This window comes from Pelmatolapia mariae, linkage group LG22, assembly GCF_036321145.2.
Source record: "Pelmatolapia mariae isolate MD_Pm_ZW linkage group LG22, Pm_UMD_F_2, whole genome shotgun sequence".
In the NCBI taxonomy this organism is placed as follows: Eukaryota; Metazoa; Chordata; class Actinopteri; order Cichliformes; family Cichlidae; genus Pelmatolapia; species Pelmatolapia mariae.
The window spans coordinates 30439662-30728019 of record NC_086245.2 but is presented as its reverse complement, the minus strand read 5'-3'; the positions used below and the strand labels follow the sequence as shown (position 1 = coordinate 30728019).

Genomic DNA, 288358 nt, shown 5'->3' with positions numbered 1-288358 from the left:
TGGTTAATATAAAGAAACTACCAAGATTCCAAGTAACAACATTAAACACAATATTTACAATGTTACCTTCAAACAAAGAAAAATGCTGGGGGTATATAGTAGGATTAATTCCGGCATTATAATATGGTAATAGCATCCTTATATGTTAAAGTAACAACTAATATTACCTTATTATTATGAGGTTACCTCCAGAAGTCTGTTTATAAAAATTCTAATGCACAGATTTTCTTCTTCTTCTTTCAGCTGCTTCCTTTATTGGTCACCACAGTGGATTATCTGCCTCCATCTCACTCTATCCCTAGCATCCTCTTCTGTCACACCCTCTGAATGTCACTAGCTTTATGGATGTTCACTACATCTGTAAAGCTCCTTTGAGGTATTTTTCCTTTTTTCCTCCTCACTGGCACCTCCATATTTCTTTGTCCAAGATAACCACTATCTCTCATCTGCACATATCCAAACCATCTTAATCTTGACTCTTTAAATTTATCTCCAAACCGCTATATGTATTTTTAACCCTGTCCATTCTGGTCACTGAAAATCTTAACATCTTCATAACATCCTGTTCTTTCAGCCGGTCCCGTCATCTCCAAATCACACATCATTGCAGGGCTCACAGGCATCTTAAACCTTCCCTTCCGTTCTTGCTGCGTACTTTCAATCACACAGTATCCCTTAGTCTCATCATCACAATCTCTAACTCTTGCACTTCACCTTCCCAGTCAGGTTCTTCTCATTACCGTATATGTATTGTTTCTACTGACTTTCATTACTCTTCTCTTCTGATCATACCTCCACCATCTCAAAGCTCTCTTCTACCTGTTCATTGCTTTCACTGTAAATCATAGTCCATGGAAACATCTGACTGACTTCATCTGATAGCCTGTCCATCACTATTACAAAGAAGAAGGGGCTCAGAGATTCCCTGATGTAATTCAAGACCACCTTGAAACCATCAGTCTTTCAAACCCTACACCTCGCTGCTGTCATATACAAGTCCAGCAACATCCTCACATAAATCTCTGCCACTCCCGACTTCCTCACTTTATCTCTTGGCACTCTATTATATGCCACAAAGACACAGCACAAGTCTTTCTGATATTTTTTATACTTCTCCATTAACACTCTTTCAACAACTTGTCCCCTTATCCTAATGGTACGACTCATCAACTCATCAGTTGCTACAGCTATGTATGTGATTAATTCTATTATTTTTAATGAAGAGCTATTCAAGTAACTACTTCTGCTATTGCAACTTGCTAATCTGCCACAAACCATAAAGCATTTAAAGAAAATATTTGATATTAACCATTAAAATATATAAACTTAATTTTAGCATTAAGCCTAAATCAAACATTCCATAAACATACCACATATAGGAGAGTAGTCTGCAGAACATGCACATTGACACAGGCAGAGCATAAACAAAATGACAGCTTAGTAGAAATGGTGATGAAAGCTCTAATATAAACAGAAGCAGAGAAAATCTCTTAAGATGTGGGCTTAGGTGGGATGAGGACTGTTGGAAATGAGAGCAGACATTACAAAACCATGAGCTGATGGAGATGAAAATGTATTGATTGTTTTGCCTGCAGACCAGATTAAATCTAGTGCTTGTGTATCGAAATTATTAAAAGAGTCTGTACTTATTTCACATGAGCATAAAATCAATAACCATTTCAGGCAAGCTCTGTTAACATATCCTTTCTTTTGAAGCCAGAATTTCCCTGGAGAATTTCTTTAATGCCATAATGTTGGCGCTCTTTCAAGTAAAGCATTTTGAGGGTCTGGATGCATCAAAACATAAAACTCTGTAGTGCTGATAATATCAGAGGTGTTTTCTATAGAGCTATCTCTCTTCTTGAATTTCAGTCTGTGTGAAAAATTATGAATTAACAAGTTGGTTTGAATTTAATAAAACCATGAAGGATTTATAATGCACCTCTCATTACATGCAATAGGAACATTACAAAGATAGCAAAGATAATATAAGAAAGAAGATTGTCTGTCAATGAAAGATTACAGGCTTACAGCTCTCTTTGAAGTGGCTGCTTCTGCTACTCTTTACAAAAAGATGGACAGGCAGACAGACACAAAGACAAAAGTCCTGTAGACAGTGGATGTGTTTATATTATTAAGGCAGGTCTAGTAGTAGTCGGCTGCATTATAGACTTTTGCCTTACTGCATCTTCAATTCAAGCTGGGGGGATTGGAAATGTTCTATTCATACACACTAGTGTGATAATGTCACTCATCTCCCACAGCACACTGAAGCAGCGAACATCGTGTCCTTTAAAAATCTGTATCTGTAAAGTCACTGTCCTCTTGGAATCATTTTTAAATGTGGGAACTTCATCCTGTTAGAAACATTCCTTTACAAAAGGTAGACAGTGTCAAGGAAGGGATCCTTTCAGTTGGATACAATGTTAAGCCCGATTTAACTGTCAGCGGTGTATATTTGGCACTATGGGTCTTAATTGGATAACAAAATAGATTCACACTGCCACCAGCAACCTAGCTAATTGTGCAAGCAAAGTGAATAAGTTGAATTTTAAGGGAGAAAAAAGATTCTTGTATAACCTTTCTAAATTGTAAGACCCATGCATTTTATATTTTCCAAGGGTTTGCATGTTCTACCCATGCCTCTGTGTTTTTCCTCCTGGCATTTTAGGTCTTATGTCGGTCACAGGTGCTCAGGGTGAACCTGCTCTCCCCTGTGAAAAAACACAGAGTAAAAATGGTGAACCTGCCATTCACGGTGCCAGACAGACCACCCTCATGAAGTCTGCTACAGATTGTTTGGTCAAACATATGCACACCAGTAGCCTGCTTTGTAGGCTACTGGAAGTGCTCATTCTGTTTCTACTTGCACAAAGGAGCATATCCCTACTGATGGGTTAAGGGCCTTCCACCACCTTGTCCAGCTCTTCTAAAGTAATGGCCTGTCTCCTAGAATCTCCTCCATGATGACTATGCTAGAGACACAATAAACTTTCAGTGGCAATGGCAGATATTGATCCACCATCTTGAAGAAGTTGGAATACCCGTACAACCTCTGTTGTAGTCAGTTGTTCGTAGTTCCCATTGACGCCCCTCTAGTGCACCCGTTGTTAATTTCATGGCAGCACAAGAACAAGCTCCAACCAGGTGAAAAAATGTCACTGAGACAATCCAGCACAGAACAGCTTGGTGCAAGATGCCAGCAGGCATGGCATACATGGATCAAGATAACCAAGTGGCTGGCATAGTGAACATCTGTGCCAAGAGAGGATGAAGGGGTGTAGAGACAGATACCAAGTGATAGCAATATCAGGAAAAATGAACACAGGAACTTCAAGAAATAACAAGAGAAGCGAGAAGAGGGAGCGAAGATGCAGAAGGTGAAGGCAGCAGTGGTCCACGTGGTAATCTGAACACTCGGGGTACTGATGACTGACTGGGCGAGTGGCTCCAGCAAATTATCAGGGCTGTCCTTTGTTACAGATTCTGTTCATAGTTTTCATGGACAGAATTTTTAGCCATAGGCTAAAAAATCTCACCTCTGCTTTTGCAGATGATATTGTTCTGTTGGTTTCATCAGGTTTCATCAGTTTTTTTCACATTAGTTTTAGATGAGACCCAAATGACAGAAAATAGGTTCAGTCTACCAAGCTGGTATTTTTCACACGGCATCATTTAAATCGTTACATTTTGTGACTGTTGTTGTGATTTGGTGCTGTATAAATAAAATTGAATTGAATTGAATAGATTAGCTAGCCAAGTCAGTTAACCTAACTTAAAAAAAAACACTGAATAATGTGAATGCACTGAGAAACAAGTTTTCACACACATGTTTGACAAGTTAGATAATTGTTCCTGAAAGGAGAAAATGAGCCCCCAAAATAATCAAAATCTCAGGACTCTGATGCTCTTCACTGACTGCCCCAAGTCTTTCCCTGAGAACAGGGACCAGATCAGATCTGAAGTTTTTTTTGTTGTTGTTTCCATTGTTGTTACTCAACTGCTTGTAGTTAACATCACTTAAAAACAACACGTAAACTATTATTTTTATCATGCAGTCAACAGTAAGTTAATAAAAGCTAGTAAAAGAATCTAATCTAACGTTTGCAATTAATGTTAACTAGTTAGCCTAGCTGCTAACTACAGATGCTTAATGTGTTTATCACAGTCCCTGGAAGCATTTCTCTTTTTTGTAATTACCATCTAACATAATATTCAAGTCCCTAAAAACACTATGAAAAAATACATTTTACGTGTATCAATGTTTAACCAAAGGAACTGGTTAAACATTGTACCTGTCTGTAAGCTTTATGCTTTATTTTTATATGACTCACCATCTGAAGTAGTACACATGTCCCTAGGGTAATGCATATGTTGAGAGCTTAACAAGTGATCCAGAACAAAGGCAAGACTTCTTCGTCACAAGAGACAAACGTGGTGTTTTACTTGCAGAGCTGTCTGCTTATGCGGACAGAGGAATACTTAGCACTAAGGATCCACTAATGCACTGTCAGTCCCCCAGGAGCTTCTATCAGACGGTCGCTGCCTGCTCAGCGCGCGCTGTTGTCATTGGCTCATCACATCCCATCACAGCCCATTTGCCTCTCAGTTAATCCAGTGCTCCAAACCCTTCTAAGTCTTTACATTCTCAGCATGGGAAAATAGATGCATTGGCTAAACATGCCAGCACAGTCTTCTGTAACAGAGGTAATCATCCAGAACATTAAACAGCACTGCAGAAAAATACATTAGTATTTATTGTCTTCTACCTCAAAAAAGCTTTGAATGCTCATAAAAAAGTCACCGTGCAGTAGCAAAAAAATTGCTGGAAATGGAAAGAGTTTCAAGACACAAGCCTGAGGAAGGAGGTGCATGCTGGGAATGTAAATGTATTACAGTCCGTACATCTTAGAAGCTTCTTGGGTTACATTTCAGGGAAACTTTAGCGAAATACTGTCTGAATTTGTTGCCTCAGTCAGATTTTAATTTCTATACCATAGATCCCACTTTACATGGTTAGTGAGTTTCCTGAACTTAAAGATTTAAATCCCCATACTGTCATCATTTTAACAACCTTGGCTCACCTGACTTTCCAATTGATTCCTACTGGTGCAGTTTAAAACAGATTGGCAAGTGAAATTGCAAGGCAAACATGAGAAATGTACTCTGTTCAAGCTGCCTGGCTGTCATCCATTCCACTCCGCCTATAAAAATCACCTCAGCATAAACAAATTTGCCCAAATATCCTCTGGCCACTACTTTCATACATCTAGACAATCTAATTATCAGTGCCATTACCTCCACTTTATTGTAATGGAGCTAATGTTGTGACAAGTTGTTTAAAATGCCAGTTTTCATGTACCCGGCAAGAGCTGTGTCTCATCAGTCTGTTTGTTGTCTCCATCAACTGTTTTCCTTCTGTCCACACCTAAAGTGGGCCCACTGCTTTTGTTTCAGCTCATTAGCTACTATAGTTTCCATATATTTCACAGTGGAATGTATACCTTAAGTGCATACTTCAGCACAGAATTGCCAGTGTGAAGGCACTAACTTTTGCTGTTTCTGCTGATGAGTCACAAGTCATGGCTCCTATTGCCCATTATGGCAGTTGTGAATGTGAGCAGTGGGGATCATAAAAAGATAAAAGATAATGTGAAAAAGCTGAAATGAGTGTTGTGCCTCAAACTTGTTTAAACAATAATGCATACTGTGTTGTTGTTGTGCCACATAAATGAGTCAAACGCTTTTAAAATTTTCTGTAAGCACCTACTAATTTGTAATTATATATAATTTAGTCGCTTATGAGTCCCTATTTCTTTTAGTAGAAATTGAATAGTCTTTTTTATTCTTTTTCCCTTATGTGATGTAATACAGCTGTGTATTGCAACACAGAGGTGTTGCCTTGAACTGTGATTCACATTTACTAAAGTAGTGTTACACTACTGATGCGTGTGGCCACGTCCATCAGGGTATCTTAATAAAGGTATGTGTCAAGAGTGGGAGTAGAGGATATATCGTGCTTTTGGAAGCTATCCAATCCCTATTCATATTTTTCAGATGCGTAAAAAAGTCATCTTGGCAGGCAAAACTCTATCAAGATGACCCATGATGGACAGTCAGTATTACTGCAGGACAGAAGCATTTTTTTTTATCCATCTCATGCCAAGACTACTTGGATCATCTAGTAAGGCTAGCCCGAGCTATTTGCAAGGGGCTCAGAGTAGAGCCTCTACTCCATATTCAAAAGGAGCCAGGTGAGATGGTTCAGACATCAGACCATGATGGCTCCAAGGCACCTTCTAGATGAGGTGTTCCAGGCATATCCAACCAGGAGAAGGCCCAGGGGACGACCCAGTATAACCTGGAAACTATAATTCTAACCTGGCTTCGGAATGCCTTGCTGTCCCCCCAGGAGCATGCACGTTTAGAGGGAACAATCTGGGGAAAAAAACCTGATTGTTAATAGTAGGGCTATATTGAGGATAATGATTATATTAAGGTTTTGATGACGAAGAAGAATTCATATCTTAGTTCTATTAGTTCTGCTAAGGTATGATTTTGTGTGTCAAACGAGTATTGCTTTGAACATCCGATATTTTGCTTTCATCAGGAGATATTTATTTGTACCAGACCTAAGTGAAGCTACTGTTTCACTCATCTTATTCCTTTGCTGATACAGCGCTCTGCGCTGCTGCCATTTCATAACCAACCCGTAGCCCCACCTATAGAATACGTGCATACTTTCTGCAACTCCCAAAGAGGAATTATCAATATGTGTATCCAGCCTTTACATTACTGCCATCTTACGACAGCAATCGACTATTGTCGCTAAAAGCTGCGCTTATTTCAATCTCTTAGAAAAGTGTAGTCTCTGTCTCTGAAAGGGTGTCCATCTCTTGTTAACAATGACTGAAAATGGGCAAGCTGGGAGGCCAGCAGCTTTCTTCTGGTTGTTGATGCTTGTGCATTTTGGATAAAACTCTGGTCTTTGACTGTAAACTGAGACTGCAAAGTAAGCTGTCGCTGGTCTGTTTTCACTACTCTGAGATCAGTAACTAGCCACACTTCATGTGGAAACACATTAGCAAGTAAACTAGGGCTGCCACAAACGATTATTTTGATAGTCGACTAGTCACCAATTATTTTTGCGATTAGTCGACTAATCAGATCATGCATCCAGTGGACGTAAAATGTACAGCTTCTTGCACCAGCATGCATCTGCTCTTATATAACTATCATTAGCTTACAGCTTTAAGTGTTTAAGGTATGTGCTAACTAAAAATAAAGACAAGATGATAATTTATTAAATTTGAATGAAATTTGCAGATTGTTTTGGTGGAGTTTAATAAACTCAGCCATCTGCTCCTTGCTATCTAAAATATAACAGGACAACGGAGTATATTCTCGAGCATCTCACACTTCTGAAAATCAGTTGTTTGCTTGACGTTTATTCTGCTGTGTAAAAACTAACTTTAATCTCAGCCAAACCGATTTACTCAGGAACAAATAAAATACTAAAACAAGCCAAACAATAACATTTTTAAGTTATCTAAGTGACTTATATATCATGTTTAACCTGAGTAGCGAAAGACGGCGGTGGGTTTGAAAACGATTTGCCGGGAGTCCGGTGTTCTCACCGGCTCTAGTGAGCCTTGAACCCCGGCTAGCTATCGAGCTGGTGGGTAACAGACGTCTCCGAAAACCTCGGAGCGCTTTTGAAAATATGTGGTGTCTTGATAAACTGAGCAGATATTTGAGGTTTACACAGCTACATTCTCGCCTGAAAATATGCTAAACGTTTATTTTGTGACACAGAAAGAATAATAAGTGTCACGGTCCGCCAGGCAGACCGTGGGGATGTGGGGAAAGGAGGACCCAAAACGCATGGTTCTGCGATGCAAACAGTGCACTTTATTTACAGTGAAGGCTGTAAACACAATAACTCCCCATCGCTCCCTTGACTCCCGTGTGTGTGCTCCCCTCCGACGTCTGTGCTCGTGCTCCCCGCTGTCGTGTTTCCGCACACCCCGTGCGTGCTGCCTTTCCGGTCCACTTTTCCTCCTGCAGGAAAACCACAGAAACAGCCGTCAACACTGACCCCCGCGGCACACACGAACAGACTTACACTCACACACACTAACTTGGGATGACAACGCAATGATCCCACGCCGGTGGGAGCTCCAACACTCTCCTAAGTAGCTCCCCCGACGAGCCCTGATCACCAACAGGTGTGTGGCAGGAACTTCAGGTGTGGCCAGTCCTCCTGCAGGGCCACACCCATCAGGCCTGCATGTGGCTGTTCTCCATCCTCCAGCCACACGTGTACACACCCACACCCTGCCTCTACATATGAGTGGAACACCGAACGACACAGCATAGTGCAGAAAAACACACATCCCCAAATAACAACAACACCAATAATAATAATAATAATAATAGTAATAATAATAATAATAATAATCCATCCTGCTCACGGACCCCCGAGTCCTCCAGAGCAGGGTCCGTGACAGTAATCCATCCTGCTCACGGACCCCCGAGTCCTCCAGAGCAGGGTCCGTGACAATAAGAGTAATTTTAAAACTAATTAGCTGCCGCCATTGTTGGAAACTGAGCAGGGCCGCGCTATGAATTCTGGGACACAGTTTCTTCTTCTTCGGGATTTAACGGCAGCTGGCATTCTTGTACAGGCAGTGCTGCCATCTTCTGTTTCAGTCCATTATTACACTCTTAAATCCTACTACTTATTCCTGCGTCTTTTGGGATCTTATAAAGCTTCAAACGACGCGTCGACTATTAAATTAGTCGTCGACGATTTTGATAGTCGACTAATCGTGGCAGCCCTAAAGTAAACAAGCGTCTGGAATTTAGCATCGTAACAGATGAGTTTCCTTTTGCTAAGAACCTTAGCCAACATGTGTGATGTATAGGAGATGGAAATTGAGAAAGTTGTTAAAAACTGCTTTAGAACATTAGCAAGGAATGTGCTGACAATGATAAAGTGATGACGGGAGCTCTTACCAGCTCCAGTCTAATAAAACAGACAAGTTGAGCAGGTCCAAGCTCAGCAGCACTTTCGAATTTGCATCTATAGGAACCTCTGAATGCTGTTTTCTCTCTGTAGAGTTTAACCATTAACCATGTCTGTTCAATCCTTTTAATTCAGCTACTTTTCGTTTTGTTTTAAATTATCAGTATATTTCAAAATACATATTACACATACATACATAATATATTTTTTATCATCAACATACAGAACAACTGATTTTGTAATAGATATTTCCTCCTCACAAGACTCCCACTACAAAATTGGTGATTTTTCATGCTGGTGCCTACTTTATTTGTTACTCTGCCGCATTTTATGTAAAAACATGTTTGTATTTATGCCTGATTCTAGTTTCAATATATTTGCCAATGGTGTGCTTATGCTAGATTCATAAATCTTGAAGATCCTAAAACCTTCTCCATGCTCTTGAGGCTGGAAGACACAGCAAACCGTCTGGCAAGTTTTCATGTGCCATCTTACAGGCGTTAGACAAACTGTGCAACTGCTGTAGGGTTCAGATATCAGCTCATGCTACCAGTAGTAACACTGAACCCAGACAAATGCAAATAGTGAAAAAACAGTCAGGAAAAGATGAGGATGGAACAATTGTTAGTGTCCTCCACCTGTAAAACCGTTCCCTGTTTTGAGGGTTGTCTTGTCGTTGCCCCGTAGTACACCTGTGGTTAATTTCATTAATACCAAAGCAGCTGAAACTGATTAAAACCTCCGTTTGCTACTTAACTGACCAGATCAATATCCTGAAAGTTTAACTGACTTTATGCTGTGCTCTGATAAGAAAGTGTCCCTTGTTTTTTTTTCTTTTCAGCACTGCAGTAATATCAATAATAGAACAACACAGAAAGACAGTCATATGAAGGTCTTCTGTAAAACTGGCATGAGCGACAGTGTATGAATTCTAATCATTAGTGTCATCTTCATCCCTACTAACCCTTGTAATTATCTTTTCACAGACAGTGTAGCTAACTGTACAGCTCAAAATGGATTCATCGGGAAATATAATTTCACACATGGGCCCAAAGGTATAAAGTCTCTTTAAATGTTATTTCTAATGTATATCTATTTAAAGATCTGGGAGCCTCTAAGGATATCTGATGTAAAACATTTCTGCTGAATATTCAGTCTATTTGTCTAGAACTGAGATGACCTGCGGCACCAATAGTTAAGACTTAAGTATTGAGGTACTGAGCAATTCAGTGTAAAATAGGGAGAGAAGCAGGTGTAGTTAACTACATTTAACTATGTGGAAAACTCACAGATGGAAAGCTTCTACTGAGCATATCAGGAATCCTTGTGGCATTCAGCAGAAATAAAATGACCGGAGACAGCCTATCAGCCGATCATTTCAGGAAAGTAAAGTAAGCACATGAGAGGCCGCGGTATTAAAAGTACCAATAGATTGATTCTCACAAAGCGTTAATGTTCTGAACATACCTTATATTTTACTTCAAATTGTCTTAGTCAAAGCAGGAAATGGGTTATTCAAAGTACATCAGAGGCAGAATGGGGGATGATATCACTGTGAGTGGGGAAACATATGGCAATGCTGAATATCATTTCTTGTTATCTCAGACGCTCTGTCATTCCTTATCATTTAAAGGGCTGCTCTAATCATGTGACACCCTGGTGGAGAAGCTTTTTCAGTCACCTGTCTGTTTTTCCATCATCATCCACCATACGCTGTACTATCTCAGCTTCTCACAATGCATTCAAAACAAATGCTAGTATGTATTTGTAGCTCAGGTGGTCCACGTCCACTACTAATCGGCAGGTTGGTGGTTTGATCCCTGGCTGCGCCAGCCTACATGTCAAGTTATCTTGGGGAAGATACTAACCCCTAGTTGCTTTTTGATGCATCCATCGGAGCATGAATGTGTGGCAATGTTAAATAGAAAGCACTTAAGCACAGAAAAAGGTGCCTGTGTGAATGGGTGAATGAGGCATGTTGTATAAAGCGCTTTGAGTGATCTGAGAAAGTAGAAAAGGGCTGTAGAGGAATCAGGTGATTTACCATTTGCATCTCCAAAGATTTTAATATTCTGAAAAATGTTTCATAACCTAATTTAAAAAGGCAAATTTTCAGATATTACATATTAATTACAATTTTTTTTTATTTTCAGAGGGAGAAACAATTTGTCACTTATCAAAGTGACTTCTTCAGTCTCAGCTAATTGCAGGTTTCCCCTAACCTTATAAACACTGGATTTTCATAATGACTGAAACTGGCACCACTGACTAAAAATGGGCCGTGAGGTCAGTTTGACGATCAGTGCAAATGCAAATTGTCATGACCATCAATCAATGGCTCTGTGTTTTTTCAAAAATACTCTTTTACTCAAGGAAAACTTTATCACAACTTTTTTTATTTAGTATCGTGTTTTGAGGAGAATATCAACTGTAAGTGAAAAATAGTTTCCAAAAACTAACTGTGTGGGAGCATCTGAGAACTTTTAGGCCTTTACTTCAGGCTGTACATCTCAATATAAGAGAAGTGGCAATATATAGAACAGTAGAATATGATTCACAGTGGTGGTTAGGGTTAGGCCTCTTGCCTCATAGCAAAAGCCCTAGCTTCAAATCCAGCCTCGGGCCTTTCTGTGTGTTGTTCTGTAGTGTTTTCTCTAAGTATTCCAGCTTCCTCCAACAGTCCAAAGTCATGCATGGGGTTAGCTTCATTTGTTACTGTAAATGAAGAATTAAGAGCCTGCAGCCACCAAACCAGTCACCTTCAACCACTTGACTGTGCCTAGAAATTCTGTTCATTAAAAGTCAGCATCAGTGAGTCTGATTCATTGCCAGTAATGCAGACTTAGCTCTCACAATGGTACAGGAACCAGATAGCTTGTAACAACAGGCCCGATATCCTATACTAACCCGGGGGTTGCAGGAGGAACCAGGTCCAAATATCGCAAACTGTAAACTGGCAAACTCCCATGTACCCTGAAATATCCTCAACAGGATAAAGAGCTGATCCTGGAACACCACAACTAGGGTGAAAACACCATAGTTCATCCAGAAGCTAAAGTTTGAATGACAGATGAACTCCTCTCCAGCACTCTGGAATAGACCTTTTGAGAGAGGCTGAGAAGAGTGATTCCACTGAAGTTGGAACACCTTTAAAGAAGGACAATTTTTAAAGAAGGGAAACAACACCATCCCAGTCTGACAGTTCAGAGGCAAAGGCCCCAATTTTGCAGAGGCAAGTGAACCATGACAACCCTAAAACATCTAGAACCTTGGGAATCTCATCCACCCCAGGAACCTTTCCTCTAAGGAGCCAGCTTGATGACCACCCCCAGTGATGCGTAAATCATTCCCTTCACCCCCAGACTCTGCTTCCACTACAGAAGCTGTGTCATTGAATGAGGAAATCTGCAAAGTTGGCATCAACAATTATTAAATGGCAAAAATATAGTATTTAATAATAATAACATGTATTTAAGTGTGCAATAGTTGTATCCATTGCAATAAAGTCTAAATTTAATTGAAACTCTAATATTCTAAAGTGTTTTCCCACATTCTTCACAACTAATATTTTTTAGGCAATACTTTTTTTCCACTTGATATCAAATCAAATCATTGATATTGACCAGTAATACATGAAAAATAGGTAAAACTATTCAATAACACTTCATTTAAACTATCATTAAATTGGAAGTAGGGTATACAGAAGAGTGCCTCACTATTGGTGGTGGTAAAACCTAATTTTAAAAAATAATTATTTGCTAGATTCATTTGAATAGGCATCAAACACAGAGCCATGCCAGTCTCTCATAAACAAGTCCAGATGACAGACTTTTCAGTATTTTGTTGACTGTCAGCTCCTCTTTCTCTGTTCTTGTGCACTTGTTTGTTTTGAGGTCTGACACGCGCCCTGGCTTTTACAGTGTGTTATGGAATGTAATTCTGTTTAATTAGAGATAGAGAACAAATACCGGGCTGTGTGCCCTCGTGCGGAGAGAAGTGATTAACCACTGTCTTTGTTTAAATATAATCCTGTCAATCACCACATCCATTGTCTGGGCGCTAATAAGTATTTCATTGTTCAGCAAACACGATTTCCCCAAAAAGTAAGATGAAGGATTAAAAATAATGAACTGTTTGCCTGTTCGTCTGCATCTTGTGTTACGTTGAAGTGAATGGCTTAAGGAAAAACACAGATCAGTGCTTTGTGTCTATTAAGATGTCTTGAGTAGGACAGTGTGCGTGTAGGACAGATTTAATAAAAAATTGAGTGAAGGATCACCACATTTGTTCCAAAACTGTTTCCATGTATAAATGCATCTTTATGCGTCTGTGCATTCAATAATTTTCTGTACCAGTCAAATCCATCCATATTCCCCGTAGTTATTATATAGTTACGTTTATATCCTTTTACATCTATTGATTGATCCATTTTCTCAGCATCTATCAATTAAGTGTCTGTTAAATTCAGCAATTTTCCAAAACATTTCTATTCCATACATCCATTTCTCTATAAATCTTTTAGCCTTGTTATACTTACATGTAAATGGTAAGGGGGCTGTTTCTTATATAACACATTTCTACTCAAGCTGAGTAAGTGCTTTCAACTTTAAGTTGCATTCACCCAATCACACACATTCACTGTCTTCCTCACAGATACGATGATATGCAGTCTGGAGGAGTCAGGAATGGATCCATCAACCTTCTGTTTGGTAGACAAATGACTGAGCCACAGCAGCCTCGCAGTATTTACACAGTTTATGCTTTATTTCCCTTATCTGATCCATCCATTCAACATTTTCCATTAATCTATATCTCCCTTCAACAATATTCTATAACAATATACTAATGTTATGCACATCTTAAGAGATGGGACATAACGCATAATCCGATTACTTTTTTGAAGTACGAGTAAAGGGTAAAGTAAGGTATTACAATTGCAAAAAAGTAATTAGATTACTTTTACTTTCCTGTAAGCATGCTGCGTTACTACCAGTGATGGGAATAACGGCGTTACAAGTAACGCCTTACTAACTGCTTTACTTTTTTCAGTAACGAATAATCTAACTAATTACTATTTCTATCGTTACAACGCCGTTACAGTTACTAACAAGGAAACGCGGTCCGTTACTATTTTTCAACAAACAGACGGTTGAAGCTGTGTTCAGCTTATCGCATCTTATATCAGTTGCATGGAAGTATGGGCTCAAAATGTGGTCATAAATATTTTGTACTTGTAAATCAGTTTTGTACTTGTAAATCAGGATTTGTATGTGTAAAAAGAATTTGTGTGTGTGTAAAAAAGATTTGTATGTGTAAAAAAGATTTGTGTGTGTGTAAAAAAGATTTGTATGTGTAAAAAAGATTTGTGTGTGCGTAAAAAAGATTTGTATGTGTAAAAAAGATTTGTGTGTGCGTAAAAAAGATTTGTGTGTGGACTTAGCCAAAAAACCCCTGCAAGTTACACGTACGAATTTTGACCCTATTTTTCTTCCTTTCATCTGATTGGTCAATGTCATGTCAATCACAAATGTAATAATCCAATCAGAGAACAGATGGGTTTGGCTGTCGGAGGGGCACTTTTTTTGAACTGCAGGTCTTTGAAGGGAATAAATGCCTTTTACATGCCAACCCAGCGTTTTCCTTCATCACCATGAAGGAAAACAGTCTGTGGTCTGAGTTTGGTGATTTTTGTGTCACAGGTTTACGTGCTTAATACAGGGACTTCCACAGCCTTTTCAACAGCGCTGCGGGCCGCGGGGGCGGGCAGTGTTTTGGAAATGACAGTCTTCATTACAAAGCTTTCTTCGTTATAAATTAGCATACATGTTTTTATTGAACATTTGAAGAACTAGCAAAAAAAACCCGAAACTCTTGTAGAGGACATAAAGTCAGAGATAGAAACGACAAGGAGCAGGTGCATCTAGTACAGGTAGAGCTGCTGCAAAAACCCACAGAGCCCAGCAGCCAGCACAACAAATTCTGGATCCTTTGCTTTTAGTTAGCAGTTAGCATTAGCAGCACATCCTGTGTCCGATGTGAAAGGACTTTTATGCTGCGCACTGTGACTCACAGCAGTGGTCCCGGGTCAGCCCTGACTTTGTGTTAAACTAATCCTAAAGTAATGATGGTATTTCTAACCACTGACATACCACAACTTTATCCTTTCAACAGCTGCTGAAAGTTAGCGGACCTAGCTGCTATCGGATATTTATATAGAGATCCTCTAGCTTCAAACTGTATTACCCTTCAAAGACCTGCAGTTCAAAAAAGTGCCCCTCCGACAGCCAAACCCATCTGTCCTCTGATTGGATTATTACATTTGTGATTGACATGACATTGACCAATCAGATGAAAGGAAGAAAAATAGGGTCAAAATTCGTAGGTGTAACTTGCAGGGTTTTTTTGTCTAAGTCCACACACAAATCTTTTTTACGCACACACAAATCTTTTTTACACATACAAATCTTTTTTACGCACACACAAATCTTTTTTACACATACAAATCTTTTTTACGCACACACAAATCTTTTTTACACATACAAATCTTTTTTACACACACACAAATTCTTTTTACACATACAAAACTGATTTACAAGTACAAAATATTTATGACCACATTTTGAGCCCATATGGAAGTAGCTGTAAGTAATCTGAGCGCTACAGCTTCAAGCGGCTGCGCGTGTTCCCGCGGGCGGCAATCACTTTCTGGCAGACGATCATTTTTTGGCACAACACCTGTAGCTAGGTGGCAAAAAATGATCGTCTGCCAGAAAGTGATGACCAACAATAAAAAAAACAAAACAAAAAAACAGCACTTTCGTGTTGGTGGAAAAATGCACCATGTCGACGAATCAAAAATGATATGGCAACACGACATTTAGTTGTTTAGGGAAGAGGGGAAGTTTTAGGAGTGACGGCGAGAGAGAGAGAGAGAGAAAGAGAGAGAGAAAGAGAAAGAAAGACAGCAGAAAAAGAGAGAGAGCGAGTTTTGAGATGTGAGAGATTTGTGACGTTTAGCGTGTTTGGAGTGTGTAGTTAATGTGTTGTCTTTTGTAGTTAGTGTGTAGTGTTGTGGATAGTTTGGTGTTGTGTGTCAGAACAATGAGGTGACTGCTGTCTCCAGGTAGAAACAGGAGTGATACCTCCTGCTGTCAGACCTGCAGGTATCAGGCTGTGATGTTCTCCTTTATAGTGGACAGACATTATGTTTTTGGAGTGGCACAAATAATTTGTGTGGCATCTTATTGAATGCAGAACACCTGATTGTTATGTAAACAGTTTGAAATGGTTCTTTAAAAAAGAGGTAAAAGGTAAATGCTGCAAATAACTTTGTTTGCAAAACTTGTGCATATGATTTTAAATCTGACAATTTTTATTTGCATTAACATGTTTGTGGTTGTTACAGTAAAAAATATAACTTTTTCTACTCGGATTTTGTAATTTTTGTCTGATTTTAGATCAATTGTGTTAGTACAGTATGTCAAAATGAAAACTTAACTGTAAATTCAGACACACGAGGTTGTGCTGAAAAGGATGATACCAAACAAGGCAAAGTAAATAGTTTATAAAGGTGAAATGTGAGGTAAAATCAAAAGTAGTAAAAAATGGCCAATTATACCCTGGACCCCAGAGGGTTAATTTTTTTTTTTAAAGTAATGCAAGAGTTAATTACCTTTAGAATCTTGCAACTCAGTTACTAACTCAGTTACTTTTTAGAAGAACTAGTAACTCTAATTAATTACTTTTCAAAGTAACTTGCCCAACACTGGTTACTTATGGCGTTATTTTTGTGCCACTATTCTGAGTGCACGTAAAAAAAAATTTGCAGGTGCAAGTGTTGCATTTTGAGGAGAAATTTATTTTGAGCGAAGAAAAGCTAAATTTGGGTGAACAAAATTCATATACACTGAAATGCAAAAAATGTATTTCAGTGTTTGCTATTATCCATACACACACATAATAGCAGCCCCTCTCGCTCAGTTTCTGCATTTGCGCTTGCTCGCAATGTGTTGCTTGCACTCTCAACATTTCTGCACGTGCGCGTTCAAGTCTTTCTGTACACCGTTATATTTGTGCCACAAAACCAGCCAATCACAGACTTGGATGCAAAAAAATCTGATTGGCTGTTTTGGTCTTCAATCAGCTCGAAATGACGAAATCCCAGAATCCATTTCGTCCAAAACTCAAACGAGGCAGTGGCGGAGGAACGCAGAATGGCGGAGTTTAAAATATTACTCTTTCTGGGTCACAAAATAAACTTTTAGGATATTTTCATGCGAGAATGGTGCTGTGTAAACTTCAAATATCTGCTTGATTTATCAAGATATCACATATTTGCATAAGTGCTCTAATGTTTTTGGAGATGCCTGTTACCCACCAGCTGGCCGCATAGCTGGATTGGCCATTGGGCCGATGGTGATTTTTCATTTTTATGTTTGTTTGTTTTAAATAAACAATGAAAGGTGGTGGATTAGCCAATTGGTCATGATCAACTCTGGGCTGGACCAATTACAATACATCCGTATTGAGAGGAAAAGGAATGCGATTCGTCCCGTACTTCAGCTAGAATGAAAAAAAGACACAAAGCTGGAGTTATTCTGTGTTTTTGCTGCACAACTGCCTGTTCTTCTCTCATTCTCTCCCCTCCCTCTCCTGTTGCTACTGCAATCATGAAACTGATCAGCTGATCGGCTTTTCTGCCACAAGTCCCGTTGTTCTGGGAATCCATCCTACCTCAAAAAACATCCTACCCAATGTTTCTGCGCAGACGCGGCGCATGCGCACAACACCACACCCAAATTAACTTCTTTTTCTCTCACCCATCCGGAATACTTCTTAAGGTCAAATTATAATACGGGTAGGACGATTTGTCAAAGTAGGATGGTTTCTCAGAACACCGTCTCTCTTGTTTATTTATCACCCACTTTGCGCCAGAAAGAGGAAACCAGCGGATGTTGCGCTAAACAATAGCAGCACATTCAAGCTTGATCAGCTGTTGTTAGAATTTGTTTAATATTACTTTATCAGCTGATGTTTGCTGGAAAAGCTGCTGGTCATGATATCGGTTTGGATATGTGGTGAGAGGGAAACATGAAGGTGATACAAATCATACATATATACCAACAAGACAGTGTACATCACGGTCACAACAGCGTTTGCTTTAGTTGAAAGGCTTTATGGTTTTTCCTATAATACCTGGTGGTTTTTTGTCAGTTCAGCCTTATATATTATGTTTAACCCAAGTAACCACCCGGTCAGCTGGTGGGTAACAGGCATCTCCGAAAACATTAGAGCACTTATGCAAATATGTGATGTCTTGATAAATCAGGCAGATATTTGAAGTTTACACAGCACCATTCTCACATGAAAATATCCTAAAAGTTCATTTTATGACCCAGAAAGAGTAATATTTCAAACTCCGCCACTGGATTCTGGGATATTGCATTTCGTCATTTCGAGCTGATTGAAGACCAAAACAGCCAATCAGATTTTTTTGCATCCAAGTCTGTGATTGGCTGGTTTTGGGGCACAAATATAACGGTGTACAGAAAGAGTTGAACGTGCACGTGCAGAAATGTTGAGAGTGCAAGCAACACATTGCGAGCAAGCGCAAATGCAGAAACTGAGCGAGAGGGGCTGCTATTGTGTGTGTGTATGGATAATAGCAAACACTGAAATACATTTTTTGCATGCAGCAATGAATTTTGTTCACCCAAGTTTAGCTTTTCTTCGCTCAAAATAAATTTCTCCTCAAAATGCAACACTTGCACCTGCAAATTTTTTTTACGTGCACTCAAATTTTTTTTACATGCGCTCAGAATAGTGGCACAAAAATAACGGCATAGTTACTACGTTACTAAACCGTGATTTTGTTTGTGAGAGCATCTCAGACAGTGACGTATGAGCGTGGGACCTCCGTGGCAGCAACAGCTGTGTGCAGATCAACAATGGATAATATGGAGTGCGGGAGAGAGTACGACCATGCAGCATTTAAAGTACTGACATTACTTTGAGTTTGATTCCGTAAAAAGTAACAAAAACATTAGCATCCACTGTACACTCTGCGTGGGAAGAAAACTTCTTTCTACAATGTAAAAATTCAACCACAGGAATGTGAAATTCACAGAGAAACCCCAGGATCCCCCCACTGACATGACCGCTGCGGCACCGGGCAAACCTCCACGAGCCCCACTCCAGCTGAACAGGTGACAATAGATTTAAGAGCGACAGCACTTAGTGCTGCTGAATCTTTGATATTTTTTTCTTGCTGTGTTTTACTTGCATCTATTTAAAAGAGCAAGTGTAACAACAAAAAAAATATTTTATATGCTGGAATATGCAGAATGTTTAAATGTTAAACAAATTTCTTCAAGTCAAAGGCAGTTGCATATAATTACATTTTTGCTTGATGCAATGTTCATAAAGTTAAAAGATTCAAACTAATAAAACAAGTTTTAAATAGAGACTTTTTCATTTGATTACATTTTATTTGATGGATTATGCATAAAAAATAGAATTGGGCTGAAACGTCTATTGCTTTATTACCTATTCAGGTTGTGTATTATGTTTTTAAAAAGTAACTAAGTAAGAAAGTAACTAATTATTTTTGAAAATAAGTCAAGTAATAGGATTACTTTCTTGGAGAAGTAATAAGTAATTAGTAAGTAATTACTATTTTCAAGTAACTTGACCAACACTGCTGTCGAGTCATCCATCCATCTGTTTGTCTATAACAAACCGTATACCTAGCCTTGTATTTATGCATACATTTATAAACGAAATCTTACAATTCCATTAAAGATTGTGTCACAAAACGATAACAAGAGAGAGTGTGTGTCAGTATACACACATTTTTTTTTTTTGTAATTTGTGTAACATGCAGATTGAACTAATTTGAACTGGTAAATGTTCAAATTTGCGGTATGTCTTTATTGAAGGCTTTGTTAAGATTGTGTCTGTAAATGTTGCTTCCTTAAGCACCACCTTGTAAGAGTAGTGCTCAAAGAACAAACTCCTCTCTGAGCCTGATCCATCTCCTAATCAGTCTAATCAATGCAGTATAATTAGTTTACGATTGCATTGGGGGTTTTTTTCATGTGAAATTACAAAAATGCATGTGAAGAAATATGGCGTAATAAGCACACATAGTGATATTGCTACTGTAGTGGTAGTGGTATCAATCAGGTGTTCTGAATCAATACACAGGATTTGCTCACTTCTGTCAGCTTCACTTTATAACATAAATTCCAGGAAGGCATTCTGACAATTTAAGGATTTTTAGTAGGAGTTAAAAAATTTTTTGGCTTTGGTCTTTTTCATTTTGTTCTTTGTGTTGTTTCTGAATACATTTTGCAGTGTGGTTGGACGCACTGTCCTGCTTCAAGAGGCTCTGCAGTTAGAGAATGCCAGGGTACTTAGTTTGAATAAGTTTCACCTGTGAGGAATTTTGATGTTGTGGCTACTAAGTTCATTGTGAATGTAAAAGCAAAAGGTGGATTTAGAGTGCCTTGCTTGACGTTTAATTGCAAATTAAGTATTCATGTTACGTATTTTCAAAGATTACAAGGTACTGCAAAAGGTTTCTGGTGAAAGGCATAAACAATATTACAAGGACATGACATGTTAGTACGTTGTATTTGTTCTTGTTATTTCCACACTGTTTGTGAAGCACCACAGTTTATTCAGAAGTCAGACAGTGATTTTTGCTTGTAATTTCTTCCTCTTTATAAGTGGAGAAGCCCACCGCAGGCTACAGTTATTTGACCTCTGCTATGATCTCTTAAAAATCGAACATCTTAGCTTTTAAAATCTGTCTGTGCGCCTTCTTCGACCTCATGATGACTTTGTCTTGTGCGTACAAAGTGTTGTTAGATTTTCAAAGTCACCCAAGGGAATAGCTCAAATAACTCCTTTTACTACCTATAATTGATGGCTTGTTGCACCTCTTGCTGACCTAAAACATTAGCTGGCCTTTAAAAACTAGCTTCAGGACCTACCATTTCAGATCAAAAAATGTACTTTCAAGCCTCTCAGAGATATGGAAAAACTTTTCTGCTGTATCCTGGAAAACCCAAGTCACGTTTGAAACACCTTAACTGAGGCAGGTTTATCTGTATGTTTAGGCTGACCAATTTTTACCATAAGCAGCTGTGAAGGAAGACGACAAAACCACAGACATGCTTTATTTATTTATTTACCTTTGAGAGCTGAATACCTGCATTAATGAGAAATGTTCATAGCAAACGGTCTTGATCTGAGGATACACATGTGAGCTCCGGTCCTATTGAGCCTTCATCTCGATGCCAAAGCGGGCATCACTGGAGCTGACACCTGCTTTCAAAGCTCAGTTTTTCAAAGGCTGCCTGTATCACTGCAAAATCCATGAAATGCTGTACCAAGGAATTGATGTCTTTGTAGGTGAAATTCATCTATAGTAACAATCTCAGAGAAATGGCAGCAATGCTCCCCTGACCAATGTCTGAGAGATGACATTTTGTTGAACAGTATTTCATTTCTCATTATCTTCTCATGTTCAATCTATCATCTTTCCCTTTTCTGTCAGTGATGCACGCCTTTGCTCTTCTCTCACCTCCCTGCTTAAAATGTATTTCGTGCACCCTCTCTCTCTTTTTCTTGTATTGTTCCACATGTGATTTCATTCCATGTGATTAGATATGACTAAGTCAAACATGCTATGAAAAAAGCTTTTCTAACGAAAAAAATCCAGCGTAATCTCAAAGATAAATCAGCACCATTGTGACTCACAGTATAATGGGTTTTTGATAGGTTGGTTTATTTTTCAAATGACATATTAATTTCCAAATTTGGGGGGAAAGAAAAATCAGTAATGAAGGTGAATGAATGTAAGCAGGTAAATGTCAGCTGTGTGTGGTCAAGATCTCATCAAAGGTCTGGAATGCAGGCTCAAGATGAAAGAAAATGCCAATAAATGGCATACTCCTGGCATCCTAATGCTCAAAAAGGGTGGATTCTTGATGATAAAGTTGGTTTATATCATAGCTGGAAGGCAGAGAAATGTTATTGTATTTGGAGGCTAAGGTGAGATCAGAGTTTTAAAAGTATTAGTTGGAGTAAATAAACCAATACTAAATCTCTTAACAAGTAATATTTATTCGGTGTACACTGAAGCCACACCTATATTTACATCATTACTTCACTTAATATCTTTTTTTATTTAACTTGTCATCTGTTCATAATTAACATCTTTCATTCATTAAAAGGATATGATATCAGATAGTTTTTTTTGTGTAGTTTTTACTAAAAAGACTGGTTGATTTAAAAAAGATGTCACAATAGATGAAGTATCAAAAAGTATCAAACACTAATATGAAATTGATTGAACTCATATTCTTATCTAAAATCTTTTAAAGAAAAAAAGAACAACAAACCAGAAAGCAGTGATCTAATGATATCCTTCTACTAAATACTGTAATGTGTCACTTTTACAATCAGCTAATAGTGTCACATAGTGCTGTGTGGCTGGCAAGTTTCGGACCCAGTTTGCCTGACTGGAGCCAGGAATACTTGACTAAATACACTGTGAGAATGAATACAACATTACACAACGAAGAAACTTCATAATAGGGCTTGAAAGTCCAAAGAACTCAAAACACTGGGTGACAGACCCAGAATTTAATTAAGCCAAAACAAAAAAGAAAGGAACTAAGGAACTTTGTGATGAGTCACAAATACATGATTATTAATAAAGTTTCACCAGTTTACCTAAAAGCATTTTATCTTGTTGAGGGAAGCTAGTTAATGAGTCCATACAAGAATAAATGGTACCATGAGCAACCTGAAGCAATCCTACTAATATGAAGCATTAAATTATCAATGGCCTAACTATCTAGCCTCTAATAGACTTAAAAACACATATACTGGCCTACATGTGCCAGTGTTTCTTACACATGAGTTAACTCACTCTTGGTACAACACTAGTGTTAATATGTGCCATACTTGGGTGTTAATATGGCTATGATAATTACAAAATTATCAAGGCTTTTTACGAAACCGTTTTAAACAGTGTCACTTCAGGAACACAACTCTACTACTCAAAACGTGCATGAGCTCAGTGAAAGCTCATCAGCATATCAAAACTGTAGAGCAGATAACAAGATTTTAAACACATGGAGTGTCAGCAGAGATCCCAGTCACTCTTTGTACTGTGAACCTGATCCATAAGCAGAGGATGTTGAGGAAATGATTGCTCTGCGGTATTGTTTTCACCTTCTCCTTTCTCTCTCTTATGCTTCTGTTCTCCGCGGCACTTGCATGTTTCTCTCCTTCCTCCTTCAGTCACATCAAAAGCAGCCTTTTCTGCTTAATGGCCCATTAGCTCTGCTCTGAGTCTCTGTCAAAAATCTCCCCAGGCTTCTCATCTTGCCATTTCACTCATATGTTTTAAGGGCAACAAAATAAAAAGAAGATAGAGTCGTGCTTCTTTTTCAGATAAAAAAAAAAAAAGCATGTTCATCCATTAGTGCAACATAGCATATAGGAGTCAATTAAAGTAGGCGCTACAGTACTGTACAACTAAAGACTGTTATCTCTGTTGTGGCCTTATTACTCCTAACAGATATTTCAGCTGAACCCTTGTAAATTTGATTAACATTTTTCCCTTGTAGTTATCTATTCCATTTCCTTGAATTTGAATTTGTCAGTTTTTACCTGCATGTACCACAGCAGCATATGTTTCAAAATCTTGTCTTGTCTTCCAATATATGTATAAATGTATATACATAAAAATGTTATTCACAGTGTCATAGCATTGTGTTTATTATTGAAGCAGTCTTTAAATAATCTCACAAGTGTAATTTTAGCAATCCTCTATGTTAAAGAAAAAACAATCATGCAGCACATACTCTTTTTTGGAGAGGACCTACTTCCACTTAAAGCTAAATAGTTTAGAAGAGCACCTAATATGGAATATCTTCTGTGCAATGTGCAGGGACACAGTGCAGAAGTTAGACTGAAATGAAGGCCCATTTGCATCCCTATAGGTACAATTTACATAGATGAACCGCGCCATCCACACCTACCAACCCCCTAGGGCTGTCTGTGGGCCAAAAACACATTTCACCACTTCTCCTGGATTATAATGACCAATATGCAGGATGATTTGTGTTGATCATACACAAAATTTATTTTGAACTATTTCCTTTGAATGAAATGAAATGGGGCAGCACAGTGGCACAGTGGTTAGCACTGTTGCCTCATAGCAAGAAGGTCCTGAGTTCAATTCCACCGTCAGGCAGGTGTCTGGGGCTGGGGTCATCTTCTCCCCGGGTCCTCTGGCCTTCTGCGTCCTCCCACAGTCCAAAGACCCTGAAAAAGGATAAGCGGAAGCAAATGGATGGATGAAATGAAATTTAATTCACTGAAATGAACTGTATCTATCTGTCTTGAGTTTGAACCTGCTGGTTCAGATTAATAACACTTCAAGTGGTCATAAAGATTACAAAAGACAGATAGATACAGTGCATTAGTGAATGATAAAAGAATAGATACTCTGTACCTTTATATATTACATAAAGAAAGATTTGGGACTGAATCTTGTGTATATGTGTGTGTTTTTCTAGGTAGACAGATATTTACCTTATCCTTGTGATGCACTGTAATGCATGCATCCAGCAACTCTTCCTAGTGTTGTTGCCACACTAAGATGATCTAGAGACCTCTGCACTCCCCCCATTGTGAGCACTGAAAATCAAAAATGACGTGGACATTGAACTCTTATGTGACTACATAATCAACTAGGTACACACTGTCAATGTCAGATATAAACCTTTAATGCATGGATGAGTGGTCCATTTCATGCATGGATACACAGGAGGGATTATTTTCTGAACTGATGACTGGCTGAGATGCCCCCTATTTGATTCGAAGTGACACAGCTTTGTCCGCTCAGATATCAAGTTGTTGGAGTGAAGTTGTGTCTCTAGCACAACCTTTATTTTCAAGGTTCTACCTTGAAAATAAAACAAACAACAGTATGAAAGGTCTTTATTTTAAACATGTATTTTAGCTCCCATTTAAATTTTCTCAAAATTATAATCCATCTCATGTGGTCATATGAAATTGTGTGTCTATAAACTTGCCTGTGAAAGATGTATCAGTATAAACGTTCTGTTGAACAGAATGACTGGCTGTGAACAGATGACTGGTTTAACCAGAGCTTGTAAACAGCAAGCAGCTCTGATTATTACACTTCTTTTCTCACTTATCATAACACCATTTATCTTTGACCTGCTGTACTGTAGAAGCATTAAAAAGTAGGGAAGAGTTGGCCAAATGGACACATCGATGTCAAACACAACAAAATCCAGTTCAGTTAACATTTAACGCTGTGATTTTTGTGATCTCTGATGACAAGTCAAATCTGATGAGTTGAAAACAGGGTGTAAGTTTTACTGTGTATAAAAGGAAATGTTAGCAGACCTTTGCTGTCCAAGCCTCATACCTGCTTGAGGCTACATTAGCTGCTAACAATGTAACACATCTAATGATTTTCTGATCTCTGATCTGAAGGAAAAATATATGAATCAAAAAGAAAATATTTCTGGTACTTAAGTGTTTTGGGGGTTTTTCAACCCTAAACACCTAAACAGAGAGCACTTTTTACTTAATCATTGTAATTAATAATATTTAATGATAATGGAAGCACAAATGCCTCTCTGTTAAATCCACAATATGATTCAAAATCCTTCTCCGCACATACAAGGTCTCGAATATTTATCTTATCTCATAGTACCGCATCATCTGAATAAGGAAAACTTCACTTTTGGACTCCAGGCTGTGGTGGGGCGTGGTTTGCGGTGCCGTGCGGACGCACCTGCACGGAATCCGCAGTCACACCCGCCGTGTTAAAACACGGGGACTCGGGGGTTGTTGTGGTGTGGTATGATGCAAGTCAATAAAAAATGGCTCAAAACTGTGACCCGTGGACTCGCCGTGCCTTATTCACACCACACAGGCTTACTTGTTGCTTCTAAAGTTTTTAAAAGTGAGAGGCAGGGTGTTTCATGGGCTTTCAAGCCCCTCTTCTGTGGAACCAGCTCCCAGTTGAGATTTGGGACAACAGACACCCCGTCTGCATTTAACTTTTAAGTTTATCGTTAGGGCTGCATCAAGAGACCCTGAATCCTCCCTTAGTTACGCTAAGAAAGGTTTAAACTTTGCATTTAATCACTGGTTATTATTAAGCTTTATCCTCCTCTCCCCCAGGTGGTTGCAGCAGATGGCTCCACCTCCTTGCCAGAGGTTTCTTCCAGTAATAAGTAAGTTTTTCCTTCCCACTGTTGCCAAGTACTTGCTTGTAGAGGTTGTCTGATTGTTGGGGTTTTAAATGGTTAATGAATAACCATCAATGTGAAAATACATATAAATTGTTAGATATATTCTTGAGGTATTGTTCTGATTTGGCACTATGGAAATAAAACTGAATACAACTTAATTGTGTTGTGCATCTACAAACATTATGTGGATCCCCTATTTAAAAGTTAAACCTGACAACTAAAGCTTTTTTTACTTGCACTCAGGTTTTGTTTTCACCTTTTCGTTCATTTTTTTCATTTGTGTTGAGTGTTTGGACATGAGGAGAAACTGTTATTCACAGAAATATAGCCAGTGTGTTCTCATTGTGTATGCAGGTGGATTCAAAGAGGAGTTGTACAAACACATAAACCAGCAGTCATTACAATTTTCTTTCAATGCACTCTGGCCATTTATTACCACAACCTTATAGGACTATAAACTGTTTGTGTATGCATTTGATAAACATTATATCCCGATGCTCTTTAAGTGGAAATTTTAGGGAAGCTGCTAAATAATAAATAGAGTGAGAAAGTTATCTGTGTAAAATGGCTTGACTGTTTTCAAGACATTTTTTGTTTTTGCATTATTATATACAATACATTTAATTAGGTAAGTCCTTTCAAAAGGCACATTACATTAGTGATTACTCCTCTGCAAATATAAACAACAGACTGTTGCTCTAAATGTTACAGAGGACCCAATTAAAATGTTGACCTTAAACAATTGATGTGAAAGGCTTCTACAGAGGTTTACTATCAGCAGACATTAGTTTGCCCTCCATACAAGTAAAGGTTGAACCACTAAACTGTTAAAATGGTGGGTCATCAATTCTTACACGTAGACTGCACAGTCTAGAAAATGAGCCTTGGGTAGTAACCGAAAGAACAAGTCTACATTTTGAACAAAAACAACAAAACGAATATATAAAAAATACAATACTATTCCCTGAAAAAGTAAATACTGCCCAGAGTGTGAGCTGCGTTGGCAGAGGTTTGCACTCGTTCTTTTGAGATATGTTATCAGTACGTGAGCCATTTAAATATATTTCCTCACCATTTTGAAATATGTCGTGACTTTTGTAGCTATTTATAACTTATTTATAATAACATAGAATTTCATTAAAGCAGTGAAAAAATACATAATTCTGACTTTTTCCCTGTTTTAGATTTAAAAGTATCGGAGAATTGCCACATTATAGCACAAAGATAATAATGCAGGTAATGTTTTGTGATATCACTGTGTTGTCAGCTCTTCTTGCATTTCCACCACTGTAAACAAGCTGGGTGATGAACAAATTCTCATAAAGACTGTCTTGCAGTTCAGATTATGAGGAAGAATATTGTTTTGTTTTACACAAAATTCCTGACATAATCAGATCAAAGTATGAAGCTCGAGACAGTGGCCCTGCCATTCATCTTATGGGAGACAGCTGGGTACATGACGCTTGAATTCTCAGTCTGTATTAAACCCACATTTTTCACATTTTGAGATCAATGTTATGGCTGCCAAATGAACCTTCAGTAATAAAGATGCTTACTTTACACATAAATATGGTTTTCTGCTGAGCTGACCACACATTATGTTTCAGGTCCGTTTAAAATTTGTTTTCATCAAGCACAGAATTAAAATCCTTGTAACTTTGCTCTGTCATGCAATTACTATTTCCCTGGTCAAACCTCAATAAGCGTTTTGATAAAGTAATTGGGTTCAGAGGTGAATGTGCTCCCTGAGACAGCGACACTGAAAACAGCTTTGCTCCAGCCTCGCATCCTTTTAGTTTGCTTCTGATTAAGTTGTGTAAGACCAAGGAATGCAAATAAATCCATTCACTGTGCCAAAAAGGAGCCTTTGAATAAAATGTCTTCTCTAATAAAGTCGGAATGCAGAAAGAGCATAACCAAAACACACATCTTTGTTATTAAAAGGGAGATGAGAGCTGAATTTTAATTTGTTCTAAATCCACTCATCAATCAATAAAAAGACTCAGAGGTCAATGAAATAGTTTTGCTTGCTTAAACTTATGGCATTCCTCTGAGGGATATAATTGTACAGTGTTTTTATCATTTAGCCAACTTTCACTTTGGTTGTTTAATTACTCAAAACATCCCCTTTGCTGTACTTGGTAATGCAGGGCATTGCCACTATGGAAAATCGAAATTAAATATTTCTCATCTCATGATGCCTAAAGCTTTATGGCTTCAGCAACAAAAAGCTGTAGGCAGTTTGCATCTATTAACACATTTTATTGCAGACTTATTCATATGTATTCTGGAATAGGATTGGATTTGAGTCTGGCGCACACAGATGACTGCTGCACATTTTCTGGCATCATTTATGTAGAATGGCAAGGGCTTATAAATGATTCATGACTCTTGATCAAGCCTTTGAAGTTATAATATGATTTGTGTATCTCTAAAGGTCATTCTCACAACTGTTGATAAAGTGTAGATTTGTGTTGCCTTATTTGTGACTTTAGAGAAATGGTTAGCATATTGTGTGCTTTTACCAACGAGGTCTTATAGTGCCACAGCTGATGGACGCACAGGTTGTACACTGTTGCAATTAAAGAGAAATATGTTCTTCATTGGGGTATGCTTTTATGCATGAAGACCAAGAATAGTGGAAAACACCATGTGATTTTTTTTCATAGTTCTCTTGCAAAAACCTTTGTTAAGCTCTTTGGAAGCTTTTAACTTCGAGAGGGGAATCAGATCAAACACATTACAGTCACCAATAAATGATAAATTAGTGCATTTCACAGAAGGAAAAGGGGAACAACAGCTCTTTGCCAAACACACTATAGACTCTGTTATGAAACATCAAACTGATTTACAGCATGGAGCAGCTCTGGTAAATGGGTGACTGGCTCTCTGGATTTAAATAATGTTTTTCTGAAGTTTAGCATCCAAATGGGTCTCCTAAAGCATGAGATCGATCCATTTCTGATTCAGTAAATACTCCAACATGAGATTCTCTTAATTACCTCTTTCATCCTTTTGATGTAAAGCTGTACATAGCCGTTGTGGAAATGATTAATACTCAGTTTCTTTCCCATTAGCTACCACTCCAATGGTCTTTGTTCTTTTGCTTCATGGCTACAAGCAGCAAGTTTTTTATTGTCTGTTAATCACACTCTTTTTATTAATCAGGGCAGGTTGATGCCACAATCACAAAAACGCACAGATGGGAGTTTAAAGTTTCGCAGGGGAGCAGTTCAGTTTACTAATCAGATCATTTCAGTAATGACCGATGCAATCGACAAAGTGCAACACAAATTAGTGAGTAAAATAATACAGGCTAAATACAGGTTTTACACGTTTCATTCTGGAAACAGAATGATAATTCAGATCAATGAGAGGCAGCTGCAGAAGAATGAACATTTTTGACTTATGGGTAAACTCTTCTGTTAAAAATAAATAGGGACTGTGTGTGGACTTTTGGGATGAGGCAGCTATTCTCTCAGTAAATCTGACAACTTGGGTGGAGTGCAGACTCCAGGATGGCTTTATCTCAGACTACAATCTACAAATCTGAAATTTGTGCATTACAGCTGACCTGTAGAATGTGCACAAGACACACAAAATTATTATTTACATCAGATACTGGCCAATCTATGTTTTAATGTTACTGTTACAGTTCCTTGTCCATAGGTGCAATCACTGGGACTTTATTTGGAGGCTGTTCAAAGCTGAGGGAATTTTTTTGAGCCATGTAACAACAGGGTTCAAAAGCTGCAGCTTAAACTCACACAAGAGTTTGTAGAGATTTTGGTCCCTATTGACATAAGATCATTACATAGTGCTCCACATCCATGATGCAAATCTCCCATTCCACCACATCCCAAAGGTGCTCTATTGGAATTATATTGTTGGAGTCATTTAAGTAGAGTGAACAGTTTGAGATGTGTGAGCTTTGTGACAAGCTGGATTGGAAGCAGCAATGAGAAAGTAGTCATACTGTGATCTTAAGGAATGGACATGGGAAGCAGGAATACTCAGGTTGGGTGTGACATTTGACATTTAATAGGGTATCCATTAGACAACCATCACCAGTGTTGGGGAGTAACGGAATACATGTACCGCCGTTACGTATTTAAAATACAAAATATGAGTAACTGTATTCCGTTACAGTTACCGTTTAAAAAGGTGGTATTTAGAACACAGTTACTTTGTTGAAATAAATGGATTACACTGCGGTACTTACCTGTTTCATATTGTGGCGGGTCAGGATTGTTTGGTTTTGTTTGACAGCTACGTTCTGTTGTTCCAGGCGGCAGCGTTACGGTTGCCATGGTTACAGTCGACGCTCTCTCTCTCTCTCTCTCTCTCTCTGTGACTGTGTGTTTCCTGGGTGAGAGAGCGCCTTTTTGTTGTTGTTGTTGTGCTAAGCTAATAGGCAGAATGCTACAGGCATAGCTCTAAAGAATGTAGCCTGCAGGGAGAATGGACTGCCATACACGTTATGTGTCTGTGAGCGCGAGGAGGGAGAAAAAGGAGAGTGGAAAAGTACGAGTTGTCATCGAGCAAAAACGGGAGCTGGAAGCATGTAAATATAATAATAACCACTGCAGCCAAGAAGAGTGCCTGACGAGCCCATTTGTAAGTAAGCTATTAAGACTCGACTGTACACTGTGTTCATGTTTTCCTCTGAAAACAATAAGTTCCGTTGGAGCAGCCTTTCAGTGCCTCTCTCTTTCTCTCGCAAGCAAAGTTGACCCAGACAACAAAGTAAAGCTATTTTTCGGCTACGAGCCCGACACGAACCCGACGTATTAGTCAGAGGTCCCTTTACTACGGTTCGGAGCCGCGGACTTTCAGTAATAGTAATAAATCACACAGCAATAGTACATTCACGTAGTTGTAAAAAGCATGATAATATATTAAGTAATCTAAAGTATTCAGAATACGTTACTCTCATTGAGTAATGTAACGGAATACGTTACAGAATACATTTTGGGGCATGTATTCTGTAATCTGTAGTGGAATACATTTTAAAAGTAACCTTCCCAACACTGACCATCACTAGCATACACCATTGATACAAGGCAGTATGAATCTGTGCTTTCGTGTTATTTCAGTCAAATTCTTGGACCTAGGCAACGCTTTTTCATTCTTCTAGCCAATTCCAATTTTGATGAGCCTGTGCAAATGCTCCATATCTCATTTTTAGGTGATATTAGTGTCATCCACTGTGGTCTTCTGCTGCTCTGAGGTTTGGCAGTTGGTTCGACAGATTACTCTGGAAACATCACATGCATTCCTGAACCTATCTTTAGGAATGCAGAAGATATTTTATTCTGAAATCCTTGGTTATAAAATGTTTTGGTTTTTTTTAGTTACCGTTGCCTTCCATCAAGTGCAGTTCATCTTGCTATTTTCCTCTGACCTCTAGCATCAACTCTAAATTTTCACCCAGACATTTCCTGCTCACTGGATATTTTCTCTGTTCTCTGTAATTCAAGGAGATGATTGTGTGTGAAAATCCCAGCAGATCACCAGCCTGTCTGGGAGTAACAACAAACCCACATTCAAAGTGTTGGGATTTATTTTTATCTTTAAGGATAATATCTCATAATTAGCATCACATATTTGTGTTTTGTCCTTTGTTGCGCACAGTGTATTGTAGAAAAGTTTTGGAAGTAGAGCGTTACTCTGATACTAACAGACATAAACAGGGAGAAACCTTCTTCTCAAAGGAATGCGGCCTCGATCGTAAATCTGTTCTACCGGCCTGACTGGAGGACAAGAGGTGGTTGCCATGGTAATGGGGGTGTTGCTGGCAGAAGGGTGAAGTGGCGTCTGCAAATAAGGAGATGCCCAGAAAGTTGCCTAAGAAGAAACGTGAGCCGAAGTGCTGGATCTCAGCCAAATAAGGACAACTATGGCTGTCCTCTAACTTTTGACCAATCACTTTGTGTCCCATTCCTGTTCTAACATGGCTGTACACCAGCGTGCAAAGGAAGATCCAAGACATGGATGAGCGAGTCTGGTGTGGAAGAACTTGACTAGCTTACACAGAGTCCTGGCCAGTGTTGGGCAAGTTACTTTGAAAAAGTAATTAATTATAGTTACTAGTTACTTCTTCTAAAAAGTAACTGAGTTAGTAACTGAGTTACAAGACTCTAAAAGTAATTGATTACTTGAAAACAAACTATTGCGTTACTTAAAAAAAAAAAAAATGTTGAACCCTCTGGGGTCCAGGGTATAATTGGCCATTTTTTACTACTTTTGATTTTCCCTCTACATTTCACCTTTATAAACTATTTACTTTGCCTTATTTGGTATCATTCTTTTCAGCACAACCTCACGTGTCTGAATTTTGACATACTGTATTAACACAATTTATCTAAAATCAGACAAAAAACATAAAATCCGAGTAGAAGAAGTTATATTTTTTACTGTAACAACCACAAACATGTTTATTGAATCATATTTCATAACTTTAAATGCAAATATAAATTGTCAATTTTAAAATCATATGCACAAGTTTTGCAAACAACAAAGTTATTTGCAGCCATTTACCTTTTACCTTTTTTAAAATAACCATTTCAAACTATTTACATAACCCTCAGGTGTTCTGCATTCAATAAGATGCCAAACAAATTATTTGTGCCACTCCAAAAACATAATGTCTGTCCACTATAAAGGAGAACATCACAGCCTGATACCTGCAGGTCTGACAGCAGGAGGTATCACTCCTGTTTTCTACCTGGAGACAGCAGTCACTTCATTGTTCTGACACACAACACAAAATTATCCACAACACTACACACTAACTACACAAGACAACACAGTAACTACACACTTCAAACACGCTAAACATCACAAATCTCTCACATCTCAAAACTCGCTCTCTCTCTTTTTCTGCTGTCTTTCTTTCTCTCTCTCTATGTCACGCCTAAAACATCCCCTCTTCCTAAACAACCAAATGTCATGTTGTCATATCATTTTTTTGATTGATCGACATGGTGTATTTTTCCACCAACACGAAAGTGCTGTTTTTTGTTTTGTTTTTGTTTTTGGTCATAAGCAGAGAGTGCTTGCTAGTGATGTCCTTAGACAGTAAACGTGATGAAACTACAATTTCAACACAATTTAAAAACTGGTATATATCACCTTGTTGCTTTGTCATCTTAAAGTAATCATGCGATTGGCTTACCACGACTACTTTATTCTTCCTCAGCCAAACAGCAGCACTCATGCGATTGTTTTGCCCCCCTGAGCTCCAGGTGTTGTGCCAAAAAGTGATCGTTTGTCCGCGGGAGCGCGCGCAGCTGCTTAAAGCTGTAGCGCCCAAATTACTTACAGCTACTTCCGTACAACTGATATAAGATGCGGTAAGCTGAACACAGCTTCAACCGTCTGTTTGTTGAAAAATAGTAACGCAGCCACACCGCATTTTCTTGTTAGTAACGGTAATGGCGTTGTAACGATAGGAATAGTAATTAGTTAGATTATTCGTTACGGAAAAAGTAACGCTGTTAGTAAGGCGTTACTTGTAACGCCGTTATTCCCATCACTGGTCCTGGCCTCAACTAGACAGAACCCCTTTGGGGTGAATTAGAGCAAAGAGTGTGAGCCAGGCCTTCTCACCCAACATCAGTGTCTGACCACACAAAGTTTGTAATGAATAGTCAAAAATTCCTATAAATACTTTGTGGAATGCCTTCACAGAAGGTCTGAAGCTGTTATAGCTGCAAAAGTGGGCTCATCATCATATTGACCCTATGGATTAAGAATGGGATGTCACTCAAGTTCATATGCATGTGAAGTCTTGTCTACTACAGCTTCCTATGTTTGCACAACTGTCTCACACTGTGCATCCATAACATGAAGCTGATAACACAAAATCTGTCTCTCGCTCTCGCTCTCTCTCCCTCCCTGTCTTTCACTCACACAGACGAACACAACGCCACCAGTTTACAATCTGTTACATATTTACACCTGAAGCAGACAGAGGACAACCTGAGCATTCACCTACAGTCATGTTTATGGCTCAATTGCTACAAGTTCAACAACTATTTTTCTTTTATCTTTTTCAGCAAGTCCACCAACTTTACGAGACTGACTTTGCTCTTTAGCTGCCAAATATGTCACTTTTTAAAAATACTGATAACTGTCAAAATACTGATAACTGTATCTTTAAGTTTCTTTTATACTTTAATGTTTGATATCAAAGACCCAGTAAAAAGTAACAAAATTAAAATGAAAAGTGCCTCCACAGCACCACACATGGTTGTTGAACTACAGATGAAAACTTCTGTGGTTCATCCACTCGCTGTCCACATACACTTCCATAACCTTTTTCATAAACAAGTTAAAATTGATGCTACTTCAAATGATGCAGATAGCGCTTTTTGAAACCAGTGACAACATATATTGCATCCTAATATAGTATGCCATTTATGGCTTTTAAAAGTTTGAATTGATGTTTCTGGGCCAGAAGACCTGTCTGCTCCTTTATATCCCACTCTAGGCCCCTCACATCTATCCAGACTTTTGTATCGAAAGTGGCCAGTGCAAAGTACAGCATGCCAACCCTTTTTTGCTATGTTTACTTAGCATAGACCTGGAAATATTATAGAAAATAATTCAAGGATTTTTTTAAAATCATTTTGGTTTCTCAGAACACCACTTATACTTTTAGTTAATGGAATATGACACTGCAATTTTTTAATGTTTAAAGTGTGATGGTATTTCACAAGTGATCATTCATTTTCCATTGCATTAGCCTAACGACAGTTTTAACTGTTACTGGACAGTGTGGTCTTTTTAACTATGACACTGTACAACTATACTGTTGTACAAAAGTTTATGCAAATGTTAACATGAAGATAACCAGAGTACATGCAAAATGTAGTTTTTAAATGATGTTTTAATGTACATGCCCGACGGCATGTCATTCACCTTTTTTTTTTTAAATAAGACGAAAATTAGAAGGTTGGCGGATCAATCCCTGACTCATCCACTCCATGTCCTAAAGTATTCCTGGGCAGGATACCAAACACAATTTCTCCCCCCTTAGTCTACAATATCTCTTCTGTAGTGAGCATAAAGCTGACAGAAATGCTTAAAACCAGCGTAAAGACACTTCAAAGCGATCGCCACTGTAATTCTGTGGTACAGGTAGCATAATTTTCTTGCATTTGTGCTACTCACACTTTAACCTCACATTCGTGTCCTTTCATGCAATAAAAATAAAAGTAATATGCATATTACTCTTCCCAAACATTGTAGAATGTCAGTATTTTACTCCTCCTTGCAAACAAACTAAAATCAGCTGTTTGAGAGAAACAAAAAAGCATTTTTAATGTACTTTTTCTTTCTAACAGCTTCTTGTGCAGATAAAAGCACATTCACAATGGAATTCACAGCATAATTGTAATTGCAATATAATTATTTATTACTTAAATGCATTATGTAAAAGTGTTACCAAAAAATGTGCTAACAATACAACATTACATTCAACTCTTGTATGTGGATAGAAATGTTGACTGCTATTAGCATTTCTGTTTAAATCAGAAAGAATAATGTATTAATATGCATAATATTAATGCCTGTTGTCATGGCATTAATTTTGCTGCACTGACCAAAGGAAATATGGATGCAGAAATTAGAATTTATTACAATCTTCTGAAGACCTTTTAGATATATATATTACTTGACTTGGGTGCACTGCTATTCTGTATTCTAAAATGCACTCACACCTCATTCAAAATGACATGCTGTTGTTTGGATTTTATATTTTTCCCTGAACCAACAAACCTCATTTCTGTTTTGTTTTGTTTCTGACACTCGTGACACAGCATGGCAAGTTATCACTGCTGGACCGAGGAAACATTTATAACTTTTCACTTGTTATGGATGAACAAGATCAGAGAAAACAAATGAGGAAGCCACGGTTTGTCGAACGCCACTAAGCTTGCAAGACAAATTCAGGAGATAGGAGAGATATGAGAGGGCTTCTCACAGTGGCAGCTGGACTTTGGCTCCAGCTGTGGATTTACAACAGCAGCTGCTGAGAGAAAACCTCATATAGAAACTGGGAAGAAAGGCCTCCAGATTTACATGCACCGTCTTGAAAGAGCTTTATTGGATTTTGCCCTTCCTTTACTGTGTTTTATGGCTTTTTTTATGCTAATATGATCTGCAAAATCACAAAACCCACAGCACCTGAACTTACTGACGTACTTTGCTGGCAATTCAGCCTTATCTTCAGTGGCTTTTCTATGCCATCATGTAACACATTTTCATATTGCCCACCTAGGAAGGATCAGCTGTCGAACATTTTTTATTTGTTCACAAGAACTTCTACTTCAAGGCCCAAGGTTACACTTAATTTAACATCTGTCGATCATTTGAGGAGCATATGCATATATATCTTTTTAGTAGCTACATTTGGAAAACACATTTTGCATGGGACTGTGTGAGTCAAAGGAAAAGCAGACAGTATCATTTTGGGATGGATCCATTATAACTTTATCAGATTTTGCAGTGGTGTGCTGTTAAATTTTTTTAATGATTTTACTGATTATTTTGTAAGCATAAAATGCAGCATTTGCATTGAGTAGGAGGCAAATTTAAAATATCTGTTTCCTCTTTGAGGGAATAAAGAATTTCTAATGGTCTGTGGTTGGCTGGCAGCGTGAACACAACAGTCTCCATTTATCTAAATTAGACATTTAGCAGATCACTGAGCATTTTTCTTTTTTTCCCTTAACTGTGATTTTTAACCTCATGTTTTTGCTTAAAATGTGTTGATGCTTTGTCAGATATTCCAGATAAGGCATACTATGTTGAAATTACCCTTCCATTCTCTATTAAACACCTTTACAACATGCAAATCTCTCTTGTTTGCTTATGTAGTCATTCCCTAAAAGGACAAAAAAAAAACAAACCCTTGAATGTGCATTATAAAAAATGTTTTTTGAACATTAAAGCATGTATGGATAGTCCACCCACAAAATAAAATACCACACCTGTAAAAGAGCCTAAAATGGGTTCTTAAACTGATTACAGATTGATGATTCTCTGGTTGCTGTTGAGTTATTTTCATTTAAGAAAACATTTAAGTTATCTACAGTATTTGTCAGTATTCTTAGTGACACTGGCTCTTATTTTGGTGCTATACTTTTGCCACGTTCTTTGACTGCAAGTGCATTTATCCTTGAAATCCTGTTCAGACGGTCTTTTTGTCTTTTGCAGCTGGACCTATAAAAAGATTCTTTTGATCCTTATCACAGAAAACATTTGTTCCCACAAGTAGTCTCTGCACGGGAAGAGCTGTGGCATCATGCAGGGGGATGAAAGAAGAAGGCTCTCGCTCTGAAATGTAATTCATTCAGCTCTTCCTGTCAGTACTCTTGCAGACTCTTCACATCAACTGCAAATGAATGTGTAAAATATTTAGAAATTGAATTCCTCAACCTTGAGGGGAGAGTTGGGATGGTGTGCACATTTGCCACAGGCTGACAAAATGGAAGCTGAGTAAAGTTTTTGACATTGCATTTGGCATTCCTGGAAACTGCTTTCACATTCAAAGCTTTCACGGCATCATGCATAATCATGTTGTGTATTGCATCTATGTGCAGTAAATTGGGAAACATAAAAGCCTGTCGCATAACAGATTTTCTCTCACATGGTAAGTTCTTCTTTGCTTTATAGAATCTGCTTAGACTGCAAACCTGTGAACATGGCACATCATCAAATTCAGAAAGGTCTAATAGCAAATGAGACACACTGGGCAGTGTTTAAAGTATTTAATCTCCCACCGCTTTTGAAATTGTCTGTCTTGAGCAGAGATTTTCTTTTTTATTCATTCTGAGATAGCTCAGATTTGCTGAACCCTTGGATAATAATTCAAACACAACTGAGTCCACAGGCCTGGAGATTGCCACGTAGTGCATAACTTGGTAACACTTTATAACACAACCACACAACCAGAACCAGTTTGCTGTACTTTCTGGGGTGCGGGTCGTTTTATGGAGTGACTAAAGTACCCCGCACTTACGTGTAATTTGCAGGCAACAAGTCAGGTTTTTGCAGGAAACAATGAAAGAAGCACACTGTAAGTTGCCTGTACTTGCCTGTAATTTGCGGGCAACAAGGCACAAGTATCCTGTACTTATGTGCAATTTGCTGGCAACCAGTCAAGTTTTTGCATGAAACAATGAAACAGGTACACTGTAAGTTCCCTGTACTTTCTGGGGTGCAGGTCGTGTTATGGAGCGACTAAGGTGCAAGTACCCTGAACTTGCATGCAATTTCCAGGGAAGTACAGGGTACATAGGATGTAAGATGGGGAAATATTGGTTTGTTTGTTTTTTCAGAAATTTACCATGAAATAACCCAGTACTTAAAATTACTTAGTTTAATTATATGTTATTATTTTATTGTTTCCTCTACAAAACTTGTTACATGAAATTATACGTAATTACAGACTACTTGTGCCTTAGTTGTGGGTGCTACAGTGGATTTTTTTCATTGTTTCACTGGTCTTGCAGGTGACTCCATAATATAGCTTGCATTCCAGAAAGTACATGGTACTTACTGTGTACTTGTTTCATTGTTTCCTGCAAAAACCTGACTAGTTCTCGCAAAATGCATGTAAGCACAGAGTACTTGTGCCCCATTTTTGGGTCGTGTTATAAAGTGTTACCCATAACTTTAGTTTCACAGTATAGAGCAAACTGCAGTTCAGTTAGTTTTTTGTTTTGGTTGTTTTCAGTTTTTCTGGTGTTTTCATGGTGGTTAGCACTGTTCCCTCAAAACAAGAATATCCTGGGTTCAAATTCACCAGCTGGCCGGGGCATTTCTGTGTGGAGTGTGCATGTTCTCCCAGTGTCTGCGTGGGTACTCTGGTTTCCTCCCACAGTCCAAAAACAAGCAGTTAGTAGAGTTATGTTAATTGGTGACTCTAAATTTTCCATAACCGTGAATTTGAGTGAGAATGTTTGTCTGTCTCTCTGTGTTAGACCAGTGACAGGCTGGTGATTTGTTCAGGGGTGTACATATTCCCACTGGGACATGCTTCAGGATCCCAGTGGGGTACATATCTCACTCATACAGGCATTACCCTGAATTGGATAAGCAGAAGAGAATGGGTGGATGGAGGATGCAACTCAACCTTTTTCTTGTTTTGGTGATTGTTGCTCAGATTTCTATGTTCCTGCAGCAATACAATGTGTAGTTTGAACTCTTGATTGAACACAGGAATGTTTTTGTTGTGTTTTGTTTGTTATCCATGATCAGTAAAGTCTTATTTTAAACTGAGAGATTTGTTCAAGAGATGAGAGAGTGAGACTGTTTTAGTTGTTTTGTGAGTTTTTGGTTATTGATATAAGATGTACCATCTACTTTGTAGAAAAATGGAAAATTGTTGATGACTTTGATCCTTCAGATTTGCACAATGAATCCAAAGTACTTAATTCCTCTTTGGGAATATCTGGAAATATCAGTGACCCCCTGGTAACCACCAGTTGCTAGGTGAAATTGTGTATGGTTAGGAGTTGTGGTGAGGGTTTGAGGTAGGTTGCTTGTGCTGGTAGATTACTGATGAAATTGGTCACAAAGAGGTACTGCACCAAAAATCTCCTTGTAGTTGCTTTCGTCAGTGCTTTGGGGTTATGCAGGGTTCCTTCAACCTGCACACAAACTTAACAGTTTAATACCTATTTGTAGTTTTTCTGCCATCACTAATTCCTTATCTGGAATTGCTCCCTAAATTGCAGTTAAAACAAAGACATTGTCATACTCTTGAATCTCCGGTAACTCAGAAATCTTTACAGCATGTCCACCACCTGGAGCATTCTGAAGTCATTTCAGGTTGAAAGGAATATATGGTGTTAGGCACAGCATTCGTCAAAGGTGTGTAGGCTGCCTTTATGAAATCAAAATAACTAACTAATGTAACACTTAAAGTTCTCCCACAGTGGTGGAATTTTGGCAGGGATTCATACTTGATTAATAAAAGTGAAATTATATTTTGGGGGGTATGTTCTTGTTTACATGTCAAATAGAAAGAAAATGGCCGCATTTGTATATTGTAGCGGGGGTCCTGCCAAGCCCGAGGTCGGCGTGCGGTCCAGGCCAGCCTCACTTCCACCAGAGGTCCTGCGCCCCACCACGTCACCTGCGCCGCTGGATACGCAGGGGGCCACCTGAACCGACACTTCCCTGTCACGGGGCCAGGGGGTGGGGGTGCCGATGGTCAGGGCGGATTCCCTCTCCCGCTCTCGGGAGGGAGTAGGTAGGTTCGGCTGGATGGCTGCCCTGCCTCAGTTGGGCGATGGGGGTATGTGGCGGGGCGTGGTCTGCGGTGCTGCTGCAGGGGAGGCGGACGCACCTGAGCGGCATCCGCAACATCACTCCTCGCCGCTTAAAATGGGAACTGGGTCCTGTTGTTATGTTGTTGTTGTTGTTGTTGGTGGTGTGTATGTTCGCGGGCGACCGGAAAGTCATGGCCGCGTGTTGTGAACAGCAACCGAGTGTGAATAAACGATGCTGAAAAGCATGAACATCTCACCCTAAGACAGCTGGGATAGGCTCCAGCCCCCCTGCAACGCTGAAAAGGATAAGCTGTAGAGAATGGATGAATGGATGTCATCGGGTCTGTCGTGGGTCTATTACATATATATACAGTCATAGGATTCCCATATTTGCTGAAAGAAAAGAATAAAACAAAAAAAACCATTTTGTTTGCTTTATGGCTCAGTGTCATCTCAGTAGCACAGCACTGAACAGACTTTCATTTGTCATTGTTGCGATCTTTCAGACCAATCTGCCGTTTTTTCCCGCACAAATTTTCATAATATAATAAGTGTGAAATAAATACATATTGGACATTCTGTATGGATGCAAAGGCTGTGCTTGGAATTAAATACGGTCTTAAACCCAGTATGGTCTGATGGGGTGACTAAAGTGTTTTTCTCTTCTTGTCTTTTCTGAAACAGGTTGCAATATGCACCACAGTCATCACCTACAAGTTACTAGGCTCTAATACTAAAGTAGGGGGTGCAGGGCCAAGTCAAGGTTCTTTTACTTCCAAACATGAACTAATTTTAATGTAGGGCAGCTTCATCATTGTTGAGACCTAGATGATTATTAAAGGTCATCCCAAAAGAGATATTTGTGATATTCTTTTCAAGACACAGAGAGTTTGGGTTAATGCAGAAATCTTGCATTAACACTTCTCAGCTCCTGAAGTCCAGGAAATGCGAAATTATTGAAAATAAATGAATTTATCATTAGCGTGTCACCAACATTATTATAGAAAAGTCTCAAACAAAAAACACGAAATCAAGTGTCTGATGGCCCAGATTTTACCTGATTCATCCTGTTTTGGACACAATGTTAATTTTGTCAACAAAAACTATGAGATATTTTTGGGGGCACTTATATTTTACTACTAGATGATGCAAACTAAACTAAAAATATCCTATAACAAAAACTATGAGTAAATATTTAACATTACATCATGGATTATATTACAAAAGATGGACAAATATCTAAATCTAAGGTTCACTGCATCTGTGGAATCACAGTAATCTCTGCCATAATATATATATTCAGTTCAGTTCAATTCAATTTTGTTTATATGGTGCCAAAGAACAACGAGTGCTAACGGCCAATGTATTTGTTGTGTGGCCATTTAAGTTGAAGCACTTTTCCTTTGGAAAAAGATGTCTGAAGTGAGTCATCTTATATACGAGTTACTAATGGTAATGCTAGTGCTTACTGTAGGAGCAAAAAGAGAGAGCTTCACTGCAGAGCAAAGGCACATGGATGCTATGCCGTTTCCATGACGCTATGGATAGACAAAAATAACTCTTATAAACATACATAAGATATACAGTACTGTGGAAAATGTCCATTTTTCTATAATACCACAACCAGCTTTGATCAGGTGGATGATGTCTGGGTTACTGGGAAATGTCTTATAAATAAAGAGCATATAGTGCTACAGGAAAATGTCTTGAGCCATGTCTATTTCTATTTATTGGCTTAATTCACTGCCTTCTTTTACATATTGGAAGATGGAATAGACAGTTCCAGTAACGCTGTTGTCCAGGCTCCGGGAGGCCAATCCATGATTGATAAGCATCCTATTGTGTGTTTTTCTATCGAGGTAAATGGTAAATGGACTGATTCTTGAATAGCACTTTTCTACTCTCCCAGAGTACTCAAAGCACTTAATACAATATACCACAGTCACCCATTCACACCCATTCACACAAGCACTTTCTTCTATGATTTTAAGCTCTTACTAACTAATATAAACACACATTCATACTCCAATGGATGCATCAGAGAGCAACTTCAGGTTAATATCTTGGCCAAGGATATTTGGCATGCAGACTAGGGGGAGTCAGAGAACCAGGTATGATTTCATTGCATTGGTCTGTTTGGTATAATGCAGTAACACTGAACCTTTGCCAATCTGACACTTTCTCAATGGCATTGCATGGTGGATCAAAATCTAACAGTACTTTTCTGTATCCATAATTTCTTCAATTTTGACACATTCTCCCACACCACGACACAAACCTGCAGACACTCACTGCTATACCTCTCTCCTGACCTCCTCTACACATAATGACCGTTTGAACCAAAAATTTCTATTTGGATTCATCAGTCCGTAAGACCTGTTGCAACTTATTTTTGTGTCTTTTGGCAAAGCTCAGCTGTTTATCCTTAAGAGTTGCTTCTTGGCAGCAAGCAATATCAACCTTAGGAAATAAGACATGCTTTTTTTCATTAAATATCAGGACAATTTGCAGTGAACTGTGTGTTGCAGACTTTAGTTAATCAAAAAGAAGCTCCCAAAAATACACATGCATCAAGTCCAGTAAAAATATCTGAGTTCCTGCCTCTTACACAAAATCTTGTCACTGCACTCTTTGTAAATACAGGCATTATTTTTTGTATCCCAAAACGCATTAGAAAAGCTGGCCCTGAGATATGTTTGGATGATGCTTTCTACAAACTAAGTAGTTAAAGCTTCTATAGGTGGCTTTAACCAGGTAACTTTAACCTTCTGGTGGAAATAAATTACCCCTTCTCTACTTTCAGAACCTCTTCACAAAGTGTAGTGAAATACCATTTGCTCTGGAGCAAATACAATACACAGTGTAGGTAGACAATAATGTAGTCTGAGCACACTCTGCAGTAATTGCAGAGGAGGGAAACACTGCGAGAGACCCTTTAGCTATTAATTGGAGTTTTTTTCTCTCTCTTTATTTTCTCCTGCAGCTGTTCGGGCATGTCAGTGCATCAGAGGGATGGATAAAGGAGAGCAAATATCTTCCTTTCAAAAGGCACTTCAAAGCCATGCAAGGACCGTGATGCTGATATTTATGAATAATTTTTTTGACAGTGCCTGAGTTTGGTTGGGTTTTTTTATTTTCCCTGCCCCCTCCCCCTCTTACTAGATAAGCCAACTGAATATTGCATCGAAAAAATGTTTTATACCATGCCCGGGGGTTCTGTGAACAGAGATGACACATCTCAATGATTGATGTGCCTTCATTGTGAGCGTCTTCGATTGGAAAAATAAATGAGTGAGGAGGAAGGCTGAGTTGGTAACGGATGAATTTTGCCTGCAGTGTTGACTAGCCTGTTCCAGTTTGTGGAGGCAAAGGTTGAACAATGACAAAAAGTTCATTATTTAAAACACGTTACTTTATAAATATGAAACCTTTATCGCAGTTTCATTAAAGCCCGCTCTCTCTATTATTGTTACCACTTAACTTTGTGCTAGTTGAACAGTAAAAGACAGATTTGAGTTTTTGAAATGATGATGTCAAAGTGAGTACATTATATTTTTGTAACCACACACACATACACACTAAAAACCCTTTAAATTATGTGTGAAAAATTCTTTCAGCCGAACTAACAGCTCTTTTAAATTCACTGACACACCAGATAAACATGCTGGAAGGTCACTGTAGACCTCCCTCTTTGCACAGTTTACTGTATGCCCTGTTACCTTAAGGGTCCTATTAATAGCGGTGCAAACAGCAGTCTATACATGGCTGCACCATTATATGCCCAAAAGGAACCAACTATTATGTCTGTGCCACAATGCTTAAGGAACACAGCTTTTTTTTATTGTTTAATTTGTTGATTTTATTTTATTATACCAACAAACTCATTTGTTGACTATCTAACTACAATTTAAACTTCAAAAGAACTCTAAGAGCTTAGGCCAATTTTCTATCTAGATCAATGGTTCCTGAGCCACACCAAAATTTAATGAGATCATCCTTTGGCCTTGCTCTTTGCCAAGTTTCAGTAACTCTACAACAAACAGAAAATCCTGGCTTTTGCATTAGCTGATGAATGAAAGAGCATTCAGGCTGCTATTAATGGTGTTTTGCACAGCAGTCACACTTAGTACTGCAACATCCAGGTTCATCACATTATGCGCACTTTCTGTACATTTTCTGAACATGACAAACACCACGTCAGCCATAACATTACACACCCTTAGAGTTTCTGTGTCCATGCCTCAGTGAGTGGTAATAAACCTTTTTCAGGCCAGATGCTAATGTTGTGGTTGATCAGCGTACGTTTAGAATTATGCCACTCTTATTGTATTTATTACTACTGCTAATGTGGCAATTAAGAACTTTAATTAAGTCCAGAGCTTAAAAATATAATCACCGAATTTTACAAAAAATATATTTTTTAAATGAAATTCACTCTCGTTTTTTCCTCTTTAGGTGCTTATAATCAAATGCAACAATACAAGTTTTGTTTTTTTTGTTTGTTTTTTTGACATTTTAACCTCGTGTAGCCTATCTACAAATTCCTGCACAAGGGAGGAACATGCGAAAATGTAATGTGTTATAACATTGTGAACTGCAGGTACTAGCTGTGAACAATACAGTGAATGACGGTCAGATTAGTGTTGACGTTTTCACACAGGAGTACAGCTGATCCTCTCCACTGGCCGATCACTTGCAAAACCAACAAACCCTGCTCGTAACATTTCTTTAGAGATACCCTTCATAGCAAGGCTTTCAAACTGCAGGGTGTCAGAGACAGCAGCACGGATGTATAACAGCAATTCAGTAAGTTGAAATAAGAAACTTGATAACTCTTGATGTAGACATGGTTAATATTCAGTAGAGGTATTTCTAGGATTTTTTGTGGCAACCTGTATTGTTTGTAGACTGTTTTAAGACCTAGCACTAAAAATCCGGCCTACATATACGTCGGGCAGAACTTAATGGGATGATAACAATTTCTCTGCTCTAATATCCCAACTGGCTGTATTAGTTTTACATATCCTGGATAAGCCAAAATGCTTCACAGTATGGGGTTAGGATGTTAGCTTTAGGGGCACAATCACAAGCTTAGTCAAATCCAATGTAATTCAATACAATTTTATTTATATAGCGTCAAATCACAACAACAGTCCCCTCATGGCTCTTTAATAGACATGTGATAAGAGAGAGAATAACTCTCATGGCATTCATTTAAAACTTGATTTCTTTTCACATGGTATTGCAAGTATCTGAGCATGTTCAGATGTAACCACATTAACATATTGGTCATATATCTACAAAACAATTTATTTGCAGAAAACCTAAAAGATTACATTTTAGGGTTCAAAAGCAACTCTACAAATTATTAAGCATTGAATGTGTTAAAAGAATTTATGTCACAGTTTCTAAACATATATTTATAGTACACTTCTGTCTAAAGTAGTTTCTGTTTGCATGGTAAGCATCACTTATGACATTTTGTGTTGTCATAACCACCACAGTATGTGGAAAGAAATATACTAAATTAAAATCCCTCATCCTCGGTGGTCAGGGCTGTTCTTCCTCAGACATCGAGCTACTGCTTTTTTTTGACTGGGTTTTAAATTAGTGTAATATGTTAGAGTCCAAACAAGCTGGGGGCACAAGCTGCTTATTTTGCAGTTAAAGAGCAACAGAGTGGGCTTTAGATCTCAATGTCTTGCAGTTTGTCATTTTTGTTTTTGTGCACAGATTGCAGCATTTGCATATTTTATCATACATATTTCCTTGCTCATTGGTCTTTTGCTGCTTTGTTCTGCTGCTGTTGCTGTAGCTCATATGTTTTCAGAGTTTTCTGCTCCTAGTTCTGTGTTCTTGACTAATTAAAACTTTCGATAGCACTGATAACCTTCATATGTATAAATAAACTTAAAATACCTACTTTCAGCACTCTGTGTTGTCACATATAGATCGTGCATACAGTGGCATGTTAGGCTCATTGCTGAGGCCAGTCTGTGTGTGTGTGTGTGTGTGTGTGTGTGTGTGTGTGTGTGTGTGTGTGTGTGTGTGTGTGTGTGTGTGTGTGATAATCTGTAGTTTTCTGTCTTTTCATGTTTGCAATGTATCCTGACCTTTCTTCCCATCACCTGGGAGGCCCCCAAGACCCCAAAAAGTATACAGTGTTGTGAAAATGGATGGTGATCACTGATTACATACTGTACAGTACCTATTACTATTTTTTATTACAGTGTATCTATGAGGACATATTTTATATGTTTTATATTTTGTATGTTATGTCATCTATCTATCCATCCATTTATCTCCTTCCGCTTATCCGGGGTGCTTAAACAGAGAAACCCAAACCTCCCTCTCCCCGGTCACCTCCTCCAACTTGTCCAGGGGAACACCAAGGCATTCCCATAATCTCTCCAGGATGTCCTGGGTCTGTCCATGGGCCTGCTCTTGGTGGGACATTTCCAGAATACCTCACCTCACCCAGGAGGCATCCTTGTCAGATGCCCGAACCACCTCAACTGGCTCCTTTCAATGTGGAGGAGCAGCAGCTCTACTCTGAGCCCCTCTTGGATGGTCGAACTCTTCACCCTATCTCTACGGAAGAGGCCAGCCAGCCTTCATATAAAGCTCATTTCCGCAGCTTGTATCCGCAATCTTCTTCTTTGGTCACTAACCAAAGCTCGTCATTTACATCACTCAATTTATCTTGTTTATTTAATTTAATAAAATTTAATAAAGTAATAAAATAATTTAATAAAATAAATTATTCATTAACCAATAGGTGAATTTAGTGTAAAGATGTTCTTTAAAATGCACTAATAAACTCTGGTCACCTAATTTTCTGATCATCTTTAGCTGCACTGGCCAGTGCCATCTCCACAGCCTTATAAACAAACCTTTGCCATGATGCAACCAAAAAGCAGTCTCAGGGATTGAGCACATTAAGCACAATGAATACCTGTGCCTTCCACTGGGATGACTGTGAATTTGTGATTTGCTGTAGACAGTTGCTGAGAGCGAAGAGACAGCTTGTTAAATGAGGGTAAGCCTGGTCGAGCAGGTAGTCCCACACAGCTCTGAACTGACATTATGTGAACAGATGGCATGAGAGGTCCACACTCATAGAACAGGACACCGCAAGTGCTAAATAAACCAGAATACCAAGAAATAATACTGCAGCTGCCCTGCTCTGTATTTTTCTGCGAGGGATGGAATAATCCTGCAGCGCTGGGATGAAAATAAAAGGCTTTGCTGTGCTGGAGGCTGATTAAGATTAAATTGTGTGCTCAAAGACATTTTAGGACCAATTCAAGAACACAGGTGGTCGGTGTAGCCAAAAACAATACTCACAGTCAGGTCCATAAGAAATTGGGCAGTGACACAATTTTAATAGCTTTGCCTCTATATTCCACTATAATGGGTTTTCAATGAGGCAATCACGATGTGGCTAAAGTGCATACTTTCAGCTTTAATTTGAGACATTTAATGAACATATTGCATTAATTGTTAGGAATTAAAGCAATTGTTTTTAGTCTGTCAATTTTTATAAGCTCAAAAATAATGGACTGATGTCAGACCAACATGTTGGCAACCCTGCTAGCTTTAAAAGTCAGAGGAGGGTGCGGCAGAGGAGCACGGCTTTGTGAAAACAGAGAGACACGGCTGGCTTAGGATCAGCAGACCAAATCAAGCATAAAACTGGTGTATTAAATTGAGCAAAAGTTTTGACCTACCTCCCTAAATGACATGAAAGTATGCTGCATTAAAATCTGTCAAAAAATTAAGTAAATGTAACCCCATGCTAGCAAGAACAAAGGTGTCCAATTATATAAATGTTAAACTATAAATATAATAATAATAATAATAATAATAATAATAATAATAATAATAATAATAATAATGGATTGCATTTATATAGCGCTTTTCGGGGGCCTCAAAGCGCTTTACAATTCCACTATTCATTCACTCTCACATTCACACACTGGTGGAGGCAAGCTACAGTTGTAGCCACAGCTGCCCTGGGGCAGACTGACAGAAGCGAGGCTGCCCCTCTGGCCATCACCAGTAGGCGGCAGGTGAAGTGTCTTGCCCAAGGACAAGCCGGGGCTCGAACCGGCAACCTTCGAGCTATATACATGTATAAACTAAAATGTCCAATTTATGGCTTTTTGGTTTAAAATAAGCTCGCTCAACCAGAATCCACCTGCTATCAGTTGTGTGAGGCCACATTTTCTGCAAACAAATCAGCAACTTTGCTCCACTGCTTGGGTGTTTTTTTTTCCCCCTTTTTTTCATAATAGCACATGAGTAAAGACAAGAGCAAAAATAGGCCCCCAAGGGCCAATAAAAACAAGCTCTTGCCTGTAACTGAATTACCTCCCACCTCCCCTAAGCCATGTCCCTCAGCCCTGGTGGCTGAGCTTCTAATGCATTTTCCACTGGTGATGAGGAAAAGGCACACTGACAGGAGAATCAGCTTTCTCAGAGATGGTAATGGGGGGGAAAGAGGAGCCTCCAGCCCAGTTCCAAATCCTAATGTGTAGAGCAGGGCTGCCAGAAAGGAGGGAGTCGTGGTGAGAGGCTGTGGGATTGGTGGGATTATAATGGCTTTTGGAGCGGATGAGAGGTGCAGATGGGCTGTGGGAGGAAGCTGGGTCCAAAACCCAGTCCCGATCGCAGACGTCACTCATGTAGATGGCACCGTTTCGCTCAGCAGCGCATCATAAATCCAATTAGACACTCAAATCCATATTAACACATGCATAAACATGCAGGCAGGCACACACAGACAGTCAGGACCATACTGCAAGTACAAAATATTTGTTTTGAGAGGAAATTCATCACACAAATTGGCATCTGCATTTCTACAGCATTAAAAATCCAACTGCCAGCAAATGTTTTCTTCTGTCTTCGTGCCCTTCCTCAAAGAAGGTCAGAGCTGTTGCTCTTCATAAAGTCAAAACAATCTCCACTTCTAAATCACAAAGACAAGCAGAGAGCAGCCTTCAGACTGACTCATAAAAGGTTTTTTTCTTCCCCTCTGGCATGAGGCCTAAACAGTCTAACCTCAACAGTTTCATATTATCTGAGATCATAAAACCTCACAAAATCGATTCTTGACATTTTTCCATCATTGACCCAACCGCTGCAATTTCATACATTAGGTGCCAAGAATCAATCTTTAGTGAAACTCAGTCAGTGACTTGTGGCAGCTGAAGGAGCTGTTCTTAACCTTTAAAGATATAAACATTTGTGGCGTGTGTTGTGTCGGGTGTCCGTGCTCTCCTCCATACTAAAACTGTGTACTCATGAAATAAAAGCTATTCACTGTGAGTTCTGTGAACACAGTTTTGTTTTTAGAGCTCATAATTTTCTCTTGACTGTGCAAGTTGATATATGAAATTGGATGTAGCAAGGTGGATCTATATATATAGACACTGCTGGTGGCTATAGACACTAGTTAGCAGGTATGTTTGTGTTGCACCTGCACAGTTTATGGATTCAGCTTGCTAACTAAACCGTTAAAATTAGCCGATAACTTAGCGCTTCTAAATAATTTCAATAATTTGGATGCAAAAAGACAGTTTAAGCGCTAAAGTTGAGGTTTCAAAATGTTTACAGATCAATCTGTGACACCATGGTGGCTACCGTTAAACTGGTGAGTTCAATGAAAATGTGCTTCTACTTCATTGTTAGAAATTGCGTAGGGATCAGATCCATTTTTTGCACCACGTTGTAATCGTGTTTATTCCTACTGTAAAGTTTTTGTTTGTTTGTTTGTTTGTTTGTTTGCTTGCTTGTTTGTATTTCCACACTTCCTTCATATTTTTTTTTTTTTTTTACTGTGAAGAAGAATGATTAGTTGGATCCACTGCTGACTTAGATCTAGTCTATTGTATCAGTTATAGTCTGTGTTGGGAAGGTTACTTTTAAACAGTATTCCACTACAGATTACATGCCCCAAAATGTAGTTTGTAACGTATTCCGTTAAGTTACTCAATGTGAGTAACGTATTCTGAATACTTAATATATTGTCTTGCTTTTTACAACTACATGAATGTAGCAATCACATCCTGCAAATTCTTGTTTGCTTTTCTCAACCAATTGGCTGTTAAGCCCAAATCTCCCTGAACAGACAACATATTTACTGTTAATTATGTTAACATAAGTTTCTTTGGGTTGGATGGAGGTGAAGTCTCCGGAGGTGCAGAGGAGTACACACCCCCATCACCATCAACGGCGCTGCTGTGGAGAGAGTGAGCAGCTTCCGCTTCCTTGGTGTACATCTGGCTGAGGATCTTACGTGGTCAGTACACATAAACAAAACAGTGAAGAAGGCGCAGCAGCGCCTCTTCTTTCTCAGGAGACTGAAGAGATTCGGCATGAGCCCCCGCATCCTCAGGACCTTCTATCGCTGTGCCATTGAGAGCATCCTCACTGGATGCTTCACCACCTGGTACGGCAACAGCACCGCTCACAACCGCAAAGCTCTCCAGAGAGTAGTGCGGTGTGCTGAACGGATAATTGGAGGTGAGCTTCCCTCCCTCCAAGACATCTACAGGAAGCGGTGCCTGAGGAAAGCGGAGAGGATCATCAAGGACTCCAGTCACCCCAGCCATAAACTGTTCAGACTACTTCCATCAGGAAGGAGGTTCTGCAGCATCCGGTCCCGTACCAGCAGACTGAGAGACAGCTTTTTCCATCAGGCCATCAGACTGCTGAACACGTCATAGACACCTCACCCTCACTACTGGAACTTCAACATTATGCACTCCATACTGTATATAAATACCACTGTTTTGCACATACCAACCTCTGTATATTTTATATATCTTATTTTATTGTTTACTTTATTTCATTTGTAAAACATGTATATACATACTATATACACACTCAAACACACACACGTAGAAAAACATATTTAGTACACACATTCAGTAATGTATATACCTTTACATATTGTACATATATTTATTACTTTTTAGATTAGCCATTTTTATATTTTGCTTGTTTTACGTTATTGTATTTTGCACAACTCTGTTGCTTGTGAAGCTCGCACACAAGAATTTCACTCACATGTACTGTACCAGTGTACCTGCACATGTGATGTGACAATAAAAGTGATTTGATTTGATTTGATTTGAAGTCTTTTGATGCTGAGAGCAGCTTAGTTGCTGGCAAAGTGTGCATCGCATGGTCAGATTTCGCCTACCCCATTCTTCTTTAAATGTGCTGTTGTTCCAAGTAAGAAATGCATTCCTGCCTGTCCACTGCTGGCTCTGGTGTGCTGGCTTTAGGTCCATTGTGTGTCTGACGCCACCAACATTAACAGGACGCTTACATTAGAGCCTTTTATTGCGTGTTTGTTTGGGTTTCCGGCAAAGCGTTTAATTACCAGCATTAGAGAGGGGATAGCCTAACATATGAAACAGGAAAAGATCACCGTGTAATCCATTTATTTCAACAAAGTAACTGTATTCTAATTATCGCCTTTTTAAACGGTAACTGTAACGAAATGCAGTTACTCATATTTTGTATTTTAAATGTGTAACACGTATTCTGTTACTCCCCAACTGGTTGTATTAGAGAGTGCTAACATTAAAGAAACACAAATATAATGCAAAAATGGTGTGTGTCAGGGTTTTATGTACATGTTTGCCCACATTCCCTCTCCTGAGCTGTTTGCTGTTTTTCCTAGCTATTAAAAATGTTTTTTTACTCTCATATACCATTTCATCTTGTCACATATGCATGCTTACTTCCATATCTTACTTACTGGTCCTTTGTGCCAAATGTTACCAGCACGCCAGTGTTCAGGCATCTTTGTTTAAGTCTGGTGTATTTTACTAGTAGCAGCCTCAAGCCATGAGCCAGAGAGGTGTGTTATAGAGGTCTCGCTTCCGTCTGACATCATAGACTTTTTTTTTTTCTTTTAGTCTTCAACTCCAAACGATGCTGACATTTGAGGCCATTTATCAAACTTCACACAGCTTTCACTGGAACCACAAAAAAGTCATTACATACAACCTTTCCACATATAGAGCAAGCTCAGAATATAGACCCACGTTGTTCTGTGTAAAATTGGTTTCCATTTATTAACAGTGTTATTCCTCAGATGAAAAACATTGAATAACCTTGCTAAGTGATTTAAACAAAGAAGTGATTTGTAAATGTGTGATTTCAAAAACATCACAAAGCCCTGAAAGCATATAAATGTCACGTAAACATATGTAAATGCAGAAGAAATTGCATTAAACTAGATGACAAGTTTCTTCACATATTTATTCACATATTTTGTTCGTTTTCACATTACGTACAACATTACAGTGAATAAAACACCAAATTTCACATTAAACACTCGTTATTTGTCTTGCATAAGAGTGCATTGATGTCAAACCTCAGTTTCTAAAAAGAGCATCTAAAAAGATGACTGAAAACTCCGCCTCGTCTTCTCTCAGGCTCTGAAATAACAATAGCAATAATGTCTTGTGCGTGTGAACATGTAAAAAAAAAAAAAACCCAGAAAAACATAAGAAATGTAGCATCTCATTTTCACATTAATTCTCCCGAGTCGTGTGCTGCTCTTTCCTGCACTGATGGTAATTGGTTTGATAAGTGATGACAAATGGTGTGGTATTTGTTGAGAACAACTGAACATTCTGCTAAATTGTGGGGAGGAAAAGCATCACCGGTCTTTATAGCCAGCATCCAGCTATTCTCCCATGTCTCACATGTCTGTCAGATTCACTCAATGGGATGTTTGTGTGCCAGGAAAAAATGCTCAACGTTATTGCCTTTTCAACATCGATTTAATGTCTCTCTCTTCTTCTAAAAAAATGGCAGGGATTGGGGGTGAAAAATCTCTGCAATATAAAATGCAAAATACATTCATGGTTAATCCTCCTGTCTCCTGAGTGCTGTGTACAGTCCTGTTTTACATTTTTAAACAGAAAAAGGGAAAAAACAAAACGGCACTTTATCTGTGATACAGTGTTGCTAGATTGATTGCACGTACAGCAATAATGCATTGTTAGGTAAACAACAGCACTCTATGATGTTTTGCCAGCACTGCAATTTAATCACAAGAGCAAATATATGAATTCCTGGCCCTGAACACTCATTAAGGATGCTCACCATACGGCTCCTTCCTGGAATGAGGCATTTGCAGCTTCGGTGGTGAGAGTAATGACCATCATTCATACTGCCAGCTTGCATTGCCTGGTGGTGTGTTTAGCTACACATACTTGAGATTTGAAGGAAGGAAAAGCAATAGTATTTAATCATCCCCAGGGGGAGATTTGGCTTGAAACCTGTGCAGAAATGATCAATGGCTCATGCAGACAAGCAAAACACTCCATCCAGGCACCACTTACTTTACATCTCTGTCCAGTCCTTCTGACACCTGCTTTCATGCGTGCATATTGCAAGTATGAGATAACTGTGCAACATAACGTTATTTCAGAACACCACCAATCTCCCATGTGAAAAAACAGCATTTGCAGTTGAGAAAAACAGGAAATGTAATTAAAGAAGACTTAGACTCATTTATAGTGATTGCATATCAACGTAATACAGCTGCATCTACCGTGACTCAGCAATTAGTGTCCAAAATTACACCGTGTTCTCTCTTGTACACAAGTGTGACGTATGGCCTTTTCACTTGAATTTTGTGTCACATGTCTTCTTGAGTTCTTCCTTGCAGTGATACAGATGTGCAGTAAACTTTTTTTTAAATTGTTAACAGCAATTAAATAATAAAAATGTCTAATTGGTTAATAATTGGTCTGATTGATGCATCTGAGCAATGTACATCTTATCCAACAACCCTTCAACATTTAGGAACTAAAATCTTCTGATAAGTAGGCAGCTCATTCTATCTCCTGTATAACAGTTATTTGGATGGCTGTGATAAGGCCGTAACTGAACTGACTCATATAAATAGGCAGGTTGGGGTTGACTGCAGTTTGGGCTCATGTCCGCTGTTTAGTCACTAAACAGTATAATTTCCTTGGATAGGCTTAGTAAAAGATGGTAGCTTGAGTTAAGCTGAACTGGTTGGTACTGCAAAAATGCCAATACATGGACCTTTGACAGTATTTTAAGTCCTGGGAATGAGGACGAGCTAACTTAAAAGTAACAAAACCTTTGTTAAAATGACAAACAAAATCTGGTAATTACTGAGCAGTGTATAATGTAGGATGTGTGAACAAGCCCATCAAAAGACTCCATCATTCACTCAGAAGCCCTTTTTTGAGCTATTATGGACCACAAACTTGTGCAAAGAAGAAACATCAACATCTGTTCAAAACTGGCCTGTGAAGGCTTATTGCTAGTGATGAGAGCTTGTTCAGGCCTGAGTAGTTTTCAGTGGATTAGTCCTCAGTTTACACACCCAGTGGCTCTGTGTTGAGCTAGCATTGAGACCAAAACTATGCCTATGATTTTTTTGACATTCTAAGGACTGTGCACAATGAATTTGTCCCACAGGCTAACACTGTCAACAGTGACTTTAACCGGTCTCCTCCTATCAGCTATGATCAAGTGCAATAAATGTAAATTTAAGAAAATAATAGTAATAAAAAGTTTAACCATTAAACCAAAACTAACCAAATACCTAACTCAGGAATCAAACAAAAACAAAATGACATGTGTAAGATAAATAACTTAATCATCACTCAGTAATTGTCAGGGACGTATTCTCTTTTCCAGGAGTCAATGATTCCAGAGATCATTGAGTAATTGTCCCGTTTGTGTCTTTCGTCCCATCCAACCACTGTAATACTCAGTGATCAGTCTGCAAAGACAGTGTCCTGTTACTCATGCATGGACATTCTTGAAATATATGTGAATTAAATAAAGATTTTACCTCAGACAAAAAAAACAGATCAGAGGCAGAGACCGATGGTATCGATCATCATCCTCTTCTTCCTCATCATATCACAGATTTGTGGTTTTACACCCACATTTTATGGTGGTACAAAGCATTTTTTGATCAGTTTTGCTGGATTTTTTGGACACAGACTTAATGTGACCTTTTTTCCCCCACAGAGGTAACAAACTGGTATTCTTTTAGCAGGTTTGGAGTGCACTTGCTTGATGATCATCCTTAAAAAGGGGTTTAGTCACACTTGCTGCTGATCTGTGGTGGTGCTGAGAGAGTAGCAGCCTTTCAGAGTCTTTATCCTTCGTGCCAGTGTTAGTCAATGGCTGACCCTTCTTTTGGGCTGCCACAAACATGTCACATGTGGCAGCTTCACAGCAGCTGATTTATGTAGGATTGTGCTCTTGTCAACACAATCCTACATAAATTATGTGATCCAAAACCTGAATTTCAGAAAATAACTGAAATTCTAAAATTCTTAAATATTGTTCCACAATTATCATTTCACCAATAACCATTTTGTCTTTAAGCTGAATCCACTTCCTATATAACTCCTTATGCGTAGACAAGTTCTTTGGGACTTTGTCTATAAACCTCCGGGTTAAAGTCATATTTTTACTTTATTTTTATTACAACATCTTTCAAATTATTATAATCAAGTGATTCATCAACATCAGTGTTGGGAAGGTTACTTTTAGAATGTATTCCACTACAGATTACAGAATACATGCCCCAAAATGTATTTTGTAATGTATTCCATTACGTTACACAATGAGAGTAACATTTTTTAATACTTTGGATTACTTAATATATTATCAAGCTTTTTACCACTACATGAATGTGCTATTGCTGTGTGATTTATTACTATTACTGAAGGCTACTCGCCATACCAATACCTACTAGATTTTTAAATCTTAATATAAAATGAGTAACAGTAGGGTGGACATTAGGTGAGGCTGCACTTTTTGCAGCGATCTTGTATAGAAAACTATTCCGCGCATATATAAACAGGTCCGCGGCTCCGAACCGTAGTAAAGGGGCCTCTGGCTAATACGTCGGGTTTGTGTCGGGCTCGTAGCTGAAAACTAGCTTTACTTTGTTGTCTGGGTCAACTTTGCTAGCGAGAGACAGAGAGAGGCGTTGAAAGGCTGCTCCAATGGAACTTGTTTCGGAAATTATTGAAACTATTGTTTTTTGAATAATACTTTAAAAAAATATTTCGTCACGTCATTATGCGGGCTGCAAGTAGAGGTGACATGGGCCGCGAGTTTGAGACACAGGCATTAGAGCCTTTTAATGCGTGTTTGTTTGGGTTTCCACTGGTGTGAATTACCAAAAATAGAAAGGGTATAGCCTAACATATGAAACAGGAAAAGACCGCCGTGTAATCCCTTTATTTCAACAAAGTAACTGTATTCTGAATACCACCTTTTTAAATGGTAACTGTAAAGGAATACAGTTACTTATATTTTGTATTTTAAATACGTAACGCCGGTACATGTGTTCCGTTACTGCCCAACACTGCTCAACAGCTGTAGGAACACTGGCACTCTTTGGCTTACCAATGAGTGGAATAAGGAAGAAATCCCAAATGTTGTTGTAATGTTGCTGTGTCAAGGGCCCAAGCTAAGCAGTCTGATTTTGGTCATCTAAAGCCAGCTGGAAAAAACCCCCAAAAAAACCGATGTGGGCTTCATAAATAATTGGCAAACCTTCTGGAGGAAACATGGTCTTGTTAGGAGAGACGGCATCCATCCCACTTTGGATGGAGCAGCTCTCATTTCAAGGAATATGGACAAATTTATTAAACCCCCCAAAATATGACTATCCAGAGTTGGGATCAGGAAGCAGAGTTGCAGTCTTACATGCCTCTCTGCAGCTTCTCTCCTCCTGTTACCCCCCCCCCCCCCCCCCCCCCCCCCCCCAAACCCATCTCCATAGAGACTGTGTCAGCTCCCAAACAGACAAAAAACATACTAAAAACCAGCAACAAACAACGTAAACATAAAAAATCACAAAGAAAGAACAATACAGTATCCACATCTGAACCAAAGAGTAAAACAATACAATACAATACAATACAGTTTTATTTATATAGCACATTTAAAAACCCGAAGGCACACCAAAGTGCTTCACAGTAATATGGAGAGTCAACATAAGTCAATAACAGGGTAAAACAGTGAAATGTGGATTATTAAATATTAGGTCTCTCTCCTCCAAGTCTCTGTTAGTATATGACTTAATAATTGATCAACAAATCGATTTACTCTGCCTTACAGAAACCTGGTTGCAGCAGGATGATTATGTTAGTTTAAATGAATCAACACCCCCGAGTCATTCTAACTACCAGAAACCTCGAAGCACAGGCGGAGGGGGCGGTGTGGCAGCAATTTTTCACACCAGCCTATTAATCAACGAAAGACCAAGACAGACTTTTAATTCATTTGAAAGCCTGATGCTTAACCTTGTCCACCCCAGCTGATAAAACTCAGAAACCAGTCTTACTTGTTATCATCTATTGTCCACCTGGGCCTTGCACAGAGTTTCTGTCTGATTTCTCAGACTTTTTATCTGATTTAGTGCTCAGCTCTGATAAAATAATCATTGTGGGTGATTTTAACATCCATGTAGATGCTAAAAATGACAGCCTCAACTTGGCATTTAATCTGTTATTAGACTCAATTGGCTTCTCTCAAAATGTAAAAGAACCCACCCACCACTTTAATCACACTCTAGATCTTGTTTTAACATATGGCATAGAAACTGAACATTTAACAGTGTTTCCTGAAAACCCTCTGCTGTCTGATCATTTCCTGATAACATTTACATTTACAATAATTGATTACACAGCAGTGGAGAGTAGACTTTATCACAGTAGATGTCTTTCTGAAAGCGCTGTAACTAAGTTTAAGAATATAATCCACCCACTGTTATCATCTTCAATGCCCTGTAGCAACACAGAGCAGAGCAGCTACCTGAACACTACTCCAACAGAGGTCGATCATCTTGTTAATAATTTTACCTCCTCACTACATACGACTCTGGATACTGTAGCTCTGCTGAAAACTAAGGCCTCAAATCCGAAGTCCCTGACTCCGTGGTATAATTCTCAAACACGTAGCCTAAAGCAGATAACTCGTAAGCTGGAGAGGAAATGGCGTGTCACAAATTTAGAGGATCATCATTTAGCCTGGAGAAATAGTTTGTTGCTTTATAAGAAAGCCCTCCGCAAAGCCAGAACATCTTACTATTCATCACTGATTGAAGAAAATAAGAACAACCCCAGGTTTCTCTTCAGCACTGTAGCCAGGCTGACAAAAAGTCAGAGTACTGTTGAGCCAACCATCCCTTTAACGTTAACTAGTAATGACTTCATGAACTTCTTCACAAATAAAATTTTAATCATTAGAGAAAAAGCACGCTGTAGGTATTTCAGTTACTGCGCTGCAGTGGTTTGTATCATATCTATCTAATAGACTCCAATTTGTTCATGTAAATGGAGAGTCCTCTTCACACACTAAGGTCAACTATGGTGTTCCACAGGATTCAGTGCTAGGACCTGTTTACATTATACATGCTTCTCTTAGGCAGTATCATTAGAAGACATAGTATACATTTTCACTGCTATGCAGATGACACCCAACTCTATCTATCCATGAAGCCAGATAACACACACCAATTAGTTAAACTGCAGGGATGTCTTAAAGACATAAGGACCTGTATGGCCACTAACTTTCTGCTTCTTAATTCAGATAAAACTGAGGTTATTGTATTCGGCGAATACAATAACCTGAAAATCTTAGAAATGTGGTATCTAACCAGATTCCTACTCTGGATGGCATTACCTTGGCCTCCAGTAACACTGAGAGGAATCTTGGAGTCATTTTTGACCAAGACATGTCCTTTAACGCACATATTAAACAAATATGTAAGACTGCTTTCCTCCATTTGCGCAACATCTCTAAAATTAGAAATATCCTGAGTGATGCTGAAAAACTAGTTCATGCATTTATTACTTCCAGGCTGGACTGCTGTAATTCTTTATTATCAGGATGTCCTAAAAACTCAATGAAAATCCTTCAATTAATCCAAAATGCTGCAGCAAGAGTACTGACAGGGACTAGAAAGAGAGAGCAGATTTCTCCTGTATTGGCTTCCCTTCATTGGCTTCCTGTCAAATCCAGAAATGAATTCAAAATTCTGCTCCTCACATGCAAGGTCTTAAATAATCAGGCCCCATCTTATCTTAATGAGCTCGTAGTACCATATCACCCTATTAGAGCACTTCGCTCTCGCACTGCAGGCTTACTTGTTGTTCCTAGAGTATTTAAAAGTAGAATGGGAGGGAGAGCCTTCAGTTTTCAGGCCCCTCTTCTGTGGAACCAGCTTCCAGTTTGGATTCAGGAGACAGACACTATCTCTACTTTTAAGATTAGGCTTAAAACTTTCCTTTTTGCTAAAGCATATAGTTAGGGGTGGATCCAGGTGACCCTGAATCCTCCCTTAGTTATGCTGCAATAGACGTAGGCTGCCGGGGGATTCCCATGATGCATTGAGTTTTTCCTTTCCAGTCACCTTTCTCACTCACTATGTGTTTATAGACCTCTCTGCATTAAATCATACTTGTTATTAATCTCTGTCTCTCTTCCACAGCATGTCTTTATCCTGTCTTCCTTCTCTCACCCCAACCGGTCACAGCAGATGGCCGCCCCTCCCTGAGCCTGGTTCTGCAGGAGGTTTCTTCCTGTTAAAAGGGATTTTAACTTTATTAAAAAAAGTCAAACGATCAGAACTAAAAACATCTACTAACAAAGTGACCCCAAACTAACTGCTCAACAGAACCCAAACCAACCTAACAGATGAGATAAAGTTGTCTGAAGTACCGGATTATGAGATCAGTCTGATCAGTCGTGCACCCCCTTTTTGGGATGGACCTGGGCTTTCTATGGCCCAATCAGCCCTTCCTCACTAGCATATCCTTTACTTCTATGCTGTGAGCAGACCTGAGCAGCCAAGCAGACCAAGGATATAAATAATAAATCATTTTACATCACGCAAAAGTTAACTCAGTGTGCACTACATCAGTCCATGATTTCAGACATAATTCTAATGTATTTCACATTGTAAATGGTTACAATATAGCTTAAGATGTGATACAACAATTTTTTTTTTAAATCTGACAATGTTGAGTGATTCAAAACAGCATTAAGCCTCTGTTAATCGATTACCTCAGGGTGGTAGCATACACATAAGCAAAAGCAACGAGTATGGTAAGTGCAGTGATGTGTTCAGTCAGCTTTATGTTATGTATGTGCAACTTAATGACATCAAAGACAGTGGATGTCAGGGCACTGATGGAAAACCTTTCAAATTAAACTGTAAACTACAAATCACACAGATACATTGAGACAGACCAACATTTATTTATATACAGATTAAATGCATCTACTGGCTCTGTGTTATTGAATTAAAAACTTTAAAATGTATATAAGAATTTAAGTTATATAACTTTGCATGTGATAAAAAATATTTTGTTTGCTGTTGTTGATGAAATCTGGTTGGCAACAGATGGATGTAAATTGATTGAGCCCATATGCAGATGGCCACATGACAAATCCTAATGTGCAGTTCCACAAATTCTAAACATCAGAAAACAATTTCAATAATTGTTTTAATTCCTTGTGAAGATCTCATTTGTTCATTTAAGAATTGGTTAATAAGTCTTTCTAAAATATGTCTTCTTCTTTCAGCTACTCCCTTTAGTGGATCATCTGCCTCCATCACTCTGTATCCCTAGCGTCGTCATCTGTCACACCAAGCTTCTGCACATCCTCCTTCACTACATCCATGAACCTGTCATTCTCTGTGGTCTTCCTCTTTTCCTCCTCCCTGACAGCTCCATATTCAACATCCTCGCTCTTGTCTATCAACTACAATTTCTCTGCAAGTCCAAACCATCTTAATCTTGCCCCATCAGCCCCAAAAAGTTTAAGCGTCAAGATGGTTTGAACTTTTGTCTTCTTCTCTCTGATCACAGTGTCATCTGGAAACATCACAGTACACGGAGACTCCTGCCCGAATTCAATCTGTCCATTGCCACTGCAAACAAGAAGGAGCTCAGGGATGATCCCTGATGTAATCACACACCAAACTTGAACTTGTCTGTCACTCCAACCACACAACTATTTCTGACAATAACAGCACCAAAGTTCCTGTCTTGGCAACAACCACAATTCCAACCATCAGATGAGCAGCCATTTGGTGACAGTGGGATGGAAAAACGTCCTTTTAACAGGAAGAAACCTCTGGCAGAACCAGGCTCAGGGAGGGGCAGCCATCTGAGGGTGACAGGAGGGAGACATTACAAATGACACACTGTGGAAGAGAGCCAGAGATTAATGAGAACTAATGATTAAATGCAGAACAGTGTAAAAACACATGTTGAGTTAAAAAAGGTGAGTGAAGAAGAAACACTCAGTCTCGGTTTTAACACTGAACAACATAAATATTGTCAGTATTTTTGTGCCATATTTTATACACCTCTATATATTGATTACATCTATTAATAATCAAGCCACCAACTTAAAACAACCAGACAGGAAACAACTTGTTCAAAGGCGGACTTTGATCATCAGATGATCTGAGGATTTCACACTCCAACACTTCACTTTCAAAATCAATGCAGATGTCCAAACTCACCTCTAATAGCATAACCGACAAATGGTCAGCAGAGTGAGTTGTGCAAAGACAAAAGGAGGTTCCCAAGAATCACATCTCACGCCACTTAATCGCTAACATATGCAGTCCACCCACAGGAGCGTCCCATTGGCCTCAGAGTTGGTTAGTGCAAGTACAAAAATTGGAAGGTTTGGCTTGAAACCCCTTCACAGCAGTGCAACACATGACAGATTGGGAGTGACACCTAATTTTCACTTATGTGCCAGTGCATCACAGCAAAGGACACCTTGCTCTGTTCGCCATGTTTCCTGTGATGTAAAGAGAAGGCAGTATTAAACGACACCAGAGGGATTAGCACAGACTGGAGTGAAATATCTCACCAACTAGTGCAGCAGGTCTTAAACTGTAGAGAAGGCCCAATTTCTCCCATTGCTCCTGCAGAAGAAAAAGTATGAGGTGAAACTAAGTTTCTTAAGGTAACATGAATGAGAGTTTGCTGATGTTATGGTGCTAACATTTATTTGACCAATAAATCCCATTTTGATTCTTTGTTCTACTGTTAATGATTGATACAGATGATTTGGTATGGGGAATGCCTCTGAACTGAGAATGTGAACAGAATTTCAGACCCAGCAATGTTTGTACAAAGTAAAAGTTGCTTTCATGCTCAGAATCACTTAATATAAAATTCCCTGTGTAGAGGTTAACAATGCATTGTAGTGTTAGTACCAGTTTATTCTCAGGGGCACTGCAAATACAAGTTGGCAAGATAACAATGCCTCCTATTCACAATGTAGTCGAGGTCTAGTCATCTCTGTTTTCCTATGCTATCACATACACTCCTCCGCAGCGCAGACTAAGCTTCATACAGACACTTTTGTTTGTGATGTCCAAAGGGAGGAGGCAGTAGAAGGGTTTACAATTGTTCTACTTGGTTATTAGATATGAGTCGTTGCTGACTTTAAGTCAAGCTGTATTAACTGTTAATAAACCATTACCTGATGCACCGATAATGAAAAATTCTGATTACCCTCTGAGTCCACTTAATGCTTTTCCATGTTCATGAAATCAGTCTGAGAAAGCTTTTGCTTTGTGACATGGTGCCTTATCGAGCAGAGCAGATTAAAAGACTAACCAAACTAACTTAACAAAATCCTGTTTTCTGTAGATATGGTCAGGAAATGTATCCAAACAGGGCTGCTCTCATAACTTGGCTATTGTTAGTTTGCTGTCAGCTAACCTTACCAGTTACTCATCACATGTTACAATGAGGTTGCACAATGGAACTAAATTAAAGTGACCTGGCTAACTAGCCTTTGTGTGTTGTCTACTGTGCTATGTCTTGATTTTAGATCTCTCTGCATTGAATCATGCTTGTTATTAATCTCTGTCTCTCTTCCACAGCATTTCTTTTATCCTGTCTTCCTTCTCTCACCCCAACCGGTCGCAGCAGATGGCCCCGCCCCTCCCTGAGCCTGGTTCTGCCGGAGGTTTCTTCCTGTTAAAAGGGAGTTTTTCCTTGTCACTGTCGCCAAAGTACTTGCTCACAGGGGGTCATATGAATGTTGGGTTTTTTCTCTGTATGTATTATTGTAGGGTCTACCTTACAATATAAAGAACCTTGATGCGACTGTTGTTGTGATTTGGCGCTGTATAAATAAAATTGAATTGAATTATACTGAATTTTGCAAGTGTCAGTATTCATGTTTGTATTATCACTTTTAATTTTTTTACATTTTACTTTAAAAGTCAGTTTTTTATTCTCTTCATATTTTGCATCAGATTTGCTTCCTGTCTGTCCTCTCCTTGTTGTTGATTCCCCTCCTGTTTCTAATCCCTAATTGGGATTTGGTCAAATCTTGTCATGTAATCATTCGTATTACATTGGGTCAGTTTCCTGGTTCTATGTTCCTTGTGCTGTCTTGTTTCTGGCTCTTTGTCTTTTTTGGATTATGCATCTTTAGAATGGGCAGTTGGGTATTAAAGAGCTCACTTTCTGTTTGTACCATCTGCATCCATGGTTCATTACATAAATGTACAAAAATATACCACCAACACAGGCCTAGGCTGTTGACACAAAGAAGGTTAAGGGCATAGATTTATGCTGCTAATATGAAATTCTGAGAGAAATTAAGATCCATCCATTTGTGCTTACTGCAGCCTCATCTATCTGTTCTTCACCGAGAGGAGTGGAACCTGATGTGCTTGGTCTTCTGCACTTGCCCGCCCACCTAAAGATGTTTTGCATTCTGCTAAGCAATTTAAAAAGGTGCAGTTATTTAAGTGGCATTTATTCCAGCTCTAGCCACTCTCTAATCCAAAAAGTGTCACTCATTTGATATTCCTGGAGTTTTCCTGTTGTTGTTGTTGCTGTTGTTTCAGTTTAAGTGTTTTTGTCTCTTATTATTCTGAGCTGTTTTGGTGAAAATCCAGGAAATCCAGGAAATCAGCTGGCTGGAAAAAACCCAAGTTAAACCATAAATCAATAGTCAAGATTCCAATTTGCTGTGAGAATATACATTGTCTGCAGCTTTTGGCATGTCTGTGTTGTTTTGATTTCCACTGATTGCACTGCTGTCATTAGTCATAACTAAGTTGATGTGCACATGCCAAATAAAATGCTTTGTGAACAATCTTGGAAGAGACGGTCTGCTGGCTTAGCCTCTGGAGGCAATGGCCAATTTTTCTGTTTCCATCCAGCCTCATTGTTCACAAAGTCAGATGCATTTGGGGGGTTTCTCTCTTGTTTGTTTTGTTTTATTAAAAAACTAAATTGTATTCCAACTGATGGTTTCAAAATTTCATTTTGGCAAATGTGTTCCCTCTATTTCTCCACACAGACTGTTTAACTGCATGTAACCAAACTCAATCAAACTCAAACAAGGGAACTATAAATAGAGTCCATCTTCCTGTGTCAGAGATACTGTTCCTTGCCTACTGCTTCAACTTGTACATATTACTATGCCGATATGTTGGTGAGTGTAAAACAGAAACACTATTAAGTCAGATAATGCAGTGAAAACTGCGGTCTAGTTCCATTAATGAATTAATTAGTAAATCATTAATTATGTTGGATATTTTGGATGTAATGGTGTGTGTTTGTTTCTGTAACTCAGAGCTGACCTAAAGAGGTTTTCACTTTAACTGGGATACAGTATGTGGAGGCGAAAGCTCAAAATGCTTCCACGCAGAAGTAAACACGGCAGCTTTTTCTGAGCACAGCAAACCACTGCACCTGGTCAAACAGCACCAGAGGGCTCTTTTCATCTTCTGCCGCCAAGTCTTCTCCACTTTACAAAGTTGTTTATCTCTCTCTGCAAATCGGTTTTTATGTCTCTCCACCTCTGTGAAACCACAGGGCCAGTGTTTTTCTGCCCTGCTGTGAGTTGCCTAAACCTGCCTCGCTCACTGTACTTTCTGCTACATATGATCCATAGAAATAAACACTGAGTTTCCCTTTTTATTCCTGTGCTCTAACATCCATCAGATCTCAACAGTAATACATCTCTCTTTCTGCTGCTTGTTTTTGTCATGCTTAATTGAAACCAACTGAAAATTGATCTGCTGAAGAGCTGTACTCTGTTTTTATGTGTTTGCTGCTTCTGATGGCAGAAGAGCCGCAGGAGTGCCCTTCACATTCTGGCCTCTATAGACACATTCTCACAAAGCTCCTGGAGCATCAACAGTGCACTGGCAGATGATCAAAATCCCTCCCCCAGTGCACCCCCAGCGAGCTGAAAGTGGGTGTTGGTGAATGGAACAAATGTGTTTTTTAAAGCTACCTGAGAGCTTGGCTCTTAAAAGTCCTCTGGGCAGCTCCTTGAAACTTTTCTCTGTGGAGGGGAATGTGAGGCCACCCACACAGCACGGCATTGCAGTCTATCTCCATGGGTTCGCTGGGGTTAAGATCACCAATCAGACTCTGGTGATTGAGCCCTTGGAATGAGAAAAGGCGAGTTTTTGGAGATCCAATCAAGACTTCATACGTAAACTCTGCATTTTAGTTAATTGAGATTCAGTCAGGTAGTTCGGGATGAGAGGAGGAACCCTATCTTGTCAAGGTTAGACATAGATAGATGGATTACACCAATTCTTTAAAAGGTGATAGCAGCAGTGAAACAAGGGGCAGAGCAACATGCAAATTGGTCGGCAATGTTTTCCCAGAGCAAAGTCGCATCAAAGTTTTTGCCTGAGGCTGATTGACTGGAGCGAGCTGCATTTGAAGATTGTCAGAGTGTCACTTTTCTCTCTCTCACTGCTCTGCCCCACACTCTGCTAAGCTGGACAGATTGGCGCCCCCATAATTCCCATTATTCTATGCATTTTCAAACAGCCTCGTTGAAACTGCCGCAGAATGTCAACCACTGCCACAGTCAGCCTAAAGCAGTGTGTCTACGGCTGCTGGCTGCCTCGGTTATTGATTTCCAACTTCTGAGTTTGTTTTTTGTTGTGGACTGAGGACAGGAGCATCAAGGACAACAAAAAACGTGTTTAAGCATTTCCATAACAACAAGTGCTAGGGCGGTGATCTTTCTGTGGGCTGTGTGTGGAAAAGTCTGGTTTGTCATAAGTAGGCAAACCCCCATGGTGTCAGGATGATTGTTGCTTGTGACATGTTTCTGATACAGAAAATATACAATACACAATGACAGACGTCCAGAAAAAGGCATTTTCAGAATAAAACTCTTGTATTTTATAAGGCATATTACTGAGCACGTATAGTTAGAGAGTTTAGACACACCTACCTCTTCAATTTTTAATTAACATTTTCTACAGCATAGAAAAAAATGCAAGGCATCAAAATTAAATATGAGAAAAATATTTCAAGAAGTCAAAATGTTTTACAATTTTGATTCTTCAAGCATCCACAATTACCACTGATAAACATTTTAGTGAAGTTCAGTCTACTGATAACAGTGCACCCATCCATCCATCCAGCTATCGTGGGCCATGTCCACGAGGACAGGTGTCACAGGGTGAAAGTTGGGGTATGCGGTCAGGTCACACAGTCTATTTCTCTGTGGAAATGGGCACAATTTGCCCCATGTCGTCTTTGCAGGCATCATATCATTGAAACTAAAGTATTATAGTTGGAAGAACATTTCACGACTCCTCAGAGGGAACATCACTCAGGCAACCAAGGAAATTCAAGCTTGGAAAAAAATACAGGCATTTTGTTGTACTTTAACCCAAACCATGGACTTTTTCTAACCTTGAAAATATATATTTCTTATTTCCCAAACCTCACCAAGAAGTTTTAAATAGTTTTATTACCTCCTACAGAGAAGTTCAGCTTCTAAACAATTCAAGCCGTTATATCTTACAAACCTAAAAGAGTAGGTTTTGTTGTCTGATCACAGTCAATGAATGGAGACACAATAAACATGTAAAAGAATGATTGTTTCTGTCTGGGACTGTGGTGTGATGGGTAAAAAGGAAAACAAATCAAAGATTAGAGATCGATAAAGATAAATAAAGATCGATTTAATATATAATGCACTGGAGATCATCAATTACATTTTTTTCATAGTAGGGTTCATATAGGAAAGCGTATTACGGTGAGAACTACTCAGCCAACTACAGCAAAACAACAGTCCATCACATATGTCTGATGTCTGATATTCCAAAATTATGCCCATGTTGCACTGGGTTTAGACGGAAGAGAGATCAGTCTTTCATTCCCAATTCATCCCACGTGGAGGCTTGTAAAAGACCATTTACACAACATCTTTTCAACAAAACCATCATGTTTTTTTTTTCTAAATATAAAATATCCCCAAAGAACATGGTCGGTGATTTCCTGAACCCCAGTTATCCCCTGACAAACTTTGACCACCATCCCTCCAACATCTAACTCCAAAATTTCTAAGAGAGGATCTTTATCTCTATTCATGTAGCCAGTTCATCAAGGCGCATATACCCATGAACAGCTAAGCAGAAACACTTTGTCGAAACAGAAAGAGGTAGGACTTCATGAACTTTGAATTTGAATTTTGTATTTATACAGTATTAGGATTATGGATTTCGTTATCACCTATTGATCGTATCTATTCAAACAGGATGCTTTTAATGGCTACTAAGCTACTTACAGCTCCTTTATTCACAAGGGATCACCACAGCAGAAGGCCAGCAGATAGCTCTGCATGTTTAATTTGTGAGCATAAAAAAAGAGTTTTTATGCTCACTGACCTTCCTGACGCAACACCAAAGGGATTCGCATCTCTTCCTGGGAGACACAATTGCTTGGCTGAAACTGGGTCATGCAACAGGACAATGATCCCGAGTACAGAGGCAAATCTACAACAAGCTGAAAAGGAAAAGAATGAAGGGGCCTGATTGAATTGTAATGGCTGGACCTTAAGAGACCTGTGCATAAACTTGACTTTTACAGAAAGCCAAGCAGAGATGACCACCACCCATTACACAGAAACAAAAACATCTTCCTCCACTATTTAGCAGTTCATAACAAACTGAAACTGAAACAGACCATTTGTACTGCCCGTCTGCACTCTGCACGGAAATCTTCCCCCTTCTTCCTTTTCTTGTTTAGAAACACTGGGACTCATTTTTTTTCATAGTGGCTTTTTTGAGGAATACCTGCTCGGTATGTAAAGGCCTTTATTTGAAATTAACTAATTTCACCTGAAGAAGCAGGAAATTTTTCTCAGTTTACTAAACTGTTAAGAAATTGAACAAACAGCAAAAAGCTAAAACAATTAGAGAAAACACTGCATTCAGCGCTTCACATGCAAACATCATCATTTTCCCTCTACAACAAAAGTTACGGCATCTACAAATTATTAAATAAAAATATACTAGTACAAACAAAATACAACAGTGGCTAATACTACCAATAAAAAGTCCACCGTTTCAGCTAACTATGCAAAAGTGTCAATCAGTCCAAACTGCAGGGAAGAAGAAACACAGCATTTCACAGAAAATGCAGGAAATAGTGCCCTTGTGATTGGCTGTTCCCCTGCTACACAGGGAAAGCCGTGATGATGGACAGGTGACATTAAGTTCTGTTTAATAAAACAGGCAAGCTGAAGAGGTGCAGCATCAACCACACTTTCAGATTAGATCACTACTAAGTTTAAGCTGTTTTGGCAAAACACCATCTTCATTTTTCATTAGTGGTTTAATTCTCTCAGTAGACACTGACAGCCAACAATGTCATACACTGTTCAGGCCTTTTAATTGCTGTTTTTTCTTTCTTTTATTCTAAGTAGAATTTCTAGAAAAAAAAACACTGAAAATATAAAATTTCACAGTATATTATGCTTAAACAGAATATGAAAGGTTTAAAATGAACTCAACCTTAAACATCTGCAGCAGTAATACCGATCCATATAACTGACGGAAAACACTTTCCGTTTACATTTAAGGATTTAATTTACCAATGATACAGTTTTATATACAGTGACGTGTTTTTATCGTGTTTTACTGCTAATTTTGCTAAAGGAACGTAAGCTAATGACAAATGATCTTTGTGAAGATAGTATATATTTATTTAACTACACAAGTGATAATATGTTACAATTATGCAGAAACTTGAAGATGTCCATGCAGAATACAGTAAGCTACAGGAGACTGTCAACGTATTCAAAAGTAAATTTAAATACACTCATCATTATGTGCTGGCTGTAGCTCAGGAGGTAGAGCAGGTCATCTACTAATCAGGAGGTTGGTTGTTCGATCTCTCGCTTCGATCTATGTTAGATAAAAAAGCATTTTCTGTGTACTCAGGGTTCACAGTGTCATATCTGAACAGGAACTTACTGCAGATGATGATGAACTGTTCTCTTGCACTCACTTACTGGATTACAGCAGAGTTATCAGCACAGTTAAACTTAACTTCTGAATATTTACAGTGGAGTATTTTCTTGTATTGTTGCAATCAACAAGGTTACCAGTAGCACGGTCTTTGAGACGATAAACGATCTTTATCCTGTGGCCTCTACAAGAATCTCAGGTGAGTCAGCCGCTCCCTTTCATGCACTGCAGCTGAAAATTGATGTCTAGAATTTATTGTAGTTGTAATGCAACTTAAAAATGATATCAGTACATTAAAAAGTGTCAACACTTTTCAAATAGAAGTTATTTCTAAAGTTAGAATTGCAGTATTTACAGTATGATGTTAGTGTGACTTTACAACTTGGCTCGTTACACTACTCCATCAGAGTCAGCAGCTTGTTTAAAGTATCACATTTTAAAGGAGAAAAACACCTGTGTGTACTTTTTGGTTGTTGTTATAGCACAGATATCACGTTATTACACAAAAACTATACTGACTTTCTTTTACAATATACATTCAAGCAACATTTTAATATCTTTGTTATTGATGTTTTTTCAATTAAAGTAGCTTCTGCGGTGCTAAATGTGATAACAGAAGATGGACAAATAATTGTTCTTCAGTGCAGTACTAGAGTAAGTCTACACAGTTACTTTTTACCGGTGGTGAGCGTGTTAATACCAGGCTGACAGACCTGAAACTAAACCACAATCGTTGTTCAAACTGTAGCTGTATTAATCCCTTTTTTTTTTCCATTTGCAAAATCTAAAAAAACTCAAATAAAAATTTAAATTACACGCTCTCATTGACTTGATAATAACTGGGTATATTTCTTTTGTAGCGAGCCTTGGCAGCACCAATAAAGCCCCGCACATCTTGGGAGAAAATTGCATCGTGTCTGCAAAGAAAAGGAAATCCAACACAAACCCAGAGTGCCAGAGAAAAAGACTGAGGAGTGCCAGTGGACCCAATCAGTTGACAGTGAAGGCTGTGCCAGCAAAGAGTTTCAAAAGAGCACCCCAAAAAAGACACCTGGCAAAAAAAAGTGGACCAAGTAACACAGACTCCAATAAATCAATCAAGGGTCAATCAGAACAGTGAAATATGTTGATTCTCTTCATGTATTTGATACCAAACATGTATTGAGAGTAAGTGAGACATATTTGAAAAGTAAATACACAGTTGTAATACTGTAAAGCAGGGGTCCCCAACTCCAGGCCTCGAGGGCCGGTGTCCTGCAATTTTTTAGATGTGTCCTGGATCCAACACAGCTGATTTAAATGGCTAAATTACCTCCTCAACATGTCTTGCAGTTCTCCAGAAGCCTGGTAATGAACTAATCATGTGATTCAGGTGTGTAGACCCAGGGTGAGATCTAAAACCTGCAGGACACCGGCCCTCGAGGCCTGGAGTTGGGGACCCCTGCTGTAAAGTAACAAGAGAGTGCATAAGTATGACGTTGAATAAATCATGTTGGCGTGTTCAGAAACGACAAGCCACGTCTACCTGTCTAATCATTCCTTTTCTGTTTATAGGACACATAAACAGCTGTTCACAGCTGCTTATTAAAACCAGCAAGTCGTATACTTTGAATGTGGCTGCATCATATAGGAAGAACCACACTCCTATTTCTCTGGTGTGAAATTTGACGTCTGGTCTTCTGTTACTCTGTAAGGTGATGATTTTGGTTTCAGTCTGAGTCTGCTCCTCATCCTTTCATACTGGCTGTGCATTGGAGGAACCAGAGCCTACGCCCCTCCAGAGTATTTCACACATGGGCGGCTCCTACTGTAATCTGGCAGCTGGGCACGCTGCTTTATGAAATGATGAACAGAATTCAACAATTTATCACCTCCAGGTTCCTCTGTGGGATAATTTGTTTCAGTGGTCATCTGTCCAAAACTGAGATAATGGAAGAATACCTGTGTTTTGGTGCCCACAATCAGATGACCCTCTATGAGCAAGCGCTGTGGCGACAGTGGGAAAGGTAAAGTCCCTTTTAACAGGAAGAATCCTCTGGCAGAACCAGTCTCAGGGAGAGATGGCTGTTTACCGTGACTGGTTTAAGGTGAGGGGAGGAAGACAGGACAAAGACATGGTGTGGAGGAGAGCACAGATGAATAATAACTAATTATTAAAAGGCAGAGTGGTGTATAAAGACGTGCAACAAGATCGCTATGAAAAACAAAAGAATCCAGAAACCTGTTTACCCCGACAGCACAGGTTGCATTTAACACAAGAAACAAGAGATTTTAAGACTGTGTCCCACAATTTTTATATTTAGAAACAAAAAGGTAGACTGTCGATACACTGTATGTCTTATTGGTCCATTTTTATTTTTTTTTTAATTATTGGACCAAAGTTGAATCAAGCAATGGTGAGCTGGTCCTGATGTTTCTAAACAAGAAAAGGAAGAAAATGAGATTCTGGGTCAAATCTTATTCTCAGGTGAAGCCAGCAGGAGGGAGGATATCATGGTTTGATCCTGGAGTTGAAGCTGTATCATGGTCACTTTCATACATATTTCAGGATGTCAGTGGGGCAGTTTGAACCACATCTGAGGAAGCAGAGAAATCATTTCAGAGAGCCGACTGACCTGAAGCATCGTCTAGCTCTGTCTGAGGTAAAATAGCATCATCTTATTATTAGCTACGAGCACACTTGTTGCCAAATGCAGTGATCTGATTGGTAAAATCTCTTTATTTTGATTCGAAAAATCAAATTTGGCTCAAAAAAATAAATGCAGCAAGTTTGTCCTTATACTGATCCAATACTGATATTTTGTACAAAAACTTGTTTATGATGGTTCGCCTCACCATAAGCTTATCATCGGATTCTGTGCTATAATTTACGTTTGTTTGTGTTCGACAACGCTGGTGGCCTTGCCACATGTCTCACAAACTGCATCTTGGCTGTTTGTGGAGCTTGAATAGCTCCACACATGACTGATATCGACACAGGTATTATAATAATATCAACATTTTAATGTGACAATCGATTCTAGGACATAAATATAATAAATATCTGGTATCGGAAGAATCGATATTTCAGTATCGATCCGCACTACTGTAGAAATTACTTCCTTGGTGTGAAAGGCTTCATCACGAATGGGTAAGTCCGAAAAATATTTTTAAGGCACAAAATGTGCCTTATGTGCCATCATGGGTTACTGTACAGCATAAAGGTTTTCTAGCCAAGGGCTGATGAGCTGTTCTGTTAATTTAGATGGGGAAAAAAAATCTGTTTTATTTTAAAAACTACATGAGCTCAGATGTTCTTCTTTTTCATTAGCACTTAAATGCAGCTTACATTTTTGGATCTGTACCAAAGACTGTAAAACACATGAACAACCTACCCAGCTGCCAAAAAATGAAATCCTGACCCCTCCATTGTAGCAGTTGGGACTGGAGTCAAAGTAAGACTCAGATACATTTTTCCTAAAGATTCTTTCACCCATTTTTATGGATCATCATTCTCAAGTATGATGAATTCCTAACTCGATTTTGTAAAATTCACAGCTTTGATTGGCAGCAGCAGATATTTGCTACTCTCTGATCAGGAATTACAGATGAATGATGTGTCTGCTAACTAAAGGTATTTGAAAAGCTGAAAAAAGAGTCCATCATAATATTCATAATAAAAGTACAGTAATACTAAGCAGGGAAGGGGCAATTTGATGAACATTCAAACACAACAGTGATTTCTTTAGTCAGGGTAAACTCATTCACATGCACAGATCAGCTGTTCCCCTGAAAGGTGCCTGTTTTTCTTAGCTAGTAAGGTTTCCGTATGTGTCAAGGCTTTGATCAAATATTACAAAGCACGTGTGGCTTGTGTTAATGATGTATTGGTGACATTCGAAGCCTCACCAGTACCATGGGGGTCGGCCATGATGGCGGCAGAATGTGTTGTTCGTATCGTGTTCTCTGAACCCGTTTTTTTTTTTCTGCTTTTTTTTTGGCTACGTTTTCATCACATCTCCAGCTTTTAAGGTCTCTCAGCTATTTTATTCTTACAACACTACATGTTTGCAATGAAACTGTGTGAAAACACAATGTCAAAGTATACCCAGAAAACAGTCTACAACAGCAAAGCTGAAAAAGCGAGCCATGTTGTTACGAATGACCACAAATTCAATGGGTCGGGATGAAGCTTCTTTCAAACGGATAAAGAAGAAGAATTCCTTCTTAATTTCTTCAAACCTCCTGCAAGACACCAGCGCTGAGCAACACTAGAACTACCAAGCTTGTCAGTCCTCATGATGTGGTGTCAGTGCTTGCCAGTTTCATAAATTCGCAGCCAATGCATCAGAAATAACTGATGACAAACATGACAAACAGAAAAATACAGCTGTAAAGGAAAGAATAAGCTGCGTTAAGAAACAAATTGTATCCAATGAGCATGTTACCGCCTTGTGTGAATCAGCGCTTGAAAGATATGGTGGCTGGTGGAACACAGACAAGGTAGATATTTGTGAGGAAGTGATCCAGGTATGTCAGAAGATTTTACTTTGAGAAAAAAAAACAGACCTCATCAGCGTGCACAAAGCTGCAAAAAAGACAGGCCGGCGACCCCAAGCCCCCGGTCTTCAAATCATTGCAAAAAGATACATTATTTTTATCTTTTACCTAAGAGTGTGTTTTTCGTAAACAATTTAAGTCTGATATGCTTTTTATTCAAGGACACCACTCCTCTTCAAGTGATACAACCTTTTGGAAATCTCACTTGGGTATCTGATTTTTCATGGTTCTGAATATTCAGCTGGGATAGGAAAAAAAAACAAATTAAATGGAGTAGCAATGGAGTTGTTCCTTCTTCAAATAAAGACTTATTTAAAAAGAAAAGTTGTTTGTACCACATAAGTGATTCAAGGAATGTTTTGTGGGTTTGGGCTGCGATTCAAAATACACAGGTCAGCAAAACGCAATGGATCAATCCTCACATTTTGTAAACTTTTTTAAGCATTTGTTCACAATCTTTTAAAGCTTCTTTTTTTGCGATGGAACCAGCAAGAAACAGGAGATTTTTCCCTGTCTGAGAACATTTTGAGCTGATCTCTCCTAATTTGGAATGCACATAGCTATAAATGATTAATAATAATAATAACTAGCCTTATATAAATAAAACACAACACAGCGAAGATGAAGTGTTTGTTGTGTTCAGAAGAACTTCAGCAATAACACCTCATCTATGCTGAGCCATTTCAAGCCCTGCATGAAAACTAGGAAACCAGCCAAGGTAGACCAAGATCAAGCAAGGATGCAACAATAAGCAGCATATAAACAATTACACATTATATTTGTATTAGGCAACAATCATTTAAATCTTAAATGTGACTAATTAATGACATCTGTGACTGCATGCTGGCTTTTTTTTCATCAGAGAGAAGAATAATGTGAATTAGCCCCTGGTCAATATCGTGATTCCCAGCCATTCACTATTGTGGAGGACAACGGGTTCCTAATGACGTTAAAGTATTGAACCCTACCTAAGTTCTCCCCACAGGTGCACATTTGAGCAAATATGAAACATTTTCCCATTTCCTCAAATTTGCCATTTAAGCTTTGGTGAAGGACAGATATAAGGAACAAGCCAAAAACATTGTGTCAAAAGCATGTGCAGTAGTTTAACTAGTTAGTTTAATGTCAGAGTGGGGCATTACACACACACTTACTTGCCTTGTGACTGATGCCACAGCACATATGGGTGATTGTGCCAAGAAGCTTTGTTTGTATTACCAATTTTTTAGTCATAAAAAAGGCTCTTGATCAAATCAAATTGTTATCTGACATCCAGACAAACTGTAGGAAGTCAGTGGGTTATTTCATGAGCAGCATCACTGCAAAGGTCCTTTACTTTGTTTATTTGTAATATTCTAAATCATGCTGTTTTGTTTAAGTTGCTGCTGCTGAAGTGGCACTTGAATTAATCATTTTTTCTTGGCTAATTTTGTAGGAGAGGATAACACATATGAAGCCAGCACTGAAGTGATTTCAAGAGGTGGACACATGTTGGAAAAGCACATACCATATGCTCCATTGTGCTTATGATCTCAGGGAACCTGCTTTGGCAGGCCTCCACACTGACATTGACCCACTCTCATCAGAACAGTATGAAATTAATGCAGAATGTCCCCATTTAATGATTCCACAGGTGAGCTGTCAGAGGAGAAGAGGGTGTCATGCTCAAAAGTCATTTCCCTTTTATCAGTGCAACACCATGCACTGGAGCAGGAATTGTTCCAGGAGCAGGAATTGTTCCAGTGCATGGGAATTGTCCAGACTCTAGAGAGCACAGGAACAGCTGAGAGTCTGAGAAGACCATTAATGAAGAGCCTATATACTTTGCAGTCAGTGAGCATCATGTCACTGAGACACCCAGGTTTAAAAAGAATTTTCTTTCTTCTCTCCTCTTCTTTGTTAGCATCAGTAAGCAGCAGATGCCCACTTCTGAAAGTGCTGTTTTTATTCAAACCAGTGGAAGAGTTACCGCTTAGTCATCATCACAACCGCACATAACAGAAAAAAAAAATCCCAAAGTATATAAATTTGCTCTTGCTTTTCTCAGTACCACAGCTTCATATGTGCCCTGTGAAAGGGTATTTTATACAATTTTATGTGTCGTATGTTGTCCCCAGTAACACAACCACATTCACATGACGGCCCTTACCTCATATTGTTTCCACTTAACCTTTTGACACTGCAGTGTATCATAAACACAGACACCATGTTAATAAGTTAAGAATTTATGTATTGGCGTCACAAATGTCTCAAATGTCATTCATTCAATTCAAAGCTGCATGAAGCTTCATCTCATCGTGACTAGTCTTAGCTAACTAGTTAATACACTTAATTTACTGATTATCTTAGAAATCACATTTTTAAAAAGTGTGATGATGCCTCAAGTTAGTCCAGTTTACTGCCTCTAACTCTCAGTTTGAAACAGGGCAAATGTGGTTATGGAAAGTAAACATGGAACCCCTTCACAGTGTCCCTACCCTAGCTGCAATTCCAAAACTGATATACACAAGTTTCCCCATTATTACAGCTGCCAATCAAAGCTGTCACCATGACCCCAATTTTGCAGCATCGAGTTTTGCATCTAGATTATGTAATTTCTGGAGAAATTGTAGTGGAATTGTTGTTACTGGCAGACTCAGTCTGTAGCTTGCCTCTGGTGCAGCTCAAAAGTTGGAGGCAAAGAAGTTGGTTAACATATTTGAAGAGCAATTGCTCATAAACGGATGGCCTGCAACTTTAATTTACCACAAGTGTACTATTGTCACGTCTGATGGGGCAGACGGTGTGGAAGGAATTAGACTGAGGACCCAAGTGCAGGCAAATGGAGATGAAGCAAAAAGCAAGCCTTTATTGACAGCTGAACGAGACTACAAACAGGTGGAACAGAGAAAACTAACCTAAACTGGGGGAAACTGGGGAAAGCATAAACATAACATGAACCTAAAACTAGAAACGAGAAAACCTGGAAAAACGAGGGAACGGAGAGCAGAGGAAATCCAAAGGAAACACAAAGGAACGCAGGGGATGAATCACAGAGGCAACATGGATGAGAACACGCAGACGGACTGACAAGTGATACAGGACAGCACACACTATGAATACACACCAGGTAACGAGGGGGGAATGCACAACAGAAGGGAGACACGACTGGGACTTACCTGACATCACAAGACACAGGAAGTAAAGTAAGATATATTGACATGGGACACAGACTACCAAAGTAAAACAGGAAGTATGAGACAATTCACATAGACGCAGACTAGACACTGAGACGTGGAAACATGACAGACTCTGGAACAGAGAGAGCATGAAGCACAGAGACAACCCAGGACCATGACAACTATACCTGAGATAGTAGCTACTGTTTACTTAATGGAATCGCTCCAAGTAGTTGTTATGACTTCTGTCAGATTTTTGTATTCACAGTGTGGTCACCCTCAGTATTCAGTGAAATTTACCTTGTAGTAAAACTGTCCCCCTACAGTATGGAATGAGTTTGTAAACCGGAAAATGTTCCGAGTTTTCTTTCTGAGATTAGAAGGGAAAAAAAATATTTATGAAAAATGTGTTGATGTGTGATATTTAACACAGATGAAAAAATGTCAGCATGAAAAATATCCCATGTTGAACTCACAGCCGTCAACATACAAGGGAGAGGCGAGAGAGCGCTATCCCTCAAAGTCAATGGGACTTCATCACTAGAAAAAGTAGAATTGGTGACCACATGAACCCACATAAGGATTTTTAATTGTTAAATAGTAATAATCTTAAAATTTACAGAGTAATGTGTAAGTAGTGTGACGAGTAGTGTGTCTGCAGTTTTTGAGACTTCTTCACCAATTTTTTTTAAATTCCAAAGATTGCATCTTGTCCCGAACTAGTCCTGATAAATGAAACCTTAAAACAGAAAGAAGATGTAGTTTCTTTTTACATAACCATAAATAATCAATGAAATGTCTGTCAGTCGAAACAGCTCCATGCTATTGCTGCTGGTAATGGTGGTGAATCCTGGTGATGAAGGACGGAAACAAAACAATAAACGTGTGGCCAGTACAGAAAAACAAATAGTGCAGTGTGAGGTTATCATGCATTTTACTCTGATGACTTTACATTACACAGTTGATTCATAGTTAATATAAAGTTGCAATTAGTGTAGATTTAATTATAACATTTAGTGGGGTATAATTTTACTCATAGTTAGAGATCACATTAACAGCTATTCAGCCTTGTATTTTCATGGCCCTCCCAATGGATAAGTCTTCATTTTTTTGTTGACTTACACATTTCTCACATCATAATAGGGCCTAATTACACACTATTGAAAGTATTTAATATTAAACCTAAACAGGCAGATTAAATTTAGTGAGTAAATGTTACCCAGGGGATTGAAAAGCTGACTGCACATCTAATTTTGAATATCTGTTTATCATGGAATCAGTACTGGAATATGCTGGATGAGAAAACTGCTCAAATCTGCAGAAGTAAATGAGCATAACTGTGTGTCTTGTGAGAAACTCATCAAATGTATTAAGATCAAAGTTACACCATCAATAATCATGACACGCTTTACCTTGTGTTTCCTTCAAAATAAAATGAAGTCACATCTAAAAGCCAGTTAGAATCTATTTTCAATCTCACGTGCAATAATTTAAGTTATTTTCAAACCATAGTACTGACTTAAAATAAGAAGGCCTCTGGCATGGGAGACGATCGAAAAGGAAAGTTTTATGTTTCAGTTATGTCTAATTAGTTAGAAAAGGACATTCTTTGAAAAAACATAGAGCAGATAGACTAAAAGGAGAGCACAGGAAGAGGGAAAGGACATTTTTCACCTCCAGGTAATCTTCTCACTGCAACAATTATTCAGCCTGATGAGGTTATGGACAGAGTAGAGGACACAGCCAAAGCCTGCCTTCAGTGTTTCAGAAGTACAGAAGAAGCTATTCTGTGCTTTGCAGCCTTGGTGAGCTTTTGTTCCAGTGCTTGTTTATTCTGTCCCACGCCTGTGAACACCTAAGAGGAAAACATCATTAGTATTTGCTTGTATTGACTGAGAAGAGATTTGAGCTGAACAGGCTCTGACATCCAGTGTAATCGCACACAAAGGTAGTGCAAGGTAAACAGCAAATAATGTGCGGAGGGATACAAAAGAAGGTTTATGTAGCAGCTGAATAATTTCTGTTAGTTAATACAGTGGAGAAATTAGCAACAAGCAGTAAATCAGAGAAAGATATTTTAGAAAATAAAATAATGATAAAATTCTGAAAAAAGTCATAAAACAGATTTTCTAAGCACCTGTTTCCGGCTACTACTACTGCTATGCAAGTTTGATGGAGTCTGTGTGTAGACATATTTAAATAATAATCCATACTGACATAAAATACTGAGCCACTTGCACATCACCTGCATGAGCTGTTTGGCCATGAACGCTCATACCATGAAGCTCCTGACACATAGTTTTGGTATTAATGTTATTGCCATAGAAGGTTTAGTTCAGTTACCAAGTCAGCAGAGCACTGGTGATTACAGTTTTACATGTTACACTTATATATGCATGTGGAATATCTAGGAGAGAAGGAATTTCTAGAACTGAATTGTTGCAAAGATGCTTGATTTTATGCACCTGTGGCAATCGGACTAAAATACCTCAATTCAAAGATTAAGAGGTGTGGCCTAATATTTTTGTCCATAAATTGTGGCATACATGGTATAGTTGTGGTTCTATTTCACTAGGTGATCCAGGCATCTCCCAAAGAGTTACAAGTAAGTCTTGACACACAACGTTGACCCACAACCGGTTCCTAAGCGTGGTTCTCCCAGAGGTTTCAGTCTTGGTAGCCGGGGATCGGTCCGCAAGGACCTCCACTCCTGGCCGCTGCCTGGCTCACAATGCACCCGACCCCTACGGTGCCTCCTGCCTGTGGTGGACCTGCACAGAGATGGGCCTATGGCCAGGCCCAGCCACCAGACACTCTTCCTCAGGCACCCTCCCCGGGCCTGGCTCCAGGGCAGGGCCGGGGTAACCCTATCCTATCCCAGGCAGAGTAAACTGTTCCCTCGAAGGTCTTCTCATAGGGGTCTTTTGAATCGCTATTTGTCTGGTCCCTCACCCAGGACCAATTTTGCCATGGGAGACCCTGCCAGAGGGTAAAAGGCACCAGACAACACAGACCCTGGGATCCCTGGGACACACCAGGAGGAAGCCCCGGGGCAGACCCACGACACGCTGGAGGAGGTGGCTGGGGAGAGGGAGGTCTGGGCTTCTCTGCTTGGGCTACTGCCCCCACAACCCGGCCCCAGATAAGCAGAAGAAGATGGATGGATGAATTGAATTTAAAGTAAAAAAAAAAAAGCTAATAGTTCAATATCTGCTTTGCACTTAAGAGGCTGAAATGTTCCTGAACTATCCCATAACGTATAGATATTTATAAAACAATTATTAAACAAATTTGTCAGGTAATTATATTACAAAGCATTACCATTACAAGCACCTTGAAAAACACAGTTCAGGAACTTGAATTAGCTCAACTGACACCTAGCAGACAGCTCATAGATCCTGCTAGCCGTCTGCTAGCAGTCGTAGCCAACACACTATGGTATTTTGCTGTGATTTCACAGCTAGCAGCAACTGCTGGCTATCTGTTATGTAAAAAAAAAAATTAAAAAAAAAGTGACTGTTAGCATCAACATGTACAGAAATGTGATATCTTTATGTTACGTCTATGATGTTGCTGCCTAATTATCGTTACCAAATACAAAATGCTTTGTACTGACTCTGATGTACCAGGTCAAGCAACTAAAATCAACATTTGGTACAGCAAAGTTTTATTAATTAGCAGCTAAGTGGCGTGACACATTTTAAGATGTTACTGATTTATGTTTTCATTCAAAGTCAATTAACATCCCTTTTAATTCACTGTAAGCATATGAAACATAGGATAAGCTGATACTGAATGACAAACTAGTGTCTGCATAATATTAGCTCTACCTAAACCCGCTAATTCTACATTTTTGTAGCTTGACATTTTATATGATCTTTAAAGTCTATATGTACATACACAGGCTGTTAAATTAACCAACAGTCATTCAAACAAACAGCAGAGTAAACAGTAACATCGAGATTTAAAGGGTGACAAAGCTGTGACTTTACAGTAAATATTTATAGGGCTCTACCCCTTGGACCCTTTGAGAGAATTAAGTACTCTACAACATAATCAAGGTTTATTTGGCAGCTTAGAGGAAAACAGATGAGGTAGCACATACGGCACACCGATTACCGCCATTCGCTTTGGGATGAGATGGATCAAAAGCACAACTTCTTTCCATCACCGCTAAGCAGCAGAAGGTTTCTTTCTCACCTCCTCTAAAATTTCACTGCATGATATCTGAAGTGGTGTCAAGACCAAGTGCCACAAGAGAAAGCAATGCTGCAGGAGAGGCAACATATTATCATTTTGTCAGTGTACGAGCACTCTAGGAACTCGTTTGTCTCCGGGCCAGGAGCCGTCATCTTACAGCAGACAAGTCGTGTAAAGATGATACTAACTCAAGTGATACTTTCCCTGCAAGCCCTGACAAGTTCATTTGGGTATAATTACGTGCCCCACTCAGGTATTCCGTTGACATTTGTCACCAAGACACCCGCATTACCCAATGAGATTAATTTGTCATATTTCTCGTGTTGAATACTTTTCCTTCCTGTAACTGATCTAATCCTCATAGCTCAGCAAAGTACGGTGACACGGGGCCTTCTTTTTATCTGCATACTTGTAGTGCCTTTTTTTTGCCGAGCGGCCCGCCTCCAGGCTTATTTATGTGAGTGGTCCCTGCACTCAGAGATAACGTCATTTAGCGGGACTCAGGAGAGCGGCCCATCCACTCCTGCTCAGACCTGACACCGAGCGGATAGATTTAGCTCTCCTGCCCTGACTCTCCACCACTTAAACTATGGGCCATTCCAAGCTCCATTAACAGAATCACTTGCTAATGAACCATCTTTCTCAGGAGGAAATGATTAATAGGAGTGGTCATCCAGGATTTTATTAGCCAGCAAGCACTTTTCTGCAATATGTGGCAGACACAAGAATACAAAGAGCAGAACACTAGCGTGATGGCAATCTTCTCAATGTTAATAATAGTTTAAGCATAAACAAGAGCATCTTATAACAGTGTTAGATGTCCTATTTTGCCATCACACTAAATAGCAAGTTATCTAGCAGAAGTTATTTACTGATCCTTTGATTCACAGTAACTGTTTGAAGTCTAAAACCACAGACATCTCAATAGCGATCACACGAGAATAACTTCAAGCACAGTGGAGATAAAGGGATTATGTTGAAAAGGATCATTAGGTCTTTTTAATCACTTTCGCTAAAGAAGCTGCTGGCCCTCAAAACAAATGAACGCCTCATCCTTTGGAGTCTAGGCTTGTACAGGGAAACTCAACAACAATAGAAGCCATCAGACAAAGCTACAGGAGCCATATGCTTGTGACAACAGGACGCCAACTTTGCCGCCTTCCTTTCCCTTGGGCTCAAATCATCCTAAACTCAGCAGCGAATTGCTTCCATTTTGCTTTAACATATGGCAAAGCAGCAGCTGAAGAAGAACATGTGTTTCACAGGGGAGAGTTTTGACAGTCGCACAGCTCCATAGACTCTGGGGGGGAAGGGGGGGGGGGGGGGGGGGGGTGTTCATTTGCTGCCAGTATTACAGACAAGGAAAAGCTCCACGCTGTGCAGAAAAGCTGTTTTTCTGCAGTATTAATCTACTGATCTATAGCATCAAAACAAGCTCCATAAACTCAGCAAGGCCAAAAGGCTGCATGAAATACATGTTATTTAAAGGAGCAAGGCTTCTTCACTGACTTAACAATGTGGCTCTGTGGTTTCCTGGGAAACCTCAGTGATCTCGGTGCCATGGCCTCTCAGAGCCACATGGGAAATGAGTAAATCTTTGTGCTGGAGAAGCTTAAGGCTCCACCTGGCTCCACCTGTACACCGTCACGGATGGTTTCATGAAAAAAAAAAAACCTAAGAGGATATAGACAGCCTGGAACCTTGACACCTTTGATGAGGTGGTGAGAAAAACAGAAAAAGAGTATTCCGAATGTGGAGAGGCACCAGAGGACAGCTGAGACTGATTACGACAACTGCCAGGGCTTTTCAAGCTCATCTGAGCACGCTGGCAGTCACTACACACCCTCTGACCTGCTGCTCTTGCACAACGAGACACCACGAGAACAACCTGCTGCTTCCCTCTAATTCATCAGTGACCTTTAGCCCGCATGCATGAACAGAGCTAAGCTTGTGATAGAAGTGACACGCCAACCTGTTGGTGGTCTATAAGCGCAAGTCATGAAGGTCACTCTGGCCGAGGCTCTGAAAGAGATGCTCGACTGTCCATTCTTCACACTTCATTTTCTGGTCAGTTGGCATTTGCTCTCTGATTAGCTCATTATGGTATTCAGCAAGCACCAGGCGCTGCAGCCAGCAGACCTGATGGAGTGCGCCGGGCTAAAACAAAAATAGCTATCGCAGATGTGTGTGAGACATTCAGAGGCATTAGCACCATGCTAATGAAGTACAAATGAAGATGATGCTGATGAATGTAATTAGATCAATTTCATACATGTTTGCCCGCCGAGAGGAGCCAGCAAATGGTCTGATGAGCCCTGGAGAAAAGGGTTTCTGACTCCATCTGCAGTGGTGTGCTATAGGTTTGTTGGCATGATTGCATGACTATATATATAATAAACAATATATTATTAAACAATCCCAAGCCTTCTCACAGCACGCACACATATATATATAAAAAAAAAACAAAGTAAGCCCTCATTAGCTTTCAAAAGGTACAAACTGAGAGCTGACAGTCACTTAAGTGGCACTCTGTCATTCTGTGAAGTCATCTGTTTGCCTCAAAGGAAACATTATGTAATCGTCAATTTACAATGAGGCCCAGAGCGCTTGATAGTCCTAACAATGTAATTTTCTGCTTTTCAATTTAGAAGGAGCACTTTATGACCACAGAAAACTGTCAAGGAAAGCCATAAACAGCACCTCGCTACACTAAATGTTTTTTATTTTAACACCTCATGTACACACCAAACTCCAAAGATGAGCTTGGATGTGGAGTGAAAGCATCAATTAAATGCAGACATAAATCAAACCCTGTCAATCCAGTTGTGACTGATTGCTGACATACTGCTGGGAGACTCCTCAAAATAGCAGATTTGTCCTTAGAAGCAGTGAAAGCTGAATGACTGATTTCAGTTTGGCCTCTGCTGGTTTTTGGGGGGAATGTGCTGTGCTTTGTCACACACACACACAGCCCAGAGTCACTCAAGAAGGTATATTTTCTTTTTGACACTTCCCTGAGAGCTTAGCAGTGGAAATAGAGATATCCCTCTGCAAATCCTTAAATGACGCTTACTCCTCCTCTCCAAAGTGAAGTTAATCCGCTCCTCTCGGCCTACTGGTCGCTGTCTGGTGCATATTAGCACTTTCTGATCACCAGCGCAGGTTCCTGTCACTGCTATTTCAGAATCTGAATAAAAATCGGCTTTTATTCACCAAGTAGGTTACATAAACTCAGGAGCTGCTCTTCAAAGACAGTTTTTTTAATAATATTTGTTTCACACCTACAATGATGACAACATAAGAAAAACAAGGTATTTTGAGACAATTATATAATAGCTACACACTTGAATAAACTCGTTTACTCATGAATTTAATTATTGGATGTAAGTTTTTGTCTTTTTTGTGCCTGTTTGCTCACTCTGATTGTCAACATGGTGCTTTACTATGGAGCAGAACTGAATAGAACTGATTGCAGTGACCCACTTTGACAAGGTCTAATATGAAAAACATTAATATGTTTAGTACTATTACTATTATTACTAGAACAAGTGGCAAAACAAGGATTCTAGCATATGCCAAGTTTCAAAGTTTTAATTCTTGATTATTGTTTTTTTTTTTTCATATTTAATCTGACTGCCTGCAGCAGGCAGACAATAAACAGCAAGGATAGGCAGTGTGGCAAGGTAGTTTTCATAGGATGAGGGTACACAGTGAGGTAACAGGTAAGTAACCAGATTCAGAGTATGTAAACCATCTGACCAGAGCCAAAGTTAAACATAGTTGTTAAATGGTAATGAATAACAGGTGTGCTACATGGAGTACAAAAGAAACCACACCTACTCAGCACACAGCCAAAGAGCCAGACACACACCCACACATACGACAGACAGAGGTCAAATATAAGCAAACACCTAAAGTTATGGAGAACCACAATGTAAAAGAGGACATGAACCAGCAAGTGTGTTATCACTGCTCATTTCAAAAAGCCTTTATCTCTGATGATATGAGGATGCAAATAAACTACCAGCTTGCACCATCAGTGCTGAAAAATGTGTACAGGTTCTATTCAATTTATTTATACAGCGCCAAATCACAACAACAGTTGCATCAAGGTGCTTTATATTGTAAGGTAGACTCTACAATAATACATACAGAGAAAAACCCAATATGACCCCCTATGACCAAGCACTTTGGTGACAGTGGGAAGGAAAAACTCCCTTTTGACAGGAAGGGCAACATATGCTCCCCTCCAGACAACATTTTGTCAGGGAAGGCCTTCCTTATTTCAGCAACGCAATGCTAAACCACATGTTGCTGCTATTAAAACAGCAAGGCTTCGCAGCAGAAGGGTCCAGCTGCTGAAGCAGCCTGAACTTTCCTTACCTGAAGACAATGAATGCATCATGAAACAAAAAGTATGACAAAGAACAAAGGCTTTGGGGCAATTACAATTCTATTTTAATTATACTATATATAAGTAGGTTCCAATCATGCTGCCAAAACTGCTCTTACCTATTGAGGTGTAGGGGGTCCTTGAGCCCTCTCTTGCATCTAACACTGGGACACTGGTAGTGCAGGCAGATCAGATCAGTCAGAAGGGGATCACATGGTGGAGTCCCTAGGCTGCAACAATATTTATGAAGGCATCAAAATTACATCCAGATGAATGAACGAAAAGAAACAAGATGATAAATGTTATTCACCTGTGAGTGCTAATGTTAATGTTGTGGATGATTGGTGTATGTGTCTTGTGTAGATGTTTGTTTCGTATTTGTTAAGGGTATGACAGAATATTACAAAAGAAGGCACAATGGTGGTGTAATATTTCTCATCTGTGTCTCTGCTGGAAAATCATTCATATCAATAAAATGTTTTCTGTTCGCTCAGGCTGCAATAGCATTTTTTGCTATTTTTTTCCTGTTGAAGCCTAATTAATGCTGGCCAACCATCACAGTGAATCCATTGTCATATCCATTAATATTTTTTTTAATCAATTTCAGTATGTTGAAAGGAGAGTGATGCTTCAGCAGTCGGACATAGAATGGAAAGATCTTACATTAAGACTTTCTCTTGACTTTCTGAAGAAAATGTATTCCTTTTATATAGGAACTGATCTGACGAAGGAGATCTTTTCAACGACTTCTAATACGCCAATTCAGTGTTAGATGGTTTATTACACTGACTATGTTTTGAGTTTAAATCCTACATGTAGTTATGCATTGTTCTTAGAGAGGCAGACATGACATCTCTCTCTTTGTATGTCCCACTGTAGGGATTTTATTTCTAATCTTATTTGAATCAGACTCCAGATGGCCAAATACATCACACTTCAGATCTTAATTTTCATGAGAAAGGTATAGTTTAAGCATTGTTAGTCTAAGCAAAAAGTCATGGAATAACTTGGTCAGGCAGTGAATGTAGTCGTAGTGATGGGAAACATCAAATGAATGCTGGTGGGAATCTGGCATTTATTGTTAGGTTTGGCTTCTTCTTCTCTTGAACCTATGCTGTTATAGGCACAATGCGTTGAAAGTTACTGGTTTTAATGCAACTCATCAGCACAAACAAACAAAATAATAAACATTTTAACACGGGGGGCATTTCGGAAAAGACTTTCCTGAGGTTGTGAATGGACAAATGCACCTAAGCCTTACATTCTTTATTAGGTTAACTATAATCTATGAAAACCACCTGAAACATTCATTTCTGTGATCCTGAGAGAGGAGCAAAGCTCCCTTGGAAAGTACATGTAAAATCTCTAGTACTTACAAATAGATTCCTATGTAACAGACAGCTACAGTGGTTATACTGCTACAGTGCTTTTATACCACACAGGCCTCTAATAGAAAAATCTAATAAAATTCCATAGATATGGGCTTTACTGCCTTTATATACAGAGCATTATCTCCAACCTGCATGCTCTGTAAATTACAAATCGAGAAAGCGGTGCAAAGAATAGAGACATGAATCTAATGCTTTATCATTGCATACAGGACATTGTAGCACATTCATCTTAGGGTAGGGACAGCACCCAGCTCAATGACCCGTACCCCCCTCTACACTTAAACCATAAATTATTACTGTCCGCTGCATAATTACAGGCCTAAGTGGAAGCTATTCCAGCTTGCATTCACTTCTCCAGCAGCTAGTGCTGTCAACACTATGCTATGCAGAGCATGCATACATTCTTATTTCAATGCGGAGGGATGCGTGCTTAAGAGTAACATGTACTATGGTGGCACCAGATTACAGCAGGAGAATTGTGTGATGAAAAGAAAAGGAGGAGAGAGAGGAGAAGAAGAATGCTACTGAAATGTGATCAAATATAAAGAAAGCGATAAGGGGAAACAGAAGATTATATTTCTGGTGAATCTTTGACAGCAGCTCATACAGCTCTTATGGGATGGGGTAATAAATCAGAAGCCACCCTGCAGATCCCCTCTATCAGTAGACTTTTCTACATGGGCAACTTTGCATTGATGGGGGAACCAAGCATGGAGCAGAGTCGAGAGTCTCATGATGGGCTGGCAGGGTTGTGGTCGCGAGATGACTGATAGGATGAGCTCCCTTGAGCACTCAAGTTACACCTCAGTGGGTGGTGTTGACTAGCTGGCAGAGGCAGCGGTACACTGCTGTACAGCTTGGTGAAGGTATACTCACAAACACCCAGAATAGAAACACAGTTCAGCTGTTTTTTTGGCATGTTGTAGTCTTCTTTATTTACACCCCACTGCAGAGAGGACCCACCAAGATTAAAACAATGATCATAACCGTCGGGAAACAGCAGCGACAAGAAGCCAGAGAGCATGAGAAAAAGAATCTGCAGCAGCTGTGGTGAGCAAGCAAAAGCACAAAGAAAGCTGAGGGACTGCGAGGATTCAGATGCTGTTTGATCGGACAGAAAGTTGCAGAAATTTTCTAACAAGCTCAGCAAGCTGAGCATGTGGACTGTTCATTTGAATGAGCTGATCAGTGGATGTTTGCATGCAGATGCAAACAAAAGGCAGTGAAGTTGAAAAAGAAATAGAACAAACAATTTTGTGTGATGGTTTGGACCAGTGGACACTGGTGTGACATCTTTTATTGTATTATTTTGGTCAGTCTCACAGCAGAACATAAAGCCAATATGGCAGTGGATTTGCTCGTAATACATGCAAAATTTGTTTGTGCAGCTTCCTCCTCCTCCTCCTCCTCCTCCTCGCAAGCATGTTTCAGCGAATCATTTAATACTCAGTCAGGGGTTTCTTTCAGTCCTTGAGAGGACTCGAGTGGGACCTATAGCCTGGTGAGACTGCTTGTGTTAATGTAATTTACAGGAAATTATCCCATAAAAACAGTCTAAAAAAATCCCTGCATCATCCTAATTATGGTTTTCATCTCCATATGTATTATCTCCCTGTAGTATAACAATCCTATAAAAGGCTAATAAATCAATAAACACAGAAATCTTCTTACATGGATGTCTGGGACTGAGGCTCACGTGGTGTCTGTCACACTGGGGGTGGTGACACTAATGGCTTTATGCGCCTGTGACATGTAAACAAGTGTGAATACGTGCAGCAAACAAGGAGCAAAATAAGTAGTTTGCGATGGATATTAATGTGTTGTGATTGAATCATGGGATCTCATCTTCCCTTCCAACAAGAAAGCTTTGACTCTGATGCATTTAGAGTGTATTGGAGATGAATAGCAGGGCGCAGCAGTGCATCCATGTCCAACTACTGCCCCCTGCAGCATTAACAGGAATTTTTAAATGATCATGTTTTGTATTTTTTTTTTTTTTTTTTTTTTTTTTTTTTTGCCTTTTCATTAGTTTTGGTTTGTTTGTTTGTTTTTTCATTCATGTGGTTGGTGGAAGAATCTTACAGGCTCTAGGCATCATTGTTCAATATCACATTAATTACAAATACTGATATTTTAGTGTCTAAAAAGTTCAAAAAGCCTAGAAAATGTAAGAATTCTATAGGACTGAGTTTTCTTATACTAACCAAGATGCTATGAGCATTTTGAAGGTCTCCAATTTCCTTTTGGACATATAAAAAAAATTTCCTGGTTGTTGTTCTTTGTTTCTTTTTTACCTGCACATAAATTAAACTATACAAGAAAAACAGTATTTACAGTGGCTTGCAAAAGTATTCGGCCCCCTTGAACTTTTCCACATTTTGTCACATTACAGCCACAAACATGAATCAGTTTTATTGGAATTCCACGTGAAAGACCAATACAAAGTGGTGTACACTTGAGAAGTGGAAGGAAAATCATACATGATTCCAAACATTTTTTACAAATAAATAACTGCAAAGTGGGGTGTGCGTAATTATTCAGCCCCCTGAGTCAATACTTTGTAGAACCACCTTTTGCTGCAATTACAGCTGCCAGTCTTTTAGGTTATGTCTCTACCAGCTTTGCACATCTACAGACTGAAATCCTTGCCCATTCTTCTTTGCAAAACAGCTCCAGCTCAGTCAGATTAGATGGACAGCGTTTGTGAACAGCAGTTTTCAGATCTTGCCACAGATTCTCGATTGGATTTGCATTTATTTATTTGTAAAAATTATGTGAAGGAATGCAGAGTGATTAGTAGACATATCAAACATGGTGCAGGCTCCTGATGCTGAAACAAAAGTGAGCAGTTGCACGGTTAATTTGGAGCACAAATGTCTCCAGCTTCTCACAGACTCGGCGTATCGATAAAGATGAGCAGATAGTCCAGTTCATGCATACACACTTGCACAAACTTCTCGTACTTTCCGTCGCAACTTCTCTCAGTCCACCTGCCTGCCAATCACCACCCTGTTCACTTTCTCCTAAAATCATGAGCTCTTCACAAAAAAACAGGATACTTGTAAAAAATGAACCATATATAATGCAAATACTCTTTTAAGATTATTAAACACATGGTAGTCCTTTTAGAATAGAATAGAATAAACCTTTAATTGTCCCACGAGGGGAAATTTGGTATTTTATTATTTATTATTATTTTATTCCAAATTCCAAAATGTTTGTAAATATTTTAACCATTACTATTTAACATTTTAAAATCAATTTCAATGTTTTTAATATTTGAACACATTTTAATAAAAGGCCATTTTAACCTGGTTACACACAAAGAAGACGATTAGTTGAAATAAATAAACCTGTTAAAGAAAAACAGGAAAATGTAAATAACAAACAAAACAAAAAATAATCTGTATTTATATGTATCATTTTCATAACAGCAATCTTGATATTTGTTAAAAAACAAAATATATATTACATTTATTAATCATGTGTTTTCTGCACCTGTGATAGACGTCCACATGACATCCAAAAAAATTACCCAGTCTAAGTTCAAATGTTGAACGTCAAAATGATGTCCAAGTTGGGTCATGGTTGGACGATTGTAGATCTAGTTTTGACGGCTTATAGATGTTCAGAATTGTTGATGAACCCGATATAGACCAGATCTGCATGTCTATCCGACGTCCAATGTTTAGTGGGATGGCGCTATATAAATGAAAACTGAAAACTGAATTTTATTTGCTTGAAGCATCTCCTATTATTATTTCAATATTTAAATGAATAGGAGCATCAAATGTAAGACCCCTATCATTTTAAGACAGATGGCCTCAGTTCCACCAACTGTCTTTTGTGTTTTGCATATATATCTCTGCAGCTTCATGAAATTACTAAATTTTACAATGGGCAAGGGTTCAGAATTTTTTCTTCAACATCTCAGATTTTTATATTACATTGTTGTTTCAGGGATACTTTCTGGGTCCGCGTGCCAAACTTCAACAAATTCTTGCTGTGACAAACCTTCCCCGAGGTGTTCTTCCCTCAGAAGAAGGTAGAAGTTAACAGTGTGCAAAAAAAGTTTTAGGTAGCAAGAATGCTAAATGGCCAGCGTGGGCCCAACGCAAAGCAATCAGACTGCTGCATTCTCATTCCCATAAGCAGGCAGCTTCAGAGTACGCTGGCAAAGAGAGAAAAATAGAATAAAAGGAGAGCATTGGGTTTGAACTGCAATGGTGGTTTTTGTCTTGATTTGCTTGTGGCCACCTGAGTCAGCATTTGTCACAGCGCATTTCATTACGCACCCGGTCGAATTTATCTTGCCAGTAATCTAATTTAAATGCCGTTGGAGGAGAGGGAGTAGGCCCTGTAGTGCATACTATCATGGCCTGAGTGCCAAAAAGTTGATATTCAAAGCCAGCTAAAGGGACAAAGATAGAACAGTGGCATTAATATTTCATGAGGGAATACCATTTTCTTTATATAATCAAAAGTGTTCTTATTTTGCGGCAGCATTTGATGAAGCATTATCAAAACTGCAGCAGCCATACTTAAAAATATATGTCTCCTGTGTGCATTGTAATTAAAGTATGAATATATTACAACATTGCTCTTAGAACTATTTAGTGATAAATTGTGATCCTTAGCCAAAAAGGAGTGTCCTTGAATGGTCAGGGGCTTCACTGGTCCTCTGAGAGACAAATTTAAGATGGATTATTCATCCACATGATAAATTCATCTTTTGGTTTAGTTATGAAAGACTACCAGAGACAGGCAGGGTTTTTATCCCCGAAACAAGTCATCCACCACCTTGGGTCACATCACTCATTCAACAACAATGTCAAATCACAGTTTAACCTGCAGATTTAATGTCACCTGCTTACAGCCTCATCGGCAAAAAATTCTATCCCAGAAATTTGATTGATAGCATCTTTGCTGCTTAAAGTGTGGTGTAGGTGTTTGACTGAGGTGCATATTGCTTTGAGGTGCTAAGGGAAAGGGGGTTGGGGGGGTCAAGCAGTTTATTGGTCCATCACTGGTAGTGCAACTGTATTACATTCCATTTGCATTCTAATTTTGCACAAATCCACTGTTTGTTCAATGGGCCTCAGTGAGATGGATGCACGGGTTTATAATAAACAGGGGACGTCATTATGCAAATGAAGGAAATATTACACCCAGGAGTCGTAAACACGTCGGCGATGTGTGAGGTGGGTGGTGGAGCCTTGAAAAAGTGTGTCACAGCACCGTTCATTGCCTTACATAAATGTCATTATAGTCAGATTAGAAGGGGAGAGCGGCCGAGGGTAGTGAAGCAATAGTTGGCGTGGATGGCAGACTGGTACGTTTGGCATGGGAGTCTGTAGTACAGAATCGAACGATGATTGCATGGAAGATGTACATGGCTTTTAATAATCAGATTTACTGAGCACAAAGCAACTCTAATTGGCTTTAAATTTTTGCTAATTGGCATTTATGGAGTGCTGCTCGCCAGAAAAAGAGGGATGATCGGGAGAGGCAAGGTTGTGAAAGAACGGCCTCAGCAGAGCCGCTACACTCATTTAGGGTGTCTGTCAGCACTGTGACTCTCACACATTAACTCCTGAGTGGTGAAATAAATAAGTAAGAATAGCCAAACAGACAGTGGGAAAGACACAGCACTACTTAGTAAAGAGCCCCTAGTTAGCATTCAGAGAGAAAAGTGTCCATTAAGGTTAATTTTTAGTCTCTCCCCAGAGTTGGCTTAATGGACAGGAGCTCAAGCGGCTGCTGGCTCAGAGTCCCAAACCAAAGCAAACTGGGCTCCAGCACAAAGAAACTTAATCTGCATCGAACGCTTCATCAGAGCAGCCTGACGGAGCCTCTCAAGACTTTATGGCCCGGGGGAAGCCACAGCGCTGCTTTTACTGGTGCTACTGTAGCACAGTTCATGAAAATAAACACGCTAAGCTAACCTCAACACAAATTGCTTATTCACTGCTGGTATTAAAACTATCAGTCATATTGTCACTGTTTTCTTTTAACACATTCATCTTCATGGTCACAGTTGAATTGGGCTATATTAGTCTTTATCCAAGACCGCCGTGTTCATGTTGTATTCATACATCTCTTTGTAAGCCGTGCAGCGGGGGCCTGAGGCCTGCTTGCTCTGTGGCACGGATGTGATGAATGGCTGCCAGAGGCTGGCACTGCCTGCTGATGGATGGGGGGGAAAGTATGCTAATGGCCTATTGTTTTAAGGCCTTCGCCTGACGTAACTTATAGCGTTGTGAAAGCCTTTCGCTGCAACCCCATCAATTTGTCACAACCCAAAAGTTCAGAGTCAGAAAATAAAATGGGAATAAGCAGAAGGGCTGCTGCGTGATTTAAAGTCAAATGTGGAGCAAGAGAGCCCACAAAGTGAAGTCAGAAGGCGCTGGAATGCCTAGCACAGCATATGTTTCATGCCATGTGTTAGCATAACATACGTCTTGCTCTTGTAAAATGGATACTAAGTTTATAGTGTGCAGAGTGCCTAGCTGATAAAATATCTGTGCTGATGGCTGTAGGTGATAACTCAGTAGAAATAACATTTGGAGCACTTCAAAACTCCACTCCAGAACAAATCATGCTCTCTCTGCAGGGAAAAAAAGGTTTTTCCACCTGTACTGTATGTCGCACTATGTGTAAGGTCTGGCTTGTACATTAGCCTCAGAGAAAGAAAGCCAGACTGTGTAAGTGGAGTTGAACATGTCAAGTTGAACAGCTCTTCATTTCCAGTGTCAGCATTGCATCTGCAAGGAGGCAGGAACATCCCCAGGTGGGCACATCTCTCCGGCTTTGACAGCCCTGCCTGCAACATTTATGAGTGCCAGTACATCGATCTCACCTGATTGGCTGCTTTCATAATCACAGAACTTTAGCACCTTTGCACATAGACTGGAAACCACATTAGGACAGAACACCCCTGTATGGGGGTGCCACAGGGGATCATCGACCTCCATCTCCACCTTGGAAGAGTTTATTTTTTAAACTCAGGCCCTTCTGACTGGACTGTGATCACAACCATGTTTGTGTGTTATATTATGCTAACCACAAAAGATGCAGCTGTGGTAGGAACTCACAATTTAATAATATTTTGTGAGTAAAAAAGAAATAAGACATCTGCTTCTTTTAACTTCCTGTGCTCTGTGCCACAAATGAGATATGTTCATAAAGGTTTGAGGTCATTTCTGTGAGGTCTGGTGTGTAATTAAGTTAATACAATTCTCTGTTTATAAATCTAAAAGTGAGCATAACTCTGCTAGTAGTAATAATTTGCAACTGTGCAGGAAAGCTATAGCAGTGCTGAATAAGGAGTATGTACAAGGAAGTTTTCCAAAACCAGTTACCTTTCACATTTGTCCTGGATTTGGGGAAATTTTGGATGATTGACAGTTTAAAATCTGTCAGATTGGATATACAGTAATACTTTACATTACGACTTAACCCTTTAAACCCTAATCCGTCGGCAGCGATGGATTAGGATTTAAAGCAGGGGTGGGCAACTCCAGGCCTCAAAGGCTGGTGTCCTGCAGGTTTTATATATCACCCTGGGTCAACACACACCTGAATCAAATGATTAGTTCATTACCAGGCCTCTGGAGAACTTCAAGACATGTTAAGGAGGTAATTTAGCCATTTAAATCAGTCGTGTTGGATCAGGGATACATCTAAAACCTGCAGGAAACCGGCCCTTGAGGCCTGGAGTTGCCCACCCCTGGTTTAAAGGGTAAATTAGGTTAGGGTTAAACAGACTAATAGTGATCAAATTTGTAATAAACCAGAAAAATGTTTCAGGCTCTAAAAACAGCTGGGCTGGATTTCAAAAGTCTGACGGTTTAGCTGTTTCAACAGTACCAAAGAAGCTCTGTGGTGAAAGTTTTGGTTCAGCCTTTCCAAAAGCTGAATTCACTGCTCCTTGTCATTAAAAAAGAAAGGATGCCTGAGGTTCAGGAGTTAAGTCTCCCATTTAGTTCCCCTTCTAAGCGTTTAGAGAATTTCAATGGCTGTCTGAGCAAACTCAGACTTGTTATAGAAGGCACAATGTGTGCCGACCATTCAGCTGATCAGTCTACTTGCGGATCTATGGCACCTGAACTCCATTTTCAATTTCCAGCACTTTCTAAAAGGAATGAGAATAGAGAGAAAATACAGTATTTAAAAATATCTGCTGCCACCACTTTACCCCTGTAGAGCTATGAAGTATCTGTGACTAACTGGGAACATATCCAGGAGAAGTGGAAATCATTTCAGTGATAAATTGTTGAATGTTTCACAGCCTTCCATTCTGTGGGAGAATATAGTGCCTTATATTCTCCTAAATTTATCCTCTCACTAATCTCACACTTTCACTCATTCTCGCCTTTTTATTTGTCTGTTTTCTTCCTAATCATTTCACATATTCACTGCAGACATCCACATCTCTGCAGATAAATACGCATCAGTGTTTCTAAGAGAGGCAAATTTGCATAACAAGAAGCTCATGCTATGTGACATCAAAGACATTAATTGACTGAAGTGCTTTCTGATGGAAAGAAAAATCTCTGTCGCTCTTTCCTGGTATGGATTCTGTGTCTCTGATGGGATTTAAGACTTTGAATCTTGACTAGAATGAATGTAAACACAGATAATAACCTAGGAAATCCATTCTGGGGAGCAGCTGTGACCCTTGGTTTTTCTCCTGGACCCTGCAGTAATCTCTTTTTAGAGGACAGAATCTCTTTTCATTTCTGACAGAATATGAAGCACATACACACCCCGTGTGTAATTTATTCAAAATAACTGGTGATGTCACCCGGTAATGCGGGCATGAGTCTGTATATCATTCTCTGCTACAGCACAAAAGATAAGCATTCCATATCTTCAATTCACATAACCTTGACTAGACTGTACCATCTACATTTTCTCAGAGGACAAATATTATGGGAGTCTCTCAGTTATTTTTTTCCTATTTATTAAGAAAAGAAGATGAGTATAGTGATGCAGGCTGGTTGGGTGACCTCATTAGCCCCATGTACAACACAGGAACATTCCCCTGGGACCAAGAAACTTTCATGGAAGTTGCACAACCTGCAATTTCATTATAGTTTCAAGGAGACTGCTTTACTTCTCCCAAAGTCTCGACTTCAGGAGTACTATCTGAAAGCAAAGGGACTGTGACTTGCAACACTTAATACTGCTCTTTGGTCAAGTGTTTTGGCAGCCATTTTTAAAGCTGTCATACAAGGTTATTTTTTAAATTAGGCATCCATGATATGAATCTCCTGTTCCACCACATCCGTCATGTTTCAGTGGACTGAGATCTGGTGACTGTGGAGACCACTTGGTAAATGGTAAATTGACTTGTTATAATGCTTTTCTTCTTGAACACTCAAAGCACTTTATACAACATGTCTAACAATTATGTCTTTATGTCTAACAATTATACTCCACTGTATGCATTGGAGACCAACTCGTGGCTATCTTGCCCAGTGAGTCTTTAGAATGCAGACTTAAACAGCCACGGACTGGCTAACAGGCTAACTTTGCAATTAATTGGCCTGCTCTACCTTCTGACTTGCAGCCTCCCCAAGAATTTCAGTACATTTGACTTCAGTGAGCCTACTATCATGTTCAAGTAACAGAGGTCATCTGCTAATTAGAAGGTTGGTGGTTCAATGCCTGGCAACTACAGTCTGCATGCCCAAAATCCTTAGGCAAGATGCTAACCCCGAGTTGAGTATGAATGTATGTGAATGTAAGATAGAAAACACTTAAGTAGAATGTGTACACTGTCACAGCACTGTTGAAAGTCACAAAAAAGACTCACCCGACCAGGCAATTGTTTTTCCAGTCTTCTATTGCCCAATTTTGGTGACCTCATTTCCTGTTTTTAGCTGACACCTGGCGCACTCAAAAAATAATTCATTGGATGAAAGTAATTTTATCTTGCCACTTATTACATTCCACCTAAACAAATCATGTTATATTCATCGATCTTGATTGTGTTGCTTCAACACGATATATATTTGTAAGTGTAACATAATATTAATATTAACATTCAATTAATGTTGACTTTTATTCAGTCAACATGTTTGTACCAAGTTAGTCTAATTAAATTAATTTAAATTCATTTAAACACTTTGGCACATCAAAAGTCAGTCTTGTTACATGAACTAGTAAAATACTTAATGTTAATCTTGTTGAATGAACAAATGTAACTTATGTCTGTAGTACTTGTTCTGTTCATATTACATAATGTTCAACAAAAAATTCAACGGATTTACAACAGCTTCCAATTCATCCATCCTCTTATCTTTATCTGGGCTGCGGAGGGGGCAACCCAGAAGTGATAGGGGCAGGGTACATCCTGGACAGGTCGCCAGTCTATCACATAGACACAAACAACCATTTGCACTCACATTAACACCTTTGGGTAATTTAGAATCACCAGTTACCCTAACCCTAATAACTGCATTACTTTTAACTGTGGAGGAAACCAGAGTACCCAGAGAGAACCCATTGCAAACTTGGCCAGATTGTGGATTGTGGACAGCGCTAACCACCATGCCATTGAGCTGTCAACCCAAACTTAACAAAAGTAGGAAAGCTATGCCTGATGCAGAATTTTCTTTATGTTTTTGTCCTTGACACTTGACAGGTTAAACCACAATAAATAGCAACAGCACACACATGGTGTGTGTATGGTTGTCTGCCTCTTATAACCCCAGTGATTTTCCTGTGGTTTGAAATCTTATTTGATCTTGTGAATTTTGTGAGTGCAGGCAACTAACCACTCTAGATTGTATCATGTCATCTGAACAAGAACACATTAAGTTGCTGGATTTCATGCAGATCCAACATGATTTAATTGCATTCAACATAGAAACATGAAATTATTTTGTTCAATTGACAAGTTAGACTTTTATAAATGTAACAACCACCCAATTTCCTTTTTTTTGAGTGTGTAATTTTGTGCTGGATTTGTTTCAAAGTTCAGTGTGCATTCAAAGATACTCTTCTGCATACCTTGGTAGCAACAACTGGTTATTTGAATTACTGCTGCCCTTCTATCATCTCCAAGTCTGTCCTCTGACTTCTGCCATCAACAAGGCCCTTTCCAGATAACATGCCACTCACTCGCTATTTTATCTTAGTGATGGTTGTGTTAAAAAATCCCATCTGGCACCAAAACTTTGAGCCATGGCATTTTCAAAGTCACTTAAATCAGCTTTTCTCCCCAGTCTGATGCACAGTTTGAACTTCAGCAGGTCATCTCGACATGCCTAAATGCACTGGGTTGCTGACATGTGATTCGCTCATTAGATATTTCCAGTAACAAGCAGGTCAACATGTGTACCTCCCATTTTCCTGTCGTTAATTTGTTTGGACTGTTTATTTCTCATGTTCTCCTCTGTTCTGTGCTAGGTGCTGGTCCTCAGATTAGGTTGACGATAATGTTCAACCCTTCCTTATTTTTTGGATATCCTATAGGTCTCGCTCATGTAATGTCACTGGCTTCTGTGCTGAACCTTGCAGGTAATGAAAAAGTACTGTACATGTGTAAATGTACAGTACTTTTGCAAAGTTTTTGGATACATATAGAATCCAAAAACTGCAAACTCTATGTGAGTGTCCCACTTCCAGTGGTAATTGGAATTACATTTACTTTTCATATTTCTTCAGATAACTCTTTATCTCACACTCACAGATGTTGCCTGAGTGTACTTGGATACACAAACATTCACCCAAGCAAACCATGCTTGATTTAATTAGGCATTCTTCCAGTTTAATCAAGTAACTCCAGCACCAGATGAACACATATACTCACTGCCTCACTGTTTGAAAGCAACTCAATTTTCAGGCAGCGACATCAAGCAGTGGTTCTCCCTGTAAACTTCCCCTTTGCATTCACATGTGTGTTTATCCGCTTTTTTTGCAGACTCCCTCTATCATCAGCTCAGAGCTGCCGCGCCTTGACACCAGGAACATGCTACACCTCTTGGTAAAAACATCTCCACATTTACTAGCCACCATTTAGTCGACTTTTCACAGTGGCTTTGCATAAATCAACTCTGGAAGTGATCCCTAAAAGAAGGGGGTAGGTGGGTTTATCATAGAGGCTAAACCACGATAAAACCCAACAATCAGTTATTATCCTCATAGTGGGAGCAAATTGTAGCACTGTGCCAAAAAAGTGAGTGTGATTTTAGCTGCTTAACTGTGGGTCATCTATAAGCACTGAGGCGTTTGGATTAGTTACTCCTACACTTCTCTACTGTGGGAATGCTGCCTGGGGAAAAAAAAAAGGATGCATAACTTGGCGATGGTGCATTAACGCACACACGCATACACACTGTAGGCCTTTTTGGACACAGCACTGTTGATCAATATGTGTGATGCAACTTCAAGTGAAGTGATACTGTGCTTGCTGACACCTACGCAAAAACCAGTATTTGCAGAGATGTGACACTAAAACATCCTCCTCTGCTTGACATCACTTATTTAACATTTATATCAACACTTTACCAAGCAGCTCTGCTGGAGCGTGTACAGCATGGAAAAACCTGAGAGGCATTTTGTGGGTTCAACGGTTACACTGTTTTGCAGATATTATCAGGCTGGTATTTTTAATTGTTACAGACAACAGACATTCTGCATCAGTGTGCATGGTACATTAAGCTGCAGGTAGTAATGGCAACAATACTTAAGGTTTACAAGTCTTTACGAGTGAAGTCATTACAAAAAACTCCCCAAGCAAGCGTTAAAATGACTATTACAAGCATGTTTTAAAGCAGGGATATTAAAGATAAGGCCCGGGGGCCAGAATCGATCCAGCAGAGACTGCCCAATGGACCTTTTGAAAATGTGAAGGATGACATACATTTTGGACTTTTAACTGTATTTTTATGGATTTTACAGCTTTTCCTGCTGACAAAGACCTCCTCCACAGCCATTCATACTACACAAAGTAATGAAGTAATAGATAAACAATTAAATGACAGAAAAGTTCATGGTTTTTCAGTACTGTAGAAACTTGTTTTGTTTTGGGGGGGGGGGGGGGGGGGGTTGGCAGCGTAACAATAAAACAAATAAATACATAAATAAATAAACACAAGATTTCTAATTAGTTAACAAAAAACTTTCGACTTTATAGTAACAGGACAGTTTGGGCAATGGCCTATCACAACTTATTACACTTTGAGCTGAAAGGGTTATACTGAATGATTTCTTTCATTAACTAAGACATAATTTCTTTATGGTGTAGAAAAGTTTTGCTTCTTTTTCTTATATTAAGATATCTCATTGATTGAATGTGCAGTTAAACTACTTTACACTGACAGAAAAGGGGAGTTTCAATGGTCCGACCCACTTAAGCTCAAAGTGGCACATATGTGACCCAGGATGTAAAACGAGTTTGACATCCCTGTCTTAAAGGATCACTTCATCAAAACCTTTTGTATCTGCTCATCACAAACCAGTAAAGTCAAAAGGAATTTAATACATGCTACTGAAAGCTCAACACAAGCTCAACAAATCACCACAAACAATTGTTTAGTTCCCGCATGTGCCGCCAAGACAGCTCCAACCCTCAGGGCGTAGACACGTGAGCTGTGGCAGATGTCTGGATCCTGTAGGTGGTGGAGAGACACCTCTGTGTGGATCAGGCTTTACATCTTAGGCTCTTCCTTCCTCAAACTGTTCCTGAGCAATTTATGTTTCTCTCTTCCTGCTAGCAGGGAGTTTCCGTTCCATGAGGACTTTCCCATTGATTACTCAAAAATAAATGTTTTGCATGTTACTTTTTACTTTTTTCTAAAGTAATGCACTAATGTACATAATTGAAAAAGTTACATTACTTTTGCATAACATGGCCTGAAATTCCTTGTCCCATGATTACCAGTGAACAATGTAAACCTTAAGCTACAGTCCCACACACTGACACAAATACCTATGCTAATTTAGACACATATGATCTTTATTTTATACATATACATTTGAACACAGAGCTGACAACACAAAGCAAAGTCAGAGTCAGTGGCCTGACAGCTGTTTGCTTGTTGTTACTTTGCTGACTAGGGCAGTGTACACAGGTAAAACATGCCTGAAAATGCCCATAGAGAGCAGTGCAGAGGTCCTTTGATTTACCCAATGAGGACAGCTAACTATGAGAAAACAATTTCATTAGTCTGTCAGCGGAGACTTCAGACCGCGCTTCTAAAGGCTTTTATAATCTTGACAAGAAGAACATTGTGAGAGTGAAAGCTGAATAATTGAAACTTTTGACATGAAAATGGCCAGATCCTGAGTTATTATTATTTTCCAGACAGTAACAGCGACAGCTTTGATTGTAAAAAGGAGCATCTGGTATTAAAATGACTTTATGCTTTTTCACAGAGTATTTATATGTTTTATTAAAAGAAGTGGCATTTGCATTATGTTTCATTCTGTTTTAGACTCACAAAACCTCAATGATTTACAGCCACTCTTTTTTGACTCAGTAATCAGTGTTCACTATGAAAGATACCTTGGTTCAAATTCCAAAATACAAGTGTTTCAAAAAGCAATGAGTGTAAAGCAGTCCAAAAATTTCTAAGCTTTTTTGTTTCTACACAACAAATGAAATTGGAGGAATTTCAAATGAACACTGAACCATTAGCCTGTGCAAAATGAATATTTAGTCATTTCAGATGATTTGGCACTGCCCTGTCCAAGGCCTGGAGAGAAGAAAATGTTAACTACTTGGTAAGAGTGATGTTTGGATTGTGCTAAAATTACATTTATATTGACTAAAACTCAGTAAGAGGTTGTAGTCACCCCTGTGGCTATGATGCTGAGGCAAGCCATGCACTAAAATTGACCTAGTAAACTGTATAAGTTTTACAGAAAGTGATAGAACAACATGGGTTAAAGGGAAGCCAGTATCTTCTTTTCATTAGCATTAGTAAATGTACTGGTATTTAAAGTACTTATATAGCATATACATTTTTCTCATAGATTTGAGAGTTAAATAACAGTAGTCATTTTTATACCATTACATGAAGGTAGAAAATTATCAGCAGCATGGTGGCACGTGCTCATAGCAAGAAGGTCCTGAGATCAATTCCACCATCAGGTCGGGGTCTTTCTGTGTTGAGTTTGCATGTTCTCCCCATGTTTGCGTGGGTTCTCCCCGGGTACTCCGGCTTCCTCCCACAGTCCAAAGACATGCACTTAGTGGGGATAGGTTAATTGGAAACACTAAATTGCCCAAAGGAGTGAATGTGAGTCCAACTGGTTGCCTCTGTCTATGTGTTAGCCCTGCGACAGACTGGCAACCTGTCCAGTGTGTACCTCTCGCCCAAAGGCAGCTGGCATAGGCTCCAGCGCCCGCCTGCGCCCTGAAAAAGGATAAGCGGAAGCGAATGGATAGATGGATAGAAAATTATCACCAGAGGTTCAAGAATGGTCTTGGTACAAACAACGAGGATCCACATAATTACCCAATATTGAGGGTACAATAGCAGTACGTCACGTGATGCAGCACTCTGTCTCACTTGTTCTTAACAATGATGCTAAAACCAGGAAACCACGGACCCTGAATTTGGGCCACTGCTCATTTTGTTGGTCCAAAAGGTTCTCCTCTTCTTGGTAGAAGTCCTGTTCTCTGGTAGAAGAGATTACTTCACACAGTCTCGCCCCAACAGTTGAACTTGATCTGTGCCTGCGCTGTAACCTCTGGTAAGCTTTGATGTGTGCTCTAACCTGAGGTGCTGCTAATTGGAGATTTCAGCGGTGGTACTCTGAACCACTTCTTTGCAGCAGAAGGAATTCTTGGTCTTCTTTTCCTGGGGCAGTCCTCTGAGTTCCATCACAGCTTTTGATGATTTGCGCAAGTGTATTTGAAGAAACTTGACTGATGATTGTGTCTTCAAGTAATTGCTGTCAATAGCTGCCACTGTTGGCATACTTGTCAACTGGTCTTACTGGTATCCAAATGCCTCCAAAAAATATCCATAGGAACTAAAACAGTTTTGTACCAGGTTATTCCAATGTTGTTAACTTGGAAAACATGTTAACATGGGAATCTATGGGAAGTTACTCACTTTAGGAGCCAGCCTTAGACTGGGTGCTCCAGGAAGTGCAAGTTTTGGTACTTCTGCATTTCTTTGTTTTTGAGACCAGTAGTTTTAGGTACACAGATGAGGATCTCAAATGAATAAAGAACACAAGATACCCCTGAAGTTAAATTTGAATAAGGCCAGGATATTCTATTAGCTGAAAGCTATTCCATGTGACAAGCTCATCTGAAATGGGAATGATGTTTTTGGATTGTTTCACACATTGTTTCATTATTTCCTAGAAGGTAAACCCCGTAAATGAATGTGTCCAAATTTCTGATTGTAACTGAATGTTCAATGGCTCCACATATAATTGCTTCTTTATCTGAATCTGTAACACCTTGAGAACAAACCGGTTCCCTTGAACCATTACATGAAAGAGGAAAAATTCCTTAATGTGGAATTACAGCCAGAACATCGCTTCACTTAGTGGTAGCTCCAAATGTTCTAATCTGTGTCAGTATCTCCCTTAAAAACCTAACCTAACATCACTCAACCCCCAGCTGATATCACCAAGCAGCCTAACCTCCCCTCTGTTATCGCTACACATGGTCAACCACCTTTCGCTTTATATTAACAACAACTCTTTACTATATTAAAAATTCAGTCAGCCTTGTAATAGTTTTTTCACATCTGAAAACATCATCATCATTTCACCCCAGCCTGGTTTTATCTCATTCTTAGCCATCACCTCTGCAGATCTGTGTTTCCCCTCCTTAATGGGTCTCTACTGACCCCCTAAGCTCCACACACATTATCCCTTGCTGCCTCACACTCCCTGTAGTTCCAGCCTCAACCTAACCCTATTTGTTGTTTCCCCGCAGACATTTTCATTAAGATGATGTCAGGATAAACTCAAACTCATTCTGCATTATGTTTACTCATGGAGATACTGGCCAGAACATCTCTCTTCTTTGCTCTGATCTTAGTGTGGATCCATTTGAATAAATACAAATGATTGGGATGAGGGGGCGGGGATCAAATGGGAAAAAAAAGATAAGACTTTCACATGGCAGAGGTAATTATTAGCTTCATTCAATGGAAAAAACAAGTTGTTAAATTTTGCATGAAATGCAATTTAAATACAGGGGTCAAAACCTTGGCCTCATGTATGTCCTTAGAGGGAAGAATCATTTCAAATCAGTACAGAGTTCATTTGAGCAATCACCTTTATTCTGTGATGAAACATTTCTATATTGATGGCACTGATCTCTGCCAGGATAACAGTTCCTCCTTACACAGAGCTTGGGGGTGCCTTACAAAATGATATGAATCACACACTATGCCCTTTTCAGTAACCAGTTCTAAATTTAGTTGGATAGCTATGGGAGGTAGCACTTTCCAACACTAAATTAGGGAATATCTTTTGGAAGGATTTTGTTGTAGTTTGTGAAATAATAGGGACGGTGTCTTTGGATCTCCTTATACAGGGCAAATCACACATCAGTGTACTTCCTCAAAATTTGAATGTAAAAATGTGAGGTTATAACCATCATTAGATAACACACTTAGAAGTCACTTCAGTGATTAAAAAAAAAAAGTACTCCCAGGAGACTAAAAATCAGTGTTAGATAACATTATTTTTATTTTATTTATTTATTTTATTTTTTATTAATATTTTATGCAACACTTTAATCTTTGTTACTAGTTAATTGTTGTATTTAAACTTTATCTGCTTTTTACAGGTAGTGTTGACTGCTGGAAGACTGTTGTCAGCCATCAATATGGGATTTTCTAACATCATTACATTCTCTTTTACATACAGATACTGCAGTATTTGAAAGTTTAAGGTAAATAGCATATTTACATACCTGGTAAATGTAGTTTAGAGCATTTCACTAAACTACTAACTAAACAATTAACCCAGTTCTGCTGTTAAATATTTATATACATGTAGCAACCCGGCTTTAACTAAAGCAACCATCTGTTTTAGTTCAGCATATAACTAGCTTCTAAATTCAGCAAGCAGGAGCATCTTTTAATCGAACAAAATATGCTGGATAGACCATAGATGTATGGATTACTTCAAGCAATTAAATTATAAGGTGTTTTTCTGCTCCCCTCAGTTTAGTTTTCATGCTTTCTTCCAAGGCTTTTATTTATCTTCAACGTACAGCTACCAGTTGGAGAAGAGCAGTGAGCAGTAACAAATACTGACAATCAATGTCTTTAGACTACTTGCATGAACACCAAGATGAAAATAAACAATGTGTAAAATTGATATTTAATGAAACAAAATGTAACGTCTTTTCCCAATATGTCACCCTCTAGTTCACAAGTAAATCTAAGAGTATCTCCAGAAGAAACATAGAATTGCTCATAAGATGAGGAGCTTATTAGCTCATTTGTTGCGGCCCCTGTCAAATAAGTACACCACAATATTATGAATAGTTCAACACCGTAACACAACACTAGTGGAATAGTTAATAAAAGCGCACAGTCTAAGTGTTTTTATTTATATAAATATATTTATATGATCTTGTGAAGAACAATCATAACCGTTTGATTAGTTTGAAAAACTTTAATTGGCAAATAAATCAAAACTTTTAGCCACAACTGCCGGCTGCCTATCCAATCAGAAGATAAAAATGATGCTATGTTTTCTGTGCTACTTTTTCCATCAGTTCAAAAAAGCAAAACAGATTTTTCTTCTGATTGGGTGAGCAAGACGCCTACATGGGTGGTCTGAGCCAATAGCTAAAGCCAGCCGAGATTAGGATTGTGACTGTGAGCAAGCTGGCATGCTGACTGGTACTTAGCTCAGAGCAGATCCTCACAATGCCCACTGGCTTGGCTGCAGTCTTCTCAATGCTTCTGAGCTGTGATTCAGAATGCTAGTCAGCCAAATGCTTTAAAGCCATGCACACCACCAATATCATGAAGCTAGAAGCTAAGTGGTGAGGGTTCAAGCCATTGCTCAAAGTGTTAACATTTCGTCCCTATCCAGAAAGTTATTCAGCATGGTAGGTAAACCAGGTTTTCACAGGTTCTACTACAGCTTGTAGAACTGACTTTAACAGCAATAACTGGAAATAATTGTTATATGTATGACTTAGTTTCAAGTATCAGTCAATCAAATCATTGTGGAGTAATTTTGGCCACTCCTCTTTCAGATGTTGCTTCAGTTCCTTATTAGGATTTGTGGCACAGTAGCCCTAAGGTCCCATCACAGCATTCCAGCTGCGTTACGGTCTGGACTTTGACTGGACCATTGCAATACAGTGGTCCCTCGTTTATCGCAGGAGTTACGCTCTAAAAATAACCCGCGATAGGTGAAATCCGCCAAGTAGCCAGCTTTAGCTTTATTTTTTACAATTATTATAGCTGTTTTAAGGCTGTAAAACCCCTCACTACACACTTTATAGACTTTTCTAAGACAGGCATGAACATTTTCACACTTTACTCTCTTGTTTAAACACTCTCAAAGTTCAAACCTTCGTAGAAAAATAAGTCCAGCATTATCGAATGAAGCAAAGATCAAACCCTGTTTTCAGGTCCAGGGAATAGAGCGCTGCAAGTGAATTCAGCATTAATTAATCAATGCTACAGAAGTGGCGGAAGCAAGAAGAATGATTTGCGTAAAATTTGACTTATCTGACTGTTTTGTTTCACTTAATGTGCCTTATAATCGGTGTGCCTTATGGTCCGAAAAATACGGTAACTTCTACCTTCCTTTAAAATGTCCAGAAGTCCAACTTTTTGTGCGATGGTTAGCATCTTCCTCTGCCTTTCCTTTGACGATGCAAAACGTTTTGTCGACGTTGTTGTGTTTGTTCGGGAGAAAACTTGCAAACATACAGTTTGAGCCGCGTTATAGCAAGGGACCGCTGTACCTTAATTCTTTGCATCCGCTCATGGAAGGACTGTGGCATCGTGTTAACACACACTAAATGCTACTTACCCTCGTAATTACTATGGAAGCAGGACTATATGGAGTCCTTTATAACAAAACTGCATTTGACGCTGGTTTTTCAGAACACAGAAGACATTTTCATAGAATATGACTACCTGACTATTAGGTGTAAAAAAAGAAATAAACCCAACACAGGGGTCATAAGCCAGACCTGACAAGAACCCTGAGCTAAAGCAAGTAACAACCAAAGATAGACAATTGTTAGGTACTTACTTTAAGACGAGCAGGGAAAAGTAACCCAAGGGTTGTTTGCAGTAAATATATGTGATTGCTTCTCTTCAGGCTCTGTTCAATCAGCGGTGAGTCATAAAAAGTCATAACTGTCAAAACTGTGTTTAAAAGAGTAAAATCATTAAAAATATAGGCCTGGAGTGTTTTGCCAATTAAAGCCAATTTTTACACAAGGTTTGTGGAGCTAACAATGTGTGTATTTAACATTAAGAGCAGTGTGTTCATGCTGTGTAATTATCCAAGCTCTTGTGCACACAGAGCATTACTGAGCTGTCGTGCAGCAGGTTTTCTTAGGTCGCTCCTGCTGTGATAACAAAGTTGGATCATGGAGGGTTATAACAGGGCATTTGGCTATAGAGTGGGCTAGTCATGTTAAAACGCCACGGTTGGAAATGTTAATGGTTCATTTCACTTTTTAACCCACACACTTCGCCTTTCTTGAACACTGACGAGCCTCAATAGAGTTTTCTGTAATCACTCTTTTCTGAGTGATACAGCGGAATAAATCAAGCATGGAGAATGAGTTCTCCTACAAGGACTTTTAACAGACATGATATTTAATTTGTCACCCCTTAGTGCTGTCGGGAACAGCAGAGGCAAATTGCAGCCAACTGCCAAGTTTCGTGGTGACACCTTGATTGTCACCTACATTACGCCCAGTGTGTGCTTAGCTGGTTACTGTCTGAGGACTCAACAGGGGGTCATTTTCGTTAGTTTGATGGGAATTGTACAGATCTTGACCAGCATTTAAGTGAGGTCATATGTCAGCTGAGGCAGCAGCTTTAAACTGGCAGCCCAATAGTTTGTTGATAATCTAGAGTAGGGATGTCAAACTCAGCCCCTTTTGATCTTCAATGGGCTGGACCAGTCAAGCTGCCCTTTCTGTCAATGAAAAAAAGCTTAACTACATATTTAGTTAAGATGTCTTAATATAAGAAAAGACATGTAATTTCAATAGTATTCCTGCAAAAGGCTAACGGGGTATTGTCGTCACCTGCCAGGTGGGTAGGCGGTTGGTGTGCATCTTCTAAATTTCTAGGACAAGTCTGAATCTCGGTGACCTCAACCTCAAGGTCAGAGTACGTTTTCTGGTATTATTGTGAAAGCGATAACTTGAAAAGAAGACAATGTAGGATGTAGGTGTATCTGCTAGGAGGCTGGGATGTAGCAGTGGTGGTTGTCAGTATTTTTCTACATTATAAAAATTTTATGTATCAGGACAACTCTTTGGGCTTAAACTTTATGAAATCAATGTGTAAAAAAAAGGTCTGGTAGCCCATTGCCCAGACTGTGCTGTAATGATAACAGAGAAGGCTTTTTGATTTTTTCTTGATGTGAAAAATCAACATTTCTATCATACTACTACTATATTTTTGATCAGGGAGTGACAAGTATTCACCACTCAGCACTCCTCTCACAATCAAGGCTGGTGGACCCTTTGCAACTTTGAATCCAGGCTGCATATCAGGCCAGGTTGTTAACTTTTGGCCCACCTTGTTAGAGCTTTTGTTCTGCACTGCTAGCACAAACGGTCCTGAAGCAGTTTTCACCCAAAATAGGCTTTCGGAGGGGAATAAAGATCCTTTTATTGTTAGATTTTAAATGAAGTCATAATTGTAGCTAATGTTTATATACACGTGACTCCTTCCACGCTATTTGCAAGCTAACAAGCTAGCTAACACAGAACTCAAGCTTGGAGACTGTTTCTGTTCAAAGAGCTTAATTTGCATAGTAATTTTGGTTTTTGAATCCACACACAAGCAAAGATGCGGACTCAGACACCGAACAAAGGCTTCAGAAAGTCACTGAACCAAAATGAGGTGTGTAACCTCAGCCTGTGCTGAGCCAATGTTTTGAAAAAGAAAAGTGATGGAGCTGTAAAGACAAATTTAATTTTCATGTGCAGCTAGTTATATCGCAGGAGGCTTGGCTGTAGGTAAAGTATACTTGCTGACTGACGAGCTTTCATTTATTCTTTTTTAAATGAAACTTTCTACAGAATTGTGAAACAGGCAAACAACAGCATTAAAGAGATATTACTGTTTTATAGCAAGATGTTTTTAAGTTTAACAAATGTTACAGCTGCCATAATCAGATCTCGGAGGTTCCCTTGAGTTGGCTGTAATTACGGTACATCATTGTGTTTTAAAGTCAAATAAACTTTGTTATGCAGTGGCCGCAAGCTGCATGTGGACTAAACCTACCCCACCCCCAATCCTGATAAAAATGATAATGACTCATTTACATTAGGCTTATTTAAAATGGTACTGTGTCTGGCAAGATAGCCTCACATACTTAAAGGCTTTTATTTCTGTTACATACTGAAGGCCAAGCAAATACAATATTGCTATATATACAAGCATGAATCATTGTTGAGCTTTGAAACAGTCCAGCTGATACAAAAAGGAATGCAAAATTTAAAAATAAAAATGTCTGCTCTGTGCTTTTCTGAATGATTTGGGCTGTATTTCAAAATCCTCACTGGGCAGATGGTTTGCCAGTTGGCATCATGTAACTTTTTATTAAGAGAATTAAATCATTCTTTCTGACATGCATCATATAATTTTACTCAGTTGATCTTGACCAGTTGATGTCTACATGGCTTTTGTCTACTTAAGTAAAAAACAGAAAGTTTCTTCCACATCAGGGTAAAAGAAGCTAAAATTCATTGAGTATATGTAGAGAAATAAGTAGTCACTTGCTCCTGACATGAGTAAGAGGTGCAACTAAATAGTGCTGATTACTTTTATTGAGGTGCCTGGAACATTTCCTGATGCAATTTTTCAACCGTAGCACGCTTTTAAAGAAAACAAAATAAATTTATTGTTAGATTTTGAAAGAAGTCCTAATTTTAACAAGTGCTTGGGGACTGGCGGGGGAGAGAAAAGAAGCACAGTAGAAGAACAACATTGCCATCTAGCGGCCTCTTTGGGTGATTACTAAAATCAACAACTGCAAACATATTAAGAACTCTACCCTCAGTCACAAGAGTACGCCAGTCAGATTTTACTGGAGATTTTTATGTTTATATAGATATTATGATATTTTAAGCTTATTTTAAGCTTTGCACTTGTAAAATTATCTTATATTTAGATACAGTCAGCATATTATACAGCATTTGTTATACAGTTTTTATTGGTGTAAATTAAAGTACATGTGAACTGTGAACAAACACACTTTACTCATTTTTATTTACTTGCTGATTCCAGACATTAAAAAATGTTTTAATTTTAGTCTCTTATTATTTTTTTATTTTACATTGCATTATTGCTGCAGCATAGTGGCACAATGGTTAGCACTGTTCCACAGGTGTGAATGTGAGTGCAAATGATTGTCTGTCTCTGTGTTTTAGCCCTGCAACAGACTGGGGACCTATCTAGGGTGTACCCTGCCTCTCGCCCTGTGGTAGCTGGGATAGGCTTCAGACCCTGATACAGATAAGCAGAAGAGAATGGATGGATGGATGGACATTGCATTATTCAGGATTCCCAGTTCGGGTGGACTATTCCAGCTGGCATTGGGCGAGAGGTGGTCTGTCGCAGGAACAACAGACAGCAATTCACACCTATGGGCAATTTAGAATCACCAATCAAACTAACCCCACTAACTGCAAGTCTTTGGACTGTAGGAGGAAGCTGGGGTACCCGAGGAGGACCCACGTAGACATGCAAACACAGATAGGCCACGGCCATATGGTGGATTCAAAGTCAGGAACTTCTTGCTGTGCAGTAACAGTGCTAATCATCATGGCACCATTGTTCCAAGAACCAACAGGCCGGAGCCTCTCAATCAGATTTAAGTCCAGACTTTGACTAGTAAACTCCAAAACCTCCATTTTGTTTTGTTTTGTTTTGTTCTTTTCATTCAGAGGTGGACCTGCTGGTATGTTTCAGATGATTGTCCTGTTGCATGGCTGGACATTTTCCTTCAGGATTTTCTGGTAGAGAGCAGAATTCATGGTTCCATCAATTACAGCAAGTTGTCAAGTAGTCTTGGGGATCATTGTTTTTTGGCAAATGTGAGATCGGTCTTTGTGTTCTCTTTGGTCAGCATCACTTTTTCTCCTTTTAACTCTCCCATGGATTCCACTTTTGCCCAGTGACTTTCTTGAACCTCAATTGCCTTTACAGAGACGAGTGAGGCTTATAGTTGTTAAGATGTGGTTCTGGGTTCTTTTGTGACCTCATCGATGATTTGTCAATGCAAGTAAATTTGTAGGCCGATCACTCCTGGAAAGGTTCACCACTTGTCCAAATTTCCTCCATTTGTGGATAATGGCTCTCACTGTGGTTCCCTGGAGTCTCAAAGTCTTAGAGATGGCTTTGTAACCCTTTCCAGACTGATAGATGTCAGTGACTTTGTTTTTTCATTTGTTCTTGAGTTTCTTGAGATTGCTTTTACCCAACTCAATACAAAATCCAATTTTGTATTTACTCATGTAAACATGAGTAAATAAGCTGTCACTGATGATATTCATCTGATCCATTTCCATCTTTTTTGCATACTCCACTACCACCTGTCTACATTTATCTTCTTAACACCTACCCAACACCTCTTCATCACCTCTTTTCCCTTCACCTAGACCTCCATTAGAGTCCACTCCGATCATGAGTCTCTCCTGCCTGGGGACACTCTCTACCAGTTCATCCAGCTTACTCCTGAATTCATCTTTCTCTTTAACTGAAATTCAATTTGTGGGGCACTGATAACATGCGACACCAAACCTTCAATTTCCAGCTTTAAAATCATGATTCTGTGTGATACTCTCTTCACCTCCACATCACTATTCACATAATCTTACTTCAAGATTGCCCATATTTTATGCCGCTTCTTATCTACGCCATGGTAGAACTGTTTAAATCCACCTCCAACGCTCCTGGGCTTGCTTCTTTCTGCCTAGTCTCTTGTACACACAATATATCTGCCTTCCTTTGCTCTCTCCCTTCACCTGTCATACTCCCCCCATTTAATGTCCCCGTTCTCACCTCTGAACTGCCTTTCTTCTCTCTCGCTGTCTCCAAGCATGCCTTCCTCCTCTCCTCGTCCTTTGTCGTCACTCAACAGTGGCACAGTTTCTACCAGCACTGGAGGTGTTTGTTGTTCACCCAGGCAGATCCATTATGTAAATCCTATTCTTGATGATCCTAATGTTTAATTTTGCAAAGAAATTTAATTTAGAAGGAGGATCCCGCTCTTCGTGACACAACCCTCCCCATTTATTGTGATCAACATTACGCCTATCTGGCTTGTGGCCCCTCCATAGCAGGGTGTTCAACCTAAACCTAACATTAGGTTGATTCTTTCCTCAGTTAATACACTTTTGTAATTTTCTTTTCATTTAGTTTTAGATTTTTTTTTTTCAGTTTAGTTTTTCTTATTTGGAAATGTTTAGGTTTTATTGATTTTATTTTTTTTACAATATATGCTATATTTATCAGGTGTAATATTTAACATGTCCAGAGCAGGAATTATTATATATATTATAATTACATGTGCACCAAAGCTGCCTCTGACTAGTTGATTTGATTGTTAATTTTGATGCAAAACTGACTGTTAGTTTTTGCAAGTATGCAATAGTTTCAATTGTGGTTTGTTTGGTTTATTCATGCCTTGATTTCAGTTAATTTGTTGAGTTAACTACAGTTTGTTTTAACATGTCTATTGCATTTATTTTTTAGTTTTTAAGTTTTGGTTGGTGGCCTATAGAAACTGTCAGCTGTGCATCTCAACCCTCTAACATCTAAGTTGTTACTGCTGACAACCACAACCCTAACCTTAATCCTTTTTTTTTTTTTTCTTTTTTTTTTCCGCCTGTCCCGTTCGGTTCTTTTGCCATCAGAATTATTGTCTAAAGGCAAAGAAAGATGCCCAACGGATTTACTTTACCAAATGGACCATCCCAGCCTTGCTGTATTGGTCTATTTGATTCACCTTTGCTTTTATTGTTTATTTTATTTTCATTTGCTGAACACGGGACAGACTTGACTGGGGAAAAAAAAAGGGAGAAAGAAAGAGGGAAAGAAAAAGAGCAAGGAAGAGGGACAGTGATAAGGGGCAAAAACCAACAAAACAAACAGACAAAAAATACATATATCAATCACCTGGATCACCTGTTGAGAAAGAAAAAAGAGAAAACAAGCAAAGAAAAAGAGCAATATAATAAACAACATCATCGCGATGATCTATGTGAATATAACAGTAAATACTAAATATTAAATATTATTGTGCAGCACGTAAGATCGACAGCGCACAGTGTGCTTTGAGGTAGGAGCCAAAAAGGGTGTAGTTTGTGTGTGAGAGCACCCGTGTGTACACCTGTGAGCATGAGCGCGCTTGTATTTAAAAGGTTCCTTCATGTAATGATCTGCTAGAGGGTGTGGGGAGCCATAGCCCTGTCCTCCTGGGCATGAAGCAGGTATGGAGGAGATCAAGGCTCCAGACATCCAGAGGCCCTCAGAGCACAAGAGACCAAGGAAGACCAACCAACCTAACCTTAATCCTAACTATAACCCTCGGCAATCAGAATCTGGAATTGTTTTTATTTTTTTATTTATTTAGTTTTATTTAATGTCATTTTTTTCCAAAAGCATCCAAAACACATGCTTAGGGTAGCATTAGCATTCATGATGACTTAGACATCAGAGGGTTAAAGATATCATTAGAACTGAGATTTCAATTAATTACCCACTAGCCTGGTGATTAATTATTCGCACTGGTCATTTTTTAAGAAAAAGTATATTGAAAAAATATAATTAAAAAGAAAGCTTTTTTTCCTTATTTGTGTTACACTACTCTTAGACCTGTAATACTGATGAGCACTCAGTATTTGAGTAACAAACCCATGCCTACCTGTTGAAAGTATCAATGAAAGCTAAGCTTTGTAATGAGCATGGATGAGGTCACATTTAATTTGACACACCCAGACACTAAATCAAACCACCAGCAGAGGGAGACAAAGACTGTGGTTTGTTTGAATCCGAACCATGTAATGGACTATTTGCAATTATGGCCATTTATGTAATTTACACTGACCTATAGCTCTCTACACCTAGTCCCAGCCTAGAAGAAAAATTCAATAATTATCTCATATAGACAAAGTTCATGGTCTAGGACTCGACTTCATTTGTGTTTGAGAGAAGGGTTAGGTTTGTTAATAGGATTTTAGCTCGTCTAAATTGTACCCTACATGTTGCCCTTTAACAGCAGAGATAGGTCCAGGCTCCACAACAGTAAACTGTAGTGGTAAGGAAGATGGGCAGGCATTATGTTGGATTCTCAAGCAATCAAAAGCATCAGTATTTTTGTGTAAAAGGACAGGCATTTTTACTTCTGCCTACAATTGGAGAATGTCAACCTTAGCCAGGTCTACCACCATTACACAGCAAAGAGCAAACATTTAAGCATCTTATATTTGTTAAAGTCTGAAAGGTTCATCAAAACGTGGCGCACTAAAGTCATTTTGAAGACAGGCTAAAGCTTTGTGTACTTTCATTGATTTAAGGCCTCAAAACATCCATCTATTCTCTTCCACTTTTCATTATCAGGGTCGCCAGGGGGTGGAGCCTATCCCAGCTACCATAAGGCGAGAGGCAGGTAAACCCTGGACAGGTCACCAGTGCCTGGACTGGCCTCAATACAGTTATCTTCTGGGTTTCATTGTGCATATATTGTACCCACTTCCCACAGCAGGGCAAACAACAGAGAAGAGGACAAAAATGTTTCAACAGCAAGAGTGCTTTGTTCCATTTTTATTTGTTTTAGTACAACAGTTCAAGTCAACTAGTCACTGTATCTATTGAGATGCCAAAGTGTGTATTGCTCTTCTGCGTTCCATGTGTAGAACCCTGTTCAGTAATGTTCAAGATGACATCCATCTCCATATCTGGCATGTTAATTCACAGCTATACAGCAAGAAGTCATGTGCTTTGAGGACAACCCCGTGTTTTTACAAAAGCAAAGAATCAGCAGCAGCACGAAACATGATTTGCAGGAGCAAACAAGCAGAATCTGGGTAGCAAAGCTGCACTAAACACTTGTATGTATAACAGCCGATGCCAAAAATCAAACCTTGTGCTACTTTGAGATTTTTTTATTTAATTTTTCTTTTTTTAAATACACAGTAAGTGCCGAGAACAGGTGTGGTTCACAGGGACATTTTCAAAACGCACTATGAAATCTGTAGGAATAAAGACCTATGCATAGAAACATGCTTCCTCAAAAAGGGTATGTTACACACTGCTAATTTTCAAAAAGGGCAGAAGCTGCACTGACAAGCTACATAATCAGATGAATTAGACAAGAGGGGGAGGGCAGGATGATCCACATGTAAAACCAGCGCAAATACACTTAGCAGAAGAATTGATATCTTCACAAAGTGAAACTTGTATTTACTTCAAAAAGGTGGGCAGTGAACACAACAAAAATACTGGCTGAACAAAAAATAAATCAATCTTTGGATACGTAAAAAACCCTATACAATCCCCCGTTTGTAACCTTCAGTTTTCCGAAGTGCCTTCTTCTGAGTTGGGGTCTTTGGTCTCCTTGTTCTTACGCACCTCTTCGAACTTCTTGTCCTGTTAAACAGTACAAGATTAACATCTTAATAGTACTACATCATGTCCATACAGTCAAAAGAAATTACTGACCTTCTCTTTGAATTTCTCATTCATCGCTGCCATAATTGCTGTGCGGTTCTCTTTGTTAGCCTCCATCTTCTGGTTGAGCTTCTCCTCTGCCATCTTGCTGAAGTTGTTGTTCTCCTCCATGGCTTTCTGTTGCACTTCTTTTTCATGCTCACGCTTCTCAGCTAAGTGCTTCAGAACCTCAGCTTCATGGTTCTGGGAAAGGATGGTTAAAAATACATAAGATGCTTGAAATAGCCCACCAGATTTTAATTATTCCAACCCATGCAAAATATGTAATCTTTTTACCTTGCGTCTCTCCTCTGCAGCGTCCAGTTTCCTCTGAATCTCCTCCAGTGAGACATCCTTCTTCTTGGGAGGAGACAGTGGAAACTCACCCTTGGCATCAGGGGTAGGAGTAGCCAGGATGACCTCAAAAGCCTGACCGGAAGCCCGCTTGTCGAGCTCCTTAACCTGGATATCTGAACACATGCAAGGAAAAAAATTAAATAAATTTAAAAACATGTTTAAATAATTCAAGGCACAGTGAAAAAAAAAAAAAAAAAAAAAAGAAATAATATAGTGCATTAAAGTGGAAGACGTAGTTCACCTTCAGCGGCTGCCATCTTCAGAGACTGCTTCAGGTCAATTTAACTAAAGGAGGGAAACAGAGAGAGTCATGTCAGCAGATGATTTTAAAATTACTGACGTCTAGTGGATGATTTACACCATTATCACAGAAATCATCCAAGATTAAAACCGGTCTCACTGGCGACACCCTGTGGCAACACGCAAAACTGCAAGCAACCACCGCCCATCAATCCACACACATAAAGAAAAAAAGAAAAAAAATGGTACTGGCATTCAGGGCGGTCATGTTGTACACGCACCATTGTTTATCTCCAGATATGAGGAAGCAGTGACATTCTGATTAAGCCACCAGCAATCGAGCCGCTTCAGGAATGAGGAGGGCTTTTCAATAGCCTGCCCATCAGTGAGGGCTGTTAATGACACAAGTCACATTTAGCTGAAACAAAAGGCTGTGATCGGGCTGGGTAACGGCAGGCAGTGGGGGAGAGCAGACAGGGCCTGGGCTCGGCCTTTGCTAGAAGGCAAATATGCACCAAGAAAAATGAGAATAGTGAGCGATGAGCATATCTGGGAGGAAATGATCATCAGAGAGCACCTGTTCCTTGCACCATGTGTTGGAGCAGCGGGAGGGGAACACAGACACATCTACACACGTACCACAACAGCCGACTGAACAGGCATCTTGTCTAATAAAATTGCAGGGAATAAATAAAAAAGTAATTCCTCTTAAATGTGAGAAACATCTGTCATTCCATTTAGTCAAGTGGTAATGATGAGTGAATGATGAACCATGACCAAATTCAGCTGGGCTTATTCAATGAAAAGACCCCTCCCCTAATAATTCAAAAAGGCTATCAGCTAGCTAAGTGTGGCGTTAGAAGGCAGCATGAAAAAAAAAACAAAAAAGAAAAAAAAAAAACACCTACTTGGACACAATCTAATCTGAGTGAGGTTTAATTTAAAAAGCCCACACCTTGGTATCCATTGTGACACCCACTGTTGCCATTTTATAGAACTTCTCACTGAATGAGTCCAAATGTCCTATTCTGCCAATGACATTACCTTAATTCATGTAAATTTCTTGTTTCTTGAGGCTGCTGGTGTCATTAGCTCAAAGCTTTAACAAGCACCCTCAAACAAAGGCGCTTTTGGCAGCACAGTGACGAGCAGCTGCAAACAAAGAGGAGCCGAAGGCAGGTCACTGCCACGAAAAAAAACAAAGAAAGAAAAAAAAATCTCGAATAAAGATTTTCTCACAGGCGGCATAAATCGGTGAATAAGGAATTCGTAAATGTCTCTGCAGCCCACAAGTTTCACGAACATAAAAAAAGAAGTCTTCAAAGTCCACCCTCATCGCTGTCGGTGCCAACTGTGCCAGTGTCGCCTACCATACAATAGGCTAACAGCCCGCCAAGCAGCAGACAAAAAGAGCAACAACAATAGGCGTTTGTCTCATTTTGTCCCTGAAATGTTACAAAATGAATGCAAATGCCCACGAGGGCGAAAACATCCACAAAAAACCCGCTTGTCACGTTAGTTTCTCACGTGCTGCGCTAACATAAGTGACAAACAACGAAAAACGTTGAAAGAAAATTGAACATACTGTCGAAAAATTACCGACTCCACTCAAGGATTAACCTCGTTTTGCCCTCATCTCCTCATAACAATTAAAATTCAGACATATTCCTACTTACAGACGACAAAAATAAATCCTGTGGACTTTCTCGGTTATAGAGATGCTGTCAGTCACACCCACCTTCAACAACCTCCGGATGCTGTGCTCTGCTCTCACAGAATTTACCGCGAGCCCTCTGCGCGAGCTTACCAAGCGCGCACATAAATGGACCAAAGCAAGTGCCGTCACGCCGTTTGCTGGCCACTCATTGGCTTACCCCGCTCTCCTGGGTGCTTCTGGCGATTGTAGTTTTTTATGGCTGACAGTAGATATTGTGTTACAGTTATGTTATCGCTAAATATCTGGCTATTTAATGCACATTTTTGCTTTATTAAACAAACCGTGTGAAGCAACAGTCCATAGCAGTGTACTCGAAACATATATAATACCAATATTTACAGGATCATTCCCCTAATAGTGATTTTCACCATGGCTCCACCCATTTATTTAAATACGATAGCCTGCTGAATGTAAATTAAAAGCCCGTTCCTCTCTCGCTCTCAAAATAAAATAATTTTTTAAAAAAAGGTTTGCTTTTCACCTAACAGAGTAATTCATTTTTAACAAGGTTTTTTGTATTTGTTTTCAGTTTTTTTTTTGGGGGGGGGGGGGGGGGGGGGTCAAATTGATTTTGGAAGCTAGTTGTGGTTCAACATACATTTGTGGGAAGTGCTAGTGTTTTTGTTTGGAAAACAAAACAAAAACATAAAATCAGGTATTCATTCAACCAAATATACACATTTTGATACATGTAATGTTTCTAGAAAACCTATATGGAGAAACACAGTTTGTACCGGCCCTGAAACATATATAGTTGAGATTTAGTTGTCTTTCTTCTTCTAGTCATTATTTGCTAACCCATTCAATACCCTGTGAACTTCAGTGTAATCTGAAATGCACTTCCTGAGAAATTTAACTACACATCATGTCTATGCAGCCAGCAATAACTAATTGACTCACTGTGTACCACCATTTCCCCCTACCAGTTTCCAGGTACTTATTCTGCATTTTTCAAATTGATCAGAAGAGAACAGATCAACTTAAATAGAGACCGCCAACTAGTGTTTTGGCAGCATAACTGCACAACCACAGACACACTATGCATATGTACAAATACTGGCAACAGCAATGGCCACTTGCACATGCTACATCATAGGCTCTACATTTATCCACTACACAGGTCTATATTAAACGTAATTATGACCCTGCCCATACATATAAAAACAGTACATTTGAAAACAATTTTAAAAAGCTAAATAAAAAGTCACCACTCCACTTGACTACTGTTTGTTAACTTTTAAATCACAATTTGAACTGTGAGAATAAACACCACCCTTGCCCCCTTCATTCATCAAATACCTGCAAACTAAAGACTTTATGTTAGTGCTCCGTCTAACGATATCCACAGGTTACTAACACATGGTAGTAAATGTATGCTGGTATAAGCCTAGAAAAATACAGAGATCCATAATGTAGACCTTGTCACAGATACCTGACATTTTTTTCACTCTTCTACTTTTTTTATTTTATTTTTATTTTTATTTAATATGACTAATATCATCGTTGGACCAGTTGTTATGATTCATCAGAACTTGGTGGGTTGTCCCCCGCTCTCTCTTTTCTTCACTGTCTTTCACACATTCTCAAGCTTAGGCGTGGGCTTGTCTCTGGTCTGTTCCTAAGGGCGGAGCTTCCTAGTGTGGCTCAGCCCTTCCTCCTTGTTGACTGCTCTGAATCATCAGGCTACTAGTATATGGAGAACAGGTGGTGCTACAGTTCTCTGCCAGACTGGTGTTGTTGCTGTACATCTGAAAGCCCTGTTTGGAATTTGCTGGCACAATAATCCACTTACTTGCAGTATGATAACAACCCAAGCTGTTTTGTTTTTCCTCCTCATCAACACTCTTGTTCAGTTATCACATCAACCTGTTCTATTTTCTTAATGAACGGTCAATTAATTCTCGTTCTCTCCTCTGGCAGACCTCCATAAAAATTCACTTAAAATTCACTTAAAATTTACTTAATTTAAGACCCTGCTTATTGTGTCTGCTTTGTGGGTCCAGCCTCACACATCTCACACAATGACAGAACAGTCTGGTCATAATTTGGACCCCACTGGGTCAGCTGCAGTACAAGAAGCCCTGTCTAAAAAGGAAGAGCTTTTGAGTCAGGATGATCTGGTTCTATCTGAAAGAGTGCCACACAGAGTTAACATCAGAGGAGCATACAGAAGAAAGATAAGACATTAAGACCATCGACTATCCAAATCACTGTTACAAACAAGCACCCGCTGCCACTGATAATACCTGCCTTTAAAGTATACACAGCACCACCATCTTTTCCAAACTAGGTCTCAAATGCATATCATCTGGTCCACATCTGAGAGTGATGAATGGAAAACTGCTTTTAACACTGTGGTTGGTTATTTTGCTCCAGCAATTTGCCAAGCTCTGGCTAATATAATGTTCAGATATCTTCAACTTCTTCTTTTTTTGTCTATTTGTATAACATATTAATCTTCTCAAATCACTTTCTCAACACCAGGAACATTCAAAAGATCTTCCTGAGACTCATCGAAAAGGGATTTTATCTGAAAGCTCCATGGTTCCTTCATTAGCTTATTACATCTTGGAGAGTGGTTCAGTAAAGATGGAAAGCTGTTGCGGAATGACCACTCCCACCACCAGCAATGAAATCCAGCATTTCTTTGGGTTTGCAAACTTTACTAAAGATTGAATAGAAATGGAATGTGGAAGGAATACGTTGAGAACCTCCTTAATCCCACTGGCACGTCTTCTGTAGAGGAAGCAGAGTCTGGGGATGAGGGGGTCAACTTGTCAACTCGTCCGGGATGAGGTCACTGAGGCAGTTAAACAACTCCTTGGTGGCAAGGACCCTGGGTTGGAAGAGGTTTGCCCTGAGTTCCTGGAGGCTCTGGATGTTGTAGGGCTTGGTTGACATGCCTCTGCATTGTTATTTATTTTCCACTTCTCTCTAATTTTTATTACTTTTCTTTCTTCATATTCTGAGGTGGAGTTGAGAGATTGCCTTGTCTCTGGTCCCCTCCTTAGGGCACAACTACTCAGTGTGGGTTAACCATTCTTCAGCTGTTGGCAATTGAATCAACAGGGTACAGGTATAAGTACAGATGCTGCTATACTTCTTGGCCAGACCATTCTCATCTTTCACCTGAGAGCCTTATTGGTAGAAGAATCAACTAACTTGCAATCTGGTTTTGTTCTTCCTCATCAATACCTGGACCTCCGAACATCTGCGACCCACACTCAGCCTGTCTGCCCGCTCACCTCCTGCAACCCGAGGATACCCACCTGCTGACTCAGTACTTATTCCATACTCTGCCTCTCTGCAAGTAAGATTCAATCTGATTCAATTAACTTACCAACCTGCTATATTCACTTCCTGGACAATGAATTCATTTTCGTTCTCTCTGGCAGAGTTTCTGTGACCCATTCAGCATTGAAGCTGTTCTAATTCCCCCATCCGCTCTCTTATCTAATCACTTTTCTACCATAAAATTAACTTAATTTAAGATGCTCCCTGTTAAGTCTGCCTTGTAAGTCCAGCCGTTCTTGCATTATGACACCAGTTCACCTACAGTCAAGGGTAATAATGCAGCTTCAGACAGCGAGCATCCATCCTATATAAGCTCGCTGTCTGAAGCTGCATTATTACCCTTGACTGTAGGTGAACTGGTGTCATAATGCAAGAACGGCTGGACTTACAAGGCAGACTTAACAGGGAGCATCTTAAAGCTGTCATTCTGACCCTCAATCCCTCTGATGAATGCTATCTTACATTTGATTCTGTAGATTTCTCTGAGGAACAAAAAGGATGTCGGTCGTCCTGTCCTGCTATGTTTGAACTGAAGAATCTTTTCAGACCAGTGTGTCAGAATTCAGTCTTTCTTTTCTGCTAATACATACTAGTGGGGTCAGCAAACACAGCCATTAAAAAGACTGTTTTAGCTGCTTGCTTATTTACAAGGCGTTGCTGTACTGAGTAGTTCTACATGATTAAACCCTTCATGCTTCTGTATTGTTCCCCCTAAACTGGGTTAAAATAGTCAATCACTTTTAATGCAATTAAATACCAAGAGGTTGTTTTCCAGCAGTTAAAATGCCTCGTGCTGCATCTTTCCATCTAATTTATTTATTAGATCCAATCTAGTGCTAAACAGTAGCTTTGAAGTCCTACCTCGGAATCTTTTTCTCTCATGTGGCACTGTTTTTTTTGTTTTTTTCAATAAAACCACTGTGAGGCATTATGTAAATTCCAGGAGCTACTGCTGAATTCGGCTTCTATCGACCATACTCAGACTATTTGATTTTAAGCTATTTTTAGCTCTGTGTTATTCTGATGACAGCAGGAGCAGATCAGTGTTTTTCAGTCACAGTGATGCTTTGCTGAAAATATTTGTAACCACAGGGCCTACAGTTTAATCTATTTTTATTGCTGTCATGTGTATTCCATTTCATCTTCTGATTTGGGGCAGTGATTTAGGTTGGTTTTGAAGCTGCTTTCAGTGAAATGTATCAGCAAGAATTCAGCCTGTATCCACATTAAATACTCTTTCCTCCACCAGGCTGCTGACCAGTGCCTAGTTATACTAATTGGATGGATAAAGGCAGATCCAGTGTCACTAACAAATTAGTAGAATCACTAGCAGGCAGGATAGCTTCACTGAAGTAAAACAGAATTACTCATGAGTCCTCAGAAGTGGCTCAGTTCACAGTAGGTTAGGGGAAATAATTAAACAGAAGGCACATAAGACAAATGACTATCAAATTAAACAGGAAGAAACTTAACACTAACAAAACTGAAGATTTGACAAGCCAAGAAGGGATACTGGGAAGGCTTGAAATAAACTAAAACATTAAGATTCAAATATAACTTTAAACATCAGCAGAAACAAGAATGCAAAAGTAAGATGAACTAAAGAGGACAAAGAAATGGATGCAACCACAAACATAAAGAAAAACGCTAAAAGCTATAAACTAAGAATGCGAAATATCAAAACTTGGATTCTAGTCAACAACGGAGAATGCTAAATAATAAAGCAGATTTCAGAGTTCAAAAACCACAAAATCCAGAGTCCAAAACCACAGACCATGACAACAAGTAGAGGAAAGGTGCCTTTGAGTACTATATCCACTGTTGGAGCATGATCTGTGCAAATGACAGCTGATGAAGCTGTGTGGGTGACTTTTAGAACTTCTTTAGAACTTTCCTGAAAAAACAAACAAATAAAGACACACACATGGATGCACATTATTATCATCACATAAATCTATCTTTGTCTTGATGCATGCTCAATCATCCGCGTAAGTAAAGGTTGATTCTGTTCATCTAGACGTAGCATTTTCAGTGGGAGAAACATTTCGCCAGTCATCCAAGTGACTTCTTCAAATGCTACGTCCAGATGAACAGAATCAACCTTTTGGGATTTAGGATCTTATGCTGTGAAAAGAGTTTGCCTCTTTCTGATTACTCTTTTTTATGTTTATCACACTTCAGTGTTTCAGAATGTTAATATTAGACAAAGATAACCCAAGTAAAGCCAAAATGAAGTTTGATTTCCCTTCATATATGAAGAAACACTTTCACAATTGGTCATGGAATGCTCATTTTTCCCAAGGGACTGGTAGTTGTAAGGTGTTGTCAGGTGGTTATTAGTCAGTCTGTGTGACAAAGGCCTTGTTTAAGTTAACTGTCTGCTGGCTTTAGTGTGAAAGTATTATCAGTCTCCTCATCATTTGAAAACTTAAGCTATGCCAACTGGCTTTTTTTCTCCAGCTCCACAGTTACTAGGCTTGTATTGGGGTACAGAACAGTATTATAAATTAAATCTGATCAAATCAAATATTTCATTTTGCATGATATAAGAGAAAAGGGCCCAGGTTGTGCTTCTTCTACTGTTTCTTAAACAATGTCAGAGGTAGCAGTGAGGAATAGTCATGACAGTAATGTAAGCTGACACACAAACAGTTTGGTTTTGCACAGTCTGATGGCAGACTGAGCACCAAACTGATATCCGACTGAAAGACATGCACAGCAGACCTGTTCCACCACATGTGACAAAACCTCAAAGTGGAATGTTAGCTAGCATGTTAGATTCAAAAATCACAGCCAAAAATGAAGCAATGACCCTGCATGCTTTATATCAAACTATATTTTGAATCTGACTTTGCTGTTGGCTATTTTGCTCTCATGATAGATGACAGTCAGTCTGTCGTAGTTTTCAGCTATCAATAGGATCAATAGGAGCCTTTAGTGTCCTCTGTATTCAATCCCAGTCAGCTGAGTGTGGCTGCGGAGGAGCAGATGGCGTTCACAGCCTGCCAGCATCAGTCTCCCTCTCTAACTGGATCTCTGGTGCTTCGCAGGACAAAGACGGGTGAGAGAGACACAGACACACATTGAGATGGGGAGGGCAAGGGGAGGCACAGAAGGGCTGTCTGTCAGCACTGTCCAGAGGCAGCACCAGCCAAAATCTGCAGATGTGTGTGTGTGTGTGTGTGTGTGTGTGTGTGTGTGTGTGTGTGTGTGTGTGTGTGTGTGTGTGTGTGTGTGTGTGTGTGTGTGTGTGGTAGAGGATTTGGTCTCATTTGGGGAGGCGAGACTTTGTTTGTGTGTGTGTTTGTGATTATCTTTTCATACATTCAGCCTTGTGGCTAAGACTGGGGCCTGAAAAAAAATCTGTTTTTGTAATCAGGTCATTGCTTTGAATTAGGAGACTTGCTTACTCATTTGAAATTTTCTGATGAGTTTTCATTAAAACAGAAAAAAATCTATATTAATATAGAAGTACATAAAAGATTCAATATACTGGTATATGCTTACAAGAAGAGAAACTGTCCACAGGGTTTGACTACATGGATATTTCAAAGCCTTGTGATGAAACAGAAGACAAGTGGTTGCATGATGGGGGGGTTGCATTATCTCCTACTGTGCAGCCACTGTGTCACCAGCAGCTGATCCACAGGAAGCATTCCTCTTTAGTTGTAGGAGTAGTGGAACCTTCTTTTCAAAAGCAGTCAGCCATGCTGGTGTGTGTTGTCGCTGGAGCTGGAAGCCTGACCCATTTTTTAAGTCCAGACAAACACAGTGTGCTGCACCACCAGCCTGCCTCCTCCCCTCTTTCCCTCCCGTCACAGAAACAATGAAATCCAATCATTAGCTGATCTGAAAATGGTAATGCTTTAATTGTCGACAGGAAGCCTGGCAGGTATAATGTGCCTCTGGGGCATGGTAAGGCAAGTGCAGCTGCAGGTAGATGTATCTCAGTAATGTTTAACTGTTGGTGGGTAGCTGTTTAGGACTAAAGTGCAGCTGATGATTCAAATCTCAGAGTAATCAAACGCTACTTTACAGAGAGCCCAAAAGCCCTTTTTGTAAATACTGCATGCAAGACGATACAGTCTGCCTGTTGTTACCATGGCTTTAAATCTATAGGACGTGTTTAACTGTAGCGATAACTTTTATGTAACTGTGAGTTACATAACAACCATCTCAGCTGTTTCCCTCTCTGGGAGTCTGCAGGCTATCTAGTAGTGGTTTCAGCATGCATGCCCCCACCCCCATTCTTGCTCTGCAAATGTGTGCACAAGGCTGTGTGTATGTCAGAGTGATGGCTGCTCACGTGCAGATTGTACCGTAGAAATGTGTTGTGTTTTAAATTCAGAACAAGGGAGGGGATTTGATCATTGTCTACAAGTGAACAGTTTAAAAAAAAAAACAATAATTAAAAATAAAATATTGATAAGCATTTGTGGCCTGTTGGGTAATATTAAACTGTTGATATATTTTATTCTTTGCCTTAATGTTTGTCTTAAATATGACAGAATAACCACAAATTGAAAGAAAATCACTGTGAATGTAATAGAAAACACAGATCACTGTGTATATGAAATCTATCTGTGATATTCACGTGGTTTTCAATTAGGCTCGGCATATCAGGGCTGTATTCTTTCCCTAAAACTAATCCCATTAATCGGTTATTGGTCATTTCCAGAATATCTAGACTCCATATTTCTCTTCATTAAGCATGATCATGTCTGGAAAAATGGAAAAGTGACATGATACAGACAAATAGCTATATAGACAAATACGACCATTCACTAGCTTAAAAGTATTGTCTAACAGGCGAGCAATGAGAAGGGCCATACCCTGAGGCATTAGGGCAATAATAAAGCCTTCCAGCATGTGGCCCAAAAGAGAAAGAAATGTGGCCCATGTGGATAAAAGTTATTATTTAGAACACACAGGATTACCTGTGAGCAGTATTATGGTCTTAAAAGCAAAGTAATTTTTTCAGGATGTTGTGTCTATTTGCTAAGATGTGTTCCTACACAGAGCCCATGTAAAACCTAAACTCTTTATACGCTGATCAGGCATAGCACTCTGATAACCTACCCAATGTTTTGTTGGTCCCCATTTTATACTAAAACAGCCCTGACCTGTCGAGGCATGGACCCCACTAGACCCCTGAAGGTGTGCTGTGGTACCTGCACCAAGATGTTTGCAAGATGTTTAAGTCCTGTAAGTTGTGAGATGGGATCTCTGTGGATTGGGCTTTTTTGTCCTGCATATCCCACAGATGCTTAGTTGGCTTGTGATTTGGGGTACCCCGACACCAAGTCAGCATCTCAAAGTCATTGTTGTACTCCTCATCCATTCCTGAACTGTTTCTGCTTTGTGGCGGGGCACATTACTGTGCTAAAAGACGCCACATCCATCATGGAATACTTTTTCTGTGAAAAAGTGTACAAGGTCTCCAACAATGCTTGGGTAGATGGTACGTGTCAAAGTAGCATCCACATGGATGGCAGGACCCAAGGTTTCCCAGAAAAACATTGCCCAAAAACATCACATTGCTTCACTGGTTTCCCTTCTTCCCATAGTGCATCCTGGTGCCAGGTCCAGTTCTAATATTCATGAGTTAGCATGGGCACCCTGACTGATCTGCAGCTATCCAGCTCCATACACAGCAGACTGAGATGCTCTGTGTATTCTGGCACCTTTTTATCAGCATGACTTTTTTTTTTTAGCAGTTTGACCTACAGTAGCTTGCCTGTTAGATCAGACCACACAGAATTGCCTTTGGACCTTACTTGGACCACTTTTAATGAATGCTGACCACTGCAGAACAGGAACACCCACAAGTACTGCAGTTTTGCAGATGTTGTGACCCAGTTGTCTTGCCATCACAATTCAGCCCTTGTCAGACTCGGTCATTTTAATACATCAACCTTGAGGACAAAATCTACACTTGCTCCCTAATATATCCCACCCACTAACAGGTGCCGTGATGAAGTGTTATTTACATCACCTGTCAGTGGTCAGAATGTTATGCCTGGTCGGTGTATGTTATAACTTCACTTTGTTGCCACTGGCTGAATTGCCAACAGCATCACAAGTAAGAATAGCCCACAAACTGGTTGTTTATGGTGCTGCCCCCTGGTGACCGTAGATGTCTACAACAAAGACATGATAGTCGCAGATGGTCTGCTCGTAGGATCTAGATATGGGACCAGTGCACAACCATATTTAAGGCAATAGGTGCTGCTTAACATGCAAGCTAAGTTCTGAATTGGTTGTGGTTGCTTTTCAGCCACAGATGGCATATAAAAGATACGTGTGTAAATGGTACTCTGTATTTTGAGGCCTCAGTGTTACCTGTTTGGGGTCTGCCTTTTTTAAATCCATTCATTATTTAATTATTTTGCCATAACTGACCATATTTAGCTAATCTATAAGATAACATGGACTGATTCTTATATAGCGCTTTTCTACTCTCCCGGAATACTCAAAGTGCTGTATACAACATGCCTCATTCACCCATTCACTTCCTTCCATACTTAAGTGCAATCTAAGCATTCAGACTCCGATGGATACATCGGAGAGCAACTTGGGGTTAGTATCTTGCCCAAGGATACTTGGCATGCAGACTGGGGAACCCAAGGATCGAACCACTAACCTTCCAGTTGTTAGCTGAGCTGCTCTACCACCTGAGCCACAGCCACCCACAAAAATAATATAATATAATATAATATAATATAATATAATATAATATAATATAATATAATATAATATAATATAATATAATATAATAATACTAGTAAGCTTGGTTATGCTCAATGAATGGAAAGCAATAGAATGTCAAAAAAAAATGTTTTTATGACCTTGGTCCTTGTTGGGTGTTACAAACATGGCACAAGATGCAGATGGAAACATGGCTATGGGAAGGTCTCTAAACAGGCATGTGATTATGTTTTTTAAAATACTGGTAACCTTCTGAATCCATGCCTCGGATATATCCCTTCTATTATTTAACTCCCCATTATTCCTCCTAATCTCACACCCCAACGCCCCCTGCACTGTGGCCTTGTCCTCCCACTATCTTGTTGCCTCAGTGTGTACAAAACAGTCCCTAATGAAGGCTAACAGACGGGACTCACATCCACTCAAATAACAGGCAGGGGGAGAGATGTGAAAGTGATCACCTTTTTTGTTCCACTAGTCTGGACAGCACAGTAGTTTGTGTCTTTGTTCAGCAGTATGTCACTTGTTATGCGGTAAGCATCTAACAGAAGCAAAACACAGAGCTGGGATTGATATTACCTTTAACTCGCTGTTAATAATAAATGCCAGCGACACACAGCATAATGGAATTGAATTGGCTTTGCCGCATCAGCAAGTTTTGAAAGCAGACATTCATGTCTCAGTGTAATAATTTGGCTGTAACACAACTACATACTGTTATCATGGATATGTAATCAAAAGCAATCTAATTTTTCAATTATTTTTCCTGTTTATTCACATAAATTGTTGCCAGTAATACAACACCAAGTAAATGTAAAAGTGGGGGAACCCTAAAATCTAATTGGGAAAATTATTCTAGTCAACATAAATATGTGCTGTGAACTCCAGTAGATTGTTTTCTGTGACGACAGACTGTGTAACGTCCCAAATTCTGGCTTTCAGGTTTTCAGGGTTATGGCTCTTTGTGCAAAGCTACTAACCTACAGCCATACTATCAAGGTGAGGTTCGACCTTCAACCTTCCCAGTCCATTACTGTAATCACACAGTTCATAGGCTGAGGATGTTGCTGTCCAGTATTTTCACACAAAATGATCATTTAATTTGCTGTCAAAGACACATCTCAAGATAAACTGACCGGTCACAATCATTTTACATTTTTTGGAACATAGTTTTAGTGTTTTGGGTTTTTTTTCTTTCTTTTTTAAGTTGGATGTCTTGGATATTTTTGAACCCCAAAAACTGCTATTATTGGCTGTGGTCAAAATAATATTTTTAAAGCTTTTTGAAGAATACATCATCAGCCTGGTAGCTGAAAACTTTACACATTGTAGCTTGGGCTGTTATCATGTTATATGAGGCTTTAAATGTTTTGTAGGACAATGAGCTTAGCTTCCATCACTGGAAGTCAGGCCCTTGAAAATGGAAAGCTATCAAGTCTAAACAGAATCTTAAAAATAGGAAAATACTTTAGTTTTCTTCTATATATTCAAGGCTTAGATAAATATTTTATTTTGGTGTTGCCCTCATGTTCCTGTTGCCCTCCCTGACACAGCCTATAGTGAAATAAGAGCCCTGGCCACATGGGAGAGCTTGTTTTCAGCACTGTAAAAACAGCCTAAGCTCTCTTAAGGCCATGGTTATCGGGTAATGGGGAAGAGAGGGGGGTAAGGAAGATAAAAAGAAAGATGAGAAACATGGGGAGTCACCACTGACTACAAAGTGATGCAGGGTGGGGACATAGATGGTAATAGTTGGTGCTGAATCAGGGCTTGTTACCTCCTCTGGGACTGTGATGTCAGCCCCAGGACAGAGAGCGAATGAGAGGCAAACAAAGGAATAAGGAGGATGGAGGGAGGTGAAGTGGTAAGGGAGATCTTGGGGGGATTGACAAAGAAGACTTGCAGAGAGGATGTGCAGATGGCTGCTGAAAGCTGCAGGCAAACACTGGATGTCAATGGAGATGCATTGCAGAACTACAATCTAATTTCAGTTCCCTTAATAAAATTACTTTTACAAGTAAAATAATAGTTATTGATTTATCACACTGATTAACTTGAGGAGGTGGGGCTTGCACATTTATTTATTTATTTATTTATTTAACCATTGACCAGATTTGGTGCCTCGGCATTGGATACTGATTTGCACTGTCAGATTAGTCTGGGGTTTCGTAGTTTGCTGCTGAGTAACAGTTATAATCCCAGTCTGGGCGATTATCCTGATAATATCATATCAACATCCACTCATACAGATGTCTGCATGTGAAGCTCAGCCCAGTTTAATTCAGAGTTTCATTACACACACTCTGTTTCAGTGGCCCTTAACTCTCAGCTCTTAGATATGACACTGATCTTTCACCTCACTGTGAACTGAACTAAGGCCCACACAGCTGTCTGTAAACAATGTAAGAAACTCAGCTCAGTTCAGTTTTATTTATATGGAGGCAAATCACAACAACAGTTGCCTCAAGGTGCTTGGACTGTGGATTATGGGTGAAAGCTGGAATAGCCACAGAGAACCTACACAGACGCAGAGCATGACATGTGTGCGAACTCCACACAAGTTTAATAGCCACAGAGAACCTACACAAACGCAGAGCATGACATGTGTGCGAACTCCACACAAGTTTTACATAAATATATGACATAAATTACAATTACAAAAATTACATGCAACTGCAATCCCAGCATTCACTCCTAACTCCGGTCGTCTTCAGTTCAGCAATTTGTCTTGTCTGTTGTTTTGTCCAAGTGATGTTCAGTTCAAGACGGATCAATATAAGCGCTGTAGAAGAAACAGCTCAGGATCCTGACATTTAAGTGTGATGAATCATGGCTGTTTTTCTTGTTCTCATGTGTAGAAATTCCTTCTAATATTCTTTTAGCAAGTGCATAATGCACTGTTAAATCAGTGTATGGCTGCCAAAAGACTTCAGTTACTAACAATAGAAATTCAGTGTAGTTCTCTTTGAAAATGGATTTGACTGAGCACCTCATCAATAAAAAGAATGAGTAGTATTTGTAGCTTCTTTGAGAAGGCACTGCAATTCAATTACAGCTTTTTTGAGGTTGAGAAACAAACTTGTGTGCTTGTAGATTATAGTTTATATATGTTTTGTTCACACTGATCACCTGCGTACATGTTTATATCAACCTGCTTAGCACTTTTAATTTTTTTTTTTTATGTTTATTCAAGTGTTTGTCTTACAGTGTTTTGTAATGTTTTGCACTAAGTACCGCAGCAATTTCATAATGTAAACCTGCTCAACATTTGGCAATAAAACCCTTTCTGATTCTAATATTGATTCTGATTCTCTAGAAGTCTGTGAAAGGCAGTCTGCAGACTATGGCAGATTTGGTCAAACATGCTAGACTGTAGAGATAGCAGGGCATAATGTTGTTGTAAAGTGACTTGGTCGCCGTGAGAACGGGGTCAGGCTAATGCTTGTTTCATCTTATTGGGAGAGAGTGATGCCAAGCTGAGCTGTCTGACAGAGAGCTTATGGAGGGCGAGGAGTTGTGCTGTCCTGCTGCGTATGTGTGTATGAGCGATGCCAGGCTTACTCTGCCAGTCTCCGCCCCACCACTGTTTGGGTGATGTCATGTTTGTGTGTGTGAGCATGTGTGTGTTTGCAGCCTTGTGATCTGTCCCTGGACAAAGAATGAAGTCACTTCCAAGCTCAAACACACTTTAAGGAAGACTGGATGCAAATGACAAAAACAGTTGTTAATAGTAGCATCTATGCACTGAGGACGGGGGATTAAAATGAATGTTTTGGTTGCACTTACTTAACTCAACTGATGCAGGGATCAGCAGCATGTTCATAGATTACACACTGCGTAATCTATCAGTGTGCCTAATGGTTTCCAACTAAATATTTTTAGTAGATTATTTTGCCTGTTTTATTTTACCATCTTGCTGAAGCCCTCTACCAAAAAAGGTACAGCAATATTTGTTTTTTCTGCTCTTATGTTCTCTTTGTATCCACTGATCTGTGACATTCCTCAAGGACGTATTCTAGGACGTCCTTAATCTTCTCTTTACATGCGTCTTTAAGTGCACAAAAACATTAATGTTTGATCATGAGCATTGAACTGATAATAAGTGCATTTAACTGCATTTAACTGATTGGATTACCAAAGTAACTGTGGATAGATGCTGTTCCATCATTTACATTGAGCATCGCATTGGTTAGCTAATGACAGCCCACACCACCCTGAGGGTTCAGCTGACTGGCAAACTATATATTCATATATGGTGAGCTCTTTAAGATAGGCTAGCCAGTCCAGAGTTGCTGTACACCTGTCAGCCACATGGCAACCCACCGCTACAACCCCAGCTCCTCCTATCATTCCTGTTAAGTTAATTTATTGTTATTGTTGCCTGCTCTGTTGTGCACTGGAGTCTACACATGGGAGGATAGTGAGGGATACTCTCCTGACCTTATGCTGTCCACATATGTATGGAAGGGCAGGGAGGTCGCAGAACAGAGCCTTGCCACCACATATTAGTTACAACACATGGAAGTAACTATAGTTGGCATGTTCTCCCCGTGTGTCTACATGGGTTCTCTCCGAGTACTCCGGCTTCCTCCCAAAGTCCAAAGATATGCAGCTACTGGGGTTACACAGGGATTGGTGGAGGAGAATGGATAGATGGAAGTAGCTATTCTTTTTGACAACAGTGGACCTGACTGAAATGTGCACTGTGTGTTTTGTAACACAACAACAAAATTTCCTTAATGTCCCCAAACTATCCTTATCTTTCCCTAAATCTAACAAAGTTGTTTATGTGCCTAAAACTAGGAGGGCATACACATGATATTGATCTGTTTTTATAATATTCTTTATTTATTTTTGGATTGCTCACTGTAACAGAGGGTAATGGCAAAACAACCCGTATATGTACATGTTGAACCTAAGATGTTGGTTTTGATCTTTTTATGGGATTTGCAGCAATTAAAATCTGGAAGCATTTATTTTTTGAATTTATTTATTTTTTAGTTAATTTAGATTGTATGATAAATGATAGTAAAAGCAAGGAACAATTACCAAGCAATAAGAAAACACTGAATCAACGCTCCTGTAACTCCTTAACTTGTAACTCCTCCTCTTGTCCCTTTTGTTTTTAGGATCCCTTTTGTCTTTGACCCTCTCTCATGTCTTCTTCTCTTTTTCCTTTTGAGGCTCTTGGGTGTTGGAAATAGCACGTTGACTTCCACGTGAAGGCTTTTCTTTTCCCTGCCTGTCTGGCATCCTCTCTGTGACCCACGTCTGCATGGCCTCAGTGTCAGTCCCTCCCTCTCTTCCTCCCTTTCTTTCCCTCACAGTGTCTCTTTCTATATGTCTCTTTAACACTTACTCTGTCCTCCACAGCAGCTTTGTCATTATCTCTTTGGCCTGTCCACTGGTGGTGCGAACAGCACAAAGAATAATGGAGATTGCAATGGAGAGTAAGTGGAGTATCGTAAAGGATGCTGCTACTGCTGTTCATTCACTTAGCTTCGACTGATAGCACAGCGTTTGGCTCTAATCTGTTTGTCAAAGGAACCACGATGCATTTCTGTAGGGCAATTACACGACATTTTCCTTGAGGAAAACCAATAGCTAACCGCCTCTACCATGCTGTTCAATTATGTAAGAAAACAGAGAGCTTTTCTGTGTGCTGCTCTTCTGTTCTGTGAATTTAGAAACAAACTCTCTAGTAATTTATGATTTGTAAAAGTGTGCACAGTCTGATGTGTTAAGAGAGATGAATGCTAATCATGGAGTTCAGAGTTGGCAGTTCACTGCAGCCAAAGCTATTTTTAGATATTGCTTCCACATTTCATGACTTGGTTAAAAAAATAAATAAATAAAAAATAACAGGGTCAAGCACAGCTCCATAAACAAAAGCATTTTCAAGCCAAGCCTTCAAATTAATTCTTCACCTTTTCTTGTGTTCTAAAAAAAAAGGGGGAAACCTCCATAATTGCATTTAAATCAAATAAGGTCCAAGCATCTCTCAAGGCTAGGTTACCCTAGCAACATGTTACGTACCAGCAGTCTGGGTGAGGGAGCCACATCAGAGGAGTGGGGGATGTCTGAGAATGCAGGGGGAGACTTTTAGCAGAGATAATAAGTCTCAAATTTATTAAACACTTCTGTTTTACTTGATCAAAAACATACATGGATATCCCATTAGCATGGTAGTGATTGTTATGTATTTAACCAACAGTGCCTCTCTTACATAATCTGTGGACCACAGCATCAGTTAACATAACATAGGAGAGACATGTGCTTTACATGGTTCTCTCTGCAGAGAGAGGGAGACAGAGATGGGTGTGTCCAAATGCAAGTCATCACTGGGTTTTTAAATTAAAAGATGTGTGCAGGAATGTTAAATCCAAAACCTTGAAACTGTGATATTTTTTTTTAAACCACGATATTAACGTGATGCATAGTACCTCTGCCAAAACTAGTGTAAAACAGCTGTATTTCAGCCATTTTCTTTCTGCCAGACATAACAAAGAAATCCTCCCCAAGGTGTACAAGGATGATGTGAGGTGAATGATAATTTAGTGAATGTCTCCATCTGCTGCACACCAAGAGGAACTGCTGCATTATGTAACAGGCAGGTGCCAATATGCTCATACTGGAAGGAAAAAATAAGTGCATGTGCTTGCTTGTGCACACTTTAATTGATCCACACATGCCCTTATTTTACAGATGTAGATAGCGATTTTCACAACTTTAGCTGTCTTTAGTTATTATGGCTATTTAGGATTCTGTCTAATCTAGTCTTCTTTTGCCTTTGAACATCAACTAGCTGTCTAATCAGAGGTTTACTTGTCTTTATCAGTTTGCAGTTGACCCCACATCTTTTACATTAGAACTTTCAATCCCATGCTGTGGGACTGTTACAGGTAATGACTAACCAAGTGACAAGTGAAAAAAGGGAGCTGTGGGGTTCACTAAACTACCTTCAATAATTAGTTACTCCAAACGATGAAATGTGTCTGTTAGACTCCATTCCTAACAGACACAAAGACGTCCTGCCAGTAATTAATGCTTCCATTTTAAACATGACCTCTTTATCTCTGTTAGCACAGGCTTTCAAGGTGGCTGTAATTAAACCACTGCTTAAAAAACCCAGACTTAATCCAGCTGTCTTAGGTCATTATAGACTGATTTTTTTTTTGCCTTTCTCTTATTGAATTATTTTTTTAAAAGATTTGCAGAGGAATTTCCTGTTTGAAGAGTTTCAGTCAGGATTCAGAGATCATCATAACACAGAAACTGAACTAGTGAGAATTCCAAGAGTCAGCTCCGTGTTTGTCTTGTTTGGCCTTACTGCATTGATACTGATGATACCCAGCTATATTCAACTATGAAGCCTGACGGCACAAATTAACTAGTCAAATCATAGGCATGTGTTAAAAAGATAAAGGACTGGATGAACTCCAATGGATGAACTAATTTGCTGTTTTTCTACATTCAGACTGAAAGAAAGTAGAAACTGAGGTTATTGTACTTGACTCTAAAAATCTCAGAAATATGCTGTCTCAGAGTGATGATTAAAGGCTAGTTCATGCATTCAATACTTCTAAGCTGGACGATTGTAATACATTATTATCAGGGGGTGCACTGACAAGGATGAGAAAGAGAGATCATGTTTCCTCTGTATTGGCTTCTCTTCACTGGCTCCCTGTTAAAGCTAGAATTGAATTTAACACTTGAACTTGTAGTATAAAGTATCTCCAGGCAACTGTTGTTGTAATTTGGCGCTATAGGAATAAACTTGAATTAAATCAAAATGAATTGAATTGAATTGAACTGAAATTAGTTGAACTGAATGTCGCTGTTACTTTCTGGAGACATAAGTTACCATATTTAGAGACTGGAGATTAAAGTTGTCAGCTAACATTAGCAAATAGGTAGCAAGCCACACCCTTGAATATTATGTGTCAGATAAATTCATTAAAAACTGTTTTAAAATGCAACAAATTGTGAATACAATTCACAATACAATTCAATACAATAACTTAACTGAGGTGAAGCCGAGCACACGGTGATTGGCTAAAGCCCCTGTGTCAGCACACTTTTCAAACTGGCCTAACATTAAGCTTCAACTAAAATGTAATCTGCTATGTGTTTATCCACTGAGACATTACTTACTAAAACAGATACTAAAGTATTTTTTGTACCAGCTGGACCTCACAAGGCTATTTGAGCAACTGTAAGTGTTTTTGGTTTTAGCCATCAAAGTTCCTGCTTGGTTACATGTTGACACTTTTGGCCTGTCAGTTGAGCTTGCTAAATTGGCATTTTCTTTGAAGGTGTCAAGTAATAGTAGGATTGAAATGGATGCAGCATTTCACATGCTTCGTTTCTGTTACAGAGGTCCAGCACAGGGAGAAGAGGCTGAAGCAGGTCATCATCAAGGATGTCCTTGTGCACTGCTGCATTGACTACTCTCTCAGTTCCTGCTGCCAAAAACCATCCCCATAGCATGATACTGCCACCACCACGCCCCACTGTAAGAAAAGGTATTCGCCAGGTGACGAGCAGTGCCTGTTTTTTTCCAAACATGATGATTCAGGTCGAAGAGTTCAATCTTTGTTTCATCAGACCAGAGAATTGTGTTTCTCATGATCTGGTCCTTCAGGTGCCTTTTGGCAAATTCCAGGCAGGCTTCCTTTTAGGCTTCCATCTTGCCACTCTACCATACAGGCCTGAGTGCTGCTGTCCTTCAGGAAGGTTCTTCTCTCACCACAGAGCTCTTGTTTGTGTTAAATAAATAAAAAGGGGAATGGTTATGTGTTACTCTTCATCTGAGGTCAGAGTTATTTCAATAATTTTAAATAATTAAATAATTTGAATCCGGCTGAACCTGATAAGGACCAGATTATTTTTTTTATCATGTCCTCAAAACCTTGGTGCTGAAAGAGGGTTTACTGTCTTTTTCAAATGACTATACCGAATTGTGTCCATAGATCCATACCTTCCCTTTTGCCTTACGACTGACAAAAGCACTTCTGGAGGAAATTTACAAAAACACAGACTGAGCTTTTAGGCGTCAAACACAACACCGTTTTTCTTCTGTTCTAAAACAGCATGATCTGAATATTGCAAATCCATCAATTCGACTTTACATGCTATCAGAAAACTACTTATCAGACTTGTCACAACCCACCCTGGAGGCAAAAAAGCTTTATGCAACTTTACTCACATATGCAGCATTCTGAAATCTGTAAACACATTTAACCTGGCGGTTCCCCTTCATGCCAGGCATCTGTTCTTTAGACTTTCTCATCTATCTGCAAATACAGCAAATTAAGTTTATAATAGAGATATAATTAATTTGACAAAAATGGTCAGCATTTAGGGTTTTTAGTCAGGGGTTCAGTTATTCATGTTAGTGTACATGATTAGTGGTGGCTCCATAGTATAGTGGTTAACATGCTCAGCTGGCAAGTAAAAAGGCTACTGCTCAGCTTCTAGCAAGGTAAACAAATCCCTTTTGGGGTTGCGTCAGGAAGGGCATCACAGCCTACTTTTACTAAATCGACCATGTGTTGCTACCTGTTGTAGCGCTACTTTGTGACAAGGGAGAAGCCGAAAGTAGCTACAGTATTTACATGCTAACTATGAACGGTAGACAACTCATTTAACAGCTATTAGTGATTAAATATTTTGAAAATACGTCAATACGGGCCACATGTCAGACTCGTATAGCCAGACTTGAATCAAAAATTCAAGCAAATGTTAGAATAAGCAACATACTCCTTAATTTAAAGGTCAAGAGGCAGGACAGAGAGGCATATAGAGGAATAAAAGTATTCAACACACTGCAGTATAGGTAAAGCTTGGAGATTTAATATGGCAATTTTCACCACCAGATAGAATCAACATAATGGATTCAATCCAGTTAAGTAAAATATATGCACCAGGACACTACAACATACACCTCTGATTCATCGGTCTCTTAAAATGTGTTGATCAGCTTCAGACAGACCACAGACACTTTATCAGTACAGCATAAAAAACAAAACAAAAAAAGGAATAAAAACAGACTGGGCAGCAGCACGTCAGGTTTTCCTTGTTGCATTTGTGAAACACATCCACATAAAGACAGGCCACCAGTCAACACATCTTCAAATAGAGACAATTACAAAACACCTTTTGTTTGTGGGTACAGTCCGGTAATCATACAGGCAGCATGTATGACACACATGGATTTTACTACACTATAGTATATGTACAGTAGCAGAGAGGGGATAGCTGGCAAAGTGTGAACTCTTGCTGTTGTTTCTCACTCTCCAGCTCGCGTCCTATTCACAGTTCTGCTCATGTGTTGATGAGTGCGAACAGACTTTTCTCCGTGCGAGCGAGACAGAAGGGGAACTGCTGCCATTTTCAGCACTAGAAACACATTGTGGAGGTTGCAGCATTTCTTAACGCTTGCTCCCGCGGCCAAGCGTATGCTGCTGTCACCCCCCCCCCAAAAAAAAAAAACCCCTCCACACTTGATTTTGCTGCAAATCGAAATCTGGTTGTCCACATGGATTTTACGGCCAGTGTTTTCTTCTTTCATCCACAGTCCAAGTAGTTCAGATGGTTTTTTTTAACAATACCTCCTATTAAAACTGAGGAAATATCAAGAGCCCCGAAATTTGCAATAACAGTACCTCACAGAGAAAGAACACAACACCCACTTTTAGTTGTAAACTGCCACTAGGCACATTTTCAGATATTTGGAAAATGAAGAGACTTTGAAAAGCAAAACAATAAAACAAAAACAAAATGAAATCTTAATTTTTCTCTCAGTATTACAATGAAGTAGTGTTGGCAGTGGGAAACTATTCTCTAAAGGAATGTTTCAAGATATGGACTACACTTTATTTGGATGCCATATCATCACGTTGCACCAAATCATCCCTAAAAAGTGCAAAGAGTCCCTGGTTGCTGTTATGGTTAAAACAGTCTGGTGATGAAGGATACAAACTGTACAACTGCAGTGTAGTTATAGACTCATTTGAAAATGCACACTAGATCATACACATTTAGTGTAAAAAGCATAAATGAGTCGGATAACACAGTTCCCAGTTTTCTTAAGTCGTGTAATGAGTTAAAAAGGATCGAGCCACTACAGGCTGCAGTTAAACTACTGTCAAAGAACACACAGGGCTACAAAACAGAGATCTGCAGGAAATGCAAGGAAAATGGTGCGTTACATTTTGACTCACAAGTTCCTTTTTTCTTTAGTTTTAAATAAATCATAGAAAAATAGTAATAAAGAGTGTACAGGACACAATCGGTCATTGTCCTTTTTATTCCCAATGTAGCGTATCCGCGTTTATGCAAATATGCACACGTGCACACACTATGTGGTTCAGAACTAGGTGACGTCTGACTCTTTTTAGAAAGTACCAAAACAGTCCTAAGCTCTTGGCTCCAGTCCTTTGGGAGTGGGTCCATCACCCTCCCTCCGTGGCTCAGCTGCCTCGCAAACGGTGTGACTCTCCACAGATCATCACTCATTCTCCCATAGGTCGCCCTCTGCCTCGTTCCTCATCCTCTCTCAGGTTATCTCTGTAGGCCTCCGGGGAGGTAAATAAACGAGTCCCTATGATCCCTCTTTCCCATCTGAGCTCTCTGGCGGTGCTGGTGGCTCCTCCGCCGTGGGTGACTGAGCCCCTCCCGGACCATCTGCACACAAAACTCAAAAATGACTTCTAAAGGCACAAATGTGGAATTTCTTTCCAAAGCTATTGTTCATAAATGACTGTGTCAGTGATGTGCTTGGCATTTTTTTGCTTTTGCTTTCATTTTAAGGCTGCTATTTTTTTCAGAAACCCCAATGGAGGCAAACAAAGTGTCTCTCTGCCACTGCTGGAGGAATTCCAAAAGATCCGAGTTCATGTGAGCAAACCTGTATTTTCATTTTTGGGGTCTGTAAGATGAATTGCACGACCATGTTGTGTTATGTTAGATGCTAATTTGTTTTCTACACATGCAGCCAAAGATGCTCAGTGGCCCAAATTTGGCACTCCTGGTAGCTACACTCTTTTAGCAATTGTGATGCATGACAGGGAAATGGGCAGCATTTCCCTAGTGACATTCCTAGCCTAAAGCTCACCCATCTGCTACTAAATGGGAGATGTATTTAGACAAGGACAACCTTTCCTAAATCTCAAAAACTTTGCCATAGCTTCAAGCCATAGATGAGCCACAGAAAGGCTTCCAGGGATCAAATATCTCAGTCAAGTTCACAAAAACATCTCTCAAAGTGTCCTTAATTTACATTATACTGTTTCTAAATAATCAAATATATTGCTTCACATGCTAAAGTACTAAGTAAAAAAAAAACAAAACACATTTAAAAGGAAATATCACCTTTTAGGGATAGCTCAGCCAGTTTTAGAGGTAAGTCACCAGGGTTTACACCTGCTGGAGAGCCCAGGATATCAGGCAGGGCATTTCTCCTCCCTGAGCGCCCCGAGGAGGCAAAGTCCAGCACTGGCTCCACTTCGGTCATTTCAGGAACTCTTCAGGAAAAAAAGAAGGTACAATGTTACGATTTTACCCACCCTTTAAAAAGAATGTATCATGTATCATACCTTATATGATAAGGTATGATACATGATTTTAACTCACCTGAGCAGTATTTCTGCTTTGTTCGTGAGTTACCTAAATCACAATAACAGTTGCCTCAACGCGCTTTATATTGTGAGGTAAATACCCTACAAGAGACCCTATGAGAAAACCCTAACAATCAGATCAACCTATTATGAGCAAGCACTTGGCGAGAGTGGGAAGGATAAACTCCCTTTTAACAGGAAGAAACCTCAGGGAGAACCAGACTCAGGGAAGGGTAGTCATCTGTTTCAACCGGTGGAGGCAGAGGGGCATAGCTCTCTGTAAAATACATCTATAAGGTATAAAAGGACAAAAAACTGTGAATGTCCAAATTGGCTTCTGAAACCTATACATATAAACATTAAAAAATATTGAGAATGTCAATGTGACATGTTTAACATCTAAAAACCCAGGTTATATTTGGTTTGTGGTTCTATTTTTTTACTTGTAACTTCTAGTTCCTTTTCTCATCTTGTTTTTCAGAGTTTGATATTACGGTAAATGGTCAGCCATTTGCTTAGTTTGTTAGTTAGCTAGCAACGGCCAAGACGTTTGTCGAACAAATGAAGGGCTTTACATGCTGAGTGGGCTGCAACTGTTTTCAATGCAGTGTCATAGGAAGGCCTGAATATCACAGTCATTCAAGTTGTGTTTCCATCACTGGCTTGTCCCTTGCACACAGAGACTTCTGCAGATTCTCTGTTTGTTTGAATATTGTGACATTTTTAACAGTTTCACGCTGAAAAACATTATTAAAATATTGGGCCGCTCGCCTCTCAATCTTTACTTCTGAAAGCGTCGACCTTTCTTTGATGCAAGCAGTTAGTTGTAACATGTTCCAGCTCTGTTCCCTGTTCCATTTTTTGCAGTGTTGCTGGCACCAAATTTAAATTAGAATATATTTTTCAAAGAAAAAAGTCTTAGTACAACATATCAAATGTTTAAAAGCATGGATGCAGATATAAAATGGCATGCCATTTTTGAAGAGAGGACGTTCCAGGTCTTATTTTGTAACAATTCACTCAATCAATTCACAGTGTGCTGTTTTTGTTTAGTGTGTACTGCATGGGGAAAAGCTGTGTGGGGTACATCTTTAATGATATAGCTAGCCTGTTAATCATCCCTATATCTACCCTAGCAGTTTTAATCCCAACACCTTTAAAAAGTTGACACTACATTTTATGTTATACATAGTCTAACAATGGATATTAATTTTGACATTTCTCAGAAAACAAAATCTACTTAATGAGATTTGAGCATCCAGAGAAAAGATTCATCACTGAAAAGGAGGATGTGTCTGTCTGGTCTCATGGCAACCAGCAGCTGGGGAGTCAGCACCAGGCTACACTGGTGACAGGCAGAATTACATCCCTTGTCTCACAGACTCGCACACACACACATACAGCGAGCCGTTGTTGCCATGGCAACAGTACAGAAAAAGCACCACTGGCAGGTAAACATATGACTGGAATCCATTCGCTCACTATCTCACTCTCTCTTCCCAGTCTCCCCCTTTTGTTGTGTTGCCTCCCTTTAAATAGCCATACCATTCTGTGGAGCGAAATCTCAGTTCCCATTGCTCTCTCTCAACAAAGGGCTGACGTGTGAGTTAATGCATATGTGCAGCTATAAACTCGCACACACACCATCCTCAAAAAGAGGGCCATAAGTTGACCATCTGTTAGCCTCGAGCACAGTTGAAGCCTTGCTACTGAGCTCATGTAAGCTTTAAATGTCTCCATAGAGAAAGGCACTTTGCTTCCAACACGTTTACATTATTGCATGCTGGCAGCTAAAACTGTGGCTGCAGGTAGGAATTATGGCTGTGTCTGAGATACTTTAAAACATGTACGTACCTTTGGTTTTAAAATATGTAGCATTTTTTAAGCTCAATATATAATTCTGAAACCTCTACCTACGATTAACATAAATGTTTTATATATTTAATCAGATCAAAGCCTGTGTCCACCCTCCTCCATACCACACAGGATGTACACACAGCAAGTTGCTAATAATTCATGCAGCTTTGATTAATTGATGTCAAAATGCTGTTGCACAGTTACCATTACCAATACTCTGTCCGGGACCATTCAAACAATTTGTTTTCATACTTTATTTATTTAGTTGATTGCATTTATTTCCAATTCAACTGTATGTTTGATTTTTTTCCTTTTATTTAATATGCCCAAAAAAATCCATTATTTTTCTCATTCTTAATAGTCAAACCTAAATATACAAAGTCATTAAAAATACAGCTGATCAGTGGGTAGACAATTACATCAAGGCTGGGTAGGATTCAAACAAACGCAAGCACAGGAAAAAAAATGTTGTATTTTGAGATTAACCTGAAAATACTACCAGAATTTAAGGATTTAGAGATATAAAAGAAAATAAGCTCTGACATGACAAAAATATTATATATATTTTAAATTCTTCACTGCACTTCTTCTAGGTCAGCAGTCGAAATAAAACAGCTTACTGGCCATGTCAACTTCCCTCAGTTGTATCCGCCAATTGAAGCAGCACTCAGATGGCACTGGATCTAGTTTTCTGCCACCGGTCACCTGTGTATATGATTGTATATCACGATATAAACCAAATCACTATTTCTGTCAAGCTTAAAGGTTCCTTTTTAATTCAGGGTGAAGATCAGGTTCCTTTTCATTGAAACATTATTTATATGCTGTCAGAAGGTGACCACGACAGACAGAACATTATGGAACTGTACTTCAAACAAATAACGAAAGAAATGCACAATGAAAAAATCATACTCAATTGTTGTTCACTTTTGCTCCTAGACAATAAATAAATAAAATAAGATAAAAAAAAAACAGAGCAGTGGACAGTGAGGCCTGACTACTATCTCTCTGCACTCTGTGTATAGCTCCCTGAGAGAACTTTTTATGGCCAGGGAGTTGGTAGCGAGGGTCAATTACTTTAATCAGCATCAGCTTCCTGGCAACACGTCTTTTAAAAACTAGGCTGCTGCGTTTACAATATTACTGTGTCTCTTTGTTTGTAAGAAAAATTCTTGCATTGTTCAATGCATTGCACTGTACTGATAAACAGGCAACTGTACACTATGAGGATGCCACCGCTGCAGAGGGTGAAAACAATTTGTGGTGTAGCTGGCCTTTGTGGGAACAAGTATGTAGTGTATGCTACGCTGAATTCCTCTGACTCTTCCTTTTAACAATGTCCTCATCTTTTGCACTTTGGCCTGTCATATTCAGAAACTCTACCACCCGAGTTAACATTTTCTGTTTTCATTTTGTCTTTGATGACGCTCACTCTCTTTCATGCAGTCTGTCAAAACAAGGAAGTAATGGGATTTATTGACTTTATATTGACCCTATCCCATGTATCTCTAGTGGGGAAAGGTTATTGTGCACTACATATCTTTATTGCTTTAGTGTCTTGCCCTAGCTGTGTGTACAAAAACACTTTTCTCCACACCTAAGATATCAAAAGTAGTTAACGGAGTTACTGTTGGCTTCCTATCAGCTTGAAGAAGACTGACTATTCTCCTCTGACCTGTGATGTCAAACAAGATATTTTCACCCGCAGCAGCTCAGCTGACTGGATAGCTTCTCTTTTTTGGAGCACTCTTTGTAAACCCTAAAGATTTCAACAGTTTCTGAAATACTCAGACGAGCCCATGTGGCACAAACAACAATGCCACATTCAAAGTTACTTAAGTCACCTTAATTTAAATGGCAGTCTACATGCCTCCATGTCATTAGCTGATTAGACTCAGTGTATATATAAAACAAGCCTAAATATATAGAATGAAATATAATGACAGCTCTTTCGGAGTACTGAATACTGGGAGTCTGTGATCCACGTGCACATCTTCGTCATAACAGTGATAGCCTTGACTTTTCATAATAATAGTACTTGATTAAACCGGAAAAGTGTATTTTTCTTAGAAAATGTTAAAAAGACACGGAGACTGGCTTCAGACAGAAGATGAAGCAGGTGGTATGCTCAGAAATTTTGCATCTGAAGGAAAAGAAGCAGAAGTCTGTTGACGATTACACAATAATCTGACGCACACTACTTCTAGTTGAGGTGTCAGATGTCAGACTATTCGTCCAAAGAGAGTAAAGGTTTTTGTGTTTTCCCCTTGAGATCCCGTGCTGAGCTTTTACAGTAGCTGCCTTCACTTGCTGCTTCCTTATGGGTCTGTCTGTCTTCAGTTTTCTATTTAATAACTGAAAAAGGTCCTCTATTGGCTTTAGTTTAAAGTGCCTGACTTGACAATTGAAGCGTATCCAATTTCTTTGCTCTTGAGAAACTCTTGCGTGTGTAGTGTGCTTTGGGAAATTATCCATTTGCATCATTTGGCGAGTCTCAGCAGAGTACAGGTCTGTTCACTTCAGGATTCATCCTGCTACTTCTATCAGTCACATCATCAATAAACACTAGTGTGCTGGTTCCACTGGCAGTCATTCATGCCCATGTGATAACACTGCCTCCACCTCTTTGATGATATCGCATGCTTCATATCACGAGCTGTTCCTTTCCTTCTGGAAACTTTTCCTTTCCCATCGTTCTGGTACAAACTAATCTTAGATGTTTAGTCTAATCCAGCCCTCTTGAGTGTAACCAGTGGTTTGCAACTTGTTGTAAACCCTCTTTCTTTCCATTAATGAAGGGACCTCGACACTGATACGCCTCCCTCCCTAATAATGTTCTTGACTTCTTTAAATGTTGTGAGGCTGTTTTTCTTAACCATGGAAATGTCATCATGCACTTTGTCTTTTGTTGTTTTTCCAGGTCCTATTGATGGTGAGCTGGCCCGTACATTGCTTTTTGTAAAGAATATACCAGATTGTGGATTTGGTCACTTCAAGGCTTTGCTCTCTCTGAAAGGTTTATCTTTGGTTTTGGTTTTTTCAACATAACTGTGGCCTTCTTCACTTAAACTGACAACACTTTGGGATTCAACACTAAAACTATAAAAACAACAAAACACATATTCAACATTTTTTGAATCAACTTCGGATGTTTGCTTCATTTCATGAAATAACACAGAAACCATCAGCTAGCCATGAAACTGCTTGTTAGTCAATTGTCCAATTATTTTTGAGGCTACAAAAATGGAGGAGAAAACAGAAAACTTTCCATATGTAATTCCTAAACAGTTGATACAAAATTTCATCTGCTAGAGCATAAAGTCTGAATTTGAATCACATATTGATTGATTTCAAATCTGTTGTGGTGGTTTATAGAGGCAAAACTACAAAAATTCTGTCGTTGTCCAACAAATTACAGACCTAAGTGTAAAGCTGTCATATTTACCAATTGGTTTTAAATATTCAATGATTATTTGGCACTCTTAATTACAGTGTTTTGTTGCAAGATTAACTGAGACTCAACTTGCAAGTCAAAGGGGTCAACTGAACAACATCGGCTGTCCTCATGTTTCTCAAATCACTACCATTAAATTCAAATATAAATACATAGAATGAGCCATCGGTGTTCACATGACCACGTCACACCTGCAAATTTAAGTGATTTCCAGTGAATTACTTTGTGGCTGCAGTACTAAATTTAGCCATTCAGTAAGAAGAGACGGCATCCTTCCCACTTTGGATGGAGCAGCTCTCATTTCTAGAAATATGGACAAATTTATTAAACCCCCCAAAATATGACTATCCAGAGTTGGGACCAGGAAGCAGAGTTGCAGTCTTACACGCCTCTCTGCAGCTTCTCTCCTCCTGCTACCCCCCCAAAAACCCATCTCCATTGAGACGGTGTCAGCTCCCAAACAGACGAAAAACAAACTAAAAACCAGCAAAAAATCACAAAGAAAGAACAATACAGAATCCACATCTGAACCAAAGAGTAAAACAGTGAAATGTGGATTATTAAATATTAGGTCTCTCTCCTCCAAGTCTCTGTTAGTATATGACTTAATAATTGATCAACAAATCGATTTACTCTGCCTTACAGAAACCTGGTTGCAGCAGGATGATTATGTTAGTTTAAATGAATCAACACCCCCGAGTCATTCTAACTACCAGAAACCTCGAAGCACAGGCCGAGGGGGCGGTGTGGCAGCAATTTTTCATACCAGCCTATTAATCAACGAAAGGCCAAGACAGACTTTTAATTCATTTGAAAGCCTGATGCTTAGCCTCGTCCACCCCAGCTGTAAAACTCAGAAACCAGCCTTACTTGTTATCATCTATCGTCCACCTGGGCCTTGCACAGAGTTTCTCTCTGATTTCTCAGACTTTTTATCTGATTTAGTGCTCAGCTCAGATAAAATAATTATTGTGGGTGATTTTAACATCCATGTAGATGCTAAAAATGACAGCCTCAACATCGCATTTAATCTGTTATTAGACTCAAATGGCTTCTCTCAAAATGTAAAAGAACCCACCCACCACTTTAATCACACTCTAGATCTTGTTTTAACATATGGTATAGAAACTGAACATTTAACAGTGTTTCCTGAAAACCCTCTGCTGTCTGATCATTTCCTGATAACATTTACATTTACAATAATTGATTACACAGCAGTGGAGAGTAGACTTTATCACAGTAGATGTCTTTCTGAAAGCGCTGTAACTAAGTTTAAGAATATAATCCACCCACTGTTATCATCTTCAATGCCCTGTACCAACACAGAGCAGAGCAGCTACCTGAACGCTACTCCATCAGAGGTCGATTATCTTGTTAATAATTTTACCTCCTCACTACGTACGACTCTGGATACTGTAGCTCCTGTGAAAACTAAGGCATCAAATCAGAAGTACCTGACTCCGTGGTATAATTCTCAAACACGTAGCCTAAAGCAGATAACTCGTAAGCTGGAGAGGAAATGGCGTGTCACAAATTTAGAGGATCATCATTTAGCCTGGAGAAATAGTTTGCTGATTTATAAGAAAGCCCTCCGCAAAGCCAGAACATCTTACTATTCGTCACTGATTGAAGAAAATAAGAACAACCCCAGGTTTCTCTTCAGCACTGTAGCCAGGCTGACAACAAGTCAGAGCTCTTTTGAGCCAACCATCCCTTCAACGCTAACTAGTAATGACTTCATGAACTTCTTCACAAATAAAATTCTTATCATTAGAGAAAAAATTACCAATAATCATCCCACAGATGTAATATTATCTACAGCTACTTTTAGTACCATTGATGTTAAGTTAGACTCTTTTTCTCCAATCGATCTTTATGAGTTAACTTCAATAATTACTTCCTCCAAACCATCAACGTGTCTTTTAGACCCCATTCCTACAAAACTGCTCAAAGAAGTCCTGCCATTAATTAATTCTTCGATCTTAAATATGATCAACCTATCTCTAATAATCGGCTATGTACCACAGGCCTTCAAGGTGGCTGTAGTTAAACCTTTACTTAAAAAGCATCTCTAGACCCAGCAGTCTTAGCTAATTATAGGCCAATCTCCAACCTTCCTTTCATATCAAAAATCCTTGAAAGAGTAGTTGTCAAACAGCTAACAGATCATCTGCAGAGGAATGGCTTATTTGAAGAGTTTCAGTCAGGTTTCAGAGCTCATCACAGCACAGAAACAGCTTTAGTGAAGGTTACAAATGATCTTCTTATGGCCTCTGACAGTGGACTCAACTCTGTGCGTGTCCTGCTAGACCTCAGTGCAGCGTTCAATACTGTTGACCATAATATCCTATTAGAGCGATTAGAACATGCTGTAGGTATTACAGGTACTGTACTGCAGTGGTTTGTATCATATCTATCTAATAGACTCCAATTTGTGCATGTAAATGGAGAGTCTTCTTCACACACTAAGGTCAATTATTATGTTCCACAGGGTTCGGTGCTAGGACCAATTCTGTTTACATTATACATGCTTCCCCTAGGCAGCATCATTAGAAGACATAGCATAAATTTTCACTGCTATGCAGATGACACCCAGCTCTATCTATCCATGAAGCCAGGTAACACACACCAATTAGTTAAACTGCAGGAATGTCTTAAAGACATAAAGACCTGGATGGCCGCTAACTTTCTGCTTCTTAATTCAGATAAAACTGAGGTTATTATACTCGGCCCTGAAAATCTTAGAAATATGGTATCTAACCAGATTCTTACTCTGGATGGCATTACCTTGGCCTCCAGTAATGCTGTGAGGAAGCTTGGAGTCATTTTTGACCAGGACATGTCCCTCAACGCACATATTAAACAAATATGTAAGACCGCTTTCTTCCATTTGCGCAACATCTCTAAAATTAAAAATATCCTGTCTCAGAGTGATGCTGAAAAACTAGTTCATGCATTTATTACTTCCAGGCTGGACTACTGTAATTCATTATTATCAGGATGTCCTAAAAACTCTAAAAAAAGCCTTCAGTTAATCCAAAATGCTGCAGCAAGAGTCCTGACAGGGACTAGAAAGAGAGAGCATATTTCTCCTGTTTTGGCTTCCCTTCATTGGCTTCCTGTTAAATCCAGAATTGAATTCAAAATCCTGCTCCACACATACAAGGTCTTAAATAATCAGGCCCCATCTTATCTTAATGACCTTGTAGTACCATATCACCCTATTAGAGCACTTCGCTCTCGCACTGCAGGCCTACTTGTTGTTCCTAAAGTATTTAAAAGTAGAATGGGAGGGAGAACCTTCAGTTTTCAGGCCCCTCTTCTGTGGAACCAGCTTCCAGTTTGGATTCGGGAGACAGACACTATCTCTACTTTCAAGATTAGGCTTAAAACTTTCCTTTTTGCTAAAGCATATACTTAGGGCTGGACCAGGTGACCCTGAATCCTCCCTTAGTTATGCTGCAATAGACGTAGGCTGCCGGGGATTCCCATGATGCATTGAGTTTTTCCTTTCCAGTCACCTTTCTCACTCAGTATGTGTTAACAGACCTCTCTGCATTGAATCATATCTGTTATTAACCTCTGTCTCTCTTCCACAGCATGTCTTTCATCCTGTTTTCCTTCTCTCACACCAACCGGTCGCAGCAGATGGCCCCACCCCTCCCTGAGCCTGGTTCTGCCGGAGGTTTCTTCCTGTTAAAAGGGAGTTTTTCCTTCCCACTGTCGCCAAAGTGCTTGCTCACAGGGGGTCATATGATTGTTGGGTTTTCTCTGTACCTATGAAGCGCCTTGAGGCGACTTTTGTTGTGATTTGGCGCTATATAAATAAAATTTAATTGAATTGAATTGAATTAAGTTTATACTGTAGGCGAATCCAGAATATCGTTCCAAATTTCACCCTCAGGGCCCACGTGTCAGAGCTTCTCTTTGTTCAGCTTGGAGTCTAACAACAGGCGTTTGGGTCAAGCAGTAGGATGGATAGCTTGTCTCTCCGTGAAGTTTCAGTCTGGCTCAGAGGCTTCTCAAGCGGAGAAACTGATTATCACTGAAAAGCTCAGCTTTGACTGTTAATCCTGCTAATTAAAACCAAACTTTGGCTCTTACACTGACTTGCTATAACAACCTTTCATTTAATACCAGGTGGTGGCCACAATCCGTCACTGCTGATCTGACAGCTTTCCAGGATGATTCAGCTCTGGGGGGGTTTAAACTGTCAGACTGAAGTGGAAGCTGAGAGGTTAAGAAGTTGTTTAGCCAGCTAAAATCACTGGCTTTCAGTGGCTTCACTGCTGAAATATCAGAATCAGTAATAGCTATTGTTATTCCGGTCCTAATTAGAACACATGGTAACTTTCATTGAGCTACTGGATTAAGCACTGAACAGGCAGTGACCCATCATGTGAACAGTTTAATTTTAGCTGATAATCCAACAACAGTTTAGATGGGATTATCTTGTCAAGTAAACTGACCTACATAAGGTATCTGTGCCAGCTCAGGCAGACACAGGAACAAGCTGCAGGTGAATTATGCAAAAGGTTTATGTTATACAAGTCTTTTCATAAAATAAACAGAGGTTGAAGCTGGCTTACAATAAAAAAAGAGGAAAGGTAAAGTCTATTTTCTCCTCTTCTTCTTTCAAACTTGTCACAGCTCTGCAATTACATAAAAACTCATTAATGTTGCAAATTGCTATCCGGGCTATTCCTAAACACAGCCACCGCTATTATTTTTATACCACATTATACACCACGTACTAAAGACATCCTGTCATGGGGCTACTGTGTAAATAATCATGCAGCTAAAACTATCCACTTACAATTGCCATGTGGGTATGTGCAAATGGAGTAAAAGCACTTTTACATGTCTGCTTCTCGAGCTTTAAAAGGGAAGGCTTTAAACAGCACTAAACACATTTGATGTTGGAGGTTAGTTTTGACAACAACAGCACAGGGCATTGTCTCCAATCAACCTCACAGGCTCTCGGTGCCAAGGAGAAAGGGTCTTTTCAGAAGAAGCCTTGTTGGCTTTTACGATGGCACGCCTGCTATTCTAAATGGAAATGCAAGTGGAAGGAGGCTAAGCAAAAAAGCTCTCAGTCCTGACAGAAAGAAACCACGAGTAGCAAAAAGAAAGCAACGCTGAGAGCTCGATATCTTAGACTTTGTGCATCCACACAACTGATGTCAACATAATGTCCCTTCTGTCGTGTGGAGAAAATGCCAAACTTGAAAGTCGATCCAACAAACCTTTACCAACAAATCACAATATGATGCATGTCATTTACTGAAGCTTTTAGTAGCGTCTCTGCCAGTGTTGGGGAGTAACGGAATACATGTACCGCCGTTACGTATTTAGAATACAAAATATGAGTAACTGTATTCCGTTACAGTTACCGTTTAAAAAGGTGGTATTCAGAATACAGTTACTTTGTTGAAATAAATGGATTACACGGCGGTATTTTCCTGTTTCATATTGTCGCGGGTCAGGACTGTTTGGGTTTGTTTGACAGCTACGCTCTGTTGTTCCAGGCGGCAGCGTTACGGTTGCCATGGTTACAGGGTGACGCTCTCTCTCTCTGCGTGTTTCCTGGGTGAGAGAGTGCTTTTTTGTTGTTGTTGTTGTGCTAAGCTAATAGACAGAATGCTACAGGCATGGCCCTAAAGAATGTAGCCTCATGGGCAGTGTAGTCCGTGCTGCAGGGAGAATGGACTACCATACACGTTATGTGTCTGTGAGCGAAGGAGGGAGAGAAAGGAAAAGTCCGAGCTGTCACGGAGCAAAAACGGGAGCTGGAAGCATGTAAATAAAATAATAACCACTGCAGCCAAGAAGAGTGCCTGACGAGCCCAGTTGTAAGTAAGCTATTAAGACTCGACTGTACACTGTGTTCGTGTTTTCCTCCGGAAAAAATAAGTTCCGTTGGAGCAGTCTTTCAACGCCTCTCTCTGTCTCTCGCTAGCAAAGTTGACCCAGACAACAAAGTAAAGCTAGTTTTCAGCTACGAGCCCAACACGGAACCCACCGTATTAGCCAGAGGTCCCTTTACTACGGTTCGGAGCCGCGGACCTTCAGTAACAGTAATAAATCACAGCAATAGTACATTCACGTAGTTGTAAACAGTATGATAATATATTAAGTAATCCAAAGTATTCAGAATACGTTACCCTCATTGAGTAACGTAACGGAATACGTTACAGAATACATTTTGGGGCATGTATTCGGTATTCTGTAGTGGAATACATTTTAAAAGTAACCTTCCCAACACTGGTCTCTGCTAACATTTACAATATAAAATGCAACGAACAGACATGGTCCTGACTCTGATGACTCAGTATTTTTTCATTAATTAATATTATATTACGTTTTGGTTTATTCTGGTTATGTCTTTGACTAAGATTTCTAGTTTTTAGGTTTTGGTTCCCATGTTCTCTCTGTTTCCAAGTCAGTCATGTCTCTGTGTAAAGCCCGTGTCTCTGAATCTGTGTCTTTGCACGTGTGTCATGTTTCCTGTTTTACTATGAAGGTTCGTGTCTTATGTCCTCCATGTCTCATCATGTTGATTCGGTTCAGCTGTGTCTCCCTCCTGTGTGCTGTGTTGTTTCCCTCTGTATATATTTAGTGTGTGTTATCCTTTGTTCCTTTGCTCTTCGTCGGTCCAGCTGCCTGTCATCGCCTGTGTTACCTCTGCTCTCAGTCAGCGGTTCAGGTTTTCTAGTTTGGTTTCTTGTTTCTTCTTTTCCCCAGTTTAGGTTTTGGATTAGTTTTCTCGGTTCCACATGTTCGTAGCAATGCTCAGCCATCAATAAAGGCTCGCCTTTTGTTATCCTTCACCACTGTCTCTGGTTGCCTACACTTGGGTCCACTTCTCTCGCGCGCGCGCCGCACGATTTGCCTCTGCAAATTGTGACACCAACTCAATATACTTTAGTTTGGTTCCAGAATTCCCTTTACATTCATCTGGAATATCCAAAAAGATTTAATTTAAATAACTATGTTGTAAAATTTAGGGAGCAGAACTAAAGTCTGGCTCTAAACATATAGGTATATAATTATTTTTTTTAATTACTGTATGTTGAATTTTGTAATGTTTCATAACTTCAGAGTGTTTAGTGTTCAATTTATATCCGGTAAAAGACTAATAATGCATATTAATTTTAAAAGAACAGTTGGCACAAATCTCTCTTTTTTTTCATTAAATAGAACAGACACTATTTCTGAACTACCTCTAAATGGAACCATATAAACCACCGAGGACAACATAACCTCATAACCACATAATCATTCCTCTGTGCAATGACTGAAGACACTCGAGGGGAACTAGAAATTGATTCTAAATAAGGACACTGTGTCCCCAAATTACATACATACATACAGCAACTGTAAAAACACTCCATTAAACGTTACTTAACTCAAAGCAATTCAAAGCCACCCAAAATTGAATTGACCATATTTAACCAGATGATACCTTCATCCTTTCTTATTTTGTCCATGAATGGAAATTATAGCCAGAGCTGTAAAATGGTTAACGATTGTGATGTGAAAATTATTCTCCAAGCTCATATCTAGCGCACATATAGGTCTGGTTCCAATCTAAATGCTGGATGGTTAAGTAAGTTTATGTGACTAATAAGCTGTGACAGCAATGCTTTCTATGACAGTTTCTCTCACTCCCTCTTATTACGTGCAGGATAACAACTGCTGAAGAGATTTTATTGCACTTACAGTAACATAACGAATGAAAGTCCAGAATACAGCTGATTAATTTAACACTGGTAACAGATGGTACTGAATATCTGCAGATACCTGGAGCAGGGGTGGCATTGACTCAGGAGGTAGAATGGGTTGCCAATTATTCACAAGGTTGATTATTTGATCCATGGCTTCTTCAGACCATAAGACCAAGTGTCCTTGGCAGTTAGAAAAGCACTTATAAAAGTAACGTATGAAGGCTTGAAAGTGGGTTGTATTAAAAAGCTCTTAAGTGTTTAATTAGAGTAAAGAAGCACTATGCCCCCTTCCTGAATTCTTTCTCTTTATTTTGTTTGCCACTATAAATGTTTAAAAAATGATAAAAAAGTGCAAATAATTTGTGGTGATTTTAATATAGATTTGCTAAACCCAAATGGACATCAGAAAACAACAGATTTCATCAATACAATGTATAGTAACTCCCTTTTCCCTGTAATTATAAAACCAAGTAGAATAACAATTGATACAGCTACATTGATAGATAATATATTCACAAATAAAATTGACCATGAAATAGTAGGTGGACTTCTTATAACTGATATAAGCGATCATCTTCCTGTTTTTGCAATTTTTCAAAATTATTTTGGGATTAAAACTAAACAAAAGAATCAAACATTTGATATGATACGACATAGAACAACAAGAGCCATTGCTGCCCTCTAGGTGGACTTAAAGGAACACAATTGGAATGAGGTTTTTGCAAATGAAGATTCAAATAGTGCATATGATGCATTCATATCAACTGTAATTTCACTATATGAAAAACATTGTCCTTTAATGAAAATCACTAGAAAGCATCACAGATCAAATAAGCCATGGATCACAAAGGGGATAGAAGATGCATGTAAAAAGAAAAATAATCTATATAAGAGATTCATAAAACAGAGGACAAAAGATGCTGAAATAAAGTACAAGTAATATAAAAATAGATTAGTAAATATTATAAGAACAAGTAAGAAAGAATATTACCACACATTATTGGAGCAAAGCAGAAGTAACACACAAGAAACATGGAGGATATTAAATAGTATAATCAAAAAGGGCTCAAAAAATAAGAATTATCCAGACTATTTTAAAAAAGTTAAAGATATTGTGCTTGATAAAACTAAAGACATTGCAAATGAATTTAATGATTTCTTTGTAAATGTTGGCTTTAATTTAGCAAAAGAAATTCCAGAGTCAAGAAATAATAACGACCTAAATAAACATATTACTCAGAATGTGTCCTCCATGTTTATTGGTGCTGTAACTCATAGAGAAATAATTAACATTGTGAAAACATTTAAAAATAAAAAGTCCACTGACTGTTTTGGTATTGACATGATATTAGTTAAAAGTATTATAGAATATATAGTGCAACCTTTCGCATACATTTGTAATCTGTCCTTTCGAACTGGTGTGTTTCCCTCACAAATGAAAGTAGCAAAAGTTATTCCAATCCATAAAAACGGAAAGAGATGTCAGTTTACCAATTACAGGCCAATATCACTACTCCCACAGTTCTCAAAAATTTTAGAAAAGTTATTTGTTAATAGACTTGATAAATATATTGAGAAGCATAATCTCCTAAGTGATAACCAATATGGCTTTAGAGCAAAAAGGTCCACTTCGAGGGCAGTGATGGAACTTGTAGAAGGGATATCTAATGCAATAGATAATAAGGAATATACTGTTGGTGTTTTTATAGCCTTAAAAAAGGCGTTTGATACAATTGATCATTCTATATTAATGAATAAACTAGAGAGATATGGCATAAGAGGGATAGCATACAAGTGGATGAAAAGTTACCTGGATGACAGATGTCAATATGTTGAAATCAATAATGTAAAATCTAAGCAGTTGAAGGTAACTTGTGGTGTTCCTCAGGGCTCTGTGCTGGGCCCAAAATTATTCATATTATATATAAATGACATATGTAGTGTTTCCAAACTGTTAAAATGTGTATTGTTTGCTGATGATACCACTCTGTATTGCTCAGGTAAAAACCTAGAACAGCTTCTGACTACAGCGGAAAAGGAGTTAAATATACTAAAAAACTGGTTTGATATAAATAAGTTATCATTAAATATAAAGAAAACAAAATTGATTATTTTTGGCACTAGACAAATGAAAAATGTATCTAAAATCAGGGTTAATGGAATTGAAATTGAAAGAGTGTATGAAAATAAATTTCTTGGAGTGATAATTGATGATAAGCTGAGTTGGAAGTCTCATATAAACCATGTGAAAACAAAAATGTCAAAAACCATTGCTATTCTCTACAAAACAAAGCATGTCCTGAACAAGAAATCATTATACACACTTTATTGTTCTCTTCTGCTTCCATATATGACTTATTGTCTGGAGATATGGGGTAATGCATATAAAACAAATACTCTTCCTATTTTCAAGTTACAAAAAAGAGCTATAAGAATTATAAATCAATCAAACTATATAGAACCAACTAACATTTTGTTTATTAATCTGAATACCCTGAAATTTTATGATTTAGTTGAATATAAAATGGCACAGATAATGTATAAAGCACAAAATAACTTGCTTTGCCGCAGTACTCAGAAGCTGTTTAAAGTCAGAGAGAGTCAATATGACTTAAGGGGAACAGATTTCTTTAAAAAAAAAAACAAGATAAGGACAAATATAAAGCAGAGATGTGTTTCTGTTAGAGGAGTTAACCTGTGGAATAGTTATGACAGTGATTTAAAAAGGTGTAGTTCATTTTCCTTGTTTAAAAACATGTTTAGAAAAATATATAAATCAAGAATGAAAAGAGCAAAAATAATAATACTGAAACTCTTGATTGTTTTGCTTTGATGTAGTTACTTATCTAAGGTGGAAAGTTTTTTTGGTTTGTTTGTTTGTTTGTTTGTTTTTGCTTTGCTTTGTTTTATTCTTTGCTTCGAGCCCTGTGTACAGGAGCTGCATGCAAAAAGATCTTTTGTTAAAAGGGTTGGCGTTCAGCTAATACCTTTTGATTAGCCTTGTCTCGTGCTTTCTTGCTTTGTGGTAATCTTTATTCTGTATTCACTGAGATATTTGAATGCTAATCAATAAATCAATAAATGTTTGCATGCTGACAAAAACAAATGTCAGGCTACAAATTGGATAAAAGTAATTTTTTGAGACAAAATTATCATTCAAGTCAAGATTTTCATAGTTTTATTGTATATTAAAGTCTTTTGGTTCTGGAATGTTGTTCAGAGAAGTTAAAAAAACCGAAACAACACACTTTGGACTTTTGATTTTACCAGTTGGAACATCAGCGATAACCAATGACATGTGCTGTTAACATACAGTGCTAAGATCATGAAATTGGACACATTGATAATCTGAGTGCAAAGGTTGTTAAAATGTTTTTCACATTCCTGATCTATGTGCATCCATATAGTGCTGTGTAAAAGTATTTGCCCCTATCCTGATTTCTTACTTTTTTTGCCTAAGGGAAATACTTTTCACAACATTGCGGGTGCCAATCTAATTACTCGTTATCAAGTAAAGACGTCTGAGCTGGAAAACAATGGAATTGTCCTTACTAATAACTTAAGCAGTCAGATAAAGACAGATATTCACATGAAGTGCTTCAAATTTGAGTTCAAGTAGATGGACTCCCTAATTTCACTTGATGATATTCTTAACTGCAAAATCCATTTAATCAACCGGCAAATTCAGTGTAGTAACTTTACAAAGTCACATCCATCAAAGCATTCATCTCTCTAAACAAGAGACAATAATAGATTTCTCTTCCCCGTGCACAGCAATCTGGCCGTGCCTGCTGCCTGAGGCTGACCTCTGCTCAGCTACACCACACTCTCATTCTCGCAGTGTGACAGGCAGCCCTACCACACACTCTACAGCTTCTTACCAAGTATAGCATATGAGCTGGCAATGATTAAATGTAACATTATAAGGCCGTTTTATCGCCATTTGCAGCAACATCAAGAGAAATATTTAATTACACATCAGCCAGTTGTCAGTACGGATGTTTTTCATAGTTACGTGCACCGCTACGCTGACTCTCATGCTCGCTCAGGAAGGAGGAACAGTAAAATATTAATCCTGAGCAGTTTTTTAAGCAGATTCCCTCAACAGACTGTGTCACCACACTAAATCCAACCCCTATATGTCCATCCCTCTTCTCCTATAGTCAACGTATTAGTCAGTAAGACTGTGGGGGTTTAGGCTGGAAAACAGCCCGCCTGAAGAGGAGCTACGAAAGAAGTGATGTTTACACAGCCGGCACAGACACGAGAAGTTTTAGATGAATAAATAATGCCTGGGATTAAGTCCCTCGCTATTTTTAGTTCCTCATACCCTGTGATTAGACCCCGTTCTTCTACTGACTTTTTTTTGAACTGTTATCCTAAAGCTTAACATGCTGTAGCTGCCATGGAAACTGCACCATTGTTATGAAGGCAGCTACAGTATATAGTGGAGGAGGGGAACCGAGGAGGAAACATTCAACTGCAGTTGTATGTTTGTTTTTTTCTAATAAAAATGTGATTACATGACATGTAGTCTTAAGATTGAGACAATTAAAAGTGATGAAATATAAAGACATGCAGTATTACGCAGTGCAAAACTATTAAGGTATATGTATAAATCACAACTAAGCAAAGCGATGATGGAAATAGCCCTCATCATCTCAGTCACATTAAACCAGGTGCACAGAAGGTCATGCATTTATGAGCGTAGACGAAGCACGACACTGATATCAGCAGTTGGTTTTCAAAACGCTACAATATTTCTTTTTCTTCCTAAGCAGCAGCAGTGAAGAGAGAGACAGAGAGAGAAATGGAGGAAAAAGGGAGAGGTGAGACTGATCTAATGAGACAGTGTGATCACAGCCTCCTTTCAGATCTCACAAACATCCCAGGCAAATCTTCCGTCTTTCCCGCTGATCCGAGCGCCCCGTCTTCTCACCAAGGCTTCCTGCTTTTATGTTTCACAAACCAGACGGAAAATTCACCAGCGTAGGCTTTTACTTTGTAGATAATTTGCTTTGGGGGGGGGGGGGCGACAGAAGGTCTTGTGCTACAAGTGTGGGCATGTACATAAAAACCTGGATGACTTGGATGGTGCACAAAATCTCTTAAAAATGTTACAATTTGGGGGGTTTCTCAAAGCCAGAAACCCATCTTATCCCTTTATTCAAAAAAGATGTACGAATGATTTACTAAACATAAATCACATTTAAGGCCCTATATTAATGGTACATGTTATTTCAGAGGGTAATCTTTCTGAAGGTGAAGTGAAACAGTTCACTTCACAGGCAAGTGAACTGTCCAATTGTAGCTAAGCGACTAACCAGGCTTGGCAGGTATTTCAGCTTTGAATTTTTACACATGCCACAGATCTGTGCATTGTACTCTAGTCATGGTACAGATTTTGCAGTGTGCTTCTCTATTTTTAACCTTTCTAAAAGTGAAATAAGTAGATTACTTCATTAAGTAGTAACCTAGTGTTACATTCAAGGCCAAGGAGTATTGTCTAACAGATCTGGCAGACGATTATGAATGCCGTCTTAAAGCCCTAGAGTCAGATTTTCAGTTGGAAGAGCTCTTTGTTTCTACATAGTACTGTTAGAAATAAAACAAAATAAATCTGCTGCTGGCTCATCACTGTATATTTTACAAGGCTACAGAAGTAGGGGGTCCACTGGGTCATCAAGGCTTACTTAGACTCTTTGCACTAACATCATAATTTAGGAATTCCATATTTTCTGGTACTTGGAAAAGAATTCCAGTACCACGTGTTTCAGGTGACACGAGAAAAGGCCTCTATCCCACTGGGAGCCAGTGGGGATATGTTTAAGCTAACATGAGAGGCCCACCACTCTAACGACAGTTGTAATTATACAAAGCATACATGTGTTTGTTCGTTCTTTGTAATCACCTAAGCAGGATTATGATGAGTCTCAAGCCGATAAACTCAGCATGGACCAATATATCATCCAAATGTTGGATCGGTCATAAGAAACTTCATATGTGACATCAAAGACTGGAAAGTTGAGATAGCAGGATGAGAAAGGTGTATATCCTTCACGAGGAAAAACAAGGATTTCAGTATCACAATCATTCAGTCCTAACAGAGTTTCAGAAAGTATCCACAACATAACAAGGATTTTTATATCATTCAGCTGTACTGTTTACTGGTAAAGTCCAAGTAGTACTTCACATCAAAGCCCTTTTAAGCAAACCACCTTCTCTGTTATTAACCATGTTTAATGTGCAGTGGCAACAAAAACAAGCCTTTCTATAAAACGAGGCCCATAAAATGGGCTCCACTTTGCCAAATATGAGACAGATTGAGCAGCTTTTCATAAGGGTCAATCACAACAACAGAACACCCAGCTATTTACAGCAATTAGCGCACTTGACAGAAAGCTGTAGAGAATGGCTGGCAGGCAGTGCTGGCAAAAGCTTTGGGGATGATCTGAAGAACAGACTGTTTTGGGGGAAGTACGACTTTTGGACGTCACGTTCTGATTAAGAACTGATCTCGACCGTGCGTAAATAAGCTCCCCAATTTGATCCATTGGAAAGGTCAAACATTAGAAAATCACATTGTCAAACCCTACACAATGACATATTTTTTGTATTTCACCATTCATTACACAACTGTTGCTATTGATCTCTGTGGTGTTTCTAATTAGACTAAGTGAAGGTGAGAATGGATTGGTGGCTTCGGTGCATGATCTTTACTTGCCCTTTACAGGTGAACACACACATTATCTATCTTCTAAGTAGGAATTCTACTCAGGTTGTGAAAAGTGTTTCATCTTCTTGATTTCTTGTAATAATTCTGGTGATGTCAGGGTTACTGTGCAACTTTTAATGAAAAGCCTTCATTGTAAATATTAATTTAAGGGTATCCGCATTTTGTATTTGGTGACAAATGTAAGGTTCAACACTGGAGCTTGACCCATACCATCAACTAAAAGTAAGGATGTCCCCATCTTTACTGCATTTTTCTGTATACATGGCTTACAAAATCACAATGATTCCTTTAATGAACCACCAAATTTTCTTAAGTTATCAACCACTTAGAACAGAGGTCTCAAACTCGCAGCCCAGGACCACTAGCAGCCCACATCACCGCTACTTGCGGCCCATATATTGATGTGAAGACATAAAGCAATTTGGCCCTTGAAGTTACTTTCTCTGTTAGGGAGGATTTATTTGTTGTTGAGTTCAATGTTAAAATAAGTTCTTTAAAAAGAAAAAAAATATTTAACATGAAGGCAATATGAGCAGAGAGTACAAACATGTTGAGCGATTGGCTGTGTTAGCTCAGTGAGAGAGTTATTTGTAAAGAAAACTATTTTCACTGGGAGTCAAAAACTAATGTTTACCATTATGTCTGCATTTTTATTTTGTTAAATACAAACTAAATGATAGCAGAAGTGCTGCCACAAATCTGGCCAGAAAGATGGCGCCAATTTGTTTATTTGGTAGTTCAATGAAAGGCTTCAACATCGAAATGGATAATCGATTAATTAAATGACAGACAGCTATAAAAAAAGAAATAAAGAAAAAAGAAAACTAAACTTACAAGTACACTAATATAGATGTCTTTGAACTTAATGTTACAATACTTATAATACTTATCTTATTTGGGTTACGTCACTACCAAACACAAATTTTAAGAGTTTGATCCAACTTCTAGAGGAGTCCTCCAGGAATAGCATGGTAAAAAAGTTAAACATGTAAAAACCCATGCAAGCAGATTAACAAAGGAAACATACAGTACTGTGAAAAAGTATTTGCCCTTTCCTAATTTCTTACTTATTTCACGATCTACAGAAACTTAACAGATGAGAGACAATGTCACTGTCATCCGTCTGTCCGGATAAAAAAAACCCAAAAACTATTTCTAAGGCTTCGGGACTCCAGCAAACAACAGTGAGAACCATTATCCAAAACTGGAGAAAACTTAGCAGTGGTAAACCCTCCCAAGGATGGCCAGCCTAGCAAAAACTACTCTAAGAGTGCATCAACCACTCACCTAGGAGGTCACAAAAGAACCCGGAACAACATCTAAAAAACTACAAACCTAGCTTTTTCTTGGTTAAGATGAGTGTTCATGACTCGACAATAAGGAAGAGACTGGGCAAAAAATGGCATCTACAATTTAGTTCCAAGACTAAAATTATTGCTTAAGAAAAAGAATACAAACACATTTGCCAAAAAACCTTTTTGATGATCCCCAGGAATTCGGACAAAATATTCTCTGCATTGACACGACAAAAGTTGAATTTTTTTGGAACATGTGCGGCCCACTATATCTGGCATTAACACAACATTTCACAAACGAACATCATACCAACAGTCAAAGTCAAAGTAAACTTTATTGTCATCTCTACTATATTAGTAAAGTATATAGAGAGACGAGACAAATATGGTGGTGGTAGTGTGATGGTCAGGAGCTGCTTTGTTGCTTCAGGACCCGGACAACTTGCTATAACTGATGGAACCATGAGTTTTGCTCTCTTCCTAAAGGAGAATGTCTGGCCATCAGTTTCTGTCCTAAAGTTCAAGTGCACAATGATCTGAAACACACTTACAAGTCTACCTCTGATTTGGCCGTTCAACCACCTTTATTTTAGAGCCATTAAAAGTCCAGGCTCAAAAACTCAAGAAACATCCAATGTGGCTAAATTATATAAAATTCTGCAACTAAGTAAGTTGCAAGTTATCACAAATGTTTGACTACAGTTTTTTCTGCCCACAGTGGCATGATCAGTTATTAGTTTTAGAGGGCAATTACTTTTTACATAGGGCCAGGTAGGTTTGGAATCTAATGAAATCATTTAAAAACTGCATTTTGTATTTATTCAAGTTATCTTTGTTTAAAAAAAATTAATTAATCATTTTTTTTTAAAATTAGGAACAGAAGTTTCCACAGCAAACTATGGTGCACATGGATCAGAAAGAATTAGAAAACATTTTAAGCCTTTGGACTCAGATTAGCAATCTATGAGTTCTATTTCATGACCTTTGCCCTATATATTAACAATTCATCCAAAACATGATAGGTTTTTGTTTATCATTTATAATCCCACTGGTAATATTAAGAGTCCAAAAAGCTATTTGCTAAGTATTTTCTAAACAACAGTCCAAAACCAATGTTGATACACAATAAATCTGAGAAATCTTGACAATAAAGAACATTTTGCATTAATAAATTGTCTTTTATCCAAATTTTGGCATGATAATTATTATAGTATGTATACAGTCTTAAATTAGTAATATCCATTGCTACACAGCACATGCATGACAGTGCATACTGCTGTCATATCAATATATTGGCATAAAACCTGTTGTTTTGCAAAGTGCAACCAAGGCCATCATCCACCCCGAGGCACCCTCTGAAGAGAGTGTTGTGTCAGCAGCGATGTGGCACAGGCGGATGCAGCTACATGTGCTGCCCGAGCATGATGGCGACCAACAACAGACCTCTGCACTCAATAACAACAACCCTGGCAATTGGGGCATTGGTCCACACAAACACACACGCGCACACAGAGGTAGAAAGCTGTCACCCTATGTCAGCAGAGGCGTCTCACTTTTGTGTTGGGTTTGTTTGTGACTAAAGCTGCACTAACCTCCTAATCCTAACCTAACAGTGATAGAGGAGGATGTTAGAGCCACTTCTATACTGAAGTTTAAACGTATCAGCAAAGAGCATTTTCCCAGCATTTCCTTTAGCTTCTCCTGAAAAAAACAACAACAACTATATCTCAGTGACCAGACATGAAATAGGGCTAAAATATCACCTGTTTACCCACATCAGGAATCCACAACATTGAAAAGTGCAAGGCCAGCTATCATTGGCTGTATATGTGTTCTATAGTTTAAATAGAGGAATAATGGTCAGCATTTTCAAACCGTCTCTCCAGAAAAAAGCCCTCACAGCTAGAGCAGGGCGATATGACCAAAAATATTTATCACGATATACATTTGAAAATTTGCGATAACGATATAACTGACGATATAATTGACACTAGACAAAATACTTTACAACTCCACAACTTTATTAGTGCAAAAAAACCCCACATCTACATTGATGTGGGGTTTTTTTTCACTTAAACAAGCAGCTGTTTTTATGTGCATTAAAGTTATATAAAAATTTAACAGTGCAAATGCAAATTCCTTGCTGACAGTTTAACCAAAAGGCATTTCCAGTGGAAATTGGCCGACATATCCTGACCATAACCATGTATAATATCCACAAAACTTAAAAAGAGGTTATACACACAATACGGTAATATTATGTTGAAGCACAGTACGTATCACTCCGCGAGGCTCCTGCCTACGATAGCCGTAATGCTTCGACAATCCATCAAGCAGTGCGGGTTCGTAGCTCAGCAAAGTCGTACTAAAACATTTGACAGATTTTTGAGCGTCGTGTCCCACATAAAATCATTTCGAGGTCAGTAAACACAACCAGAATTCAAACATAAGGCACACGGGATTATGAAGGGCACTATCGATTTTCAGAAAAATGAAAGGATTGATTTTAAGTGTGCCGTATTTTCCAAACAACACGGTAATAACGATGGCCTGCTAGCATGCTCTACCAAAAATAGTGCTTTGTTGTGTATCTGACGGATGAAAGCTAAACCAGTTCCACACCACTGAAGCTGCAGCATTTTTACAAACCAATTCCGGTTCATCCGTTTCATTCAACGATCCGCTTTCGCCCTTCTCATTCTCCGTGGCCGCCATGTGCGTATGAAAACAAAGGCACTGCGCATGCGCGTTTTACCCATATTCTATCGCGATATTTCATTTTCTTATTGTTGCCCAACATTATACCGGTATTACCGTGAACGGTATGATATGACCCAGCCCTACTCACAGCAAAAGAGAAAAATAACATCCATGGCACAGCTGCCCAGTTGCAGCTTTAACTGTGTATGTCTAGCACATCTCCAGTTTTCAAAGTGCCAGAAATGGACACATTACAGCCTAATCTGACACCAGAAAGGTGCGAGTGTGTGGATTTTTCTCTTTTTGAAAACAGCTATTAGCTACAAATAACAATATGAGGGAGGTGAGGGTGAACCACAATACCAAACAGCTTACTATAAAGCCCCACAAAGGCAAGGAGAGCAGCAGATTCAGAGAATAAAGTATTTTCATCATTACTAAGGATACACTGATCAACAGTTCTGACTACAAAAAAAGGCCAATCTAAGCAGCTGAATTTATTCAATTCAATTCTGTGTCTGCAGCAGAGCAACATTTGTTGCTAAACCCTTAGCACCCCCCATTTGCTAGGGATAAATGTGTATTCCTAGAATGGTTAGCATGTGGTTGCTGGAACTTGGTCACATGATTGCAAAGAGTACTGCACCAAAAACCTCCTTATAATCATCTTGGTTGCTAGGAGATTGCAAATAACCACCAAGTGGTCATGAAAGCTGAAAATCTACAATGAAACCCAGGAACAATGTTTGGTGTGGCACCACAAACCTCTTTGTGATCTATTTTGACTAGCACCAGAGCAAATTTCCTAGTTACCAAAGCAATCCCAAGCAGGACTTCCATACAGTACTGTATAGCTTTGTAACCACTTTCACATAGTGACAGCAAGCAACCTCCAGCAGTTAGCAGTTGCCAACTACCAATAACAATGGAAGTATTCAATAAAGACTCTCACATTGAAATAGTAGTAGTCTAAAAACCTTTTGAGTTCTTCAAGGTTCAATGACTATTTGTTCAAGAACATTAGTTGTATAATGGATGTCAAAGCTCTTCTCTTTCCCTTTGAGAATCGGGACAGATCACAAATCTACAGTGGGTTGAACTGTTAAAAATTAGAATGTTTTAATTAAACATTTTCTAATATTTCCACCTTGCTGCCATATGTAGATGCAAATGTGCCAAGTTGCCAGGTACAACCACAGCGAGGCCTCCTCAACCAAACCCTTCTCAATGGTGGCCACTGAAACACCATTCAAACTGCATCTGAACCTTTCACTCTTTGACAGCCTCTTCATTTACCAATCAGCAGAATGAACTCGTCACATGGTTGATGTCTGACAAACTGTTTTGAGATGCTGTGCCCGTTTCTGGGGCAGTAAGCATCTCACGCTATAATTACAGAGAAAAACGAAGCAGCGGATTCTATTGTGTGGTCTGATACACTGATAGGGTCATTGACCTGTGGATTTGATGGATGCCTTGGGAATTACAAAAAAGCCTTTGTCTCTATAGCAAACCATCCATCTCATCGACTGTTCCCTTCCCATCTAATCAGTATGGATAAGCTGGCAGCAGGAGGGATGACACTGATGAACCCTCGTCCTTTCCCATACAGTCAGGCAGTGGCATGCTGGGGGAGGTCTATGAAGTTTTGTTGCCACCCCACTGCCTTGCATCAGGCAGGGCTGCTGTGAAAACAGGCATGAAGAGGTTGAGGTCAGAACAGTCTAACACAACCCTCTGTTCCTATTATCATCTGCTGTCCTCTGCATCTCAGCAAAACATGCCTGCCATTTATATGCCCTCCACAGCCAGGTGGGAAAAGAACTGACTGACATGTTTTAATGGCAGAAAGATAAAAGTAGCAGCAGCTAAATGGCAGCAAGCCATAGGTCACAGTAAAGGGCAACAGGCTTTACAGAAGTAGCGGCTTGGACTACACTCTTATAGGTCACTGGTCAATACATAGGAATAATGAATGACTTGCATTTTGCACAGAAAATTACTGTTTCCAACCTCAAATAGGCAAAACCCATAATCAATGGGAATTGCATTCAGCACCTGGTGGTAAAACTGTTAGCGACAGGCGACACTTAGCTGTTGCCGTGTCTCTCTTGCAGCAGAGAGACGAAATTCCAACTTTAAAAGTGGGTCCATCTTCATCAAAACTTCATCCATCTTCCAGCACAAATTTAAGGCAGACAGCAGATGTGTTCACACATCGCAGCTTCAAAACAACATGTGTTCCTTTACTTTCAGTCTTAAACTATGAAATTGTAGAAGGGCCAGAGCATAAGTCTCACTGAAACATTCTGGACATTCCCCTTTACAAATTTCTGGTAGAGAGCAGAACTCGTGGTTCCATCAATTATGGCAAGTTGTCCAGGTCACGAAGCAGCAAAGTATCCGTAGATCACACTACCACCACCATGTTTAACTGTTGGTGTGATGTTATTTTTCATAAAATTCTTTGTTAGTTTCATGTCAGATGTAACAGAAAGCTTCCAAAAAATGAAACAGACCTCAACAGTCCGCAGAATATTTTCCGAAAATTCTTGGGGATCATCAAGGCGGATTTTTTTGGCAAATGTGAGATGAGCCTTTGTGTTCTTTTTAGTCAGAAGTAGTTTTCTCCGTGACACTCTTCCATGGATGCCAATTTTGTCCACCCTCTTTCTTATTGTTGAATCATGAACATTCACCTTTAACAGAGGCATGAGAGGTCAGAAATTCTTTTGACGTTGTTCTGGGTTCTTTTGTGAATTCTTGGATGACTTGTTGATGCATACTTGGGATAATTTTGGTAGGCTGGCCACTCCTGAGAAGGTTTACCTCAGTTCAAAGCTTTCCGTTTGTGGATAATTGCTCTCATCTTGGTTTGCGAGATACCCAAACCCTAATAGATTTGTAATCCTTTCCAAACTGAGGGGGGTGCTGCTATTGAATTTTTTTTTTCCAAAATTTGTTTTTTCCATCTCCAAAACATAGGGTTAGGGTTATTAAATCTCAAAGGGCTAAAAGAAGTTAACAAAGTGCCTCCAGCAGGATAACTATCACCTGTCATGGCTGCCCTTCTCTGAGCCAAGTTCTGCTAGAGGTTTCTTCCTGTTAAAAGGGAGTTCTTTCTTCCCGCCGTTGCCAAAAGGTTTGCCATAAAGGAATGTCTGATTGTTGGTGTTTTCTCTTTAAGGTTGTAGGTTCTTTATCTTCCCATATAAAATGCTTTGAAGCAACTATATAAATAAAAATAAACTGAAATTGAAACGAGCTGATCATTTTCAAATTAGATTCATCAGCTTTGTGGATACAGTCATTTCTAAATGCATAGATTTTTTTGTCAAGATTTTGTCAGTTACTTATAAAACACTGAGCCGAGTTGATTTCTTTGCAAAGTGCTGCATAAATAAAGTCTGGTTGATCATTGGTGTACTTGATATTCTGATGAACATGTCATTTGTGTGTGTGTATGTGTTTTTTATCATAAACATTTTTATAACAATTATCATTTAAATGTATTTGTGGCTGGTGTGGTTTGTGGCTCAGCTGCAGGGAAGGAGTGGAGCAGCGGGTTCAGAGTGTGGTGTCAGGAAGGTTGGTTTTCGCAGCCGGCGAGCATCATCTAATCATGCCTTCCCTATTTCAGTAGCGGCCGGGCCGCAGAGGAGGAGAGAGCTGCTGGAGCAAAGAGCCGGTGCAAAGTCGGAGCAGTGAGCACTGCAAAGTGTTGAAGCGCACAGTGAAAAGCCACAGAAACACTGTGAATAAAATAAAAAGCAAAACGTAAGCTTCTGAGTCACGTCGGGTCCTTTCGGTTACAGTATTGTTACTTACATATTAAAATATCTGTATATTCCAATAAGAAAACAATATCTCCAAAAAGTCAAAGAGCCATGATGTCATTACTCCATTATGGTATTGGTGTGTCTATCGTTATCATTCAGTTTTAATAATGCATCGGATTAATTTAGTGGCTCCGTTGTTAGCTTTCTCCTGCTGTTTGCCATTTACAACCTCTGAGTTTCATCTTCTTTACTGCAAGATGATAAATGCCACCACTATAAGTTATTAAATAGTGACTCTAGTGGGTTAAATTGGTGGATGAACCTTTTAGAATAACAGCAATTTTTAATCTAACTTTTAATATCATAAAAGTATTGCAATAGTTTAGCACTAGCAGTATGGCTAAGTATGACATTTTCTCCCACCTCTAAAACAATCTGTGGTATTAGCAGCAGAACTACCTCGTTAGACTAACTAATTACATTTAAAAAAAACTAAACACTAGAACTACCGACAATGGTGCATTTTAGCTTGATAAATGGCTTATAGCTAACCTCCATACTGTAAATTTGTTATGCTTAATCTATAATAAATTAGTCATTAAAGTTGCTGTTGAGAATCATTCTAAAGTGTTTTTTTAGTGCTCAAGTAGAAAATCACTATATAAAAACCAGTCCATTTATCATATATAGTAAACTAATCCCTCCAATCTTTTTGCCAACAAAATGTTCAAGTTTTGAGAATTATTACAGAATTTTGCTCAACACAACACATCAGCTTTTAATATCTTTGGTCTAAAGATCATCAGTGTTGCTTAAACTTCGATACACGCTAGTTCTTACTCAGTCTTGGCTTTTAATGAGAGGAACTGTTAGATAAGAGCTGAAGATAAGCTGCTCAGCAATGTGGAGGCCACTGAAGATTAAACAGTTTTATAGGTAGAGCAGTCACCTGATTACTGATAACATTGGCATGCTTTGGTCCTTGTAAAAGATAAAATTAGGCTGACTGGAACTGTTCAGGTTACTGATAAAGGACTGAGCAACGAACCACATCTGGCACTTCTGGGACTGCGAAATCACAACGGGTGGGAGGAGAGCATGGGGTGATGCCATCATCTGTCTGCCATCATCAATGTTAAAACAAAGTGACGTGAAGACTGATTCTCAAGAAAGACCAGGATGCAGTACAATCCTTCCACTCCTGCATCGTATAATGCTTACACAAGTACATTTGAAAAGCTTCAAAACTTTTATGTTTTTGTATTTTACCAACATCAGAGCTGGTATGATCACTATTTAAGAAAGATTTGTTTTAATGTAACAAAATGGTCAATTCATTTAAAGCTGCATTTATTATCAAACGTAAGCCAACAACATATGTTAAAAGCGACGCCTCTTATGTAAGCAGCTTTACAAAGCTTTTGAGCCTATTTTAGCTACTTGTTTTGGTTTCGCTGTTCATTTGTTTTGGTTTATTCGCACTGCTCTCATTGATACTGTGTTTAGCAAAAAGTAGAGCCTGACTGATTTCTTGGCAGACCGATATTATTGGGTGATCTTAGCTATTTGGTGATCTATTGGCACCAGCATTCAACAAATTACCAGAAGGTATTCAGCAACTTCCTAGGTGGCAACACACGTTTGGAATCACAAGCACAATAACTATCTGCTCTGACCAGAGTTGGCAGAGCATGAACAAGAATTAAAGTATCTTGTTTAGGCCAAGTTACTAGTAGCTCATAACCTAAGATAGATGCTGTTCATTACCCAGGCTTCTGTCATAAAATGGAACTCATTTGCCATTTTGGTTAAAGCCCAATGTATATAGGATTATATGTATATAGGATTTTTAAGATCAATGTCAGTAACAATATTTGGTGATTTTAAAAATCCAATATTCTAATATATCAGCCAGTTTTTTGTTTTTTTTTTGCTCTTTTAGACACACGAAACATAAACAGATTTCCCTAACATTTGTTATGTGTACTATACTCTTTGACGCTCTCCAATCAGCTGGTTGTTGCGTTTATGTATGGGGTTGCAAACGTATGTTTTCCTAATACTGCTGAGTGCCCTCTGGTGGAAAACTGTACAACGTAAAATAATGTACAATGTTAAATTTTCCCTTATTAGCAAATAGATCAGCAAATAGTTAACATCGGTCAATAATACTGGCCTACCAATAAAAATCAGATCGGCTCTAGTTTTTGTTTTAAACCGAGAATTACGCAACTGTTACCCACTTCCAAATTTCTGGTATCATACTGGGAGTTGAATGAAACCTAAACAGCCCCACTAAGTAATGACAATATTCTTCAAATAGATAGAAACACAACTTTAGATAAATGCTAATCTTGCAGAGGCAGTTGTTTGCCAACACTGTTGTGACTATACAGTATAAAAGGTTACAATAGGTCTTTTTTTTAGGTCAATAGGTCAATGGGGTTTTTTTAACATCAAAAGGATTCCTTTTGTAGAAGAACGAATAAGTTACAATAAACACGACCAAAACTCAAAAATAAATGAATAAAAAATAATAACAACACGGGCAGGGTTTGGTAATCTTTACAAAAGCGCTATTTTACAACAATTTCTGACATAAAAAACAAAAAGGTACGGAGCCTTGAGACATAATGGAGCGTTATAATACCTGCTTATTAAGCCATGTCTGTTGTCTCAAAAAAATTTTAACTGTTGTAACAAATTTTCCGATGTTGGAATAAATAAAGTACATGCTGTCTAATTCAATTCAATTTTATTTATACAGTGTCAAATGACAACAACAGTTGCCTCAAGGAGCTTTATACTCTAAGGTCTAATCTTATCTTAATGAAGTCGCCACCGCCTATTAAGTATAAATTAACCTATCGATATATATTAATATTCTACCACATGTGACTATTCTGCAGTTGGCTGGTCTGGTTAGGAGGATTATTTAGCACTTTATAAAATTATTAACTATAATCACTGCAATATTTGCTTATTTTAAATACTAGAAAAACAGAACAACAGTGAAAAAGAAAAAATGTGTAGGCCCACATTGAAATAGAGTAACTAGAAAGCTCTGCGGGCCACTTTGAGCCTTACCTGTCCAAGGACAAATAAAATTGAAAGTATTCCATTTAATAACAAATAGCAGCCCAACAGCTTTGAACATAGTCAGTTTTAATTTAATGAAGACAAACTATATATGTGTCTACATACACTGCTATTGAGGTTCAGCAAAATTAAGAGTTTAATTTTCACATTCCTTTAGTGGTTTTGTCAAAAACAAAGGGAGCCACTGGTTTGAGACCGCATTGCCCACACAGTGTGATTGACAGGTATCACTGCATCACAGAGACCAAAAAAAAGCCCCACTGGTGCCAGCTACTGATCAGAACTGAGGCTGATTCTCAAACATGACCTCATGGTGATGTAATTAACACAGGGTGAAATCATAAATTGAAACCAAGTGCCTCGGAGCTAAAATGACTATGAAAAATAGGAAGGCTCTGCTAACACCCAGGCCGACCCCGGACTGCAATTTCTTTACCTGACATTGTACAACTATGATTCACTACAGAGCTCGTGCAAGACGATGCAACACAGAGAGGCAGGCAGGCAGACAGACAGGGTTTTAAATCCTGAGCTGTTTTTGGGAACATGTTTAGCTTCACCAAAGCATAAAGACTGAGGCTTGTTCAAGGCCTTTTGCTCACTAGGGGGTCTGAAACTCATATGAATGTGAAATGACGGTGTGCTGAGGATAAGGACAAACATAGCAAGGCTATTAAGAGTTTAGTAGATTAAAGGGTTTAACAGTGTCACCTGTTAATATATAACAGGCAGGTATGAAGCATTATAAAAGATTAATTTTAGTGAAGGTTTAGAGTTTCCAGCCTCTTGTAGTGATGCTTGTGGTAGATTATGTATCTGTATCCTTATGGAAAAAAGGTGTCCTTTAAAATGAAACCAAAAGCCTGTTCTCCTGCGAACATTCATCCATGTTTTCAATCATTTTAAACGCAGCCTGAGAATTATCCCAACACTTCATGCCTGAAGGTCACAGTTTACCCACCTTTTAATAAACCAAAGCAGATAATCCAGCTACCATCAACCTCGCTGCTGGGAGCCTGTGGCATTTTTATGTGAACAGCTGATGCGCTCAGTGCTACCAGCTCATACGGAGTTGACAGGTAGGCTGCTGGAGTTGACACCTGTCAACGTTTACAATAAGGTGCTGTTCGGTTTGAACGAGCCTTCAGCTGGTGCCAGATGTGAGTGCTGCTGGCAGATAAGTCGATGCTCCTGTTGCTTTCTCTCTCTTTTTTTTTTTATCACTTTCGGTGCACATAATGGCTCCAGCATGCCTCAATAATTCCACCCTGCCTTTAATCTATGGAACCAGCAGCTCTCCTGCAGTCTGACTCGGAGGCACATGAGCAGGCAACAGTCTGCTGTCCTACCTGTGGAGCAAAACAATTGTAGGTATATGTGCGCAACGACGAACACTCACCAACTGATTTCAGTGGGCTTCAGGCGAGGGGGGGCATAAGGGACCTCCAAGGAGTAAGAAGTTGGAATTAGCCGCCAGCCACCATCTTCCGCAGGGACGAAGAAGAGAATGTGCGCAGTGTCAAGGAGTCCGTCCGATGCGACACACCACACCGCCTCATTCCAGATGACAGCGCCGGACCCGCGGCATGATGGACTAAATGATGAGCGGTGACAGCACACGGACAGAGGAGCGCTTCACTGCGCGCTCAGCAGCGGCAACAAGGAGGCGGGTCAAGACGCACGCGCTTAGGCCGGGAGATACAGGAAGAGAGGGGAACTCGGCCTTCAAAATAAGAGCAACAGCAAGCGTTAGAAAAAGTAGGCAAGATGACATAAACAGAAAGATTCATTGAATATATGGATTAAAAAAATAAAGCAGTACTTAGTTGTAATGTCAAGTAATTTTACAATGACAGCAAATCCGCTTTGTATTTAGTGGACGACAGTGACAGCCATAAAAAGTTAAAAACAAGCAGGAGGGATTTGGAAAGCTTGAAGAGTTTGACTAAATAAAATAGAAAATGTGAAAACAATCAATTAAAAATATGCAAATAGCATATAGATGATTTATTATAATTATTATTATTGATAACAACAACAACAACAATAATAATAATAACATACATGTGCAGCTGAGTGTAAGGAGGTGCAAAGTGCAAACCAAAACACAAGTGTACAAGAATGGCAACCTTACATAATAACCTTTGTAAGCCTTTGGCTACTGTATCATTTTCTACTTACCAAATAAATATTGACCCTCTTCTCTTCCTTAATTTCTGAAAACCCTTCATGACAAAATTATCGCAGATTTTTAATAATCATGAAATTAACACAAACCAATTATCGTGATCAAACAGATTCTACTTCTTAATATTATTAATTTTGCCTTCTGTAATCTGTTTTCTACAGTCATTGATCTGAATAGCTTTATTTTATTTTGAAGGTAATTTGCTACAGTTTCCGTTGTTACTTTTCTTTTCTGTGCTTAGTCTTGTGGCTTAAAGGTTTGTACCATTGTTTTATGAGTGAGGGGTGCGCCTTTTTTATACGTTCAGATTATCAGAAGCAGTATCGCTTGTTTACATGCCCTTTGACTAAATCAGATAAGTCCGCCATATGTCTTTAGTCCTAAATACCACAAATATTTCAATCCTTCCTACTGCAGAGATTGCAGTGAGACTGCAATATGCATGCCAAGGCTGTTTATTAAGGCTTCCACCTTAAAACATTAAGAGAAGAAGAGCGATGCTGTAATAGCAAAGCGCTTTCTGAGGTTGTTTTAGTCAACAGGCAATTTTACACTCTAAATACTTTGTTCCGTGGACCTCTTATTATGGCATCAAATGACATCTAGAACAAGTCTAATGACAGGACACGGAATGTTTGGAAAAACATCGGATTGATTATAGTCATGATTTTATGTATCAAAGGGTTTGATCTGAACATCTTTTTATCTGGTAGAGAAAGCAAGTGTGAAGAGGCGGAAAATAGATCCTTGCACCGTAACAAATTACTCACAGCTGAACACCTTCACAGCGTCCCTGAAGGTCAGGCACACAAACAGATGGAGGTTTGCACCCTACTGCTTTAAACTCACCTTCAGTTTTTTTAAATTTACTTTTTCTTTTATTTTTTTATTTGTGCTGTAAGCTGTAATAAATCAAATAAACATGTATTTAACATTTCTTTACCACAAAGACATTAAATGTTAAGGCATTTAAAGGAACGCTATAAAATGATCACTAGAATTAAAATATCAATAAAATGGATGACGACACAACACCCTATGGTTTTAGAGAACACTCATTAAAACAGATACGCTATACAACATAATAGGAAACATGTTTTTCATATAATAAAATCATTGTTAATAATAATAATAATAATAATAATAATAATAATATTTAATATTGTCTTCCTGTTTTTTTAATGACTATTCTTTTTACTTGACCATAGTTCACTGAGAAATTTAGTAGGGAATTCTAAGAAAACGTGACGTACGTTTTGGTTTAGGTGTTTGAAGGCCTGTAAAAGAAGGGCGTTTTCGCTATTGCGCATTAGCACATAATTGGCCACATTTCTGGAGGGACAACTCACGGATCCAATCACAATAGGTTTTGGATGGCCAAAAGCCAAATATCTGGTTATTAACAGCAACGCCCCAGAGAAAACTGTCATACGCGCAGTTTTACCCAATTTAGCCAAGCAGTGCCGGAAGTACAGTCGATTAGGCGTCAAAGTAAAACAGAGCAGCCACAGTTTTAACAGCAACAGAACGTTCCGCGGATTATTTGTATTTCATATGAGGGTGTAAACTAATGCAAACATGTATGATTAACTGAAATATTTGTGTTTTCAGTTATGGATTATACCTGAATTGTGTACGTGCAGACAAAGAATTTTTTAATTTGAAGATCTCGTGCGGACGTCTGTCAATGTGTTCCGTGTAATTAACCTGACTCCATTGTTGTGCGTCAGTTTCTTCCTGAACTTTTCGAGCTTTGAGGACTTTTACGGAATTAGAACATCATGGGTGCTTGTTTGGCTCTGGGTTCACTCGGAAGTTGTGTAAGTATACACTTGCCGGTTGTCGTGTTGGCAAATGAAATACGTAGTCGTTTTTAAACGTCTTTATTTCTTTGTTTTTATCTAATTCTTTTGCCTTGCTTTACTAGGCAGGCCGACATTAGGCAAGGGAAATGACACAACTTCAAGTGAAACTGCTAAAATTAGATTAGTTTCCTTTAGCCTACTGGCAAACTCAACACTACACATGTCCTGTGACATTTACTTTGATCTTATACTTTCTTTAATGTTCTAAAGACATCGGTGCTGGATAGTTGAATTCGAGGGACGTCGGAATTATCAACTTTCTGAAGCGTTTTAGCAGATAAAGTGAGTAACTTGGTTTAGAGTTTTAGAGTGACGATGAACGGTGAGTTTAGACACGTGGAGAAAGGTTTGCGGCTACGACCCACATCATTTCAGTCAGTACATCAGTAGACGACGCTGCTAGCTGTCCAAGGTGGAGTTTCCGGAGTTTCCCAGATCTAAAGTCACGTGCCACATTAAATAAACAGCATCACTGTTTGTGCTGTTCATGTGCAAGTAATGATCTAGTTTTTGAGACTTCTGACACAACATATTGTGATGAAAACAAACGTTTTTAATGACTTGTTCAAACTGAAATCAAACGTAAGTGAAGACGTCATTCAGTGGGAACTGATTAGATTACCCCTCGGCAATTTGAAGATTGTGATGTGTGTTTCAAAGCATATACAAAACCTCCAAGACAACGTAATTTTGAGTTTTTCAAGCACTACTTTAACATTTTATTTGTTTATTTTAACTGCCATATTCAAATATCGGATCCAGGGTCGGTAGCTAACACTAATTTCTGTCACAGGTTGGAATATTTAAAGTATGAGAGATGGTTCTGCAAGGAAAATGTAACGAACAAATGTCCTAAAACAAAATCCAAGCTCGCAGCTTTTGAACTTTTGACTTTTTAACACACTCAGATGACGTCACTTCCTTATCGCGGTGTCATCTAAATTAACAGTGGTGTGTTTTGGGCGCAGGAATACGTTGTGATGTGGTGGACCATAGATCACGTCAACCTAAACAGAAACTTTTTTTTCCTCATTCTGATGACCACATTTGCCAAGAAGAGGAAATCATTCATGCTGTTAAGGACAGAGTCTGAGATTTATTGCAGTTTCTAAGAGCTGGAAATGTGGAAATGACTACAGTGTGAAATATAGTACAGTATTCTGATTCCAAGAAGCTAGACATTGCTTTTTCACTCTCTTTGTTAGTCCAATCGTTGTACCTGTTTATTTAATGGGGAGTGTTTTTTTTGTTTGTTTGTTTTGCTTATTTTTTTGTTTGTTGACACAGTAATGCTGACCTAAAAATTATTCAAGCATAAAAAGGCACCTTAGTCAGAGAGTTAAACCATTTTTGTGTCTACACATAACAGATACATTAGCAAAGAAAACAACTGCCAATTCCTGGTGTTCCTGGATAAAAACAAAACACACTACCAGTCATGGATTGGCCTCCGCAGAGCTCAGACCTCAACATTAGTGAAGCAGCAGCAGTGGGATCATCCTGACAGGAAACAAAGTAAAAGGCTGGTAACATCCAAAGAAGAGCTTTCAATGACCTTCAGTAAGCCTGGAGAACTATTCCTGCAGATGAAGGAAATGACAAGAAAGCCTGCCTAAGAGAGATGAGGCTGTGTTAAAGAATGAAGGTGGTCATACTAAATACTGCCGTTCAAGCAGTTTCTGGCAAAATATAAAGAAATTAAGACTCAAGACTTTTGCACAGCACTGTAAGTGCTATTGTTTTAGTGCCTTCAGTCACTGAAAACAACGGTGCCATTTTACACTGCTTCATTTTATCCTGTAAATGCTGCCCCAAAATATGACAATTTTCATGCAGTGACTCGAAAATTGAAGTTGGCTCACTTTCTGGAACAGAGAGTAGTTTCCCCTCTCTAAATGTGGCACTAAATCCACCTTCTGGAAGAGATTCTAGGTGTGCTGAAGTTTGCCATTCACCTTTTCTCATGTTGTACAGTAAAACCAAAATATTTAATTAGCTGACATATGCATGGTAATCACAGCAGGTGTCTTCTGGCAGTCTTGGAGAAACTTCACGATTGGGTTTAATACATGTGTCACTGACTTGGTCAGCTGTTCAGTTCATGCTGTTTGTTGCCAGCACTCTGTGGCACGGCTCAGCCGTTGAAACCGAATGCTTTTCAACACAGCTGCAGTGTTTACACCCTGGGCTCGTGTCCTCTGGAGCATTCTTATATTTAGTGAAGGATGGCTGCTCTCAGCTACAGTCTCCGCCTCGGTGCTTCATACACCTCTCAGCAGCATGCGCGTGAATCATGCAGAAGTCCTGTGTGATCCGGTTTGCAGCGCCGGATCAGAAACAGACAGGAGGAGAGATTTGTTATGGTGGCATCTCTAATCACAGACTTGATTAGTACCACAGGAAGGAAAAAATGGCTTGTCATTGCTCTCCTGAAAACATGCAGAAGAAAGAGAAAGATGGTTGCCCCTGACAGCAGCAGCAGTATCTTTTTTTTGTTGTTTTTGTTTTTCCCCCCTCCTAACCACAGTGTTTGCAAGCCATGCATGCATTATCCTGATTATCCTACACCCCCCGAGTCCTATCCCTGAGTTGCATAAAATATGAAGCTGTCCTGATATTTCTCTCTTTCGTCCTTCTCCAGGCATCCTGTTTGTGCGGCTCGGCCTCCTGCCTGCTGTCATCATGTTGCCCTTCCACATACAACTCCACCATCAGCCGGCTGGCCTTCTCCTTCCTGCTGCTGCTGGGCACGCTGGTGTCCATCATCATGATTCTGCCAGGCATGGAGGAAAATCTTAAAAAGGTTGAATGAGATTTAATGGCTATGAAAACAGTTTATTAACTGCTGTAATCCATCAACACAGATATTTTAAAGTGACCTAACTGGATGTTTGAATTGGGTTATTTTATCCCAGAACTTCCTGATAAATCTAGATGAATCAGTTGTACCCCACCGTTGCCCTTTCACCCTTTATTTTCCTATTTGCGTTCACGTCAGATTCCAGGGTTCTGCGTCGGCGGTTCGAGCATAATTGGCATAGAGAACAAGGTGAACTGTGACATCGTCGTGGGCTACAAGTCTGTGTACCGCATGTGCTTTGCCATGGCCTGCTTCTTCTTCCTCTTCTCCATCATCATGATCCGAGTGCGCAGCAGCAAGGATCCCCGAGCAGCCATCCAGAACGGGTTGGTGCTGCAGCTTTGTTTTCTCTGCTCCACGTTGTCACAGCATGCTGCACTCTGGTGGCCAAACGTGGACACTGCACCTTTTAAGAATGCATTTACCCAAACGCTGATAAACCGGTTTGCTGTGTGTACATAGATGGAATAACATTGATTTTTTTTTCCCTCAGTTTCTGGTTCTTCAAGTTTCTGGTGCTGGTTGGTATAACTGTGGGAGCGTTCTTTATTCCAGATGGAGACTTTAATACAGGTATGGTTTTAGCCACAGTGAGGACAGTTCTGATAAAATTAGAGCTTGAATCTTAATGCCTGTAGTTACACTTTTTGAAATTCTGTGAAAATGGAAACTTAAAGAGGGGACTTATATTAGTATTCAGTTACATACCATTGTATTGTTTAGTGTATTAGTCCATAACTGATGTAGAGTATGACATTCAGTAGTATCTACTTTTTTTTTTTTTTTTTTTGGTATGTCTAAAACTTGGTATGAACCCAATAGTCTTGGCATAAATTTCCCACAATGCTATGCAGCATTGACAGATTGCTGGACAGCGACAGAGAAGAGAGCTGAGCTCTAACGTCAGTAACTCATAAAATTAAGTCTTTCAGTATAAAAGTTTTAGCTTTGTTGTGATAGATCTTTCAGAGTTGTTTATCAGTACAAGGCTTATCTCACATGAATTTGCATTACCATGGAAACGTGTCTTATCTGTTAGACCTGATCAGATTTTAATGACGATGCTCCTGATCCAGATTCATGTTGTTGTAAACAAATGTCTGTAACACCACACAGAGAGCAAACTTGTGGAAACTTAACCGATCTCATTCTGTCTGCTACAAGTGTGGTATTACTTCGGCATGGTGGGCTCCTTCATCTTCATCATCATCCAGCTCATCCTACTGATTGACTTCGCCCATTCCTGGAACCAGTCCTGGCTCGAGAAGGCGGAGGAAGGAAACACCAAGTGCTGGTTTGCAGGTATAATACTACCAGATCTTCAAGTGATAGTTCTGTGGAGAAGCTGGAGTTTCCCAGATAAGGGATAGTAAGGGATATTATGTAAGATTAGGCTATGTATATACTACATGTACTACTTTTCTTTCCCTTAATCACTATACAGATAATTTATCTGCATAAAAGCCACTGAACTAACTTTGAGGTTGTGCTGTAAAAGTCTAGGATTTTGATCAAGAAGCTGATACTTCAGTGGGTCAGTGTTACTTTATGACCCAGCGACGTGTCACTTTAAAATGATTGTCTCTGATTCTGTTCTTGTGTTGCCCCCACAGCTCTCCTCTCCGTCACCTTCATCAACTACGCTTTGGCTTTTACAGCCATTGTGCTCTTCTATGTCTTTTACACCCAACTTGACGACTGCACAGAGCACAAAGTCTTCATCAGCCTCAATCTCATATTCTGCATCATTGTGTCCATTGTGTCCATTCTGCCCAAAGTCCAGGTGATGTAGAAACTTGAGGAGATAGACATTAAGAGACTTCTATAATTTACAGAAAAAACTGCTGCCATATTAATGTGGTGGCCCTGAGAGGTCAGACGGATTGCAGCTTAAGAAAAAGCTGGCAAAACACGACGGCAGTGATTCTGGGGTCGCAATAACACCACGGACCAGCTGCAGAAATCACAGAAAGGATTGCACTGAGATACACTTAGAAGAAACTGAGGGTTCATCAGTGTTGTAGGGAGAAAAAGATGCAAGTTTTAAACACATGATTCATATAACACCGTAGATACATTTGCTATTAGCTGTTTACTGTTAGCTTGTCACTTCCACAGCTGTTCCGTCATGTTATTGTCTCCCCAGAAACGTTGAACACAGAAACGCTGTTGTGTTTTGTAATTATTATTTTTGTAGCTTTTGCATCATTTTTTTCTCTCTTTCCAGTGTGTTTTATTCAATTCCATTGTGTTTTGTGTGCTTTTGGAGCGCTTTTCTATTTGCGGTGCATTTGACCTCTCAGGGCCACCGTATGTTAAAGCCCCGACAACTTCACTGGAGCATTGTCTGCTGCTCACTGTGCCGTAGCAAAGAAAGTGAGAAAAAAATCACTGAAAAGACTTTTCTCATGAGAAAAGATCAGTAATCAGGTGACTAATTCAGGCTATTACAGCTGTCCAGTGTAATATTAAATTAAATTTGTTTGAGTTCACTTCTAACTTCAGTTACTTGCACTTGATGTGATTTTATTGGATAATCAGGTTTGTGTTAATGATAAAATGACTTTGTGGGCTGGTACTATGATGGTGCTTCACTCAAACTGCATTTTTACAAAAACAATATTCACTAACTATTGCTAACTGCTTTGTACACACTCACTCAGATGGATGTAGCAGGGGCAAGCTCAGTATCTTGCCCAAAGACACAGACAGACTGCAGGAGCAGGGCCACACTGCTGACCTTTTGATTAACAGATGCTGCCTTCTTTTCTAACGTTTGGCTTTCTCCACGTCTCCACAGGAGGCACAGCCCACCTCAGGTCTGCTTCAGGCCTCCCTCATCTCCCTTTACACCATGTATGTCACCTGGTCAGCCATGACCAACAACCCCAGTAAGTCCAATAATTGAGCCACTGTATGGCTGCAGTGTATTCAAAGCTAAAGGAAACAAGTACACATGTTTTTAGAGCTACATACTGTTGTGGTCTTAATGGAGACGTTTCTCATCACTAACTGTTAGTGCTCACCCGAATTCCTGCTTTCCCACCTCAGACCGGAAGTGTAACCCCAGCCTGTTGAGTTTGGTCCAATCCAGCAGCCCAACTCCAGCACCAGGACCCACCTCAGCCCCCGGCACTACCCAGTGGTGGGATGCGCAAGGCATTGTGGGATTGATCATTTTCCTGTTCTGCACTCTTTACGCCAGGTATTTTACTGCTGCTGCTGAAAGAAAAGAATTGTGTGATGTATTATCAAGCTCTGTCTGTCAGTGGGGTCATAAAATATCAAAAATGCTTCAGATTGAAGCAAATCAACATGGTTAAACACACGATTGTGTTGATTAAGCAGTGGAAGTGTAAAAAAGGAACCCTGCTGTTCATCCAAATGACTATACTGGATTGTTGTAGTACATAAATGCTACTAGCTTTCAAAAAAGGACAATAAAACATATATGGAAGCATAGAGGATGTTTAAGTTGTGCTGCTGTTGATAGAGATTTTCAAGCGAGGTCATTGAGTCAGTGCAGGAAGAGAGATGAGCAGTAGCAGTAAAGAGGATTCAGACTCTCAGAATGTAAAACTTTAAGTAAGCCAGCAGATTTTAGTACTCGCAGTGTGTTCATATTTACTTATCAGACAGGTTCAGTGTTGTAAGCCCCAACCACCAAATTTCAGAAAGTATCACCTCCATGAACAGAAAACTTTTACGGGGTTAAAAGTTCATGTGACAACTGAGAGAGAGACAACTGCAGAATACATTTCTTCTTCGGTAGATACAAAAAGACCCATCAAACATGCTGGTGCATAATGGAGTGGCCAAAAATATAATTATTTGTTTGCATGTGGCATTGAATTGTTGCTGTAAAAAATCTACTTTGTAATAAACACGCCACAAACTCCACACAGAGAAACGTAGAAAAAAAAAATACATAAATCTAAATATTCACTTAGTTCAAAATAGAAACCAGTTCAAAACCAGTTCGTCTGCATCCACAATAAGAAGCTGCTGAAATTTGCTGCTGTCTGTGAAAAGTGAGTTTTTCATGTTGTTCCCCATCACAGCATCCGCTCATCCAACAATGCTCAAGTGAACAGACTGATGCAGACTGAGGAAGGTCAGGGTCTGACCGCCAGCGAAGAGGCCCCCGCGGGGGAGGACGGAGTCCGACGGGCTGTGGACAATGAGGAAGATGGAGTGACCTACAGCTACTCCTTCTTCCACTTCAGTCTCTTTCTGGCCTCGCTCTACATCATGATGACGCTCACAAACTGGTACAAGTAAGTACGTCCTGTTTGCTGCCACTACACCTTAAAGAGGTTCGCTTCTCTCCCAGTGCTGACTGTCTCTTGTGATTCTCTAGGCCTGACACTGACTCCCACGCCATGCAGACCAGCATGCCAGCCGTCTGGGTGAAGATCAGCTCCAGCTGGATCGGCTTGGGCCTCTATCTCTGGACTCTGGTGGCTCCGCTGGTGCTCCCTGACAGGGATTTCAGCTAAAAGCCGCCATCTGCACTTTTGCCATTTGTACCTTAAGTAAAGAAAGCTTTTGCTTAAACTTGTTCTGCTTGGATGTTGTACAGAAACAGAGCTTAAGAGCTTTAATCACATTCCAGTTTGTCACCTCAGGTAATTTTTCCTCATTCTCCACTGTTGCAAATATAATTGAAAGCACTATATGCCTTTTATAGGTCATTACCAAATGAATGCTGATTTCTATGGGGAATGGTGTTTCACTACATTTACATCATACTTTTTTTAATCATTGACTCTGTTTCAGTTTCATGGGAACATGTTTAGGTTTCTGAGATGTATTTGAGTTACCCTTTGTTTTTTTCACACTTTTGTCCACTTCACATATTGTGCCTTTTAAATGTTTTGCACACATTTGATATCTGTAAAGGTTTTTTGACATGTAGCTTTCACTAAAGTTGCTTCCTCAACCGGCTGATTTTTTTTTTTTTTCAATATAAGTAATAAAGCTGACGTTCTTTTAAACCTGTATGCAGTAATATTACTGTCCTGCAGATGGTACTGTTCTCCCTTTAACTCCAGCATGATTAGCAACATTGTTTGATTTTAATTATTGCAAAGTCTATAAAGATGTGTTGTACTTTTATATATAGACTTTTTAAAATTTATTTATTAGGCTTCAAACACTTTATGCTGCCTGCTGAACTCAGACTGGCAGGCATTTCCAAATGCTTCACTGTTCGCTCTCCATTGATCACATGGTGCTGCGACGATGTTATTCACTGTGTTCCTTCTATGCGGAATTCTCTTGTCCAGCACAAACACAACCATTTGGCAAGTAGTGGTGGGGGAATGTGCTTTTTCCCCATCACAAGATCAGCCTGAACAAGCTGCTTACACACAACTGTTTATTCAAGCTATCTTTTGGGGATGAGCAGCAAGTGACTGGCCTATAAAGTTTTGCCTGGAGACTGAACAGCAAATTTTCTCTTCACTATTCTCATGACATTTTTGAATATTTTTCCAACCACACAAAAATAAGATTTTCTTGCACTCTGGGTTACTCACAACCCCAGAGTGCAGAGTGTTAATAGTTACATAATACCAAAACACATATGTAAACAACATTTATTTAAGGCAAAACAAATTGATATTTTAAACTCTTGGCATAATTTGTTAAAAAACTAACCAAAAAAAATAATAATAAAATCACAACATGACACAATAACATTAAGCCAGTGTTCCCATAAGGCTGACAGATAACAGCTTTGTTGACATAGGTCACTAAACAGGTTAGTTTGCTGCAATAACTGGTTATGGGAGTAATCTGGCGCTGGTACAGTTTGCACACATTAAAAACCACAAAATGCAGAATTTCTGGTCAAAGTTGTGATTTTGTGAATTGACCCATATTGATGTGGGTGACTGCCACTGCATCCACAGCTCAGCTATGAGCAGCAGGCCAACCTAATGCTGTTATATAATGCAGAATGAGGCGCTGATCAGTTGCATAAGCCAGTTATAGGATCATGCTGTCATTGGGGACTCGCTGCTCTCCTCTCCCGGTAGTCCTTTGGTATTCTCAGCATTTCCCTAGGAGACCCTTCTCATCATCGTCATCACCATTGTCAACAGTGACTGCACCTCTAGTCTTTGGAGGGTTTGAAGAACCTGGCAACCCATGTGGAAATAAACAAAAAAATACCGCCCTGGAGCCCTGTGACATATTTTAATAGGCGGCCCCAGTAGTCTTCATTACACTCATGTAGGACTTTCATCACAGATCCAAACATGTGAGGACTAAACATCAAGATAAAGGAGTAAAAACATGTTTAAAAGTTTCACATATTAAATTTCAGTATTCAAATCAATAAAGTCAAATATGTTTTTGCATAATTAATGACTGCATCTCTCCTGCTAATGAGACTGCATTAAGAATGAGATCATTCTGCTGACAGCCCGTTTCAGCGATTCATTCTCTAAATCTTATTGTGTCATTTCACTATTTTGTTTTATTTTGTGCTGTAAATGCAGTGCGAGCCACTCAAAACGGAAAAAGTCCACATTCTTTGATTTAAGACAAACAAAAACACAATGACTAATATAATATTCATGCCACAAATACAAATATATATATATATATATATATATATATATATATATATATATATATATATATATATATATATATATATATATATATATAAAGAAACTCTCACGCGTCAGGAAAGAAATTAAGTAGTTTAACATGAACGTAGTTTGCTTGTCTAATGTTGTTGGGCTGTAATATTACTGTAAGATGACGGGTCTCCTGGTAGCGCGCCTAGGTTTGTGTCTCGCGCTCCAGCGGTGGCATGACGTAGCCTTCAGTTAAGCTCGTCTTAATAATAAACACGCAAAGCGGAAATTAAGCGACTAGACCACCAGAATAACTGCACAGAAACGTCACCACGTTCGGATTTTATTGCTATTTATTAGCAAAACCTGTTTTACTGGTCCACGTATACTTCTTAATAAGTTACAAATGATTATATGTTGAGGTGACTGGTATTGCCTTAATTTTTGCTTCACTTCAGAAATATTATTACTGAAGGCTATTGAAGCTGTTCTTGCTTTCTTGTGCTTGTTTGTTTGAAAAGCAATGGCCGGAAATACTTCATTTTTAATTTACCGGACATTGACAGCAATGATGCTAGCGCGATGGCAAATTACAGCGTACACTTTTGGGGGAATTCGCTTCGTCCCGCTACAACTACCGCATCTGGACTGGACTAATTACGTTAGCTGGTAACAACTACGCTTCTTCTCCGCCTGGTGTGACACAGAAAGCTTCTGTCCGAGTCCACAGGTTAGGGAGCCGGAATTCGGCAGCTGGAGGTGTTACGATAAATTAGCATAAATACTATTATCTGATGTGCTGTATGAGGTGTTACTGAATTATGCTAGTAACAAGCTAGCTAGAATGGCATGTGGCGATTCCGGTTTTAAATGTGACATTTGGCTGTCATGAGTGAAGCTTTAACCTAAGCCCGTTGACTTTGGTTTATTTATTTGTTTTCAAACAAACGTTAAAGCTATAGTTTGTAAATAAAATAAGCGACGATTTATTTTCGTCCCGTCAACGCCACAAGACTAATGGCATGGATTTTTTCGCTTTTAGTTTGAACGCAAATCTGGTCATTTCCTGTCTCCTCTCGGACAACCTCGGTTGACTTAACGCAGCTGGTGAAGCAGTGGACGCACCGCAGGGAAGTGAAGTTGAGCATCCTGCAGGTAATGTAAGCTCATATATGGTGTCAAGGGGGCGTTGTTTGAAATATTACCATTTGTTGTGCTATTTTAGTGTATTTGTAGCATGGTACACGCCGTTGCTGAATAGTTGTAATCCAGCGTGTTTTTTCTTGTCGCTATTTGTTGTGAATAGTAAAATGAAAATATAGTCAACATATGGTGACTAGCACGGGCAGAGCAGTCAGAGGACGCTTTCATGCGTTTGTAATGTTTCCTGCTCGCTCGATAGAAATGTACGCGGCTACCTGAGCTGCTGGTGGGCTTGCCCATTCCCCAAACTGGCTTCATTCATTGTCTGCGAGAGGGAGGAGGTGATGGTGGTGAGCTGCGGCAAGTCGGTCAGAAGTGAACATAAAGGGACAGGAAGTGCATTGATTTCAGCTTAAATAAACGGCTTGTGCCGTAGAATACGTGGGTAACTGGGGATAAAAGCAGCTGGGTGGTGTTAAAATTGTGTGTGAAGTGAACAGCGCGGAGCTGTGGTTGAAAAAAAAAAAAAACAACCCACAGGAGGAGAAATGTTTGGGGTTTTTTTACGACGCCGTTTTATTTTGAAATCACGTGGATGGTGGGTTTTTTTTCAGTAAACTTGACGCTGAACGTAGTAGCTCACCTTGGCTCTGTGTGGCATTATGTGGAAAAATTGGAGTGGTCTGCCTCTGCGTGTCCTGGGTGTTTTGCTAAATCTGTATTTCCTTGTTGTGGCAGGGCTGCGGCTTGAAAACGCTGCTGTGCGAGTATTCAGTGCCTTAAATCGCAACAGCTATCTCCTTTCACCCAGTCACTCCATTTAAAAGCCCCCAAACTTGCTGTTTTACACAGGTGTGAATCACTGCTCATGGTTTGTTATTGATTAGTCAGTGTTTGAGTCGGCAGCGCGTGATGTTGCTCGGGGCTTCAGCAGCTCTTTGCGCCTCGTTTGTAGCAAACTAGTCTTCATTCAAAAAAATCTGGCACTTCAATATTTATTAATTCTTCTGAAAGTGCGCATGCTCAAGAACACTACGTTTCTTTCTCACTTTTTTGTGGTCAGTGTAGCATCCACCTACGAGGACTTTTATTTCCATTTTTGTGTAGAAAGACAACCCTGTATGTTCAGGATCACCCCCCCCCCCCCATTTTTTTATTTTTATTTTTTATTTATTTATTTTTTTTTAATGATTTTCGTCATACCGTTGTGAGCAACATGGAGTAAAATGCGAGATTTTCTGAACGGACTCACGCTACACGCAACGGAAAAAGGCTACCAGCTGCGCTGTCTGCATAACGCCTTCCCCTTGCTCGGACATTTCTGCATAACCTGCTTGGCAAAGAATCCAATATGACATCATGCGTGAGAAGAATCCCCCCCCCCCTCAAAAAAAGAAAAAAAACAAACAAAATCAAAGCACCGATAATGTTACATAATCACAACTGAGCTTAAATTGGTGGGCTTGATTTGTATGTCAGTGTGGTTGCCAAATGGATAAACTTTACTGTCCCTGTGTTGTATGTTTGGATTTCTGTAGCACCAGTTGCTAATTACTAGTTGAGATGAAAATGGTGTGTACCTACAAAAGGGCAAGATTTATTGTACTGCTCAGAGCTAAAAATGATGCTGGATTCCAGGGCATCTGGGGACAGCTGTGGCTGCTGACTTTGCTACAAAAACAACAGTGTTGTTAGTTAATCCTTCCAAGACAGCATTTCTGAAAGTAAACTGGAGCTTGGGACAATGCACTGGTTCAGTATTTCTTTTCTTTTTTTTTTTGGGGGGGGGGGGGGGGGGGGAAGAATAGTCACTGATTATCTAAATCCAATTGTTCCTTCAAACGTTTCATGTTATTTCCTTTTACTAAATGACTGAATTGGGGTTCAGTTTTTGGTGGTTTTCTTGTAACCTCATCGTAAACATGTATTTCTGCTCCTGCTGAAGTGAAACATGTTTCTAGGAAATACTAATGGATCACAGTCATAAATTAATGCTCATCATGAGTCAAGCTGGGTAAAGCAGTTTGCTTCATAGTTTCGTTTTTACACGTCTCACATGGTCATGTCTCGCTTTGTAGTGAAAGGGTCAGATTTTTGCATTCCCTGGAAAGGCTTCATGTTAAAGCCTTGGGGCTGTGACTGTGGTTGTTTATTATAATCTTCTCTTCCCCCTGTGCTTCACCTTGTGAAGGGTGCGCAGGGGACAACAGTGCAGCACTGGGTCTTCCAGCAGTCAGTGGTGATGTTGCGTGCCTGCATCAATCACTCACTCACTCCCAAAAGGAGCAGAGGCAGCTCCTGTCAGTTATAGGATAAATAAATGAAAGCACAGCTTAATATTTTTGAAGCATAAAGCTGTTTGTGTTGCTGTAAATATTAACTAAAGCCTCTTTTTGAAAGGATTCCCATTAATCTCATGTAGTTTAACGTGTGTCATGATCAGGGCTTAAAGTAGACTTTGGAACCTAAGATCCATGTTGTGCTGGAGCAGAGGAAAATGACTGAGTTCTGGTGTTCTTGTTTCATTTGTCGATTGTCCATTTAATAGCTGCACCTCTGACGTTTACTTCTCAAGGGACCAGCAGATAATTCATAAAGGTATAACACAAATGACTGAAAAATAATTGATTATTTTAACAGATATAATATTATATTATTATATATTATAATAATAATAATAATAATAATATATAATTATTATATTATATATTAATTATTTTAACAGATATAATAATTAATTATATCTGTTGCTTTGTTGTTCACAAAATTATTTAGTTTTAGTTAATTTAGTCAATTCTGTTCAAGTGCAATCTTGAGTCAGTCCATATCTCCTTCCAATGATCAGATTTTTTTTGTAATTTTTCTTTTTAAAGGTGGCTACAAGCAATTGTTCTCCTGAGCTTTACAGAATTCACTGCTGTTTTACTTATTTTTAGTCCAGTATCTCAATCTAACTATTTTATGGGGAGCGTGTTGTTGTGTTTTTTGTTTTGTTTAGGGTTTTTTTGGTTTGTTTTTTTGCTTTCTTGTTTGTTAAGCTATAAAGGGTTGAACCTGTTTAGTGTATACACATAATGAACAATTTACGCACTTTGTTACTAGCAGCATTTTGGAAAAACACATGAAAATGACAAAGATAACAGTTTGGCATATCTTGGCATGGTGTCCAATGTCTTCTTAAAAAAAAAAATTGAGGAATCTGGACAAGTGCAGGACAAAAGAAGTAGTAAAAAGTACAGCAGTATCTAAAAATTGCGCTTAAGAAATCAGAGAAAGTCCGGCAAAGACCTGAGAAAGGCCCTGAGAAATGCATTTGTGCCTTCAGTTGACCCCTCTGTTCACCAAAGCCTTATCAGAAATGGTCTACAAGGCACATTGTGGAGCACTCAGTCATGGACTGGCCTCCTTAGAGCCCAGACCTCAACGTTACTGAAGCAGTGTCCTAGCAAACATTACCCGTTGAATAACTGTTAGTATTTCTACGTTTATTCATGGTTGGAAAACAGTTCCAAAATGAAACTTGAGTTCAGTGTTGCCTAGATGTTATTTGACTTTCTAGTAAGAGAAAATTTCTGTTCGCTAATTATTTTCTGCTATCTTAATTATTATTAATTAGAATAAAATGAAATGTGAAAAAAAGTTTCTCAGTAGATTACTTTTCTATTTTTTTTAAAATCAGTCTATAATGCTTTCATAAATGTGGAGGAGATCATTTTAAGAGTCTGTGTCAGCATACCACAAATTAAATACAATTTAAATGTAGCTAGTCTGTATGCTTTTTTTTCCCCCTTTTTTTACCTTTTTTTTTTTTTTACCTAATAAAACAAAATCATATGTGATCAACTCCTGTAAATAATAGATATGAATATGCTTAGAAATCGTAATGTCACATTTTTAAAAATTCAAATTTTCATGTCAGTAAACTCTGTTTTAAATTCTAATGGTTTAGGAGGCCATGCTCTTGGTAACACCCACATGCTCAGTAAGGATACGGTAATCAATACTGCAAATCCTAATTTTGAATTTCAAAAGAAAAAATAACGGCTTTGACAAAAATCAATAGGAACACTTCAGATTAACTACAATTTCCAGAGAGCCCTGATGGTGCTCAGGACACCTGATAACTAGCTGAGAGCAGCACCTGTTGAGCCCATGATTCAGTGGTGAAACTCAGCCTCAGTGTGTGTGTGTCAGTTCACCTCTCCCAGTTGTACAAAGTAGATTTTACTCTTGGTCTTGAATAAACCTTTGATTATGAATAATTCATTACCTTAATGTGTAATTCTCCTGCAGTGGCAACAAACAAACAAAAGAAAAGGGTGGAGTGCCCACTCCGGGTCAGGGACGAGTTCCTGCCCCAAGTGGAGTTTAAGTATCTCAGAGTCTTTTTCACGAGTGACGGGAGAAGGGAGCGGGAGATCGACAGTCGGATTGGTGCTGCGGCTGTAGTGATGCGGATGCTGTACTGGTTTGTCGTGGTGAAGAGAGAGCTGAGTGTAAAAGCACTGTACCGGTCGATCTACGTCCCTACCCTCACCTATGGTCACAAGCTGTGGGTAGTGACCGAAAGAATGAGATCGCAGAAATGGACTTCCTCTGAAGGGTGGCTGGCCTCTCCCTTACTGATGGGGTGATAAATTCAGCCATCCGCGGGGCCCTCAGAGTAGAGCTGCTGCTCTCCACATCGAAAGGAGCCAGTTTAGGTGGTTCGGCCATCTGATAAGGATGCCTCCTGGGTGAAGTGTTCTGGGCATGTCTCACCGGGAGGAGGACCTGGGGCAGACCGAGGACACCCTGGAGAGATTATATTTCACAGCTGGCCTGGGAATGCCTTGGTGTTCCTCCGGACAAGCTGGAGGGGGTGGCTGGTAAGAGGGAGGTCTGGGCTTCTCTGCTAAAACTGCTGCCCCCCGCAACGTGGCCCCAGATAAGCGGAAGAAGATGGATGGATGGATGTGATGAGTGTAATTTCATTGGATTAATGATACAGTGACACAATCCCGCAATCGTTGTACACAACGACACAAACCCAGAAACGTATCTGAGAATCAGAGAAGCGCGTCAGCTAGGGCTGCTCAATTAATCGAATTTTAATCTCGATTACGATCTGGGCTTTCAACGATCATTAAAAATGACTGAGCCGATTATTAGCACCTCCCTCGTGCTTTACTCTCGCGAGGTGGCAAATCGAGCGCACCTCTCTGCGTTTTGAACACGCGTCACATCAATTAAGAGTACCCGAGGAAAGCTAAGCAGACGTTATTTGGAGAGGAGAGGATAATGGCTGCTAAAGAAAGAATGCCGTTGGTTGAAAAGCGAGGTAAAACTACTTCAGTGGTGTGGAAACATGGGTTCGCGGAGTCAGACGTGGATCAAGTAGACATAGTGTGGAAACTTTGCTATGGTGTCGTAGCTGCACCACAGAGCAACACTACAAACAGTGTTGGGGAGTAACGGAATACATGTACCGCCGTTACGTATTTAAAATACAAAATATGAGTAACTGCATTCCGTTACAGTTACCGTTTAAAAAGGTGGTATGTAGAATACAGTTACTTTGTTGAAATAAATGGATTACACGGCGGTATTTTCCTGTTTCATATTGTCGCGGGTCAGGACTGTTTGGGTTTTGTTTGACAGCTATGTTCTGTTGTTCCAGGCGGCAGCGTTACGGTTGCCATGGTAACAGGGTGACGCTCTCTCTGCGTGTTTCCTGGGTGAGAGAGCGCCTTTTTGTTGTTGTTGTTGTTGTTGTGCTAATCTAATAGGCAGAATGCTACAGGCATAGTCCTAAAGAATGTAGCCTCATGGGCAGTGTAGTCCATACTGCAGGGAGAATGGACTACCATACACGTTATGTGTCTGTGAGCGCCAGGAGGGAGAAAAAGGAGAGTGGAAAAGTAGGAGTTATCATCGAGCAGAAACGGGAGCTGGAAGCATGTAAATATAATAATAACCACTGCAGCCAAGAAGAGTGCCTGATGAGCCCAGTTGTAAGTAAGCTATTAAGACTCGACTGTACACTGTGTTCGTGTTTTCCTCCGAAACAATAAGTTCCGTTGGAGCAGCCTTTAAAATCCTCTCTCTGTCTAAAACTTGACCCAGACAACAAAGTAAAGCTATTTTTCGGCTACGAGCCGACACGGAACCCGACGTATTAGCCATTCATTGTTATTGTTAAATAAATATCGTCAAATAATCGAGATCTCAATTTCAGTGAAAATAATCGTGATTATCATTTTTGCCATAATCGAGCAGCCCTAGCGTCAGCCTCGGGTGGTGAGTTTGTCCCTGAAAAGAGAGCTGCTTTAATACCCTTCAAAGCACAATACTTTACAAAATATGCAAGAAAATCATTAAAGTCAAAAGACTAAACTTTTTTGGTTTTACCACTTAAAGCCAAAAACCCCCCAAACAAACCACTTTTAGATCTCACCAGGCTATGAAGGCATGTGAGGAGATACTAGCAAGTAGTGACGTGAGGCTCAAAAGTAATGACTCATGCATGTACATGCATTAAAGCATGTAAAAGGATGAGCGCATTTCTGAAAGAAATTAACAAATAATACTGCACATTGGGGTGGCACAGTGACCTGTTACCTCACAGCAAGAAAGGTTCACTGCTTAAATCCAGTTGTCTCTGGGTGCTCCAGCCTCTTCTCACAATCCAAAGACATTGAATTGTCAGTTTCTCTGTGTTAGCCCCGAGAAAGCCTTTCCAGAGTGTAACCTTCCTTTTGCTCTATGAGAGCTGGAACACTTCTACACACTCAGTTTTTTGTTTGTTTGTTTGTTTGTTTCTTTAGAGTGATTAAACTGAAATGAACCAGGATTATACAGTGGATTTTTTTCAAAGTCAAAAGACCTCATCTCACATTGGAAGATTTGCCATCATATAGGATTTTAAAAAAAGATTTGTACACTCACATCACCATGAACTCAAAAATTATGTTGAACATTTTTTTCCTGAGAGTACAGAAAAAAAATGTTGGAAAAAAGTATAAAAAAATATTGATTTAAAATACAGCCCTACATGGTTCATTGAAATATTACTGTATGTTTCAGCCCTGTTGATTCAGTTTTCATTTCCTAGAGATGATCTGCTGATAAGTTCATTTTCTTGGATGCTCTATTGTCTATATTGCCTAAAGGTAGTGTGTGTGTGTGTGTGTGTGTGTGTGTGTGTGTGTGTGTGTGTGTGTGTGTGTGTGTGTATACACACATTCTGGACCTCACAGAAGACAGAAGGACCAGCGTGTCTAAAACAGCCATTAGAGAAGCATCGTGGGAAGTAGCTGTAGGTTCACTTATTATTGTCATATTATTAGGTGATGACAAGCAATGAAGTGGAAACATATGTTCAGGAACATTATTGTTGACTACAGCTGTAATGCACTTTTATCCAGAACAACTTACCAAGCGCCTGATGTCTGCCAGTGTATCAAGCATAAACAAAACCATCATTATCACCATTATGCTGTAATTCCTGTTAGTTTGTAATGGATCCCTGTAGATTAGCGTCACTCCTATCGGGCCTGATGTTCAAGCAGGAGCATAATGGCCTCACTGTGGCATTGATAGGCACTAAGCCCAAATAGCTTTCACTGGCTTTGCCACGAGAGAGGGAGAGGGAGAGAACATGTTGAGTGGAGCTCAAAAGGCAAGGCACCTGGTTCTTAACACGTACAGTGGTGGTATGGTAAACATTTATGCAGCATGCAGAGTCTCAGTGGGTGTTATGAAGTCCCACGTTGTGCTGCTATGTTATAAAATGGCATAGTTTTTGCTACGTCCTTTTCACAGGTTCCTCTGTTCAGCAAGGGCAGTGAAGCCAGCGAGGACAACATTGATATTCATGCTCCCTGTTCTTAAGGGAGTCACCAGTAGGCACCTTGTCACTCAGGTGCCAGTCACTAGTGTCCTTGGTAGCAGGTGAAGTGTTCCAGGTTAAGAAGTCAAAATGTATTAAACAAGTGTAGACTTTAGAGCAGGGCGATATGGCCAAAAATATTTATCACGATATATATTTGAAAATTTGCGATAACGATATAACTGACGATATAATTGATGCGAGACAAAATACAACTCCACAACATTACTAGCGCAAAAAGACAACCTTCCATTTATTTCACTTAAACAAGAAGCTGGTTTTTATGTGCATTACAGCTATATAAAAATTTAACAGTGTAAATGCAAATTCCTTGCTGAAAGTTTAACCAAAAGGCATTTCCAGTAGAAATGGGCTGACATATCCTGAGCATAACCATGTATAATATCCACTGCAGTTAAAAAGAGGTGCTTTGCAACATTAAACTGCAGTGTGCAGTACGTATTTTTCGGACCATAAGGTGCACGGGATTATAAGGCACATTAAGCGAAACAAAGCAGTCAGATAAATCAAACTTTATTCAACTCGTTCTTCTTGCTTCCTCCACTTCTGTACCATTGATTCATTAATGCTGTATTCTATCACAGCTGCTCTATTCCCATGTTGTTGCAGTATATTAATGACTAACCTCATATTGTGGATGGATTATCTCAGTTGTTCTCCTGACTGAAGTTTGGTCCGTTTACAGCATCCTGCCATGCGATTGCATTTGTCTCTAACTATCAGGAACCTTAACGTTAACTTTTATAAGTGGAAAAGTGTTAGTGTTCATCCTCCAGCTTGACTGTTTATGTTAAGCTAACATAGCTGTGTCGCTAGCGATCACGTAGCACATCATAATATACCAGCTAGCCCAACTTCAGTAACCCTACAAACGTCAATGCTGTTTAGTTTCCTGTCTTCATTTATGTTGGACGTGATAGCAGAGCTGTACGTTTGAATTTTTTCAGAAATCTCTCAGTCAGAACATGCTATTTCATGCTTAGGTAACTAGCGAAACTAGCGAGCTAACTTCCGCTAGCTTCCTGCTAACTTCTAACTCCGTTAAATGTAATAAATTCTGTTTTCATGGATGCCTGGAAGTTAAACTTCATAGTTACACCTGGTAAAGCAGCAACGCTGATCGTTTTATTAAAGATGAAAGAATTTAGACAGTTTTTAACTCTCAGTGATGCTGCAGTGTTCGTTTGACCTGAAGCATACGGAGTTTAGGACCCAGATTACTCCCAGATTTAAGAGCATCTTAGTCCGACAAATACGGCAATAACGACGGCCCGCTTGCATGTTCTGCAAAAAAATGTGCTTTGTCGTGTATCTGACGGACAAACTCCAAACCAGTTCCACATCACTGAAGTTGCACCATTTTTACAAACCAATTCTGGTTCATCTGTTTCACTCAACAATCGGCCATGTGCGTATGAAAACAAAGGCACTGCGCATGCGCGTTTTACTCATATTCTATTGCGATATGTCATTTTCCTATCGTTGCCTAACATTATACCGGTATTACCGTGAACGGTATAATATGGCCCAGCCCTAGTAGACTTCTTCATCAGTCTGGACCTTTTTGAGTTTAAATGGAAAAAAAAAATTAAATAGTATGTTAATCATGTAAGCATTACATCTATTTGTCAGTAAGTTACACGACTGAAATTCTGACTCTCTTCCACAGTGTTTCCTCGACTGGTTGGGGATGAGAGACACTCACCCCCAACCAGTCGAGGCAAATGGTGGCCCGTTGCTGAGGCTTTTTCTGCTGGAGGTTTCTTCCTGTTAAAAGTGAGTTTTTCCTTCCCACTGTTGCCAAAAGCTTGCTTGTTGGGGTTTTCTCTATTATTGTATGATCCTTACCCTACAATATTAAGCGCTGTTGTTAAGCGGATTCTCCTGTCCAGCACCCTGGCAAAGACTTTCCCAGGGAGGCTGAGGAGTTTGATTCCCCCTATAGTTGGAACATACCCTCCTGTCACTCTTCTTAAAGATGAACCACCCCTGATCTCCACGCAGCATTGTAGAGTCAGTTGAATGTTGTTCAGATGAAATCAGCAGCGCTCCACCCACACTATACACAGTGTAGGTAGAGCACTGCTTATAACTCCTGAGTCGCCTGACGCTTTGCCAGAATCTCTTCGAGGCAGTCTGAAAGTCTTTTTTTTTTCCCCCCCCGTTCTCTTCCCACACCCGAGTTTTTGCCTCAGCCCCTGCCCAAGCCGCATTCCTCTTTCTCTTGGCCTGTCGGTACCCATCAGCTGCTTCCGAAGTCCCACAAAGAAGTCCCCGGGTGGAGCACCCTCAAGCACCCCGCCCAGGGACTCCAAGAAGTACTCAGAACTGTTGTTTGGCACATAAGCGCCAATGACAGTCGGGACGCGTTCCGCGACCCAAAGGTGCAAGGAACAAACCCTCTCGTCCACCTTGAGAATCCCCAACGTACAGGCACCAAGCCGATCGGATACTAGGATACCCACTCCAGCCCGCCGCCTCTCACCAAGGGTAACTCCAGACTGAGACAGAGTCCAGCCCCTTTCCAGGAGACTGGTTCCAGAGCCCAAGCTGTGCGGTGAGGTGAGTCTGACTATATCTAGCTGGTACCTCTCAACCTCACGCACTAACCCAGGCTCCTTCCCCACCAGAGAGGTAACATTTCATGTCCCAATTTGCTAGTCTTGGTAACCAGACATCGGTCCACCAGGGCCTCCATTTCTGTCTGCCTATACACATTGCACCCAACCCTTACGGTGCCTCCTGCAGGTGGTGGGCCTACAGGAGGATGGACCTATGGCCCTCTTTTTGGGCTGTTCCCGGCTGGGCCCCATGGATTAAGGCCCAGCCACCAGACGCTGGACCTTGGACACCCTCCTTGGGCCAGGCTCCAGGGTGGGGACCCGGTAACCCTATCCCGGGCAGGGTGAACTGTTCTTATACCCATTGGGATCCAGATTTATTTTTCAAAATAAAGTTGTAAGCTATTAGATACATTACCCAAATCTTTTTCTTTCTTGACCATAATTTTGAAAGATGACATCTGACATACCACTAGAGCACCCCACAATGATATGATATTATGATATTTATTTTTTTAAACATTTTGCTTCTTGCTGACTATTGCAGTAAAATATATTGCAATTTACCATCTTTTTTTGTAACTGCAAATTATGAAGTTTGAAAGTTAACTTTTATCAAGATCTGTGTTATCCTGTGCAATAGGTTTATGTCAAATTTACTGCAAAATGAGCTTTTCAACTGTATCAAAACTCTTACTAAAACCTGCTGTAATACTGATATAAGACCGAGTCAGTCTGATATCAGTCTGTGATTGCATGTGGTCAAGTTGATAGTTATTGGCAGTCTGTTTAATGAGAGAGATAGATATATATATATATATATATATATCTATATATATATATATATCTATATATATATATATATATATATATATATATATATATATATATATATATATATATATATATATATATATCTATATATATATATATATCTATATATATATATATATATATATATATATATATATATATATATATCTATATATATATATATATATATATATATATATATATATATATATATATATATAGAGAGAGAGAGAGAGATAGATCGATAGATATATCTCAACAATTTATTTTTAATTAATAAATTGTTGAAACTCATATCTGTTGTGTCTACATAGAATTTCACTGTGATAGCGCCATTTGGTTGCTCTGAATTCACATTGTCAGCTGTGTCCATCGTAGGGTGGTTTTTCGGTCGTGCTGATTTCATGTAAGTTATCTCAGTGCTACATGAGATGAGCTCTCTTTTCACAGTACTCCAAGACCATTTTAATTTATTTAATAAAATATCGATATTTGGTGTCTCACCATCGATACAATATTGCCATCCAAACACTGCAGTACTATGCTGTATCGATTTTTTTTCTCCCACCCTTACGCTGTGATTGTAGAAGTCTCAACCAACACCAAACACACCACTTACAAAGAAATGTATATATATTTTATATTTATACATTTCATCATACTATTACGTTTAAAGCTTTTTGTTGGTGGTTTTACACTGTTTTGTCGACTTAAATGATCACCAATGACTTGGTTTTAGTGCGTATTTTTAAGTAACAAGACTATAACTACTTGCTTCTGGCGAGCCACTGCGGTTCAAGTTTGAAATAGGAAATGACTGTTTCCTATCCTCTACACTGGCTACAGTATATAATGCTGAAATTGCACTGGAACAGATCTCTTCCCAATGTAATATATCATCAAACTCCTCGCGCCTGACAAATCCCTTTTTTTTTTCTTAACTCTAAGCAACTACAGCAGTAATAAATAAGATTCTTCACTTATAAAGCTCACGTATGTATTATGTACATCCTACTTTAGGTCCAAGCACTGACGTGTGCAAGGATGCGCGCACACACACACTCTTACGTGTATGTGTTGATGAGGGTGACAGTATTCTAGGTAGTCATGCAGTAGGAGACCCTCTGTTTGTCCTGATCATCAATCAGGACAAACAGGGCTTCCCCCAGCCACAGAGACGCTAGCTTGAATGTCAAAACTGCCATCAACAAACAGATTTCCTCCCCACCAGCGGCCAGCCTAACACGACAGGAGCGGAAATTGACTCTCATCCTTGTTAATGAAAGGATACACTCACCCTGTGTGGGTGTGCGGGTGTGGGTGTGTGTGCGTGTCTGTGTGTATACGCAGAGGAAAACATGTTGGCAGAAAAGCGTGCAAGTGTGCTTTGTGAATGCCGTATGCTCGGGTGTTATGCATGCAGTGCGTGTGTATCTGTGTATGGGAATTAGAGCATGTGTGCTCTCTCTGCGAGCTGTTAGGCCATCGGCCGAGCTGCAGCCCTCTTCTGGAGGGGGTTGGATGCCATCAGTGACCCCGGAGGCAAGCGTATGGGCCCAGCTTGGGTTTCTGTGAGGTGGAGAGAAACCTCTGGTTTCTGTGACCCCTGAGGAGAGAGCAGCCTGTGAGGCAGAAGGCCTGTCAGCTGCAGTTCTCATTCACAAATCACCTACACAGAGAGAGAGCACAAAATGTACCCACATTCACCTTTCTGGCAGTTTTTAATTCATCCATCAAGGTTATGTGTTCCTGTGTGCTGCAAGGTACCATACACACTATTGTGTGTAAGGTTTTTTTTTTTTCCTTCAAGCAGCCTGCTTTACAAGAAATAAACAGATTAGTGTAATTGGGGCTTGCAAGTCTTTCTAAAGTTAGCCCCAACGCTACCATCTTGGAGTACAGGTGTAGACTGTCGCAGTTCTGCTCTGCAGCCTTGGTGAGCTCAGTGCAGAGAGGTGGAACAGTTTCCACCTGTTGCAGGTTGGTTAGAGTTGCCCTCCGGCTTACAGCGGAATAGCAGAACAGAAGGAGCACCTTTCCCAGCTGCAACTGTGACTGTATTTTTTTAATTTATTTTTTTAATGGATATATTTACCGTGGCCTCCTAAACTGGCTTTTGGGCTCCATGTTTTGAAACCTAAACCTTAACATTTTGTCTGCCCTCATGGTGGGGTGGTGTTTTGTTGGCAAGGTGACCACATTTGGACCAGAGTGCGAAGTGCAAAGAGTGTTAGTTGTATCAATGACCTATGCAATGCATAGACATGTATTCATGGTAATTATTGCAAAAAATAAGTAAAAAGAGTTTCACTTGCCAGAACTGGATGACAGACTTTTTGGATGGCCTGCGTTTCACAGCAAGTATTTGTTAAATAATTCCATTAAATGATCTAAAAGGCAACAACAGCACAAACATTGGGGAAAGGTCCAGTTCAATTACTCAAATTAGTGATAGTGAGGCCAAGCAGACAGGGATTGGATACAGCTGACTGTGTATGTATATTTATTATTATTTAAAATGGCAGTGCCTCTAAACTTATGCCTTAATCAATAGCAGAATGCCAGTCAAGCATCAGTTGATAGTAGATATTCTGATGATAACTATAGAAGATTTTTTTGGAACGAGTGCAGAAAGGTAAAGATGTCCAGGAACACCACAGCAAGATACAAGAGTTGTCAGCAGTATTTTTTTAATCTAATTCAATTTGTCTTATTGGTGTTTTTAAAGACTGCAGGATGGTCTGTTTTTACTTCTTTTTTTTTGGTTAAGTGCTAGGGTGGTCATGGACTCTGCTGTTATGTAAGAGTCACCACATGCCACTGGCCTTCAGCATCAAGCCCACTGTGTTATATTTAAAAAAACAAAACAAAAACCCCCACCTTTATCTAGTTGTTATGAGGGGGGACCAAAGAGACCAAAACCATTTTTGTGCCAGCCTGTAATACCCATTATCCAAATCAATACCCATTTTGGGTATTGATTTGCTTTTGGATGCAGCCTCAAGTGGCCATTTTAGGAACTGGAGTTTTTAGCACTTCCACTTTGGCTTAATTTTTCAGCTCTGGAGCTTGCGTATCATTCGTCTTTTGTTTTTTCTTTCCTTGTTTCATCTGGCTACAAAATCAAATGTTTTCAAAATGACATTACTGGCGTGAGATGTAATAACTTTCAAGTCCAATAGTCATTCTCTTATTTGTGTATCGGTCTTTTACAAATCTAGATCCTCAGTTGGTAACTTTGTCTGTTGTTCAGGGGCCTGCAGGTAAGTCACAGCTATCGGAGCCTTTTCATTTAGAGAGGACCAAAACTGTAAAGTGTCAAAATCACCACAACACCAAAACAGTGATGTGAAAGATGCTGAACTGCTTTATGAAGCTGAGGTGGAGAGTAACTCTCTGTGGGTTTGTGACATGTAATGCATTACACTGCCACCTGATTCATTAGTCGTTTAAAATGATTGATTCTAGCAGCCTTAAAGTGGATACATGCTGCATTGTGTGTGTATGGTATTTAGGATTGCATCACACTGTCTCCCTCTGCTCTGCATGCTCCTGTTGACATGTCATTGTTGTTAAAGGCTGTGATTTTCTGGGATCTCCATGGTAGTGGCTTCTGTGTTATGTCGCTTTAGTTGTGTCGGTGGCTTTGTTCCTCAGTACTACTCTTATATCTGATCCTGCAGCACTGGTAGATAGCATTGTTTCACACAGCTACTGCTGACTCAGCTGGTACCCACAGGTAGACCTCGAGATCGTTCGTGGCCACGTCCCAGTTATTGCTTTAATTCAGAAGTGTTTGTCAGTTGTTACTGCTGCCTACAGTAACAGCAGTTTCTCGCGCCACTCTGTGTGTGGACAGTATAGATTCCTGAACAAGCAGGCTCTTTGGCAGGTTGCCTCAGCCCTGTCTGTTGATTCACTGTTGGTGAAATAAGAGCACATATGGCTGCTCTCTCTCTGCATTACGTCACCTTGAGATCCAGGCAGATTGGTTTGCATTTACTGCCCAGCTTGAGGAGGGAAAAAAAAACTCATTGTATTGGGATTGGTTTGATCTGAGCTGTGCTTTCTCCAAAAATTGGCATGCTGTTTTTGAAATGAACTGCGCCTTAATGAGCTGGATGCACAAAAGGTCAGCAAATTATATATTCACTTATTTATTTATTTATTTAGACTTGAAATAAAAACAGGCTAGGATGTACTTTTGTGTTCCATATCCTGCTTAACCCAGCAGACAACCTAGCCAGATGCACCAGGCTCTACTGTGTTAGTATTGATCCATCTGAGTTATATCACATCGCACAGAGTTGCTGCCTGCTGCACGCATTCACTCCCCTGTGAAGACTTTGCACGCGGTTGTTATCAGCTATTCACTGGTTTCCATTAGTTTCCTGATTTAGCTCTTTTCATGCACTAATGCACCCTGCGCCGTCACTGCTTTGATACTCAGAATGATTTGGTTTGAAACATCTTTATGGCACCTTTGCCTCGGCCACATTCACTTCTTTAAAAGCCAAGCTGCCCTTAGTAGAATTTAATGTAGAAATCTATAACAAGATCTACTTTAACATTCAACAATCTTTTTTTTTCTTAAACCAGTTTTGATAATCTTACAGTACTGAAAATGTGTAAAGTTCTTCTCTGACAAAATGTGTAACATTGAAGAAATACATGAAGAAATGTCATCCCTGTATGGTGATTAGGGTTTTTTTTTCTCTTCAAGAATTCAACGATCCAAATATGACCTTGCTTCTAACATATGTGTCGATATGTTTTAATTGGTTTTGCTTAATTGGTAAGGTGAAGAGATGGATCTGTGTCCATCATCTTTCTCATTCTAAAATGATTTTCCATGTGTGTTTCCAAATTGTATAATGTTCATTTTAATGGGGGATTGGTGCTGAAAAACTCCACACATGGCACATCAGAACTGTAACAAAGTGTAATCCCTCCTGGTTTTCTCTCTTTTCTATCATACATTAATATTTTTAGCTGCTATGACTGTGAAACAGTAAAAACTCTTAAATCTATTATTGTGAACCTTAAAATAGTCAACAGTCCCAACACCAAATTCTAAAAGCAGTTTCTCAACAGCTCAATTACTTCTTAACACAGAATAACTGCTATGATGCCTTCCAGTCAGGTTTTAGACAGAACCACAGCACTGAAACCGCTCTGACCAAAGTGTTTAATGACATATGTCTGAACACAGACAGTGGAAAAATGTCAGTCTTAGTTTTACTGGATCTCAGTGCAGCATTTGATACAGTTGACCACAACATATTACTCAAATGACTGGAGAACTGGGCAGGTCTTTCAGGAACTGTACTAAACTGGTTCAAAACATACAAAGTATTTCCTGTTTTCTAAGTATCAATAGGTAACTTCACATCTGAGCAGACAAGTATCACATGTGGTGTTCCCCAAGGTTCCATCTTGGGACCCCTTCTGTTTAACATTTACATGCTCCCACTGGCACAGATTATAAAGAACAACAAAATAAACTATCATAGCTATGCAGATGACACACAAATATATATCACAATGTCACCAGGAGACCGAGGCCCTGTACAGGCTCTTGGTAAATGCATTGAGGAAATTAAAGACTGGTTGTGCCACAATTTTCTCCAGCTAAACAAAAACAAAACTGAAGTAATAGTCTTTGGTACCAAAGAAAAACGATTACAGGTCACCAGAGAACTTCAATCTATACACCTAAAAACCACAAACCAGGCGAGAAATTTGGGTGTAGTGATGGATGCAGACCTAAACTTAGAAAAACACATTAAGACAATAACAAAATCAGCTTACTATCACCTCAAGAATATTTCAAGGATAAAAGATCTGATGTCTCAACAGGACCTGGAAAAACTAGTCCATGCATTCATCTTTAGTAGGCTTGATTACTGTAACAGCATCTTTACAGGTCTACCTAAAAAAAAAAATCAGTCAGACAACTACAGCTCATTCAGAACTCTGCTGCTCGAGTCCTCACTAAGACCAAAAAAGTGGACCACATCAGTCCAGCTCTGAGGTCTTTACACTGGCTGCCTGTCCGTCAGAGGATAGACTTTAAAGTTCTGATGCTGGTCTATAAAGCTCTGAATGGTTTAGGACCAAAATACATCAGTGACCTCCTGACCCAGTATGAACCTTCCAGATCCCTTAGGTCATCTGGATCCGGTTTTTTATTAGTTCCCAGAGTCAGAACCAGACATGGAGAAGCTGCATTCAGCTTTTATGCTCCATATATCTGGAACAAACTCCCAGAAAGCCTCAGATCAGCTGAAACACTCAGTTTATTTAAATCCAGGTTGAAGACTCACCTGTTCTCAGCTGCTTTTGAATAAAGCACCAAATCCACACTTTTAAGCTTAAATTTTAAAACTTATTTTAACTACTGATTTTATCTACTGTCCTGATTTTATCTACTGTTTTGATTTTATATACTGTTTTGTTTGTTTGTTTGTGTTTGTTTGCTTGTCTTAATCAATTTCAAATCATGCTTTTTATTTGTTTTTGTTTTTAATGTCTCTGTAAAGCACTTTGAATCACCTTGTTGTTGAATTGTGCTATATAAATAAACTTGCCTTGCCTTGCCTAAAAGGACTGTAGACTAATCACTACTATGAATGTATGGCAGCCTTTCTGTCTTTAAGGCAGCAGAACAAATTCTGTTCACTGATGAACATGTTGTACTCGGCTAAGCACAAAATTAATCATTTATCACTGTAGAAAGTCTTTTTTGTGAGATTTCCACATTTACAGCTGTAACTAATCTTACATTTATTTTTATTAAAATGCCTTTTCTTCTATAAATCGTCTGGAAAAAAGTTGGATATAATTTTGCATTGCCCAATAGATATATTCAAATCATACATATTTTAAAAAAACAAAAACAAAAAAAAAAAAAAAAAAAAAAAAGGAAGCCAATATGAATGTACCTTAAACCGACAGTGGGTGATTTCTCCGGTCAAATTCTACAAACGTGTATGGAAGATTTTCCCTTTCTTATAACCTCATTAAATTGTTAGACTGTGATGAGTTTATATTGTTAATCATTAGTTTCAAGACTTATTGAATGACATTACACTGGCTACATCAATCCTTTATATGCAGTCTATAGCAGAAGTAGTTTCTTTTATTTGCTTCATGATTTCCCCTATAATATTAATGTTCAGTATTAATTCTCTGTATTTGAATATTTATTAATTTTACACATTTATTGTAGTTGCAACAACAGGGCTGCAACAATTCAAGTATTTTGAATAATTTTATTATTTAAAAAAAAAATTATCGACACAAAGTCTTTGCTTTGATGGTTCGTTTAATGCACGGCTCTGTTGTGCGCCATGGAACCATGATCAGTGGGTGAGTGTTTCACCCACATTTGTGACTAAAAACAGACCTGCAATATAAATGTTTTTAGGAGCAGCCTGTGGATAAAACGTTTGACCACATTAAGCCCGATTTTTATAGAAAAAAACTGATAAAACAACAGGAGTAGTGATGATGATGCTGGCACAGTTTAACATGGCATCCAAAACAGCAGCACTGTTCATGTAACCTCCATCAAAACTTTACTGGGGGGGGGGGGGGAAGCTAGTGCATCCTTCATCAAAGCACCTGATCAACAAACTCCGATGTGAAGAAAAGAAAACTTTGTAGCTGCTCCATCCACCGCCGTTTGTTTTACACAGCGAAAAATCTACAGTAAGGCCACATTAAAACATGCAGATTAACTTACCATAGTCTGACATGTTTAAATGATACAGCTTGCTGACGGCTGATGGCAGCCGTCCTATTTTACATGGAAGTGAACAGCGGTGAGTCTAAATTTGGGGGTGAGGGGATTAAAAGTGAAATGATATAAAACAGTGTCTCAATCACAAATGTCTCTAAGTTTTTTCATTTATCCTTTCTTTACTAATATGAAATGTGCCAATGCCGTATGCTGAAAAAAAAAAGATCCCCACACGATGATGTTCCCACTTCCAAACTTCATTGTTGGTATGGTGTTTTTGGGGTGATACACAGTGCCTTTTATTGAACTCCAAAAAGTTCAATTTTAGTCTTATCTCATCAGACTATATTCTCCCAGTATTCCACAGGCTTTTCTTGTCTAAATGTTTTCCAGCAATCTTTTTCATGCTTTTTCTTCAGCAGTGGAGTCCTACGTGGCGAGTGTGCATATAGGACATGGCGATTAAAAGCATTATCGTTTTCTTTAAAATTTTTACCTGCTGATTCCAGGTCTTTCTGTAGCTCCACACAAGTGATCCTTGGCTCTTGGACAACTCTTGTGATAATTCTTTTCACTTCTCATTCTGAAATCTTGCATGGTGAACCTGGTTGTGGCTCGTTTATGCTGAAATTATGTTCTTTACTTCTGGATTATGGCCCCAACAGTAGTCACTGGAACCTTCAGTAGTTTAGAAGTTCTTCTGTAACCAGTGCCATTAATATGTTTTGCAACAATAAGGTTGCAAAGGTCTTGAGAGAGCTCACTGGTTTTACCCATCATGAAATCTGTCTTGTGTGACAGCTTTTTATAGTGACCAGTTGGAACTGAACCAGCCGATATTAATTTGCACTAAGTGGCAGGATTACTTTCTAATTACTGATCGTTTTCAGCTGGTGTCATGACTTTCCATTTTTGCACCTCCCTTTCTTCATGTGGTCATGCTGTATAGTCACCTACAGTGTTTGCCATTATAGTGGTAGGGAGTTTTTAAAAGGGCAGAGCTAGAAACCACAAATTCAAATCTTTTCCTGATGTCATCATTTATATATATATAAAGTGTGACCTGCTGGGGGTCGGTGTGGATTTCCTGCTAGAGAACTGACATTTTCTTTGTTGAATTTCTCACACGTAGGAGCAAAAACGAAACATTTCCTTTCATTCGGAAAATGCTCATAAGTGGCTCACCAGATAGAATGAATCCCACTTATTTGTGTCCACATAAATGTGATTCACACAGTCTCATGAGATGTAAGCTACCTTATTTGACTGCAGGTGTAGTCATTAAGAGTATGCTTTTGTTATCAGGATCGCAATGAGGGTATGCAAATAGTGTCACAGTTTCAGTCAGCGACCAAACCAAAAGCCACATTCACACCCTGAAGCCAAAAACTCTCGCAGAAACAACCTAACTTAGATGTGGGGACAAATATAGCAGGCAGCTGGTCATTCTGCCTATAATTAGCATTTCCTCTCTCCATTTTCAGCTTGTTTTCTCATCACTTGCACAATGCCTCCCATTTTTTTGTGTCAAACTCCTTGTTCCTGATTTGGCTTGCTGCTGCTCTAAATATGATTTACTAACTTTTCTGTAAATGAGTCTTTTGTTACTGGGCTTCTGCAAATATTAACACATTTTTTTAATAGAGAGTGTACCTTTTAGCTATATGATATACATTGAGGTTAATAAAGTTAACAGAGCAAAAAATGTTTAGTTATTTGAGTCCTTTCCTCTGCTGTTTTTAAAATCTAAGGCCACAAAGTACTGACTTTTATTAACCAGCACTGATGGCCAGGAAGGTGCTGCAGCATCAGAGTCTGACACAACTTCCAGCAGCCTGTAAGCAGTTTTTTTTCCCCTAGCTCTAAATAGGGCTTTGGTGGTGGCCCACCCATATAGATCAACAAACATAGCAGGATTGAACAGAACTGTTAAGGGAATTGTTCACACTGTGGTTGTCTGTGCCGCACATCTGTCAATGCAAATCAGCTTCGATAGACTTTGACATGGATAATCAAGTAAAAGTAAAAAGTAAAACAAATATAACTTAACAGTATTGTCCATATAAGCTTCAGTAAAAAATGATTAAAAAATGTTTTGATAACTACTCAAGATACTACAACAATTACTTCATGAAAATATCCCAAGAATTGTGACACACTGCAGGTCTCTGTCAGACAATTACATTAGAATATATAGTTTTTGATTCACAGGCTGGCAAGTTCAGAAGATCACTTAAGTGTGTTTCCAATTATAATTGTCTTACTGTATGTGCGTGCTTTCTGTTGTCTGTGTTGGTACTTTGGAACAGCAGAAATGAATCCAGGCTATCCACTAGTTTGACATTTGGGGGAAATTTGGCTTTGCTTTCTAGCTGAGAGTTACATAACTGTAAAGCCCCCATTTCGATTCCAGCTCATGACCTCTGTTGCTTGCCATGCTTCTGTCTCACTCCCCTTGTTTCCTCTGAATTTTCCATGGGAAATTGGAGAAAATGACAATAAATAATTGGATAACAATACTGTGAATGCTTAATCAGCATTCACATAGCCTAGTGGATAGCCTGGATTCACACTAATGACAAAGTCGGTATGATAAGGGGCGCATTTGAATTTCAACTTCCAATTTTGTGTAATATATTGGGATATTTGTATATTAGAGCTCTTTGTATTATTAGAGCTATTTTTTAATATTTTGTAGTATATTGTCATATTTTATATTGGTACTTTAACTTGTTCGTAACTGTCTTGAGCAACTGTGGCCACATAATTGTCTCTGGGATTAATAAAGTATATTGTGAATCTGAAAATAGGAAATTGGAATGTCATGGTTACCATAGTACAGTGTTTCCCAACCACTGTGCTGCGGCACATAGGTGTACTGTGAGAAATGATCAGGTGTGCCGTGGAATATTATCTGGTTCCTGATTAGTAGTCTAAGGCTACGTTCACACTGCAGGTCTTAATGCTCAATTCAGATTTTTTTGATCAAATCCGATTTTTTTGTCTGCTTGTTCACACTACAAATAAAATGTGACTTCAAACACGCTCTAGTGTGAACCCTCAAAGCGGCCCACATGCGCAAAAGAAGACGTCACACACAACGTGTGTGTTAGACCCAGACCAAACAGTACTGTTTGACTGATGGCCCTTAATATAAAGACTTGTTTCGGACTTTACGTTTCCCAATTTTGCTTTAAGTTATAAAGTTATTTTGTTATTTACATATGGCCTAATAATTATCCTTATTGCTGTTTTGAGAGGAGCGGTGCTTCAAAGGATAGTTGCAGATTTCTGTCAGAATCTGCAGATTATACAGTACAAATAAAATGTTCACGTTTCTCCAACGTTGTCTTCCCAACAGTTGTTGGGAAGACAACGTTGGCCGTTCCTGGCCATCCAGTGAAGTTTCACTGGATGGCCAGGAAGCATTCATGATGTCTTCTCGAGCGCTTCTCCGGCGCTGATAATTGGTGTCTGTCTTGTGTCAGTGACGTAAAAGACGGATTTAATGCGACATGACTATTCAAACAGCAGTCGCTTTCTAAAACATCAGATACGCATCGGATTCAGTACCACATGCGAAAGTGACCCAGATCAGATTTGAAAATATTGGATTTGTGCTGTTCACACTGTCATACCATGATCGGATATGGGTCGCATAGGGTCAAAAAAGTCGTATTTGATGCGCTTTCACCAGCAGTGTGAACGTAGCCTGAGTGACCGCATGAGTAACGGGCAGAACAATTTCATTCTCTTCCACTAGAGGGCAGTACAACTACTTGCTCTAATGAAATGAGTTGCCAACTGCCAGTAAAACAGAAGAAGACGAAGAAGAAATTACATAATAGTCATGCTGTGAGTGAAACAATGCAGGGCGTAATAGCAATGGATAAATATCTAAAAAGAAAAAGTAGTCAATCTGACCTGGGTCCTGGAGAAAATCTGACCCAGATGAAAGCCCTAGCTTGAGTAGTGGTCAGAAGAAAGCAAAAAAGCTATACTGGGGACAAACTGAGCCAATTCCGCTATGCCTGGTGCGCGGGGGGAAATTTTTTGTGACATTTTTGTTTGGTGGTGTGCCGTGTGATTTTTCTAATGTGAAATATGTGCCGTGGCTCCAAAAGGTTGGGAAACACTGCTATAGGACATGTCACAAAAACCCTCTATCTTAGTTGTTGTGGTCTTCTTCTTCTTTTGGCTGTTCCTGTGAAGGGTTAATACAGTAGATCTTCTGCCTCCATCTGGGCCTTCACCAATCTGACATGGAGTTATTCTGATCCACACATTGATTTGGCAAAAACTTTACGGACAGAGCCCTCCCTGTTTATTTAGACTTGGGGCTTGCACAAGTCATACACTGTTTTATAGCCTTTCATATGGCTGGATTTTCTTTTAATGTTAGAGTTATAGTAGAACATTAGCAAGAAGAACAAATCTATGAAAGGCAACAAATTTAATAAAACGTGTCATGCTGAATGCTCAAATAAAAATAAAATGCTTGGCATATCAAAATGTATCATTCGTGTGAAATTTGGATTGTGTATTACAGTCACGTTGCTTTGGTGAAAAGTGAAAATCTAAATTATTGCTCCTTAACCTCCTAAGACCCGAACGCTTTCATGGCATGCATTTTCAATTTCTCTTTGCTATTTGCCCTGGTTGGGACCTGATGATTTTGTGTGTGTGTGTGTTGTTTTCTTAACTTGATTTTTGTTTCTGAGAAAAATGAGATTCCCATAAGAGGAAATTTGTTTTAAATTTCGATAAAACAGTGGGAGTATAATGTCCAAGTAAGTGGATATCAGGCCCTTGTAGAGCAAAATTTAGTATTTTGGTCTAGACCAGCGGTCCCCAACCGGTCCGTGAGTCGTTTGGTACCGGGCCGCGAGAGTTGAGGCTCAGGTGTGAAATGTATGGTTTTCAGGGTTTTTATCGGTTTTTAGCTTTATTTTGTTATCGTTAACTCGATTTTCCTGGGTCTTTTCAGGTGTGTTATGAATAAATCTTCTTTTTTTCGGTACCGGTACTAGTTTTATTTTGTTGTATTTATCCGCGACACCTTAAAGGCCGGTCCGTGAAAATATTGTCGGGCATAAACCGGTCCGTGGCGCAAAAAAGGTTGGGGACCGCTGATCTAGACAACCCAAAATGTGATGTCCACATATGTGGACGCCAGGTCCTAGGAGGTTAAATACAGAAATGTTCCTCCTTGCTGCATAAAGCCACATTTGTACACACGTGGAATTAGTATGTTATTGGAACATTTGGAACTAGAGTCTAAATCAGCACCACTCACCACAGCTGAGCTCTGCACAACATCTGTCAACATGGACTGCTGTTGACGAGTCAGGTCATACAGTAACTGGAGCTCTTTTTGGAGATCAGGTGACCATTTATCTCCATGGACTCTTTACACTGTGGCAGTCCAACTTAACCTGTGTTGGTCACATGGCTATTTTCATTGGCCATTAGGGCAGGTTGAGGTTGAGAGGGGCATCTGTTTCCTCCTGCTTGGTGGGTGTATGGTGGGTGTATGGTGGGTGTTGGGTGGGGGATCTCTGGTCTGTCTGTGGCTCACTGTCTTGTAATGGCTGGTAGACTGTACTGTCTGTACTCTAAGATCATACAGCTGTGCTTTACATCAAATATGAAGCACAAAGTGGCTGTGATGATGCATTTAAGAGATCATTATGTACCACAAACTGACTCTGTAAAGACTACTCCATAGTGTCGCAGGCGTAGCAGTGACAGATTCTGCTTCCTGTGGTGTTTTAAGGCCATATGTGAAACCTTCGACTGCTGGGATTCTAAGGAGCACCCTGCCTGTGTTTTCTCTCTGGTGACAGGTGGCACAGTGCCTCGAAACTCCCTCTATGGCTCTGCAGGATGGAGCCAGAACTGACCCAAGCTTGGATGCTGCTACTGACAGTCTACCGCAACGCAACGAAAGTTAGACCAATATATGTTTTTGTCAATACTGGCCTTTTAGGTAAAATCGAATATTGATCAATGGTCATCACGCTCATCCAATTTGAAGATTTACTTGACCAGTTAGACCAACAAGTCCAAAACCAGCCATAATTGATATACTCCCTTCTGCCTTATTTTGGGGAAAAGCTAAAAATCCAGCACGATATGCAAATAAGCCCTCCCCAAAAAACAAAACAAAACTGAAATCTTTTAAAGGCTTGTCACATAAGAGGGCTCTAAGGAAAAAAAATGCATCTTTTCTAAATATTTTGTACTCATAGCTTGACAATATAATGACAATAACAACAAAGTAGTGAACTATGTATTTACTCCTTTAATGGAAAAAGAAGTGTGTTGTGTTGATTCTGATCATGTGGTAAATATGATGAACTTGTGGTGTCTGACCCAAGATACTTGAATAATTTCCCTAGACACCCACCTGGGGCCGCCACATTTAAAGAGCACAGCACTGGCTCCATCCTTTGAAGATAAAATGAATACATAAGCCTTTTCTGTAAAGCTTTGATAGGGGAAATGCTTGACCTGTTTTAAATGTAATCTTCCATAACCTGGGACTTTTATAATAAACCCGTTTAGCTGTAAATGGGGAAAAATGGCTCGAGTTTGTGGTTATAATACAGAAAATCAAAAAAAATAACAGTACAAACAAAACTTTTTATTCTTCCTAAAATTACATATGACCATTTTGCAGACAAAATGGTGTCTAAACTGGAATTAGCCAGATGTATTCAAAACATTTGCATCTTCAAAAATAGCCCTTTTTTTCCTATTCAACCACTGCTAAATGTTAATGTATTGTTTAGCTCGAGGAACTAGAATGAATCCACAGTGCTCAGTTTAGGGAAAGGAGGGCAGCATTGTGAAACCTTATCTTTTTGTTTCCATCCTTTTCTCATCCTACACTCCTAACAGACAAAAAAAATCCTGTTGAGAAAATGTGTTTGGAAGCATGATGTTCAAACTGTGACAAGGCCATGCAGATGAGCCCCAGCTGCACAGACGGAGACAACCCTGTGAAAGAGCTTGACACTGGCAGCTCTGTCACCTCCAGACAGTAGAGCAAGGGTCAATAGTCGTCCTCTGATAATATGATAACAAATGCTGAAAGCAATAATCACCTGGATTTTCACCAGATTTGGGCCTCTGCAAACATTTTTCGTAAACAGCAAGGTTGAAGTAGCCAAAATGTCCTCAGTCGTACTGTGTGAAAGATTAATGTTCAGCATTTTGCATACGCTGCCATTTGCTCTGAACAACTGGGAACATCCAAAGTGTTCACTCTGCAGCTTGCAGTAAGTTATTCTCAATACAGAATCTTTGTTCTGGGTTACTTTGACAATATGCATGAACATGTATTAAATCCCATATTAGGTAAGCGATATAAAAAAATGTGCTTTATGTAACCCAACTTCAAATCTAGAACCAGCACGTAATCCTCAACTTTACCTCTGATGTAATGGGGCTTTCTTCCTGATCACTGCTATTAACCACTGAAGATATTAGGAATTGTTAAACTCATAGAAAATGCATAGCGATAATACATTTGTTCTTGGGCTGGTACCAAGTTTCCATCCAAATCTAGAGTAAGTTTTAATGATCTAATAGCTTGTGACCTTTAGCAGCAGTATCTTGAATTCGTTTTTCTTATGGCTTTATGAGTCTCTCACATCATTGTGTAGGAATTTGATCCCACTTTTCATCACGTTTCTCAATTTTATTTTTTTTTTGAGGTTTGCAGACATTGGTTGCACAGCCCTCTTAAGGTCCAGTCACATCTATTCTGTTGTAGATTTGCTGGAGTGCTTGGGGTCATTGTTATATTGCATGACCCAATTTGGGCCAAGCTTTAGCTGATCAGACAGACGGCCTCATATTTGACTCTTCGTGGTCATGGACTCTTCATGGAGTTCGTGGTCAGTTCAATCAATGCAAGGCACTCATGTTCTGTTGCTGGAAAATAAAGCCAAATTCATTACCCCTCCATCAACTTGCTTGGCAGTTGGAGTGATGAATTTGTGCTGATTTGCTGTGTTTCGTTTTCACTCTGCAAGCCTCTCCTTGGTCTCTTCTGCCCAAAGGACAGGGTGTCTTGTGGTTTGTTCAGTTGTAGCTTTCCAAATCTAAGTTGTGCTGTTCTTTTTTTCTTTTCTTTTTTTTCTTCAGAAAGAGAAAGCCTTTCTCCTGGCAACCCTTCCAAACGAGCATTACTCCTACAGTCTGTTTCTAATAGTACTCTCATGGACTTTAACATTTAGCTTACTAACTGAGGCCTTTAGAGTTTCCGTTGCAGCTCTTGGATTTTGTTTGTGCACTTTCTCTGAGCATTGCACAGTGTGTCCTCTGTGAATTTGCTGGGACGTTTAGTCCAGGAAAGATTGTACTACATATATATAAAAACCTAACTGTTCCAGACCAGCAAACTGCCATTTGCTTTTATAGAGGGGGTCACATTTGCTGATATTTAATAAATCAAATGTATTTGATTTGCATTGCCCACTTACCCTCTTTATTTATTTATTTATGGCAACAGTAAGGGTGTATGTAAAATAATCTTTTTTTTCTCTGTGACTGTATCTAAAGAATGGGCATAACCACCATGATTTCACCCACTGATTTAAGGTTAGGGTGTCTTCATTTTCTTCTGTCGGAGACCATGTTGGATTGGGAAACCGTTGCATCATATCAGACAATTACAGAAATTAATTACAGAAAAATTACAATTTAATTTTTTGTTTTTAAAAGACATGAAATAAATGAAACACATACGCTGCACACAGGCCTACTTGCTGCTCTCAGGCATACGTGATTTCTTTCATAAGTTTCATTGACAAAGAAACAAATAACAGTTATGCTCACAGAAGGGGACCCTGTACCTTTTTCCAGAATTTATAAGCACTTACTCAGATGACAGCACTTGGAAAAGGTCAGCTAAAGTCCTTTTAGCCTTTTAATCCTTACGGTGAACAGTAGACTCTTGAAAAATAATTCACTGAATAAAGCATGAAGTTCATTTCATAAATTTAAATTTTGATCATTCATAAAAGATGATTATTCAGGTTATGTTCACTGGCTGCTGAGTTTCCAATGAGCATGCGGTTTGTCAGATCCACTGATCGTTCATTGCATGGGGGATTGTTTTGGGGTTATTTTAGCAGTGTGTGAGCTTTATTTCATTTTTTAACTTTGCAGTGATTTAGTCACTGACGAAACAACGTGTGTAATTAAGATTATTATTATTTATTTATTTTTGTTTATTTATTTTCAGAAAAAACCTTCCATTGGTTACTTTTAATTAATTTTTTTTTAGTCCATCCAAATTGAAAACAGGAAAAAGATAGAAGAAAAGGAGTTTGTGGTTCTGTGCTCTGAGTTGCTGTGCTCTTGTATGTTAGGGTGAGATAATTAGGTTTCAGATAGTTGATTGGTAAGAATAAGATTGTCTGCTGGTAGCGTTTTGCCAGAAATGTCTGTATGCGAGCAGACACATCATCACATCATTTTTGAATCTGGAGCCCTGTAGTCACAAGGTTTCTCTGTGGCCCGGAGCAGAATGGACACCCTGGGCTCTCTTCCAATCCTCTCGGCTTCTCCTTTTTACCCCTGGCCAGATGAGCAGCTCACTGCCTGTCTGCATCCTACCGGCTGGTACTCCATCAATGCTCCTCCTATCTGTGAGCTTTCAGCCTGCTGGAAAAAAAGAGAAAAGAGGGAGGGAAAAAAATCAGTTCATGGACAGAGGGGAAATGGCGGGGGGACCCGTGGCATAAAAGAGTGATGTCACAGTTGCCCGGACCTATTTCAGCCTGACCCCTGGCAGGAGCACTGTGGACGTTCTCCAGAGCCTCTCTTAAAACCTGGATCTGTGTGCGCTTTTCCCCTTGTATCTTTCCCATGTTTTCTCAAAATGCAGCATCAGTATATCTCTGTACCTGCGTTGGAAAAATGAGATCTGAATGGTGAACTTGTATTTTAAAAATTCTGAAGTAAGCCCCCTTCACCTCCCCTCCTAGTTCAATTAGGCAGGAGAGAGCACTCCCCCTTTCTTTTTTACCTCTCACCGCTTTGCCAGCTGTGCAGCAGAAACCGCTGCCAAAAGAAACACAAGCTTACGTCAACATCAATATAAGGAGCCACTGCTTCACACAAACCCAAAACAGAGACACTAGGACGTGGGAGGGGGGTGTATCAAAGAGGTGGAGAGGGACAGAGAGAGAGCGTGTCCCCTCCTTCTCATTCATAGACATAATATACTCAGCTACCTGTTTGTCAGCCCAGTGCACGTAGAGCGGAGACTCGATTACCTCTCTCTCTGCCTTCAGCGTAACTCTCATTCATCCTTTCTCTCTCTCTCTCTCCTCGTCTTCGTGTCTCTCTGCTTTCCCTGTTTCCAGTCATTCAGAATTGGAGGACAACACCACCTGCGACCAGGTAAAAAAAAAAAAAAGAAAGAAAAAAGGGGGGTCCATTGATATCCTTTTTGTCATCTGCAGTGATCTTGATGTATGAGGTGTGTGACGTGATGTGGGAACTGTGGAGGGAGGGAGGAAGGGGGGGATTCTTCATTCATGTCTTTGTTATTGCAAAAGGCTGCTACACGAGTGAGGCAGCGAGAGGTGGAAAAGCACGAGAATCATTTGCGTCAGTCTGCTTGAATACATTTGAAGGCAGCCTAATGTTTTTTGGATTATTTTTTGCCCATTTTAACACATGCAGACAGCTTCTGTAGAGAGAGTGAGTGCATCTGTGTGTGAATGAAGGAGAGAGTGCATGTAGCGAGTGGTCCGTGGGCTGTGTAGGTATTAAAGCTAGGAGTGAATGAGCTGCCTGTGTTGTGCATCCAGCCGCCTATGCTTGGCATGTCCTCCATGTGGACCTGTGGGAGCATTCCCGAAGTACACACACACACACACACACACACACACACACACACACTGGGAGAAAGGGAACACTGTGTATCCACTAAGGGCTCTCCCCTGTCCCTCCAGAGAGCACCGTTATCAGGCTGCTGATGAAGCTGCACTGTTGGACACGACAGCGTTGCTAGTGTTCAGCTGACAACATAGTGGATAACACAACAACAGATGAATGCTTTCAGGGTCACACAAGTCCGGAGGGGTTCACATTTTTATTGACTTTCATTAAGAAAGTGTTTAAAAATTGTTCTCCTCTCTACAGTGGGATGCTTTGAATGTCCCTGTTTGCATTTTTGAAGACGATAATATTTAAAGACGAATTGTCTGCAGCAATGCAGCACTGGTAGTCAGAATGTAGGCTTTTTAGTTTAGAGAAAAAGCACCAATATTTTTTTTTTTTGGTGGTGAAATTGTCAACTGGTCTGTGGTTCTTTAGCATCCCAGTGTCTGGATTTGGCTTTGATTCTTCCTGAAGGAATGGAATATCAGTGTAGTACCAATTGAAAACTCCCAAACTATTGATTTTTTTCTTTCCTTTCTTGGTGTGCTCCTCTCAAAAAAACAGTAGCTTCTGGGAGGGAGGCACCTCGCCTGCCGCCTTCTCGCGCTCTCTCTCTCTCTCTCTCTCTCTCTCTCTCTCACACACACACACACACACACACACACACACTCTCTCTCTCTGTAGTCAGTGAGGATACTGGAAGATAAATTTAGCCCTCCAGCTCTCCTTCCATCTGCTACCACATGGTTTAGGGCCGTTACCATAGGAACCACCGCTGGGTGCCCATTAGTGTGAGAAGGGGAAATTGACAATATTTTTTTTTAAAGCCATTTATACAATATTCTCTTTCTTTGTGTGGGTGAATGGACACGTCATTTAAATAGTTTAGTTTTTTTTCCTTTATTTTCTCTAATGTGGCATGTTACGTTTCAGTATCTCGTGATTTTCGAGCAGTTTCTGCAGACTGTAACTGTTACTGTATGCACACTCAGCACTGCAACCATTTGATAAACTTGAGGAAAATTTCATATTGTGCCAGTGTAGGTTTGTCAGGTGTGCAGTGAAATGGCTTGTATTATATATCGCTGATATCACTGCCTTCTGAGAAAAGCTTTTTTCTTTTTTTTCTTTTTTTTGTCACTAAGCGTGGACTCAACAGCTTGAACGCATAACAGTGGAACAAAGCCATGGATTGTGTAAGATTTGAAAAGACCTACCATTTTCTTAGAAAGCATATCAGGCGTAACTTTAAATGGTACACCACCCATTCTTATAACACCATTGGACCTCACAGGGAGAGTATAACAGAAAGTATTAAAATAAATATAGCATAAATGTTCTTGCTTGGCAAAAACCTGGCAGCTACATTTCCTCCTGCACATTACCCATGTTTCCTGTTAGCAGAAACTACTGGAACTTTGAGTATCAGAGGTTTGGTAAGTTTACCTTCCCAAGAAGAGTTTACTCAAGAATGCACTTTGGTTAACTGACACCCGATTTTTGATACAAATGTTGACATTCTTGTGTGTTGGTTCAGTATTTCTGTTTTATGATTATCTAAACTAGATGCTAATTAGCCATGTGCTCATGGACTTGCATGCTAGTTAGCCCGATGTGAGAGAACAGTGGTTAAATCGTATTTGATTATTAGTTTTAAAAATTTCATTCCGTTACCACATAACTCCTACCACCCCCCTTTAAAGGCCTAAGCATTGAGGAGTTTTCTGTTTTTAATATTATTTAGACACAAGCTACAGTCCTTAATGCCAATTATGATATATGCAGTGGTTGGAGACAGCAGCATGACTAAAATTATTACGACCGTGTGCAATTAATTTCCAGTCTTGTTGCACTTGAAAGACCAGGACCAGATACACGCCCACCTACAGTCAGTTGTTGTTTTCCAAAGAAACTTTGGTGCCATAAAATGGCAGTAAGATGGAGCCTGTTTGCTCTCAGTCTGAGTGGGGGCAAGTTGGCATTCAGAGTGTAGCCAGAAATTAGGAAATTCTTTCACAAATAGGACTGCGATTTACCTGCAAAATCATACAGGCGCTCAGCAGTGCTACTTCTATATAGGAATGTAATCAGAATATGACCAGTTGTCAACCAGTTGAGTGAAGATTCCTGTTACAAAGAGACACGTCACAGATGACTGATTGCAACTTGTTGACAATCTATCTGCATTTAGAAATTAGATGACAATTATTTGCAAACATTTGGGCCATGGTTCTTTAAAGAGAGGTTGCCTCCCATCAGGCACTGCAAGTAATTGCCTTGTGTTTCAAAGTGGTCTCCCAGAAGCTGAGGGTGTTGCACGCCCAAGTTCAGGAACCAGATAGTAACTGTAACTACTTGCAATTAGTTGCCAAATAAAAAAAATTAAAAAAAAATCTCAGTGCATTCATCAGACAAGCACCATTTGTTGTGAAATGGAAGGAGGTTGCCTTCTATTTTTAGTTTAGTGTGACTGGGCTGTTACCTAGCCCATATAATTAATTTCTCAGACATTAAAAAGACCTGAAACAGTTACTAAAATACAAGAACTTTTGAAAATAATAAAAACAAACAACAACCAGATAAATGTTTGTGCTTAACATTGTTCTGTATTTTCACTAATGGAGGATAATAAAGGATAATGCTCCTTTAACCCCAAGCAATTCTAGGTCTAACAGCCCTTCAAGAAAAAAATCCAGCTTTGCTTGCACTGAGCCTTGTGAAAGTTCATGCAGAGAGTAGATATGTGGGGTGAGGGGTGCAAGGAGAAATGTTTGGCTCGTTTGTGCATTGGCTGCACCCATGTTATGTGAGGTGTAAATGAACAGTTCATAGTTAACTTTGGAGCAAGTGAAAATGAGCCAATTTTTTTATTTTATTTTTTTATTATTTGACTAGTTGTTAGTAGCAGTCATTGTCACCTTCATGCAGAGAATGCACATGCCCCAAACAACTCTGACTGACGTGTTAATTCTAGTTTTACAAACAAGAGTCTGCCTTCCCACTACAAGCTATAAGCCCTGGTAGAGACTACCTGATTGGCCTACATTTAACACTTGCTAGGCTTATGGCAAGAGAGCTATGATCTCAATGGTCCACTGCAAACTGCACAAATTCTATAACTCCCCTATACTATGCTTGTTTTGCTGGTAGTATAAAGTGATTGTTTTTTATTTATCCAGTATTGGCACGTATACTCTTCTCACAAGTTAAATCAAAGATGGTTGTCAACCTGTTATCAGTAATTTGGATAGTATCCAGCAGCTTTGCCGTCTTCCACCAGAATGTGGGTGTAGAAACCAGCTGGTCAGTGCGTGGGATGCCTTGTTTACTGTTTCAGCATGCTGGCATAAAGTAACACTGGGAATTTTCTTCAGTATCTCCACTGAGTCACCTTTTGTATGCACTCACAGCTCGCAGCCATCCGTCGCCTCCGTTTGGCTTGGCCCTTTTTAAAATATCTAAAATCATCAGTTAATCCGATGAAACAGGTAGAGTCCTTCACATGTCCTGCAATGTGGCAGCACTGTATGTTAGCACAGTCTGATGATCATCATTTTGCATTTGATAGTAGACGACACAACGTAACCTTCAAAAGCTGCAATTTCATTAACACCAAAGACGAAAAAGGTGCTTGTAAGACAGCAGTACGAGTGTGAAAGAGTACAAGTGATCACTAAGTCAGTTTCATAATCAAACCATTAGGACATTATAGTTCCACAATCAAATGGATCAAGTGGCAGATTCTCTGTTTTTTTGGTCATTTTCTGTCTTGCAGCAGAAAGATCAGACCAGTTTTATGGGAGTGGGCAGTATGTGTAATGTGTTGTCTGACATAATGATATTCTGCAATCGTTAAGAAATAGGCAATTACTAAAGACCAAATCAAATGATGTTATTTGAATGTTCAAGTCACAGTTGGGTGCGCATACTGCTTCTCTCAGGGAATATTAGCAGAATCATCACTTTTACTGCATGCTGATATATTTTACAACAAAACATTACATAAACCATTCTAATTTAAAACAGGCAGCAGCCGCGGGAAAGCGAAAGATGAATGTTATGACACATAGAGTGATTATGCAACACAAAACATAAATATTCCTATCTGGCAAACAGAGAGGCCAGAGGGTTATCTGTTTCTCAGTGTTGAACTGTATGCACTATCCTATATAACGACTTGTTTGTTTTTGCAGATCTACATGTTGAGAAGACAAAGGAATTGTGCGTTGAACTGAACCAGCTGAGCAACAGAGTCTGTGTGCTTCATGATGGAATGCTTAATGCTTGGATGGCAGAGGACTTCCTCCACAGCACATGGCATATCACAACTGCATTCGTTGATGCTACTGTTTTACATTTGATGGCATCGTTCCTTTGTCAAGCAATAACAATTTGAGTAAAACAAGCAAAAAATTATGAAGTGAAGTCAAGTAAGGTGGATATTTTGATCAGATTTGTTCACATTAAACCTCTTACCCAGTTAATGCTTTGGCTTTAACTCTGTAGCCTGGCTCAGGCAGACGCATCCTACGTGTCTACCTGAGGCTGTCCTTCCATTTTATGGAGGCCTTGCATAGTCGCCTGACCACTGGGGAGCAGTCCGGAGGTCAAGAACATTCTCAGAAGGAGTCTCCACAGCGAGGCCCTCAGCCCAAGTCTCCCCCCCAGCCCTGTCAACAACAGCAAACCGGCTCCCCAAAGCCCCATGGCACATTACAGCAGCCCAAACAATCCAGAAGGCAGAATCCAGAACGCAAACGTCTCAGACACCAGCGGCAGAGCATTGACTCAGATACAGCACCGGCGCATAAACAGGAGGCATCGACAGCAACGAAACCAACCACAGGTTTGAGTTTGACTCCAGAAATCCCACCTTCCTCAGCAGGCGACCCTGCCCAGTCTAAACCAGAAACCCAGGAAGGGACCCCAAAGCAGAAACGTGAGCGTAAGCCTCAGAGACCAGGGAAATATGTTTGCACTTACTGTGGCCGTGCATGTGCCAAGCCTAGTGTTTTACAGAAACACATTCGCTCCCACACGGGTGAAAGGCCCTATCCCTGTGCCCCATGCGGGTTCTCTTTTAAGACCAAGAGTAACCTATACAAACACCGTAAATCTCATACCCACCGGGTGAAGGCAGGCCTGGCACTTGGGGAGTCGAAATCGGCAGCGGAGCAAGCCACAGAGTCGGACGAGGAAACGAGACAGCTATCATCAGCTTCTTCTGTTTCAGAAAGACAAGACAGTGGAGCCTCAATCAAGAGTGTTGAAACGGACATGGCCAAAGATTGCCCTGGAGGAAACAATTACTCCTATGCGGTGAAAAAAAGATTGGCCCTGCGCCTAAGCAGAGGAAAACACACTCCTCAAGACTCATCTGATGAAAAGGCGTCATCTTTAGCTTTAGGTAGTAGAGGTAGTACAGAATCTGGCTATTTTTCTCGCTCTGAAAGTACAGAGCAGTCACAGGACAGCCCCCCCAACACAAGTGCCAAAAGCTATGCTGAGATTATCCTTGGTAAATATGGACGCTTTGGACACCTACAGAGGATGTCTCGTCATCAAAACCAGCATCCCTCTGGTGAGGAGGACAAAAGCATCTCATTCACGGTACCCAAGAAACAGGTCATTGACCATATAACCAAACTTATCACCATCAACGAGGCAGTGGTGGATACCAGTAAAATTGACAGTGTAAAACCAAGGAGATTCTCACTCTCCAGAAAGAACAGTTCCGAGTCTCAGAAGAGTTCAACTGTGAAAGAACCGCTCATTCATAGCCCCAAGGTTGGCGATGTGGGCTATAAAAGCAGCGGCTCTATCACTATGGGAGTTCCATGTGAAAAATTTCATCACCCACCCTCAAATATGGAGCAGCCAGCTAGCCAAACGTCCACCACCCCGCTGGTGCGAAGTCATTCAATGCCACCTGAAGCCAGTTTATTTGAGACCACCAGTGGCGGCCAAAGCAAATGTCGCCTAAGTCAGTCCTTTGACGAACGACAGGCTTCACGTCGTTATGGGATGCTAAGACGACAGCCAGCAATTGAAATTCCACTTGGTACAGAACTTACAAAAGAGGAACACGAGGATTCTCATTCATTTTACTCTGACAGCTTAACCACTGTGCCTGACTGTAAGCAAAGTCAACCACAGCCATATGAGTGTGAGGCCTGTGGCACAGGATGCAAAGATTGGGTAGGTTATAAAAAACACAAGCAGAGCCTGTGCCTATCACATCAACCCATCAATGAAGTGGTAATTAGTCAAATGGAGTGTTCACAAGTAGAGAACAGTGCAGTCAGGGCAGGCGCTTCAGTAATGCGCAAGAGAAGGAAAGAGGAGAGTTTTGAATTTGATGACCCCTCTTCTCCTTCATTACCTTGTTCTTCCCTGTCTTCAGGCCAGTGCAAAGATGAAAGCAGTGCAACTTATGAGGGCCAGAGGAAGCCTGCATTGCAAACTTGTTCAGTAATTCAGCATACTAGTTCCTTTGAAAAACAAGAATCCTTGAGTAATGAGAATCCAGGTGCAGAGGCAACAAAGCACTCTCCACCTCATGAAGATCATCAGCTGTTGCCTCAAAAACAACCTCAACAACATGTACCAAAACTAGCAGCCCGAAAGCTGGTCCGCCAACACAATGTGCAGGTTCCAGAGATCCTGGTGACAGAGGATCCCAACATGAGTACAGACACTTCAGCCGAACCTACCACCACAGCAAAACATCAAGAGAAACTAGATGAATTTCAGTGGCCGCAGAGAAGCCCCTCTCTGGCACAGCTCCCTATTGAAAAGCTTCCTCCAAAGAAGAAGCGGTTACGATTAGCTGAAGCTGCCCAGTCATCAGGAGAATCTAGTTTTGACTCTCTGTCCCTGCCCCGCAGCCCTAGTCAGGATAGTAGTGCATCATATGCATCCAGTCGCTCCACGTCCTTTGAAGAGTCAAACAGACAGGACATGGATGTTGCAACATTAACGCCACTAAGGAGATCAAGAGCTCTTCATATGCTGACGGTGCCGGGGGTGCATCAGCACAGAGAGATGAGGCGCTCAGCATCTGAACAGGCCCCTCACGACCCACAACCGAGTGTCCTCATGGCTGAGACCCGCAGTAAGTCTTTTGACTACAGCTCTCTGTCCCCTGAGCGCTCTGCAGTTGGGTGGAGAGAAAGAAGAAAATGTCTATTAATGAGACACACTGCTATCAGTGATCCAGATGAGGAGGAGGAGGAGTGTACGATCCTAAGCCGTGGTCCTGAATATCTCAGCCCAAGCAGATCTTCTCAAGCAAGAAGCCCAACTTCTGTACACTGCAGCAGGCCCTCTTCTTCTTCTCTATCAGGGGACACTGTTTTACATAATCCAGTGGAATTGCAGTGCAAAGATATCTTTTCTCAGTGGAAACTTACTCAAAATATTCAGTTGATTGGGAGCACAGAACTGTCCCTTCCTCATGACCCATCTACAACTGTAAAAGAGGAGACCTATACAGAGCAGGCCCTTGCTCCTGCACCACAGCAATATCATACGCACGGACCATCAGGGGCTGCCAGAGCCCGCTATCTCCCTATGTCTACAGGGCTGAAACTAGAGATTCCTCCACAAGACGATGACTACTCAGTAAGTCGCTCCCATGTTCGGCACTCTGCCCCTAACATCACTTCCAATCTAGAAATATTGAGGCCAGTCACAGATCCAGCAGTTGCAGTGCGCCTCCAAACAGACACACACACCCCTGCATGCGCCATATACACCACATTGTCTCAGTCCACCTCCCCTAGGCCCCAGGAGGCAGTTAGTGCTGTCCCACAAAGTGCAGGTGTTTCAACAGCTGAACAAAGACCCCACAGGGACATGAGTCCAGATCTTCAACCGTGGTCTGATGATAGCCTCAGGTTATCAGGCTCAGGGGGCAATAAACGGATGCTTTCCCCCTCAAACAGCATGGAGCTGCCTCCAGAGTCACAGCAGCAGCAGAAAAGAGTAAAAGAAGAAGAGGAGAGGGAGATGGGTTGTTCTGACAAAGCAACAGTTGAGACTTGCAAGCACAAGCTCAAACAGGAGTCATGTTTACCTGCTATTTGCTCTCCCGTCTCGCATGTTGGGCCTTCATTCCCCAGTCTGCTGTCCAGCACCTGTAACAGCTGGTGCTATTTAAACTACATTAAACCAAACCCTTCTGCTCTGGATGAACAGAAGCCCTCAGTGTATTCGTCGTGGTCTACTAGTGGCTATGACCCCAATCCACCTGGCCTCTCCAGCAAGACAGTTCTCTCTCTGCTTCACTGCAAGCAGAGGCTCAGTCCATCCATATATACACTATCCCCCATGTCAGTGCAGGCAGCAGAGTCAGTGGAGCAAGAGGACGACAAAAGACCCTCCTCCACAGAGGTAATTACAACACTGACCACTGATTACACCTGTCTGTAGACCTAATCATTACTAACAGAACTTGGAAAAGAATCAAATAAAACTGATCAAAATGTAAGGACTGGTAGGTGATAAGAAGTAGAGCAGTCACTGAGACACTCCATATAGGAGGCGTAGAAAAGAGTGGGTTAGCTTTCCTTACCATTTTTGTTATAGAATCCAAAACGGGGAGTGTCGTTTAACGGGGTCAAAATTTAAACTGTTGAAATGAAGCGTGTGTCTTAACACATGTAATAAAATACATCGTTCAATGAGAATTCCCAATTTTTGTCTCCCTGGGCATGCTGGAGCAGAGTTGGTGAATTTGCCCGTGTCTCTTTCGAGTGTAGGTCTGCAAAAAGCAGTCATGCTACAGAGACTACGAGGGAACAAAGAAAGGACAGACATCAGTGGATGACAACAAGTCAAACAGAAAGGAGGAGAAGGAGGAAGAGAAGGAGGACGAGGCAGAGGAGGAAAAGGTCCAGTCATGCTCCAGAAATGAAGTTTGGGTCTCTGAGAGAGGGTGAGTATGATCTCCTGATAATCGCAGCAGTATGTTAGCTAACCGTGTTGGGTTCTGGAATGTGATGTTACACAATACTCAGTACTTTTCTTAAAAGTAATGCACTACATTACATATTTACTTATCAAAGAAAGTAACTTGTAACTCGTAATGTGCACGTTGCATTACTCTGTGTCATGACCTCCAAGGTATTGTCTCATATTTACCAGTTAATACTATAAACCTCAGGCTACAGTCCTACATACTGACACAAAGGCTTGTCCTAGTGAGAACACACACCTGCGATTTTTCTTTTTTTACAATATGAACACAAAGCTAAAAACACAAAGCAAAGCTGAATTATCACAGTGATTCTACTTTACAAACATGCACAGATAGAAATGGAGGCTACTACGCTGCAAGCCTGACTGCTCATCACTGCCTTTGTTACCTGTTAAAGTTCAGGGTCTGGCTGCTGGTCTGAGGTTGGCATGCACTCAGCTTTGAATAATTCTAGGTTCTTTGCGAGCTCTGTGTTAGCAGAATATTACAGTTTTTTCACTTTACCAACGTGCTCTTGCCCTTTTATGCAACAGAACTAAAAGTAATGTCGATATCTCCACCACTGAAGTTATAGACAGCGTCACCATTTTCCTCTTCTCTGCACAAAAACGAAAATCAGCTGATTGTAGCGCTAGTGTGTGGGAGGAAAAAGGCATGGTTGTTTGTTTGAGCCACATGTTGTGCAGATAACTCTTAAGGATTTTTGTAACACAAGTAAGATTATCCAGCACTGTTAGGTAATAATGATACATTGTTTTTATTTATATTGTAATGCTCCGCATTACTTACAGCGCAGAAAGCATGTGTCACATTCTGTTCTGTGTTCTGGAAACTGTTGTCGTCCGTTACGTTGGACAGGCTAAGGGTTGGCTGTCTGCACGAACAGAGTCCATCTGTTGAAGGCCTGAAGCCAGGAAACTACCTAGCTTCCTCTGCTCCTGCAGAGATTCATTTACACCAGCCATCAGAGCCATTCACATAGAGCAGCAGTACATTGTTGGCTGTGTGTATTGGTGTAACACGGACATTGTGTACAGACATGGCATTAGTCATTAAAGAAAACCTGATGTACAGACAGAATGGAAAATGGACAAATGCTATACCAAAAAAAAGAGCTTGGGCCTAGGAATATGCTGAGGAAACGTGAAACAAAGGCTCTGAAAATGTTTTCATTTGCTGTTAGTTTGGAAACGGTTTCCTGTAGGTTTATGGGTATAATGCTTTTTTGTAAAGAAAGCATGCCCAAAAACATAATAATATTAAGATGAGTCAAATCTTGACTATATTTTGTTTTATTAACCCGCTGAGGTTTAAGTCCTCATTGGTGATAATCCTAACCCTATTTTGAAGGAGAGCAAAACGGGTATTTTGGTTAAAATGAGCTGAATACGTGTCTTTACATGTTTTGTTTTTTGAGGCATGTTGCTTCCATTATTTATTGATGTATTTTTTTTGGAATTGGGATAGTAGATAGTAGCAACCCTGTAGCCATTCTGAAAAATCATTTCTCAAAACAGCTTGCAGATTAACCCTGTGAGGTCTAACTCATTGGTGATGACCTCACCATTAAAGTTAACCTTTACCCTAACTCTAGACAATCAGAATATGATTTTTTTTTTTTTGTGTATTTATATTGTTCTTTAAAGTCTTGGCAATAATGGAACAAAGAAATGATTCTTAAGATTACTCTAAAAGAGACGCATCAAAATGAGGGGGTAGGCTTATCAACAGTTATTACTTAGACCAGCAGCCCCCAACCTTTTTTTGCGCCACGGACCAGTTTATGTCCGACAGTATTTTCACGGACCGGTGTCGCGGATAAATACAACAAAATAAAACCAGTACCGGTACCAAAAGAAGATGTATTCATAACACATGGGGAAAGACCCACACTGTAAAATATAACTTGTTGTTTCAACTTAAAAATATGAGGTAAAGGGCTGCCTTAAAATTTTAAGTTAAGTCAAGAAATAGAGTTTGTTCTTATAACACAACCAATTGTTATCTTAATGAAAAATCACATGTTGTCTAAACTTTCATCTTAGTTTAGTTGACTGAGATTTGTTAGTCAGTTCAACTCCTTTAATTGTCATTTTTACTTGGGAAAACCCTTTCAGCTAAATTAAAATAATCTATTGTTTAAACTCTTGTCCTAGTTCAGTTGACTTGGGTTTTTTAGTTAATTCAAATACTTTAGTAGTTCTTTTAACTTAGGAATCTATTTTAGCTTAACTAACATAATCTGTTAGCTAAGTTGATTTAAGTTTATTAATTAACTGAGCTCCTTAAGGTAGCTGAGTGAACTTGTAAATCAGTTTCATTTTAATTATCAGAGTTGATTGACTGGATGTAAAGAAAAATGTGTATTAAACATCTTAAGTTTTGTTTTGTTTTTTTGGCTTTCTAACATCCATTTCAGCAAAACTACCTGTTAGGTTTATCTTAGATCTCAGGTTTAAATATCTACATTCCTTTAAATTAATTTTCTGTTGTTTACAGAAAAAAAAATAAAACCCCACAGATTCCATTAAAGTCTATCTGATCATTTCATACAGAAAGTTTGTTTTAAGAACATGACAAGACAATTACTCATGAGCACCCAACATTCACCATTTATTGTGCCATCTTAGTCATCTGAGAAACAGAAAAATCAGTGACGTAGCTCATCAGGCTCACAATCCATCAAAACTCAAAGGCTGCTCCCTGTGAAACAGTAAATTTGAACTTGGTCTTGAGCCCAGTTTGGGTGAAGATGAAATTCTGACCAATACTCTAGGAGCAGTAGTGATTCTTGTGAAGTAACAACATAAAGTCTGCATTAATGTAATGTATCAACGGGACACTTGCTATTTTAGAAAAGTTATTCTTTACATTTACAAAATTTTTAAACTTCATTGTGCTCAGTCACACCTGTTAGCATAAAACTTGAAATATTAAAATAGTACAAAACCTTTGATAAGTGACAGTAAAGATCAGTTTATAACAAGTAAGACATCAAACTCTTGTATTTGTCTTCGTTTACAATTGCAACAAATTCCACAGAACCAATATCTCTGAAAATGAGTGCATGCTTCTGAAACATTTGATAATATGAATATTTCAGAAACATCAGTTTGAGTCTGCTCAATTGCAAAACAAAGGAAAAACTACTGACTTGCATGAGATAAGCATCTGCAGAGTCCACCATTATATTGTTGTTCACATAAGTTTCTTAAACCATGAACAAATGAGTAATTGTCTAATCTGGAATGTAAAGTGTAGTCATTTAGTGACATACAAAAGTGAGAATGAGAACTTGCAAGAATAAAAAAACAAACAGTAAAATAAAAACTGTCCTTAACACTAAGGATCATACAATTACAGTTCTGCATGGCTTTCTCCAAGAGTCTGTTTCTTAGACCATGCAGTAGTGAGATGCACTGCCTTCCACCAATGTTCATTAGGATGTTCTGAATGACTTCAAAGATGTCCTTAAGTTCCTTTGGATAGTCTATGTTGAGGGCAAAAAGAAGGCCCATCAGCATGGAAATGGCACTTGAGACATCGCTCAGATTAGACAGGATTACTACTGCCTCAAGGACAACCAACACATCGATGATGTCTTCTTCTTTCACCATCGCAATGCCAACTTTCATCCTCTTAGAAAACGTGTCTTCAATACCTGTCGGCTATAAAAGGGTTCAAAGACAAAAAAAAAAAAAAAAAAAATTACACAATTACAATTACACAATATCCCTTGTGCTTAACAATTCATGTCTTTCCAAAGAAGAGCCATACTGATGCTTTGGATGATGGTGATTGGCTTTGGGTAACACTTATCAGTTGTTAAAGGTTTTTTCAGAATGAGATATGCACCCCCATGTTACAAATCCATTTCTTGCTTTAAACAAAGACCATGTTCATAAATAACTGAGCATGTCTTCAATTGCAGAATTCAAACAAAATTTTCAATTTAAATGGTAAATGGCCTGTATTTGTATAGTGCTTTACTAGTCCCCTAAGGACTCCAAAGTGCTTTACACATTCAGTCATTCACACACATGGGTGGATGACTGAATCGTGGCTGAAGAGTTGACAGTTCGTCTTATAATTGGAAGGTTGCCGGTTCGAGCCCCAGCTCCGACAGTTTCAGTCGTTGTGTCCTTGGGCAAGACACTTCACCTGTTGCCTACTGGTGGTGGTCAGAGGGCCCGGTGGTGCCAGTGTCCGGTAGCCTCGCCTCTGTCAGTGCGCCCCAGGGTGGCTGTGGCTACAATGTAGCTTGCCATCACCAGTGTGTGAATTTAAATCTACTTATGCTAAATATTGGCTGTGCTCTAAACCAAATCTGGCTGAGAATACATGAAATGTGCAAACTGCAGCTACACTACAGGATCAGATTGTGGCTCCATAGACAATGTTTCTTTAATCAGTTTATTGATTAAAGTTTATTTTTTCCACCTATATTAACAGCATGAAAAAAGAGCATATAGACATGGCTGAACAGGTTGCATAATTGGCACTGAATATCAACATCCACCTTTACCCAGCTGCCCAATGACTCTGGGCCAGTAACCTTTAATTGCTTACCCAGTCTACACAGTCTCTTTTCCAGGGTCCAGGACATTTCACCAAAGTATTGCCCCCCACAGCTGTAGCAGCCACTGCAGCCCCTTAAATATCCTAATATCTCTGCCATTACAATATACAATGTGAGAAATCAAACGTAAAGCTGAAGTGAACAGTACAGCAGCGAAATGTCAAAGACCCTGGTGAAGACATGAATAAACACAAGACACTAATAATATCAATGCTAGCTTGCCAGTTAGTTTCTCTGAAACCCAGACCAACTCCAGTGTCAAAGATCTTGTAATAATACATTTGGTGAGGAAAAAGTACACATGTACTTTTTAATTTAAAATCCACTGTGGTGCTGTCATTATTAAATTTACTAAAAGAAACAATGCTAACCTTCACAGTCTTGAAAGTGTGTGAGGGATCTTCCTTTAGAAAATGAGGTCCTCTGTCCTCTTCCTTTGTGTAGGGCTCTGGTCAAAGAAGTCAAAAAGAAAACAAAAACACTTTTTAAACAGTGTTTATGAAGCATGTAGACAGCTCCAAATTCACAGCTTTTTGATACATAATTCCATCAATATATGATTATCATTGGAGATTTTGAATCAGGCTTATCAGGACATTCAAGTAGAATATGATATCCAACCTACCACCAATATACACAGATTCTGTAAAAGTTACCACACTAAATGTCCAGTTGTGAAATATGATGACAGACTTTACTTATCAGCTTTCTTTCAATGAGTTCATCAGTTGAACTGGATAACCTAAAACTTAAACAAAGGATTAGATTTCGCAGTTGAACACTTACATCATCTCCGAAGCATCTTATGAGCCTAGTTAGCCCTCCTATGCCGCTCTTGATTTTGTACAGCTCCACGAACCTCTCCATAATGGTCAAGCACAGCAAAAAGGAACCCTTTCAGGTCAACAGATGTAAGACGGGCAAATTCTGCTTCAACCTGAGCAATAGAAGAAGAGGGGTGGAGAGTACAGGCAGAATTAAAAAAAGATTCTTTGAGACCCAAATTTAAGCAAACAGTCATCTGAGGCCCATTAGAGAAAACACAAACACACAAAAGCAAACAAACAAAAAGATGCACTTTACCTGCCGTTCAGCAAACAAGGAAGTTCAGAGAACAATAAGCTCTGTCCTGAAATCTTTTAAAGTAGAATGATTGTGAAAATGACTTATGTGATGTAAAACTTTAGTAAACGTGCGATTAAAAGAACACTGAGTAAAAGGACAAGTAACAGTTTCCTTATTCCTCAGATGTTTACCTTGATGAGCAATACTGTTTTAGTCCAACTGCCTCATTAAAGTTACACAACAGGCTTTTTACATTAAAGCCAGCAAGTCCATTACATACTCCCTTTTTAGATCTGAAATACTGTGCAGATTCTGTGTATATGTAGTGGACAGCAATTTACCCAAAAGAGTGCAAAGTTTGCAAGTCCACCTCATTTAAATGACAAAGTCAGATGTGATCATCTAGACCTGTGAAAATAAATTAATGACAAACTTGCAGTTATGGATGTTATTACAACCACAAGAACCTAAACAGTCTGCTCCATTGCTTTTGTTAATGAATCATTTGTTGGTAACACGTCTGAATATTTAGTTTATGCCACCTGCATGTGATCATCAATAGTGCCATATTACTTCTTAAGAAGTACCCTGACACTACAATCTTTATATCATTTGTTCTACAGAGCTATTAAGTTACAATATAATCTGTGGTGTTTCCAGTATGACAAAATGCACAAATTGTAACTTACCATTTGACTCCACTGACAAAAATAAATCCCCAGCATCAAGTTTGGCTTCACAGACCTAAAATAAGTAAAATAAAAATATATGTTATAATTATATTGTTTTCGCCATTTATTCATGTTTGCTAATTTTCTGACATATAAACAATGTTAGTTTTGTTACAATACAGAGAATGCAGTTCAATTAAAAGGTAAATTATGCAAAAAAAAAAAAAACTTCTGCAGTATACCATGCCAAAAATCAGTGTCTCTGATGCCAATTATTTTATCACTACAGCTCTTTTAGTATGGAAACTCACACAATCTAGTCATACTGATCACAAGAGTTCAAAAATAAGTCAAAATAGTGAACTGTTGTTAAGCATAAAGCATTTCAGGGTAACAAATAACTGCACAATATAATTAAAGCAAAAAATAAACACACTGGAGGACTATCTGATAAAAACTAATATAATGCTGGTTTGTAGACCATATTTTGTCTCAGTCCTCAGTGCACTCTTGCAGCTTAGCATGCAGCAGTTAATAACAACTTAAGTGATTACATAGGAGTAAACAGATGACAACAAGCATCGGAGTCCTGCCAAAAAGTTCTTTTTGAACCCAGCCAGTTATTGGAAATATTGCCAAAATGAACTTCCACCAAAATACAACAGCCTGTGAACTTGAAAGAAATTTACAAGTACAGAGACAATATGAAATAAGCTTTATTAATTAGCTGAGTTAGCTTGCTAATATCGCAACAGTGGTTGAGTGCACAACCTTAAAGCTAGCGGCACAATACTTGTGATTTGGTCAGTGCCACATTAAACCCATAAAAAAGGCCATATGTCAGTTTATTAGGTCAAGTTTGGTCATGACACACAAGCTGGACCTTGTCGGCTAAAGTTACATTAGCTAAAGCAAACATTTCGGTAAAAGAGAAAAACACACATCATGCCATAGATTCAAAACATGTTCCAACTTTTGTAGCTCTCTTTCCTTATAGTTATAACCAATGTTACTCACCTTGAAAGCATATTCCAAAGAAGACGATTAGAAAACGTCCAAGTAAAGTGAGCATGTCGTTAACCGCCAATTCCCCATGATGCACCTCGGTAGCAGTCACGTGAGGCAGTTTTGAATCCTGCTGTGCTCAACTTACCCACATTGTCAAGTTCACATAAGTTGCTGATTTAGCTGGACATGAGTTTTCAAGTTAGCTTTTTTTGGTGTAATTGGGACGTTTTTAACTTGTAATTCTATGTTATAACAACAACTTCAGTCATCTATCGTCAAACTGATATAGAATAATATGTTGAAATAACAAACATCTAGAATTACATTTTACAGTGCAGGGAAACAGAGTTAACGATAAAAAAATAACAATAAAAACCCTGAAAACCATAAATTTCACACCTGAGCCTCAACTCTCGCGGACCGGTAGCAGTCCGTGGCCCGGGGGTTGGGGACCGCTGACTTAGACCCCAGAAGAACCTTGTAGCCCAGACTTGGCCTGCCAGACCTAGCAGAGGTTGGTCAGGCTATTTGGTTGAATGAGCTTCTTATTTCTTAAACTGTAACTTAATGTTTGCCACTTGACTGACGTGCATCTTACTCATGGCAGGAAGACACATTTGATTAGCTGTCAGGGCATTTAATCAATCTTCCAACCTTCATTTTAAATACTGTTCTAAATCAGTGTGAAACACAGTATATTAAAGAATCATTTAAATGCAAGTAACCATAGTAAAAATAGCTGTGCTTAATGATTTTTAACAGATATGAACTACACACAGTAATTACTTAAAACTGAATAATAAGCTGTGATGTGAACACAGTGTTATCCTTTGACAGGATTGCCACAAAGACAGTAAAACACCTCAAAGTGCCCCGATCCTAGCAAATCAGTGGAGGAACTACCTCCGATTTACCCAAATTTGCAGGAGTCACTGTTCATGTTAAAAAGAAAACAAGATGAGCAATGGCTAACACTCATCCTGAAACTAACATATCATTTGAAAAGATGTAAGTAGGCACAGTCCGTTCTACTATTCTTATGTAGCACACACTCATCTCCTCAGATTCATTTGCAGGGAGGTTAAGCCAGACATGCTCAGTAATTTTGATACCTATCAGAAATAAACACTGCTGTGATGTGATAAGGGGAGTGCAGAGAGGTGCCATCTGTGTCTCTTTTTTGGTTCAGGAGTGTGTCTGCGAACAAATCCCTGTTGTGACTCATGTTGACGCTCATCGCAGCCTTCCTAAAAAGAGTGAGTCATCCTCACGCCCGCCCGCTTTCTGCTTTCTCCGTCTGCTCTGTCTGTCTGAGGAACATAAAGACACAACGGAGGCAGCAAGCTAGTGGGATGTTGCCATTTTTTCCTTTCTTTTTTTTTGAAGTGGGGAAAGCCAAGGGCTCTAGACTCAAATCTTGAGTGGGAACGGGTGTTACATGAAATTTATACCTGCCGAGTACAGTATAGAGGCACGAAGGCAAAGTGTTTCTCTTTCATTAACTTGGAAGTTTTCCGACACTATAAAAGCAACCATTTATGATACCTGCTGAGTTTATCCAGCCACACAGCCTGTGGTGAAAATAGAAGAGAAAAACAGCCAATTATAACCAGAACCATTGTTTGTCATAGGAATGTGTTTTTATTTTCAGTGTTTTTTCACATTTATTTTGGAGCAGCTGCTGGTTTGGGCGAGGGTTTCCCTCCCTCTTGTGCCTGTTTTTATTGGCTGCGCTTTCAGCAAACCTCTGGACCTGAAGCCGCATCGAAGGCTCCCTCTTGTTTGGGCTTGGTGGTTGTGTTAGCTGTGAAGGGGGCTTAAAGGCACTGGGAGGCAGAGGGGTCTGGTTTTTGGCTTATGAAAGCTTCTCTGTTGAAGCTGAAGTAGGTGCCTCACTGAAGGAGTCTAAGTGAAGCGGTGTGGACCCCGAGCCCAGCCGCCACAGTTTGAAATTCCCATGTTGTAAAGGCCAGCACCAGACATTACACTTACATTGGATAAATGCAGTCACTAACAGGTGCTGAAGGGCCCCCAGCCTGGCTGTCAGCTCCTGTTACACTCATATTGATTGCTGCTATCATCCTGAGCTGACTGACAAGGAAACACCCTGAGTACCAGACTGAAACCACTTTCTCTCTCTTTACATTTGCAGGTCAAATAAGAGGTATGATGACGCACGTGGTGGAGTTGGAGAAAAGTGCCAGTGTGAAGATACTACAGTAATCACCAAGGAATCACCATCATTTAACTGCAGTTTCTGTGAAACCGCATTCAAAGCTACAGGTAAGGGCAGGCAATAAAATGTTTTTTCATTTTAAGTTTCTTGTATGTGTTCTCTGTGCATCAACAGTGAGCGGCTCTTTTTTATTTCCAGGGAGTCTTACTGAACACCTGATATCTAAGGGACATGCAAAGGAAACCTGCTGTTATCCAGGGAACACACATGAAGGTACAACTTGTTTTATGCTACTAAACTGACAGTGACATATTTCAGTGAGTATTATTTTTTTTGAATAAATGCAGTAATTGCTTGGTAAATTACATGCCCTGTGCTCCTTTTTCTCTTCTTTTTTGTCCTATGCTTACCACATTAGCATTATTAGCACTATTCTTACTGTGTTAAATGTCTGCTTCTAACTCCTTATTATGTACACATTTTATCAAATGTCAAACCTCTTTAGATAAATGGAACATGGAACAAGAGGCCAGGCCAGCATTTCGCCTGTTATTAACATAGTGACCCGCTCGACAAATTCCTTCAAGATGCAGAATGCGATAAAAATGAATAGAAAAATCCTAAAATGAAAGTTTCTACTGCATTTGAGTCATTTATGTTCATGCTAGTTTCTCTCAGAATTTCCCAGGCTTTGGGTTTCTCCCTGTTGGGAGAATAGGCGGAGGGCTTAATTAGAACAAGTATCGTAGCAGATGAGGGAAAGGTGGCATTGAGTTATTTAGATAAATGAAACTGAGTTTATTAAGATCTGCAAGACTGAGTTTTCAGTTCTAGAAAAGCTGATCAGAATAAGTTCAATCGACTATTTTTCACTCAGAGTTAAGCGTGTGTGTGATGAGTGAGTAATAAGTTACTGTTAATAGTAAGAGTTAAGTAATAGTAACTGTTTTACATGTTACTCAGAAAATGCATTGCAGCCTTTGAAGTCTTGAATGAATGTAAAGTTTCGTATGAAATTGAAATACCTACGCTTTCTTAAACTCTCTACATGTTGACATCTACATGTCAAATTTTAAATAATCTAAATAAAGTTCTTGATGTTTTGCCTTACTAATGTAATAAAAATTTGGAAAAAGTTAAATATAAAATTAATTTAAAATAAACCTTTTTTTCTGTCCTTGAAGTCTGCAAAATCTCATCATGTCAGCCAAATCAACAAAAAGGTCATCAGTATTCTGATGCTGGGAAAAGTGGAGATCAAGAGGATCAAAACACAAAGGACAAGTATGACGGGCATAACAAAGACAGCTGGTCTACAGCGGCTGAAGGCTCTGACACTAACAGAGAGAAAGTTCATCCAGCACATCAGCTGGGGGAGTCTGAAGGCAGCTCATCCTTTCCGATTACCTCCAGGGATTCCACCCAGAAAAGCTCAGCCAGTGCCAGAAGGGCGTTGTATGCCCGCAGACGCCTCGACGCTTCAACGTTAGCATCCTCTGGAGGTCCTCATTCTCCAAGTAGTCAGATCCTGACTCCACAAATCGAGCTTTCTCCACCTCGCAACCCATCACCCAGGCCTTGCCAGTCCCCTGCTCCTCCTTCATCCCTCTCCCCATCCAGTTGTCATGTCTCCACCGCCTCACAGAGACCAATCTCCCCTGTTAGAGGCCTCTCTCCTATAATTGTGCAGTCTCAGGGGTCGCATTCCTATGGGTTTCTGGGCTCCCTGGCTGACACCTCTGCTCACTGTCAAGCCCATATTCATCCAAGGGAACAAGCATCTACGGCAAGACTGGTGAGTGACTTCAAAACATTTGTTTACAGCATTTTTTGAGTGTTCTTCATAACGATTTAATTTTTTCGTTGTTGTATACTTAAGTCAGAATTTTGCTGCGTGTATAATTACCACTGGCCAAAAGGTGGCTTTTCTTCAAACCGCATCACTCACCTGTGACTTGATCCAACTCTATTAGTTTAGCCTAAAGTTTTTAAATAAATCAGGTTCCAGCTCACAAAGCCAATCTTGTGTGGTTCAGTTAAATCCCAGCAAGTCAACATTTAGAATAAATATAGATAGGCTGGTACATATGAGGTTATTTTAAAGTCACATTTATTGGAAAGGCAGCTCTCTTGTTTTATATCAGACAAAGCAACCATGCAGCTCCTAGCCCTAAAATAATGCAGGAGAGCTCCCAAATAGACACATGTTTTCCCTGGGTAACCAGGGGAAAAAAGGAAAAGCAGGCCAATCACTAAATTCTGAAAATTGGAACCACATGTCAACAACAAAAATAGCGTGGGTGAATATCTCGGCTCACCCTAATTAAAAACTGATAAGCAAAAAGTATACACAAAACATGGTGAAACTTCACCACATGCCCCTCACGCTAATGTAGGTCCCAGAGGAGCAGGTACTGTTTCACATTCACGACAGAGTGACCTCTTGTGTTTGCATATACACTGATCAGGTATAACTTTATGATAAACCTGCCTAATATTGTGTTGGTCCCCATTTGGCTGCCAAAAAAGCCCTGACCTGTTGAGGCATGGATCCTTTAAGTCCTGTAAGTTGTGAGGTGTGGTCTTCATGATTCGGTCTTATTTGTCCAGCACATCCCAGAGATGCTCAATTGGATTGAGATCTGGGGAATTTGGAGGCCAAGTCGACACCTCAAAGTCATTGTTGTGCTGCTCAAACCATTCCTGAAGCACTGTTGCTTTGTGGCAGGGCGCAATATCCTGCTGAAAGAGGCCACAGCCATCAGGGAACGCAGCTTCCATGAAAGCGTGTACGTGGTTTTCAACAGTGCTTAGGTAGATGGTATGTGCAAAGTAACATCCTCATGGATGGCAGGACCCATGGTTTCCCAGCAAAGCATTGCCCAAAGCATCACACTCCCACTGGCTTGCCTTCTTCCCATTGTGCATCCTCGTTACCAGGTGTTTCCCACGGTAAAAGCAATGTAAAAGAAAATGTGATTCACCAGACCAGGACACTTTGTTCCATTGTTCCATGGTCCAATTCTGATGCTCATGTGCCCATTGTTGGCACTTTTGTTGGTGGACAGGGGTCAGCATGGTCCCCCTGACTGGTCTGTGTCTATGCAGCCCCATACACAACAAACTGTGATGCTCGGTTCTGACACTTTTCTATCAGAACCAGCGTCAACTTTTTCAGCAGTTTGAGCTACAGTAGCTCGTCTGTTGGTGTTACGTCCCTCTGCAGCCCCTAATCATCTTAATGTGTTCAGCTGGTGCTAATTGGCCACACCTAATCAGGTGTGGATAAAACCACCTGAGGCAAGCTTCCAGAGAGCTCACTTGTCTTTGCCTGGGTGGCACCAGCCATTTTAACCAACCTGGTATTCAATTTTAAGTTAAAACCTCTTCTCACCTACACTCTGCTATTCGTCTCCTTTTTTTATGTTGCGGCTTTTGAGCCGGGTCGTAACAGTTGGATTGTACCTACCGTACCTGTAAATGGTTTTTTTTAATGACCACACTGACAAGGAGACACTACACAACAGTACAGCACTTGTGCTTGCACGCTTCAAGTAGACTTCAACTGCACTTGAAAAAGTCTAAGAGTAATGTTTCGTAAGCTGTGTGTTCAGCTGGATATAATACTTACCTAAGAACATTTCCATGTTGGAAAATGGGACATTTCAAACAAGGAGGAAAAAAATATCCATCCATCCATTCGTCTATTTTCTTCCACTTATCTGTGGCCAGGTTGCGGGGGCAGCAGCATAAGCAGAGAAGTCCAGACCTCCCTCTCCCCGTACTCCAGCCACAGCACCAACCTTTCTGTTGATCTCGCACTCCTCTCTCCCCTAACTCATAAACAAGACCCCAAGATACTTAAACTCCTCCACTTCAGGCATTCCCTGATCCGGAGTGGGCACTCCATCCTTTTTCACTTGAGGACCTTAACCTGAAACTTGGAGGTGCTGATTCTCATTCCTGCCGCTTCACATTTGGCTGTGATCCACTCCAGTGCGAGCTGGAGGCCACCACCTGATGAAGCCAAGAGAACCACATTATCTGCAAAAAGCAGAGACGAGATACTGAGGCCACACAAGTGGAAGCCTTCCATCACTATTCCTAGAAATTCTGTCCGTAAAAATTAGGAACAGAATCAGTGACAAAGGGCAGCCCTGGTGGAGTCCAACGGTCACCGGGAAAGAGTCTGACTTATTGCCAACCTTACTGGACCAACCCTTGAATATCCTCAGGAGGCTAAAGAGGTGGTCTAGTGTTCCACAACTGGCATGAAAGCAGCAGGTTCCTCCTGAATCAGCTAAGGGGCGAACTCTCCTTTCAGGCACCCTGGCATAGATTTTCCAGTCCAGAGTATCCAGAACATATGGCCGCAGATCTGATGATGCGATCACAAAATCAATCATCGACCTGCAGCCTGCGATGTCCTGGTGCCACTTGCACTCATGGACACCCTTATGTTGGAACATGGAGTTTGTTATGGATGAACTGTGGTTTGCGCAGAAGTCCGGTAACAGAGCACCATTCGGGTTCAGATCTGGCAGGCTGTTCCTCCCAATCTCGCGCTTCCGGGTCTCACTGTTGTTTCCCACATGAGCGTTCCCAGTAAGACGAGAAAGTCCCCAGGTGGAGCACCCTCAAGAAGTCAGGGACTCCAGGAAGGCCAGGTACTCTGAACTGTCGTTCAGTGAATAGACGTAGATGACAGTGAGGACCCGTTCCCCGACCCAGGGAACAAACCCTTTCATCCACCAGGGAAGAACTCCACCATACTGGCAACAAGCCGAGAGGATACTTAGATACCCATCCCAGCCTCTCACCAAGGGCAACTCCAGACTGAGACATAGTACAACCCTTCTCCAGGAGACTGGTTCAAGAGCCCAAGCTGTACATTAAGCTGAGTCCGACTCAATGCACAGACTCAACCTCACGTTGAGTCTCACGTTCAGGCTCCTTCCCCACCAGAGAAATTATGTTCTATGTCTCAGTCTCTAGTCTCGGCAGCCGTGGATCGGTCCACCAGGGTCACCGCCCATGGCTGCTGCCCAGCACACACTGTACCCAACCCCTACGGCGCCTCCTGCATTCTGGGCCTACAGGAGGGTGGGCCAAGGTCCCTTTTTCAGTACAGGGACCTGGTAACCCTATCCCACGCAGGGTCAACTGTTCCCTGGATCTTCAGCTCATAGGGGTTTTTTAATCACTCTGTCTGGTTCCTCAGGACAAATTTGCCATGGGAGACCCTAACAGGGGGCAAAAGCCCCCCCACAACATAGGCCACGGGATGCACAAACCCTTTCACTCTCTGACAGCGGCGATATTCAGTCTTCCATGATTCTTTTCATTATTTATTATTCCACTTTAGAGCAGAGCTACTATTTGTGTGATTTGCAAATCATTTAATTGTAATTTCAACCCTATATCCTATAGATGGCCATATCAAAATGAAACTGAGATATTTTTATAGCTTTTTAAAAAAGATATCTTGTCAAAATACAGAAAATGAACTGAGACAGCAACAGTTTCTAAACACTGAGAAAGTAGTGGTAAAATTGCCCTTGCCCCAGCTTTTTCAAAGGGAGACTTGCACACGGTGGCCATGAGAGGTCAAACGCACCGCAACACCAGCAAATAGCAAAAGCTTGTGGTGGGTTTAAGTTGACTTATATCCCTGACTCCCAGATGCACAGCCACCAGCTAATTTGACATTTAAAAGAAATTGAATGTTTAATATTCTTGCCTATTTTTGATTGACTTTTAAAATTGTCTGTATTGTTGATAACTAACTCAGAGCACCTCTGCAGAACTCAGCTTTTAAAACTTTCTCAGCATCAGAGCTAAGGTTATCATTGTTTCATTGCTATTGATTTACATCATCGACAGATCATTAAGACTGTACTTAGTGTACCTTTAAGCCCAGCCAACTGGCATTATGTCTGCTCTTAACTGTTCACTGTAGGTGAATTTACCACCAGCAGAACCACTGAAATTTCAGTTTGTTTTTGTTGTAGTGTGTAGATGAGGTTGGTCTGACCCACATCCCCTCGCATTCCATGCGTCCTCGTGGAGCCCACAACCTCCTGAGTCACCTTCCTCTGCACTCGCAGCAGCCAAGCAGAGCCCCAAACATGCTGATTCCAATTGGGGGGATTCACATGATTCCGCCCAGGTCCCCCCTGCAAATGTACAGCTTCCTGAGCAGCACCACTGCTAACACCTCAGGGGCATCCATGAGACTGAGCGAGGCTCCAAAGGGAAGGCTCGCTCTGCCACATCGCCAGGACGTTCTTAAAGAGATGCCGCTGAGCAGCCAAGCCAGCCTGCCCAACCCTGAGGCGACAGGACAAATGCCTGCAGGTGTCGTACCCAACAAAAAGAATCAAGGATCCTTCACCATCCAGCAGCCGTCGAGTCCCAGAACAGAGACGAGACACCTGGAGGTGAGCGCAGATGCACCTGTTAGAGAAAGATGTGTTTACCCTGAGAACTCTCAAGGCCAAAAAAAGGCTCCTTCCTCCCAGACACAACTCTGATAGGAGGCAGAGTCTGAAGGGACAGTGCAAAAAGACTAAGACCAGCCTGTGGCCAGAAATCACCACACGCTTGTTTTGAGTCTGACGACAAAACGCAAAAGCACTTGAGCACCGCTTCTGAATGACGCTGTTATGTAATTATATTATTAATATATATGGACACTATGTTAGATATGCAGTATGTTTTGTAAATCTTTTTTACCCTTCTTTGATGTCATTGGTGTTTATTTATTTCTGTGCTAATATGCAAATTCTGTACTATATGCAAAAGCAGCTGGAATGAAAATAGACAAAGTTTAAATCAGTTTCCCTATTAACCCTGTTGACAGCTAATATACTATTGCTGTGTTTATGTACTGTATTACCAAAATGGATATAAAAAGGTATCGCAAATATTTATTCACCCAACCAGTATTTTGAAGTGCAATTTTATGTCAAGATTGTGGTTTAATATGTCATTCTTAAAAGCTGTGATTATTATTATTGTCATTATTATAATAATTATTATTATTAGTCTGATTTTTGTTGTTATTGTTGTTCATTTTGTTTTTAAAGAAGCAAGCTCATGATTAGCTCCTTTTCTGAAATCTCCAGGAAAAGAAGTTTCAGATCCTTTTCGAGTGCACTGACAAATGATTTGATATCCAGTGGAGACCTGTTTCACGTACACGGTAGCTACGGTACAGTTTTCTTTCATAAATAGATACATGTATTGTTGTGTTGTTGCTTTTTCTACATAATACAATCACTGTCATTTTCATGTTTACCATTAAACTTCTCATTTTTACAGATTTCTATTAAAACTTTTGAAAGTGTGTCTTGTTTTTTATTTATTTTAATTTCAGTTATTTAAGTTTAATAAATCCTGTTGATGTATGGAAATTAATTAAAATCAGTGAGATCCTGAAAGAGGTGCAAGATGCCAAAATTACAAAAAAAATAGTGATCCAAACAAAATACAATGGAGTTAAGTTTAATTTATAGGGGATACATTTTTATTTATGATATGTAAGAGGCTCAGCAAGAATGGTTCTTTCTTTGAAACAATGTCAGTAACATTAATTAGCTGCTATGAGGTAAGTCAAGCTTCTGTTTCCCAAATATTTCATGGGACATTATCAACTCTGACATCTTGCCCATCTCAATCTCTTTAAAAACATTTAATTTTTTTTAGTTTATACCGAGTTTACTTGTTGGTGAGAGGTGTTTTATCGCGTATAAAAAAAAAAAAAAAGTAGGTATGCTGTATGCTGTGGGTTTTTACCCCTCAGCTGTGAAAGGCTGGGCAAGCGGGCATTCAAGTGTGAATCCCATGACCTGGAAATCAAGGTCAGAGGTCAAGCCCCCTGAAAATCTTGTGAATACAATAAATGGAGTGATGTTACCTAGGATTTTCAAATTTATACCATAGGCACATCTATTAGGCGCTAAAGGGCAGCACTGGCCACTGCCAGTATGTTCATGCAGTTACCATAAACTTTCACCAAACCTTTACCAAACACCTTCTATTTTCTATCTGTTAACAAAGTGGCTGATTAATCATTTTACTACCACAGAGCTGTTTGCTTGCTGGGAGCCTGACGAAATGATGACTTCTCTGTGGATGTCAGTGCGGGCTCTGTATAAGGACAATGGGTTTCTACTGTAGCTTAGTAAAAAGGAAAAACAGTCAAAATTTAAAAAGAAATGTAGCAGGCAACTCATCTGAAGAGCTTGTTTTCACCAATGGAAGTTGCTATGATTGTTCTAAGTAATTCTTGCAATCCAACAAATGGATCTTAAAAAACTAATTTTTAAGAAAATTGTGTGCTTTAAATAAAACCACGTCTTGGGGTCACTAAAACTGAAGTTTAAAAAAAAAAAACAGCTACAAGTAGGTGTTAAAAAGTGCGTTTGATAATAGAAATTAAAGACTGAACAATATTATGTACTAAAAACAGTAACTAAATAGTAAAATGGAACTGCTTTCACAAAGTATTTTGTTTTGCGCTGTAACACTGAAACAAAAAATTTCCCCTGACAAATACCACCCCTAGTATAAAAATTAAAAAAGCAAAACCGAAACAAAGAAAAACATTTCCAAACAATAAAAACTGAAATGAGCAAAACTCTGGTAACTAACAGAAACTAAACTTAGTTTAAAATAAAAAAATCAAAGTAGAAATAAAAACTAATTAGAAGGGTTTTGGGTTTTTTTTTTTTTTTAAACTATAATCTTGCCAAAATATTCTGTGGATTGATTTTAAAAATGTTGCTGTTGATATTTTCCAAATGTAATTTTTGAGTTGCTGTGAATGTAAAGTTACATTTGATTTCCACTGTGCTGTAGTGGAACACATTTAAACACGTCAGCATGTTTAAATGTTTCAAATACGTTTATTTCCTATAGTAAGCTAAAAGATAAAGGAGATACAATAGTCTGTAAGAACCAAGTGCATTTTTCCTGGACTGAGCGCACCCCATGCTGATGATTATGGCACCATCCTGTGGATATTTCATAGCATAGCAAATTCCATCTCATGGAATCAAAATATTCATTTCACCCCCTCTTTGCTGTCTGCTCGGCTCAGGCAGCTCCTCTTTGTTCCTAGGTACTGAATGTTACTCCTGTCACCACTGGGTGGCAGGAGAACTCAAATTAAAGCCTACTGTTATTCTCTGCTGGAAGAGATGACATCATCCACTGAAGGTAATGGAACACATACAGAAACGAAGTCAGACCAGTTGGGGGGATTTTATTGGTGATATGGAGATAGTGGCAGTGACAAAAAAATGAATGAAGTGAAAAAAATCCCCACATCACAAATGTGGAAAAAAGGAAAGTTTTACTGTAGCATTATAATTGTATGCCTTTGTGTTTTATCAGCAATCTACAGATAAGTTTCTCAGTAAAGGAAGAAGTTTCAGGGAAAGGGCAGCCAGACACATCCCCAAAGCTTTAAATCATCTACCTGTGAAGAGGCGTGCATTTATTTACTTACAGTATAAAACAAACGTTAACGTAATTACCCAATTTTATGACGATAGTTCCTAAGAGGAACGTTGTGATGTGTTTCGTTAGAAAATGAGCTCCAAACAATAACCCAAAACGGGGAAACCTGTCTGAGGGCAAAGTAAAACAAACAGAACTGAATGGAGATTCCTGAAAACTGGAAGCCAAACAGGAGGAGTCGGGTGTTAATGCAGAGTGGGTTTGTTCGCATATCATCTTGTTACCATAATAATAATTATGGAATTATGTTCAAAGTATGCAGGCCAAAAATGACAATTTTATGAAAGCGAACACACACACAAAAGGCAGGAAAAGGTCAACAATAAAAACATGTGTAGATAGTTTCACTTCAGAGAACATCCTGGAAGTTGTTATTTCTAATGGCATCATTTTTTAATTTTTCATATCTCCCATGTGATCCATTTGTGTTAATGATATAAAGCTCAGAGTTTACAAATAATATGAATGTAATTAGTCAGATGAGGTTCACACACATGTTAAAGGTTTATGGCAGAGTAAATAGAGTTCAACCTTTTATTCTGAGAAAGGCTTTCTCGCATTTAATTCATTTATGTATCACAATTCTGTTTTGTGGTTCTGTTCTGGACGTAAAACCTTCCTTTTTGACAAAGCTTATCGTTGAGGTTAGATTGGGTGACACTGAAGCATCCATTAGCCATGCTGCTATCGTCTCCGCGTGCTGGGGGCTTCCCATGATGCACTGTTTCTTTTCTATTCGCCTGTTTTCATACATCACTCTTACATTTAATCTTTATTAATTAATAAACTCCCTCCCATAATATGTCTTGTGCTACCCCCACCTCCTCAACCAGTTGTGACAGATGACTGCCCTGACCCTGGTTCTGCTGGAGGTTCCTTTTAATTTAATTTGATTTAATTCCAGAAGGCTACACTACAATGTTTTGGAATGATTGTTAGTCAAATTAATTAAGTAACTTTAAGAAAAAAACCTTGTGTTTATTGTCCCAATGTATTGCAAACCCCATGAGTCACTCTTCCCAAAGAAATGCTGCTTGGTAGATGTTTTATCATTTCCAAACTGTTCTATGTAAACCCTGGAAAAGGTCGTCTCGAAATCTCAGCAGTTTCTGAAATAGCCAGACCAGACCAGCTGGTACCTATAACCATGCTGCATTCAGAGCAACTTTGCATGTTCATCTAGCCAAAAACAGAAAAAATAATGAAAATGTTATTGCAGAATAAGTAAATGAAAAAAAGCTTATTTTATTTTGTGTAAACTGTAAGTCAATATTATTAATTATATAAAACTAAACGTTACAACATTTTAAATAACAAAGTTAAAGTTAGCCAGTTATGCTTTAAAGAAGAGACTGTGATGTAGCCATTACATTAAGCTAACTGACTTAAATTTTTAATTTAGCTATCATTTTAACCATTTGATGTTGTATTAAATTGTGTTTCTATATTTACATCATACATATACATGTCATCTATTTGTAATAAAGGAACATAAATTATTATTTTAAATGTTACAGTTATTTTAGCTCTTTATTTAACAAAGTTTTACTTTTTTTTATTTGTCTCTGTCTTTGTCTCTTCTTTTTTGTTTATCTTTCTTTTTTATCATTTTCACCTATTTATCTGCTATTTCACTAATAGTTTGCCGTTACATTTACTGTAGCTTATTGTCTAAACTTTTTTTTTCCTTCCTGTTCCATGTGCGACTCATTCTTTTTCAATGATTGACCTTAATGAAGCAAACAGGTGTGCCAGGCACTCTCACGACATGTGATGAATAGAGGCGACAGGAGAGGCCTAATAACAAGTAGGTTGCCGACAGTTAGTGTACTTTCGGTCTGTATTTGACATGCTGGTAATGATACTGCTATCATTCTTCACCTCACTCGCATCAGGGTCCTGTCTGAGTGAGTCAGCGCATTTCTGTACTTAAAATCAGTTAGGTGCCAAGTCCATTTCCTGTCTTCTTTTCTGTTTTTTTTTAGCAATAAGGAACAAGGATAAGGTGTCTGCATTTTTCTCTGATGAGGCATTGCATTCCTGATGTATACATCAGAGATGTAGTACTATACAAACTTAACTTGGTAATGGAATGAAAGCTTAGCTAGCAGGACAATACCTTTCAGGATAAACATTTAGATAAACTAGCTATTTTTATAACGTTGTGAAGAAGTCAAACTAAATATAGAAAATTCTGTATGAAAGTATAAGTTTACTGAATCCGCTGTTCCAAAGTGACTTAAAGGAAAAATGTTCCACTACATAAAGATCTATGAAAAATACTTCTGAAAAGCAAAAAGGCAACAATGCTGAGCCTTTTTGTGTAGAGTTTGAACAATCTCTCCATGCCTGCGTGGGTCCTCTCCACAGTTCAAAGACATGCAGTCAGTGGGGTTAGGTCATTCAGCCCCTGAAGTGGATGGATATATTTACCTGTGTTTGACCTATCTGAATATTTTTACTAAGGTGTTGCCCTGATGTTTGCAGCAACGCCAACAACACAAATACCAGAAACTTCTGGGCAAAGGAAAACAAACTGACTTTCACAGTACAACGTGCCTTGGCTGGGCACCCTTTTTCAGTAAGTTTAGAAAATCCCATGAGCTGGTTGTTATTGTCAACTATGTTAACAAAATATAAATCAAATGTAAAATCCATGAAACAATAGTCAAAGCATATGTCTGTCTTTGTTTCCTTTTGGTCCTCCAGCTTTCTTCCACAGTCCAAAGACATGCTGGTGATCCTAAACTATGCACAGGTGTGGACTGAGTGTGTCTGTCTCACTGTAATATTTTCTTGGACTTGTGACGTGTCCACTGTGACCCTGTGATTTGTATAAGTGGAGCAAAGTGGATGAAGGCGAATGGCCCATCATTATTATTTTCTGGGTTATTCCATTTCGTTTAGTGTCTAATATCATAACGTGTGTGTACAAGGCAAAGCTTCATAGCCCAAAGGAAGCTTTTAGCTTTTTAGCTAAAATAAATAGCAGAGACACTGTTCTGACTCCAGTCTTTTCTTCAGTCGCTTATCGACGAAGACTGAGCTGCTGCCTCGCAGTCTGCCAGTTTAATTTTCTCAGTAGCTTCTTCTAAGTCTCGACTCTAAAACTTCTCAGCAGCAAGCAAATCAAACCAAACCTTCTGTTTTAGGATACGTGAAAGGAAATGCAGCTACACTAAACAGCAGGAGTGGGCAATGAATTTTCCAAAGGGGCCACATGACAAACTGGTACTGCTGTAGAAAGCTGCCCCACTAAGCCTGTAAACAAATAAAATCAATATTAGGCGCAACTGAGGCTTCCAAAGTAGTCCAGGTTTCTTGGGAAAATTAATTGGCCATTATTTATTTTGTCATACAGTATGGCAAAATGAATGAACCAGGAAATCCTGATGTTTTTCTCCGATGCAGAAGATAAATCGTCACGCTGTGGCAGATATTTCATGTCGTGATGTCTTGTTTTCCAATTGTGTAATGGCCCCGGTGTACACATTTTTACAAATGCGTCCTGAAGGTGATGACTTGTGCTATTGTGTCACAATCCGTATGATCAACCTCAGCCCCGGGGAAACTCAGAGGATTCTGCAATTATGGCGCCGCTGTTTGTTTGCCATTACAACAACATACATTCCTCAGCAGCAGTTGGAAGTGCTGAACAGATAAGGGCACATTTTTTTACCCGAGACTGGCATGTCTGGGAAAAGCAACAGAGGAAGGACACAGTGGGGAAGGGGAAATTAGGGAAAGTGGACACTTTCACATTGAGCCCATTCCACTGAATTACTGGACAATTTTGCTCTAAAGGAGTTTTTTCTCTTTCGCCACTGTAACAAAGAGTTGGTCACATGCCAGGCATTTTTGCATTGTGACATCCTTTTGGCATTTCCCCTTCTTTTAAACTGTGACAACACGCAAATCTGCAACCTTCAGCTGTGTTTTTTTCCCCTCTTGCTTCTGTAAGCGTCTTCTTCTTTCGTCTAGATTTCCGTTGGAGCTGTGATGTTAAATTCCACAACATCTGCAATATTTTTCCAGCCTTCATCACCTAAACAACTGTACTTCTTCCTGTTTTTCAATACGGCTTGCTCTACGTCAGCCACATTCAATTCCATTTATGGCAAACAGCCTATGAAAATGATGCGCCCGCTAACACTCTTTAACTTCTAGAGATTGATTAACGACTGTTCCTACATGGAACACACTGCTGCTGAATTATTATTATTTGATTTACTAATGAAGGATACAATATCCATATACAATTTTAGTGACAAAATAAAGTATTTAATCCTCTGGTCAAATACTTCATGATCTTCAGGTTAGCAAACATCTCCGCAGGGATTTTCTCCAAGTCCTTAAGGTTTCTCAAGTGTCGCCTGAATATACAGAACTTCAGATCTTTGTATGAGGTTCTTATATTTTGAGGCATATTTGTATGCCTCAGTATTTGTAATGCCAATACTTCAGGTAACTACTGTTACGCCCCCAGTCTAGGCGGGTGGAGACGCACATAAAGGTTGGAAGAGAGAGAGACAAATACCCGCCCTGGTTCCCAAGCCAAACATCCGAAACCAGTTGTGAGTAAAAAGGTGATTTTATTAAAGGTGATGAAGCATAGCTCCAGGGTGAACCCAGGCCAAAACAATAAACAAAACCAACTAAATCCCACCAGAGAAAACTAACTAAACCCTACGAAAGAAACAAAACAAACAAATGACAATATTAACCCTCGCTCCCTAACCCGGAAAACAGGAGAAAACTTGTTCCAAAGAAAAAGGCGGCTCACCCCTTCTGCCTCAGCCTATGAGTGCCTAAGCACTAAATTAACACACTAGGAGCTGCTCTCACAGAACACGCTCACACAAATACACAACAAAAGGGATAAGCTGGAAACCAGGGCCAGGACCGCGTCGGCTGTCAAACCGCTTGCTCGCTTCTCTCTCTCTCCCTCTCTCTGGAGCTGTCAGAGCGGCTTTTGAACGTGGGCACGTGTTCCACAGGCCAATCAGCTGCTCGCTACTCTTCATTAGAGGATGGACCTGCAAAGAGTCTAAAACACAGTAGAGAGACAGAACAAGACAGCACACAGTGGTCATATGGCCGCAGCCGTAACACCCCCCTTCCCAAAATCAAAGACATCGCCCTTGTAGATGTTTTGACATTCACGTTAAAGGAAGGTGCGGGACAGTGCATCCGCCAACACATGCTCTGTCCCCTTTTTATGGCGGATGTCCAAATTGAAATCTTGCACCAGAAGAGACCATCTCATAAGCCTTTGGTTCGAGTTCTGCATACGCATTAGGAACACCAGGGGATTGTGGTCGGTATAGACGATCACAGGCGAGGGGCTGGAACCGACATACACCTCAAAATGCTGCAATGCAAACAGCAGAGAGAGGGCCTCTTTTTCAATCGTGCTATACCTTCGCTGATGGACATTGAATTTTTTCGAGAAATAGCCGATTGGGTGATCCACACCATGTTGGTCTTCCTGTAGCAATACGGCACCTGCTCCGTTTGCACTGGCATCCACCTCTAATTTAAAAGGGCGTGCAAAATCAGGGGCAGCCAGCACTGGCGCACTGCACAAGAGCGCTTTAACAGCCAGGAACGCACTCTGACACACAGAAGACCACGCAAAAGGTTTCAATACACTAGTGAGGCTAGTGAGGGGTGCGACCACTTCCGCAAAATTTCGGCAGAAACCCCGGTAGTAGCCCACCATGCCGAGAAAACGGCGGAGCTCACGCCTAGTACGAGGGGCAGGGAAGTCCAGTATGGCCTGGATTTTGGCCAGAAGAGGGCGCACTTGGCCCTGACCCACCTGCTTCCCCAGATATGTCACCATGGCTTTACCGAAATCACACTTGGCGAGATTGAGGGTAAGGGATGCCCTTCCCAAGCGATGGAACACGTCAGTGAGTGTTTCTATATGCTCCGACCAGGTGTCTGAATAGACGACAATATCATCTAGGTACACTTCACACTTGCGAACGCTTCCCAGCACAATGTTCATGAGTCGTTGGAATGTGGCGGGGGCGTTACGCAACCCGAAAGGCATGACAGTGTACTGCAGAAAATGGTCAGGAGTGACAAAAGCAGAGATTTCGGCTGCACGTGATGTTAGAGGAACTTGCCAATAGCCCTTTAACAAGTCCAGCTTAGTGACAAACTTCGCAGAACCGACCCTATCAACACAATCTTCCATTCTGGGAAGAGGATATGAGTCAGGCTTGGTCACGCTGTTCACCTTCCGGAAATCTGTACAAAACCGTGGGGTCCTGTCCGCTTTAGGCACTAGGAGACACGGGGAACTCCACGCGCTAGAGCTAGGAACAGCAAGACCATTTTCCAACAGATAAGAGACCTCTGTCTGGAAAAGAGCACGTTTAGTGGGATTCACCCGGTAGGCATGCTGCTTGATTGGAGGGTGACCCCCCACATCGATGTCATGCTCCAGCACAGTAGTACAGGATGGAGTGTCCGAGAAAAGTTCAGGATGATTCCCAATCAACTGACACACGTCATCTCGAACACCATCTTCTAGATCTGTTAGATGTGACCTGAGGTCACTTAGGATTTCAGAGTTTCTGAGACGTGCGCAGCCCTCCGCACAACCGAAAACTAAATCATCATTTACGGGGTCATACCGGGCTTCTAAACCTGGCACCCCCACAGTCGCAACTGTTGACACACCACCAGCAAAGTAGGGTTTCATCATATTAATATGACACACACGGCACTTTTTCCTTCGCTCTGGGGTGTCGATGACATAATCCGTATCACTCAATTTGGCCTGCACTGTATACGGACCACTAAACTTGGCCTGGAGAGAAGAACCAGGGACCGGTAACAGGGTTAAAACCTTATCACCAACCTCAAATTTCCTTTGCACAGCCCTCTTATCAAACTTTCTCTTCATCTTGCCCTGCGCTGCCACGAGAGCATCACGTGCGATTGCACATGCTTTATGCAAACGCTCTCTAAAAGAACTCACATAGTCCAACACATTTTCCTGAGGAGCATCTGTGTCGGACAGGAAACTCTCCCTGAGCAGTCGCAGCGGGCCACGCACTGTGTGACCAAACACCAGCTCAGCAGGGCTAAATCCCAGCGATTCCTGCACACTTTCCCTCACCGCTAAGAGGAGCAGCGGCAACCCCTCATCCCACTCCTTTCCAGACTCAAGGCAGAATTTTCGCATCATGGATTTCAAGGTCTGGTGAAACCGCTCAAGTGCACCTTGAGACTCTGGATGGTAGGCACTGGATTTTTGATGTATAACACCAAGTGACTGCAAAACTTGAGCAAAAATCCTAGACATGAAATTAGAGCCTTGGTCGGTTTGGACAACTTTTGGTAACCCGAACGTAGAAAAGAAATTCACCAACGCCCGAACAACTGATTTAACCTTAAGGGTGCGCAATGGAATCGCTTCAGGAAAACGCGTAGCAACGCACATCAAAGTCAAGAGGTACTGGTGGCCAGATTTTGTTTTAGGAAGCGGACCAACACAGTCAATGAGTATGTGTTCAAAAGGTTCCCCTAAAACTGTAATAGGGTGTAATGGAGCGGGTGGAATGACTTGGTTAGGCTTACCGCTAATCTGACAGGTGTGACAAGAACGACAATACTTAGCAACGTCACTCTTCAGTCCTGGCCAAAAGAAATGGCGCAGAATGCGATGGTAGGTTTTCCTAATACCTAGATGTCCAGAAAAGTTGTCATGGGCAAGACTAAGCACTTTGTGTCGGTACTGTTGAGGCACCAGAACCTGCTTAAACACATTCCAGCCCAGATCACCAGCTGCAGGCGGATACCAGGTACGCATCAACACATCATCCTCAACACTATACACACGGGGGTACTGGTTGCTAGAGTCGGCAGCTGAAAAGCAACCCACCAGAGTCGGGTCACTGTGCTGTGCCAAAACAAAATCCTTCTTGTTAACTCCTAAAGGCAGTTGAGTCGCCACTGATGGACTAATAGACAGCATCGCCTCAGAGTCGCCCATTAGCGGGTCACAGGTTTTAGATTCAGACTCCGGCTCACCACCAGCGCAGAGAAAAGAATCCGACAAATCAACGTCGCCATACCTGCGCTTGTGCGCGCGAGTTACTGCGCAGGCAGGAAAAACAGAGTGGGAGCGCTCCGCAGCAGGGTCAGATATCAAAGTATCAGGCACAGGATTCTCAACCACTCTCGGGGTGAAAAACACTTTCCCATTTGCTAAATCGTTCCCCAAAATCATCGCAACACCGGGCACTGGCAGATAATCGCGCACTCCAACCGTTACCGGACCCGAAACGAGCGGCGATTGGAGAAACACCTTGTGTAGCGGTACTCGCAACACATCCATTTTCACTCCCCAGACAAGAGCATCCGAACCACAAAAAGAGTCACCAGAAAAAGGTAAAACACCCCTCGAAATGAGTGTCTGCGCAGCTCCGGTGTCACGCAAAATCGTAATCGGCACCCGATCCTCTTCTTTTCCGTTCAAAGAAACAAATCCTTCCGACACAAAGGGACGGTAGCTGTCATCAAAACTGTCACTCCTCACTTCATTGTCAGGTGAAGTGGAAGCAGACATAGAGCGAACAAAACCAACCCCTTTCGGCTTCCTTACAGTGTGAGCCTGCTCCTTACGCTGTAATGATGGACAAGCAGCGACGAGGTGACCGATTTCATGACAATAAAAACATTTGCGGTCTGACACAGGAATGGCAGCAGAACGTGTCTGTCGCTTAGGTGAAACCCTATAACTTTTGGCATGATGTGTCGGGGAAACGCACTCACGGCGTGCTGTCGAAAGTGATGCGCGATGAGTTAACACAAATTCATCGGCAAGAACCGCGGCTTTAGACAGTAACTCCACCTTCTGTTCATTAAGGTACACCACAATACTTTCAGGGAGACATGTCTTAAACTCCTCCAACAGGATCAACTCCTTCAGCTCGGTAAAGTTCTTTACTTTACTGGCAGCCAGCCACTTATCAAATAAGACAGCTTTCTCACGTGCAAACTCCACAAATGTTTGTCTGTCGGACTTGCTACAGGCACGAAACTTTTGCCGATAAGCCTCCGGGACTAACTCATAAGCCCGCAAAATAGTGGCTTTGACAACCTCATAATCCAGACTGTCAGCAATGGAGAGACTCGCACAAACCTCCTGCGCTCTTCCTACTAATTTGCATTGCAACAACAGACTCCAGACATCCTTTGGCCATTTTAAAGTGGCAGCGATGCGCTCAAAAGCAGTGAAATACGAATCAACCTCTCCCTCCCTAAAAGGAGGTACCAAAACAATTTGCTTGCTAGCGTTAAACTGGTCAACAGTGGAAGTGTTGGGGGCTGTACTTACAGGGACGGGAGCAGCGTCTCTCGCTCGAGAAGGATCCAGCTCCATAGCTCGAATGCGAAGATGCATGAGCTCGACTTCCTTAGCCTTAGCCTGCAGCTCCACCTCCTTCAAGCGAAGGGCAAGCTTAAGATCCTCCGTCACCAAACCCGCCGCAACATGGCCAATCGGGTCCAACATAGGAGACTGAACGGCGACAGGAGCTTCCGCCTCCGACGTCGTTCGCCCCTTGGAAGGTTTCGGGACGGCCCCAGCAGCTTCCGCCCCCGCTGCCGTCTCCAAACTCCCAGACCCCCTCGGCGAAGTTTTAAGCCTCCCAAACACACCCCCATCCACCAGTTTCTCTATCAAACATTGTTTAATTTCAGCCTTCTTAGAATGCAACGGAACATCCACATTGAATAAATTAGCCACTACTAACAAATCTGCTTTTGTGCACCGCTCCAACTTTTCAACAGAGGGCTGTTGCGCAAAATCATCCATGTCAAACGTCATCACGAACAAAGCAACAAGGAAAAACACACCTCTGCAGACAACTAACCGCAGTTACAGCCGCTCACGCGAGGGCCGCAAAAACTCGCGCCTCACGCTTAGATGAATGAAACTCCCCGTCAACCCACACACCCCAAATGACGCTTCCCCCCACCGCAAACGCAAAAAGGAAACGAACCAATCAAACGAACGAAAAGGGACGAGCCCCCATTTATGTTACGCCCCCAGTCTAGGCGGGTGGAGACGCACATAAAGGTTGGAAGAGAGAGAGACACATACCCGCCCTGGTTCCCAAGCCAAACATCCGAAACCAGTTGTGAGTAAAAAGGTGATTTTATTAAAGGTGATGAAGCATAGCTCCAGGGTGAACCCAGGCCAAAACAATAAACAAAACCAACTAAATCCCACCAGAGAAAACTAACTAAACCCTACGAAAGAAACAAAACAAACAAATGACAATATTAACCCTCGCTCCCTAACCCGGAAAACAGGAGAAAACTTGTTCCAAAGAAAAAGGCGGTTCACCCCTTCTGCCTCAGCCTATGAGTGCCTAAGCACTAAATTAACACACTAGGAGCTGCTCTCACAGAACACGCTCACACAAATACACAACAAAAGGGATAAGCTGGAAACCAGGGCCAGGACCGCGTCGGCTGTCAAACCGCTTGCTCGCTTCTCTCTCTCTCCCTCTCTCTGGAGCTGTCAGAGCGGCTTTTGAACGTGGGCACGTGTTCCACAGGCCAATCAGCTGCTCGCTACTCTTCATTAGAGGATGGACCTGCAAAGAGTCTAAAACACAGTAGAGAGACAGAACAAGACAGCACACAGTGGTCATATGGCCGCAGCCGTAACACTACCTTTCTGGAAAATGGATGCAAGACACATTTTCAATGCCATAGTTGAGGAAAAGAGGTTTTCATCCAAGAGGTTTACATCTTTATGTCAATGAGATCCTAATCAGGAAAACATCCTCAAAGTGTAATGATCCCACTGCCACTGGTTGTTGGACTCATAGTCTGAATTCTTGTCTCCCCCAGTGCTCAACTTACTCAGCTTATCAATTGCACAATTGATAAGCAATTGTACAATTAAGATAATCAAATGAAATAAAACATGATAAAATCAAGAAAAGGAATCATAAAATTAGAAGATCTGAGTAAGAAATGAGATAAATAAAAGTAGTGCAAACTCATTCTGAATTAAAGGCCAAGGAGTAAAAGTGGGGTTTCAGACGTGTTTTAAAAGTGTCCAATGTTGGAGAGGTCCTGATGTGAAGGGCCAGTTTGTTCCACAATTTTGGGGCAGTCACAGCAAAGGCCCGATCTCCTCTGTGCTTTAATCTGGACCTCGGGACAGCCAGGAGCATTTGGTCCGCAGACCTCAGTGATCTTGCAGGAGTGCACCAGCTTAAAAGATCGAAAAGGTATGAGGGCACGTACCCGTGCAACACCTTAAAAACAAATAATAAAATCTTATAAATAAATTTGAAAACTAGCTTGTATCAAATATAACCAAAATGATTAAATCATAGCCCGCTTACTTCTCAGAAAACAATGTTTTGTAATACATATCACAGCTGATTAGAACAAGTTAAAGTGGAAGAATGGAAAACATCTCCTTTCACAGTTTTTACATGTTTTATAACATAATACAAGGGTTTCTAAAAAATTTAAATCAAGAGACGTAACACTCGGCATAATAATGAGCATTTTTTTCCAAAACAAGAATTTAATTTGACTGTTTTTTACTGTCATTAAAGAAGAAATTAGCATTTTTGATGCTTTTCATATGAAAAAAGGAGATCTTTTGTAACAAATGTTAAATATGAGTATAATTTAAAAAAAGAAAAAAAGAAAAAAAAGAAATACATTTGAAAACAAATTGAAACAAGGATAGGGGCACTCTTCGTAAAAAACATGTAGATTTCCATCATCATGCCTGTTTTGACTGTTCCTTCGCTGGTAGCTCTGCGTGTTTGATTTGAGTTTTCCGCTGAATGCCCCTCAGGACAAACCAAAAATGGGATTTGTGCCTACATGCCAGCTGACAACATACCAACCAGCGTATTTTTGAATCTAACCTTTACAAAATCTCTCCTGTTGTCCGAGTTTTGTAATGAAGCCAAGTACAAATGACGGTGGAACAGCCACACCCCTGAAACTCTGACCTAATATCATCTCATCAGCCGATCTAACCTCATCAGGAGGCGCAAACTCTAAGTTGCAGTGGAGGATGGAGGTGCGTCATAATTAACCTTCGCAAAATAGTTTTCTGTACCAAAAGAAGCACAATCACCACCCAACATACAAGTGAGATACTGTAATGAAACACTTTCCACCTAAAAACATGAAGCTTGTGATTTGGTTTTCTTGTCCCATTTAATGGAGCAGCACAGATAACTTCACTGCGGTTTCAGCGTTGTTTGCTCTTTTTTGTGGTTGGACGTTTTTGTGTGTTTTTTATGACATAATTTGATTTGGTCTGTTTGCTCAGAATGGAAAAACAACAGGGAAAAGTTAAGGACAGAGACGGAGAGCTACATGTCGTGTGTCACAGCCTTGATGCTGCTGGCTTTTGTTTCGTCCCTTTTAGAAACGATCCTCTCTGACGTGAACCGTGCTGATATCATCCTGTCTGTCCTCACGTTCACCTGTGCTCAGTGTGCTCATTTTCCACGTGTGAGGACACGGGTTTATTATGGTACTGACTTCACTGCAGTGAAATTAATATATTATTTGATTTTCTAACCATTGTGTTACGCTTTTGAGAAAATGATAAAAATGATAAAAAGCTCACACCAAATGAAATAATCCTGAAACATAACATTTATTTGTCCTCGACACACTTTTCCTCCACTGCTGACTTACCTTTTTTATTTTCCTCCCCTATCTGCTCCATCTGTCCCCACACCTCCAGCTGTGCCGACACATGCACACCTGTTTCTGCGTTACAGAGGTGGAGCTTCCTCCAGATTTCATCTTCCTGTCAGCAAACCTGGAAATTATCATGTAGTCACTCGTCTGCAAGCAACCTGTGTCACAGTTACTTATGGCAGGGGCTGAAAGATTTTTTCCCCCCATTCAGTGGAAGTGTTGCTCCAGTTCCAATGAGTTGTTTATTCTTTGTGTTAGCACGTTGTATGGATTTAACTTTACTCTTCTGTTGTGCTAACTACCTGTGGAGATATCTGTGGAGGAAACTGGACTTGGACTAGCTCTGGGAAAAAAGCCCCACAAACACTATCGATACATTTTCAATCTGAACTTTGTTATAAGACTGCTCAACTTTGATCTCAGCATCCTGTGTCTGAGTCCAGATCCTGGTACAAACAGGAGTTTGCAGTGTTTCTGCAATAGATGAAGACCTGGCAGTCTGTCTCAGGTATTATATTAATGTAGTTGTTGGATTGTACAACATAATAAAGTTTGTCTCATCATTTTTAACTCCTTATTTAGGGGAATTTGTAGCTTGTTTTCCGATAGGTAAGCATAAGTGGACCAAGAGTCACTTGAGTGGGGATAGGGATGGGACTAGTGAGTGTGGAGTATGAAAAATATCAAAAGATTCAGGAAAATTTTGAACTATAGAGCAAACCAGACCAGCTGGAAATGGACATTTAGAATTATGGAAGTTTAATTTGGAATGTAAAGCTTCAGAGAGGTGACTGTTTTAGCAAACTGGTGCAATATTAAATTACATGGACTGAATGATAACCCCCTTTCTTCCCAAACATGGCTCCTGCACGGCAAAGATAAGATTTTGTGGTAATGAAGTTAACAAAATGCTGTGCGGTTACAATCATGTTTTTTTTTGTTTGTTTGTTTGTTTGTTTTTTAATGTACTGACTGGCAAAAGCATCATGCACTCGACTGAATGACTCTGTCTGAAGGCTCTCATTCCAAGTTAATCGCATTCCCTCTCTCCCACCCAGCAGTCCAGTCTTACTGCCGGGTGTTGTGCCAAAAACTGATTTCCAATGTTTCTGTGTATTTTTTATCTGTAATATCTTTACGTATGTTGGTAAACAGACTTCGGTGAAAAGGGTTTACAAAGGGGTTATATATAGAATTAAAAAAATATATCTGTTTTTCAAGTATGTTTACAACTCTGTGTATTGTACTTACAATATAACCAACCAGTCCTTTATCGCCACTTAAAATATTTTTACAGAACTATTGTAATATTTGCTCCCATTTCTGCTGTCCTCTTGGCCAACTTACTCTTACAAAAGAGATTTTTAATGTTAATGACATTTTTTTAACTGCATAAATAAAGGTTATATAAAAGTCACTGCCAAAAACTGATTACGGCTTCTACCTTGTTACACGAATGTTGTTTGTGGCTCAAGATGACTTTATGACATCCATGAGGGATGCATTTGACATATGTTTCACATATTATAGCCCAACAAGTTACTTATAGCAGTTTAAATACGAGCAATCAGTTTTTGGCAGACAATCACTTTTTGGCACAACACCCGGTACATCTTTCTAAACATGAAGGACAGAATCCATTCTATAGGTAATAAGAGGGAAAAATACTCGAGGGTCTCTGCATGACGTGCTTTTACAGTTCATCGCGTGGGCGGCCAGGATGCGGTCAAGCTTGAGATGTGTGTATCACTGGACCTGCAGTGTACGCACGGTGGCGTGTGCGTGGGCTGCAGACAGCTGATGTGGCAGGCGTCTGTGTATCGAGGGTCAGCGTTTGCTGTGCGGCGGTACGGTGTGCCATGTGCTCGCTTTCCTGACAGCTCTCCGTGATCCTTTCAGGCGCACATCAGCCGCGGCACACGCAAACCAACCGCTGCCTACATCTGTATCTACACCCAACACCCCACATCCTCATACTCTTTGTTCTTATATATGTTGACACAAAAAGTCTGAATGAAACACACACCTGCTTGTCGCGTCTTAATCTCACTCTCAATTGAGATTAAGACAACTGTTTATCTTAATCTCAGCCGAATTCTCGCGTAGGCTACTACTTAAATTACTACTAAAAATCCACCCTGTGCACCGTCCCTATACAGCTCACTCCTGCTTTGTCCTGCTGTCGTTTGGGTGCTATTTATTATTCTGAGTCTGACGCGTAAAACACTCAAATGTTCACTTTTGGTTGAATTCCAGTGCATCTGCAGACACTGTGGAAAACAGTCTCTGTGTCTCCAGCCGAGCAGGAATGACAAAGGGAAACGTGGATTACTCAGAACTTCCTTACATGTTTTTCCTGCTGTTGTTGTGACTGTGGAGGACCATGCAGGAATGTGAACATGTGTTCTAGGATCAGAGTTGGCGGGGGTGCAGGTGGAGCCTAAGTGAGAAAGACGAGTGGAGGAGTGGCCACGGGGTATAAGTAGATGTTGGCTGGGGCTTGGAGCATAAAGCACCTGCTGCTGCTCTTCAGCCTAAACACAGGACCTGTGCACACACATCTGGGTCTGCAACTTTACTCACACTCAATGAGGATGATGGCTTCTTTCACATGCAAGATACTGACTTTGTTCATCATCTGTGTGGCTCTGCAAGAAGGTGAGAAACTGTTTCTTCAATTTTCTTTTAAAATATTTATGGCAACTTTTGTAGATCTGATGGCAAAGTACAATAAATGAATTATTTCCCCCTTACAACAGCTCTTCACTCACTATATTATCATTTTATTCTAGAATTGAGGGATATGTAAATGACATGTTAGGAGTTAAGTTTTGAAGTTGACTAAAATAAGAAAAAGAGTCTTTGACCCTCTTTGAGTTAGTCACCAGAAAATGGGTAAATACAGTGCTGTATTTGCTGTTTTCAGTCAACCACAGCAGACTTTCCTTTAATAAGCAACCACTCCTTTGACTCAAGTGTAATCGCTTCCTAACCACTGCACTTCTAGAGAACATGTGGGATTGTTTGACTTTGACATGATGTATAATAATGATAAACATGCCCTAATAACAATCACCACTGCATTTTTTACCTTGTTGGAGTGTGTTTTGTCTATATTTACATGTGATAATCACTAACCACAATGCAAGATTTGGTTGGAGGATTTTTTTAAAAAATCGGACTAAAAAAACTTATTTGTGTTTTGCTAGGTTGTGGACTCCCCTTATCAGAGCAGCCTGCTCAGACTCCACATCCGCACCATATCAGGACCAAGCGCTGCTCCTGTAACAACTGGGACGATAAAGAATGCATCTACTTCTGCCACCTTGATATCATTTGGGTAAACACACCAAGGTGAGGCTGCAGAATACTTCAGTGAACTACATTTGTTAGCATCATAAACCCTTACCCCAATCCAAGGGGAAGAACTCAGGTGTGCTTTTTAACCTAATCCAAGATGCCTTCATTAAATGATATCATTTTTCATTTACAGTAAACTCCTTCCTTACGGCCTGGGTAGTTCCCTGTCTCGCCGTCGCCGGTCAACAGACCGTTGTGAATGCCTCAGTGCAGCCGATAAAACCTGCCACGGTTTCTGCCATAAAAGGTGAAAACTCCTTCCTTTCTAGCTTTTCTTCCTCCTTCTACCTACACCTGAAGCAAAGCTGGCATTTCCCCTCACGTACCCTCATTTGCCTCCTAGATTGTATCAAAGTAGCTTATGTGTCTCCTTTCAGTCTGTATCAGATCTTTGTGATGAGCCTGAAAATATGTTGATGGGGAGGGTGAGTCACAGAGAAATGATAGTGGCAGTGCAATATGAGGGTAGCAGTCATAGCAATAAGAAAGGCCCGCATACCTGCTGAAGGCCTTGAAAGAAATCACAAAGGTTTATTAGCAGGGCTGCTATTTTTGGAAAGTTTACATTTCTGCTTTTGTGCAAGGGAATGATTGACACGTCCTTTGAGTTGTTTTGGCCATGTAAGCGCCAGTATGAATTCGTCACCTCTGCTAGATGTTATCCGCAGAGGTATTTTGTAAGCCGCACCCTGCATTCTTAAGGCATCTGAAATATATTGGTTTTAAATCCCAGGGAAGAGCTAGGATAATCCTGAACTAACTGTGCTTCAAATACTATATAACTTCCCAGTTTGTAAAGTTCCAATTTCCTTCCTTGTTTTGATGTCGATTGTCCATCTTTCCACAGCTCAGAGGATCTCAGGACTCATGTCGCAGAGCCCCTTGTTGAATCTGGAAGCATGAAAAGCAACAAATTACTGGCGTCTTTAAGGTAAATGAAGACTTAATTCAAGGATCAAGTTGTAAAGTTGGGGTTCTCCATTTCTGAGATACATGAAACATCTCTAACCTGGTTTCTTTGGTTTTTCCCACAGAGATATTATCAAGACTAACACAGCGAAGGCTAAAGAAGTTTCATCTGTTCTGGAGTCAGCAAATTAAAGAGTAGAACAGGGAGGTAGAGCGCTGAAGGAAAAGCAGGAGCTGGTCAGCCTGCAAGGACTACAAACTCCTGCCTTCAATTCAAGCACACAGCTTTCAAAATGTGTCAGGGAAAGGTGGAAGAACGGAAGACAAAACGGACAGTGGACCAAGCATTTGATCAACAGTGCAGCAAAGACTGGCAGCTCCCCAAGACAGTCCTGCAGCAAGAACTGGAGCTGCTGGGTGGAGGTGGAAAGTCATTGCACATAGACTAGAAGACAGTGACGTGAAGAAAGCTTACGATGACCAACTTTTGACCAGGAATTTGATTGTGAATGTCTGTATGAACAATTTGAAATCTACAACTCGCCTACAGAAGAACATGGGATAGTTATTCCACAGTCATATCAGCTCCATGTTTAGTTTTTCAAATGGCACTGAAATGATTTGTTTTTTGTGTAGTTCTTTGATTTGGTTCAATATTCCTCTGTATCAGAGCTGGAATCTGCTGTCCTGCTTAGGGCATAGCTTTTTTTAAATGATTAGGGAGTACTTGAAAATGGCAGCTTCTTCACTTTCAGCGCACATTGCCGCTGTGAAATGAAGGTCATATCTTTGGGATTTATCTAAGAAACAATTAGCTTTATACGAGGTCCATTGTCAGCTCCTCCGTACACACATATGCAGTACACATTGTGTTTGCATAACAGCAGCAGCACAGCAGATCTATTGTCTTGGCTCAAGTATTTACTGCATAGGTCCTATTTAATCTTTTGATTGAAGATAAGCCAGGAGATTTCAATGATGTGCAGCTTGCCAAAAAAAAAAAAAAAATGCAACCATTGTTTTTTCCTGTGACAAATGTTCACCCAACTTATCTGCAATTAGCAAGCAAGAAACTACAACTCTTAAGTCAATGCACTTGCAAACATTGCGCTAACACCTCTGGTCTCTATTCTTTTCTGTGCAATAAAGCCATTCACTCTATCTGCTCGGTCTGAATCCACAGGAAGTGGCGGACGCGTGGAGACTCAGAAAACATTTATCCTCAAATATCTCACTGCTGTTTATGGTGAAAAGTTGACCAGCTTTAGGTTTAATGCTGATATGAAAATCATAGCAATAATTCTAAATAGAAAACTTTATTTATTTTCTAATTTATTCAAGGATGTATTTATGTATGATATGCTGAATTTTGTATGAGAAAATAAAACTGCATCAAAGTATTTTTTATGAAGAATCTTGCTTCATTTTTATGTCTTTCCTGATCAACTTTCAACTATAAATAACCCGTTTCAAACTAAAACCCAGTTGTCTGTAGAGTTTGGCCTCTCTCTCTCCCTCTCTCTCTTACACAAGCATGAAAACATTGCGATGTTGAAAATATCCTCACAAGTTCATGTTTGGTTCATGATCAGTTTTGCTTTTAGCAGCTCTGGGAAGAAAAATGGTTATGAACCAGTTCCATGAACATTAAGTAGGTACTCACTGTTCTGTTTACTTAAAATAATCCCACTGTTTATGTCAGTTTAGTCACATAAAGTTGATGTGCAGGGCTTTGGTTGTTCAAAATCAGATGACTGAAGACTTAAACAAAAGGATGAGATAGTTGTTTAGGCTTTTCAGAGATTGGATGTTTTTTTAAGGCCTAATGTTGTCATGGGCTCCTGCAGACAGAGTGCAGTGTGTAAATGTGCTGATTAAAGACCTGCAAACTTAACCAGTTACACCATATAGGCAAAAGTACTGAGTCACCTACACATTGCACCTAAAGGAGCTGCTTTAAACCCATTTGATGAAGCTCCCAGTGCACAGTTTTTGTGCTGATGTGAATGAAAGAAGAGATTTTGACTGTACCACGTAAAGTTGATGGTGGAAAATGTAGGAGGGAAGACATATCTCAAAGTGTCTTGTTGTATCCTGTTACAGTACTACAACTGAATTCAGAAAGTTCTTTTCAACGACTAATTCTTTCATAAATGTTTTTAAAAGCAGACTGATTTTGTACCTGTGGCAGTGGGACTGAAAACAGCCATTGCCACTGGTGTAGAACTTCCACAAGAGTTTTTCCCCCAATACATTTGTCTACCTATTCTAGTAAATTCAGATATAACAATATAAGGCTGATGATTAAGTCCTATAATCTTTGGTGTTAATGGAAAATATAAACAAATTTCATATATTTTCAGCTGGTTAACAGCTTCCCCCTTCTCACCTGGATGAGTGGGTGACCCACATGCCAAACGCATGTCCTTCCCCCAACTCTCTCCCTGTTTTACTGTCCACTCCTTTCACTGTTCTGTCAAATAAAAAGTTTGAAAATGCCCACAGCTTCACCCGAGGAACAGAAGAGAAGTTTCCAGCACAACTTCATCTACTCCCAAGGACAGAGAAAACTCTGGAGAGGAGAAAATTATAGCAACAAAATGGAAACTGGTTTGGTTGAAAAACAGAAGATGCAGAAGATAATTGGTGAGGTGCAGAGGTGCTCGCAGGTGGATTATGTTGCAGCACCCTTGAAAAAAGCTTGACAAGCTGCTTTCAGTCTCCTGACTTCAGATGTCAATCTGAATATTTTTACCACACAGTTTGCAACTTGACATTCTAGTTATGGTGTTTCCTGTATACTGGTTATATACTGGTTATATTTTTGGTTGCTACTCTGGAAGCTAATGGTGATTAGCTTCACAGCTTTCTAACCCTAACCCTAAAACCAGATCCACTTCCAGCCATTAGGTAACAAATTATAAATGGACTTGTACTGCTTAGATAGAACTTTTTTATTCTGACTGAGCACTCAAAGTGCTTTTTACTGCAAGCCTCATTCACCCAGCCACACACATTCGTACAGCTCTTTTTCTTTTCTCAGCATGGTTGCATTGGGGTTCAGTTATTTAGTTCAAGGACATGCTGACTGTTGGAGTTTAGCATTGAACCCTGACTTCCTCCTGTTTACTTTGGGAGCCACAGCCTCCCAAACTGTCTGTGCCTGTTTAGTTCTAATCTGGTTTCATTGCAGCACATGAAATTGTTTTTTAAAAAGTCAGTGCATTTGTAGGTGTACATAGTTAGAAATCCAGTTTTTGATACTGTCAGCATAACTATTAAGGTAGGCCACTGTTTCATGCTTGTCCCACTTCTGTTCTGAAGACCCTCAGAGGGGACATATCGCCCTGACGACTTAGCAAAGGTATTTCAGCCCAAATCCACAATCAGGAGTGGACAACTTCCAGAGGGCTACAACAATGATATACACAGTTTGCCCCATCATAGCAACTGTACGGTGACTGATAGGTTGTTGTTGTTGTTTTTTTATCAGGGTATGGCTGCTTTGTCTGACAGGTGACCAAAATGCTTTTTATGAGGAATAGCTTTTTCACACGAAAAGGTTTGATGTTTCTCATTTGTGACACGGACCAACAGCTTCACGGTATGCGGCGTCTGTGTGAATTCAGTAGATAAACAAATAAATCCCCCTGATAGCTATTTAGGAAGCAATAGATTTCAGTGAAGCGACATATGTACTAATCAGTTAGGAACCATGCTTAGATTGTGGGGCCTTTATCCTATTTTTTATGCTTTGGCACCAAGTTACTTACTCACTGGTCTGTATAAAGTCATGTTGCAACTCTTGATTGGTCTATAAAAAGGCAGTGTGAACATTAACCAAAGCAGAACCACAGACCAGATCAACTAGCCCACACAAGTGAAACCCACATTTCACCTAGTGTGTCAACAATACTCAAGGGTGTAGCCACATTTTCATCTTCCTTCTAGTTTGGCAGTATGATGTGCAGGTGCAAATATTTTGTGGATGACACAGAAAGTCATATAGCAGCAGACTAGTACTTCACTTTTCCAGTGATCTAAAGTTTTATCATTTGTCCAGGTAACCTTATTTTGTTCTTATAGTTTTCATAAATTAAATGTTTCCTTAACAACGGAAAAGACTGAGTGTTGAAAAGGTTGGTATAAAACATAAAAATGACTGGAAGAGAAACCTGACTTCTGTCTTTTTGAATTTGAGAAAAGCGCCTTTCTGAAAGTAGGGAGTGAAGCTCTTTGTAGAACCCACCCATATGTTTAAAGCTTCAGTAGCTGACAGCAGACCCTAAACCTGTCCCAGCCTTCACTTCACTTGATGTGTCTAGCTGCGACTGTGCTTAACAATTAACCACAAAGCAGGACCGCAGTCAGCCTGATGAGGGCCAGAGCAAAATAAATAGAAGCATGTGGTTACTGCACACAGGATTTCTTTTGTCCATAGCGCAATGTGTGGTGGTTATCTCGCTGTGGTAGGGAATCTGTGCTCTCGTTGCTCCATAAACTGATGTTTTGTTAAGATAGACTGCTCCCCGAGAGAGACGTGAGCTCAGAAATTGTTTATTAAAGAGGATGCTCGTGACTTTATGTTCTGTATTATCTGCAGGACGTCCTGAGATACAGGTCAAGTGTTTAAGCAATGACACGGTAACAATAGGTGAGGAACTGGCTCTGTTCAGAATCAATCGCACAATAACGTGATGTGGTTTTTCTTGTTTGCGTAGCGTGCAACGAAACAGCATCATGTCTGTGGTTGTGTAGGAGCGGAAGAATCTCAAGACTGGAAAACAAACAAGGCCATTAAGCATTAATATGTACCTGTGCCTCAATTTCTACTTATTTCCTGACGTCACCGAGAACTCATAGACCCCCCGGTGTGCTACAAAGTGTTAATAGCTGACTAAGAGTGCGGAATGAAAACAGGAAGCTTTTTCTGCATTCTTCCCAAATTCCTTTAACACAAGCGCGAACCAGGAGAGGAAAAGAAACAAAGGAAAACAGGAGCACGCTTGTTGTTTGTCTAGGGAACTGATATGGGCTGGATGTGGGGATTGAGATTGTAACCTTAATCACTCTGTTGCCATAACACTAAATGCTTTGCTTTGTTTTATTCAATGCAGCCTGTTTTTTGTTTTTTTTGTTATTGTTTTTTTGTTGCTTGATTGATTGTGTGACTCAGGTCCCAGGTCTCGTTCCTCTTGTTATTGCATACACACTTATCAAATTAGCACTTAGCAGTTAAATACAGTGGTTTGGGGAGTGTAAACAAGTTTCAAAAATTACAAGATGGTGCTTCATTCTAACATATCTATACATTAACTTATTCCAGCACTTCAGCATTGCAAAAGTCAGGGGCGTAATTTCCAGGGAGGTTAGGTGGTTATGACCCCCCCAATAATCAGACCCAGCCAATATAACCCCCCCAATAAAATTATGAATTATCTTGCATAAATAGGCTGTTGATTTTCGTTACTCATTTCAGGTATTACCAGAAAAATAGTTGCATGTTCAATCATCTGGGAATTTACCCAGATTTATTTATTTATTTAGACAGAGATCTTGACACCCCCCCCCCCCCCTCCCCCCCAATGTTCAGCACAAAGTTACGCTGATGGCAAAAGTTCTAATAACGGCTGAATAAAGATGCCCTGTAATTTAGCTTTCAGATAATGCTAACATGCTGATGTTCAGTCAACATGTGTTTAACTTTTTGTGTTCCATGGCAGCTGAGGCTACAGTACTCCTGGATAACTGGTTGAGAGAGAGGTAAGGAGGGAGGATAGATGGATGGAGTCCAACTTTGCCAGCTTTGCAATGTAAGTGATAAGAATCTGAACTGATAATGGTGCTGGATAAAAACTTACTGGAAAACAACCTTATGGTTCTGTGGAACAGAAGAAATAGCTTGATAATTCATTGTAGACATCAAGTGATATCACTCAGAACTAAAATAACACAATTAGCTGGTGGCCCCGACCCAAAAAATCCATGAGTTTCGTCCTCTGTGGATCATAAATATCTGTACACCAGTTTATCCACAAGGTGCTGAGATATTATATGAAAGATAAGTGGTAGATCGACCAACTGACATTCATTATCTATGGAGCCCTGCTGCTAGGTAGCTAGATAAAAAAGGCAATGATGAATGAAATGTTAAATATTATTTAAACATCAGCATAACTGTTTTAATCAAGTTTCAAATGTAGCAAAAATATGAGACATGCAGCAAAAGGATGAACTTGAAGATCTAATAATTAATGTTCCCTAAAATATGTGCCAAAAAATAAACTGTGTGCATTTCTTTAGTGCAATTGTAAAAATGTGATAATGACATATTGACTAGTAGGAAATAATGTTGCAGCAAACAGTGAAGCAAATGATAATAATAATAAATAATAAAAAAAATGCATCATGTTATTATCTGTACACTAAAACTCTTTGCAACATTAACTTCTTTTTTGTGTTATCATATGTTGCACAGTTTCAGTCCAAACGGCCTTTGATTACAGTAAAAGCCTGTGCTGGTACATTCCTCCTCTTCCTGGGTTTGTTTGCAGGGACCCGAGCAGCCTGAGGGACAGACTGGGGACAGTCTGGCCTATCTGCACCACCGGTCCAAACCAGCCTGCTGGTACCAAAACATGAAAACAGCCGGGACCAGCAGAAAGGAAGCAGGATTGCTCAAGGAGGGGAGAAGAAGTTTCGCAGCATGCATAGGTAACTTTCCATTAGCTCACAGTAAATAGGATAAACAGTTACATGACTGTTTTGAATAGCAGGCATTCCTGGATGCTTCCTCGCAAGGTTCTAAGGTTAGTCTCACTGAGCAGAAGCAGTATAATTACTCAAAGACAAAAAGTGTTTAATAGTATACAGTATAGTGGCCAATGTTTCCTTTGGGAAATGAGCTGTCAGTAATTTTTCTTCCAGTAATGGCTCCAGACCTCCAGACATTCCTCCATTTGCTGCATCACAGACGGGAGGCATCTTTATTTCTTAATACAACCATCATGGCATGTCTGTACTGGGTGCCATTCTTAGCATGATCTAGATTGTCATCGTATCTTCTTCTGAGTACACGTACGCCATATCTGGTGTACGTGTACGGGGGATCTGTGTGTCACATTGCAACAGTATAAACAATCTGTGCAATTCTGTAAACAGCCACTGTCCCCTGTGAGACGCCACTGAATGAAATCTTAATTTGGTATTGAGACACCTGACAATGTCCATATGCTATCTCAGCAGGCATATTTATAACAGATGAATACGTGATGGAGAGGAGCAGAGCGGTGCCATCAAGTGCACATGAGATATGGTAACGTGCACGTGCAATAGGAAGGGCGGGCAAGCTTAAAAAGTATAGAAAGATGATAGGAGGAGGTGTGTATGCTATCTAGAGTCACAGCTGTGTTATAGAAGACTGTGTACCAGCATGTAGACGTGTTCTACTGAATGGGTCTCTGTGTCATGCTTAATTAGGCGAGAAGCAGAGCTTTGTGATGCTTAACTGTAGCCATACAGAAAACAGTCAAAACATAAACCACATTGGTTTACTAAATCCCAGAAAGTTGCTATAATTTTTTTTAACTCACTGTTTCATCATTTCATCAAAAGTGTCTTTTTCAGTCTAAGTTGGCTTGAGGTTCCCTGACCTTACAATAACACAGTGCATATCATCAGTACAGGCCCCCTCCTCAGTTCGGAAATCATCATTTTTTTTTTACTTAAGTGAGTTCCTTGACTTTCCACTTAAACCACTATTCCAATTCTCTGTAAATATTACACATGGCTAAATGTAGATTGTTATTAATGTACATTTGGATATCAGCGATCACAAAACTGATCACATTACTGATTGTTCAAGGAACTGACCTCCCAGCCCATTGTTCGTTCAGTGGTGCTAGTTTCAGTCATTATGCAAATGTACTGTTTATAAGATTGGGGAAGCCTGCAGTCCAGTCTTTGATCCTGTCTTCCTTCTGCTGGAGGTTTCTTCCTGTTAAAATGGAGTTTTTCCTTCCCACTGTCGCCAAAGTGCTCGGTCATAGGGTAGGGTGACCAACCGTCCTCTTTTTTTGCACTTGTTGACTTGTAAAAGCCTATATGACATATTTTATTTCACCATTCATTAACTGCACAGAGAAGGCATAGCTTAAATTGTCACGGCTGGAGCAGCAGTCGTGTGGTGGAGTGAATGAGGACCCAAGTTGCAGACAGCAGTGGAGATGCGAGTGAGGTTTATTTACAGTGCTCAATAACAAAAGGCAAGGGCAGAACTAAACATAAACCTAAACTGGGGAAAACTAATAATAACAAAACACGAAACCATTACTCACAAAGTCACATGCAGGGAAAACATAAGGAGGTACGCAGGGGATGAAGAGCTGGGAATGGAGATCAGAGTGTGGAGCAGAGAGAAGTAGAGATGACCAAAAGACGCAGGATAACACAGATTAACACTGAGTAACACAGACGAACCGACGACGAACACAGGCAGACATACACTATAAATACACACAAGGTTACGAGGGAATGACACACCAGAGGGGAACACAGCTGAACCTAATTAGACACAACGAGACACAAACCTTCAACCCTAAGAACTAATACAAAATCAGAATTAACACAAAACACAAGGTGATACCAAAAATTGAAACACAAAACGCCGGGTCAAACGACCCAGGACCATGACATAAATATGTTAAAGTTTTCTTTAAGCAAGCAGTATTGTTAAAGTTCTTCACGACTGGGCCAAGTGTCCTCTTTTTTGGAAATCAAAATATGGTCACCCTATCATATAGGGTCATATGATTGTTGGGTTTTTCTCTGTATGTAATATTGTAGGGTCTACCTTACAATATAAAGCGGCTTGAGGCGACTGTCATTGTGATATAAATAAAATTGAATTGAACTGAACCTGGATTACTGAGCATGTATCGAGACATAAAAGTAGAATATGCAGTGCTTAGCATATTCACTGTCATAATATGGAAATGTGTATTTACTATGCAGTACATGCATAATGATAACTTATTAATGTAACACAGACATTTTTTTTCTTTTAGTTGATAAAAAAGGTTTTCAGTTGCAGAAGAAGAAAGTTCTTTGGATCACATTGTTGATCTGTCAGCAACAGGTTGTGTGTTTTGTCTCTCTCTGAGTAAAAAATGAAACAAGTGATATTTTCTCAAAAAAACGTTAGAAATCATAATGATTTACATCAACTAAAGCCTGGCCACATTTAAAAATGGAAAGGTAATAATGACTTTGTTAATTATGAGAAATTCTGATTTACAATCAACTTCTTTTCAGTAAGTAAAGGAGTACTTCATTTAGATAACTGCTAATGCGAGTAGCACTCCTTTGGGAATACTAATTGTGTAACAAAGCTGTATGAAACACAGAGAGCAATAGCTCTGAGATAAAAATTCACTGTTAGTTTTGCTGTTACATATATAAGGAAGTCATTGGTTTTTAAAAAGACCTGCGATGTACTGGTTTCATTTGTAAGTCCAATAACAAATAAAAGGTTTGAAATTGACTGTTAAAAATATGTTTCTTGAATAATTTGAATAAATATGTTAAAATATGTTCATAACATGACATGAAAGTATTCAAAATCGACAATCAAGCTCAGAGCGAGCTTTGCTGGGTCCTATTTGTTTCCTTTAGATTTTTCCTTTTGTTTATTTTTTATCATATGAATTTGAACTATACCCTGAGTATCCCAGCAGCCTCTCTATCTTCTGTTTTCAATGATGTCATCATCAGCCTCAACTGACTTAACTTTATTGAAACCACTTGAAACAGATTGAAATCCTATGAAACAGTAAATACCCGTGAAGGATCTATGTATAAAATTCATGTCAATGAAGAGTGTGGTGTTGATGGACATTGTTGTGTCACAATAAAAGGCAGAGGTAGGTTTCAGTGACAGCTGGGGAAAAAAGAAATGGAAGCAGAGCTCTCTTGGAGAGTTGAGAGAAGACAGTGTTGGGAAGCCTGGAGCGACGGAGGGGGATGACATGTCAAGGATACAGCTGAATTTAAACCAAGCATGCCACACGTGTCTGGGGTCGGGCATGCTTCTCAGCCACAATTTTCTTTGAAGGTGAATGTTAAAAATTTATGAATAAACTTCTGTCTGGTTTTCTTCTTTTTCTTCTCCTTCTTTGTGTTTTGCAGCAGTGTTGAAAATGTTAAGATTTTCTGTCATGTGGGCCAAGAACAGGGCTGCCTGAATGTAATGAATATCAACGACCTAAGCTGAACACCCATTCCATGCAAGACTGAATGTGTGCGAGTTTTAGAAAGCCATCACAGCTCCCACTAATTTGAAGCTTCCCTAGCTTTTGTGATAAAGTCAGTGAAGGTAAAAAAAAAAAGTCCAGATGCTATTGCTTTCTTTGAAGGACTATTGAAATTCATTTCAAGATCACAATGGTCACAATTTCTAAGGGCTTTATTTTTTACACTCTCTTCTTCCTAACAGTGATGAAACTTTACTGCCAACAGAAGACTAGCTGCACGCCTGCTAGGCCGAATTAATGTGTAGAGGCTCAGTTAATGTTTAATATTCCACAAGTGACATTTTGCATTTGTTTCAGGCATTCAAAACAATGGGACACTGCATGATTCATGCGCTGGTCACTGTTACTATCATCCACGCGTATAATCTCCAAAAAAGGAAAGGAGGACCTGCCGATGCGGACGTGAATGTCACACGTTAAGAATTTCGAGCACCATTCCTCAATTGTGTTAAAGTCCTTCCTCAGTTATTCCAGCCATTGTGCTGGTCATAAATCTTCTGTTAGAAGGAGACAGAGCAAACCTTTAATCAATATAATGCAGTGTGTCTGTCCATTAATCCAGATGAAATAAGCAGCGGCCAAGCCTACACCTGCAGGACTTTGATGTTGATTCAGACCTCCTCTAAGAACGCCCTGTGTGTGTGTGTGTATGTGTGTGTGTGTTTGTGTGTGTGTCTGCCCCGTCATTTTATTTCCTTGTAATTTTTCTATAAATGTGCTGCTTGTCTTAAGTACACTAACTCATTTTTTGTTTGAAGGTCAAAAAGCAGTGATAGGCAAAAAAAATAAAATAAAATAAGTGCTGGTCTTTGATGGTTTCACAAGAATTCTTTTAGACCAAGATAGATTGTTTTGCATATTGATTCATGTCGCTTCACTGGTACTATCTGTCAGGCTTTTTCCGTGTTTGCCGTAGCTGTTTTTAACTGACGGCAACAGAACTATCTGTGAGAAATCATGTGAAAGGTGATGAATTACTCCAGGTAGCAGCTGCTCACTGCTGCCTGGTTAAGATATAAGTAGCTTTGAAAATGGCAGTGCCATTAAAAATTGTTTTTTTTAATGCAGAGGGTGTTTTATAGCATTTGAAAAAGTTACTTTAACAGGGGAACTATTTTCATGTGTTCATATTTGGTGGATTTAAATATTTGGTGGTAGTGCTGTGGTTTCAAACCAACAACATACCCTCCTTTAAAAAAAAAAAAAAAAGTAACATAAAATAATAATAAAAAAAAAAGTAACAATAAAAGAGGCAAGAAGTGTGATAGTTGTGTAAATTGCAGAGCTGTCAATCAGGGCACTGCCGTTAAGGGATTAATATCATCTTTATTTTGTTTTTCAATTGATGTTTGATGTGAGTTACCCAGGAAAACTAACTGGTTAAGTTGGGTCTGTTTTGATGATGTGCCATACGGGAACTGTGCTGTCTTCATTCCTGTTCACCTGGTACACCTCAGACTTTCAGTACAACTCTTGATCATTGCACCTACAAAAATACTCAGTGGATGGATGGGAGCACTGTCAGGAGGAAGATTATAGCTATGTGGCCCGTGTCTATCCTGGGACAGTAGGCTGAACTAGAAGATCCAGACAGAGACTGTGGACAAGAAAATGTTAAGCAGGCTTTCAGATGTGTCACACATTGTTTTCTATCAGTCTGCTATAGTGAGCATCTGCTGGGAAGCAGCACTGACACCAAGGTCATGTGATGGAGAGGAGGTGACTGAACAAACTGTTCTCCATTATTGGTAATCATCACCTTCTCCAACACTTACTGGACAGGCAATAAGTGTTCTCTAACAGAGTGATTCAGCTTTACTGATGGATCGAAGATAGATTAAAAAAAAAAAAAGGGGGATAAAAGGAATTTAAAAAAGCATTTCTTATTCTTATATTTTTAATTGGTTAGCTAAGTAAGAAATAATAGGCACCAAATTAAGTGCTACAGGAAATTAATGAAATGGCTAATGGTTTTTGTAAAAACAATAAAATTATATATAAAAAACACCCAGCTCGCCCCTGCGGGCGGTTTATCCTTCAAGCTCGGGTCCTCTACCAGAGGCCTGGGAGCTTGAGGGTCCTGCGCAGTATCTTAGCTGTTCCCAGGACTGCGCTCTTCTGGACAGAGATCTCCGATGTTGTTCCCGGGATCTGCTAAAGCCACTCGCCTAGCTTGGGAGTCACCTCACCTAGTGCTCCGATTACCACGGGGACCACCGTTACCTTCACCCTCCACATCCTCTCAAGCTCTTCTCTGAGCCCTTGGTATTTCTCCAGCTTCTTGTGTTCCTTCTTTCTGATGTTGCTGTCATTTGGAACCGCTACATCGATCACTACGGCCGTCTTCTTCTGTTTGTCTACCACCACTATGTCCAGTTGGTTAGCCACCACCATTTTGTTCGTCTGTATCTGGAAGTCCCACAGGATCTTAGCTCGGTCATTCTCCATCACCCTTGGGGGCATCTCCCATTTTGACCTCGGGACTTCCAGGTTATACTCGGCACAGATGTTCCTGTATACTATGCCGGCCACTTGGTTATGGCGTTCCATGTATGCCCTGCCTGCTAGCATCTTGCACCCTGCTGTTATGTGCTGGATTGTCTCTGGGGCATCTTTACACAGCCTGCACCTGGGGTCTTGCCTGGTGTGATAGACCCCAGCCTCTATGGATCTTGTACTCAGAGCTTGTTCTTGTGCTGCCATGATTAGTGCCTCTGTGCTGTCTTTCAGTCCAGCTTTGTCCAGCCACTGGTAGGATTTCTGGATATCAGCCACCTCCACTATCTGCCAGTGGTACATACCGTGCAGGGGCGTGTCCTTCCATGATGGTTCCTCGTCTTCCTCCTCTTTCTTGGGTTTCTGCTGCCTGAGGTATTCACTGAGCACACTGTCAGTTGGGGCCATCTTCGTGATGTATTCGTGGATGTTTCTTGTCTCACCCTGGACTGTGGTGCTGACACTCACCAGTCCCCGGCCCCCTTCCTTCCGCTTAGCGTACAGCCTCAGGGTGCTGGACTTGGGGTGAAACCTTCCATGTATGGTCAGGAGCTTTCTTGTCTTTATGTCAGTGGCTTCTATCTCCTCCTTTGGCCAGCCTATTACCCCAGCAGAGTACCTGATCACGGGCAGGGCGTAGGTGTTGATAGCCCGGATCTTGTTCTTACCGTTCAGCTGACTCCTCAGGACTTGCCTGACCCTCTGCAGGTACTTGGTGGTTGCAGCTTTCCTAGCGGCCTCTTCATGGTTCCCATTCGCCTGCGGGATCCCCAGGTACTTGTAACTGTCCTCTATGTCTGCAATGTTGCCTTCTGGTAGTTCAATCCCCTCAGTTCTGACTACCTTCCCTCTCTTTGTTACCATCCGACTACACTTCTCCAGTCCGAACGACATTCCAATGTCATTGCTGTATAGCCTGGTAGTGTGGATCAGTGAATCGATGTCTCGTTCACTCTTGGCATACAGCTTGATGTCATCCATGTACAGGAGGTGGCTGACAACCGCTCCGTTCCGTAGTCGGTATCCGTAGCCAGTCTTGTTAATGATCTCACTGAGGGGGTTCAGGCCTATGCAGAACAGCAGAGGGGATAGAGCATCTCCTTGGTAGATCCCGCACTTGATGGTGACTTGTGCTATGGGCTTGGAGTTGGCCTCTAGTGTTGTCCGCCACATCCCCATTGAGTTCCTGATGAAGGCTCTTAGGGTCCTGTTGATCTTGTACAATTCTAGGCATTCCAGTATCCAGCTGTGGGGCATTGAGTCATAGGTCTTCTTGTAATCAATCCAGGCTGTGCACAGGTTGGTCAGCCTGGTCTTGCAGTCTCAGCTGACTGTTCTGTCTACCAGTAGCTGGTGTTTTGCGCCTCTGGTATTCTTGCCAGTCCCTTTCTGTGCCCCGCTCATGTATTGACCCATGTGCCTGTTCATCTTAGCCGATATGATGCCTGACAGGAGCTTCCATGTAGTACTGAGGCAGGTTATTGGTCGGTAGTTGGATGGGACCGGTCCCTTCTTGGGGTCCTTGGGGATCAGGACCGTCCGACCTTCGGTTAGCCATTCCGGGTGTCTCTCGTTAACTAGCAGCTGGTTCATTTGTGCTGCCAGACGCTCGTGGAGTGCAGTCAGCTTCTTCAGCCAGTAGGCGTGAACCATGTCGGGGCCTGGTGCTGTCCAACTCTTCATACTGGAGACCCTTTCTTGGATATCTGCCACTGTGATGGTTACCGGACCCTGTTCAGGTATATATATATATATATATATATATATATATATATATATATATATATACACACACACATACATACATATACATATATATATATATCTACATATATAGTTGGAAGGGAGTTTCCTGCAGGGCCATGCAGAGATGTTTGAAGTGGCAGGTTCTCAAAGTTATAAAGAGGCACATAGAGCCAGGCTAAAGAGCAACAACCCAGATTCATCAAGAATCTAATATCTAATAGCTCTGCACCACCCAGCCAGCAAAAACTACGCTTCCTCTTTGCGAGCTCGTTCCCGGCTCATAACCAGCTGTCAAGGGCGAGCATTGGTTAATGCTCATCATGTGACTGATGCAAGCCAGATCCTTTAATTTAGCAAAAATTTTATTGTTGAGGGACAAGGAAAGGGACAAGGGCTCAAGGCCTTTCTGCACGTGCCTGGTTCCACTGAATTGTATTATTGACTACATATTTTGCTGTGAATGAGGATTTAGACTCATTTCCCTTTCCCAGTGTCCCAGTAAACCAATACCAAGCCAGCATGTACAGCAGCACTTCTGTCTACTGGTTCACCTGAATGGAATACAGCCATCATTAGTGTAGTAGGTCCACCGCAGCTTTGCTATCACATCTGTCCACTATGATATCACAGAAAATTGAAGAAAATTACAAAGTAAAACCAATTTCCTTTTTGCATATGTGGTTCATGATCACAAGAAGAAGCTGTTGTGACACTTTACTACACTTTAAACAGCTGCATTTTTGTATGAGAATGTTACCCCAGGTAAAACGGTCAGTGTTTTTGATGGTACTTCTGGGAACAGTTTCATATCAATGCACTTAACCAAAAAGATAACATGACGAGAAGAGGGTGTGACATAAGGTACATTCCACGAGTTTTGCTTTCACTTCAAACTAGTCAGTGCAAGTCTTTTTCTAAGCTTGTTTTTAAGGATAACATGGGAAAAAAAGGCAGGAAGCCTGTTGTGTTGAATTGGTATTTCTACAAAACGAAACTGCAACAGCAGATAAATGAAGGAAGGATTTGAACAGGAAATCTGTTAAATTTTTAAAATGCGTACTCATTAGGGTTGAGGGCAGTCTTTGAGGTTCTGAGGTCAGCGGTCTTTGGTGGCTTTCATTCGCATCATCAATAAGGACCAGTGACCCAGTTCCACTGGCAGCCATAAGTGCCCCTGCCACCATGTTTGACAAATAGCACTGTTCCTTATTCATACTATTCCTGTCATTTTGTTAAGGTAAACCTAGGTTTGTCTGCCTGAAGAATCATGTTTCAGATTTGGCAGCTTGTTGTAGTTTAGTTTTTGATGTTATCTATCAGGGTATTTCTAAGAGATAAACATTTTTTACAAAGAGGTGGATATTAATCAAACCCTAACAAGGTTATTATAGTAAACTAAAACTAAACTAAATTTGAAAAAACAAAATAATTACATTAAAAAACTATAAACTTAAAATAAACTAAAATTATTTTTTAACTTAGGAATTTAACTAAAATATAATACAAACATAGAGGAAATATTACTTTTGGTATTGATAAGTTTGCTGAAAATCTTGCCTGATGAGACATTGATGAGCATGTTTATTGAGACTGGATGTCTGCAGCGCTCTGAGTCAGCTGTTTTCAAGATCCTTTTATTGAAGGACATACTTTTCCAAAATCATGCCTCTCAGATATGCCTTCCATCCGCAATAATAAAAGATAATAACAAAAAATATAATTTAAAAAAAGTGTTCAAAAGAAGTTTGGGAATTTAAGTATCTCGGGGTCTTGTTCAGGAGTGGTGGGAGAAGGGAGCAGGAGATCGACAGACGGATTGGTGCAGGTGCTGCAGTGATGCGGACGCTGTACCGGTCTGTTGTGGTGAAGAGAGAGCTGAGTGTAAAAGGGAAGATCTCAATTTACCGGTCGATCTACGCCCCTACCCTCACCTATGGTCACGAGCTGTGGGTAGTGACCGAAAGAACGAGATCGCGAATACAAGCGGCGGAAATGGGCTTCCTCTGAAGGGTGGCTGGCCTCTCCCTTAGAGATAGGGTGAGAGGCTCGGGAGGGGCTCAGAGTAGAGCCGCTGCTCCTCCACATCAAAAGGAGCCAGTTGAGGTGGTTCGGGCATCTGACAAGGATGCCTCCTGGGCGCCTCCTTGGCGAAGTTTTCCGGGCATGTCCCACTGGGAGGAGGCCCCGGGGCAGATCCAGGACACGCTGGAGAGATTATATCTCTCAGCTGGCCTGGGAACGCCTTGGTGTTCCCCCGGATAAGCTGGAGGAGGTGGCTGGAGGAGGTCTGCTTGGGCTGCTGCCCCCGCAACCCGGCCCTGGATAAGCGGAAGAAAATGGATGGATGGATGGATGGATGGATGTTCAAAAGACACACTGTAGAACAGAGCCAGAAACTAATAATAAGCAGGAGAGGGACCTAAAAGCTGAAGGCTCTCGTGTTGTTGGGCACTCAGACTCTGCCCCTGTGTTGCTGAGGCATAACCAGTCACCTGGTGGACGTTGATAGGTTTATGCATTGTCTGCAAAAATTTGGAAATAAAAGAACAATAATGCTAACAATCAAATCCATAATGTATTGTATTTGTTAAGAGCTTTGTCTCTTTTTGGCAAAAGAGAAGTTTAGGATTTAAGCATCATGTATCTCATCAGCCATGTGCTTTACTCCTTCATTTTTTCCTGCTTCTTAAGTTGTTGCTAGTCAAGTTGATCATTCATGAGTGTTTGAAATATCACTTTTTCCTGTGGTTTGCAACATAAATTAATATGTCAGTTTTTCAATTCATAAAGTCATTGTTACACCTTCAGATTGTTGTTAAAACCAAGCCAAACTTTGGCCAGTACGTCTTAACTTTTAATAAGCTAACCTGAATCAGAGGGCGCTCCAGTACCATTGCCTCACAGCAAAATGTCCCTGGGTTTAAAACCTCATGATACTTTGTGTTTGCAGTTTGCACGTTCTTCCTGTACCTGCGTGGATTTCCACAAGAATGTGTGGTTCTCTCTTTCTCTGTGATAGCAAGTGCTATCACAGAGAAAGTGCTATCACAGAGGACACTGCCTGTCCAAGGCTAACCTCACATTTCACCTTATGTAAGTTAGGATAGGCTCCAGCTGCTATTCATTTTTTTTGGATCAAGATTGAGGTTAAAGGAATTTGAAGGACAAACTGTGATCTTATGCCAGCAGCCACCAGAGGGCCCATCTCAGTCTGTCCCACAGCCTCAGACTCTGTGTTCATCTTGAAGCTAACACACTGTGGCACACTCACAGAATGGGGTCAGTTTACATGGCAATGACACCCATTTGTTCTGTTTATTCAAACTATAATAAACACAGCTAAGCAGCTAATCTTCAAAAAATTAACAGTGTTTTCGGGAGGACTTTGATCGTAATACAGCTAAAGCCTCAGAATTTCCTCTTTCATTTTAGCAAGTTTCATTCGTTTCTCTAAATTTTTCTTCTTTGGAGAAAGTACAATTTTTCCACGTTCATCATGTAGCCAATTTAAAAATATTTCCGGTAAAACTATTACAATGACATTGTGCTCAAAGGAATGTGAATTCCGATGGGTACATTCCATCTCAGTCCTAGACACTAGCATCAGTGAGCATACCACGAGGGAACCTGATTTAGTGTCCCACTGACAATGTTTATGCTCTTATAAACAGTACAGACACCGGCCTGAACTTGGATCTGCACGCTCACAAATTCCATAACTTCAGACACCTTTGTTTTATTTTTTTAAACTAAATATATCTGACATTCTGCAGATGTTTGGGTAACTAATTATAGTGGCAGGAATCTCCCTTTAAAACAAAGACAACTGCTACAAACACCCCTTTTTTTTTATCAAGTTTCCATGGTGCTTCAGCTCTGGGTGCGCTTAGGTTTATCAGTGGGGACGCCCAGAATGATGGGCTTTATTTGTGATGACAGGAGAGGGTGGTAGTAGGAAGGGTGGATTCTGTGATGTACAACACAACAACCCTATCACAGTTTGAGGTACGATCACAACTGAAAGTCGTTTTTGTGAAACAGAATCTTTGTTAAACATTTGTTTCAAGAGCAGTTTTTCCCAAAACATCTCTTGAGTACAAACACTTAATTCTTAGTTGTTTCTGAATGTGGTCAACAAACAACAAGAAGTTATTGTCTTTGACATATGTTAGCTGTGCAGGCAGCTGATAGAGATGCTAATGAAAGCGTGCTGAACAGGTAGGACCTTATACAGGACTGGAAAATGGAGACACTTTCACTGGAATATATTAGGCACCATATTAGGGTATCCAGTTCTATTTTATACATCTATGCAAAAAAAACAAAAAAACAAACCCACCAATATAAAATCCAACAATTTAATAGTCTATTAAATCTGACATGTGGAGTGGCAGCATCCATTGTCTTAAAAGCTTCAGTGTCACGGCGAGGTAATCTATTTGGTGTTGCTGAGGTAGTTGGAAAAAGGAAGTGCTGTGTGATTGAGGATTGCCTACTACGGAAGAGGATTTTTTTCTCAGAAAAAAACAAAAAGACATCCTCACATATTTCTTCTTCCAGTGGCTCTAATCCTCTTCTGGAGCCTACAGCACCGACTGTTCTTAAAAACAATGAACTGTGCAGCTTTTAACAGTCATGTTTTTCTTGGACAAGTCCATCAGTGTCTGATATCTCAAGTAACACGACTGTGTATCTGTGTGATCGTAAGGTTTTCCGTGTATTTCTTCTTTATATATTCTTATATAATTCATTGTTTGGCTTCTTAGAATGGATGCTGTGTCTTCCTGTTGTCTGTTTGCTCCCAGTTTTGGAAAATGACGTGCAATCAAAAGGTTCTGTGACTATGTCTATAAAGAGCAGAAACTGCACTTCGTTTAAACTTGGCTTGCTGCTCCCAGCACTCCTGAAATACCTGGAATGCTTCCTAGAAGTTCCATTTTGTAAAGCACGTTAAGCACTTGCAGCACATAAATCACAAGACTTCAAACAAAGGATAGTTTGCTTTCTACGTGAGAGCGTTATTTTTAAGCTTTTGTTGCACTTTCGGTTTTGACACTTCATTTCTCTGACTGTTTGGTTAGGTTATTACAATGTGACTACTTGGGAAGGGTTAGGATAGATCATGGTTTAGGATGAAATGTGCCCTTTCAAAGGCAAATTTCTTCCATCAAAAATATTTCACTTTCATTTTCATTTCACTCATTTTGCTCACTGCCATGTGCCAGCAGCAACTGGCAGAGAACATTTGGCTCGGCTGTCATGCTTACAATCAGGAAATAGAAAGTTTTCACAGCATTCTGTGCAGTCGGGTGTAAAAATATGTACACCCTTACTGCTCCCACAAGAGGTAAGAGGCTAAGTAGCAGCAAGTTGTTGCTAATCAAACTCAGCTGATGAACTGATCATCAGCAAATGTGACTATCTCTGTAAAACTAGATGTTCAGGCAATTTGCTGCTATTCAAGTGTGCAAATTGTACCAGGAGTGTACATCCCAGCAAATTCACCCCAGGGTCAGATAGTTGCTAAAACGTCAACAGCCACATCTCAGACTCTATAGACCTCAGTGAGCATCTTAAATGCTAAAGTTCGAAGCCTCGTCAAAGTCCAGAGCTCATTCCAAAATGCTTTTACAGGACTTTAAGATAACTGTGCATAAACCAGAGACAACACTGTAAAGAAAAGTGAAACAAAATTCTTGCACAATGATGAGAGAGACAAAGTCATATAGAAAACAATTACTTCATGTTATTGCCGCTAAAGGTGGTTCTAAAGGTACTGAATGCTTGTGGTGATACTGAATCCTTACAGTATTCACTATATCTTCTACACTGTCTTTTACTACAGTGTAACTATTTATAACAGTTGTAGCAAATTTAGCCTGGACTGGAAATCACTACAGTTGATCTTACACTACAGTTGTTTATCTTACACCTCCCATAAACCTAGACAGGGACAAGAAGAGGGAAGCTAATGAGTCACTGAATACCTGGTCAGTTCTAAGAACATGCTGTCACTCCCTGATGCGAACTTCATCAAGTCTACATTAATGTTATGACTAGACTGAGCTACAGTAATGCCCAAAATAAATAATGTTGTGGTGGCACACTAACACTTATGTCTAGCCATCATAAAGTGTGCCATTGCTGCGTTTTGTGTCTCTAAGTTCAAGAACAGATGATGTGTCATGACCAACAACAGACACTGTGAGCAGAAAACGTCTCCTTTTCATTTTTGTTTTAAGCTTATCCATACAAAGGGCTTCTGTAGCTTTCTTAACCTTTTTTACAAGCTGAACTTTTTTTTTTAGGTAAATAGACTGTTATTTATAGAGTCTGGTATTTAAAAACACTTCCGGAGCATTCAAAGTTCATTCTCTGGAATTTAGTCTGTTTGTCTATTAATACAAGACCTTTCCAATCAAAAGAAAGTCAATTCATCTACACACCCATGGATATTGTTGGTAGGCAGCCAGCTCTGTCTCCTAAAGGTTTTTGCATTACATGATTTAATCAGTTGCTAGTTACTTTTTGTCAAATCATGTCAAGATAAAGTCTAATAAAATACATCTAAGCCTATCTTCTGAGAGCAAAACTCACGGAAACCAGATTTAATACTTTGTTTCTATTCTCTCAAGTGATATTTTTTAACCTGATGCTAAAATTTTAAGTGCCAGATATTATATACCTGAATAACAAATTTATCCTCACTTTTCCTAATTTCTTTCTCTTTTTGTTGGATGCACTGCTTATATTTTAATAAAACTAACACGTCTTTCTCTGCTTGGGCGTATTATTTTTGCGGGGTGTAATCCTTTTGATAAAAGTGAGCCAGCCAGGTTTATTAGCAATTTTTTATTTATATGGCACTTTTCACAGCCAAGAGACTCAAAGTGCTTTACGTGCAAACGTGGAATTAAATAAAACAAAAACAAACAAACAGCGGAAATAATAGACAGGAGAAAAACCATTAAGAATCCTGTGATTTAAAGAAAATACAGAAATCAGAAGAGACCAATCAAAGAATCTAAAAGGTGCAGATCAAATCTCATGGCCTCCAAAACATGACCTGACAAAGTTAGTGATGGTCAATCAAGGTGTCTTTTTCCTGAAAAAGACACCCTGGGTCAACACACCTGAATGAAATGATGAGTTCATTACCAGGCATCTGGAGAACTTCAAGACATGTTGAGGAGGTAACTTAGCCATTTGAATCAGCTGTGTTGGATCAGGACACATCTAAAACCTGCAGGACACTGGCCCTTGAGGCCTGGAGTTCGACACCCGTGCTTTGGTGGATCAACACACTATATATCAGGGGTGTCCAACTCCAGTCCTTGAGAGCTGCTGCACTGCAGCTTTTAGACGCATCCTTGTTCCGACACACCTGAATCAAATGAATGGCTTGTTACCAGGCCTTTGCCAAACTTGATGGCATGCTGAAGAGGTAATTCAATCATTTGATTCAGCTGTGTTGAAATAGGGATGCATCTAAAAGCTGCAGGACAGTAGCGCTTGAGGACTGGATTTGGACACCCCTGCTATAGATTATTGCTTTTCCACTCTTATGAGTTTTTAAATAACCACACTATTGCTTTTTTAGTGTTTAACCATGTGGACACTAACACCAAGAGTTTATTGTAGTCTAAATTTAGAATGCAGTCAGTTGTTTTTACAGACCCCATAATGAGTTTGCAGTAACTGACAGGGAAATGGTGCTCTGTGTAATTGCAGTTCATTAAGGGCTGATGTTGTAAAGGTGCTTACTGAGGTTCATAACTGTGAGTCATGCATAATCTGTTTTTCAGGATTGTGTTGCATTACTGGCTTATCTAATGTTTGAGTGAAACTGTGACACTGAACTGTGTAATCAGCCTCTGTGTCCACAAAGATGGCCTTATTGTTTTCCTGTGTGTTTCCTGCTGGGTGACATAAGGAAAGCGTAGGCAGGTCTATTATCATGTTTAACCTCTGCTCCCCGATACAACCCAAACAAGTTTCATTTCCCTTTTTTTCCTTCTTAGGACTATTTAAGTCCTCTCTATTTAAGCAAGCCAAAAAATGACCAGAGAAATTTATAGTAAAGATATTATTGGATATCTAATATAGAAATTTGGGAGGGGCAAAAAAAGTAAAACAAAAAGCATCTTTTTAAATAGGCTTTATTTAACTTCACTTTTATTATGAACAGTAAGACAAAGACACATTTTGTCCATCAAAGAGCTTCTACATCTGATAAACCAGTCTCAGTGGAGGACAGAAGAAAAAAGGGGGTTTTATCAGACATCTATAAATCTGCAGTATTCGGAAAGCTGACAGGTAGGTGAGTGAGCTTTCCCTGTCATTTGTCAGGGGAAGTTATGGTGGGTTTGTTCAAATTTGTCACAGGAAATGAACATTTAAAAAAGAAGCACAATAGCTGAAATAAAATCCTGCTGTCTAATAATAGATTCGAAGACATGGGTGTAACTAATCAAACAGTATGCATTGTGCAGGTTCTATTCACCATGTAAAACAGTCAGACTATCTAGCATATTTATAGTTCATCTTTTCAGGGTTCAGAGAAGCTGGTTTCCTCTGTTTGTTTGCTGGTTCTAAGTATAATATAAGGGAGGTCCATGCAAGATCACAACGTTGATTGGAAAATGATTCTTTCGGGACAAAATGTACACAAGAATGGCTATTATGCAACATGAAAGTTGATCCACCTTGTGGAAAAACACTCCCTTGATGTGACAGATTATCACGTTAGCGCTTCAGCTGAGTGTGTGCCAATAGCTAGTGTTACAGAGCAAACTTTCTCAATTCCACCTCTATAGCAGTTTTTGACATTGGTGGTTCTACAGAGCCTATTACACTGTAACTGTGAAAAAAAATGACTGGGTTTAGGTTTTATTTATATCATTTAAATGTAAGTAGAGTATGCTGTAATGACCCAGAGGGGAGAAATCACTTGGAGTAGGGACAGTTTTCCAACAGAGCGTGCAAAGACACTTCTGTGAATGCTAAGGTTTATGTAAGTTACATTAGCAGTGTTAGTGCTTTTTTGCACATGTGGTGTGGTGTGTGCACAAGTTCTGGAATTACAATTATAAAACCACACAAACTGGCATAATACTGTAAAAGAAAACCTCACCAATAACATTCCACATCTCCCACAGTGTAACAGTAGGTTCTGTTGTGCTTTGACATTTTTGTTTAGATACATTTTCTCCATTTACAAACTTTTAAAGTCTGATTTTTCTGCTGCGGGTTTTAAATATTTTACTTTATATATAAATTATTTCTTGATATTTTATTTAAATTTATGCTTATTTCAATTTATTCCATTTATTTTGATTCCAAATTAGGCTTGAAGTTAATGATAGTTATCATTTTGCAGTGTACTTAATTGAGGTGTATAACATTCTAGTTATCTAAACTATTTAATAAATAGTCAAGTTTTTCTGTCATAGGACTAAGTTTAAAAAAGGAAACATTTATATTCCCACACACTATTCCATCTGAACAGTAACCAGGCACAACCCTGCTTAGTTTCTGAGATCAGGCTATAGATATGGATATAAAACATGGATGTAAAAATGAAGCCAACGTGAAAGCACTTAAAAACTTGCGTTATATGTTAAGGCCACCAGATGGCGATAGCTGTGGTTGCAAAAAGACCAGGCCTGGAAAAATTAAGTCTGTTTTGTAAAATCTTGGTCATTTTTGGTAATTTCACTTTCTAAATGAAGAATTTTCTGTAGTTTGAAATCACACTATTTGACAAACTGGCTGCCAATCACTTCATTTCCCAATGAGGGTGCAGTTTCACAGAAAGACCCGCCCGACACTCAGTCTTTCCGTCGTTAAGGAAACATTTAATTTATGAAAACTATAAGAACAAAATAAGGTTACCTGGACAAATGATAAAACTTTAGATCACTGGAAATGTGACTATATGACTTTCTGTGTCATCCACAAAATATTTGCACCTGCACATCATAGTGGTTGCTCCAAAACTAGAAGGAAGATGAAAATGTGGCTACACCCTTGAGTATTGTTGACACACTAGGTGAAATGTGGGTTTCACTTGTGTGGGCTAATTGATCTGGTCTGTGGTTCTGCTTTGGTTAATGTTCACACTGCCTTTTTATAGACCAATCAAGAGTTGCAACATGACTTTATACAGACCAGTGAGTAAGTAACTTGGTGCCAAAGCATAAAAAATAGGATAAAGGCCCCAGAATCTAAACATGGTTCCTAACTGATTAGTACATACGTCGCTTCACTGAAATCACATTGCTTCCTAAATAGCTATCAGGGGGATTTATTAGTTTATCTATATATAGGCAAAATCTAGAAGGTGATGTCACTGTAATTACATTCATCTTTTATATTATCTATTTATCAGGCAAGATTGATATGCCGTGCAACCCTTAGCTCTGTAAGGTTGTGATGCACTGGCGACCTGTCCAGTGTGTGTGCATTGTCCTTTGCTGTAAGGCATCGTAACTTAGTATTAATTAATATCACAATTCTCAAATTTGAGAGAAATACATTATATCTAATTAAATCCTATTAGAAAAAGGGAAAAAGAAGACCAAGAGGACCTCAGTTGAAGGGATCAGAGTAACCAACCTCAGAATTAGTACACTGAGATAGAGTTCATGTAGCAGATGCATTTCAGTGCGTCTGGACCACACAGTGTCAAAAACATAATTTTAGTTTGCTATTAACATTTCTCCATTACATATAATGAACGTGTCATAAATACATTTCAACACTTAAATATAATTACATGTTTTGGTTTTTCAATCATTTAGGATATATAAACTGTATGAATATATGTTTTCATTTATTCCTGTCATAGACATACTGTCAAGCAAAGGTAATAATAATAAATGGATGACTTTTTGAACTGGAATTGTTTCTGTGATTGTGAGAATGACACCAATACAAATGAAAGGCTATGTGAGTACAGTCTAAAACAAATAATGTGCACAGATATCAGTGGTTATGTTGTACTTAGGATAAAATTAGTTGCTTTAAGTTTCACACTAAAGCACATTGCATGCTTTCAGTAAGTTGCTGTCAACAGCAAAGTCCTATGCTTCCTACTTTCCCTTGAATCTTAACATCCCAGCACTTAAAAATAACAGCGTGACTATAAATACTCACAGACGTTGAGCAGTGACCCAGCAAAAACACTTTGGGATCAAAACTTAAAAGTGTGCTATAATTAAATGCAATAGGACGGTTGGGAGGGTCTGTCTGGTGCACGAGAATGGGTCCATGCAAAGGTCACTGGAGGGCTTGCTTTTGTCTGAGTTTTCCTTCAAAACCAGCAGCTCCTCACACAGTGAGCTGTTCAGCAGAGTAATAAAAAAAAGAGAAAAACAGCTTCAGACTGGGAATGTCTGCAGCTCTTATTCTCACAGCAGGCAGCAACACTGTGTGCGGTGTTTACTTCCTAACACCAGGAAAACAAAGGGCACATAAATTTTATCAGATACATGAAGTGAACTGTTTCACTATCAGCTTTGGCATCATTGCCTTGTTCTTGGATTACTGTAATCATTACAAGAGAGAAAACAGTCATTTCCTCCAGAATGAGGGAAATATTTCTTTTCTGCTTGTTTAAGAAACTTTTTGTGTGTGAAGTGAAGAATATCCAACTCTGTTCTGGAATTAGATAAGTGAGTTTTTGAGCATTTTTCCTTCCTCTTTTTTTGGCATTAGAAACACATTTATATATATGTATTTTTTTTTTTTAATATAAGTTAAGCAGTAATTTCATATAAGTAACAGTGCTTTTAGCAGGCCAGTAGGGGGCAGACAATATTTGCTACTGGTGTGTTGTCTATAGTCTAAAGAAATACACTTTGTGTTGTGTAGTTCAGCAAATGACCAGAAGAGATCACAGTGTTCAAACTTTTCACTCCTGCACCTTCTGGCGAACATCAGCTCCTGATCGTGTTCACACAGCAGGTCTGTGAGCAGACCTTATTTTAAAAAAAAATCTGGACTGTTCATTTCTTTAAAGTGATCTATCAATTTCTCAAAATCATAAGTAACTGTTTCATTCCTATTGCGTACTTTGTTGGAAACTTAGGAATAATATTCTATGTTCAAATCATCACATTTTTCGGATAATGAGATCCACTGGTACAAATTTCTTTTGGATG

General features: G+C 39.8%; 5 protein-coding genes and 1 long non-coding RNA gene across 12 annotated transcripts; 3 read left to right on the top strand and 3 right to left on the bottom strand.

Moving 5' to 3' along the window:
* Positions 1-115606: 115606 nt before the first annotated feature.
* LOC135933262 (stathmin-like) lies at positions 115607-118928 on the bottom strand. 2 transcript variants are annotated; one of them, XM_065471324.1, is made up of 5 exons: positions 118842-118928; positions 117105-117148; positions 116804-116976; positions 116519-116710; positions 115607-116446 (listed from the first exon to the last, which is right to left on the bottom strand). In XM_065471324.1, exons 2-5 carry the CDS (start codon positions 117118-117120, stop codon positions 116369-116371), a joined length of 459 nt encoding a protein of 152 aa, XP_065327396.1. In that variant the 5' UTR covers positions 117121-117148; positions 118842-118928; the 3' UTR covers positions 115607-116368. The 2 variants fall into 2 exon arrangements, with proteins under 2 accessions (XP_065327396.1, XP_065327397.1); XM_065471325.1 differs by having other exon boundaries at positions 118780-118877.
* Positions 118929-138655: 19727 nt separating this feature from the next.
* Positions 138656-173742, bottom strand: pkib (protein kinase (cAMP-dependent, catalytic) inhibitor beta). The gene is made up of 3 exons (XM_065471323.1): positions 173489-173742; positions 141198-141349; positions 138656-140510 (listed from the first exon to the last, which is right to left on the bottom strand). Exons 2-3 carry the CDS (start codon positions 141337-141339, stop codon positions 140428-140430), a joined length of 225 nt encoding a protein of 74 aa, XP_065327395.1. The 5' UTR covers positions 141340-141349; positions 173489-173742; the 3' UTR covers positions 138656-140427.
* Positions 173743-173750: 8 nt separating this feature from the next.
* On the top strand, positions 173751-184003 carry serinc2 (serine incorporator 2). Of its 2 annotated transcripts, none has more exons than XM_065471320.1 (10): positions 173751-173847; positions 178784-178945; positions 179141-179328; positions 179496-179575; positions 180167-180304; positions 180616-180785; positions 181803-181893; positions 182054-182207; positions 183064-183279; positions 183363-184003. In XM_065471320.1, exons 2-10 carry the CDS (start codon positions 178910-178912, stop codon positions 183499-183501), a joined length of 1212 nt encoding a protein of 403 aa, XP_065327392.1. In that variant the 5' UTR covers positions 173751-173847; positions 178784-178909; the 3' UTR covers positions 183502-184003. The 2 variants fall into 2 exon arrangements, with proteins under 2 accessions (XP_065327392.1, XP_065327391.1); XM_065471319.1 differs by lacking the exon at positions 173751-173847 and adding an exon at positions 175972-176097.
* Positions 184004-186161: 2158 nt separating this feature from the next.
* On the top strand, positions 186162-242444 carry hivep3a (HIVEP zinc finger 3a). Of its 5 annotated transcripts, none has more exons than XM_065471311.1 (9): positions 186162-186322; positions 186635-186747; positions 216127-216163; positions 220843-225043; positions 225412-225587; positions 235105-235235; positions 235327-235401; positions 236313-236923; positions 241140-242444. In XM_065471311.1, exons 4-9 carry the CDS (start codon positions 221210-221212, stop codon positions 241659-241661), a joined length of 5349 nt encoding a protein of 1782 aa, XP_065327383.1. In that variant the 5' UTR covers positions 186162-186322; positions 186635-186747; positions 216127-216163; positions 220843-221209; the 3' UTR covers positions 241662-242444. The 5 variants fall into 5 exon arrangements, with proteins under 5 accessions (XP_065327383.1, XP_065327387.1, XP_065327388.1 ...); XM_065471316.1 differs by having other exon boundaries at positions 186163-186261; XM_065471315.1 differs by lacking the exon at positions 216127-216163.
* LOC135933257 (uncharacterized) lies at positions 229045-231273 on the bottom strand. The gene is made up of 3 exons (XR_010573709.1): positions 230995-231273; positions 230580-230656; positions 229045-229297 (listed from the first exon to the last, which is right to left on the bottom strand). It is a non-coding gene; the product is annotated as an uncharacterized LOC135933257 (long non-coding RNA).
* Positions 242445-259901: 17457 nt separating the features above from the next.
* On the top strand, positions 259902-262978 carry edn2 (endothelin 2). The gene is made up of 5 exons (XM_065469924.1): positions 259902-260031; positions 260583-260727; positions 260867-260980; positions 261581-261664; positions 261768-262978. Exons 1-5 carry the CDS (start codon positions 259962-259964, stop codon positions 261832-261834), a joined length of 480 nt encoding a protein of 159 aa, XP_065325996.1. The 5' UTR covers positions 259902-259961; the 3' UTR covers positions 261835-262978.
* The last annotated feature ends 25380 nt before the right edge of the window (positions 262979-288358 follow it).

Bases quoted from the DNA above. Each gene is read 5' to 3' on its own strand.
- LOC135933262 (XM_065471324.1), bottom strand. The intron at 116,711-116,803 runs GTAAAAAGATTA...ATCCTTTCCCAG, and splicing joins CTGCAGAGGAGAGACGCAAG to AACCATGAAGCTGAGGTTCT. The intron at 116,447-116,518 runs GTCAGTAATTTC...ACTGTTTAACAG, and splicing joins ATGAGAAATTCAAAGAGAAG to GACAAGAAGTTCGAAGAGGT.
- pkib (XM_065471323.1), bottom strand. From the start codon at position 141,339: ATGACCGAAGTGGAGCCAGTGCTGGACTTTGCCTCCTCGGGGCGCTCA. The intron at 140,511-141,197 runs GTGATATTTCCT...TTTTGTGTGCAG, and splicing joins GGCTGAGCTATCCCTAAAAG to ATGGTCCGGGAGGGGCTCAG.
- serinc2 (XM_065471319.1), top strand. From the start codon at position 176,059: ATGGGTGCTTGTTTGGCTCTGGGTTCACTCGGAAGTTGT. The intron at 179,576-180,166 runs GTATGGTTTTAG...GTCTGCTACAAG, and splicing joins AGATGGAGACTTTAATACAG to TGTGGTATTACTTCGGCATG. The intron at 182,208-183,063 runs GTATTTTACTGC...TCCCCATCACAG, and splicing joins TTCTGCACTCTTTACGCCAG to CATCCGCTCATCCAACAATG.
- hivep3a (XM_065471315.1), top strand. From the start codon at position 221,210: ATGGAGGCCTTGCATAGTCGCCTGACCACTGGGGAGCAGTCCGGAGGT. The intron at 225,588-235,104 runs GTGAGTATGATC...TTACATTTGCAG, and splicing joins GTTTGGGTCTCTGAGAGAGG to GTCAAATAAGAGGTATGATG. The intron at 235,236-235,326 runs GTAAGGGCAGGC...TTTTATTTCCAG, and splicing joins AACCGCATTCAAAGCTACAG to GGAGTCTTACTGAACACCTG.
- edn2 (XM_065469924.1), top strand. From the start codon at position 259,962: ATGAGGATGATGGCTTCTTTCACATGCAAGATACTGACTTTGTTCATC. The intron at 260,032-260,582 runs GTGAGAAACTGT...GTGTTTTGCTAG, and splicing joins CTGTGTGGCTCTGCAAGAAG to GTTGTGGACTCCCCTTATCA. The intron at 260,728-260,866 runs GTGAGGCTGCAG...TTTCATTTACAG, and splicing joins ATTTGGGTAAACACACCAAG to TAAACTCCTTCCTTACGGCC.